A 266,983-nucleotide genomic window follows, 5' to 3' on the forward strand; every position below is an offset into this window, starting at 1 on the left:
ACACGAGAGCAGAGAAGCGAGAGAGAGAGAGAGAGAGAGTGCTGGGAACTGCACACAGAGAGAGAGAGAGAGAGAGTGCTGGGAACTGCACACACAGAGAGAGAGAGAGAGTGCTGGGAACTGCACACACAGAGAGAGAGAGAGAGAGTGCTGGGAACTGCACACACAGAGAGAGAGAGAGAGAGTGCTGGGAACTGCACACACAGAGAGAGAGAGAGAGTGCTGGGAACTGCACACAGAGAGAGAAGTGCTGGGAACTGCACAGCAGAGAGAGAGAGAGAGTGCTGGGGAACTGCACACACAGAGAGCGAGCAGAGAGAGAGAGAGTGCTGGGAACTGCACACACAGAGAGAGAGAGAGAGAGAGTGCTGGGAACTGCACACACACAGAGAGAGAGAGAGAGTGCTGGGAACTGCACACACAGAGAGAGAGAGAGTGCTGGGAACTGCACACACACACACCACACACAGAGAGAGAGAGAGAGACACACAGAGAGAGAGAGTGCTGGGAACTGCACACACAGAGAGAGAGAGAGAGAGTGAGTGCTGGGAACTGCACAGAGAGAGAGAGAGTGCTGGAACTGCACACAGAGAGAGAGAGAGAGAGAGAGAGTGTGCTGGGACTGCACAGCAGAGAGAGAGAGAGTGCTGGAACTGCACACCAGAGAGAGAGAGAGAGTGCTGGGAACTGCACACAGAGAGAGAGTGCTGGGAACTGCACACAGAGAGAGAGAGAGTGCTGGAACTGCACACACAGAGAGAGAGAGAGAGAGAGAGTGCTGGGAACTGCACACAGAGAGAGAGAGAGAGTGCTGGGAACTGCACACAGAGAGAGAGAGAGAGAGAGTGCTGGGAACTGCACACACACAGAGAGAAGAGTGCTGGGAACTGCACACACAGAGAGAGAGAGAGTGCTGGGAACTGCACACAGAGAGAGAGAGTGTGCTGGGAACTGCACACACACACACAGAGAGAGAGTGCTGGGAACTGCACACACAGAGAGAGAGAGAGATGAGAGAGAGAGTGCTGGGAACTGCACACACAGAGAGAGAGAGAGAGAGAGAGAGAGTGCTGGAACTGCACACACAGAGAGAGAGAGAGTGCTGGGAACTGCACACACACAGAGAGAGAGAGAGAGAGTGCTGGGAACTGCACACACACAGAGAGAGTGCTGGGAACTGCACACACACAGAGAGAGAGAGAGAGAGAGAGAGTGCTGGGAACTGCACACACACAGAGAGAGACTGCTGGGAACTGCACTGAGAGAGCGTGTGCTGGGAACTGCACTGAGAGTGCTGGTGCACACACAGAGTGCTGGGAACTGCACAGAGAGAGAGAGAGAGTGCTGGGAACTGCGCACAGAGATCTCAGTGTCACTGAGCTTCAGCCTGCAATGAGAGAGAGTGCTGGTGCACAGAGAGAGAGTGCTGGGAACTGTACAGAGAGAGAGAGTGCTGGGAACTGCACAGAGAGAGAGAGAGTGCTGGGAACTGCAAAGAGAGAGAGAGAGTGCTGGGAACTGCACACAGAGAGAGAGAGTGCTGGGAACTGCACAGAGAGAGAGAGAGTGCTGGGAACTGCACAGAGGAGAGAGAGAGAGAGAGGGAGAGTGCTGGGAACTGCACACACACACAGAGAGAGAGGAGTGAGAGAGTGCTGGGAACTGCACTGAGAGAGAGTGCTGGGAATTGCACACACAGAGAGAGAGCTGGGAACTGCACAGAGAGAGAGAGTGTGCTGGGAACTGCACACAGAGAGAGTGCTGAGAACTACACACAGAGAGAGAGAGTGCTGGGAACTGCACAGAGAGAGAGAGAGTGCTGGGAACTGCACAGAGAGAGAGAGAGAGAGAGAGAGAGTGCTGGGAACTGCACACAGAGATTGCTGGGAACTGCAGAGAGAGAGAGCTAGGAATTACACACAGAGAGACAAAGTGCTGCGAACTGCCCAGATAGGTTGAGAGTGCAAGGAAGCAACACAGAGACGGACTGAGAGAGTGCTGAGAACCACAAGGAGAGGCAGTGAGTGCTGGGAACAACACAGAGTGCTAGAAACTGCAAAGAGGAAGGCTGATGGAGAGTGGCGAGAGCAGTACAAAGAGACAGAGTGCTGGAACTGGCATAGCGTGACAGTGCTGGGGACTGAAGAGAGAGTCAGAGTGTGCTGGGGACTGAAGAGAGAGTCAGAGTGTGCTGGGATTGAAGAGAGAGTCAGAGTGTGCTGGGGACTGAAGAGAGAGTCAGAGTGTGCTGAAGATTGAGAACAGGCTGAGTACTGGAACTGCACAGAGAGAGTGTCACAGAGAAATAGACAGACCGCTACAGTACTGACTGCACAGGAGGGGACTGACTGCTGACTGCAGAGACTTGTGGAGAGACTGTGAGTGAGAGAGACGGGGAGAAGGAGATACACGGGGACTATAAAAGGGAATGATGAGTACAGAGGTACTGTAGTGTGTAGTACTGTATTCAGGGGTTACCTAGTGGGCATTTTCAGATGGAGTTTTAAAGAGTGGTGCAGAGTATCAATAGGTGCACAGAGCAGTGGTATAAAGGGGGCACATAGTGGGGGTGGGGGGTGGGTGTAAGGGCATTACATCACTGTCTGAGTGTGTTGTGTGCCACGCTGGGCAGTGACAGCGCTGTCCTCTCTGGGATGGGGTTTCTGGCCGGCTTTGGGTTCTATGCTCGGTTCTGTGTTGGGTCCGTGGCTTGGTGCCCTTAGCAGATTCTACCCATTCGGCGCCGGACAGGGCGACTCAGTGACCCCGCAGACAGGACGATGGTGGATCCGGGCTCCTGCCCATCGCCAGAGCCTTCACTTTCTTTGGGGACAAGCACAGCAGCCTCTATGTGAGTATACGGGAGAGTATATACCCCCCTGCCTATATCCGCAGCATTCATTTATATGGTGGCATCATATTGTGCAGCACAGTACAACGCGGTAACAGACAATAGCTGTGACACATAATCGGCAGCGATTACATCCCGCGGGTCCATATACATATACACAACATCTCGGCCACGTTTTGCATTACAGAAAATGATTGGATTATAATTCCCTTAATTCTAATGTCAGTGTACATTGGTGGCTCTTTATAAATCCACATGTATACAGACGTGGCCGAGGGCTCCCGCTGGCAAGTTATCTGGTGATATTCTGCGTTGCACCGTTGTTGAATCCTATGGAAGCTGTGATATGCTGGTTGTCCGCAGGTAAAATCAAGCTGGCTACATCTGTACATACAGATTACAGCGACAATGTTCTCACATGTAACACTGCAAGCTCTTTTTGAAGCAGATCAGTCAATCTATGGGTCCCTGCTTTATAACCCCGCAGGCTTTTTGAGGTCTTCAGTGACATTGACACACATACGTGTAGGCCTCGGGGTTGATGTGTTGGTAAATTAATGGGTTTTCAAAAATTGTCCACGGTATCGCAAGCCTGTTCCACAATACTGTTTCATTAGGAATCCGGAAAGCTCTAACACCTACTGTCAAGGCGAGAGTCAGAACCATTTGTAAAATCATTTGTTATTTTAAAGCTGCAATCCCCCCCCCGAATCCTGTATAAATGTAACTCCTGGAATGTTGTTTATTGACGCGTATGATTTTAACTCGATAGCCTCCCCCCCGAGCATATCCTGCTCTTTAATAAAAAATAAAATAAAAACTTCATCTCTAGCTGCTAATGTTACCATGGTAACCTTTAGATTACACTGGGCTCTAGGGAGAGCTTCATTTTGACCTCCCGAAAACTTCACATTTCATACGCCCACATCTCTTGAACAAAGCATTAGGATTGAAAAATAAAAACATCTTTGCAAATGGCAAGAAGAGGTTTCTTAAAGTAAAAACAAAAATGCCGGTCAACGCTGACTGCTGTTTTAATGTTGACATCGTAGAGCAGCGATTCCCAACTCCAGTCCTTAAGAACCCCCTATCAGGTCAGGTTTTTAGAATATCCCTGCTTCAGCACAGGCAGGTCTGTCAAAATGACTGAGCCACTGATTGAGCCACATGTGCTGACACTAGGATGTTCTGAGAACCTGACCTGTTAGGGGGTTCTTGAGGACTGGAGTTGGAAACCCCTGTCTTAGGTCACGCGTATAGTGCCCGCGACGGGTGACGTCGCCGCTAGTGAAAGTTATATTTTGCTTTGCGGCGCGGGCTTCGGGCGTTTGATTTGTTTAGGGGCTGTCACATGAGGTGACAGCCCTTGAAAAATCAAATATTCCCGGCTTCCAAAGTCCGCGACGTCGCATTGCCGCCGTCGCGCTTACTATAAGCGCACGTGGCGGCGGCAATGTATTTGTTTTTTGCACGGCGTCACCAGTCGCGAGCACTATACGCGCGGCCTTACGGTAATGGGTCCCACTGCATTGCCAAACTTTCAAAGGAATGTCACGTGTTTCCCTATGATAGTTGTTGTTGCAGTGAATGTATATTACACTCTGCCCCATACATTCTGCTCACTAGCTCAGGCTGCCATTTGTTAAGGATCCAATGCCAGTTCACAGAAACTCCGCAGTTACAGCTGCTTCTAATGTTCCAGTACTGTTTGGGGTGAAACTTGGCGGTTTTAATGGGTGCCCTGCCTAGGGTTTTGAAGGGGCAAAATTAGCATAGGTTTTGAGAAGGAAATATTTGCAGAAATCTCTTAGACATCTGAGTGGGTTTTTGGATAAATTGTCACAGTCGCAATGTATTTTCACGTGTAGAAGATCTCTGGGAAAAAAGGGGGGAAAAAGGTTTTCAAGATACGTGACTCGAAACCCTCTTCCGCTTACAGTATGTACAGTATCATTTTGCAGTGAACCTGAAAGGTGTTTGGTTTTAAAACCATTTAGACAACTCACAAGTTAACCGCAGTAAGAGTGGAGACAGCGTGCCGCAGGGAGACAGCTATGTCTCTGCCATCGGAGTTCGTCCTATAACAGTTTTTATGTCTTGTGCAACAATGTATGAAAAAAAACTGTCTTTATTGAAAACAGTTTGTATTGATTATGCAACATGACTCCCATAACTGTTTTTAGTTTCTTATAACTTTCTACACTAAAATAAAAAACATGGAACTTCAACTACTCAAATCCTTAGGGTGGTTGAACTCAATCCAGATGTAATTCACTGAATGCAGTAAATCTCTGCACAGTAAAACACACATTTATTCTTCAATGCATAATTGCAACGTAAAGTCTTTGCTTGGAGGAGCATATGTGCTGCATGTACAGTATACAATACAGCATGTACAGTATACAATACAGCATACAATACAGCTTATATGCTTCCTGCAGAGCTGCATGAGGAACATCTGTAAGGGTTGAGTTGCTGGTATGCATTTTATATACTGGTTGTGTTTTAGCAGTGTCTTCAATGAAGTCCAAATGGACCGCCACTCAAAAACGTCACTGAATTAAAAAAAAAACCTCTTATGTATGACTTTGTATTGTTTGTGTTAATGCAGAGTCTCTTGCAGTACAGGAAAAAAGGTAAGGATTAGTCACATACTGTACTTGCTTTCCATCAGCACAAATAGCAGCAGTTTCAGGTTTCCTCGTTCGTCAGGCTTACGAGGGACATAATGCCCCACAATTTAGGTCTGTTATATCTGCGTGTTCTTGCACACATGTGCATCCTGCACTTCTCTAATTTGAACCAATACACGTGAATATCATCTATAAAGCCATACTCGATACCAATAATAATCATAATAATATTATCTTTGTTTCATACTGTATATTGCTTTCTTCCCTAATGGGACTGAAAGCACTTTGCAATTACAATATAGCCCACAGTATGCAGTGCTGTACATCTATATATACAAATACAACTGTATGCTCATCTGCATGTCTTAGGCAGGTCTGCAACCCCGCCTTTCCCCTCATTATCACCCAGCATACAGCACTTCCACTGCAGCAAGGGATTCTGGGAAATTACATGCAAAATGAGCACACATGTCATTTCCCAGAATCCCCTTGCTGCAGTGGATGTGCTGTATGCTGGGTGATGATGGGGAAAGGCGGGGTTTGCAGACCTGCCTAAGACATGCAGATGAGCATACAGTTGTATTTGCATATTTGCTTTCTGTGGAGGGTTTTTGTCACTTTTTTTTACTCACCATAATTTAAACTCAGTATATATATATATATATATATTTTTTTTTACAGACACAGTCCATGTCTAGATAAATGTACAATGTATGGGGGGGGGGGGGGGGTGTTGGTGCCTGAGGCACAGGGAGATAGTGACTTCCCAGGGTCACAAGGAGCTGACACCGGGATTTGAACCAGGCTCTCCTGGTCAGACTCTGAGTCCTTGTTTATAGACTCTGTGACTTTAATCACTGAGCCACTCCTTCAGGACAGGTAATAAGACCGTTACATATTTCCAAGACACTCTCACAAAAAACCATACAGAGCAAACCCTAAAGTGTGTAAGCGAACGAGTGATGGGTATCTTTGCTGTAATACAGCTAGGCACAACACTTACAGAGAAACATAACCCTTGTAACTCATGTCATATCCCTAACCTCAACTACATAGAATAATTATATCCATATATTTCTTATTCTTGAACTACCAACAAACCTCTAAAGGGGCCAGGTCCTCCTCTATCATTCACTGCTTGAAGTTTATATAAATGTTGAAAGAGAGAAGTATCTTTTTGGTCTGAATAGATTCAATTGCTATTGTGGAAGGTTAATAGCTCAGGATAAATACTTGGTGTTTTGTAGTAACCCAATGTTAGGGATACAGTCAGGTTTTCAAATCAAGGCTGTTATATAAATATGTGGTTGGATGCATATTTGGCTTGGGACATTCGAATCAAAAGGCTAAAAATGAAATGAACAATAATGGGTACTGTGGATCCGATGAGTACACAAATCTGAACCATGTTTTCTAATAAAAAAAAGTTGTGCTAATTATACACACACACACACACACACACACACACACACACACACACACACACACACTCTCCCCCCCATCCCCCCAAGCACTTACAAGGAACATTAAATAACGACAGGAACTCGAGGTCCCAGTACATAGCTCACAAAGAATAACAAAGGGAGGTCTTGGAGATGTGCAGAACCAGGGTATGCACACGCTCCGGACAAGCAGATAGTGCCAGGAGGTATAGGTAATGTAGACGTAGACCACAGGTGACATTCTATATTTAGGGAAATCTCTGTTGTGTATTGTCGACGTACCTGAGAAATGGGTATGGTAGAGAAGGTAAGTGCCAAGAGACAGCCCCAGGTCGGACCTCCGTCCTACTGCAAGTACTGTAAAACATATTACTTCCCCTCATAGGAAACAGCCTAGCTCAGGGTTTCTCGACTCCAGTCCTCAAGACCCCCCAAGAGGTCAGGAAATTCCAGCTTCAGCACAGGTGGCGGAATCATTTGACTGAACCACTGATTGAGTCATCTGTGCTGAAGCAGGGATAGCCTTAAAACTTGACCTGTTGGAGGGGGTCTTGAGGACTGGAGTTGAGAACCCCTGGCTTAGGTCGTAATCCTCATTCATACTCATCAGAGCAAAGGTCTGTAATGTATTGCTCCAATACAGTTTCCCCCTCCGCATACTAACCATACAATGGGAACTTTAGAGGATAAAAACAGGTAGCGCTATATCCCACAATTTCCCTGGCTGCCTGTGATATAACCCCGACCCCTGGTCAGGCAATGTATGTGGAAAAAAAGTTATATCTATGGCGCTCTGCACTAATATAAAAAATAATAAATAAATAATATTATACAACCAGTATCACGGAAGTGACCCGTCCATGATGGTGCTCCACGTGGTGATGTAGTACATGGAAAGATAGAAAATCGAAAATCATAGCATAATACTGCAACAAACAAACATACAACACACACCTAATACTAGACAAACGCTGAGATCAACAGGTGACCATTAATAATACAAACACATTTAATTATGACATATCATGGATAAAAATACATATAATATTATAAAAATGGTCCTATCAAGACACTCCAACTCAGGTGGGGGTACCTGCTTACCAGAGGCAAGAAGGCATCAGGCGTTGGATAGATTAAAGAGTATCCCCTCTTATGGATAGCAACTGCCGTCGCTGATGTCTGTGCTTTGGTGTGTAGTTCTCCTGTGTACACAGGGACAGACCTCTCCAACCTGCAGCATCCACTTCCGTCTGCAATCAGCACTGCACACGTGTAATGGTGGCTGTGGAGTGGTAGCCGCAGATTCGTCCTGCCCAAGCTCCGCCGAATGATGTAGTGCCAAATTGGGGGAGATTCGTGCACAAACTACAGTCGGCCTGCAGGAATCAGCTTCCAAGGAGGATGGCAATCAAACCGGGGTGTAGAGTGTCACGTAGAACCACCCTACGCGTTTCGAAAGTCCTGCTTTCTTCTTCACCATTACACGTGTGCAGTTTCTTACAGAAATTGCATGATTTTAAAGGATGTGTAGGGGATTTGACTCATTTAACGTGATGTGAGGGGCCTATATATGGCCATTCCACATGAAGATGGCACTAGAGATATCAAGGATAATCCTAGAACATAATTATTTGCCCTTTGAGGATCAGTATTATTTAGAAATGCAAGGTATATCGATAGTGTCGCTCCTACCTATGCCAATATATTTATAGCAGATTTTGTGGACACATTTGTATATACTAGTGATCTCTATAAAGAGCATATCATGTTTTCGTTAAGATGCATCAATGATATATTTGTACTGTGGACAGGTGACCAGAGGAAGATACAACTGTTTCTTGACTTAATGACTCGTGCTATGATCAAATTTACAGGAGAATAGTCAGAGGTAGCTATCCAGTTCCCAGACACCAACATTTACAAGAAGAATGGTTATTTGGAGTCCGGCATCCACTTTAAGAAACAAATTTATATACATTATGACTGTTACCACACTGACATTATGAAATGTTGTCTACCCTATAGTCCGTTCCATAGGGTAAAGCAGATACTGTGCGAACAAGATAATTTGCAAGACCGACTACAGAGTATGCATGACAGGTTCCTACATAGGGGTTCCAATGGCACTTCTCTGGGAGAACAATTACAGAATGTACTGATGATAGATAGATGAAAATTCTGACTGTTACTACTTGTAATATGACTACACTAATCAAATAGTCATCAGAAAGCATTGGTATATCCTAGGTAGTGACCCAAAGCTGACACATTTTACACGGGAACAGTCTTTTTTTTTTTTTTTTTTTGCATGTAAGAGATCATGTACCTTCGAGATTACCTGGTGAACGCAGATTAGGACTGTAGCAAAGTAGTACAACAAAATGTATACGTACCCTTAAAAGATGGGTACATTTCCCTGTCTTTCATTCTCCCAGTATAACTCTGTGATTAAAGGGAATTATGTTGTGCACACATACACAGGTAAGAGATACACCATGAGACCGCTCTACATGTTCCTCATCTTTTGTTGTGTTTTTGTTCACATGTCCATGTGGCCTATTGTACGTTAGCGAGACAACCGGTGATGTACAGTAAGAGAATTTCAGAGCATATATCTATCATGAAGCCTAACCTAATCCTTCCAGTGGCTAGACACGTCCATGAGGCTGGCCATAGACAATGCCAGCTCCGCTTTCAAGTGCTTGAGATCACCACTCATTTGAGAACAGGCAGTGACGGGTTAGCCCTTCTCTAGGGCTCTATTGAATCAGGATATTACAGGCGCTTGCTCCACAGGGTATTAATGAGGACTACAACCTAAACTGTTTTCTATGAGAGGACATGTTTTACAGTACAGTACTTGCAGTAGGATGGAGGTCCGACCTGAGACTGTCTCTTGACATTGTCTCCAAGACGAAGCCCTATTCCTAAGGGTGAAACGCGTTGAGGGGGAGAATGCGGTGTTAGCCCTTGTGTGTTCAACGAATAAAGTTTTTTGAAGTATCCCGGCAGCCTCTCTGAGTCAGACATGCGCAGTTGCGCCGGAATCCGCCATTGTTTCCTGTCTCTTGACATTTACCTTCTCTTCCTTATGCATTTCTCAGGTACTTTGACAACACTCAACAGGTATTTCCCCTAATAATGTCACCTGTGGTCTTCCTTGCCCGTGCCTCCTGGCATGGGCCCCACAGTTTGTCCGAATCATGGTTCTGTGTTCTCTGTGACCTATCTTTGTTTTCCTGTGTGACCTATGTACTGAGTCCTTGAGTTCCTGTTGTTACTTAATGTTCCTTGTAAGTGCTTCAGGGGAGTCTCTATGCTAGTATGGGAGTACAAAGTTTATAAATCGAAAAACATGGTGCAGAATTTTTTTTACTCAGTGTTCACTTTTATTTTTATCTTTTTGATTCTACTTCTCAATTGAGCCACATATGCACACACCCACATATGTATATGATGCCCTTGATTGTAGAACACTTAACACTATGTCTACCTGTGACGTGAGTTTACACTAGTAGTAATGCACCAAACACCGAGTATTTATCCTGAGCTATTAACCTTACACAATAGCGACTGATATAAACTATTCAGACAAAAAGATACTTCTCTCTTTCAACATTTATATAAACTTCAAGCAGTGAATGATAGAGGAGGATCTGCCCCCTTTAGAGGTTTGTTGGTATTCAAAAATAAGAAATATATGGATATAATTATTCTATGTAGTTGAGGTTAGGGGATATGTGATGAGTTACAAGGGTTATGTTTCTCTGTAAGTGTTGTGCCTAGCTGTATTACAGCAAAGATACCCATCACTCATTCGTTTACACACTTTAGGGTTTGCTCTGTATTGTTTTTTTGGAGAGTGTCTTTGGAAATATGTAACCGTCTTATTACCTGTCCTGTCCTATTTATTTTTTTAAAACTTTTTCTATTGAGATTCATGTATAATTTAAAAGAGTGTTGCAGGGGGGAAGGGGGAACAAGTCTTCACTCTTCACCTATCCTATCCTATTATGGATATCAGGTGTGCCTTTAAGAAATTAGATATTCAGATAATGGAGGATATTCACTGGTATCAGAAATGAGAACATTGCGATAGGGTACTATGATTGTGCCATACTCATGAGCGCTGTGTTGCATTCCAGCATGCGTTCCATTAAGTTGGGGAAATACTGTATGTCACATATATGGCGGCAGCGAGCTGGATGCCACGTGTGCTTTGGAACACGCGGGTATAAAGGGTGTACTTAAGATTGGGGCCTTATATTCCCAGTAAGCCTGACGAAGAAGCCAGGGGCCTTGAAATGACATTATTTGTGCTGACTTTAAGCAAGTATGTGTCTAATCCTTACCTATCTCTCTGTTCTGCGAGAGGCTGCATTAAAACAGATGAGTCGAGATCCGAGATAAGGGGCATGTGAGTTCAGGGATTTTTTGAGTGACAGTCCATTTGGACCTTATTCTATGTAGCTGTAATGCAGCGGTGAAGGTATGAGGCCTGCGCACCAAGAAATAGCTATTCCAAACACTAATGAAGAATAAGTGGGTGAGTGCCAGTTTGATTCTTTGTTCTTTACGGTGTCTTCATACACCTGGGCACCCAATATGCTTGTTGCATCTTTCTTGTTTTTTTGGTAGTTTTATGTAGGCGCTGTGAGGCTTGCCCCAGTGAAGAAATCAGGCACTCCCAGAGAGGTTTAACATATATCTACTAGAGTTTTAATGAGTACCACAGGAATATATTGTTAATTATTACTCCATTTAAGTAATAGGTCCAGCTTCTGTATGGCAGAATTAAACTATTTGGCTATTTAAAATTATTGTTATAGTAACAATATTGGGCATATTGATGGATTACAGCTGTAGAACGATATTTCTTATGTCAGGTACAGATTCTGAGTGCATATGTTTGAAGTTAGTTTGGCCTTTTTAATAGTACAGTACATGACAGATTACAGGAACAGCGATGTGGTGCGGATTCTGCCAACCCCACGTAAGAAAACCTATCGTTAGGCTTTTAGAGGAAGGGTATTTACTACCTATTAAGAACCCCTTCTTTATAGCAGCATTGCCCCCCCCCCTACTCCAGAAGCCTATATGAGTTCAACTCATATAATATTAGTATTTTGCCCCATGCATGTCGTGCTCCCTTATTATTTTTTAATAAATAAAAGGAAGTTTTTTTTTTGTGTTAAAATGAACATTTTCTTAGTCCGTAGCTTCTGAGCTTTCCATTGTAACCTTTAGCCTGCAGTGGGCTTTGGGGTGAGCTTCACATTAATCTCCAAGACACTTAATATTTCAAATGCCTATATCTGGGGAATGGAGCATCAGATAAAAAAATGTAAGAAAGCAGCGTGGAAAAAAAGATTTGGTAAAATAAGTAAAAGAAATTAAAAAGGAAAAACAATGTCGATCAGCGTAGACTGCTGCTTTAAAATGATGTATAGAAGCATTGATGATGTGCTTATCATATGGGAAGACCCAGATCATGTAAGTCCAAGAGGTCAGGTTTTAAGGCTATCCCTGCTTCAGCACAGGTGGCTGAATCAGTGGCTGTCATTGATTGAGCCACCTGCGCTGAAGCAGGGATAGCCTTACAACCTGACCTGTTTACGACCCTTGAGGACTGGAGTTGGCCACCCCCGTAAAAGACACTCTCCAAATCACAAGCTGACGCATGAGGAACCAGTTGGAGCAATGACCTTGATATTATTGACCGAAAGAGACGCCAGATAAAAATGGTTCAATATGTTTTAATTTTGCTCTAGATTTGCCAGAAACGTCTCTCTCAATATCTCCCAATTTGAATTATTTGTATGTTGTCCAGCAGAGGAATCCAGAGCCATTTTGAGTAACTTATCGATAAGCCCAAAGAAGGAAGATTTATGGACCAAAAGCTGTCTTTAGTACCTTTTCCACTGTCTTGTATATGTTGTATTTTCTCAGCTGGCTGTCAGTAGAACCTTCACACCTGTCTGACCCCATATCTGATTATTCCTCCATTCTTAGGAGAACAGGTGGGCAGGGGGAGTGTTACCTGGTATGTTATTATAATGCAATAGATCAAAGCTTACACCTCTATGTACTACGGGTTATTTTGCATCAATTAGAGCCCATAGATCACAGGTGCTGACAACCTCTTATATTTGATCCTTGAGACGGCCGCACAGTTTGACATATCGCCACCTACTGTAGGTATATACATAATTTAGTCTTACAAATATAGTCGTCGATACTTTCTAGGTAACGACAACTTCATCAATGAATGTATAGATTACAGAGCTTTACAAACCTAATATGTTTCTCACTTCTTGCAAAAGTCAAATATTTATCGTGACAAATACATCTCTGATTGTATATGTTTAAATATATATCCTATGGCATACGTGTGTATGTACAGTATTCATATAGGTATATGCGTTTACATATATAGTTCCTATTCTGGATTCCCTTTGCATACTTTAACATAAACATGTTTTCTTAAATCTTATTGTTCTTGGACTTTCTAAGCCGTTTAGTAACCTTTTTCATGTGTAAAACATTGAGTTATAGACTGCAGTTCTTGTGTTTCTTTGTTAATGTAAATACAGTAAAAGCAGTGTTCCTTGCATACAGTATAGCTGACCTGTAATGACTAATGACTCGGAGAGCCAAGAAGCCACAGCCTGTTCCAACACAGCATGATGTCTATGAAGACTTTATCTGTTGCACACACGGGTGACGCATTAAGGCAAATTTTGAGCAAAATCATCAAACATTACGCCGTTTTCATCATGCGTCTTTTTGACTCACGGTCTTTGCTTCATGTTTTGCTCCGTGTGCGTCCGCTTATGATTTGGGAAAGGAGAAGTTAGCGAGGAGTTACGTAACATAGATTGTGAGAGGCATCAAACTCTGCGGCTCTGTGCATCACTTTTTTGCGTCAAAACAAAATCCGCCAGGTCTGAGGTGGCGTCAACTTTTCTGACAAGTTGTGTCAAATGTACAAAGCCCTTTCTTCCATTAGATGTTGACGCAAGCAGGACATTGGAGCAATGTCAATGCGTCACAGCAAACTTCTATTTGAACTTTCTTTTAATTCATCTTGCACATTGTGTTCCTGGAATGGGGGGTGGGAGGGGGCTGAGACCCACCTCTTGCCCCTTGTTGCGTAAATGGAACATTGCGTGCAAAGTGAATGCGTGTGACATACTGTGTGCCACTGTTTGTATTACGGAATGGAACACTGTGCAGCTTTCAGTGTCTTCCTTACCATTTTCCGCTAGTAACTGGATTTGTGTTGAAACAAGCAATTCTTCACAGGCCTGGGCAGTCCCACCTAAAGCATTTTGTAAACAGCTTAACAATATTATTTTTTCATTATAACAAATCATCGCTAAAGCAAAAATCGTGTTTTGGTTTCCTGGAAATTTAGGTAGGCTTTTCCTTTTTAATCGGGCAACCCGAAAGGAAGAATTCATTTCCAAAACGTGTTGTGGCGGCCGCCACCCTAGACGCACTAGATTTAACTCATTACATTTGTTCCTGCCTTTAGGGTGGGATGCTCAAAACATCCAGGGGGAGCATGTGGGGAGATAAGAGAACAATATATACAATTTAAGTGCAGACGTCTGGTGTTATATGGTTAAAAAAGCTATGTCTTGGCTCTTATGGTTGATCTACTCACAGGAGCAAGGTGATATAATGAGCAGTTGGCTAATTGGGTTGCCACCCTTGAAGATATCTGTGGATGGTACCCCCCTAACGATTCTCCGTCAGCAGAGTATATATAGAGAGAGGGAAAAGACTACATAGTGCGATCAAAATGATATTTTATATTTGAAAAACACAATAAAAATGCGCACTTACAATTTGAATAAAAGTTAAAAGCATATATCACAATAAGTGAATGGAGGATCTCCCGAAACAGCTCACCGCCTCCTTCAGGTCAGTCTGCTGGCTTCTGCTGCTCTGCGTCCTGGACCGGAGCTTCCTTCTGCGCGCTCGTCTGCAAGATGTGACGTCACTGCATTCAGAGCTGCTTCTACGGATCGTCTCCAAGACCAAAATAGGTCCACTGGTATAACTCTACGCGTTTCGCCTCAGCTACCAAACTGTGTCTCGGCTTCGTCAGGAGTATAAGCTGTGTACTATTGGCGGCTATTTATACATGTTCTATCAATTAAAAATGGCTTAATTGACCATGATTGCACTGGGGAGTCATTATTGGATACAGATAAGGATATAGTAATTTGGTAAACATGGGTACAAATATCACATTGAGGCATGGGTGGATTACACTCTATTCATTACACACAGTATGTTTGACAATATTGATTAAATAACAATTCAACCCTTAGTAGGTTTTATGACATGTCACCAGAGAAATGCTCATAATTGCTGATGTTTAGCACTGCAGGCATATCAAGTGCACAATGCTTATAAAAATAAAAAAGTAAAAAAGTTGAAAAACCCATGATACAAATGGGAGGGAAAATAAGAATTTATAATATATTAGATGCTAATACTGGCCCAATTAGTTAGAGGGAATTGATAACAGGATAATGTATTCTAGAGCTTTATAGGTAGTTAGCAGAAGTGATGGCAAACCATTTTGCCTCTATCTATCTAATAGAAGGTCAAAAAAGAGACTATTGAGGTTTTTTCAAAAGATGTCATTGGTCAAAAACAAAATGTGTAATTAGACACTTAAAGCCATGTTGGGTAATATATAACTCATACATAATTGTGAGTAAGTGTTCTTAACTCATATCTAATTCTTAGATAGTTAAAGGGTAGGGCTGATGTTGTTGTGCTTATTGATCACATAAACATTAAAAGGAGATGTGTTGCAGTGATCGAAAGTGTGACTGGGGGTGATTTATTGAGCAAACCATTACAGTGACATATCATTTACATATATTAGTGCATATAGAATATATGTGTAGCTAACAAAGACATATTTAAGATATTGATAGCCATTTCTTGAGGTAGATCTGAAACGAAAAGCAGGTGAGAGCAACGAGGGAGCAGAGGCAAAAAACAGTTTATACATTGACAGATGTTTTAATTCAGAAAGGGGGTGATGTCTATCTCAGCATTTAGTCCTCTTGGGGCTAGTGTTTTGAGACGATGAATCCAAAAGGTTTCTCGTTTCAAGAGTTCTAAACCCCTATCACCCCCCCTCCAATGGGGTAATACATGTTCAATGGCTTTGAAGGTTAGGCATGTAGGTTCCCCACCATGAAATTCAGTAAAATGATTAGGAATACTATGATTGGTTAGTTTCCTACTAATGCCACTAAGGTGCTCGATGATCCTAGTTCTTATGGGTCTAATTGTTTTACCAATGTATTGTAACTTGCAGGAACATTCAATCATGTATATTACATGGTCTGTTCTGCAAGTCATGGAAGTATTGATGTTAAAGACCTCACCCGTGACATTAGAACTGAACTTAGTTTGTTCTGTGGATTTGAACCTACATGCCCTACAGGTGGAACAACCAAAAAAGCCTTTTTTATTCAGCCACCCATTGTTCTTAGATTTGTTGTCCCTGAGCGCACTGGGAGCTAGTTTGTTCTTGAGATTGCTTGCTTTAGTGAAGATTACATTGGGCTTATCTGGGATATTTGGGCCCAGAATGGGATCGTTTTTTAGGATCTCCCAATGTTTCATAATGATCTTTCTTATTTTCCCAGCATCTCTACTATATCCTGTCAGGAATGCATAGTCAAATTTGTTGTTCCTTGCTCTATCTTTTTGTTTAGGTATCAGTAAATTGCCTCTATGAACTCCCTCGGCCTTCTTTCTAGCTAGTTCTATTTTCTCCTCAGAGTATTGTTTATCCAGAAATCTATCTTTAATTTTTTCTGATTGATTGTGATATTGTTCAATGTCAGTACAATTTCTTCTGATTCTGGTAAATTGACTGGATGGGACATTGTCCATCCATCTTGGTAAATGGCAGCTGTCTCGTCTGATGAAATTGTTTTTATCTATCTCTTTGAAATATGTCTTTGTTTTTATAACATCATCTTCGATATATATATTCAAATCAAGAAAGTTAATGTGTTGGTGACTCCATTCACTCGTGAATTTTAGATTATAAGTGTTGATATTCATATTATCAATAAATTTTAACAAAGTGTTTTCACCACCCCCCCAAATAAAAATAATATCATCTATGTAGCGGCGATAGAGGACAAGATTCGCACCAAGCTCACCCCCCATCCAGATGTTATGCTTCTCCCAATCTGAGACAAACAGATTAGCGTAGCTCGGTGCGAATCTCGTCCCCATCGCCGTCCCACATTTCTGTAAGTAAAAAGTGTGTGCATACCAAAAATAATTGTGCTCTAATATGAATTTTATGCTATCAATCATAAAGTCAATTTGTGATTCTGGAAGACTACCGTCTTCCTGCAAAACATTCCTCACTGCTTCACATCCCTGTGTGTGCTCAATGATGGTATAAAGCGAAGCAACATCACAAGTAACTAGTATATAATGGTTTTCCCATTTTATCCCATTTAGGAGATTAAGTATGTCCACTGTATCCTTCAAGTAGGCCCTTTGTTTAACTACATATGGTTGTAGTATAGTGTCTATATAAAGGGAGAGGTTTGCAGTAAGTGAGTCAATCCCCGAGACTATAGGTCTGCCTGGGGGATTGACTACACTCTTATGGATCTTCGGTAGGAAATAGAAGACCGGCATCTTGGCCTTATTTTGAAACAAAAAATTGTATTCTTTTTCATCAAGTATGCCGGTCTCCTTTCCTCTATCTAGCAAGGTCTTGAGTTCTGCAGTGTATTTAATAATGGGATTGGAAGATAATGTTACATAGGTGCATACTTGATGAAAAAGAATACAATTTTTTGTTTCAAAATAAGGCCAAGATGCCGGTCTTCTATTTCCTACCGAAGATCCATAAGAGTGTAGTCAATCCCCCAGGCAGACCTATAGTCTCTGGGATTGACTCACTTACTGCAAACCTCTCCCTTTATATAGACACTATACTACAACCATATGTAGTTAAACAAAGGGCCTACTTGAAGGATACAGTGGACATACTTAATCTCCTAAATGGGATAAAATGGGAAAACCATTATATACTAGTTACTTGTGATGTTGCTTCGCTTTATACCATCATTGAGCACACACAGGGATGTGAAGCAGTGAGGAATGTTTTGCAGGAAGACGGTAGTCTTCCAGAATCACAAATTGACTTTATGATTGATAGCATAAAATTCATATTAGAGCACAATTATTTTTGGTATGCACACACTTTTTACTTACAGAAATGTGGGACGGCGATGGGGACGAGATTCGCACCGAGCTACGCTAATCTGTTTGTCTCAGATTGGGAGAAGCATAACATCTGGATGGGGGGTGAGCTTGGTGCGAATCTTGTCCTCTATCGCCGCTACATAGATGATATTATTTTTATTTGGGGGGGTGGTGAAAACACTTTGTTAAAATTTATTGATAATATGAATATCAACACTTATAATCTAAAATTCACGAGTGAATGGAGTCACCAACACATTAACTTTCTTGATTTGAATATATATATCGAAGATGATGTTATAAAAACAAAGACATATTTCAAAGAGATAGATAAAAACAATTTCATCAGACGAGACAGCTGCCATTTACCAAGATGGATGGACAATGTCCCATCCAGTCAATTTACCAGAATCAGAAGAAATTGTACTGACATTGAACAATATCACAATCAATCAGAAAAAATTAAAGATAGATTTCTGGATAAACAATACTCTGAGGAGAAAATAGAACTAGCTAGAAAGAAGGCCGAGGGAGTTCATAGAGGCAATTTACTGATACCTAAACAAAAAGATAGAGCAAGGAACAACAAATTTGACTATGCATTCCTGACAGGATATAGTAGAGATGCTGGGAAAATAAGAAAGATCATTATGAAACATTGGGAGATCCTAAAAAACGATCCCATTCTGGGCCCAAATATCCCAGATAAGCCCAATGTAATCTTCACTAAAGCAAGCAATCTCAAGAACAAACTAGCTCCCAGTGCGCTCAGGGACAACAAATCTAAGAACAATGGGTGGCTGAATAAAAAAGGCTTTTTTGGTTGTTCCACCTGTAGGGCATGTAGGTTCAAATCCACAGAACAAACTAAGTTCAGTTCTAATGTCACGGGTGAGGTCTTTAACATCAATACTTCCATGACTTGCAGAACAGACCATGTAATATACATGATTGAATGTTCCTGCAAGTTACAATACATTGGTAAAACAATTAGACCCATAAGAACTAGGATCATCGAGCACCTTAGTGGCATTAGTAGGAAACTAACCAATCATAGTATTCCTAATCATTTTACTGAATTTCATGGTGGGGAACCTACATGCCTAACCTTCAAAGCCATTGAACATGTATTACCCCATTGGAGGGGGGGTGATAGGGGTTTAGAACTCTTGAAACGAGAAACCTTTTGGATTCATCGTCTCAAAACACTAGCCCCAAGAGGACTAAATGCTGAGATAGACATCACCCCCTTTCTGAATTAAAACATCTGTCAATGTATAAACTGTTTTTTGCCTCTGCTCCCTCGTTGCTCTCACCTGCTTTTCGTTTCAGATCTACCTCAAGAAATGGCTATCAATATCTTAAATATGTCTTTGTTAGCTACACATATATTCTATATGCACTAATATATGTAAATGATATGTCACTGTAATGGTTTGCTCAATAAATCACCCCCAGTCACACTTTCGATCACTGCAACACATCTCCTTTTAATGTTTATGTGATCAATAAGCACAACAACATCAGCCCTACCCTTTAACTATCTAAGAATTAGATATGAGTTAAGAACACTTACTCACAATTATGTATGAGTTATATATTACCCAACATGGCTTTAAGTGTCTAATTACACATTTTGTTTTTGACCAATGACATCTTTTGAAAAAACCTCAATAGTCTCTTTTTTGACCTTCTATTAGATAGATAGAGGCAAAATGGTTTGCCATCACTTCTGCTAACTACCTATAAAGCTCTAGAATACATTATCCTGTTATCAATTCCCTCTAACTAATTGGGCCAGTATTAGCATCTAATATATTATAAATTCTTATTTTCCCTCCCATTTGTATCATGGGTTTTTCAACTTTTTTACTTTTTTATTTTTATAAGCATTGTGCACTTGATATGCCTGCAGTGCTAAACATCAGCAATTATGAGCATTTCTCTGGTGACATGTCATAAAACCTACTAAGGGTTGAATTGTTATTTAATCAATATTGTCAAACATACTGTGTGTAATGAATAGAGTGTAATCCACCCATGCCTCAATGTGATATTTGTACCCATGTTTACCAAATTACTATATCCTTATCTGTATCCAATAATGACTCCCCAGTGCAATCATGGTCAATTAAGCCATTTTTAATTGATAGAACATGTATAAATAGCCGCCAATAGTACACAGCTTATACTCCTGACGAAGCCGAGACACAGTTTGGTAGCTGAGGCGAAACGCGTAGAGTTATACCAGTGGACCTATTTTGGTCTTGGAGACGATCCGTAGAAGCAGCTCTGAATGCAGTGACGTCACATCTTGCAGACGAGCGCGCAGAAGGAAGCTCCGGTCCAGGACGCAGAGCAGCAGAAGCCAGCAGACTGACCTGAAGGAGGCGGTGAGCTGTTTCGGGAGATCCTCCATTCACTTATTGTGATATATGCTTTTAACTTTTATTCAAATTGTAAGTGCGCATTTTTATTGTGTTTTTCAAATATAAAATATCATTTTGATCGCACTATGTAGTCTTTTCCCTCTCTCTATATATACTCTGCTGACGGAGAATCGTTAGGGGGGTACCATCCACAGATATCTTCAAGGGTGGCAACCCAATTAGCCAACTGCTCATTATATCACCTTGCTCCTGTGAGTAGATCAACCATAAGAGCCAAGACATAGCTTTTTTAACCATATAACACCAGACGTCTGCACTTAAATTGTATATATTGTTCTCTTATCTCCCCACATGCTCCCCCTGGATGTTTTGAGCAATACTTAACCCTTGGAACCCGTGACACAGGTCCCACCAGTGAGGTTTGAGCAAGGGGTTGGATTATAAATCCTATCTGTACCACTTTTCTATTACATTCTATAATTTCATTCACGAAGTAGCGCCTGTTTTTTCACTCTTTTCAAGCACTATTTAGGGTGGGATGCACCATAAAGATGAGTTATATATACTGCCTTTTGTTATTACTGAAGTAGGAGAGGATCTAAATATCTGCAGAAATTACCATTTTGGAACTTGAGATCCTCAACATTGAGATCCACATGATTGTGTAGAAGTTACAGGAATATGGTTGTTAATTGACCTGATTTTGGAGGTCCCCTGAAGCCGTAGGAAATGGTGCACGTGCATTATAACACTTCAACATCAACTTCTCCAGGCGAGAGTCAAAACACAATATCTAGACTTTATTGATTATATGTTTCTGACAACACATACACCTTGGACATGCAAGCTCGCTGAGTAAACCAAAAATGCCCAATGCATTTCACGCCCAAACATGGCGCACACCCGAAACCTCTTGATTCTACAATGATCATGAGGATAACACGGCCCAGAACGTCACACATCATAGCAACATTCTCCTGGTTCACCGCATCGCAGTGGCCGTTTGTCTACCCATCTCCACTGGCAGAACAGGGTCCAAAGTGTGGTGGAAATGAGCCTTACTCTGGGATAGGCTCCCTGCCGCCAGATGTCAGAAATGATCAGCGTGGGCTGCTGCTATAACAAATACAAGGGCAGATCGCTCTGCTACTGCTGCTCCCGTTCCTCTGGTGTAAACAGACGCATGTAGCTTACATACAGTATGCAGAGTACAATATACAGGTCTGGAAAGATTTTGTGCAACATGAATCATTTTTTTAATGTGGGATTGTAATAAAACTCATCATCCCACAAAAAAATCCAGCGTCCTTGGGGATCGTTAATGTTGCTGTAGTACCAGCTGTTCCCGTATATATCTGTTTTTTATATTCAGCCGTTTATTACAGTTACAAAACAATTTGTTGTTGTTGTTGCTATATGACAAGTTTATTGATCTATTCTGCTGATCTTCTTTTTTAAAATGCATTTCTTCTCCATACAAAGAATGTTCAGTCCGCGCTCTTGCTTCCTATGGTGGCATTTCTTCTCCATAGTTACTTACAGTTACATAGTTAGATAGTAGATGAGGTTGAAAAAAGACATACGTCCATTTCTAATATGCTAAATTTAAACGACAGATACTTTATCCTATATCTTTACTTACTTATTGATCCAGAGGAAGGCAAACAAAAAACCTCAGTGTTATATCGTCCAATGATATCTCATAAGGGGAAAAATAAATTCCTTCCTGACTCCAAGAATTGGCAATCGCATTAATCCCTGGATCAACATTCTTCTCATGTCTACTTATTTGGTATATCCCTGTATACCTTTCCTTTCTAAAAAGATTGCCAACCTTTTTTGAAGATATCTATTGTATCTGCCATCACAGTCTCCATGGGTAATGAATTCCACATTGTAACTGCCCTTACTGTAAAGGACCCTTTCCTTTGTTGCTGGTGAAATCTCCTTTCCTCCAACCTTAAGGGATGACCCTGTGACCTCTGTACTGCCCTTGGGATGAATAGTTCTTTTGAAAGCTCCGTGTACTATCCCCGAATATATTTGTATATAGTTATAATATCCCCTCTTAGACGCCTCTTTTCTAATATAAATAAATCTAATTTGGCTAACATCTCCTCATAATCAGATTATTCACCCCCTTTATTAATTTGGTGGCTCTTCTCTGCACTCTCTCTGGTTCCATAATGTCTTTTCTAAGGCGTGGTGCCCAAAATTGTACTCCATATTCAAGGTGTTTGTTTTGTTTTATGGGGAGTGTTGAATGAAATTGTTGGCCATTTTGTTTCCGTATATAGTGGTGTCATGGCCTGGCGATCTCTTGATCTTAAGTGCGGTTTAAAATTATTTCTTGGGAGGGTGAGTGCTAACTATTGTTTTAAGAGTATTTCTCCTGTTGTCTTCCTATACATTTTGGGGAAGGATTGTATGTCCTGATAAGGTGCGTTGCATGTTCATAATCTCCCCAACCAATATGAACATGTTAAGACCATGACGAGAATATTGGTTTAAGGAAATATTTCACCCTGTCCATCTTGGCAGTTCCAGGTGTGAAATGCTTACTTCATTTGAGTAGTTTCAATCCAGGGACAAATATCAGTGAGATTTTGGAGGGTTCTGGACCACAATAAAAGCATTTTAATGGAAAGGTACTGATTTTATATCATTGAGACGCCTATGAAGTCTAACCTGATGAGGTTAAAGGTTAAAGGGAGACCGACTCCAAATCCCTAAAGCTCACAGGAAATTGGTGAGAGTGGACATGTCTGAATGTTGGCTGTTGACTGGCTTAATATTGCCCTTAATCAATTAACAACCACAAAGTAGTAATATACGGGGAAGCTATATTGTTAGTCCTGTATATTGCTCCTTAGTAGTTGTGCAATGATTAAGGGACCTTCTTCTACCCCTCTGCATGTCTCCTTCCCTGTTTGCTCTCCAATTTCCCTTAGATGCACCCACTAAGTCCAATTAGGGTATCTACCCTGTGCTGAACGGTGGTCTCCACTATGTCCAGCTTTGGCTCATTATTGCATAAGTATAATGATCTGCTTCTTAACACCACCTCCTTCATTGGATCCCTCCATTTGTGGGAAATAAATATGGCCTCAGTAACATCTCTCGCCAGCAGTTTTTGATGCTGGCAGGAACTTTGGGTGATAAGACCTGGAGAAAGAAAACAAAATGTAGCGCTCCTGGGTAGGGACTTTACAAAACACTGGCAGCTCTGACACTGAAGGCTGAAAAAGGGCACTTTGTACAGAAGGGGGAAAATAAATTGTCGGCAGTAAGTGGAACTGCACCAACCAGTGAAGGTGTTGGTAACCATGCCATGCATAAGGGAAGTACAATGAGTGTGCTGGGGCATCATCTAAACATTCATGCTTCCAGCCTCTGCCCGACCTCGTGTAACCTCACCGTGTCAGAGCGATGTTAAGCCTCGAATAGTTTACCCAAGGTCAGTACGAGCAAGTGAAGATTAAATTGTTTATATGATGGAACATCCGTCGTATATATTCCATCCATTCAACAACAAAAAAAAGTTGAGGAAAAACAGTGCTACTTTTGAAGATATTCAGGACTTTTTTTTTATATTTGCCTTTTGAAATCCTTTATTCTGCAGTCCCCCTGGGAAAGCCTCTCACCTGCTCTGTGTCCCATTGGGTTCCAGAGAACACGGCAAGGCAACCCAAATGTTGACAGGCAATGTGCATGTGCAAAAGGAGATTAACATTGCTTCTGAACTGGGGAGTCCCTCGGGTAAGAAGAACTCAGTGGTTCTACTGAGGAATGTGTGTGTTTATATAGAGATGTAACAGATGTTATTACCCCCGTTAATGCACAAAATAACACACATACATTTTTTCTATGCAGGCATACCCCGTTTTACGTACACTCGCTAGTACGTACATTTTTTTTATGGCACCTTACCCCCTGTGTGCGTACGCGTGCTTCGCGAGTATGGACACCAGGGGGCGGCAGCGTGCGCATACTGCGGCGGTGTGCCCTCTCTTCCTTTCCCCGGCTCCCCCAGCTCTTCCTTTCCCCGGCTCCCCCAGCTCTTCCTTTCCCCGGCTCCCCCAGCTCTTCCGTTCCCCGGCTCCCCCAGCTCTTCCTTTCCCCGGCTCCCCCAGCTCTTCCTTTACCCGGCTCCCCCAGCTCTTCCTCTCCCCGGCTCCCCCAGCTCTTCTGTTCCCCGGCTCCCCCAGCTCTTCTGTTCCCCGGCTCCCCCGGCTCTTCCTTTCCCCGGCTCCCCCAGCTCTTCCTCTCCCCGGCTCCCCCAGCTCTTCCTCTCCCCGGCTCCCCCAGCTCTTCCTCTCCCCGGCTCCCCCAGCTCTTCCTCTCCCCGGCTCCCCCAGCTCTTCCTTTCCCCGGCTCCCCCAGCTCTTCCGTTCCCCGGCTCCCCCAGCTCTTCCTTTCCCCGGCTCCCCCAGCTCTTCCTCTCCCCGGCTCCCCCAGCTCTTCCTCTCCCCGGCTCCCCCAGCTCTTCCTTTCCCCGGCTCCCCCAGCTCTTCCTCTCCCCGAGCTCTTCCTTTCCCCGGCTCCCCCAGCTCTTCCTTTCCCCGGCTCCCCCAGCTCTTCCTTTCCCCCGGCTCCCCCAGCTCTTCCTTTCCCCCGGCTCTCCCAGCTCTTCCTTTCCCCCGGCTCCCCCAGCTCTTCCTTTCCCCCGGCTCCCCCAGCTCTTCCTTTCCCCCGGCTCCCCCAGCTCTTCCTTTCCCCCGGCTCCCCCAGCTCTTCCTTTCCCCCGGCTCCCCCAGCTCTTCCTTTCCCCCGGCTCCCCCAGCTCTTCCTTTCCCCTGGCTCCCCCAGCTCTTCCTTTCCCCCGGCTCCCCCAGCTCTTCCTTTCCCCCGGCTCCCCCAGCTCTTCCTTTCCCCCGGCTCCCCCAGCTCTTCCTTTCCCCGGCTCCCCCAGCTCTTCCTTTCCCCCGGCTCCCCCAGCTCTTCCTTTCCCCCGGCTCCCCCAGCTCTTCCTTTCCCCCGGCTCCCCCAGCTCTTCCTTTCCCCCGGCTCCCCCAGCTCTTCCTTTCCCCCGGCTCCCCCAGCTCTTCCTTTCCCCGGCTCCCCCAGCCCTTCCTTTCCCCGGCTCCCCCAGCCCTTCCTTTCCCCGGCTCCCCCAGCTCTTCCTCTCCCCGGCTCCCCCGGCTCTTCCTTTCCCCGGATCATCCTCTCCCCGGCTCTTCCGATCATCCCCCCCCCCTCTCTCCGGCTCTTCCTATCATCCCCCCCCCTCTCTCCGGCTCTTCCGATCATCCCCCCCCCCCTCTCTCCGGCTCTTCCGATCACCCCCCCCCCCTCTCTCCGGCTCTTCCGATCACCCCCCCCCCTCTCTCCGGCTCTTCCAATCACCCCCCCCCCCCCTCTCTCCGGCTCTTCCGATCACCTCCCCGGCTCATCCGATCACCCTCCCCACCCCCCAAGCCCGGTCAGAGCCGCGCTCTAGCGTGCGTGTGCCGTCGCTTACTGCCATGCTTCCGCCGCCCGCAGGTAGGGGAAGAAAGGGAGGAGGGACATGCAGGTGGGTGTGTGTGTGATGTGAGGGACATGGGGGGGGGTGTGATGTGAGGGACATGGGGGGTGTGTGATGTGAGGGACATGGGGGGGGTGTGATGTGAGGGACATGGGGGGGGGTGTGGTGTGAGGGACATGGGGGGGGTGTGATGTGAAGGACATGGGGGTGTGTGTGATGTGAGGGACATGGGGGGGGGTGTGAGGGGCATGGGGTGTGTGATGTGAGTGACATGGGGGTGTGTGTGATGTGAGGGACATGGGGTGTGTGATGTGAGGGACATGGGGGGGGGGGTGATGTGAGGGACATGGGGGTGTGTGTGATGTGAGGGACATGGGGGGGTGAGGTGAGGGACATGGGGGGGGAGGTGAGATGAGGGACATGGGGGGTGATGTGAGGGACATGGGGTGATGTGGGGACATGGGGGGGTGATGAGGGACATGGGGGTGTGTGATGTGAGGGACATGGGGGGGTGATGTGAGGGACATGGGGGTGTGTGTGAGGGACATGGGGGGGTGATGTGAGGGAAATGGGGGGGTGATGTGAGGGACATGGGGGTGTGTGATGTGAGGGACATGGGGGGGGTGATGTGAGGGACATGGGGGTGTGTGTGATGTGAGGGACATGGGGGTGTGTGTGATGTGAGGGACATGGGGGGTGATGTGAGGGACATGGGGGGTGATGTGAGGGACATGGGGGTGTGTGTGAGGGACATGGGGTGTGTGTGAGGGACATGGGGGGGGTTGATGTGAGGGACATGGGGGGGTGATGTGAGGGACATGGGGGGGTTGATGTGAGGGACATGGGGGGGTGATGTGAGGGACATGGGGGGGTTGATGTGAGGGACATGGGGGGGTGGTGATGTGAGGGACATGGGGGGGGTGATGTGAGGGACATGGGGGGGGGTGATGTGAGGGACATGGGGGGGTGTGATGTGAGGGACATGGGGCGGGGGGGATGATGTGAGGGACATGCAGGGGAGGGATATGAGGGAGATGCAGGGGAGGGATATGAGGGAGATGCAGGGGGGGATATGAGGGAGATGCAGGGGAGGGATATGAGGGAGATGCAGGGGAGGGATATGAGGGAGATGCAGGGGAGGGTGATATGAGGGGTGCTGGAGGAAATATGATGATTTTACCCATGCAGCCCGATTTATTTAAAATATGTATGGGGGGGGGTCTTAAAAATGTATTGGGGGGTCTTTTAAAAATGTATTGAGGCGGTGGGGTTCTTTTTAAAATGTATTGAGGCGGTGGGGGTCTTTTAAAAATGTATTGGCGGGGGCATTTTTGATATGTATTGGTGGAGTGGGGTTACATGTATTTAGAGGGATGGGTTTTTTTGGTATGTATTTTGTGGGGGCACTAGTAAGAAAAAATCAGCTGACATTAAAGATTTTCATTCTATAAAGCCTACTGTATTTATTTTGGTTACAAATGCATTATTTACATCAGTTATGCATATATATGATGTCTGCAGTACAGTACATACATCGTAAAGTGGAAAAAAGGCAGTGCTTCACTTTAAGTACATTTTCACTTTACATACATGCTCCGGTCCCACAGCTTTTGACCCCAGCCTGGGTTAAGATGCATAGCCAGTAAACCCACCCACAGGCGGCCGTTTCGACCTTAATGGGTCTCATCAGAATCCCTTGCTGCAGTGGAAGTGCTGTGTGCTGGGTGATAATGGTGAAAGGCGATCCTCACCATGATGACGGAGGACGCTTTAGCCATCAATACACGGGACAGAGGGTTGCTACTCTCCTTACCGGTTTGCCGATCTGATGGCTGATCCAAGATGGCCGCCATGATGGGATTATACTGAATACGCCTGCACATGTCCTCACCATGACAATGGAGGAATCTTTACACAGTCAGCTGTGATTAGGACAGCTGGTATGCCCCTGTTTTCCAAAATGGCCACCTTCTGCTGATTGGAGTAAACAAGAGGCATGCCACATGTGACGCCATTGATTGGTTGATTGTTGATTGCTTTCTGGTGATTTGGACACTGAGTTTTGGGTATAAAAGTCACTCTGGGCAGGGGTCTCATTGCACCCCCACCTGAAGAAGATCCCCCCCCCCCCCGGGATCGAAAACGATGGTTCTGTATGTGTCTGTTCCAATACACTTTTTTGGATACTTACCTGTGAGTGCTGCTTCTTTATTTGCTGCTCTGAGGAATGGTAAAGTATACTCTATATACAGCTCAACCCTGATATAGCGCGATGTGATACAACACAGATCCGCTTATAACGAGGTGTGAGTGTGGCTCCCAATAAATTTGAGTCATACACACAAATACGTCCCCGGTCTCACTGTGCTCTGCCCCCGGTCTCGCCACTCTCTTCTCCCCCCCGGTCTCACCGCGCTCTCCCCGTCTCACTGTGCTCCCCCCTGGTCTCACCGCGCAGACAAACTCCTGCTGATGTTGCAACAAAGTGACAAGATTGTAATGTACGTTTGTGTAAGTGTATTTGAATATTTAGTTGACAAAAGCACGTAGCATCAGCAAGGGTGAACAAAACCCACGCAGACAATTCAGCTCTTGCTAGGACTTTTCCTAGATCTGCTGATTTAATAAGGCTTTCCCCAATACTTTTAGTCTGTATGATTTACTTTCCCTGAGCTCTACAGAACTCATCTTCTACCTGTACTTCGTGCTCTTCTCATGTGAGTTGTCTTGTGGGTTGCTTAATGTTCCTTTCGTGGGGATGAAAGAAACAATTTCTGTTTGCTTACCCATGCTCGAGGTGCAGAAAACCCTCTTCCCGCCCGCCCACTCCATGACTCTGATTGGTACCTGGTTCTCTCTCACATCACAGAGCACCACCGCGCAGCCTGCCCCACGCTCTCCCCCCGGTCTCACCACACTCCCCCCTCTCGCCCCCAGTCTCAAAGTGCAGACAGGGGCAGAGAGAGAGAGACGCCAAGCAGGTAAGAGGGGCAGAGAGAGACCGACCAGAAGGGCAGAGAAAAAGACAGAACACAGAGCAAAAGAGAGGACCATAGAGACACAGAGGGGCAGAGAGACACAGAGGAGGACAGGGGCAGAGAGACACACAGGGCAGAGGCCAGGGGCAGAGAGTCACAAGGCAAAGGAGAGAGGTGGACGTGGAACCCCTGATCATGGCTATTCCCCCCCCCCTCCCCCCGATCTGCTTAAAATGCGGTCGCATTATGTGGACCCCAAGCACCGCGTTATAACGGGGTTCAGCTGTGTATATATATATATGTGTGTGTGTGTATATGTGTGTGTGTGTGTATGTATGTATGTAACCCCCTTGATAGGATACAGCTATGCATTCTGCCTCTGAGACCAGCAGCAGGGGCTTCCGGGAGTTGTAATCTGAAATACGGACACATTACATTACCGCCAATCCGTGCTTGCCTGGCAGGCGGATTGTCAAACGTAGCCGGGTCTGGGTTGGAAAGAGTGGGTTAGTCCAGTGGTTCCCAATCTGTGCCCCGCGGCGCCCTGGTGCGCCGTGGCTTGCCTAGAGGGGCGCCACGATTATCCCTCCCCACCATCCCTCCAATTATCCCTCCTTAATGCCGGCCCGGGCCGCAGAGGATTGGCTGCAGGTCAGAGGAAGCTGGGGGCGGGGCTTCCGCTTTGTGCAGAACACACAGTGAGTGTGAGTGTCTGCCTTCCCGCTCCTGGCTACTCTGTCTGGTGTCTGCATGGTGTCCCGTCTCCTTCTGCCCCGGGTGATAGGAGAAGGTAGCGGGGGTGCTGGGGGGGAGTTGTTCATTTGCCTGTCCTGGAGGTGTGTGCAGGGGGAGGCGGGGAGCCGCCTGCATGGATCTCCTGCCTTTCCACTCCCCCCCGCCCCCCAGTCACTCACATCCGTCGCTGCCTCTGCTCTCCACTGTGTGTGTGTGTATCTGTGTGTGTGTATCTGTGTGTGTATCAATGACTGTGTGTGTGTATCAATGAGAGAGTGTGTCTGAGAGTGAGAGAGTGTGTCAGAGTGAGAGAGTGAGTGTCTGAGAGAGTGAGTGTCTGCGAGAGTGAGTGTCTGAGAGAGTGTGAGAGTGAGTGTGAGAGTCAGTGTGTGTTAGAGAGAGTGAGGGAGAGTGTGTCTGAGAGAGTGAGAGAGTGTTTGTCTGAGAGACACCAACTGCGCACTGCAACTGTTAGGTATGTATATACACCTTTTTTTTTTACTTTGGGCGCCGCGGAAAAATCCTGATCGCCTTGGGGAGCCTTGAACCGAAAAAGTTTGGGACCCACTGGGTTAGTCGATACTTGCCGAGGTCTTGGAGTATAGAGTCCAGAATAGTAAAAGTCCGTATAGCCGTGCTCTCGGTTGGAGAGATCAGCAGAGTCAAGGGTAAGCCGGGGTCAAAAGCCAGAGAGATTCCAAACACAAGCCGGGTCGGTACACAAAGGGTAAACTGCAAGAAACCACAGGACAAGGGGCAAGGCACAACGGACGTAGGAGCTCAAGGCTACAAAGAGTTATGCTCAGCAAGGTATGAGAAGAACTGCAGGGTTTAAGTAGCACACAGGAACCAGTAGCAAAGAAGGCGGAGGGGAGGCGTGGTCTCCGTGGAGGCAAGGATTGGCTGCAGGAGACAAGTGGGCTAACCAAGTACTTGCCACGCAGCTGGGGAACGGTGCACGTCATCACGTGTGCGTGAAGCGCGATGCGTCCGAGGGGGCGGACCTAAGCTCTGTGGCACCCTAGAAGAGCTGCGTGTGCGCGCACGCTCTGTAAGCAGAGCGGGGTGCGCGGACGCACTGGTGCCAGAGCGAAGGTCTGAGGTAAGACAGGTAAGTGAGAAACTCCATCAGTGTCATCTGATCATGTTACCAGCACAAGTGCGGTGAGCCGATACCAGGAACCGGCAAGGGAGCCTTTCTCTCTGTGACAGCGGCGGCTGTATCCTCACCATACAGTGAGGGGCCTTGAAAAACTCCAGTGGGGGGTGTACAAGGACCGCCACCTGGGAGTGTAAGGCGAGATCCGATCCGGCTGCTGGGCTGATACAACTTGGTCCACGGTTGCAGTTTGCTGTAGTGGTAACATGTCCCTATACATGTCATGCTAATATATATTTTCCTTGATGCACGTGCAATACTCACCTGTTTAACACTATAAACACTTTTTAATATAATACACTATGAGGTTTTTTGCGCTGTTTCTCTTTTTGTTCTTGTATTAGTTTTGGGTGTGTGGAGCCATCCCACGAGCACAGCAGCACCTACCTCCTTTTTAACAGGTTTTATATTTGATTTATCACATCTAATTTAGATTTAAACACTGGTTTACTTTGCACTAAATATTATATTTACTTGAGCACAATATTCACAATTTTATGAGTGCAGATCACTTCTTTTTCACTCCAAGACAGGTAAGGAGGGAACAAGTCGCAAAGCGTGTTCCCCGATTCCACTCACAGAGCTGTCGTGACCTGATAACCAGGCCTTGAAGAGGACAACTCAGTGGAGCTGAGTGACTAGGTAACAGACAGGTTCCCAGTTGAAAGCAGATCAGGGAGTTGAGTAAACAGAGAGGGGATTCTCATTATAAACAAGGGTACCAAAGTCGTTGCGAAGCGACAGGCATGCACAGTTAACGTTGATTATAAGAGTACCATTGCTGTGCCGGCACCTACAGTACACATGGGTCCCTTATAACACGGGGTAGTGGGGATTCGGAGTCATGGGGACTCTGAGAGACATGGCACACAACTGTGCAGCGCCTTACAAGTGTTGTGACTGTGTATATGATTCTCCCACAGAGGATCACATTTATGTTTATATATCAGTGGTTATAGGGGTTTGATATAAATAAATGTTGGTGAATCGTAGCCTGGTATTAAGTCCTATTGTCTGACCTTTAGCCATGTGCTCAGCTAGGGAGCCATAATGGGGAGTAGAACTTGGGCCCCCGCTTTAGCATATAGAAGTAAGTCTAAGGGAATAAAGAGGGGTTAAAAAAAAAAAATATATATATATATATATATATACACACTTTATATCCCCTTTTATAGTTCGTTTGTTGGATAGGGTAGGACTACACCTGTCTCACCCTCTGGGGTCATTCTGGTTCATTGGATGTTTGGTTCTATTGCTAATGGAGTTTTTTTCTACAATCAGAGCACAGTCTGATGTACTAATTGGTATAATAAAAATATATGTAAAATGTGTAATAAAACCTTGCTTGTAGATTATCAGCACTATGACCATTGCATGATAGATAGATAGATAGATAGATAGATAGATAGATAGATAGATAGATAGATAGATAGATTCTGTAGATGTATACTGTAGATAGATAATTGTGGAAAAAACTACCAATAACAACTTTTTTTTTTCTATAAAATTTTTAGCACATGCTGCAGTTATACAGCTGCATATACTCTCTTCTCACATGACACGTACAATTCTTTAGATCTCCTACCAGGATGCAGCACTTCAAAGACTAGTTCCTTAACCCATGCTGCTTCCTCTCCGTGTCTGTAATGTCACATGATTGTAAGTATATTATTTCCTCTTCTGCTAACAGATGTTGCACTGATTTTTAAATAACACTCTGGTTGAAGGATAGGGGTTGTCAATAAGGTTGGAGGAGACTTGTCATAAATGGAACTTTTTCAGGTAGGGCTAAAGTCGTGAGTGGAGTACCTCAGGGATCGGTACTGGGACCCCTGCTTTTTAACTTGTTTATTAAGGACCTTGAGGTTGGCATCAAGAATAAAGTCTCCATCTTTGCTGATGATACAAAATTTTGTAAGGTAGTAGAATCAGAGCAGGATGTAATTTCTCTTCAGAAGGACTTGGAGAGACTGGAAACGTGGGCAGGTAAATGGAAGATGAGGTTTAATACAGATACATGGAAGGTTCTGCATTTGGGATACAAGAATAAAAAGGCGACTTACAAATTAAATGGGGATAAATTGGGGGAATCCTTGATGGAGAAGGATTTAGGAGTGCTTGTAGACAGCAGGCTTAGCAATAGTGCCCAATGTCATGCAGTAGCTGCAAAGGCAAATAAGATCTTATCTTGCATTACATTGGAAATGGATGGAAGGGAAGTAATCATAATGATGCCCTTCTATAAAGCATTAGTAAGACCGCACTTTGAATATGGAGTGCAGTTTTAGGGATCAGGGGGCTTTTTCTCTGTGGGAGCCTACATACTGATGAGCTAGAGGGAAGTACCACTGGAATTTATCTTGTGGCAATGGGCCTGAAGACGGGGTTCATCCCTTGAAACATTGCCCCCCCCCCCTTTTTAATTTCTTCATCTGCTCCTGTACCTCTCTGTTTCTTTTTCTTTATTCTCCCCACACTTTCTTGCACTCTGTGTGCTCTTTTTGTCTCCCCCCTTTTTTCATGCATTGTTACTTCCACATTTACGCATTGTGGATTCATTTTATGAGTCCATTGATTGTTGCTGTGTTTATTTTGTTCTGTACATATTCGTGTTGTGATGGTCAGTTATAAGTATGCTGTGCTTTATGCACTAGCCTTTCATCATTGTTCTGTTACGTTTTTTCAGCAAAATACATTTTATTGACTTCATCTTGTTTACAGGAGGGCCCCGGGTATACGGCGGGTTTCCGTTCCAGGGGCCCCGGGTATACGGCGGGTTCCGTTCCAGGGGCCCCGGGTATACGACGGGTTCCGTTCCAGGGGCCCCGGGTATACGGCGGGTTCCGTTCCAGGGGCCCCGGGTATACGGCGGGTTCCGTTCCAGCGGCCCCGGGTATACGGCGGGTTCCATTCCAGGGGCCCTGGGTATACGGCGGGTTTCCGTTCCAGGGGCCCGCCGTATAGTGAAAATCGCCGGAAAGCGGATCCAGCGATTTTCAGTTCTGTGCATGCACAGAACGGAGTTTTTGCCATTCTGCGCATGCGCGGCCTATGGTCTGCATGCGCAGACACCGGTCTGCGCATGCGCGCAGACACCGGTCTGCGCATGCGCGCCGGGCGCAACCGCCCGTTCTGCGCATGCGCGACTGAGAATCAAAGATGGCGGCCCCCTTCTCGGTGCTGCGGATCGCCGAAAAGCGAAGCGCTGAGAAGCGGGGCCCTGCTGTACTTGATATTATTTCTTATCTGAGTGCTGGGAACTCCCTTTCTTTTTACTATGGGAAGGATGTTGATCCAGGGAGAACCATTAATGGAGTGAGAAAGAAATGACATGTTTTCCCTTATGAGAGAGCATTGGATGACGTGTCACTGGGGTTTTATGTTTGCCTTCCTCTGGATCACAATACTGTACATACACTTATAGGATAATTACTGTATCAGGGACGTCTTGATGGTGATTCCATCAGTTCAGTCGCATCGGGCCCCACACTCTTCCTCACAACAGTTAAACTGATTACCGGAGGAGACCGTGGGGCCTCTGTAACTGTCTCTCTTACCTTCTATCCGGCATCTCCTCCTGCTCCTCATCTCTGCGATTGCCATGACAACGTGGCATTGAGGCATCCCGTTGCCATGACAACATGAGGTCGCAACGTCATACGATGAGATTTTGGAGCAGGTAAGAGGCCCCTGCGCGCTCCCCCTGCACCACGATAAATTCCAAGCCGGCCCTGATAAGTATCTGTCGTCTAAATTAAACAGGTTTGGACTTGATGGTCGTATGTCTTTTTCAACCTCATCTACTATGTAACTATGTAAATCTTGCGTATCTTTGTAATCCTCATGAGTCAGTGTCTCTTCATTATATAACAACTATACATACAATATATATTTTGGGCAGACACACTTCTCTTAGCCAGGAGTGTGGGAACTCATTTTGGGATGGAGAGGGGGGTTATACATAGGAAATTAGCAGCATACATACGTTACCACAGTGTAAACATGTATGGCTGCAGCCCCCCAAGTGCCAGTCCCCAGACTCATCGCTATTTTCTATGAACCAATGTACTTACTGTACATGTACTAATTCTTGCTCTATATATCTCCCAACACACCAGGTAGGTGCGTATGGTAAGCTGTCTGAGACAGGACTTCCTTCTACCAATGTATTCTTTTATATGTGATGCATGTATCCCTGTTTCGCATGGCATTTCCCTTTATTACAACGTACTTACTATCGCTGTAACTGCAGTTGGCACTATATAAATAAATTGGCACTGCCCATGGCACTAACGCAATGCAATCGCGGTGCGAGGGAATTTAACAGAGTAAGCACCTGTTTTAAATTGTAAAGTTTTTATGTCATTTATAAGCCTTTTGCAGAGAAGGGCAAGGGAAGAAACGCAGCCTGGTGACTACAACGGTTCTGGGGAGATTTTAAGATCAAAGTTAAGCAAATTCCGAGAAAGTTTGTCCGATTTCTTTCTTTATTTTTTAAATCCTCACGAAGCGCTTTCCATCCGTGTATAACATGCATTGGTAGCACTGTATATAGATATATACTGTAGATACTGTATATATGTAATATGTGCATATATATGCGCATATTTAAGTGAATTCTAAGGCTTAGCTCTGTTTGGTCAGTCTGGCCTTTTGCCATTAATGGAAGATTTGGGCTAGAAGTTTAGATGTGCAAACTTCACATATTTCATGGTAAATTCTTCTCTGGGGAATTTCAAATATCGACCAGAAATGCAGAATTTCACTTCCAGTTCGTCAATTAAGAAGAAACCATTTAGGTTAAAAACGAAGTTTCTCGCCGTTCAAAGTTCAAACATACTCTTCGATCCCTGACTGCCACAACCCTCACCCGCCCCCTCAGCCCCCTGCGCTTCCTCTTGATTCCGATCATTTGCCTTAGTTGCCCCCTCCACTGGAACAAGCTCCCCCACCACATCCAATCTGCCCCTTCCCTAACTATCTTCAGAAGCCAACTCAAAACTCATCTCTTCTCATAGTTACATAGTAGATGAGGTTTAAAAAGTCCATCACATTCCATGATCCCTCGTTAACCACCTATTCCATCTCCTCCCTCCCCCCACCCTCCCCAACGCCCATTATCTCCCCTGCCCTCACCCCTTCCTAAAGTCTCTCCAAAACCCTCCAAAGTCACCCACCTCATAGATCCAATTGACACCACTGTCCCCACTATCAGACCCATCACCATGCCACGACAAGATTAAATCCAGAGACCTTATCGCAACTGCTGTCCACCAAGAAAGCAAGCTCTCCATGCTCCCAACCCATAGCCCGGTCCATAATGTTCCCTCCCCTGCCCACAAACCAAACAAGTTTTACTAACTAATGTACAGTACACTGCTCTGGATAAGGGCGCTATATAAATGTTGTTATAAATACTGTAGTTCAAGCAAACTTTATCTGGAGGTGGTGAAGGTTCTTTCTCTCCCAGCAAAAGGAATGTCATTGTTCCCTCTCCCCTGTATAAGCAATTGTAACATGTTTACACATAATAGAGGATTTCTACACCGGGGTTCTGCAATGCAAAAGGATACTTCGACCCTCTCAGTGCTAGCCTTAGGTGCTTGGTTCGAAACCTGGTTTAGTTGTGAAGCAAAAATAAATATCTTTATGTAACCAGCTGTAGTTTATTGACAGGTATCATAGGGACATTAAGCTCTGAAGGTGCTGATTGGGACATGGAACAGGGACTAATCCCTGTTTAAGTAAAACTGCCTCTAAATACTCTGAGGAATCCAGCAGGGAGCTGGTTAATTGCAGCCAGTCAAATAACCAGGCTCCACCTGGCTAATCAAGAGCTCTAGAAAAGCCTCCTGTGAGAAACTGCCAAGACTCCTTAGCATACAACTGGGCTGACACAAGAGAACGAGGACTCCTAAGCACCCAACTTTGCTGACATGAGGAGAGAGTCTTGAGCACACACCAAGACACCCGAACACCACTGACATGAAGGGCCACCTGCTTAAGGTACCGCTTGAGACTTTTGGGTGGTAGGCTGGTAAGAGCCTTTTCCTCCCAGTCTCGCAGATACTGACTGGGGAAGTAAGTTAGCCCTTACACATGGATAGGTGTTTGTTGCTTTGTTTATTTTGTTTTTGTGTGCTGTACAGTGTTTAAAGGAACAGGCTCAATAAAGCCATGTTATAATTTCACCCAAATCGGTCTCCATTAGTGTACCTCTGCACACATCTCTAGCAGGGCACTATCGCACGGAAACTCCCGTTGAAGTCCGTGCTATAGTTTCCCCCGCTCATCATCATAGCTTAATGAATTACCGACATAGGTTCTATCTGAAAGCGACTACCGCTGTATCATCCTGCTTAGATTGTAAGCTCTGCAGGGCAGGGACTGCGCTCGTACATTGCTCTCACTTATATCTGCAGCTGTTCTGTTGAGCAGTTTACGCTTTGGAATAAAACACTAGCTGTTGGCTCCTCTGGGCATCGGCACCAGGTTAGCAGCGGGTCAGCCTGTTGTGAGCACTAGTGCCAGCTGTGTGTGACTTTGCTCAAGTAACTCCAACACCCTCACTGCGCCTCACGCACACAATATTAGATCGTGAGCTCTTCAGGACAGCGAGTCTGTGTGCAGTATAGATTATCAGCAATGCTGCATCCACATTCTGTGCAATGTAACAATAAGCAGCAGTCAGACAGCCAGTTAAGCACAAATGGGGCAAACCTGGTGCAACTTTACTGTGACGTATTTATTAAAGGAGGTAAATATCACAGATTTCAATGAGAATATTTTGCCTTGATAAATGAAGTGCCGTGTACAGATGTTTTTACACCTCAAATCTTTCTTCTAGTGCACTATGAGGTTTTTAAAGCTCTGTATATGACTGTACATTTCATCCACTATGAACTCTTATAGGTATAGGTCCTCTAAAGGTGACGCAAATTACAACAAATACATTTCTCCCAGAATAATACAGAATAAAACTTTCAACTACGTTTGTTTAACTGTTTAAAGCAGAAGTCCAAGCTGCCTTTTCCCCCTCACCCCCTTTAATATGCGCATCAATACAATCCACACAATGATAAGTAATTGGCTAAGTTGCCGATTGATCCGTTCTCATGTGGTCGGTTGGCGAAAGTTCGGCTCGGGGTTCACTAAATGGCTGTCAGTGCAGCAGAAGAGGACCAAAGATGCAAAGTTCTGTGGGGAAGATCATGTTACCAGGCAGTCACTAGATACAATTGGTGCACTGCTAGAGAGAGGGCAGGGCTCAAAAAGGGGTGTGACACAGCCTGTTTCAGAAGAGGAAGGGGATGTGACTTTGTAAATGGTTGCTATAGAAACAAAAAATGCTTGTTACATTATAATACATTAAAAATGTAATTTAGAGGAGTTGTTGTTTTTTTTTTAAAATGCTGCAAGTATTTTCTCATAGTACAGAACTGATTTATTAAAAAAACGCATGTAGGATATTGCTTGGTCTGCAACTTTAATGTATCACAGTTTGAACTGCCAAGCACAATGTCCATTCAATACGCAAGTATAATATATAATATATCATGTATGCCTCTCTTGCTTTATCTCCTCCCCGTGACAGGTAAATAATAACGGGGTGGTCTCCTTCCTTCGCGAGGTGTCCCAGTTTACGCCTGTGGCATTTCCCATTTCCGGTGACCGCCGCGTAGTGGCGGCATTCTGGGCTGATGTGGATAACCGCAGGGGAGGGGACGTTTTTTACCACGAAACGGAGGACCCCAGGATCCTGAGCCCCGCCAGCCAGGATGTGCGCACTCACTTCCCTGAGCTCCCCGACTTCAGCGCCACGTGGGTCTTTATCGCCACGTGGCACCGTGTCACCTTCTACGGCGGCAATGCCACCTCACCAGTGAGTGCACTCGGCCACTCAGTCTGTCTGGGACTTGAAGCAGTGTGATGCTGACTGCGTCTGAACGTTAGGCTCTGCCCCTGGCGGTGTCTGTGACCCATGACGGGCTCTGCCCATGGCTAGGGCTGTGACAAATGACGGGCTCTGCCCCTGGCGGTGTCTGTGACCCATGATGGGCTCTGCTTCTAGCGGTGTCTATCACCCATGAGGCTCTGCCCATGGCTAGGGCTGTGATCCATGATGGGCTCTGCCCCAGTTGTGTCGATGACTCATGACGGGCTCTGCCCCTGGCGGTGTCTGTGACCCATGACGGAGTTTGCCCCTGGTAGCGTCCGTGACACATGAAGGACTCTTCCCCTTGCGGTGTCTGTGACCCATGACGGGCTCTGCCCATGGTTAGGGCTGTGACCCATGACGGGATTTGCCCCTGTGACCCATGATGGGCTCTTCCCCTGTTGTGTCTGTGACCCATGATGGGTTCTGCTCCGGTTGTGTCTATGACCCATGACGGGCTGTGCTCCTGGTAGCGTCAGTGACACATGACGGGCTCTGCCTCTTGCTCTGAGTGTTATATCTGGCTCGCCATCTCCCTGACCTCTGACACTGTCCCTTGTAGGTGAACACCTTCCAGATCGTGCTGATCACAGATGGACTTCGCTCATTCACAATCTTTAACTACGAGACCATGGAGTGGACCACAGGCCGGCACGCCAGCAGCGGTGGGGACAGTTCCGGCAGAGGCGGCATTGCTGCACAGGTAGGGGGGCTGCTGCACAGGTAGGGGGGCTGCTGCCTGTTTTGCTCCCTCCTTATTCTTACTTTGGGTGTCTTTTCCTATGTACCAGAGGAGATCTAAAATGATCCTGCGCATAAGACGTGTGGGTACTGCTAGTGAGGCACTGAATTCACAATATTTCCCCAGAAGATAGTGAGTGAATTGGCTTAAACAAGTAGTGGTCCTTTTAGACGTTTGGAAATGTATTTAACGTGGTGTAAAAGCTATTCCCACCATATTTTAGAAAGATTTATGCCTTGGAAGTAGAACGGGAGAGAGGATTCCTAAAGTAAAACCAAATCAAAAGTGGAACCATATGTGTTTCAATAATAATAATAATAATAATAAACTAAACAGTAATACTCTGAGGTGGTAAATTAAAAAGTAGTGGTACCATTTTATTATTTCATGATTTGTTTCGAGAACGGATGATACACAACTGACCTTATTTGAAGAGACGTGTTCAGCACAAACATCAAAAAAGGGCTGATCCCTCGTATATATTCTGTTTTGAGTCCTGGATAAGAAAGAAAGACACATACAGTATATGAGTTTGCGGGAGAACGATGTAGGAAAATACGTTTCTGGGGATGATTGGACAGCGAGCTCGTCTGTCTGCACAATTAGCAAAGAAAACAGGTACAAGATCACAATGAGATGGGATTTAACACCAGACAGATTAGCACAGATTTATAAGGGCTGTTCTATAGAGGGCGCGCTTGCTGCGCCGTGCGCGTTCTAGTTGACTGTGGTTAGTCAGCCTTCCTATAATGGTGTCGCGCACGCGCACGGCAGTGAGCGTGGAACCGGCCGACGGGGAAGACTGAAAATAAAGATTTTGCGCTGCTACCGCCGCAGAAATGTGTGTGTGTGTGTGTGTGTGTGTGTGTGTGTGTGTGTGTGTGTGTATATATATAAATATATATGTATGTGTGTATGTATGTACAATGTTAAATAATTTATTTACCAATGTATTTATTTATTATAAACGTATTTAACACACACATACACACACACATATATATATACGCACACACACACACAAACACAGTACCTCACTGTCGCTCACAGCATACACACACAAAAAGTGTGCGGCGCGTTCGCACAAGCGCGCGCGCACGGCCGCACACACTATATTACGGGCCTAAAGGGGCAAGTGCTCTGTGCTGGAGAAGTTGTGGTCTTAGGGGTACATTATATCACATATTCTGGACATGGCCAGAGGTCATTCCCTTTTGGAGGAAAATTAAGAGAGAGCTCACTAGAGCGCTAGGTATTGTTCTATCAATGGGCCCCGTGATAATGATTTTGGGGAAACCTGTGCCAAACGTACCGCATACTACCAACAAATGAGTGGCGCATCTCCTGACAGCAGCGAGATGCACAGTAGCGCTCCGAGGGAAGCAGGCCAATTTAACATCTTACCGGATCTTACCGGATCTTTCAGGAAAATGTTTGATGTCCTAGAAATGAAAAAACGGACGGCATTTATAAATAATTCTATGGTTACATTTGGGAAGACCCGAGTCCCTGGATAAGGGCTTCCCAGATAATTTATCAGCAATGCAAGATGTACAAATGTGACCATATTAAAGGGATATAAGCAGGTCCTTTAAATCTCTAAGGTTACTAATATAGCAAAGGTGCTGGAAGACTTGTATATGACTGTTAGTCTCTCCCCAAACCCCCCCCCCCCCCAACCCCAACCCTGCCCCTTGCCCTCCCCGATTATTGTTTGCTATTACAGTTATTATTATTATTATTATTATTTCTATTATTATTTTTATAATGTACTGTCGATTGAAGTATGATGATACTATTGTTCCCTGCCCACCCTTCTTTCTTTCTGCACCCGTCTCCCACCCTGAATATCATCTAAAAACAAATAAAAAGTATAGATACTCCAACCTCCTGGTATCGCAGGGGCCGGGGCAGGGGGCTCAACCCCAGTCCTCAAGAGCCCCCGATGGGCCAGGTTTTCAGGATATCCCTGCTTCAGTACAGGTGGCTCAGTCAGTCCCTGCTTCAGCACAGGTGGCTCAATCGGTAACTGCTTCAACACAGGTAGCTAAATCGGTCCCTACTTCAGCACAGGTGGCTGAATCAGAGTCTCAGTCTTCGCTTGAGCCTCTGATTGAGCCACCTGTGCTGAAGCTGGGATATCCTGAAAACTTGACCTTTTGGGGGTAGGGGGGACACTTGAGTACTGGAGTTGAGCCCTCCTGGCTCTAAAAGATCAATGCCTCCCATGGCAGAAAGACGGTGATACCACGATATTAAATAAATATAAACTTATCCATGTATTTTCATATGAGTATATTTACTGCGCACATGTAGGGTGTCCGTGCCGCGCCTCACATGTAGGGTGTCCGTGCCGCGCCTCACATGTAGGGTGTCCGTGCCGCGCCTCACATGTAGGGTGTCCGTGCCGCGCCTCACATGTAGGGTGTCCGTGCCGCGCCTCACATGTAGGGTGTCCGTGCCGCGCCTCACATGTAGGGTGTCCGTGCCGCGCCTCTCCTGCTCGCCAGGGTTTTGCCGCTGTTGGTGACTGTCCTCGCCTTTGTTTTGTGTCGGCCAGGCAGGCTTTAATGCAGGGGACGGCTGGAGGTACTTTAATATCCCCGGCTCCCGCACCGAAGACATCGCAGGAATCGCCAGCACCACCAATGTGGGCATCCCGGGGCGCTGGGTCTTCCGTATAGACAACAATCACGTGCAAGTCGGAGGGTGCAGAAATGCAAGTAAGACAAGACCCCCCCGAAAGGACTGTGGTGGCACAGAGATAAGACAAGTGTCCTGACCGTGGGCACCATCCTGCTTTAGGACCAAGAATGGTCCTGTCTGTTACTCCAGCGGTAGTAACAGCAGTGCTCAACCCCACTCACCCCCCCCCCCCCTCCTACAGGTCAGCTTTTTAGGATATCCCTGCTTCAGCATAGGCGGCTCAATCAGAGCCTCATTTTTTGACTGAGTCTCTGATTGAGCCACCTGTGCTGAAGCAGGGACTAATTGTGCCACCTGTGCTGAAGCAAGGACTGGCTGAGGCAGGGATATCCTGAAAACCTGCCCTGTTGGTGGGGCAGGGGGAGGGAGGCTGAGGACTGGAGTTGAGTTCCCCTGTGTTACTCCACTTTATGAGTATACAATGATAGGAGTAACGTTTGGTTCGCCTTCTGTCAGCAGCGTAACAGGGAGACGGGACAGGCCTGTGGCCGGGAACTCGGGGACTGTGATAACACTGATCTGTAGCCCAGCCATTATTTTCCATGAATATTTGCTTTCTTATATAGCGCTGACCTGGTACACAGCGCTGTGCATAGACATTTGGCAAGCGCAAGTCCCTGTCATGTTTACAATCTCAGTTTGGTGCCTCGTGCACATTTATTTATAAAATGTTTTACCAGGAAGTAACACATTGAGAGTTACCCTCGTTTTCAAGTATGTCCTGGGCACAGAGTTAAATTACAAATAATACATGGTTACAAGTACATAGTTACATAAGTGAACAGGGTATACGTTATATACAGGATATTGTATACTGGTACACAGATTAGATACTATATATTATGGGCGTATGTAACAGTTACAGACCAGATTAAAAAAAGGGGGACAGCTTTGGTTTTGAAAGAACTTAAACTGGTGGTGGCTGTGAGAGTCTCTGGTAGGTTGTTCCAGTTTTGGGGTGCACGGTAAGAGAAGGAGGAACGTCCGGATACTTTGTTGAGCCTTGGGACCATGAACAGTCTTTTGGAGTCTGATCTCAGGTGATAAGTGCTGCATGTGGTAGGGGTGAGGAGCTTGTTCAGGTAGCTGGGTAGCTTGCCCAGAAAGTATTTGAGGATGAGACAGGAAAGGTGAACTTTGCGCCTAGACTCGAGTGATGACCAATCTAGTTCTTTTAGCATTTCGCAGTGATGTGTGTTGTAGTTGCATTGGAGAACAACACGGCATATTGAATTGTAGGGGGTGTCAAGTTTGTAAAGGTGGTTTTGGGGTGCCGAGCCATATACTATGTCCCCATAGTCAATAATTGGCATTAGCATCTGCTGTGCACATGGGTATTACATCAGGTGCCCAATGTCACAGATAGAGAGCTGACCGTGGGATTGAAACCGTACGCACCTGGCCGTGACGCAGTGATGTCATGTTCCTCCGCCGCTGGGTGACAGTGACTGAGTGGGATCTATAGGCTTCTAGTCTGTCCCTCACTGCAGGATAAGATGATCACACTAATGCCCATATCAGTGCTATGCCGCAAGACACTCTACAGTGCCAGAAGACCCCTGGCCCACTTGCGTGGGTAGCCTGGAAAGTGTCTTGTGGAATAGCATGCTTAGTAAATATTGGCCAACATGTGTAGCAAGAAGAGCATGGATCTGCATGCAAACATTTGAGGGACTGAAATTCTAGAACAGTTAAAACAAATGCTTGAGATGTGCACCAGGCAGGCGGAGGATGAAAACAAGGGATGAAGAAGTCTCATGTTTAATAGTAAGTTTGTATACTTGGTACATTATTTGAGCTACATTGGTCCTCCTCACGTGTTGGCAGCTTCTATGTTTGTATGGAAAGATGTCTCCCACTGGAAGGGGATGTAGTGATACAACGGATGCAGTTCTCTACCCTACACAGGGTGACATGATCTGATGGGGATAGAAAGGACCTACGGTGCACCGACCTGCGTCCCTTCCACCGCAGAACGATTTAGTGCCATAGACACCTATGTTCCATCTAGTCATTACCCTCTTTGCAGTAGTGATAAGAAGGGTTGGGGCAGAGGGTTAAAATGGTTGTGTGGCCTAAGACCTATGTCCCAATGGATCTGTTCCAGGAGGACACAGTGACAGACCGACTGCCCATAATGCGTCCCCTCCCATGTCACATACCTCAGATGCCCACCTGACCCCTTCTTTTCTTGCAGCCTCTGTTTGCTGGACCCTGCGTCCCTGCATGAATGGCGGTCGCTGCATAGATGACTGTGTGACCGGCAATCCCTCCTACACCTGCTCATGTCTCAGCGGCTTCAGTGGGAAGCACTGCCACATAGGTAACATAGCTATCTCTCGCTGCTGCCAGCATTAAAGCGACAGCTATCTCTCCATCACTCACACAGTGTAAAGCTATCTCTCCCTCACTTCTACACAAACCTTGCTTCTGTGTGCGTGTCCCTTCCTCTGATAGCTGTGCTCCTCTGTCTGCACCCCCTCCCCCCCTCTCCGTGTCCCTTCCTCAGATAGCTGTGCTCCTCTGTCTGCACCCCCTCCCCCCCTCTCCGTGTCCCTTCCTCAGATAGCTGTGCTCCTCTGTCTGCACCCCCTCCCCCCCCCTCTCCGTGTCCCTTCCTCTGATAGCTGTGCTCCTCTGTCTGCACCCCCTCCCCCCCCCTCTCCGTGTCCCTTCCTCTGATAGCTGTGCTCCTCTGTCTGCACCCCCTCCCCCCCCCCTCTCCGTGTCCCTCCTGCATTGCGCTCTCTCACAGTCTCGCGCGTGTGTTCCAGACATGGGGAGGTGCTTCTCTCAGCCCTGTCAGAACGGAGGCTCCTGTGTGGATGAGCCCGGCACCTTTACCTGTCGGTGTCCGCCTGACTTCACGGGACCACTCTGTGAGACAGGTAATCTCAGGGCAGGGTTAACAGGGCAATCCTAATCAGGTCTGTGAGGAAACCAGTTAATGGAGCAATGCTCTGCGTGTCTGGAAGGGGAGAGAACCAATGGAACAATGCTCTGTAGGTCTGGAAAGGGTTAATGGGGCAATTCTCTACAGATTTGGAAGCGCTGAATTGAGCTATCCTTTGCCAGTATTGAAGGAGAAGGAGTTACACAGTTAGGCCGGGGCCTTGTTAAAAAATACAGCGCTGAGCCAGGAAACTTACCTCCTGCATGTGTGGGGCTTTGGTAGACGCTTCCGCAGGCGTGCGGAGGTGTGTGGAATTGCAGCCGACAGATAATTTAATTTTTCGCGCTGAGGGAAGTGGAGGGCCGGTTACGTGACCGGCAAAAGCCAATGGCACTCGTGACGTTGGCGTCGTGACGTGGCGCGCTAGCCCCACCTCCCGACCCGCCTCAAAAGCGCGCTCGCTGACGCTCATGCCAGGACACAAAAAAAAGAGAGCATGAGCGTCAGTGCTGCTCAGCGCTGTGTTTTTTTAACATGACCCTGGCCTTACACAGTTACACAGTTACATAGTTACACCGTTACACCGTTAGCATAGTTATAGTTACACAGTTACACCGTTAGCATAGTTACACAGTTAGCATAGTTACAAAGTTACACAGTTAGCATAGTTACAAAGTTACATAGTTAAACCGTTAGCATAGTTACAAAGTTACATAGTTACACAGTTAGCATAGTTACATAGTTACACAGTTACACAGTTACATAGTTACACCGTTACACCGTTAGCATAGTTACACCGTTAGCATAGTTACAAAGTTACACCGTTACACAGTTAGCATAGTTACAAAGTTACATAGTTAAACCGTTAGCATAGTTACAAAGTTACATAGTTACACAGTTAGCATAGTTACATAGTTACACAGTTAGCATAGTTACAAAGTTACATAGTTGCACAGTTAGCATAGTTACAAAGTTACATAGTTACACAGTTAGCATAGTTACAAAGTTACATAGTTGCACAGTTAGCATAGTTACAAAGTTACATAGTTACACAGTTAGCATAGTTACAAAGTTACACAGTTAGCATAGTTACAAAGTTACATAGTTACACAGTTACATAGTTACAAATTTACATAGTTTCACAGTTAGCACAGTTACAAAGTTACACAGTTACATAGTTACACAGTTACAAATTTACATAGTTTCACAGTTAGCATAGTTACAAAGTTACACAGTTGGCATAGTTACAAAGTTACACAGTTACAAAGTTACACAGTTACACAGTTAGCATAGTTACACAGTTACAAAGTTACACAGTTAGCATAGTTACACAGTTACAAAGTTACACAGTTACAAAGTTACATAGTTGCACAGTTGGCATAGTTACAAAGTTACATAGTTGCACAGTTGGCATAGTTACAACGTTACATAGTTACACAGTTACAAAGTTACATAGTTGCACAGTTAGCATAGTTACAAAGTTACACAGTTGGCATAGTTACAAAGTTACATAGTTACACAGTTAGCATAGTTACAAAGTTACATAGTTGCACAGTTAGCATAGTTACAAAGTTACATAGTTACAAAGTTACATAGTTACACAGTTGCACAGTTAGCATAGTTACATAGTTACACAGTTACATAGTAACACCGTTAGCATAGTTACAAAGTTACATAGTTACAGTTAGCATAGTTACAAAGTTACATAGTTACACAGTCAGCATAGTTACACAGTTACACAGTTAGCATAGTTACAAAGTTACATAGTTACACAGTTAGCATAGTTACATAGTTACACAGTTAGCATAGTTACAAAGTTACATAGTTACACAGTTGCATAGTTACAAAGTTACATAGTTACACAGTTAGCATAGTTACATAGTTACACAGTTGCATAGTTACAAAGTTGCATAGTTACAAAGTTACATAGTTGCATAGTTGCACAGTTTGTACCGCAGACCGTGCGCTGAGCAAACAGCCTGCCTTAATGCAGTGTTCGCGTCGATTCGGCGAGCGTGTGCGCGGAAGCGGTCGCGTGTTGCGCAAGAAATCAGTTCAAACTGAATTCTTGGCGCGACAGGCGGTAACGTGTGCGGTTAGCCCAATGAGGGCAAACCAGCTCCGTGACGCCCTTAGGCACACCCCCAGGAGCGCCCCCCACGGCCCGTTCACCATGGCCAGGTATGCGCCCGCTCACTGACCAGCCTTCGCGCGCCTCCGCTCGGGCGAAGGCACCACGACCCCAGCCTTACACAGTTGCACAGTTACATAGTTACATAGTTACATAGTTACATAGTAGATGAGGCTGAAAAAAGACGAGTTCATCCAGTACAACCTACGCTACATTTAGATGACAGATACTTTATCCTATAGCCGTACTTACAGTGTATTGATCCCTTTAGTAAAGGTAGTGATGCTCTGCAGGCCTAGTTCGGAACGAGATAATGGATTCATGCTTTCCATGTGTCTCTGGCATTAAAGGGGTTTATGGCAGTTTAGTCCCTGCGTGTCCTGTTTTTCCTAGAGGTATCGCCCTGCACCGATAGGACCTGTCACAATGGAGGAGACTGCCAGGTTTATGACCAGAGAGCAGTGTGTGTGTGTCAGCCTGGATACACAGGGGACAGCTGTGACACAGGTAAGAGGACCATCACAGACTGGGATGACACAGGTGAAGGGGAAAACTGGGGGATAACTACAATATGTGACGGGGGCACAAGGACAGCTGGACACAGGTCAGGTGGACACTGTGTGTTTCCTTCTCTCCTCCTGTCTACAGTATCTGTGTCTTTGTGTCTCTCTTTCTCTCTCTGATTTTCTCTCCTTCTCTAGAGGTCAGACCCTGCGCCTCTGCTCCCTGTCTGAACGGAGGGATCTGTGAAGATCTGGGTCTTCAATACAACTGCGTGTGCGCGCGTGGATTCACTGGGATGCACTGCGAGGCAGGTGAGGCGCTCACAGACACTATCAGCAGACTGCGTCCATACTATCCCTTCTTATCGATCATATCCATCCTTTCTATCGCATCCACTGGTACCCAAATAAGACATGTTTGACACAAAAAGAGGTTACTTTGAGGACATGTGTGACACGTAAGGGGACAGCTAATGTTCATATAAGGAGACCTGAAGTTTGACAGTTACGCTTGGATAAGTGGAAACGAGTTACAGATGTGACGTGAAAATACGATCTCTTCTGTGCTGTGTTTGTTTGTTTGTTTGTTTCTATCACTCGCATATTTTTGCCGCACGATAATGTATTTTTCGCTCTCTGATTGTCTCTGACCAGAGGTCAGACCCTGCGCTTCTGCTCCCTGTCTGAATGGAGGGATCTGTGAGGATCTGGGCTTTGGATACAGTTGTGTCTGCATATTGGGATTCACTGGGACGCGCTGCGAGACAGGTGAGGATTTCACCGGCACACAGCTTAACCGTCCTATACTCACAGGGACTCTGGATCAGCTGTGAGTGGGGCTTTGAGGGAAGCTGAGGAGAGACCTGAGGTCAATGAGAAGAACTCTTAGGACAGCTGAGACACAAGAAGGGGGTTCTCTGGGTACATCCAGCACACAGAAGAGGGATCACTCTGGAGATAGTTTTGAGACAGGAGTGAGCGCTCTTTTGGACAGTTGTGACACATGACATTGAGGTTCTCTGTGGGGAACCTGTGAGTCTCCCTTTCTGTGAATGTTTGTCTCAATCTCTGATTCTCTCCCTGCCTCATCCTTCCTTACTATCTCTTTCTCTCTCTGTCCCCAGAGGTCAGACCCTGCTCTTTGTCTCCCTGTCTGAACGGGGGGATCTGTAAAGAAATGGGTGCTAGTTACAGCTGTGTGTGCGTACAGGGGTTCACTGGGACACACTGCGAGACAGGTGAGAAGCTCATGTACACTAACACCTCATCCAGCTGGGGCAGCTGCATATTTTACCTTCTCTCTGATTCTCCCTCTCTTTCTGACCTATGACACAAGGGGTACTTTGGGAACAACGTGACACAGGTGAGGGTCTCTCTTGATATGTGACCCAAGTGAGGAATACTGGGAATATATCTGTGTGTGTCTCCATCCACCTCTCTCATTAGCTGTTAGAAGTTTATCCCATATCTTCCCCTTTGTCTATGTTTCTCTCTCTCTTTCTCTCTGTGTCTCTCTCTCTCCTCACTCACTCACTCACTCTCCTCACTCACTCACTCCTTGTGTCTCTTTATCCGCAGAGGTCAGACCCTGCTCTTCCTCTCCCTGCCTGAACGGGGGGATGTGTGAGGATCTGGGTGCTAGTTACCGCTGTGTGTGCGCGGGGGGATTCACTGGGACGCGATGCGAGGCAGGTGAGGAGCTCACAGACTTTTACTCTTCCCCTGTGCCCATTGGGGTTAGGGAGGCGCTATGGCAGGAACAGGGGAGACAGAGGATGGGAGCTGCAAAGACAGGTGTGACAGAGAGACAGATGTGACACCAGTGACTATTCAAGACTCACAGCAGGAGTGTTCAGGGGACAGTTGAGAATAAAGGTGCACTGCCCCCCAATATATCACCTATATTTAAAGTGCGCTGGATGTGATGAGCTCTAAAGCCAAAGACAGTGGCAGAGTGTTCACTCCTGCAGTTTCTTCTCACTTTCCCCACTGCACCAGGCAGCACCGAGCCCAGCGGATTATCCAGGACCTTTAGCAGAAAGAAATGTCTTATCTTAACATTCTCAGATACGGTTCTTTTAGGTCTATAAATGTCACTTCGGACCAGATACACAGAGCTCTGTTAAATCAGCAAATAATGTTAGGTCCCCAAAAAATAGTAATTATATGCAAAAAGCAACAGCAGGATCAGACATTAGTGGGTAAGCGACGTCAGGGGGAACGTTAGGGGGAACGCCTCTTCTACATATCATTAGCACTAACGGGCGGATACATTTAACCATACGCTAAAAGCGTAAAGATTCGGTTCACGTTAGGTTATTTATTCTCTTTAGTGGGTGGGCCAGAAGTGGGCAACTCCAGTCCTCAAGGGCCACCAACAGGTCCGCTTTTTAGGATATCCCTGCTTCAGCACAGGTGGCTCAATAAGTGGCTCAATCACTGACATGCTGGTGGCCCTTGAGGACTGGCGTTTCTCACCCCTGGGATAGGCGTTCCTATTAACCGAACGTTCATTTGTGCTAGCATTAGGCTAAAAAGCCTAACGGAGCTTACTGTATCTGGGCGTGACTGAGACGGGCCGAGCACCTATATTAGGCCGCGGGCTCATTTGTAAGAATAAAATGCATTGTTTAAAAAAAAAAAAATCGTGAGCAGGGAAAAAGCAGATGTGAAAACATACTATATTGTACAATATTGTGAGAAAATCTTCCAAAAAGAAACATGCAGGAGGAATTGTTCCTTTAAGGGGACATGGGACACGCAGGATAGGTGAGGGGGACAGGTGATATACATGAGGAGCGATGAAAGGCACAATGGGATCAGATGATGATTAAGTAGCATGTGATGGGTGATAACAGAAGAGGTATATCCTAGGAACCTATGACACAGGTCAAGGACTCTGGGGAGATCTGGCTTGGATGTAGGACATCTCTTAGAATAGTTGTTGTCCTTCTCTGACACTTGTTTTCTGTGACTGAGTTTCTTTCTGTCCCCAGAGATCAGACCCTGCGCCTCATCTCCCTGTCTGAACGGGGGCATCTGTGAGGACATGGGTGCTAGTTACAGCTGCGTGTGCGCCAGGGGATTCAGTGGGACGCGCTGCGAGACAGGTGAGGAGCTGACAGATATGGTCTCCAGATGTCCACTGTCCTTTTATTCCCCGTACCAAAAGTTTGGTTAAAAAGACATTCACACAAAGGTTTAATTACCAGCAAACTATCTTTTTGAAGTTCGCAGGCACTAAATAAAAATGTACTTCATATGTTTTCAGGGTTTCTTTTTTTCATACAAACATACATTTACAGTATATAAAAAACTTGCAAAAATTACCAAATTTGGCAAAATATTTGATTATTTGTGGGGTTCATTTTGGCAAACATTAACAGATTCAGCATTCATGTACACAAATGCAGTTATCAAAAGGGCTTGTAAAAGTAGTTGTACTGTGTGACTTAAAAAATTCACATTTTAAATGTATTTGACATTGGGGCGAAAGGCTGTCTGACGATTGTATAGAGATTTATACAGTGCTTATGCTTAAAAAGATGGTAATTCTTGACAAAAAAAGTTTTTTTCTTTAAATAGAAAGTAGAACTATAAGTTTGACAATAAAATAAGTAGCGTTACTCAGGGTTTGCAAATGAAAAAGTAGTGATAGTCTGCGACTCCCAGTAACATCACACTTCCACTCCTTGTGTGAGTGTCTGAGACGTACTCGGGACGTCGCTCTGATACATGCAGGGGAAACGGATGTTATTCCCTGTGTCTCTCTGTCTGTTTCCTGTCTCACTCCCCGTCTCTCTCTCTGTCTGTTTCCTGTCTCACTCCCCGTCTCTCTGTCTGTTTCCTGTCTCACTCCCAGTCTCTCTGTCTGTTTCCTGTCTCACTCCCCGTCTCTCTCTGTCTGTTTCCTGTCTCACTCCCCGTCTCTCTGTCTGTTTCCTGTCTCACTCCCCGTCTCTCTCTCTCTGTCTGTTTCCTGTCTCACTCCCCGTCTCTCTCTGTCTGTTTCCTGTCTCACTCCCCGTCTCTCTCTGTCTGTTTCCTGTCTCACTCCCCGTCTCTCTCTCTGTCTGTTTCCTGTCTCACTCCCCGTCTCTCTCTCTGTCTGTTTCCTGTCTCACTCCCCGTCTCTCTCTCTCTGTCTGTTTCCTGTCTCACTCCCCGTCTCTCTCTCTCTGTCTGTTTCCTGTCTCACTCCCCGTCTCTCTCTCTCTGTCTGTTTCCTGTCTCACTCCCCGTCTCTCTCTCTGTCTGTTTCCTGTCTCACTCCCAGTCTCTCTCTGTCTGTTTCCTGTCTCACTCCCCGTCTCTCTCTGTCTGTTTCCTGTCTCACTCCCCGTCTCTCTCTCTGTCTGTTTCCTGTCTCACTCCCCGTCTCTCTCTCTCTGTCTGTTTCCTGTCTCACTCCCCGTCTCTCTCTGTCTCACTCCCCGTCTCTCTCTCTGTCTGTTTCCTGTCTCACGTCCCATCTCTCTCTCTGACCGCAGAGGTCAGACCCTGCTCTTCCTCTCCCCGTCTCTCTCTCTGTCTGTTTCCTGTCTCACTCCCCGTCTCTCTCTCTGACCGGAGAGGTCAGACCCTGCTCTTCCTCTCCCCGTCTCTCTCTCTGACCGCAGAGGTCAGACCCTGCTCTTCCTCTCCCCGTCTCTCTCTCTGTCTGCAGAGGTCAGACCCTGCTCTTCCTCTCCCCGTCTCTCTCTCTGACCGCAGAGGTCAGACCCTGCTCTTCCTCTCCCCGTCTCTCGTTCTGTCCGCAGAGGTCAGACCCTGCTCTTCCTCTCCCCGTCTCTCTCTCTGACCGCAGAGGTCAGACCCTGCTCTTCCTCTCCCCGTCTCTCTCTCTGACCGCAGAGGTCAGACCCTGCTCTTCCTCTCCCCGTCTCTCTCTCTGACCGCAGAGGTCAGACCCTGCTCTTCCTCTCCCCGTTTCTCTCTCTGTCCGCAGAGGTCAGACCCTGCTCTTCCTCTCCCCGTTTCTCTCTCTGTCCGCAGAGGTCAGACCCTGCTTTTCCTCTCCCTGCCAGGACGGGGGGATCTGTGAGAATCTGGGGGTTAATTACAGCTGCGTGTGTGTGCAGGGATTCACTGGGACGCGCTGCGAGATAGGTGAGGAGATCATGGATACTCGCCTACTGTCTCTGTGAGTTCTCCCCACTTAGATTGTAAGCTCTTTGGGGCAGGGACTCCTTTTCCTTTAATGTCTGGAGCGCTTATTTCCATTATGTTATAATATTATGTCACGTGTATTACTGCTGTGAAGCGCCATATACTGTAAATATAGATATACTGTACATATATATATAGAGACACTTTCATGGTCCTATCGCTCGCACACACTGCTACACAGATAAGATAGATGTGACACAGGTAAAAGGTACATTATTTATTTAGTTATTTATTTATAACGTGTTACCAGGAAGTAATACATAGGGAGATACGTCTCATTTTCACATATGTCCTGGGCACAGAGTTATGCTGACAGATACATGGGTACATTCGGTGAACAGGGTTATACATTATATATAAAGACATTACATGCACACAGTTAAAGATAAAATATGTTATAGGCGTATGTAACAGATAATTGTAACATTAATAACAGATGTGCAGGAACAGTTAAAGCTGCAGTTCAAGCAATATCCTGCATGGGTTTTTTTTTTGTTTTAAATCAGTTCTGTACTATAAGAAAATACTTGTAGAATTTAAAAATAAAAAAATCAACTCCAAATGAAATTTTTAATGTATTGTAATGTAACAAGCATTTTGTATTTCTATAGCAACCACTTACAAAGTCACATCCCCTTCCTCTTCTGAAACAAGCCCTGACACACCCCTTTTTGAGCCCTGCACTCTCTCTAGCAGTGCACCAATTGTATCTAGTGACTGCCTGGTCACATTATCTTCCCCACAGAACTTTGCATCCTTTGTCCTCTTCTGCTGCACTGACAGCCATTTAGTGAACCCCCGAGCCGAATCTTCGCCGATCGATCGGCAACTTGGCTAATTACTTATCATTGTGTGGATTGTATTGATGCACATATTAAAGGGGAAATAAATTATTTTTTACAAAAATGAAAGTTTGGACTGCTGCTTTAATATACATGTGAAGACACATCTGGGTTAGTTGAACTGTCTGTTTTTCTTATCCCTGAGATGTGATAACACCCTCCTCTCTCTGTGTCACTCACTGATTTTCTCCCTGTCCCCAGAGGTCAGACCCTGCCTTTCGTATCCCTGCCTGAACGGGGGCATCTGTAAGGAGGATCTGGGTGTGGGTTACAGCTGTGTGTGCGTGCGGGGATTCACTGGGACGCACTGCGAGGCAGGTGAGGAGCTACAGACACTGCCCCTAAACCTGCAATGTTATTTTACATTGTGACTCAGAGAGGAACTTGTGATACAGGTGAGGGGTGCGTGGGAGCAAGTGGGACGCAGGTAAGGGGTGTGTGGGAGCAAGTGGGATGCAGGTAAGGGGTACGTGTGAGCAAGTGGGATGCAGGTAAGGGGTATGTGTGAGCAAGTGGGATGCAGGTAAGGGGTACATGTGAGCAAGTGGGATGCAGGTAAGGGGTATGTGTGAGCAAGTGGGATGCAGGTGAGGTGTGCATGGGACCATGTGGGACACAGGTAAGGGGTACGTGTGAGAAAGTGGGATGCAGGTAAGGGGTACGTGTGAGAAAGTGGGATGCAGGTAAGGGGTACGTGTGAGCAAGTGGGACTCAGGTGAGGGGTATGTGTGAGCAAGTGGGATGCAGGTGAGGGGTACGTGTGAGCAAGTGGGACGCATTTGAGGAGTACGTGTGAGCAAGTGGGACGCATTTGAGGGGTACGTGTGAGCAAGTGGGACGCAGGTGAGGGGTACGTGTGAGCAAGTGGGACGCAGGTGAGGGGTACGTGTGAGCAAGTGTGACACAGGAAAGGGGTACGTGTGAGCAAGTGGGACACAGGTAAGAGGTACGTGTGAGCAAGTGGGACGCAGGTAAGGGGTATGTGTGAGCAAGTGGGACGCAGGTAAGGGGTACGTGTGAGCAAGTGGGACGCAGGTAAGGGGTATGTGTGAGCAAGTGGGACGCAGGTAAGGGGTGCGTGGGAGCAAGTGGGACAGGGGTGAGGGGTGCGTGGGAGCAAGTGGGACAGGGGTGAGGGGTGTGTGGGAGCAAGTGAGACGCAGGTGAGGGATGCTCTGGTTACACCCTATATTTTTTATGTGTTTTATTTTAGGATTTTTCTTCTATTTGATTTTGCACGTATATATTTACTAGAATGTTTACATGATATACTGTATATAACATTACATGACCACTGATATAGACTATAGTAAGTCTTTGTAGTTATAATCTAAGCAGTGAGTGGGAACTGAAAGGGTTAAAGATAATTGCCCTCAATTGTTATCGTGACAACAGTAGACTCTTTATAAAGCCTTCCCGAACACTACTTGGGCTACCATGAAAAAGCATTGTGGTGATGCGAAACGCGTATTGGTCTAGCCACTGACATCACAAGTCAGATTCAGCCGGTCATGGCTTCTAGAGAGATTGGCATCTCTGTGTGGTGCGCCTCCAAACGGGGAATTTCTATACTCGATCAGATACTTATCAATATATTGTCAGGCAGGAAATGTTGGCAATAATATATGACAGGAAATCTGAATAGGACAAAGTATCTACTGTTTCTACACTATCTCTAGCGATCTTTTAGAGCAGGGCTATGTACTGTACTGCCAATTATTGTCAGTCAGATACTATGTTGCTACCTTTTTATATCACACTGCACAGTGTGACAGGACTGCTCTGTATAAGCATATATTTGTAACTGCTGCACTCATTTATTACATTTGAAATTAATCATATGTTAACTACTGAGTAGATACGGTTACCTAAACCAAATCAACTAACTAGCTAACATTTTGAGCCCCGGACAAAGTAGCGCTCATATATTTGACTTTGGCTCTCCCAATTACATAGTCACATAGTTACATAGTAGATGAGGTTGAAAAAAGACATACGTCCATCAAGTTCAACCTATGCTAAATTTAGACAACAGATACTTTATCCTATATCTATACTTACTTATTGATCCAGAGGAAGGCAAACAAAAAACCACATTAAGAGGAAAAATGGATTCCTTCCTGACTCCATGAATTGGCAATCGGATTAATCCCTGGATCAACATCCTTCCCATGTATACTTATTTGGTATATCCCTGTATACCTTTCCCATCTACAAAGATGTCCAACCTTTTATTGAACAAATCTATTGTATCTGCCATCACAGTCTCCATGGGTAATGAATTCCACATTTTAACTGCCCTTACTGTAAAGAACCCTTTCCATTGTTGCTGGTGAAATTTCCTTTCCTCCAACCTTAAGGGATGGCCCCGAGTCCTTTGTACTGCCCGTGGGATGAATAGTTCTTTTGAAAGCTCCTTGTATTGTCCCTGAATATATTTGTATATAGTTATCATATCCCCTCTTAGACGCCTCTTTTCAAATGTAAATAAATCTAATTTAGCTAGCCTCTCCTCATAAGTTAGAATGTCCATCCCCTTTATTAATTTGGTGGCTCTTCTCTGCACTCTCCCTAGTTCCATAATGTCTTTTCTTAGGATTGGTGCCCAAAATTGTACTCCATATTCAAGGTGTGGTCTTACTAATGCTTTGTAAAGGGGCATAATTATGTTTACTTCCCTTCCATCCATTGCCCGTTTGATGCAAGATAAGATCTTGTTTGCCTTTGCAGCTACTGCATGACATTGGGCACTATTGCTAAGCCTGCTGTCTACAAGCACTCCTAAATCCTTCTCCATCAAGGATTCCCCCAATATATCTCCATTTCATTTGTAAGTCGCCTTTTCATTCTTGCATCCCAAATGCATAACCTTACATTTATCTGTATTAAACCTCACCTGCCATTTACCTGCCCACGTTTCCAGTCTCTCCAAGTCCTTCTGAAGAGAAATTACATCCTGCTCTGATTCTATTACCTTACACAATTTAGTATCATCAGCAAAGATGGAGACTTTGCTCTCGATCCCAACCTCAAGATCATTAATAAACAAGTTAAAAAGCAGGGGTCCCAGTACCGATCCCTGAGGTACTCCACTCACGACTTTAGCCCAACCTGAAAAAGTTCCATTTATGACAACCCTCTGTTGTCTGTCCTTTAACCAGTTTTCAATCCAGGTGCATATATTATTACTGAGTCCAATTTTCTTTATTTTGTACACCAACCTCGTGTGTGAAACCGTATCAAAAGCCTTTGCAAAATCTAAGTAGACCACATCAACTGCATTACCCTGGTCTAAGTTCCTACTTACCTCCTCAAAGAAACAAATAAGGTTAGTTTGGCAAGATCTATCCTTCATAAATCCATGCTGACTATTACTAATAATTTTGTTTTCCATTAGGTATTCCTGAATATTATCCCGTATTAAACCTTCAAGTAGTTTCCCTACTATTGAAGTCAGGCTTACAGGTCTGTAATTTCCCGGTTGTGATCTAGCCGCCTTTTTAAATATAGGCACCACATCTGCTTTACGCCAATCTTGTGGTACTGAGCCTGTGGAAATGGAGTCCTTGAACATTATATATAATGGTTTTGCTATTACTGAGCTTAACTCCTTGAGAACTCTTGGATGTATGCCATCGGGGCCAGGTGCCTTATTTACTTTAATTTTTTCAAGTCACTTATGAACTTCTTCCTCAGTTAACCAATTGTTCATTAATATGGAGGTTGTGGCTTCCTCCTGCGGCGCTACTATTGAACTTGATTCTTCCCTGGTAAACACAGAGGCAAAGAATTTGTTTAATACCTCTGCTTTTTCCTTATCTCCAATAATCTGCCTACTCATCTCACACTGAAAGGGTCCTATATTTTATTTTCTCATTTTTTTGTTATTAAGGTACTTAAAGAACTTTTTTGGGTTGACCTTACTTTCTATTGCAATCCTTTTTTCATTATCCATTTTTGCTAATTTGATTGCCCTTTTGCAATTTTTGTTACATTCCTTATAATTCTGATACGATGTCTCTGTCCCTTCTGATTTAAAGAATCTAAACGCCTTCCTCTTTGTGACAGGGTAAACAAAAGCCACCAGTTGTATGCCTGGAAAACCTTTGTCTAGTCTGCAGTGCAGCACTGACTAGGTTAACTTCAGCTGGGAACCTCAGGACAATTAGTTGGATCCCAGCTGCCTAATCAAGGTGTGTTAAAACCCAGGCTGTAAACACATGGAGTCGGTCGGTTGAGGAGAGAGGAGTAAGCTGCTGAGAGATTTCCTGATACAAGGTCTGATTAGAAAAGTAGATGAATTGTGAACTGTCTGTCCCCTGCATGGGAAAGGGCTACTGCCATATACACTGTCTGCTAAAGAGAAACTGTTTTTGTCTGTCTGCTGAAGAAAAGCCATTTTCCTTTTGTTGCTAATGAAAGCTATTTTTGTTTTGTGTGCTGTATATTTTGCAAGGCTAAATAAATAAGCCTTGTCAAGAAACCCACGTGTGTAGTTGCATGTACCCTGCAACATATGGTGTCAAGAATTGGGAAGGTTTTTTCAAAAGGCTCCTGCAGTTAAAGGGCCACACACACACACACAAGAATGGAAGAATTTTTGAAAGACTTTCTGTGCGAACAGACCAGACAGCAGGGACTGTTGATGCAGGAGCAGGCCCGGCTGCAAGCGGAGAGAGATGAAAGACTACAAGCAGCACAGGATGAGCGGATTGCCAAGCTGCTGACCCAATTCCAAGGGTCTGCCAGTGCAGAACTTGCAAGCAGACCCCCGATACTCCTGAGGAAAATGGCTCCGAACGAAGATCCGGAGGCTTTTTTACTGACATTTGAAAGAGTCGCCGAAGCTCAGGGCTGGGCTGCAGATCGCTGGGCAACTGCTTTGGCCCCGCTCCTCATAGGAGAAGCCCAGGCCTCATATCAGGGCCTCCCTACAGACCAGGCAATGGACTACCGCCAAGTAAAAGCCGCCATACTGGATCGCTTAGGTCTGACCCCAGAGACCTACCGGCAGCAGTTCCGGAACATGAAGTACACCGCTAAGATGAGACCCCGGGTCCTCGCTCAGCGATTATTGAACTTGTGTACATGCTGGATACAACCCGAGGAGTGCACTAAGGAGGCAATTCTTGAGCAGGTGGTTTTGGAACAATTTCAACAAATAATACCCCCTTCTGCATGCTCATGGGTAAAACGCCACGCTGCTGAAACCCTACCTTTGGCGGTACGACTCGTGGAGAACTTCCTTGGGGCTGAGCAGCAGGCGAGTGTCCTGGACCCGACTCCACCGGCATTTGCGGACGCCCAAAAAGGGAGGGCGGATCAATGGGGAACCTACGGCCCGTCACGGAACCGCTAAGTCCAACGGAAGGAGCAGTCGTTCCAGCAAGGACGGAGTCCAAATGCTGGTCCCCGCAGAGACCCTCATCTCCTTCCGGATGTCGGCTCGTCGCATAATGAGAGGAACTTCCGAGGACGTCGCCCACAGGACCCACCAGATGCCTGGTCTCCAGTAACCGGTCCAGCGGAGCGCTATCCACAGCCCCCTCCTGCGAGGGAACCCTCTGCATGTTCTGCCTGCGGAGAACAAGGCCACCGGTATGTGGACTGTCCACTGATGGATTGTTCATTTAGCAGAACCGTCGCCTCGGCTTTTACTGGGGAAAATTACAAGCCCTGGCTACTTCCAGCCCTGATTGGGGGAAAAACCATCCAGGCCCTTGTAGATTCGGGCTCTGGGAAAACTCTGGTCCTCCAGGAACTGTTACCGCCCAACGTGTGTTCTTTTGACTCCCCATGGAGCATAGAATGTATACACGGCGATGTAAAACACTATCCGACGGCCAAAATCCGGCTCCAGGTAAAAAGTCAGGAGGCTTACCTCGAAGTAGGAGTCGCTCCTTGGCTCCCTGCCCCCGTTGTGCTCGGTCGGGACTGGCCTTTCTTTTCGGACCTAATGGCCCCAGTCTTTCACGAGGAGCCTCCTTCTAGGGCTCAGGAAAACCCTGGCAGACTGTTCCCCTTCTCGGCAGACCTTTTTCCCAGTAGACACCGGGTTCAAAAGACTCGGAAGCAAAGACGCTTGGACAAACAGGACTAGTTGCTGAAATCTGGGTCTCAAGGTAACCATTCTAGTAGTCAGAGGTCACAAGTGATGGCTGGGGATGGCCAAAGGGAGGGGGATATGGGCCTGGAAATTTACCAGACCTGTACCTCCCTGACTTTCGCCAGAAACAAAGGGAAGACCCAGTCCTTGTTAGACAGTATGACAAGGTGGTGAAAATTGATGAACAGATTTTAGATGCACAAGGGGTGATAGTATTCCCCCATTTTGAGCTATCAAAGGATATCCTATATAGGGTGAATAGGCAGACACAAACAGGGGAGGTCACCAGACAGATATTGGTTCCCAAGGCGTTTGTTAAATCTGTGTTCACATTAGCCCATACTGTCCCTTGGGGTGGTCACCTGGGCAGGGATAAAACATTGGACCGTATTTCATCCCGATTCTATTGGCCAGGGATGCATAGTGATATTGCTAAGCTATGTGCAGCATGTCCGGAGTGCCAGTTAACTAGTCCAAAAGGACAAAAACCAGCCCCTTTGGTTCCTCAACCCTTGGTGTCAGTTCCCTTTGAGAGGATTGGGGTAGACTTGGTAGGACCTCTAGAACCTTCTGCGAAAGGACACAGGTTTATCCTTGTCATAGTTGATTATGCGACAAGATATCCTGAGACGTTCCCCCTGAGAACAGCAATGGCGAAGCAAGTAGCCAACAAGTTGTTGGAACTGTTCTCACGGGTTGGACTTCCCCAGGTTATGTTGACAGACCAAGGTACAAATTTCATGGCTAAACTGATGCAGGATGTCTTAAAGTTACTAGAGGTCAAGTCTGTTCGGACATCGGTCTACCATCCACAGACTGACGGATTGGTGGAAAGATTTAACCGAACTCTAAAAGGGATGCTGAGGAAATTTGTAGATTCAGAGAAGAGAGCCTGGGATGAACTTCTCCCTTTTCTGCTGTTTGCAGTGCGGGAAGTCCCCCAGGCCTCCACGGGATTCTCTCCATTTGAATTGCTCTATGGCCGCCAACCCCGGGGTATCCTAGACCTCCTAAAGGAGTCCTGGGAGGAACAGCGGTCCCCTTCTAAGAATACCCTGCAATATGTACTAGACCTAAGGAAGCGCCTAGATGTGGTCGGCTATTTTGCCAGGGAGAATCTTAGATCAGCCCAGGACAGTCAGGAGAGACATTACAATCAGAATGCTCGCATGAGAGTGTTTCACCCAGGAGACCAGGTGATGTTATTGTTACCCAGTTGCGAGAGTAAACTCCTGGCCAAATGGCAGGGCCCATTCGAAGTACTCCGCCGTACGGGTGATGTGGATTACGAGATCGCTCAACCAGGGTCCAGGAAGGGTAAACAAATTTACCATGTGAACTTGCTGAAACCCTGGAAGATGCAGCGGTCTCTATTCATCCACCCGGTGGAGGAGGAAACGGACTTGGGTCCTCAGCCTCCACGGGAGAACATCATGAGTGACTATAAAATCCCAATGGGGAAACAGTTGTCCTCTGAACAAAAAGGGGACTTGTTAGCAATAATTACTCAATTCCAGGATGTTTTTTCTGACTTACCATGACAAACTAACTTAATTTCCCATGCAATCGAGACAGCACCTGGGGTAAAAGTACGTTCCCGTCCTTATAGGTTGCCTGAAAGTCGTAGGGCTCTGGTAGAGAAGGAGGTACAAGAAATGTTACACTTAGGAGTGATTGAGGAATCATGCAGTGAGTGGTGTAGTCCACTAATTATGGTCCCTAAACCCGATGGGAAGGTAAGATTTTGTGTGGACCTCCGAAAGGTCAATGCGGTATCCAAGTTTGACGCATATCCGATGCCAAGGGTGGACGAATTAATTGACGCCCTTGGTAACGCGGAATATATATCCACGTTGGACTTGACAAAAGGATACTGGCAAATACCCTTAGAGGAAAAGTCCAAATGCAAAACAGCCTTTGCCACTCCCATGGGTTTATACCAGTTTGTGACAATGCCATTTGGACTGCATGGAGCCCCAGCCACATTTCAGAGACTCATGGCTAAGGTACTGAGGCCCCATAGGACTTATGCCGCAGCCTACCTAGATGACATTGTCATTTATAGTAAACACTGGCGGGCCCATCTAAATAGGCTGAAAGCGGTCCTCAAATCTCTAAGAGAGGCAGGGCTCACAGCCAACCCTAAGAAATGTGCCTTGGGTAAAGCGGAAACCAAATACTTAGGGTATGCAGTGGGAGGTGGAAAAGTAAGGCCACTGGCCGACAAGGTAGCTGCCCTGAAAGAAGTTCCGACCCCCCAAACAAAAACACAGGTACGCTCTCTGCTGGGTTTAGCAGGGTACTACCGGCGGTTCATCCCCAACTATTCAGAAGTGGCAGCCCCTTGAACGGACCTCACAAAAAAGTGTGCCCCTACACAAGTGGTGTGGTCAAGGGATTGTCAGAGAGCCTTTGAGGACATAAAAAGGTGTCTATCAGAGGGTCCCATCCTTAGAAGCCCAGACTTCAACAGCCCTTTTATAGTGCAAACAGAATCATCAGAGATAGGGCTAGGGGCAGTGTTGTCACAACAGTTTGAGGGAGTTGAACACCCTATCCTTTTCCTGAGTAGGAAATTGTTCCCAAGGGAAAAAAACTACTCAGTGATTGAGAAAGAGTGCCTCGCAGTAAAGTAGGCAATTGAGGCTTTGAGGCATTACCTGGCAGGAGTCCATTTTACTTTGGTAACGGATCATACTCCACTAAAGTGATTAAATAGCATGAAGGATTCCAATGCTAGATTGACTAGGTGGTATATGGCCCTCCAACCCTTCTCATTTGTGATTCAGCATAGGCCGTGAAAAGAGAATGCGAATGCTGACTTCTTTTCTAGAGAAGGGGTGGATGGTCGGGCTTCAGCCGTGCGTAGCCCCAGCCACACACTAACAGGGGAGGAATGTGACAGGGTAAACAAAAGCCACCAGTTATATGCCTGGAAAACCTATGTCTAGTCTGCAGTGCAGCACTGACTAGGTTAACTTCAGCTGGGAACCTCAGGACAATTAGTTGGATCCCAGCTGCCTAATCAAGGTGTGTTAAAACCCAGGCTATAAATACATGGAGGCGGTCGGTTGAGGAGAGAGGAGTAAGCTGCTGAGAGATTTCCTGATACAAGGTCTGATTAGAAAAGTAGATGAATTGTGAACTGTCTGTCCCCTGCATGGGAAAGGGCAACTGCCATATACACTGTCTGCTAAAGAGAAACTGTTTTTGTCTGTCTGCTGAAGAAAAGCCATTTTCCTTTTGTTGCTAATGAAAGCTATTTTTGTTTTGTGTGCTGTATATTTTGCAAGGCTAAATAAATAAGCCTTGTCAAGAAACCCACGTGTGTAGTTGCATGTACCGTGCAACACTCTTCTTGTCCATTTCCTCCCCTACCTGTTTATTTAGCCACATTGGTTTTGACTTATTTCTTTTATACTTATTACCCAAGGGTATACACTGATACGTGTGCTTTTCTAATAATGTTTTAAAGACTGACCATTTATCGTCTACATTTTCCCCTGCAAAAACATCATCCCATTGTATTACTTGTAGATTAGACCTCAGTTTATTAAAATCTGCCTTTCTAAAGTTTAAAGTCTTTGTTGAACCCATGTAATCTGTTTTTTGATAATTTATTTCAAATGAGACCATGTTATGTTCACTGTTGCCCAAATGTTCCAGGACTTGAATATTTGTTATTACTTCTACATTGTTTGATATGACCAAATCCAGTATTGCCCCTCTCCTGGTTGGTTCCTCAATAATTTGGGTCATATAATTGTCTTTAAGCATCCCCAAAAAACTGTTTCCTTTTGTTGTAACGCTAATCTCATTGCCCCAGTCTATGTCTGGATAATTAAAATCCCCCATTATGCAAACATGACCCAGTTTTGATGCCTTCTCCATTTGCAAAAGTCTTTTAGCTTCCTCAATCTCACAGATATTTGGTGGTTTATAGCATATTCCCACAAACATTTTCTTTATACTTTTACCTCCACTGCTAATTTCTATCCACAAAGTCTCTACATTTTTATCATTCCCTTCATAGACATCATCCCTTATAATAGGTTTTAGATCCGGTTCAACATATAAACATACTCCACCTCCCCTTCTATTTGGCCGATCCTTCTGAAAAAGAGAATAACCCTCTAAATTAACTGTCCAGTCATGAGTTTCATCCCACCATGTTTCAGTAATGCCTATGATATCATACTGCTCCCTTGTAGCTATTAATTCAAGCTCCCCCATTTTATCTGTCAGGCTTCTTGTATTAGCAGGTATTAGCAGGCATGCATTTCAGGTTTTTTTCAGCCTGTACTATTATCTTATCTGCTCCTTCCTTTCTGCTCCCACTTTGTTTAGTCTTTAGAAGTTTTCTAGTATTATCTGTATTTACTATGGGTGTCTCACTGCTTGTCAAACTTGCACTTGCCCCCATTCTACCTCCATACCACCGTGTATCATCTATTCCATTTAGTTCATTATCTGTTTCATACCTTTTTTTAAACTTGTTAATCATTTCTTGTACATCCACACTTTGTTTTTGTTTTAGTTATATAATTAAAAGTTTAGTTTTAGTGTTCGTTGTACACATTTTTGATCATTTTTGGTGGACTTGAGTCCATCAAAAGTGTGACTTTGTTTCTCCTGCTATTATTATAATACCATATACATGTGAAGAGACTCTAGGGCACGGTTATGATTTGACTGATTGTGTTATACGCAGATAATAGGTTACTTATGTACACTTCGTAGAGGTGGAAAACAGCATATGTAGGAGCAGGTGCGCTGTGACACAGGCAAGGAATGCTTTGGAGACAGGTGTGACACAGGTGAGGGGCTCCCATGATGACATATTAGAGGGGATGCTCTGAAGACTTTGTGTCTGTCATTTTCTGCGTGTCTCACTCCTTTTCTCTCTCTCTCTTCCCAGATATTAGACCCTGTTCTTCATCTCCGTGTCTGAACGGGGGCATCTGTGAGGATCTGGGGGTTAGTTACAGCTGTGCGTGCACGCGGGGATTCACGGGGACGCACTGTGAGTCAGGTGAGGAGCCCACAGACTCTGCCCCCTGACCTCCACTGTACTTGTACACAGCCCATCTACACGTACACAGATAAGTGGCAATGGGTTACTGTAGGGGAATTGTGCTGTAGTTACTGGGAGACAAATGATTGACCGTTCTGGAGAAGGATGAGTCGCAGGTGTCAGGTGTTCTGGGGAGAGGTGTGACACAAGTGAGGTACGCGGTCAGCTCATCTCATTGTGTATGTCTCTACCTTTACCTCTCTCCTCCTTTCTTTTAATCACTCACTTGTTTTCTTTATTGCGGTGTCTCTCACTCTTTTTATATTTATCTCTTCTTACTCTCTCTCTGTCCCCAGAGGTCAGACCCTGCTCTTCGTCTCCCTGTCTAAACGGAGGGATCTGTGAGGATCTGGATGCTCGTTACAGCTGTGTGTGCACGCGGGCATTCACTGGGACGCACTGCGAGATAGGTGAGGTCCTCACTGGTATTGTCCTCTTCACCTGTGCCCACTGGCAACGGGGGAGGAGTAAAGGCAGAGGAGTGGCACAGGTGAGGAGCATTGAGGGACAGATGTGACAGGTCATAAAGTGGTCAGGGCACAGTCGAGTGCTTGGGGACAACCATATCACATAGTAGTAGAGCTTAGACCAGGGGTGGGCAACTCCAGTCCTCAAGGACCACCAAGAGGTCAGGTTTTCAGGATATCCCTGCTTCAGCACAGGTGGCTCAATCAGTGGCTCTGTCATAATGATGGAGCCACTGACTGAGCCACCTTTGCTGAAGCAAGGATGTCCTGAAAACCTGACCTGTTGGTGGCCCTTGAGGACTGGAGTTTCCCACCCCTGGCTTCGACGCACCGTGGGACCAGGTGTAACAGATAATAGCTAAACTGAACACGTGACACTTCTCACAGGTGTTGCAAAGAGGAGCATTCCTGGAACGTGACCGAGATAACAGCATTTCTTGGGGAAGGTGTGACACTGGTGTCAATCTCTCTTAATTGTTGGTCTCCCTGTCTCCTCCTGTCTGTATCTCTGAGACCTGTTCTCTCTGTCCCCAGAGGTCAGACCCTGCTCTTCATCTCCCTGCCTTTATGGGGGGATCTGTGAGGATCTGGGCGCTAGTTACAGCTGTGTGTGCGCGACAGGATTCACTGGGACGCACTGCGAGGCAGGTGAGCTGCTGGTGGACCCTGTGCCCAGATGTCCACTGTCTTTGTCCTGCCAGTACTATTGTACATAGGTAACGAGTACACGTGGAGAAGCTGAGATGCCAGTAGTGTGTCAGGCTGGAACTGCATAAGTGATTGTTGCTCTGGGGACAGAATGGGATGACTAACAGATGTGATGCACACATGAGGGGCTATGCAAGGATAACTCAACCTCTCTGTGTAGCCCGTCCTGTCTCTCCCTTATCCTCTCTGCCCCTAGAGGTCAAACCCTGCACTTCTGCACCCTTTCATAATGGGTGAGTGTAAGAGACGTGTTCAGAGGTACGCAATGGAGACCGTTTAAACTTAAATTAGGCTTTATTGCCCCTATCCCTTTTAACACAGCAAAAATATTCAAATTAAGCAAAAGAAAGCCTACTCCACTTTGGAGAATATCTACACACGTAGTCCAGCCCTCTCTAACTGTGTGCTTAGCTAAGCTAATTACCAGCCCCAAATATATATACATTAATACAGATACACAACAGTCCCATAAGAAAGTCTTATCTGTTTCTGTAGCTGTAGGGGAAGGCCTCTCTGCTCTCCTGGGTCCGCAGACTTGTGTGCTATAGAAATATCCGGATCCAGGTTTAGAAATCTTGTCCCCTTTTTCTTGCTGTCAGCCTGCAGTCTCTTTGCAGCTCAAGACATCTGTCCTTCCTGGGTCAGCCCCAATTGTGCGACTAAGGAATCCTCTTCCTGTGTCACAGAGCAGGCTTTTTCTGACAGAGCTGTGATTAGGCAGGTGTAGTTGGTTAATTGCACACCAGCAAATAACCAGCACACTGCTGGATTAGAGGCAAGTTGCTTTAACAGGGATAAGTCCCTGTTACAGGGAGTCTGCCAGGATTCGGGTGCTAGTTACAGCTGCGTGTGCGTGCAGAGATATACTGGCATGCACTGTGAGACAGGTGAGGAGCTCCTGCATCATTATCCTGGTCCCAACTGGGGGGCCCCTCCCCCATTCTCCGTTAACATACATTTGGGGGGGAGGGGATGTGCCACTGGAAAGAAAGTGCAGATAGAAGGTTGTTTTAATGCATTTTCTCAAATCTTTGAAACGGTTCCTTACATTTGACCTTGTTGACCAGAAGAGTTTATGCTGCCCCAGACCTGGTAGAATTTTTTTGATGCCAGCTTGCTACATCTCATTACAATGTGCGCATCATGTAACTGCTCCCTAAGGCCGCGTCCATAGTGCAGGATACGGCGAGCTACGTAGCTCGCACCGAAACAAACACTATGACGGCAATGCATATGCGCATAGTGCGCGTGTGCACATGCGCTACAGGGAGAGCGGCGCTTCGCACTACAAACAAGTTTGTATTTCAAGCGCGACGCCTGAGAGCGCGGAAGCTAGCACGTTCCTCTATGGGCGCAGCCTTACTCCTACTGACACTCCCCAAATCGCAAACTCACACAAACAGCTCACAACGTGGACCGAAGACCCTGATACGTTGACGCAAAGAGACGTAAGATAGAAATGACGCAATTTGCGTCAACTTTGCTCCAAATTTGCGTTGATACATCGCCCGCTTGATCTCGCTATGGAGCCTAAGAGAAGTGACCATCTGTTGGCTTGAGCAGTGACGGAGGGTCGGTCCGGGAGAGAAGGGGACGACAAGCAATCGACACTCAGGATATCTTTCCCACACGCTCTCTCTGAGCCGCTTCATTGTAGGGAGAAGTACAATGAATAATACCTTCATTTTCATTATAGTGAATGAAAGCGATGCACTTAACTTCTCACTATATTGAATAGGGCGGTATTTCTCTCTCTTGCCTTGAGTCCCTCAAACTCGCTCTGCTTCCCTTGTTTCCCGGCGTACTGACTAAGAGCCTCTGTTTTTGTCTGTCTCCTTTTCTTTTCTCACTGTCTGTACCTGTGTCTCCTCGTACACTGTCTCCCCTATCCCTCTCCCTGTCTCTCTTTCTGTCTGTTTCCAGTCTCACTCCCCTTCTCTCTTTATCCGCAGAGGTCAGACCCTGCTCTTCCTCTCCCTGCCTGAACGGGGGGATGTGTGAGGATCTGGGGGCTAGTTACAGCTGTGTGTGCACAGGGGGATTCACTGGGACGCACTGCGAGACAGGTGAGGAGCTCACGGACACCGTCATCACCTCTCCTTTCTCTTTATCCTGCTTCCTGGCGCTCTCTCACTCTTCTTGCACTCTCTGAGTTTCCCCTTGTGATCTTTCCTGCTTTAGGTTTTTCACCTAATGTGTATACAACAAAGAGCCCCCATGCTACATCCAGTATGACAAGTAATGTAGTACATTACCACGTCTTTTATCTGTATTCTTCATAAATATGGGTCATTTAGTTAAATACTTTGACCAAAATATTTGAAGCCTGTGACCACGTCCCGGTGACCCGTGTTTGCGCGCAAGCGTCTGTGCTGGGAGACACCTTGCAGTTACTGTGTGTGAATGGGCTGCAGTGTAGTTACTAAGCCACGCTGCAAAGGGGTCTTATGGAAAAGCACTGCTGGGTAAATATGGCCCGTTCTCTGCCTATGCCTCAGACAAAATTAGATTGTAAGCTCCTACGGGCCGGGTGTAACTGCCAGAACAGTTCTATATACAGCTCTGTGTACACTGTCAGTGCGATATAAGAATCACATTCATTTTATTAAAGAAAGGGGAGTTTATTTTAGAAAGACACGTGTCCTTTCTCTTTACTGTATATAGCGTGTAAGTCAGTGCTAGTAACTGTATATAGCGTGTAAGTCAGTGCTAGTAACTGTATTGGTGCGGAAGAAGTGAGAGGTGCTGTACGTTTTGATACCTTTTAATGGACCAACATAAGATAGTCATTGTAGATAAACTGGTAGTGTACAGAGCGATCAAAATGTGCCACATCTCTGCGTTTTATAGCATACATATTGTATAAATATTCCTAACCCTAATAAATCCTAGCGGGATGTTATAAATCTTAACAAAATGTGTATAAATCCGGCACGGTGACAGCACTTTTTCTTTTAACCAACTCTAACCATTAAATTAGTGTTCAACAAAAACATTATTTCATACAAAAGGGGAACAGAAAATCTTAATATAACCCGGGTGCAGATTTCTAACCAAGCAGGTTTATTCCAACAGCCCTAAAGCTAACGATAATGCGTTGTGTGTAGTGCGGGTGTGTAAAAAATATTTATCATCACACCGTCACTAAAATCTACAACACTCATAAATACGGCGTGTGGTTTTCCTCATTTGGAAGCGCAGACATAACACCCATAATGTGCATGGAAGGAAGGCCTCCGTTTGGCATGAATGAATCTGAGAAATGGGAAGAAATGTATTGTCACCAAGGTTCATTTGAATATATCCTGCCGCAGCATTATTCAAGTCTTTAATGCAGTTTAATCCTGCGGATAAGTGTATCAATATTCCAAGCTTTGAACCACTTTTAGCATAGATTATCCATAGAACTTTAAAGCAGTAAACCATTACAAATCACATGTGTGTTTTTGTTAAATAAATCAGTTCTGTAATATTAGATAATATGTACTGCATCCCCCCCCGCCCCAACGCATAATGCCATGTCCGATGTGTTTTATTGTACTGAGCATGCTTTGCCTCTGGCTCGCCTCTTTCTGAGCCCTGCCCTCTCCCCAGCAGTGACGTAGCATTTGCAACAAATGATCACAGACAGGAAAGGGTTGCAGTGTTCCCACCAGGAGACTGTTTCTAAGTTGAAAGCTGTACCAATAGACAATGTTACCCATAGTAGTAAAAGGATATGTTGTAACAAAGTTTCAGGTCCCATATGGACCTTTCATCATAGGTTCATATGGGACTTGAAACGGTGTCTTCCCGCTGTTCTTGGCTGCCACATTAAATGGAGAACGTCATTATGAACCTGTGAGTAGAGCTGCACTGTGTATCTCTGTCTTAGAGGAGACCTGCACTGTGTATCTCTGTCTTAGAGGAGACCTGCACTGTGTATCTCTGTCTTAGAGGAGACCTGCACTGTGTATCTCTGTCTTAGAGGAGACGTGTACTGTGTATCTCTGTCCCAGAGGAGACCTGCACTGTGTATCTCTGTCCCAGAGGAGACCTGCACTGTGTATCTCTGTCCCAGAGGAGACCTGCACTGTGTATCTCTGTCCCAGAGGAGACCTGCACTGTGTATCTCTGTCCCAGAGGAGACCTGCACTGTGTATCTCTGTCCCAGAGGAGACCTGCACTGTGTATCTCTGTCCTAGAGGAGACCTGCACTGTGTATCTCTGTCCTAGAGCAGACCGGCACTGTGTATCTCTGTCCCAGAGGAGACCTGCACTGTGTATCTCTGTCCTAGGGGAGACCTGCACTGTGTATCTCTGTCCCAGAGGAGACCTGCACTGTGTATCTCTGTCCCAGAGGAGACCTGCACTGTGTATCTCTGTCCCAGAGGAGACCTGCACTGTGTATCTCTGTCCCAGAGGAGACCTGCCCTGTGTATCTCTGTTCCAGAGGAGACCTGCACTGTGTATCTCTGTCCCAGAGGAGACCTGCACTGTGTATCTCTGTCCTAGAGGAGACCTGCACTGTGTATCTCTGTCCTAGAGCAGACCGGCACTGTGTATCTCTGTCCCAGAGGAGACCTGCACTGTGTATCTCTGTCTTAGAGGAGACCGGCACTGTGTATCTCTGTCCCAGAGGAGACCTGCACTGTGTATCTCTGTCCCAGAGGAGACCTGCACTGTGTATCTCTGTCCCAGAGGAGACCTGCACTGTGTATCTCTGTCCCAGAGGAGACCTGCACTGTGTATCTCTGTCCCAGAGGAGACCTGCACTGTGTATCTCTGTCCTAGAGGAGACCTGCACTGTGTATCTCTGTCCTAGAGCAGACCGGCACTGTGTATCTCTGTCCCAGAGGAGACCTGCACTGTGTATCTCTGTCCTAGGGGAGACCTGCACTGTGTATCTCTGTCCTAGAGGAGACCTGCACTGTGTATCTCTGTCCCAGAGGAGACCTGCACTGTGTATCTCTGTCCTAGAGGAGACCTGTCCTGTGTATCTCTGTCCTAGAGGAGACCTGCACTGTGTATCTCTGTCCCAGAGGAGACCTGCACTGTGTATCTCTGTCCCAGAGGAGACCTGCACTGTGTATCTCTGTCCTAGAGGAGACCTGCACTGTGTATCTCTGTCCTAGAGGAGACCTGCACTGTGTATCTCTGTCCTAGAGGAGACCTGCACTGTGTATCTCTGTCTTAGAGGAGACCTGCACTGTGTATCTCTGTCCCAGAGGAGACCTGCACTGTGTATCTCTGTCCCAGAGGAGACCTGCACTGTGTATCTCTGTCCCAGAGGAGACCTGCCCTGTGTATCTCTGTCCCAGAGGAGACCTGTTCCATGAAGAAATTGTGTGTGTGTTATTAGCCACCTGTATATTCAGACACGCACCTGTCATTGTATTACCCTGTGGTGACGCCTTAGTGATCTGCCCTCTATCATGAGTTTGCCCCAGGTGTGTCCGAAGGCTGCGCCTGCAGGAATGGGGGACGCTGCGCCGACGGGAACAGCACCTGTCACTGCCCACCAGAACACTTCGGTCTTCTTTGTGAATATGGTAAGACAATGGTAGACGTGGCTACTTCACCCGAGAGGTCTATCCTCCTTAACACAGTGACAATGTTCTGTAGGCCACATGTAGGGAAATATTTACTAAGAAGTGCTAAGCCATAAGAGACCTTATGGCACCATTTGGGCCTTATGGTGTCTTATGGTTTAGCAGCGCTTAATAAATATGGGTCTTGGTCAGTCATGAAAAGTGAGTGACGTCATCACGCATTGTGGGCGTGCCGACATCATTAGCTGTGGCGCGAAAATAGGAAAAAAGAGGGTGTCTATAAGGAAGTAATGTCCTAACAGTATATACTCCTTGATAAAGTCTACTCTACACGAAACGCGTAGGAGGGTGTTTACCTCCACTTTTAAGATGGATTAATAAAGAAGATTTTTTTACACATTGGTCTGGCACCCACTCTTGGCTGTGCGCTAGTCTTTTCTTTTCAGTCATGAAAATAGTATTAAAATTAAATTGTCCAATGCTGATCATATTGCTCCCCTGCATCTTTGCTTCACAGTTACTGCCTGGACTAACTGTTCACCATGTCTGTATTTCAGAGGTCACCTCACTCTCCTCTAGGCTTGGGCCTTAGCCCTGAAGAAGGTCCTAGGTACCGAAACGTCTGCTATTCATGGCCTTTTCACGATCAATTACATTTCTGATAGATTCTACATAGCTATATTGGTGCTATCTAGTTTGTTTTACTTTTTGTGAAGTCATTAGGACCTTCCATGTGGTCTCTGCATTGTATTCTTGATCTCTGGGTTCTAGAGGTCACCGCACCCACTTCAGCCTGGGCTCACAGGTGCCCCCTATCTGTGTGATTCAGAGGTTACCTCTCTGCCCTTCAGCCTGGGCTCACAGGTGCCCCCTATCTGTGTGTTTCAGAGGTCACTACACTGCCCTGCAGCATGGGCTCCCAGTGTCCAGATGGTGGATCCTGCATGGAGTACGGAGGCAGGTATCTGTGTGTGTGTCACACAGATTACATCCACGGTAACCACTGTAAGTGGGGGTCTCTCTTTCTCTACCAGTTCATGTCTGTCTCTGTCTCTCACTCTGTCTCTCACTCTGTCTCTCACTCTGTCTCTCACTCTGTCTCTCACTCTGTCTCTCTCTCTCATTCTCTCTCTCTCATTCTCTCTCTCTCATTCTCTCTCTCTCATTCTCTCTCTCTCATTCTCTCTCTCTCATTCTCTCTCTCTCATTCTCTCTCTCTCATTCTCTCTCTCTCATTCTCTCTCTCTCATTCTCTCTCTCTCATTCTCTCTCTCTCATTCTCTCTCTCTCATTCTCTCTCTCTCATTCTCTCTCATTCCTGGCTCATTTCACGTTAAACTCCCAGATGCTCCAAACTTCCCTAACACATTGGCCATATATTCTCTACGCTGCTGAATAATACAGTCATGTGAAGAATGTATCCTTTGTATCCTTGTACAATCTTAATATGACCGTCCCATGTAGCAGGTCAAAAAAAAGAAAGACAAGGCACATCATTGAAGTACTCTTAAAATCTACAGCATCCCGTTCTTATTTTTTTCAATCATAATTAGAAATGCTAAAATAAGCTTTTACTGTATCGCTCAAGCTTTATCCCATTGAACACTCTGGCGAAAATGGCAACCATCTCAAATCAATGATTTTGGAGGCTGATATATAATAATAATTATAATATATGTAGATATCTTTAGAAAGATCCATGTGTGGGGCCAAAATATGTATCCTGTAAGGAATAAATATGTAATTATTCTTTGCACAAGTCCATGCAAGTGCAGCCTATTTCCTGGATATGTTATATAGCGCCAGCCATGTATACATTATTGTTGGTGCTTGAGACGCACAGAGAGGGGGGGACTCTGGCGGGACAAGCACTTGCTGGACACACAGTGACATCACACCGTGACATCACACAAAGGGAGCAGCCAGAGGAAATCACACCCTCCCAAGTCTAACTTATAAAAAATAAATGTGAAAATATTGACAGGTGTCACAATTTAGTAAAAGAATGATCAAGTTCCAAGCTGAGATCCCTAAACAGGTCACTGGGATTAGTTCACTTTGGTTCTAGGACGGATTGCCCCTTTACGTGGCCTGGGTTTATTATGACTAGTCTGCTCCTCACACCTACCCTTGCACACCTACCCTCGCACGTACCACCCCTCCTGGCCATGCACTGCGCTTCTCTGCACCTACACCTACCTGTGTAAATCCCCCTAACGCTTAGATTGTAAGATCTTTGAAGCAAGTCTTTGTTTTCATGCTGGGTGCTTTGTGTCCCATGCACGTGTTGGGTTATAAGTCTCTGTGTATTAATCTCTGCTTGTGAAAGCTCTGCCCATGTCATGCCCACCCTCCGATCGTATTTATTTTCTCCTCCACATCTCACACCTCCCCCCTCTAATTATGCCTCTACATCCCCTACTGTGTCACGTGTCTCTCTCTGACTCTTACACCCCCTTTCATGCTTCTTCTTTGTGTTACTGTGTCTCTCACAACCTTTCCTTACTGGTCCTATAAAAAACATTTGCATGTTTTATGTTTCCTTTGCTTTTTTCAATGTGTGTTACTGGCAAGCTTGTTATGCAGCTGCCGGGGTGGCTTCCTCCAGGAGAATCCTTGTGCTGCGCAGCAGGGCGATAACATGTTTCTGCTCTGTGTCTCTTTAGCAATGCCATCTCCCTGTGACTCCGATCCCTGTTTGAATGGTGGGAGATGTGAGGCTCAAGAGGAGATGTATTCCTGTGTGTGCCCCACCGGCTTCAGCGGGCGGCTCTGTGAGAGAGGTGAGAGCGTACGCTTCCTGTCTGTATGTGATGTATTAGCAGTGGAAGCAGCAGAAGAGGACGGCTGTAGGAGAAAGCATCCGGTAATTAGTGGACACAATTAATTCAACATTCCCAAATATACAAATAAAGGTGCAGAATGTTCATTTATTCTAGTGATGTATTTATAATGTAAGTTTTGATCAGGATCATGTTGTCACAATCAATGTACATGAAAGGTGCAATCTTTTTTCCAAAACATACTTTTGAGTCCTCTTTTTCCTTCTCCATTCACACGGAGCAAAACTTGCCACTTCTTCCTCCGTAACATTGCTAAGATTCGCCCTTTCCTCTGTCACGCTACTGCTCGAATGTGTGCCCTTATCCTCTCCCGCCTGGATTACTGTAACATACTGCTAACAGGCCTTCCTGCCTCACAGCTTTCTCCTTTGCAATCTATCCAAAATTCTGCTGCTAGAATAATGTCACTTTCTCTCAAAACAGTCTCTGCTCATCTCCTCCTTAAATCACTCTCCTGGCTTCCCATCACGTTCCTGTTTACCTACAAAGATCTCCTCTTTACCTTCAAAGCTCTCCCCTCACCTGCTGCTCCCTATATATCCACTCTGATCTCTCGCTATGTCTCTGCTCGTCTCCTGCGCTCTACCCACAACTGTCTCCTTTCCACCCCTTTCACGTCTGCTGCTGTCTCTCATCTTAAACCCTTACTGCCCCTCATCTCTGAAACTCCCTCAGCATGTGCCAAGCACCCTCTCTCCCCCCCTGTAAGACACACGTGAAGCATTAGCTTAGACCAGCGGTGTGCAAAGTGAGGGGGAGATTTTTCTGGGGGGGCGCAGGCCGTTGCAGGGGCCCGCGCTCTTCCCCGAGGCATTAAAATGAAATGCCGGGGGATTGCGTGAGGCCTCTGCAACGCTATTACTTACCTTGACTCTGTCATGTCCATGGCAACGCGGCATCAAATTACACCGCGGGGTCATGTGACGTGACGCCACACGCGTCAAATGACGCTGCGGTCATGTAACCTAACATCACATGACCCCGCGGCGGGTAAGGGAGGGCATGGCGCCGCATCAAGGTAAGGGAGGGGGCGCAAGTCCCAGTGGAGGGAAGGCAGGGGGGCGTAGCTGCAAAAGTTTGCGCTCCCCTGACTTAGACCAGTGGTTTTCAACCTTCTTTTGGTTAAGGAACCCCAGAATTTGATGGTGAAATTCTGGGGAACCCCAACCCTCGGGCTCCCCATATCTCGTGTCTCTCCCCCTCACACTCTCTCTCTTACGCTCCCTCTCCCTCCATACTCTCTCCCTTACACTCACTTTCCCCCTCTCTCTTCTATACACTCACACCCTCCCACTCTCACTTACACACACACTCTCCCCCTCTCCCACACACTCACCCTCTCACTTACACACCCACACACTCTCTCCCCCTCTCACTTACTTACATACACACTCACACTCGCACACTCTTCCCCCTCTCAATTACACACACACTTCCCCACTTACTTAAACACACACACTCTCCCCTTCTTACTTACACACACACACACTCTCCCTTTCTCCCCCACACTCACCCTGTCACTTATACACACACACACACACACACACACACACACACACACTCTCTCTCTCTCCCCCTCTCACTTACGCGCACACACTCCCCTTCTCACTTACACACTCTCCCTCTCATTTACACACACCCATACACTCTCGCCCCCGCTTACTTACACACACACACACATACTCACAGCCTCTCCCCTCTCAATTACACACACACAATCTCTCCCCCACTTAATTAAACACACACACACTCACACTGTCCCCTTCTCACTTACACACACACACTCTCTCTCTCTCCCCATTTACTTACACACACACTCTCTCCCCCTCTCACTTACACACACACACACACCCACTTTACGGTAGCTGCCAGTGCTGAGAACACGCACTCTTACACGATCCTTCCTCTCCCTCCTGTCAGCCGGAAGTTGACACCTGGTGGCGGCAGTAGCAGGGAGAGGAAGGATCGCAGTGCCCAGGCGGCGGCTGCTGCTGCTGCTGAGCTCGGGAGTCACCGGGTCACTGCTACGTGGGGTGCCGCCTGGCCTGGGACAGCTGGGAGAGTGGTCCCAGTTCTCCCCCCTGGCGGCCGTGGAACTCCTGAGGGGGGCTCGCGGAGCCCCAGTTGAAAATCACTGGCCTAGACTCATGGTTACTGTCCCAAACCCACAGTCACTCCTACCAATGACTGCCATCTACAGCACTTATTCCCCCTGTCTCTGTAAGTCTCCAACATACCACTTAGATTGTAAGCTCTCCGGGGCAGGGATTTCCTTTCCTATTGTCTGATTTTTATTTGTTGCATTTCATTATACTATAATTCCCTGTATTGTCTCTTTTACAGCGCCAAGTACAGCTATATAATAAAGATATACATACTGTATACTATACATAATGTAATGCTGCACACATTCATTCCAACCTTTCCTGTGCTGTAGAGCTATTTTCCTTTTTGTTTGTTTTTTTATTAAGTAAAAAAATAACTAACTAATCTTTCTCACTGCCTAGTCTCTCGCTTTCCCCTCCTGCTTTCTCTCTCTCTCTCTCTCTCTCTCTCGTCTCATGCTCTCTCTGTGTGTCTGTGTGTCTGTCTGTCTCTCTCCGTCTGTCTGTCTCTGTCTCTGCCTCTCTGTGTCTGTCTGCCTCTCTCTCTGAGTCTCTCTGTCTCTGTCTGTCTGTATCTGTGTCTGTCTCTCTGTGTCTCTCTCCCTCTTTCTCTGTCTCTCCCTCCCTCTCTGTCTCTCTCAGTCTCTCCGTCCCCCTCTCTCTCTCTGTCTCTCCCTCCCTCTGTCTCATGCTCCCTCCCTCTCTCTCTCTCTCCCCGTCTCTCTCAGTAAAGCCAGCTCTATGCAGTCTGTCTCCTTGTCGGAATGGGGGAATGTGTAAGGAGTCCCGGGAAGATTATCACTGTGTGTGTCCCTACCCATTCACTGGAAGACACTGCGAAACGGGTGAGAGGGGCACACAGCAGCCAGGACTGCGGAGGGCTTACAGGGGAAACAGGGTCTGAGAAGGAAGGAGGAGATGTTATGAGGGATGGGGATGGATGTACGTTGTGAGGGGAAGAACAGAGTGGTATAAATAAGAGGGTGACACACACCTCACACCACAGGTGCGGGGAGATCACACACTCACCATCCTTCCAACTCTCACTGCAGGTATGAGGGGCCCCTGCTCGTCCGGTCCATGTCACAACGGCGGCACATGTTTCCATTACCTCGGCAAATACAAGTGTGACTGCCCCCCTCACTACTCCGGGCGACACTGCGAGAGGGGTGAGTGCGAGTCGCCAAATACAAGTGTGACTGCCCCCCTCACTACTCCGGGCGACACTGCGAGAGGGGTGAGTGTGAGTCGCCAAATACAAGTGTGACTGCCCCCTCACTACTCCGGGCGACACTGCGAGAGGGGTGAGTGCGAGTCGCCAAATACAAGTGTGACTGCCCCCCTCACTACTCCGGGCGACACTGCGAGAGGGGTGAGTGTGAGTCGCCAAATACAAGTGTGACTGCCCCCCTCACTACTCCGGGCGACACTGCGAGAGGGGTGAGTGTGAGTCGCCAAATACAAGTGTGACTGCCCCCCTCACTACTCCGGGCGACACTGCGAGAGGGGTGAGTGCGAGTCACCAAATACAAGTGTGACTGCCCCCTCACTACTCCGGGCGACACTGCGAGAGGGGTGAGTGTGAGTCGCCAAATACAAGTGTGACTGCCCCCCTCACTACTCCGGGCGACACTGCGAGAGGGGTGAGTGTGAGTCGCCAAATACAAGTGTGACTGCCCCCTCACTACTCCGGGCGACACTGCGAGAGGGGTGAGTGTGAGTCGCCAAATACAAGTGTGACTGCCCCCTCACTACTCCGGGCGACACTGCGAGAGGGGTGAGTGTGAGTCGCCAAATACAAGTGTGACTGCCCCCCTCACTACTCCGGGCGACACTGCGAGAGGGGTGAGTGCGAGTCACCAAATACAAGTGTGACTGCCCCCTCACTACTCCGGGCGACACTGCGAGAGGGGTGAGTGCGAGTCACCAAATACAAGTGTGACTGCCCCCCTCACTACTCCGGGCGACACTGCGAGAGGGGTGAGTGTGAGTCGCCAAATACAAGTGTGACTGCCCCCTCACTACTCCGGGCGACACTGCGAGAGGGGTGAGTGTGAGTCGCCAAATACAAGTGTGACTGCCCCCTCACTACTCCGGGCGACACTGCGAGAGGGGTGAGTGTGAGTCGCCAAATACAAGTGTGACTGCCCCCTCACTACTCCGGGCGACACTGCGAGAGGGGTGAGTGTGAGTCGCCAAATACAAGTGTGACTGCCCCCCTCACTACTCCGGGCGACACTGCGAGAGGGGTGAGTGTGAGTCGCCAAATACAAGTGTGACTGCCCCCCTCACTACTCCGGGCGACACTGCGAGAGGGGTGAGTGTGAGTCGCCAAATACAAGTGTGACTGCCCCCTCACTACTCCGGGCGACACTGCGAGAGGGGTGAGTGCGAGTCGCCAAATACAAGTGTGACTGCCCCCCTCACTACTCCGGGCGACACTGCGAGAGGGGTGAGTGTGAGTCGCCAAATACAAGTGTGACTGCCCCCTCACTACTCCGGGCGACACTGCGAGAGGGGTGAGTGCGAGTCGCCAAATACAAGTGTGACTGCCCCCTCACTACTCCGGGCGACACTGCGAGAGGGGTGAGTGTGAGTCGCCAAATACAAGTGTGACTGCCCCCTCACTACTCCGGGCGACACTGCGAGAGGGGTGAGTGTGAGTCGCCAAATACAAGTGTGACTGCCCCCTCACTACTCCGGGCGACACTGCGAGAGGGGTGAGTGTGAGTTGCCAAATACAAGTGTGACTGCCCCCTCACTACTCCGGGCGACACTGCGAGAGGGGTGAGTGTGAGTCGCCAAATACAAGTGTGACTGCCCCCTCACTACTCCGGGCGACACTGCGAGAGGGGTGAGTGTGAGGTTGAGACGGTATGTAGACAGGCTCGAGGTGTAAGAAATGTCTGGATAGCAAATATATATATATATACAGTATATACACACAGATGTAGCAGCTTTTATTGCACCTGATATCGCATGTTATTTAACTGTAGTTCTATTGAAAATAATTATTAAGAAAATCATTAATTCATTATTTCGCACTTACGGGGGTAATAACGTCTGCTACATTTGTGTATAGGTATGCGTGCGTGCAAAAAATAATATTGTATATATGCTTTTCTTTCATTTTCTTAGTGTAAGAAAATGGTGATATTCAATATATGCCAGTAGTTTTATACTGTACTAAGTACACAGATGTTTTTTATTTCATTCACTGAGATTAAGAATGTAAACTCTTCTTTTAGGGAACCGGCTTATTGCGCTCACAGCGCGTCTGCATAGAGCGAGTGCACAATAACACCACTAGACAGGTGCTGCCGTAAACTCCTCCAAGAAAACATTGCACAAGAACAGTGCACACGCCGCCCTGGGGAAAAGTTATATATATATTTTTTTAGTACCACTGCAACATTTAGTCAGTCATTTAAAAGTTACTATCCAGATAACAGGACTGGACGCATTGACCCCTATTCAATAAACTGAGTCCTCTTCCCTGTGGTATGAAAGATTTTATTGCCATTCACTTGAATTCAGCGAATCTCTCAATAGGAGCCATAGTGTACCTTAGGGGAGAAACTAACACCAAACATCCCATGCGCGTTTCGCCTGCCTGCCTCGTCGGGGACGTATGCGTCAGAAGCTTTGTATCTGCAAGTCCCGCCCATAGTGTTACACTATGCAGGGGTCATTTATCAAAGTGTCCTGGCTGCAAAAGGTGGGGGGGAAAGGGCCTTGGATTTGTAAAGGAGAAACATTCCCATTGAAACCAATTAGATTTGGTAATTCTGGTTTTGCTCAGCTTTGCAACTGGAAGACTAAATATCCCCCTATATGTCCACTGTTTTTTAGATGGTGACTTTTAAATGATGACATGTCCAAATTATCTTCCTCTTTACATGGTCGGTGTTGAGTAGAAGAACAGCCCTGCCCGCCATGCATTGCAGGATGCTCCAGCCATTTATATGATTTAGTGGCCAGTGAGTTTGTTCCAGCTTAATACCAAAATCCCTTCGTTTCGATTTGAGGCCACAGGAAACGGAGGAGGATTGTTCACGGTGAAGTTGGGAGGCTTCCACTGCCCCCGCCCGAGCTGCACATATGGCTGAGGGGGTTGCTGACACGGTCAGTGGTTGCCCTGAGCCTGCAGTATATAAAGAAGGGGTTCCCTGGCCTGGCAACACCTTCTCTACCTACTGCAGGCTCAGTGCATCCAGTGACCGTGCCAGCAAACCCCTCAGCCATGTGTGCAGCTCGGGCGGTGGGGAGGGCCAGACATGCACATTACTGCCTGCACTGAATATTCAGTGGGACATTGAGGCTTGTCCTGTGGAATTGTAGGGAGCGCAGACTTGCAGAGAGGCTGCCTGTAATGTGCTTGCAGAGTACAAATGAAGCACTTTCTGAATGTTGCTGAGCCTGTAGTGTGCACACTGAGCGTTATCATTTCTCTGTATGACGTGGTAGGGAGCTAAGGGAGGAACCGTTGGTGTCCCGCGCTCTAGTAACCGTTTTCTTGGCAGAGTTGGACTGCGGGGCCCCAGAACAGGTGAAATACGCGGAGGTGATTGTGATCTCTACACGGCCAGGTGGCAGAGCAGAGTATCGGTGTAACCAGGGGTACGTCCTCAGCACCTCAAAGAACACCCGTGTATGCAGCGAGGATGGGGTGTGGAGCGAGCCTCCAGAGTGTGCGGGTGAGTGCCTGCCCAGGGTCACACAAAGTCAGGTCACAGCCTGGTGATGAGTCCGATGAACAGGGGGAGGAGGGGGAGAGAGTTGGGAACAGACTGATACAAAAGGGAAAGATGTGTACAAGGTCAGAGGCCGGTCCTGCAAAGTGTCCTGTTAATGCCTCTTTCGTGATGGCTCTAGAAATTGATGAGTGTGCACCTGAGCCGTGCCTAAATGAAGCAGTCTGCAAGGATCGGGTGTCGCATTTCCTGTGTGTGTGTCAGGAGGGATACAGCGGTACACACTGTGAGCTTGGTAAGTCCTCCCATGTGTTAATGCTATTTTGTGCAAAACTTATAAACAAGTTCAATTTGGGCTAAACAGTCTGACGAGGTGGGGTGTGTAGCTGCACAGTATGGCGAGGTGGGGTTGTGTAGCTGCACAGTATGGCGAGGTGGGGTTGTGTAGCTGCACAGTATGGCGAGGTGGGGTGTGTAGCTGCACAGTATGGCGAGGTGGGGTTGTATAGCTGCATAGTATGGCAAGGTGGGGTGTGTAGCTGCATAGTATGGCAAGGTGGGGTGTGTAGCTGCATAGTATGGCAAGGTGGGGTGTGTAGCTGCACAGTATGGCGAGGTGCGGTTGTGTAGCTGCATAGTATGGCAAGGTGGGGTGTGTAGCTGCACATTATGGCGAGGTGGGGTTGTGTAGCTGCATAGTATGGCAAGGTGGGGTGTGTAGCTGCACAGTATGGCGAGGTGGGGTTGTGTAGCTGCATAGTATGGCGAGGTGGGGTGTGTAGCTGCACATTATGGCGAGGTGGGGTTGTGTAGCTGCATAGTATGGCAAGGTGGGGTGTGTAGCTGCACATTATGGCGAGGTGGGGTTGTGTAGCTGCATAGTATGGCAAGGTGGGGTGTGTAGCTGCACAGTATGGCGAGGTGCGGTTGTGTAACTGCATAGTATGGCAAGGTGGGGTGTGTAGCTGCACATTATGGCGAGGTGGGGTTGTGTAGCTGCATAGTATGGCAAGGTGGGGTGTGTAGCTGCACAGTATGGCGAGGTGCGGTTGTGTAGCTGCATAGTATGGCAAGGTGGGGTGTGTAGCTGCACAGTATGGCGAGGTGGGGTTGTGTAGCTGCATAGTATGGCAAGGTGGGGTGTGTAGCTGCACAGTATGGCGAGGTGGGGTTGTGTAGCTGCATAGTATGGCAAGGTGGGGTGTGTAGCTGCACAGTATGGCGAGGTGGGGTTGTATAGCTGCATAGTATGGCAAGGTGGGGTGTGTAGCTGCATAGTATGGCAAGGTGGGGTGTGTAGCTGCACAGTATGGCGAGGTGCGGTTGTGTAGCTGCATAGTATGGCAAGGTGGGGTGTGTAGCTGCACATTATGGCGAGGTGGGGTTGTGTAGCTGCATAGTATGGCAAGGTGGGGTGTGTAGCTGCACAGTATGGCGAGGTGGGGTTGTGTAGCTGCATAGTATGGCAAGGTGGGGTGTGTAGCTGTGCAGTATGACGAGGTGGGGTGTGTAGCTGCACAGTATGGCGAGGTGGGGTTGTGTAGCTGCATAGTATGGCAAGGTGGGGTTGTGTAGCTGCATAGTATGGCAAGGTGGGGTGTGTAGCTGCACAGTATGGCGAGGTGGGGTTGTGTAGCTGCGTAATATGGCGAGGTGGGGTTGTGTAGCTGTGCAGTAAGGCGAGGTGGGGTTGTGTAGCTGCGTAGTATGGCGAGGTGAGGTTGTGTAGCTGCCTAGTAAGGCGAGGTGAGGTTGTGTAGCTGCGCAGTGTGGCGAGGTGGGGTTGTGTAGCTGCGTAGTATGGCGAGGTGCGGTTGTGTAGCTGCGTAGTATGGCGAGGTGGGGTTGTGTAGCTGTGTAGTAAGGCGAGGTGGGGTTGTGTAGCAGCGTAGAAAGGCGAGGTGGGGTTGTCTAGCTGAGTAGTGAGGTGGGGTTGTGTAGTTGCGTAGTATGACGAGGTGGGGTTGTGTAGCTGCGTGGTATAGTGAGGTGGGGTTGTGTAGCTGCGTAGTAAGGCGAGGTGGGGTTGTGTAGCTGCGTAGTATGACGAGGTGGGGTTGTGTAGCTGCGTGGTATAGTGAGGTGAGGTTGTGTAGCTGCGTGGTATAGTGAGGTGAGGTTGTGTAGCTGCGCAGTAAGGCAAGGTGGGGTTAGTGGTATAGTGAGGTGGGGTTGTGTAGCTGCGTAGTATGACGAGGTGGGGTTGTGTAGCTGTGTAGTGAGGTGGGGTTGTGTAGCTGCGTAATGAGGTGGGGTTGTGTAGCTGCGTATTGAGGTGGTGTTGTGTAGCTGCGTAGTGAGGTGGAGTTGTGTAGCTGCATAGTATGTTGAGGTGGGGTTGTGTAGCTGTGTAGTGAGGTGGGGTTGTGTAGCTGCGTAATGAGGTGGGGGTTGTGTTGCTGCATAGTGAGGTGGGGTTGTGTTGCTGCATAGTGAGGTGGGGTTGTGTTGCTGCATAGTGAGGTGGGGTTGTGTAGCTGCATAGTGAGGTGGGGTTGTGTAGCTGCATAGTGAGGTGGGGTTGTGTTGCTGCGTAGTGAGGTGGGGTTGTGTAGCTGCGTAGTGAGGTGGGGTTGCGTAGTGAGGTGGGGTTGTGTAGCTGCGTAGTTAGGTGGGGTTGTGTAGCTGCGTAGTATGGTGAGGTGGGGTTGTGTAGCTGCGTAGTGAGGTGGGGTTGTGTAGCTGCGTAGTTAGGTGGGGTTGTGTAGCTGCGTAGTATGGTGAGGTGGGGTTGTGTAGCTGCGTAGTGAGGTGGGGTTGTGTGCTACGTAGTGAGGTGGGGTTGTGTAGCTGCGTAGTGAGGTGGTGTTGTGTAGCTGCGTAGTGAGGTGGGGTTGTGTTGCTGCGTAGTGAGGTGGGGTTGTGTAGCTGTGCAGTATGGTGAGGTGGGGTTGTGTAGCTGTGCAGTATGGTGAGGTGGGGTTGTGTAGCTGCATAGTGAGGTGGGGTTGTGTAGCTGCATAGTGAGGTGGGGTTGTGTAGCTGCGTAGTGAGGTGGTGTTGTGTAGCTGCGTAGTGAGGTGGGGTTGTGTTGCTGCGTAGTGAGGTGGGGTTGTGTAGCTGTGCAGTATGGTGAGGTGGGGTTGTGTAGCTGTGCAGTATGGTGAGGTGGGGTTGTGTAGCTGCGTAGTGAGGTGGGGTTGTGTAGCTGCATAGTGAGGTGGGGTTGTGTAGCTGCATAGTGAGGTGGGGTTGTGTTGCTGCATAGTGAGGTGGGGTTGTGTTGCTGCATAGTGAGGTGGGGTTGTGTTGCTGCATAGTGAGGTGGGGTTGTGTAGCTGCATAGTGAGGTGGGGTTGTGTAGCTGCGTAGTGAGGTGGGGTTGTGTAGCTGTGCAGTATGGTGAGGTGGGGTTGTGTAGCTGCGTAGTGAGGTGGGGTTGTGTAGCTGCATAGTGAGGTGGGGTTGTGTAGCTGCGTAGTGAGGTGGTGTTGTGTAGCTGCGTAGTGAGGTGGGGTTGTGTTGCTGCGTAGTGAGGTGGGGTTGTGTAGCTGTGCAGTATGGTGAGGTGGGGTTGTGTAGCTGTGCAGTATGGTGAGGTGGGGTTGTGTAGCTGCGTAGTGAGGTGGGGTTGTGTAGCTGCATAGTGAGGTGGGGTTGTGTAGCTGCATAGTGAGGTGGGGTTGTGTTGCTGCATAGTGAGGTGGGGTTGTGTTGCTGCATAGTGAGGTGGGGTTGTGTTGCTGCATAGTGAGGTGGGGTTGTGTAGCTGCATAGTGAGGTGGGGTTGTGTAGCTGCGTAGTGAGGTGGGGTTGTGTAGCTGTGCAGTATGGTGAGGTGGGGTTGTGTAGCTGCGTAGTGAGGTGGGGTTGTGTAGCTGCGTAGTGAGGTGGGGTTGTGTAGCTGCGTAGTGAGGTGGGGTTGTGTAGCTGCGTAGTGAGGTGGTGTTGTGTAGCTGCGTAGTGAGGTGGGGTTGTGTTGCTGCGTAGTGAGGTGGGGTTGTGTAGCTGTGCAGTATGGTGAGGTGGGGTTGTGTAGCTGTGCAGTATGGTGAGGTGGGGTTGTGTAGCTGCGTAGTGAGGTGGGGTTGTGTAGCTGCGTAGTGAGGTGGGGTTGTGTAGCTGCATAGTGAGGTGGGGTTGTGTAGCTGCATAGTGAGGTGGGGTTGTGTTGCTGCATAGTGAGGTGGGGTTGTGTTGCTGCATAGTGAGGTGGGGTTGTGTAGCTGCATAGTGAGGTGGGGTTGTGTAGCTGCGTAGTGAGGTGGGGTTGTGTAGCTGTGCAGTATGGTGAGGTGGGGTTGTGTAGCTGCGTAGTGAGGTGGGGTTGTGTAGCTGCGTAGTGAGGTGGGGTTGTGTAGCTGCATAGTGAGGTGGGGTTGTGTAGCTGCGTAGTGAGGTGGTGTTGTGTAGCTGCGTAGTGAGGTGGGGTTGTGTTGCTGCGTAGTGAGGTGGGGTTGTGTAGCTGTGCAGTATGGTGAGGTGGGGTTGTGTAGCTGTGCAGTATGGTGAGGTGGGGTTGTGTAGCTGCGTAGTGAGGTGGGGTTGTGTAGCTGCATAGTGAGGTGGGGTTGTGTAGCTGCATAGTGAGGTGGGGTTGTGTTGCTGCATAGTGAGGTGGGGTTGTGTTGCTGCATAGTGAGGTGGGGTTGTGTAGCTGCATAGTGAGGTGGGGTTGTGTTGCTGCATAGTGAGGTGGGGTTGTGTAGCTGCATAGTGAGGTGGGGTTGTGTAGCTGCATAGTGAGGTGGGGTTGTGTTGCTGCGTAGTGAGGTGGGGTTGTGTAGCTGCGTAGTGAGGTGGGGTTGTGTAGCTGCATAGTGAGGTGGGGTTGTGTTGCTGCATAGTGAGGTGGGGTTGTGTTGCTGCATAGTGAGGTGGGGTTGTGTTGCTGCATAGTGAGGTGGGGTTGTGTTGCTGCATAGTGAGGTGGGGTTGTGTTGCTGCATAGTGAGGTGGGGTTGTGTTGCTGCATAGTGAGGTGGGGTTGTGTTGCTGCATAGTGAGGTGGGGTTGTGTTGCTGCATAGTGAGGTGGGGTTGTGTTGCTGCATAGTGAGGTGGGGTTGTGTAGCTGCTTTGCTGGATAGCTTGTGTTGTACATCTGCAGAATTGGACGAGTGCCTTTCCGAGCCGTGTAAGAACGGGGGCAGCTGTCAGGACTTACCCGGGGCATTCATGTGTATCTGCCCTGAGGGCTTCACAGGGACCCAGTGTGAGACAGGTATGAAATTGTTACTACTCAACACACAGTATTATATTTCCCGCTGTTAATGCAACATGTTACACTAAGGTCCCAAACTTATCTGGCCTTAGCAATACCTCCTCCCCCCCCCATTAAGGGTGGCAGCCCCAATCTGTCACGCTTGTGTTTTTGCCCCTGGCTCTTGAATCTTTTTGTGCACTCCCCACCCTTTTTACCAGAGCTGGACGGCTGCGATTCTTCCCCCTGCCAGAACAGCGGCGCCTGTGAGAACCTGGCGGGAGCCTATCTCTGCGTGTGTCCCCGCGGCTTCTATGGCTATCACTGCCAGACCGGTGAGTGTGTGCAGGGTATCGCTGCCCGGCGCACCCTGAGCAGCATCACTGCTATCCTGGCGTTCCTGGGACCTGGAGCCGCGCTAGAGATTGAGCACAAGGGATGAGCGTGCATATTATATGCATTCACCTAGGGCAGGGGGGCCCAACCCCTCAACCCCCCCTCCGCCCAACAGGTCAGGTTTTCAGGATATTCCAGCTGCAGCACAGGTGGTTCAGTCAGAGGCATTTAAGGGGTTAATGTAGCAGTGGGGTCGAGTCACACTCTTACTTGCTTTATATTTGCAAACACCTCACCCAGTGCCCCCTGTGGCTTTGCGTTTTGCAGCAGGTGATTTATGCCTGATGAACCCCTGTGGCAGCCGTGGCGTCTGCGTGGCCAGTGCAGAGGGAACAGTAAGCTGCACCTGCCGAACAGGCTTCACTGGGATCACCTGCGAGAGAGGTAACCCTGCTCGGGGGAGGGGAACGGGGGGGGGGGGGGGGTGGTTGTTTTGTGTGCATTCCAAAGGCCGGATTCTTTTTACCCACCCAGCCAGGAAAGGGGGGGCCCTGCAGTCCTGCATGAGAGAAGGGAGGGGGGCGGCAGCCAGGAAAGGGGGGGCCCTGCAGTCCTGCAGGAGAGAAGGAAGGGGGGCGGCAGCCAGGAAAGGGGAGGGCCTGCAGTCCTGCATGAGAGAAGGGAGGGGGGCGGCAGCCAGGAAAGGGGGGGGCCCTGCAGTCCTGCATGAGAGAAGGGAGGGGGGCGGCAGCCAGGAAAGGGGGGGCCCTGCAGTCCTGCAGGAGAGAAGGAAGGGGGGCGGCAGCCAGGAAAGGGGGGGGCCTGCAGTCCTGCATGAGAGAAGGGAGGGGGGCGGCAGCCAGGAAAGGGGAGGGCCTGCAGTCCTGCATGAGAGAAGGGAGGGGGGCGGCAGCCAGGAAAGGGGAGGGCCCTGCAGTCCTGCATGAGAGAAGGGAGGGGGGCGGCAGCCAGGAAAGGGGGGGGCCCTGCAGTCCTGCATGAGAGAAGGGAGGGGGGCGGCAGCCAGGAAAGGGGGGGGCCCTGCAGTCCTGCATGAGAGAAGGGAGGGGGGCGGCAGCCAGGAAAGGGGGGGGGCCCTGCAGTCCTGCATGAGAGAAGGGAGGGGGGCGGCAGCCAGGAAAGGGGGGGGGCCCTGCAGTCCTGCATGAGAGAAGGGAGGGGGGCGGCAGCCAGGAAAGGGGGGGCCCTGCAGTCCTGCAGGAGAGAAGGAAGGGGGGCGGCAGCCAGGAAAGGGGGGGGCCTGCAGTCCTGCATGAGAGAAGGGAGGGGGGCGGCAGCCAGGAAAGGGGAGGGCCTGCAGTCCTGCAGGAGAGAAGGGAGGGGGGCGTTAGCCAGGAAAGGGGACGGCCTGCAGACCTGCATGAGAGAAGGGAGGGGGGCGGCAGCCAGGAAAGGGGAGGGCCCTGCAGTCCTGCAGGAGAGAAGGGAGGGGGGCGGCAGCCAGGAAAGGGGAGGGCTCTGCAGTCCTGCAGGAGAGAAGGGAGGGGGGCGGCAGCCAGGAAAGGGGAGGGCCCTGCAGTCCTGCAGGAGAGAAGGGAGGGGGGCGGCAGCCAGGAAAGTGGAGGGTCTGCAGTCCTGCTGGAGAGAAGGGAGGGGGCGGCAGCCAGGAAAGGGGAGGGCCCTGCAGTCCTGCAGGAGAGAAGGGAGGGGGCAGCATCCAGGAAAAGGGAGGGCCTGGCTTGCCTGCGGGAGAGAAGGGAGGGGGGCGGCAGCCAGGAAAGGGGAGGGCCCTGCAGTCCTGCGGGAGAGAAGGGAGGGGGGCGGCAGCCAGGAAAGGGGAGGGCCCGGCTTGCCTGCAGGAGAGAAGGGAGGGGGGCGGCAGCCAGGAAAGGGGAGGGCCCGGCTTGCCTGCAGGAGAGAAGGGAGGGGGGCGGCAGCCAGGAAAGGGGAGGGCCCGGCTTGCCTGCAGGAGAGAAGGGAGGGGGGCGGCAGCCAGGAAAGGGGAGGGCCCGGCTTGCCTGCACAAATGTAGTGTTGCCGACAGGTAGGCCAGACCCTTTGACTGGGCGGGCCCAGGACAGCAATACCAGCTGTCCCCCCTGTCGGTGGCCCTGCACATCTCCCCTTTATCTTTGCCCCTTGCCCTAATTGTTGCTGTTGCAGCTGCTCCTGAGAATGCCTCCAGGCACAGACTTGCTCTCTTGTCTCTTTAATATTATATCTTCAGAATATAACATGAGATTATTTATAAAAATGTTTTACCAGGAAGTAATACAGTGAGTTACCGCTTGTTTTCACGTATCTCCTGGGCACAGAGTTATGATAACAATACATGGTTACATTAAGTGAACAAGGTTATACAGTCAATTCACAGACCTTTCATGGACAGAGAGAGTTGGAAAATTGGGTACAGGGGATAAAAGGGCTGGTGAGTTTCAGACTGAAATAGAGCAGCTTTAACATCAGCAAACAGCTCACACCATTTGGCTGGCGCATTTGGGGTGACACAGATGTACACTGAAGGGGTTCAGATTGAATGCAGCTGTGGTTTCAATGTCCTTTGTCCTCCTGGGTCATTAACATTCCAGAGGGTGGGGCTGCAGTAAGCAAACACAGATATTAACTCTTAGCACACTGGTTCTGTGCAGAGGGGAGCAGCTATTGGGGAACCCTTTCAGGCGTCCGCATTTGGGGAAGCGCAGATGTACACTGAAGTGGTTCAGACCTGAATAATTAGGCAATATCTCTGAATATGCAACACACTGGTTGCATTAATGGTTATTATGGACTTACACACCTGCTATTAGCAGCGTCAGTAGGGAGGATTTATGGAGCAGCTTAACGTCATGTTTCACAAGGTACGGCCGCGCTTCTAGTGCCGGCGACAGCGACATTGCATCATAACCATGCATTGCCGCCATCGCGTGCGCTTATAGTAAGCGCGACGGCTTGGTCGCGATCGCTGGAAGTAATCTCAATTTGATTTTTCCAGCGACCGTAGCCTGACGTCGCGTCGCCGGCACTGTAAGCGCGGCCTCAGTAAGCAAAGGTCACTATGTCCCCAGCACTGATTGGCTAATTTAGTTTCTGTGGAGATTAAGCAGGTATTCCTCGGGGGGGGGGGGAGGGGGGGGAGGGGGAGCTCTGAATATGGGAGGTTTTATCAACCGGTTTATTTCTTTAATCTTGTCCCACACTTGTCAGAGAACCACCACAGACGAGGGCAGAGGGATATAGCGGGCTTTTCCCGTGCAAGCTCTTGCTGAACAAACAGTGACGTCCGATAAAAGGGAGCAGCCGGAGGAAATCATATTTACCAACAAACTTTCAAATATATATATTTAAAGCAGTAATACTACATTCCCCCTTATGTGTATGGCATTAAGTGTTGAATAATAATAATTAAAAAATGCAGTAACCATTATCTAATACTACAGATCTGATTTTTTTTTTTTAAACATAAGATTTCACATGTTTTGCGCCTTTGAAACAGCAAAATGCGGAAAAAATCCCATTTTAAATCAGTTCTATAGTAATAGATAATACTGTCTGCGTTATTTTTTTACTCCTAATGCCATTTTTAATGATTTTTTTTTTTGCATGTACTGATCATTCTTTTGTTGGTACAGAAACTATTTAGTAAGTCATATCCACTTCCTCTTTTGAAACAGGCCGACACCTTTTTGAGCTCTGCCCTTTGGCAACAAAGTATCACAAACATCTGTTGCAGGGTTCCAAATAGCAGACTGTCTATTACTCTGAAAGCTGTAACAATAATGTGTAAAATGCTGGTGTCAGCTTTTGTTAATAGAAGCCTCAATCACCCATATTTAACCCCCTAAACACGTCACTGCTATTGGTTCATTTTGACTGGAGGAGGGACTGCATCTTTACCCTTTCACGGCCAGAGGGGCCTACAGCGCAGCACATTGCTAAACTGCAGTTGAACTAATCTGGCCCTATAAATAAATCATAACACGGAGGCGAATCATTGTGCTTAGATCGGCAGCGCTCTGTCTCTCACCCCCGCTCCTCTCCTACCCTCTCTGCAGAGCTGCTGCCCCCTCTGTCCCTGTCTCTGGGTGCCGTGGGAGAGAGCAGCGTGTGGGTGTTCTGGACGCCCCCTGAAGATGACACGGGTCACATGCTGGGCGGCTTTGCAGTGAGCTACACTGCCCCCGACGGCTCCTCGCGGACAGACTTTGTGGAGAGAGGACACACGGAGCACGAGCTGCGAGGTCTTAGCCCCGGCCGGCCATACAACATCACCATCGTATCGGTGAAACGCAACCAGCGCCACAACGACATCAGCCGCCCGCTCGCCGTCACCGCCCGCACACGTGAGACATTACAATGCCACGGCTGGCATTTTATTCCTCAGGACACAATCCGTTTATTTTGCCATGTGCTATTTCAATTTATAACGCTTACAAGATATTAAACCTTAATAGCATTGTTACCTACATAGGATAAACCAGTTGGGGTTCAACAAAGAGGGTCCCACAGAGCAACCATATATTTCTCTCTGCAGTTCTTAGTTGAAAACCACTGTCCCAGAGTCCATACACCTGCCCCAGAGTCCATACACCTGCCCCAGAGTCCATACACCTGCCCCCGAGTCCATACACCTGCCCCCGAGTCCATACACCTGCCCCCGAGTCCATACACCTGCCCCCGAGTCCATACACCTTCCCCCGAGTCCAGACACCTTCCCCCGAGTCCAGACACCTTCCCCCGAGTCCAGACACCTTCCCCCGAGTCCAGACACCTTCCCCCGAGTCCAGACACCTGCCCCCGAGTCCAGACACCTGCCCCCGAGTCCAGACACCTGCCCCCGAGTCCATACACCTGCCCCCGAGTCCATACACCTGCCCCCGAGTCCAGACACCTGCCCCCGAGTCCATACACCTTCCCCCGAGTCCATACACCTTCCCCCGAGTCCATACACCTTCCCCCGAGTCCATACACCTTCCCCCGAGTCCATACACCTTCCCCCGAGTCCAGACACCTGCCCCCGAGTCCAGACACCTGCCCCCGAGTCCAGACACCTGCCCCAGCTATACGCAGATCTCTGATGTGTGTACAGATGTAGCCAACTTTATTGTTTCCTCTGGTGCAATATATTTTGATATTCTGTCATCGCTGCCATAGAAGCCCTCGGAAAGTGTGTGATAATCTGAGTTACAATGCGATATCTTGTGTTATTACTACGTACAGTGATGCTGGCTACATCTGCATGTCTCTCCGCACATGTGTATATGGGTCAAACATGAACAGATCACGCCCCATATTTACTAATTGGTACTATGCCATGGGACATCTTCCGGCACCAGAAGACACTTTGTAGCTTATTCAAGGTATCTGCCAGTGATGGGACGTGTCGTGGGATAGCACCATTTAGTGAACAGAGCAGCATGAATGGCTGCTTCCTTATCAAACGCAGCATAAATCCTAAGCATTGAATGCTTTTCCTATGCTCCCTACTGACAAACAGGCAGTCACCATAATTTAGATTGCAAGCTCTTCAGGGTAGGATTGGCGTTGTTTGCCTCTTTGTCTGGAACACTTCCCCTTAGTGATGGTCTGTGCACTCCTGTATATTATGTTGTTTCTGCGATGTTTGTGTAATAGACATTGCTGTGTCCTACGCCCAGGTCCTCCTCCTGTGGAAAGACCCCGTGTCAGCGCTGTCACAGATTCCTCTGTCACAATCTCCTGGTCACTGCACCCACACAGGCACACGTCTGTAGCCCACGTCCGACTGTCTCTGCAGCACCCGACAGACAGAACACAGCAGGCAGAGCAGGAACCATCAGTGGGGGAGTTCAGCTTCAGGTGAGTGAGGCGGGAGGTGGGTCTCAGAAAATGAGTGAGGCGGTACGTGCGCCTCGAAGTATGAGTGAGACAGGAAGTGCGCCTCGCAGTATGAGGGAGGTGTGCCTCGGAGTATGAGTGAGACAGGAAGTGCGCCTCGCAGTGTGAGGGAGGTGTGCCTCGGAGTATGAGTGAGACAGGAAGTGCGCCTCGCAGTGTGAGGGAGGTGTGCCTCGGAGTATGAGTGAGACAGGAAGTGCGCCTCGCAGTGTGAGGGAGGTGTGCCTCGGAGTATGAGTGAGACAGGAAGTGCGCCTCGCAGTATGAGGGAGGTGTGCCTCGGAGTATGAGTGAGGCAGGAAGTGCGCCTCGCAGTGTGAGGGAGGTGTGCCTCGGAGTATGAGTGAGGCAGGAAGTGCGCCTCGCAGTGTGAGGGAGGTGTGCCTCGGAGTATGAGTGAGGCAGGAAGTGCGCCTCGCAGTGTGAGGGAGGTGTGCCTCGGAGTATGAGTGAGGCAGGAAGTGCGCCTCGCAGTGTGAGGGAGGTGTGCCTCGGAGTATGAGTGAGGCAGGAAGTGCGCCTCGCAGTGTGAGGGAGGTGTGCCTCGGAGTATGAGTGAGGCAGGAAGTGCGCCTCGCAGTGTGAGGGAGGTGTGCCTCGGAGTATGAGTGAGGCAGGAAGTGCGCCTCGCAGTATGAGTGAGGTGGGAGGTGTGCCTCGGAGTATGAGTGAGGCAGGAAGTGCGCCTCGCAGTGTGAGGGAGGTGTGCCTCGGAGTATGAGTGAGGCAGGAAGTGCGCCTCGCAGTATGAGTGAGGTGGGAGGTGTGCCTCGGAGTATGAGTGAGGCAGGAAGTGCGCCTCGCAGTGTGAGGGAGGTGTGCCTCGGAGTATGAGTGAGGCAGGAAGTGCGCCTCGCAGTATGAGTGAGGTGGGAGGTGTGCCTCGGAGTATGAGTGAGGCAGGAAGTGCGCCTCGCAGTGTGAGGGAGGTGTGCCTCGGAGTATGAGTGAGGCAGGAAGTGCGCCTCGCAGTGTGAGGGAGGTGTGCCTCGGAGTATGAGTGAGGCAGGAAGTGCGCCTCGCAGTGTGAGGGAGGTGTGCCTCGGAGTATGAGTGAGGCAGGAAGTGCGCCTCGCAGTATGAGTGAGGTGGGAGGTGCATCTCACAGTATGAGGTAGAATTGAAGTAAATGATGTCAGCAGCTGTCCAGCCTTTGCAAGATTTTGCCTGTAAGTGAATGCACATCGGGATATGTATATAATACTATACACAGTTAGATATCCCTTCTCAAGAGTCAGGTTGATTATCTCTGAAGGGTGATATCAGAAAGACTGAAGTGCATTGAGAGTCAGTACTAATTCAGTACATCTTTGTGCTGTCCCACAAGCAGCAGTGTTTGCACACACCGCTGTAACAGGTCAGTAGACATAATACATTATACATAAGGAATAAAGCACAGGTGGGGGGTCAGTAGGATCCATACATAATGTTCATTGTGCAGGGATTTTAACATGTGGCCAGTGGCAGCAAATGCTGCAATATTTGAAACTATAGGTACAGGGCTTCCGGTGTTAGGACGGGTGTGTTATATACACCATCAGATCCTGTAGTTAAAATGATTTAGGTCGGGGCTGGTGCCTTCACTGTTCTCTCTAACCCACAGTACAGGAGATTGTTTTCTCACGATGGTGGTTTGTGTGTGTGCGCAGTCTGATGCCTCTCTCCTCTCGTACCCGCAGGGACTTACAGCCCGGAGAGAAATACACCATCCTGATCAGCACTCTGAGCAGCTCCGACCCCAGCAACCCACCCTCCGAGAGTCTGCCCAGTGCCCCTCTAATAGCCTGGACACGTAAGAGAACAAAGGGGAAAGAAGCCATATATGCAGGCAACACGAGGAACTGGTGATAGCTCATATAGGGAGAAATGAGTCACAAGGTGCACAGGGGGAGTGGGTGTTACACACACAGCAAAGTGCACAGGGGGAGTGGGTGTTACACACACAGCAAAGTGCACAGGGGGAGTGGGTGTTACACACACAGCAAAATGCACAGGGGGAGTGGGTGTTACACACACAGCAAAGTGCACAGGGGGAGTGGGTGTTACACACACAGCAAAATGCACAGGGGGAGTGGGTGTTACACACACAGCAAAGTGCACAGGGGGATGGGTGTTACACACACAGCAAAATGCACAGGGGGAGTGGGTGTTACACACACAGCAAAGTGCACAGGGGGAGTGGGTGTTACACAGATATAAGTGCATAGAGGGAGTGGGTGTTACACAGATATAAGTGCATAGAGGGAGTGGGTGTTACACAGATATAAGTGCACAGAGGGAGTGGGTGTTACACAGATATAAGTGCACAGAGGGAGTGGGTGATACACAGATATAAGTGCACAGAGGGAGTGGGTGTTACACAGATATAAGTGCACAGAGGGAGTGGGTGATACACAGATATAAGTGCACAGAGGGAGTGGGTGTTACACAGATATAAGTGCACAGAGGGAGTGGGTGTTACACAGATATAAGTGCACAGAGGGAGTGGGTGTTACACAGATATAAGTGCACAGAGGGAGTGGGTGTTACACAGATATAAGTGCACCGAGGGAGTGGGTGTCATTGCACATTTTACTCTTCTGCTCATCAGGTCCACATCCCCTTAGTAACCTCTCAGCGGTACTAGTAACTGCCAGCTCTGTGCACCTAACCTGGGACCCTCCTCCCGCCGGCTCAGTGGATGGCTACATCATCAATGTGACGAACAATCACAGCACAAAGAGTCGCTATGTGCCCAGTGTGAAAATGACATCATACACTGTGCGTGACTTGCAGGCCGGCCAGCGCTACCACCTCACCGTGACCGTGCTGCGAAACACCCCACAGGGCCCTGTGCACAGCAAGCCCAGGTCACTGCGTGTACAGACACGTAAGTAAGGGTGGCTACGGGAGGGCAAGAAGGGGCAGTATAATAATGCAGAGCTGGAGGGAGCGTGTGGGGTACATGGAAGCCGTGTGTAATGTGTGTGCGCAGTGTTAGTAGAACATGGTGCAGTGTTTGCATGCAACAGGAGAAACAAGTTGCAGCATTTGCTGGCTCTGTGTCCCGCAGTGCAGAGGGATGGGCCTCAGGAGCGCCGCTGGACTCTTCCCGGAATCCTGAGGAACAGGCCTCCACAACCACAACCAGAGGTTCGACTGCTGACAGAAAGAGGACCACCCCCTGCAGAGACTCCTCAAGCCCACAAGTAAACGGCTCTTCCTCCGGCTGTGTCTCTGGACCCCAGTGCAGGCTCTTCCTCTGGCTGTGTCTCTGGCCCCCAGTGCAGGCTCTTCCTCTGGCTGTGTCTCTGGACCCCAGTGCAGGCTCTTCCTCTGGCTGTGTCTCTGGCCCCCAGGGCAGGCTCTGACTCTGGCTGTGTCTCTGGCCCCCAGGGCAGGCTCTTCCTCTGGCTGTGTCTCTGGCCCTCAGGGCAGGCTCTTCTTCTGGCTGTGTCTCTGGCCCCCAGGGCAGGCTCTTCCTCTGGCTGTGTCTCTGGCCCCCAGTGCATGCTCTTCCTCTGGCTGTGTCTCTGGACCCAAGGGCAGGCTCTTCCTCTGGCTGTGTCTCTGGCCCCCAGGGCAGGCTCTTCTTCTGGCTGTGTCTCTGGCCCCCAGTGCAGGCTCTTCCTCTGGCTGTGTCTCTGGCCCCCAGTGCAGGCTCTTCCTCCGGCTGTGTCTCTGGACCCCAGGGCAGGCTCTTGCTCTGGCTGTGTCTCTGGCCCCCAGGGCAGGCTCCTCATCTGGCTGTGTCTCTGGCCCCCAGTGCAGGCTCTTCCTCCGGCTGTGTCTCTGGACCCCAGTGCAGGCTCTTCCTCCGGCTGTGTCTCTGGACCCCAGGGCAGGCTCTTCCTCTGGCTGTGTCTCTGGCCCCCAGGGCAGGCTCTTCTTCTGGCTGTGTCTCTGGCCCCCAGTGCAGGCTCTTCCTCTGGCTGTGTCTCTGGACCCCAGGGCAGGCTCTTCCTCTGGCTGTGTCTCTGGACCCCAGGGCAGGCTCTTCTTCTGGCTGTGTCTCTGGCCCCCAGGGCAGGCTCCTCGTCTGGCTGTGTCTCTGGACCCTAGAGCAGGCTCTTCTTCTGGCTGTGTCTCTGGCCCCCAGTGCAGGCTCTTCCTCTGGCTGTGTCTCTGGCCCCCAGTGCAGGCTCTTCCTCTGGCTGTGTCTCTGGCCCCCAGTGCAGGCTCTTCCTCTGGCTGTGTCGCTGGACCCCAGGGCAGGCTCTTCCTCTGGCTGTGTCTCTGGCCCCCAGTGCAGGCTCTTCCTCTGGCTGTGTCTCTGGCCCCCAGTTCAGGCTCTTCCTCTGGCTGTGTCTCTGGACCCCAGGGCAGGCTCTTCCTCTGGCTGTGTCTCTGGACCCCAGTGCAGGCTCTTCTTCTGGCTCTGTCTCTGGCCCCCAGGGCAGGCTCTTCCTCTGGCTGTGTCTCTGGCCCCCAGGGCAGGCTCTTCCTCTGGCTGTGTCTCTGGCCCCCAGGGCAGGCTCTTCCTCTGGCTGTGTCTCTGGCCCCCAGGGCAGGCTCTTCCTCCGGCTGTGTCTCTGGACCCCAGGGCAGGCTCCTCGTCTGGCTGTGTCTCTGGACCCCAGGGCAGGCTGTGCTTGTCTCTATGTTTCAGTGATGTCTCTTCTCTCAGATTCACAGAGCTGACAGATGGCCGACGTCGCATTACTGCCAGATTCAGCCACCTAACCCATAAACCCCTCAACATCACCAAAGGTGGGTATGGTTTTCACGGTAGACCAAGCTTTTAACACCTTAATTACCGGGATCATTGATTGAGCAAGCAGAGAGATAAAATAAATTGTGATTTATTTACATGAAGAACGTACACAACTATGTTAGACAAAATACAGGAAAAAGACACACTTACTTTGGAAACTGGGGGTACAAAACAAATCTTTCCTAGTTGCAATCAAACAGCCAAAATAATCCAGGCCACGCTTCTTTCAAGTAGCCTCTTCCTGCTTGAGTCTTGTAACTGGACACTTAGCTTCTGAGAAATTTAGACGATTTACTCCGAGCTGGGAATTCTTGAAACACCCCTGGAATCTCAGAAGATGGAACTTAATCTCAGATGAATCACACACACCCCCACTTCACTAGCCTTAAATACAATTCTTTCCCATTGAACACAAACTAAACCCAGCCCCTGTCGTAAATCAGTGGTGAGGTTGACAGTCTTACCCCAGAGTAAAACTCCTCCCACCCCAAGACGTTTAAAAAACGGCTTTTCATATCTAAATGTACTCATAACTTCAGTTCTGTAATACTTACTGACATGTGAGACATATTAATACATTCCGGCATGTATGCTGGTCCCAATGAGACTAAACATAACAGTGTAATACTAAAATTAAGAGAGATATTAATATCTGTCTCTTAGTACCTGCTAGACCTCACGTGTCTGTAATCATTATGTGCGACTCGGTTCCACGGATACACACGTAATTTTTATCATGTTCAGCAGAGGACATCTCATGATATTCTCATATTTAATAAGGTCGCTCAGTTTGATACCCTCTGTAGCCACGGCCCTGGCCACCCATACATCCCCTTGTCAAGAAATACTTTGAAGTTCGGCCTCCTGAGTAGAGAACTTGTCACAGGTGCTATATTTCACACCCAATGCTACCAAAAGGGATCACACCTCTACTCTCTTGATTTTCAAGCTGCCTCTGTGAACTGACACAAGGGATCACACCTCTAGGACAAATGTTCCTTTGATCTATTAGTCAGAAGCCCCCTCTGAGTTTGTGCAGGACAACAGACCCGGTCTGATGCATCAAGTTTAACCATATTTTAAACCACTATTGCTTAAAATATACTCGTGTAATAAAATATATTGTGTCCTGTCTTATGTGGTAAAATATATATGTTGTCGTTCTGGTGCCAGGGATGGAGTGAGGGAATGATTCACCTTCACTCACTAGCCTCATGCTTTGCACACATTAGAAAAATACTTTTAAACTGTTTAAACCACTGCAAACATAAACCTCTTATTTTACTAAAACCGTCTCAGTCCTATACCTGACTGGAATGTGGGGATATACATTAACCCCTTATGCCTTGTGTAGGTTGTGGGTATTCATTAACCCCTTGTGTCCCCATTTTAATAAAACAAACCTCAGTCTTATACAGTTTTATTCTAACCTACCATTTTCCTTACATGCCAATAAACTCTCAGCCTTATCCAGAGCTGGAGTTTCTCCCTGAACCCCTATACTGGATTCAGGGTACCTGGGCATTACTTGGGCTTCCTCTCTTATACTAGGAAGCCCTGTGCCTCATTCTACCTTTTCCTGGATTATGCTGAAGCAGGACGTCCTAGTGGTGAGTCGCAAGAACGTTTTCATGATGGGGTTTGACCAGAGCACTGGGGCTTCTATGTATCCGAGAGTCTCCCTTGATTCCCAGATACATATCTGGGGTAACTCATAACTTGAGAACCCCGATACATAGCCCCAATCTGTAAAGACTTTCTCACCCACCCTGAAACTTACCTCCTGAACATCTCCTGATCCCAACACCTCTGGAAAAGGTAAAACACAAAACATGGCAATTGTCGCATATTTTGCACACAGTCACAGTGATGTATACACAATGCCCGGGCCCAAGAGCTAACACTCTAGGACCCCCAAAACACAGATCAGGGGTAACCAAGTGGGCTTAACCTTTATTATTGAGCCTGGTTACCCCCTCACCGTCACAATGATTATCTGCAGGCACTAGCGGGGTAGGGTTATTGGAATTCCCAGCTGGTTTCTAACCCTCCTTTTTTTTCCATTCGATTCTAGAGCCTGAAGCTCCAATCAGAATGGAGACTCCAGAGGAATCATCCGTCCCAGTGAGGCAGGCTCTGGAGCTGCAGGACCCTGAGCACAGCAACAGGGAAGGTAAGAGTATAAAGGGGGAGGATCCCTGCTCATTAGGGCAATGAGATGGTGAGGAGGAGAGAGTCCTGCATCCCGAGAACAGACAGAGGTCCCGGCACAGATCATATTGCAGTACAGTGATAGGGGGAACTTTGCGTCTCAGTTACAAAAAGGAGACTGTAGGCAGGGGAGTCAGGCCGGGCAATATTGTGTAAGCAGAGATGTTTCAGCTTTTTGAATCCAGAGGGGAGAGCAGTGTATTGCAGAGCAATATAATACTGTCCAGAGCAGTATAATATTGTACAGAGCAATATAATACCGTGCAGAGCAATATAATACTGTGTGAAACAAAAATAAGGCGCAACAAATATATTGATATATACATATATGACATGCAGGCTCTCTCTCACAGCACATGCAGGCTCTCTCACAGCACATGCAGGCTCTCACAGCACATGCACGCTCTCTTGCAGCACATGCAGGCTCTTACAGCACATGCAGGCTCTCACAGCGGCTTCTCGATATCCCTGAGCAGCGTCTCTCACTCACATGCGTTTCGTCTATATTTCGACTTCTAGGTTCATAACCTTAACCCCTACTCCTTACCTTAGCCCCTAATCCTAACCTTAACCCTACTTCTTACCTTAACCCCTAATCCAAACCTTAACCCCTACTCCTAACCTTAACCCCTACTCCTTACTTTAACTCGTAATCCTAACCGTAACCCCTACTCCTAATCGTAACCCATAGTCCTTACCTTAACCCATAGTCCTTACCTTAACCCATAGTCCTTACCTTAACCCATAGTCCTTACCTTAACCCCTAGTCGTTACTTTAACCCCTACTCCTTACCTTAACCCCTAGTCCTTACCTTAACCCCTAATCGTTACTTTAACCCCTACTCCTTACCTTAACCCCTAATCCTTACAAAAAGCAGGGGACAATGGTCCCTTCCCGCAGAAGATCAGTGAGACTGAAGTGTGAGAGGGATTTTCTGCGCTCAGGTTTGGCTCAGCTGCTAAACATAATCTCTGACCTTTCGCAGGCGAGCGAGGGGCCTGCCTGGAGACACCTTGTTTTAATGGCGGGACCTGTGTGAACGGAGAGACTTGTGACTGCCCCCCTGGATTTAAAGGACAGCAGTGCCAGCTGGGTATGTGTACTCACACTATCTGTCTCTCTACATATAAATCTGTCCTATGGGAACCCGGCCTGTGTCGTGGGGAAGAACTACTGTAGTATTTTAACCCTTTTGCTAGCAGGGGAAGAGCAACTTCTCGGAACAAAATGGTTAAGTCTTACTTTTAAAATGCCTTCCTTGGGCTCCCTGATTTTCCATAAGATTAAATCTAAATATTAATACAAACAGCCTGTTAAAGAGGCACCCCAAGCGACACTAATTTCAGCTCCGGGGAGCCCCTGCTTCCCGAGATACTTATCTTCCTATGGGGTGGCAGTAGCAGCCCAGAACGGACTATTTGGGGTTATCGAAATGGCGGCATTAAAGCTGCCACGTTCTGCTGGCCAATAGGAAGCCGTGACAGCATCCCTTGCGGCTTCCTATGGGTAGGGTGACCAGGTGTCCCGGTTTAGCCAGGACAGTCCCGTTTTTTTAACCTCTGTCCCGGTTTTTTAGTCTCTGTCCCGGCTGCCCTGCATGCTGTAAAATGTTCCGTTTTTTTGTGGCTGTTCCGCTTTTGACCATCAGAGCAGGGGGGGGGCAGCAGAGAGCAGACAAAGCAGGGAGGAGAGCAGGGGCCGGGTCTCAGCTGCGGAGCCCCAGCAGTGAGACCCGGAAGTGTCAGTGAGAACTTCCGGTGTCTGCTGCCAGGGCTCAAGATGGCTTCCCCCACCCATGCAGGTATGGTCCAGAATGGGGGACACAGACACACACTCACACAATTGGGGGGGGGGGGGAGAGAGAGAGAGACACAGAGAGAGGCACAGGCACAGCATGGGAAGAGACACAGAGAGAGGCACAGGCACAGCATGGGGAGAGACACAGAGAGAGGCACAGGCACAGCATGGGGAGAGACACAGAGAGAGGCACAGACACAGCATGGGGAGAGACACAGAGAGAGGCACAGGCACAGAGAGAGGCACAGACACAGCATGGGGAGAGACACAGAGAGAGGCACAGGCACAGCATGGGGAGAGGGAGAGAGAGAGGCACAGGCACAGCATGGGGAGAGACACAGAGAGAGGCACAGGCACAGCATGGGGAGAGGGAGAGAGAGAGAGAGAGACACAGAGAGAGGCACAGGCACAGCATGGGGAGAGGGAGAGACAGAGAGAGACACACAGGCACAGCATGGGGAGAGACACAGAGAGAGGCACAGGCACAGCATGGGGAGAGGGAGAGAGAGAGGCACAGCATGGGGAGAGGGAGAGAGAGAGGCACAGGCACAGCATGGGGAGAGACACAGAGAGAGGCACAGGCACAGCATGGGGAGAGGGAGAGAGAGAGGCACAGGCACAGCATGGGGAGAGACACAGAGAGGCACAGCATGGGGAGAGACACAGAGAGATACACAGGCACAGCATGGGGAGAGGGAGAGAGAGAGGCACAGGCACAGCATGGGGAGAGACACAGAGAGAGGCACAGGCACAGCATGGGGAGAGACACAGAGAGACACACAGGCACAGCATGGGGAGAGACACAGAGAGACACACAGGCACAGCATGGGGAGAGGGAGAGAGAGAGGCACAGGCACAGCATGGGGAGAGGCAGACAGAGAGACACAGGCACAGCATGGGGAGAGGGAGAGAGAGAGGCACAGGCACAGCATGGGGAGAGGGAGAGAGAGAGAGGCACAGGCACAGCATGGGGAGAGGCAGACAGAGAGACACACAGGCACAGCATGGGGAGAGGGAGAGAGAGAGGCACAGGCACAGCATGGGGAGAGGCAGAGAGAGAGAACACAGGCACAGCATGGGGAGAGGCAGAGAGAGAACACAGGCACAGCATGGGGAGAGACACAGAGAGAGGCACAGGCACAGCATGGAGAGACAGAGAGAGGCACAGGCACAGCATGGGGAGACAGAGAGAGGCACAGGCACAGGATGGGGAGAGACAGTGTGGGGAGAGGGGCACAGCATGGGAAGAGGGGCACAGAGTGGGGGGGGGGGAGAGAGACACACAAAGAATGGGGAGAGAGAGACACAAAGAATGGGGGGGGAGACAGAGAATGGGGGAGAGAGACAGAGAATGGGGGGAAGGGGGGGTGAAGAGAGAATGGGGGGGGGAGAGAGAGAATGAGGGGAGAGAGAATGGGAGATAGAGAGGGAATGGGGGGAAGGGAGGGGGGACAGAATGGGGGGAGAGAGACAGAATGGGGGGAGGGGGGAAGGGAGACAGAATGGGGGGAAAGAGAGAGAATGGGGGAGAGAGAGAGACATGGAAGGGTGGAATGAGAATGTAGGGGTGGGGAGAACGAGAATAGAGGGATATGGGGGGAGGGAGAGAGAAAGGGGTGTGTGTGTGAGAGAAGGGGGGACAGAGCGGGGTAGAGAGACCAAGGAGAAGGGGCGCAGTTGGTGACATCATTTGTTTTATAAATTTTTTTTTAATGTGTCCCGGTTTTTACTTTTGTAAATCTGGTCACCCTATCCATGGGCCGTGTGACACGGGAGATTTAAACAGCAGAGATATCGGCACCACAAACCTCCATCTGTATCTCGGCACGCACGAGGTCCCCGCAGCTGCAATAAATGGGGTTCTGCTCCGAAGACCCCTTGCTTCAAATCTATAAAACGAAAGACATGTCGCTTGGACCGCTGCTTTAAGGCTTTGGTCCCGCTGCGGCCGGCGGCGCGCGCGGCCGCTGGCCACCAGCCCCTTACCGCCGGTCTGGATGTCCCCGCTGGCTCCTTTCGGCGTGGCTGACTGCGTGCTGTGACGCGTCAGCCAGCCGGAGCTACAAGGAGCTTGTGGTTTCGGCGAGTGCCGCGTCACGTGGCATGCAAGGGAACCAATCACGGATTGGATCCCAGAAGCCAATCCGATTTCCCCCCCCGTTCCGATTTCCCCCCTCTGCTCCGATCCCCCCCCCCCCGTTCAGATTTCCCCCTTTGCTTCGATTTCCCCTGTGTGTATTTGTGTATTTGTGTGTGTGCCTGAGGGGCGGGGAGTGCCTCTGAGGGGCGGAGTGGGGCTGTCTGCAGTGTTGCGCTGTTTGTGTGTGATGGTCCCGCCCCCTCACGTCATGGCCGCGCCCCCCCTCCCCTCCCGCCGGAAAAATGTCACTGCAGATCGCGGTGCAGTGACTTGCACGCGTCGCCGGCAAGCAAGGTGGCCGTGTGGCGCGTGCAGCGGGACCTTAGCCTAAGGAGGATCAAAAACAATTGTATTTAACATGATCTAATATTACGTTGTACATAAAGGATCAGTTCCTCCTGCTGGATTCTGTTTGTCTCCCACTCCCCCTCCTCCTATACATGTATAGGAAGCCGGGGCTCTCCAGAGTTGAACCACGTTAATTTCAGCTCTTGGGACCCCCTGCTTCATCAGATACTTACCAGGGTAAGTAACTCGGCTGCATGACAGGGGCAAAAAAAAAGGGGGAGAAAAGATTGGTCAAAGTAAAAATTCCCTTTCCTTTCAATGAGATGTATTTTCCTTGTGTCCAATAAGAAGAATTGTACCTAGTGATTGCAGCGGTATGGAGTTTCTGTGCTGCATTAACAGAGATCTAACCCTGGCAGAGAGGAGACCTGAATACATTTGATACATAGTAACTCAGTGGTATTGTCACTGCCTATGAAGCGGGTTTGAATCCCATCATTGTGACCTTGGGCAAGTCATTTAATCTCCCTATATACAGCATTACTCTTCTGCTTGGTGTGCTGCAAGAAGAAATCTATTATTTTCCGGTTCAACGTTCAAGGCGGTGACACGTATGGGTAGCTCCGCCCATCAGTCTTGAGTGGAACAGGAAATAACTTCTACAGGTGTGCTATACAAAGGCTTGTGCTATACAAAGGCTCCTCCTGTCACCTGTAGTCGGCCTTTTTTCTGTCCTCAGTAGAGTAGTTTTTTGGACCCTCACTGCAGGACTACCAGTGTAGTTCAGTCGGAGGCGGAGCTCTCTGAGCCTCTCTCTCCTCCGCCGATGCTCCAGTGTTGCAGAGTCGCTTCAGAGCACAGCGGGAGTCTGACCCCACGAGGAGATGTGCATGTGTCGAAGCGTTAGAAGCGGGAGCACAACAGGAGCGTGCCGGAAACCGAAGGTGCGGTGAACCAGGAAGTACAGCGGTAAGCTGTACTATTCCAAGTATCATGTTAATCTTCCCACCCTTAACTTGACTGTTTGGGAATGTCCCATAGGTATCACCGCCATGAACGTTGAACGGGAAAATAGAAAATGTTTTCCTTACCGTAATTTTCTTTTCCTGGAATAAGTTAATGGCGGTGAGTATTTTCCCATCCCTATTAATAGGAGATAGCAAGGGAGGTTTAGCTTGGGGAAATCCTAACATTGCCTACAGGTGAGAGGAGGAGACTTTTATGTCCCACCTGTAGAAGCTTTTTCTGTCCTACTCAAGACTGATGGGCTGAGCTCTCCATACGTATCACCACCATGAATGTATTCCAGGAAAAGAACATGATGGTAAGGAATACATGTTCTATTATTTTGCTACTAAAAGTAGGCGAGTCCGGTGTGACCTTGGGCAAGTCACTTCTGTGTCTCGGGCACCAAACAGCGATTGTACGCTTGTTAGAGCAGGGAATGTCCCAGTAACATTCTGTGCACTGAGCGCCATATTGTAATCGTGAAGCGCTTTGAGTTCCATTTGGAGAAAAGCGATAACTATTTTATATTACTAAAGAGCACACCCTCACACACACTTACCTCCACACACACACTTGGGACAATACTTTGAGTGTGTGTGTGTGTGTGTGTGTGTGTGTGTGTGTGTGTGTGTGTGTGTGTGTTCAATGGCCTAGGCTTCTCTGTGATAGTACAGATGTGTTGATGGAGTAATGTGGGCATGGCTTGGTCCTGTGTGTGGTTGGACAGGGGGTAACACATTTGTCATTTAGCTTGCAGGAAGGAGACCTTTTTCTGCACCAGACTGTACTCGGAGACACTGTCACACCCTGTGTGGGAGGGAGGAGTCTGTCACCACTTGTAAGTCATTGACCTCTGTCCCTCTCGCCAACTTTTAACCCCTACACATCGTATTAAAGGAACAGTCCTAGCAACTTCAACATTTTATCCTCATCCACGTTCTTTGGTGTAGAATGGATTTTGCATTATAGTGACATATTGATGTAAAACATGATGTACAACATTTCCTGCAACGCAACAGCTGACATTTTCACACACGTAATATATTAATCCATTGTGCTGCAATTCGTTGCAGGCCCTCCGTCACCTCTCACCTCTCACCCCTCACCCGTCACCTCTCGGCCAGTTCTGGTAAGGCTCTAATTTGGAGTCTGCCTTTTTTTGTTCATTTTAGCATCTCACTGATAAGAAGTCAGTATTTTATTCCATTACAGTCCCAACTTTTTGCCCAAAACCTCACTGATTTCAGCGCACGGGGGGTTAATATCTCCCCATACCGCTTTTTTCACGTTTGTTGGTTAGGGACTCGTCCCTAAATACTGCAGGAATGCAGCGGAGGATGCAGGGTTGAAGTGATGGAATCGGGATGATAAATCTGTTATTTTCGGTATACACTGCTCAGCGATTTGTCGCCGGGGCCTCTGTCGCAGCCGCGAGGCTCATAAGGAAAAATATTCTTACATCATTATCTGCAAATTAGAAACCTGCTGGATATTTTTACAATGATGTACATGATAAACAAAGGTCATTAATGAAAATACACACTACTTGTTAATAGATTCTTCTTTCTTAGACCAAACAAGTCTTTTTAGGAATACCTAGTAATTCAGGGCCAAGTGCCTATTGCTGGAATATATGGGATAATCGCTCGTGCCCATGTACAGGCAGTCCTCGGTTATCCGACACAATGCGTTACTCAAAATGGCGTTGTAAAGCGAAACGTTGTAAAGCGAAACACGTTTTCCCATAGGAACACTGTGTAAATAAAAGGTTCCATTCCTGAAGGCATTTTTAACACTAAAATATTTTATGCAGGCAATAAGATATGCAGCACACACATAAATTATATAGTGTATATACTGTATTATATATATAATATAACATAATAAATTATATTATATAGTATAATATAATATTATATAGTATAATATTATATATATATGCTCTTACGACGCTTTGCAACGTTGTTTATGTGAATGTGTATATATATACACACATACACAACGTTGCAAAGCGTCGTACGAGCGTTGGTTAAGCCGTTTTGGCGTTGTAAAAATGAACACAGGTATGCATTGCACAGCGTTGGATAAGCCATTCGTTGTAAAGCGAGGACTGCCTGTACCATGCCCGCCATCTGGCACTGATTGGGTTAATCCTGATATATTTTATACTCTGAAGTTGGGGCTACGTTTTATAAAGACTGCGCCCCGCCTTTCGTGCTTCCTAAAAATCTATAGGGGAAATCTTAGTCTTGTTGTTATGATTTGTGCAGGTATAGGAGGGTGTACAAAGTGCAGCAGGACGTGTGTTCCAGGGAGATCTGCGAAGGTTCCGCCCGCCGCCGGCCGAGTGAGTATAACCGCGCCTGAGCGTATCTGTTACGTGATGGTTGTTTTTCGGTCTGTGGCCCCCGGAATCGGCTCCATTCACCTGAATGGGGCTAAAATCCTCTCCATGGGGACGCAGCTACAGGGCATACAGATATAGCAGCTCTTATCGCACGATCAGGCATTCACACACGTGACGGCGGGAACGTGTTATCGTGCCATTTACAATGTAAACACATGAAGCCGTAACGCCTCCAAACCGCGCCGCTTTGTGATAACGCGTCTGTATTATATCCGCGCCTGCGGGATGGAGAAGTTCTGTTCACCTTGTTGATGTAAATGATTTCCTCTAATTAAATCTTTCTATTCATTCTCCTTATTCCGCTTTCGTATAGATTTGCGTTGTTACATTGGGAAAAAAATGCAAATACATCTGGTGTTCTGGTACCTTTTGGATATTGATTAACACACATTCCCATATAAGGTAATAAGTATAAAGTTTAAATACTTCAATAATGATTACTTGGTTATTTAGTTAAACGCTTTGGCCAAAGCGTCATAAGCCTGCATACCACGTCATGGTATAACCAATAATGCAGGTCCTACACTGCACTGTGAACCCTTCCCTTTACCTCTGTAAGAGGGGAAAGAACCATAGTAGGTCCTCTTCTTGCAGCAAAGTAATAAGACCTCCCAAGTTAAAAAGGTGAGGGGGGGGGTGAGCTCTGGGGGAGGTGCCACCTACCTCCATACAATTGTTGCCAGTCAGAAATTGATTAACACACACATTCCCAGCTAGCTCAAACTCCAACACCCCCTCATACAGAGGTAAAAGGAAGGGTTCACAGTGTAGTGTAGGACCTGCATTAATTTGGTTATACCTTGACGTGGTATGCAGGCTTATGACACGTTGGCCAAAGGGTTTAACTAAATAACCAAGTAATTATGATTATTATTGAAGTATTTAAACTTTATACTTATTACCATATATGTTTTGTCAATTGGATGTAGCATTGGGCACCCTTATCTTTTGTTGTCTACCTTTTGGCTATTGCTTTATTTGTATTGCAGTAGTCCCTGTCTGTGTTAGCGTGTATACAGTATATAGGGGGCGCCATTACAATACCGGGATAGGGGCTCCTTGAAAGGTAAACACAGTTTGCGTGCCGGAATGTGTGAGCCGTTCTGCTCTGTGACCACGTTGGATCGCCACCTCCTCAGGTCGGGAATGGAAGAGGATGTCTTCCCAATATGAGGTTCTCCCAAAGTCATGGAGGTATTAGAGACCTAAGTGCAAACCCAGAGAAATTGTGCTTTATACAGAGATTATTTCCTCATTGTTGTAATGTAGTACAGTATACCAGTAATTTGTTGCATCTTTTAGCTGTCTCAAAGGTGTAAACATTTCCTGCACATTTCTCTGGTACGAAGCCACATCGGATATCTATTTGTTAAATGCCTATCCTAATCAGAAATGAAAAAGGAAGCACAGAATATTTATTACTCTGTGGACCAGTCAGAGACTTTTTTTTGTGGATCAGCAGAAGACGTGGATGAATGGGTCAAAATTCACCTCGGTTATTTGAATGAAATTGTCTAATTTGAGTGATTTTAATTTTCATGGAAAAATAAATAAATCCAAATATTGAATTTTTGGAACCAAGAAATTTGCAGGGTTATTTTCGAATTTTGTGATACTGGGAATATTTGAAAATCTGCATTATTCACAGGAAAAGTGAACTTTGGCTAATTCTGCGCTTCCATCTCCCCCCCTTTCCTGACCACCTGTTATTTCTGTCGCTCTGTTCCCTCCTGCAGGGGTGGCTGGGTGCACAGGCATCGCGTGTCATTGACTTGTTCCAAGTTCAAACACTTGTATTTTCCTTGCTTTTCAGAGACAAGAATTCATTCCAAGCCATGAACAGCAGAACCAGTAAGTGCTCCGAACACATACTGGGAGATACACTAGGGTCCGCCAGTCTGGCATCGCTCGCTGGCTGCCATTTGCTTAAAAAGCCGCGAACGCATGATCGTGTTCAATCACAGATAGCAGATTAAGTGAATCTCCCCTTTACAATTGTAAACTTTTTCTTAAAACTACGGGTTTTTGTATCAAGGTCTTTTAGCTCCAGCACAGCATCAGCCTTCCATATGAAAACAAAGTCTAAGGCTTTTAGCTGGCTTTTTGACCATTCGCATGTAGACTTTTAGGGACCTATCCCCCCCCCCCCTGTGTAGTAAGAGATCAGTGTATCTCAAAAGCTCGCACAAATAAAAGCATTTCGTTAGCCACAGAACGGTATCGTCATTCATTTTTGATTATTGAAGCTCGGCTAACAACGGTACTGATAAATACATACGTATATGTATATATGTATAGGTAGAGGTATCTATGTGTGTGTATATATAGCTATACTATATGTCTAAGTTTGTTATTCCGTTTGTATCTCCGAAGCATCGAAATCTCACAAACGGCACGACGTAGCACAACAAAACTTTTACTGGATATTGTGCTGCGGATTTGTAGGTCAACGCAACTATTTTGAGCTTCCAATGACTCACCTCCCAAATTATGGACATTCTAAGTTTCCTCGGGTGTCCTGCAAAAATGTTAGAGCAGGAGCGGGGGCGGCTACTAAGGGAGGGGGCGTGTCCTTGGCTGGATCCGGGCTGGGTGTGTTCCTGTGTGTGTGCGTGATGTGAGATGTGCAGGGGAGATGTGCCAGCAAGGGGGGGGGGAGGAGATATGCCAGCGGGGCAGGAGGGTGGGGAGATGTGGCAGCAGCGCTGGGAGATGTGCCGGCAGCAAGGTGAGATGCGGCAGTAGCACGGGAAGATGTGCTACCAGCAGGGTAATATTATTATAATTTAGCAGAGCTGTGCAGAATTAGATGGTCAAATGCAATCTCTTTCTTCTTTCATTCAATGAAAGTGCAACACACGCATCCTTTATGCCAGAATAAAATATAAACTTTCAAGGCAGCGGAGAGATAAAAGACGGTTGCTCTTTTGAATTTGCTCAGTCTTTATTTCCTCATTGAACCCGATAGAACTGCAACACGCTTATTACAAGCTGCCCCACGGCCTCCTGACAGGGAGTGTCTCCCGGCTGCAAAACCAAATGAAAATAGCTGCTTGGGATTTAGCAAAAGGAAATCTCCAGTGGCCTTCGGTGGGATAGCTTTCCTTTGATAAAGCTGGTGCTGGTTTTTGCATTGGGGAACTTCAGTAAGTAACACTCGGTGTCCTCTTCTCTCCCAGGTAAAGAAGCACTTACTATGTTGCCAGGGGAAGGATTTACGCGTCACACAGCCTCACGGGCGACATTGAGCACCATGTCTCCCCCCTCCCCAACTTCACGGGACCCTGCGGCTTCCCTCTTAACATGCAAAGGCACAGCTGGTACGTTCTGGTGACGTCAGCCCGCGGAGACCTGCAGAGCGTCACTCCTTCATCAGCTGGGGTCCTGCAGGGCTGTGTTCTCTTCACTCCTCCAAAAGACCCGCAGACCATCGCTCCTTTTGTTTTCGATTACAGGACTAGAGGCGGCTGTTCTATTTACTGTCAGATTTGCAGAGCATTGCTCTATCCAGCACTGGTACTTATCTGCAGAGCACTGCACCACTCCACTGATTTCTTCTATTAAGGGCAAAGTGGGACAAATGGCCCTCATCTGCCGTTTCTAAACCCGCAGAGCATTGCTCCACAGTCCCTTCCTACCACTTGTGCAGAACATTGCTCCACTGTCACTCTTCTTTCTTTTACCAAGGGCAGGCAAGGTGGCCTTATTCTACCAGCACTTTTTACAGCCTACAGATCATTGCTTCCTATACTATCGCTACCCACCTGCAGAGCATCACTTTTACCTGCTTGTAGGGACCTGGGGTGCACAGAGCCCCTTTCCCCCTGAAACCTGTACAGGATGCAGCAGAGATCCTCTGCCCCCACCAGAGTGATACCATCCCCTGCAAGCAGAGTAACAGCAGCAAGTTAGGGTGAGGCACTTTTGCTTTGTTTCTATTGAGTCAGGACCAACCAGCAGCGAGTTAGGTTGCGCCTCCAGGTGAGGTGGTGACAGTATATTAGGCTGCGCCCCGGTATGACCGGGCGCCAACAGTGTGTTAGGTTGCGCCTTCAGACCAGGCGGCTTTGGGTTTTATAATAAAACATTTTATAAAAAAATAAATCCTGTATTTTTCCCTGCGGCTTTAACATTTGGTGGGGGAATTTAGTGAGCTGGAAATGTAGAAACACACAAACAACGCACTGCATCTCAAAACATAACGCGCTGCATCTCAAAACATAACGCGCTGCATCTCAAAACATAACGCGCTGCATCTCAAAACATAACGCGCTGCATCTCAAAACATAACGCGCTGCATCTCAAAACATAACGCGCTGCATCTCAAAACATAACGCGCTGCATCTCAAAACATAACGCGCTGCATCTCAAAACATAACGCGCTGCATCTCAAAACATAACGCGTTGCATCTCAAAACATAACGCGCTGCATCTCAAAACATAACGCACTGCATCTCAAAACATAACGCACTGCATCTCAAAACATAACGCACTGCATCTCAAAACATAACGAACTGCATCTCAAAACATAACGAACTGCATCTCAAAACATAACGCGCTGCATCTCAAAACATAACGCGCTGCATCTCAAAACATACACTGTGGGCCCATGTGGGGAGTCTTAAACACTGTTGTAAAGAAGCAGTCCAAGCAGAATTTTTTTATTTTGCTATGCCTTTGATTACCTTTATTGACAGCTAATTACCTAAACTGGCAATCGATTCGTTCTCCCCGTGATCGATCAGCAAAATCCTGATTCCAAGGGGTAACTTATAGCTGCCTTTCAGTTGCAAATCCCTCCTTTAGTGTAACTCTACAGCTACATTGTATTCTTATGACTAAGATAGCATTATCTATTGCAGCGGTGTGCAAAGTGGGGGGCGCGAGATTACCGGCGGGGGGCTCGGCTTTACAGAGTCCCCGTGCGCTTCCCGAAGGCACTTAAATGAAGTGCCTGCCGGGGGAGCTGCAGGGCCTCTGTAACCCTACGTACCTTGATTCAGCCGGCATCTGGAGACGCGGCGTCATTTGCTGTGACGTCATGACGTCCAGACGCCGGGAATGAAGGTAAGGAGGAGGAGGGAGCGGGGCGCACGGAGAGGACGACATTCGGCAGGGGAAAAAGTTTGCGCCCCTGATATATTGTTAGTTTGCAGCTCAAACAGGTGGAAATATTGGCAACAAATTATCAAACAGGAAAGTGTTTCAAAGATCTTGCACTGCTGGGGAACTGTGCTAAAGCCTGCTCTAGAAATCAAAGGATGCTCAATGACATTTTTAATAAGTTTTAATTATTATTTTTTTTTTTAAAATCCACTCTAAATATAAGTATTATCTATTACAGAATTATTTCTTTTTTAAACATGTAGAATATTGCATGGATTACTCCTTAAAACGTCTTTTAATGAGATGCTATGGGGGGGGGGGGGGAGGGGTGGATGGAGTGTAGAGGCCCCGCGCTCTTCCCACAACATTTAAATTAAATGCCAGGGGAGCGCACGAGGACTCTGTATGCCTCTTACCTGCTCTCCAGCAGCTTCTGGTGACGCGTCGCCATGACAACGTGGCGTCAAAAAGCAAGACGACATGACACCGCTGATGCCGGAGAAGGTTAAAGGGGGGGGGGGGCTCGGCAGGCAGGGGGGCACAAAGAAAAAAGTTTACACAGCCCTGATCTAGACGTGTCATTTATCACAGTCGCTCCGCTGGGAGACATGTAGGGAAAATTTGCAGACAAAGAAAATAAAACTTATAATAGGTTGTATTGTGAGCGTCCGTTCTGATGGCGAGTTATAACATGAAAAAATAACCAACATTTTGGCCCAAGAGAGCATCATCCCTGAAGCAGGAAACAAACACTGGCCCTTCTTTATTTTGTGCTCTAAAGTTGCAGTTTCTCTTAAAAATGAGCTCAATGTGATGTCCTGATTACCAACCTTTCTCCATTTTCTCCCCCCCAAGCTACATAGTTACATAGTAGATGAGGTTGAAAAAAGACGTACGTCCATCAAGTTCAACCTATGCTAAATTTAGATAACAGATACTTTATCCTATATCTATACTTACTTATTGATCCAGAGGAAGGCAAACACAAAACCCCAGTGACATATCATCCAATGATATCTCATAAGGGGAAAAATAAATTCCTTCCTGTCTCCAAGAATTGACAATCAGATAAATCCCTGGATCAACATCCTTCCCACGTATACTTATTTGGTATATCCCTGTATACCTTTCTAAAAAGATGTCCAACCTTTTTTTGAACAAATCTATTATATCTGCCATCACAGTCTCCATGAATTCCACATTGTAACTGCCCTTACTGTAAAGAACCCTGGTTTTACATTTGTATTTGAGAGGCCCCGAGCCTCAGTGTGCACAAGCATGGCAGCTCCTGCTGGTTATTATCAATCACTCCAGCACACACCACAGAGACGCTTTCCATGGAGACTACAATGAGTCTCATCGGAGTGCTCTTACCCCGAGCTTGTCAAACAGTATTTCTTAAGTTTAATGATGCACAAAGTGAGAGCGGCTTAACAGCCATATTATTAATGTTGTGGGATATTTTTTGCAATACACACTGCATCTGATCTCGGACGCGCTATTAGAGAGGGTTGGGGTTCCTTACAATGTATCTGATTCAGACGCTATTAGAGAGGGTCGGGGTTCCTTACAATGCATCTGATCTCGGACGCGCTATTAGAGAGGGTTGGGGTTCCTTACAATACATCTGATCTCAGGCGCGCTATTAGAGAGGGTTGGGGTTCCTTACAATACATCTGATCTCGGACGCGCTATTAGAGAGGGTTGGGGTTCCTTACAATGTATCTGATCTCAGACGCTATGAGAGGGTCGGGGTTCCTTACAATGCATCTGATCTCGGACGCGCTATTAGAGAGGGTTGGGGTTCCTTACAATGCATCTGATCTCGGACGCGCTATTAGAGAGGGTTGGGGTTCCTTACAATGCATCTGATCTCAGACGCGCTATTAGAGAGGGTTGGGGTTCCTTACAATGCATCTGATCTCAGACGCGCTATTAGAGAGGGCTGGGGTTCCTTACAATACATCTGATCTCAGACGCGCTATTAGAGAGGGTTGGGGGTACAGTATTGTAAAGCTGTCGTAAAAAAACCCAACACATTGTGCATGTACAATAGCTCTTTAATAGGAGTGATCTTTGGGCGTGGCACTTCTTTTTAATATTGCATTTTCATCTATAGCTGGGACTTAAACCTTAGCAGCAACATGCTATTGTTGATTATTGGTGAATGTTGTCCAGGGAGTAATCTGATTGCCAATATTTTGACCCGGGTAGGAATTTATTTTTCCCCTTATGAGATATCATTAGATGATATAGCACTGGGGGTTTTGTTTGCCTTCCTCTGGATCAATATAACATAAGTACAGATATAGGATAAAGTAACCGTCTAAATTTAGCATATTTTGAACTTGGGGGACGTACGTCTTTCTTTTCAACCTCATTTACTACAGTATGTAACTTGTAAAAATGAAGACAATACATATTGCACACGTTATAATACTCATCCGGGCCCAGAACCCCAAATATCGCTCATTTGACAGTTCTAACTGAGGACTATGATCAGCTATATGGTTTCTGAACTATAAAGATTAAGCATCAGGGATTTGCTCCTTTTAATATTCTGCATTGGACATCCGATGCAACATCTTCCCCCAACAAAGAAGCAAATAAAGTGAAAATCTTGGCACCAATAAATAGCCAGAAAGGCACAGCAGAGTTGTGTTATCTCACACTGCTCCTATTGGTTGTTCCTTGTCTGTTTTCTGCACAGCAGGAGAGCAATGGGAAAGATCCAGCTGGTCCATTCTGCAGGTCGATTGGTCAACAAAAGGCCAAGATATTAGTTTATGTCCTGTCCTCTCGTGTTTCTGGCTGACTATCTTGTATATCAGTCTTGTGTTTCTCACCCCACCTGTCTCCTTCGTCACCAGTGTCTGAATCTTCTCCCTCGTCCTCTCTATCTGTGCTAGTCTGGTCTCCATCGTCCTCACTGTCTGTGCTAACCTGGTCTCCCTCATCCTCACTATCTGTGCTAGTCTGGTCTCCCTCGTCCTCCATTTCTCTCCTAGCGTCGCGTTTCTCGCGTGCAATCATCTTCCGGAAGGTTTGGAGCTCTTCGTGTGAGGAGACTGCGAGACGTGACAGGAAGTCCTGCTCGGACAGCACCAGCACGTGCTTCAGTTTGGGGTTGGAAGGTGGGGAAGCACCCTTCTTGTCAGGAGGTTGGAATCTACCCAGACGCTCCAGGAACTCGTGACGAACTCTGACCTCGTGCAGGGGAGTCAGGAAAAGGCCTGAAGTTATGATCTCCTCGTGGTTCCCGCCCATCCGGAAATATACATACTGTGAGCATAAGGAGAGCGTGTTATGGTTTATTATCAGTGGTTGAAGTGTGATGGTGACAGAGCTGCAGATTAACCACTACACGACATTAATGGTCGGCATACCCCACTGAACAGGTCCCATTCTTAACCCCACCCTGACTGGTTCAGACTGTGGCAAGGATTCAATGAGAACCTCAAACATCTCAAATGTTAAATTCACTCACAGATGGTTTCACTTAAATTATAAAATAATAATCCTACCCAAATGTATTTTTTTTTTTTAAACCAGAGACCTGCACACACCCATACAGAAGCCCAACAGTTTGAATTCGTTTTTCCTTATTATACAACGTTGCCAATGTACTGTACATAGATATTTGCTGGCACATTGTAACGTCTCCTAGGTATGGACTCAATCACAGGGACAGAAGGTGACTTGCCCAAGGTCATAAGAAGAACAGACATGGGGATTTGCACTAGTTTCATCCTCTTCAAAGACATGAAATGACCACGGAGCTAATGCTTGAACCCATTTGATTTATATCTGTACATGTAGAAGTGACATAAAGAAGTCACATTTGGCTTTACTGGGAGGACAAGATCATCTGATAATCAATACAGTTGAATATATCTTCTAATCAATTACCAGTCAGTGAGCTTAAAGATCGATCACCTGGATCTCCAAAGAGAAGAACTACTATTCAACCACCCATGAGCTTCCTATAATATGCAATAGCTGCTCATCAATTAACTAATGTGATAATCAATAACTTCAAGACTTCTAATCACCTGGAAGGCCTCTTCAAGGTAGCCGGGATCCTGTGTCAGGGCTTCGGGAGAAGAGCGCACAAGATCAGCCACCTGCTGAGAAGAGAATCTGCAGCGATGCTTCAGGCACTGAACAGCTGAGAGAATGCGGGAGCGAGGCAGGGACAGGAGAGATGGGCAGCGACACACTGTGCGCTGAAGGGAGCCTGCAGGGAGACAGGGGAGCCCAAGATCATTATACAGACACGTGATGGAGCCTAGGACCAACTTACAGACGCGCGGAGAGCCAAAGATCATAAGTGGAAGAGCCCCAATAGGTTTCTACAGGATCACCTAACACACATCAGCTGCCTCCAGATGTAAAAAAATACAAGAATCTCCCTATAAAATGGTTAAGTGGTGAAGATTCTGAGAGAGTTAAAAGATTTGTCACCATGCTTGGAAGGATTCAGGAACCACCAATAAAGTTTTTCCGGAACTCTAGTGGTCCAGGGACCAAAGTTCGAGTGCCACAGATTTAAAAACACCCTATATTCCCATATATTGAGCAACATGATCCACTTCTATATATTAAAATGGACACCTACCCACTTAGGTCCAAAGTGAACAAGTGACATTAATATGTAATGGGTTACTCTCTGTGATACAAATGGGACACCTGGGAGGGGTTTTAGTTTCCCCTATAATATATTTGCTTTTTCTGTCCTTTTTTTGCTGTATGTACCTTCCTCAGTGGGTCCTCTGATCATCAACATCCTTCCCATGTATACTTATGTGGCATATCCCTGTATACCTTTCCTTTCTAAAAAGATGTCCAAACTTTTTTTGAACAAATCTATTGTATCTGCCATCACAGTCTCCATGGGTAATGAAACCTTTCCTTTGTTGCTGGTGAAATCTCCTTTCCTCCAACCTTAAGGGATGTCCCCTAGTCCTTTGTACTGCCTGTGTTATGAATAGTTCTTTTGAAAGCTCCTTGTACTGTCCCCGAATATACAGTATTTGTATATAGTTATCATATCCCCTCTTAGACGCCTCTTTTCTAATGTAAATAAATCTAATTTAGCTAGCCTCTCCTTATAAAAGTTAGATTGTCCATCCCCTTTATTAATTTGGTGGCTCTTCTCTGCACTCTCTCTAGTTCCATAATGTATTTTCTAAGGAGTGGTGCCCAAAATTGTACTCCATATTCAAGGTGTGGTCATACTAATGCTTTGTAAAGGGGCATAATTATGTTTACTTCCCTTCCATCCATTGCCCGTTTGATGCAAGATAAGATCATGTTTGCCTTTGCAGCTACTGCATGACATTGGGCACTATTGCTAAGCCTGCTGTCTGCAAGCACTCCTAAATCCTTCTCCATCAAGGAATCCCCCAATTTATTCCCATTTAATTTGTAAGTCGCCAGTTTTTATTCTTGCATCCCAAATGCATAACCTTACATTTATCTGTATTAAACCTCATTTGCCATTTACCTGCCCACGTTTCCAGTCTCTCCAAATCCTTCTGAAGAGAAATTACATCCTGCTCTGATTCTATTACCTTACACAATTTAGTATCATCAGCAAAGATGGAGACTTTGCTCTCAATCCCAACCTCAAGGTCATTAATAAACAAGTTAAAAAGCAGGGGTCCCAGTACCGATCCCTGAGGTACTCCACTCACGACTTTAGCCCAACCTGAAAATGTCCCGTTTATGACAACCCTCTGTTGTCTGTCCTTTAACCAGTTTTCAATCCAGGTGCATATATTATTACTGAGTCCAATTTGCTTTATTTTGTACACCAACACTCGTGTGTGAAACCGTATCAAAAGCCTTTGCAAAATCTAAGTAGACCCCATCAACTGCATTACCTTGGTCTAAATTCCTACTTACCTCCTCAAATAAACAAATAAGGTTAGTTTGGCATGATGTATCCTTCATAAATCCATGCTGACTATTACTAATAATTTTGTTTTCCATTAGGTATTCCTGAATATTATCCTGTATTAAACCTTCAAGTAGTTTCCCCACTATTGAAGTCAGGCTTACAGGTCTGTAATTTCCCGGTTGTGATCTAGCTCCCTTTTTAAATATAGGCACCACATCTGCTTTACACCAATCTTGTGGTACTGAGCCTGTGGAAATGGAGTCCTTGAATATTAAATATAATGGTTTTGCTATTACTGAGCTTAACTCCTTGAGAACTCCTGGATGTATGCCATCGGGGCCAGGTGCCTTATTTACTTTAATTTTTTCAAGTCGCTTATGAACTTCTTCCTCAGTTAACCAATTGTTCATTAATATGGAGGTTGTGGCTTCCTCCTGCGGCACTACTATTGAACTTGATTCTTCCCTGGTAAACACAGAGGCAAAGAATTTGTTTAATACCTCAGCTTTTTCTTTATCTCCAATAATCTGCCTACCCATCTCACACTGAAAGGGTCCTATATTTTCTTTTCTCATTTTTTTGTTATTAAGGTACTTAAAGAACTTTTTAGGGTTGGCCTTACTTTCTATTGCAATCCTTTTTTTATTATCCATTTTTCCTAATTTGATTGCCCTTGTGCAATTTTTGTTACATTCCTTATAATTCTGATACGATGTCTCCGTCCCTTCTGACTTAAAGAATCTAAACGCCTTCCTCTTCTTGTCTATTTCCTCCCCTACCTGTTTATTTAGCCACATTGGTTTTGACTTATTTCTTTTATACTTATTACCCAAGGGTATACACTGATAAGTGTGCTTTTCTAACAATGTTTTAAAGACTGCCCATTTATCTTCTACATTTTCCCTGCAAAAATATAATCCCAATGTATTACTTGTAGATTAGTTCTGATTAGTACTGTCTGGGTGGAGGGGTGGGGTACTGACTGGGTGGGTGGAGGGATGGGGTACTGACTTGGTGGGTGGAGGGATGGGGAACTGACTGGGTTTTGGGGTACTGACTGGGTGGATGGGTGGAGGGGTGGGGTACTGACTGGGTGGGGTACTGACTGGGTGGGTGGAGGGATGGGGTACTGACGGGGTGGGTGGGGTACTGACGGGATGGGTGGGGTACTGACGGGGTGGGTGGGGTAGTGGGTGTGTGGTTCTGCAGCTGGGGGGGGGGAGTGTTCAGCAGGTGGGGGGGTTCGGCAGGCGAGGGAGGGTTCGGCAGGTGGTGGGGGGGTTCCGCAGGTAGTGGTGGGGAAGGGGGTGTTCGGAAGGTGGTGGGGGGGGTTTGGAAGGTGGTGGTGGTGGGGGGGGGGGTTGGAAGGTGGTGGGGGGGTTCAGAAGGTGGTGGTGGGGGGTTCGGGTGGTGGGGGAGGGTTCGGGTGGTGGGGGGAGGCTTCGGGTGGTGGGGGGAGGGTTCGGGTGGTGGGGGGAGGGTTCGGAAGGTGGGGGGGGGGTTCGGAAGGTGGTGGGGGGGGTTCGGAAGGTGGTGGGGGGGGTTCGGAAGGTGGTGGGGGGGGTTCGGAAGGTGGTGGGGGGGGTTCGGAAGGTGGTGGGGGGGTTCGGAAGGTGGTGGGGGGGGTTCGGAAGGTGGTGGGGGGGTTCGGAAGGTGGTGGGGGGGGTTCGGAAGGTGGTGGGGGGGGTTCGGAAGGTGGTGGGGGGGGTTCGGAAGGTGGTGGGGGGGATTCGGAAGGTGGTGGGGGGGATTCGGAAGGTGGTGGGGGGGATTCGGAAGGTGGTGGGGGGGATTCGGAAGGTGGTGGGGGGGATTCGGAAGGTGGTGGGGGGGATTCGGAAGGTGGTGGGGGGGATTCGGAAGGTGGTGGGGGGGATTCGGAAGGTGGTGGGGGGGTTCGGAAGGTGGTGGGGGGGTTCGGAAGGTGGTGGGGGGGTTCGGAAGGTGGTGGGGGGGTTCGGAAGGTGGTGGGGGGGTTCGGAAGGTGGTGGGGGGGTTCGGAAGGTGGTGGGGGGTGTTCGGCAGGTGGTGGGGGAGAAGGGTTCGGAGACATATTGAGGGGAGGGAGAGAGAGAGACATGGAGAGGTGGGAGACATTGAGGGGAGGGGGAGAGACACTGGGGGAAGGTGAGAGAGACTGGGGGGAAGGTGAGAGACACTGGGGGGAAGGTGAGAGAGAGAGACTGGGGGGAAGGTGAGAGAGAGACACTGGGGGAAAGGTGAGAGAGAGAGACTGGGGGGAAGGTGAGAGAGAGAGACTGGGGGGAAGGTGAGAGAGAGAGACTGGGGGGAAGGTGAGAGAGAGAGACTGGGGGAAAGGTGAGAGAGAGAGACTGGGGGGAAGGTGAGAGAGAGAGACTGGGGGGAAGGTGAGAGAGAGAGACTGGGGGGAAGGTGAGAGAGAGAGAGACACTAGGGGGAAGGTGAGAGAGAAACACTGGGGGGAAGGTGAGAGAAACACTGGGGGGGAAGGCGAGACACACTGGGGGGAAGGTGAGAGAAACACTGGGGGGGAAGGTGAGACACACTGGGGGGAAGGTGAGAGAAACACTGGGGGGGAAGGTGAGACACACTGGGGGGAAGGTGAGACAATGGCTAAACGGAGGGATGAAGGTCAGGCAGAGATGGCAGAATTGAGGGGCTTGGGAGGATGAGTGTTCTTCTTTGGGTCAGGTGGGTCACTTTGGAGTATTGTATACAACAGACGACAGAGAAGCCCAATGCTACATCCAACATGCCAGAAATACACAGTAAAATACTTATATATTCTCTTGAAATGGGGTCATTTAGTTTAACCCTTTGGCCAAAGCATTGCAAGCTTGCGAGCCACGTCAAGGCAGACACCTGTTCTTCTTTGGGTCAGGGGGGTCACTTTGGAGTATTGATCAGAAGGGGAGATTCATCAGTACCCCCCTTGAGTTTGAATGGGGGTCCCTGATCCCTGGGCAACATTTAAAACGGGAATAAATAAATAATACATAACACTGGTAGGTAGGAGTGTATGACACTGGGGAAAGCAAACGGGAGAAGGAAAAAAGGGAGGGAAAAAAAGGGGCGGGAGAGGGAAGGGAGGTAGCAAAGAGGTGGATGAATGTCCCCTCAAATGGATTGCCTTTGTGCACCAGAAAAAAACATATTACCAGATGCCAGCAAACAATAAAATAAACAGTGATCCAATACTAGTATACGCCTGCGCGCGCGCCTGCCTCCCAAGCCATTTGTAAACTTGGCTGCAGGAGATTGTAGACGCGTGGCGGACGCGTCACAAAGCTGGTTCGCCCTCATTGGTTGAACCAGCTCAAGTGCGCTGACGTCATGTGATTTTAATTACACCAGGCAGGGGGGCCCAAGAAATTTCATGGATGAAAAGGGGGCTCGGCATAAAAAGTTTGCTCACCCCTGCCTTAGGCCTGGGACCCGCTGCGCTCGTTGGCGCGGGCGGCAATGTAGCGAGTTCCCCACCAGCAGGGGAATCCTCGCGAGCCGGTCCTGGTCCCCCCTGGCTGCACAGCTGACTACACGCTGTGGCGCGTCAGCCGCTAGGAGACACCACAGAATGGTGTTTCCTAGCTTCGACGCGTCACGTGGTGTGGCTGTGAGCCAATGGGGAGGGGAGGCTGCGGGAGGAGGAGAGGCTTCGGGGAGCGGGGAGGAGTGTGGAGTGAAAGCAGCGTGAGTGCCTCTCTGTGTGTGTGTCTGAGTGCGTGAGTGCCTACCTGTGTGTGTGTATGTGTGTGCCTGTCTGTGTGCGTGCCTGTCTCTGTGTATGTGTGTGTGTGTGTATGAGTGCGTGTGTGTGTGTGTGTGTGTGTGTGTGTGTGTGTGTGTGTGTGTGTGTATGAGTGCGTGAGTGCCTGCCTGCGTGTGTGTGTTTTTTTTACTTACCTGCAGCCCGTGGAGGGAGGGGGGGGGGAGAGAAGCGGGTTCCTCCGCTCAAGCCACGCCCCCCCCCTCCCTGTCAATCCTCCCACTCCCGCCCACCTCCCGCTCCGGCCCCTCACGTCATGGCCGCGCCCCCTCACGTCATGGCCGCGCCCCCCCCCCACCCGTTTGGCCACGCCCCCCGCTCCGAGAAAAGTATCCTGTAGACCGCAGATCGCGGTACAGCGAGTTGCACGCGCCGCCGGCAAGCAAGCCAGCCGTGCGGACGCGTGCAACGGGACCTTAGCCTTATTCTACAGCTCCCCAGGAGTTTTCAGCTTAGAAGAATGTATCCTATACAATCGCATTGGCTAAACCCTTTGCTTCAAGAGATCAACAAAGCATTGAGGACATTGCAGGGCTTTCTAGCAGCAAAGCATTGAGGACATTGCAGGGCTTTCTAGCAGCAAAGCATTGAGGACATTGCAGGGCTTTCTAGCAGCAAAGCATTGAGGACATTGCAGGGCTTTCTAGCAGCAAAGCATTGAGGACATTGCAGGGCTTTCTAGCAGCAAAGCATTGAGGACATTGCAGGGCTTTCTAGCAGCAAAGCATTGAGGACATTGCAGGGCTTTCTAGCAGCAAAGCATTGAGGACATTGCAGGGCTTTCTAGCAGCAAAGGTTTAAAAAAAAAATAGTGGGAAACTTTATATGAAGCTTCTACATCCTTACGAATAAAACTGTGTTTTTTAAACATTTTTAACAGTTAGACCCCTCTGCATATAGCCAAAACTACTTGAGAATTTCACAATGATCAGGGTGAAGAAGAAAAGAAGGTGAAGGAGCGGCTCAATGAGTAAGGGCACCGACTCTCTATACAAAGGCACCGACTCTCTATACAAAGGCACCGACTCTCTATACAAAGGCACCGACTCTCTATTCAAAGGCACCGACTCTCTATTCAAAGGCACCGACTCTCTATTCAAAGGCACCGACTCTCTATTCAAAGGCACCGACTCTCTATTCAAAGGCACCGACTCTCTATTCAAAGGCACCGACTCTCTATTCAAAGGCACCGACTCTCTATACAAAGGCACCGACTCTCTATACAAAGGCACCGACTCTCTATACAAAGGCACCGACTCTCTATACAAAAGGCAACAACTTTTGTATTTATTTGTTAGCATGTCCTTGTATAGCGCTGCTAGTTGTACGTAGAGCTTTACAGAGACATTTTGCAGGCGCAGGTCCCTGCCCCGTGGAGCTTACAATCTATGTTTTTGGTGCCTGAGGCACAGGGAGATAAAGTGACCTGCCCAAGGCCACAAGTTTCCCCTGCTTCAAACTCTCTATACAGTGGCACTGAGTTTAAGCAGGGGAGCCAGGGTCAGCGCCCTGTGACCTTCGGAAAATCACTATGTCCCTGTGCCATAGAGTGTAAGCTCACCTGGGCAGGGCCTGACTGTAATGTGACGCGCTCAGACCCTTTGGGGAAAAGGAGCGGTATGAAATAAAGTTATTATTATTATGCATACGTTTTTCCGTTCTGTTCATGTGCATAAAATCCGCAATGGTCTCACGATTTTGTATCCCATGACACACTTGAATATAGAATGTGTTGAAATACATTTTTCCAGCTAAAATATGCAGTATATTGCCCTCCTTGTTGCATTTTCTGTTTACTGTTTCCTCACTCCCTGGTGAATGTCCCTGTTCTCTCCAACTTCCCCACTCCACCATTATTTATACACCTTTCTCCCAAGAACCCTCAATAAAAATCACCCACACAAATCCTCTATTCACACCCTCTATCTCACCTTCCTGCTGCTCGGGATCTCCCCTAAGCCTGAAGCCAGACATACACACCTGATCTCACCCACGCCTCCCTGCCATATCTTCCCCTGTAAATGGTGTTAACCTTTTCATTTAACACTGACTAACTGTAAAACTCGCCCCACAAATCGAGCACCCCAATAGCCTGCACTCATGGCTACTGTCCCACAGTCACTTATACCACCCATTGTGGCCAAGCACACCCATCTACAGCACTTATTCCCTCACCTGCTGTCTCTGTAAATTTTCCCTCAAACCTCTCAGATTGTAAGCTCTTCGGGGCAGGGATTTCCTTTCCCATTGTCTGATTTTGCTGCGCTTAATGTATTATTATAATTCCCTGTGCTGTATTCTTTGTGAAGCGCTGAGTACACTTTTGGTGCTATATAAATAAAGTCATACAATACAGTATATCAATTACCCCTATTAATATTTTTGAGGACTCCAAATAAGTCATTATTAGAAATTATTTACTGAGAGATTTAGGTTACATGTCGTCAGCCCAGATCAGCGCCATTATTGCAGCATCTTTGCCCCATCGGGCATTATATTCATTAACAATATACTTTAGTTTTGTTTTTTTTAGCACTGATGTGTTGTTGTAAAAGCTTTGCTCCCACAGAGCTTACAATCTAAAAAGTCACTTGCCCAAGGTCACAAGGAGTAGACCCTAGGAATTGAACCAAGTTTCATACAGTGCTCTCACCAGAGCAACACCGTCAGCACCGCTCAGCATAAAAGCCTGCTACTATGTATTTTTCCTGGGAATAGATTTATTACAAAAACAACTACATCTTAACCACTTTATTGACAAAGGACACTGGAAACGATGGTTTAATACCACCATAAATCAACTTTGCGCTAAATGCATCGCAGGAAAAAGAAGCCATGTTGTTCTATCCCTGGCAGCACATATTATCAGAGGGTCTATAACTCAAATAGAAAGGCATCATTATGCTTACAAAGGGTCTACATAAATATCCTTTCAAATAATTGTTCTTCAGAGAAGAGGGGTTACATCGTTAATGTTAAAGCTGCGGTTCAGCAATATCCTGCATGTGTGTTTTATTAAACAAATCAGTTCTGTACTATGAGAAAATACTTGTAGCATTTAAAAAAAATATAAGTGTGGGGGTGTAATATTCATGCATGTGTTGTGGCTCTCAGAATATTTTGGACAAATTTGTTTTATAAAGTGGCTCTTCTTCCTTGAAAGGTTGAAGACCCGGCAGGGGTGCACAAAGTGGGGGGCGCGAGGCTACAGAGGTCCCACGCTCTCCCCCAAGGCATTTAAATTAAATGCCAGGGGGACCGCGACGCCTCTGCAGCTTCTCTTACCTTATCTTCCACGACGCATCGTCATGGTAACCGGCATCACATGACCCTGCAACGTCATTTGACGCCGGAGCCGAGGAGGGGGGCGAGAGCCGGGAGGTAAGCAGGCAGGGGGAGGGGGCGCAATTTAAAAACTTTGCGCACCCCTGCTCTAGGGAATGCACATAGTAACGTGAATAGCAAGAGAAAAGTGACACTACCTGCTCATTTGCATTGCACTGCCCCAAATCCTGGTCTGCGGCCTGTCCATTGTAATACCGCGGCAATTGGGTGAATGTGGCAGACACACATGGGTATCGCATCAAAGCAGCGCATAGAAAATGCATAATGATTGGCGTCTCACTAAACAAACATACTGCCGGTGGCGTTACCTTCTCTGAGGCCCAGGCTGCGGAGATTCTCTGCCCGGTTTCTTAAGTCCATGCTTGTGACGCGGAGAAGCTCCGGGCTTCCCTCCAACATCCTCAGCGTAGTCTGCGGGTTTAACCCGATGAGCAGCAGCTCCCTGGCAGAGGACAGTCTGTGCTGGGGGTCTCCTCCTCGTGGTTTCATGGACAGAATCCTCCCCGCCTGCTCCTCAGAAAAGCCCAGATCCAGGAGTCCCTGTGTCACCCCCGGGAGACTGGACAGATGTCGCAGGCACAGCACAGAGCCAGGGAGGTAGAGAACATGACGGAGCCATAAGGAGACCTGCAGTGACCGCAGGGTTAGTAATAAATAATGCACATCATACACCGGGGTGGGCAACTGCAGGCCACCAACAGGTCAGGCTTTCAGGATATCCAAGCTTCAGCACTGGTGGCTCAATCATTATGACTGCCCCATCTGTGCTGAAGCAGGGATATCCTTAAAACCTGACCTGTTGGTGGTCCTTGACGACTGGAGTTGCCCACCCCTGCTCTTGGGTCTGAGGTTACCACGGTAATGTTTACACTGCACTGGGAGAGCTTTGTGCTAACCCTTTGAGTGCTGGACGGGGTTGTGGGGCCAGAGTGCCCCGAAATCTCCGGTTACGTGATCACAGCCGCCATCAGTTCAGAGCACCCCTAAGAAAACAAGCAATGTAGCTATTTCATGGGAACCCTATGTCACTGCCCTGCCGTCCAGTCCCCCGGACTGTGCGCAGATGGCCTGCGCCCCAGGGGAACGTAGGGATCAGAGCAGGAAACACAGACGTCTCTGGGCTGATGTAATCACTGCGTTCCCCAAAGGCTGAAAGTGACACAATGTCACGCACAAAAAAAGAATAAGTGTTTACAGCGCTAATGCTCAAAGTGAATATTGGAATACAAATAATACTACTGTGACTACTAAAAACTTTTGCTTAAAAGTGAGGCTGCCTAGGCAAAAAAATGACCAACACAGATCAAACAAACCTAACAACATAAACAACCAGCCGGGGCCTAAAATAAAATATCACAGTGAATAAACTCTGACCAAATGAAGAGTCCAATCACGGTGTTCAAACAGTTCCTGAGAAGGATCTTGACTGGAGTCTCACAGCACAGACAAACATGAAAGACAAAAAAGACAGAGAAAAATCATAGTGTAACCCTAATAAATAAAGTATAAAAACTCAAACACTATACTTTATTTATTTATTAGGGTTACACTATGATTTTTCTCTCTGTCTTTTATGTTTGTTTGTCTGTGCTGTGAGACTCCAGTCAAGATCCTTCTCAGGAACTGTTTGAACACCGTGATTGGACTCACATTTGGTCAGTTTATTCACTGGGATATTTCCTTTTAGGCGCCGGCTGTTTGTTTTTACAATGTCAGGCACAGTGTATTCAGTGGGGGTGAGTATGGAGGCGGTAACACGGCGGGAGTGGCTCATTCACATTAACCATTTAATAAAAGGGTGGTATAAAGTAAACTAATACCTCACCATTACAGTCCCTGTGTGATTAGCCAGAGGCGGACAGCTGCACAGAGAGATCCGGATACACTGAGAGCATGTTACAGGGCTCTCTCCAATCCCCCACACATGACCGGTGCGCCGCTGTGTCCCTTCCCTCCGCTTCCTGGCAACCAGAAGCAATTGATGTCTGTTCCGTCTCTGTGCTGTACTGACCCGTCCTTCTCCAGCGCGCCAGTCACCCGTCCTTCTCCAGCGCGCCAGTCACCCGTCCTTCTCCAGCGCGCCAGTCACCCGTCCTTCTCCAGCGCGCCAGTCACCCTTCTCTTAGCACGCCAGTCACCCTTCTCTTAGCACGCCAGTCACCCTTCTCTAGCACGCCAGTCAGCCTTCTCTTAGCACGCCAGTCAGCCTTCTCTTAGCACGCCAGTCAGCCTTCTCTTAGCACGCCAGTCAGCCTTCTCTTAGCACGCCAGTCAGCCTTCTCTTAGCACGCCAGTCAGCCTTCTCTTAGCACGCCAGTCAGCCTTCTCTTAGCACGCCAATCAGCCTTCTCTTAGCACGCCAGTGAGCCTTCTCTAGCACAGAACTGTGATTTTTTGCAAGCAGTCCATGCCCTCAGACTGTACCTATTTAGCAGGTACTCTGCCTGTGCTTTCTGTGCTGTTCCTATTGTACCAATTTCTGTGACTGCTTAAGCTTTAGCTAATTGCAGCAGCTGGGACCTTAATGTACAAGTTGTACAAAACATGTAGTAGCGGTCATGTTGTTTCACATATTAAGTGGGGGGATTTCAGCACAGAGACCCACCAAGAGTGCTGGTTACAAACATTATGGACTCTGAACCCATCTTGTGGATGTTTAATATTGCTTCTTTTTTTTTTTTATTGTAAGTGGCAGATCCTATACTTTATATCTGAATACAATAGTGTGTACTAATCTCTGGTGCACTTGTGTCTTTGTTATTTAGGATTAATCCATGCAGATTTCCAAAAAGATAGCGCTGATCTGAATATTTTTTTTTAAACACTATTTGGGTTGTTTTCTAGTTGTACTTATTTTTGTAAGCAGATTGCACTCAGGGGTGGGAGCCTCACTACATCGAGGCTATTGCACTGTAACAACTCTGAGTAAGGCCCAAGCCTGTATATTCACCTTGCACCTATGTAACTAAGCATTTTGCTCCAATTTCTCCCTCTTCTGCTCCATGGGGAAGTTACATGGCACACAGATAATAAAATGCATCACCATCGGCCTTTGCGCCCCGCCCCCAAATAAAAGGTTAATCTAAGAGCAGTGAATCTAAACACATTCTCTCCACGTCAATAAACAGACACCAAGGAGATAAATACTGGTCTTGTTTGCCTGATGGTACCTACAACCTACAGCCATTTATCAGAAGTTTTACATTGGTGATTTCTGCTCAAACTTCTACCAAACAAGCTCGTTGAAGGATGCAACCAGTTAACACACCTGCATTGCATTAACAGCAATGCGATTAAAAATACTAGTATAACACGTTAAATAAATGTGGATAACACAAAAATAAAAGAACCACCATCTTTGTTGAAGATGTACCCCTCCCTCCCCCCTCAAGCAAATAAACAATAGATACAACAACACCATTTTTTTATGTAGTGCATTTAAATACATCTTTCAGTTTATACATTTAAAAGGGCTTTATAAAGTGATAAAAACCAGATGCTGTTTCAATGTGTTAGAGGAAAACTTGTATAAAGAAGTGCAGAACAGCAGCTGAAGTCTGAAATGAACCCCTAGCTCCAGCTTCCAGGGATAAAATTCCACACTGCTCATTTCCCAGATCTCGTACCAATTGATTGCTCCATGATAAAGATTCATAGAGCTCAGTGTCGATGGAGAGCTGTAAATCCAGGCCTGGTAGAGGTTGTATCAGGTGATTAGAAAGGTTATCCCTGCTGTGCTGTAGTGGCTACAATATATATTCAAAGTCCACTATATGGCTGGAATACAATGTACCATTTGCTAAAAATGCATGTAAATCAGTCTTTTTCTCCAATGCTGCACCACATATAACAATTCAGTTTTCACATTCATTTTAAGAGTGATATTTACAATAATAGATTTATATCAAACAACCCATTGAAGATTTGCCCAATACTGTTTTTCTTCTATCAGTGAAGTTCAAAAGCAAAGCATGTTGATTCAACACCAAAAGGGAAGAGAGTTTAGAAAGGTTAGCAGGTTCAACAGCAGTGCTGAGGGCTGGGCCAATTGTCCCAGGCCACCGTGGCAAAGTGGGGCACAGCTGACTGATCACAGAAGTTGGGCCCGAACCTAAAGTTTGATGCCACTTCCAGGATCAGCGGGACGCCTTCCACTGCCAGAACCAAACTCAACAGGTTAGCCTTGTACACCTGTCCTGAGCCTGATGGTTTGTATGCATGAGGGGGGGAAAGAAGATTCACTAGGGCCCTCCTTAATTACTGCACATAAACATATAAAAGTCACACCACACAGGTTATAAATAATCTATTAGTGCTGGAGTTCTTTATCTGCACATATATATATATATATTCAGTGTTCGACAAACCTATACATGTGCAAGCCCCGGGCGAGTGGATTTAACATCGTGGCGAGTGCCTATTGGCCCAAGCCGCACACGTTTGGTACTAGGTGGCGAGTAGATTTTTTGGTGATTTGTCGACACGCGCGCGCGCGTGCGTGTGTGTGTGTGTGTATATGTATATATATATATATATATATATACATATACATATATATATACAGATAAAGAACTCCAGCACTAATAGATTAATAGATTATTTATAATCTATCTATCTATATTTATAACCTATCTATATCTATCTATCCTTCTTGGGTAGAAATAAAATGGACATTGACTTTGCTAATCAAAAACAACAGCATCCCAAAGCCCCTCAGTGTGCTTCCACGCACCAATGACTGCACCAAATCAAAAGCAAGAAAGGACATTTGCATCAATCTGCGTCAGCCGCATATGTATTAAACGTGTTCATCTTATTTCTCACATTTGATGCAGGGCTTGCAGGAGCAGGCGTTAACATCACCTCGTGGATTTTTAGGATCCAGAGAAATGAAAACTTCACCAGTAAGTGTGCAAATGTTGCTAAAAAGGTTAACTCTTGAACATTTCTTTAGTTTCTACTTGCAGTAACAAGTTAGCCCATATGTACGATAAATGCATCCCGAAATGTAAGTGCTAAAAAGGTAAGACTGACTAATAAATAAAACAGGAGTGTGTAAAAACAGAATATTACAGTCTAAGCAGAAAATACTTAACTTTCTAATCACTTTAGTAACTCTAAGGTCTACAGATCATTACAGAGCATTACAGAGCACCTCTTGAGTAGGAATAGAGTTGGGTATTAATGCTTCCAAATGGGTCCAGTTGAAGTATTTTTCCACGTTCTCAAATTATTCCCATAGGATTATGGGACAGCAGCACAGTCTTGATCTATTCCATTGATTTGGACCCATGTGGTGGCCTTAATAAGCATGGTAACTTGGAAGATCACATCATTTACCCAAATTGCAGATTTGTGCGAGCAGAGCTCCAGAATTCCATATAACAATGCATGCTGGGTAGGGTGGTGCTGAACGGTCCATCTCTTATGCAAATCTCAATAAACACGCTGTGGCTTTTGAGTGCAATGCATTGTAAATGTTGCAATCCTGGACTCCAAGTAGTTTTGCAATACAATGACTGTAGTTATACTGTTTTCCACACACGTTCTTATCTGAGAACACTAATCATCTTGGCAATAGGATCCATTGCAGAGTACGGTGCTCCTGTATTACGTACAATTCATTATGGGTGTTGTAGTCCATGTATAAATGATGTGTGTATTACACAGCAATGTATTATGAATGGCGTAGGCTTGAAGTGCTCATGTTCTGGGCAGCAACTCACTCTTGGTATCACAATCCTAAATGATACATGTAATTCTGCAGCAATGTATGCTGGGTGTCCTGCTCCTGGAACAGGATATACAAGCTGGGTTGTAGTCCTGTAATGCTCCTATGCTTTCTGCAGCAATTCCTTCTAGGAGGTATATATGTGGAATGCACACTTGCTTGCTTATACAATAATAATATTAATAGAAGGCCTGGTATATTCTGGGTGCGATCATCCCTGGATCCTTGTTCATTTATTACCTACTCCTGTGCATGTCTTACAGGAAATAAGGTATTCAGCCACTGTCTGCTTTCTCTTCATATTGGATGCCACGGTCACGGTGTCCGATTCTCCAAGTCTGCACTCCATTCACCACTGTAATTGATTGGACATTGACCTGATGCTTCATCTTCATCATCATCATCTGCGTGTGAGAGCGATAGAGAATGTGAGCTCCCCTGTAACCATGCAATCTCTCCCCCCCCCAAGCAGTGCCCAGTCACCGTGTGACCCCCCCAAACAGCACGCCGTCACAATGTGGATACCCCCTAGCAGCACCCTGCCACAGTGTGACCTCCCCGCATGCAGCGCTCCGTCACCGTATGACACCCCCCGCTCACCCCAGCAGTGCCCTTTCACAGTGTGACCCCTCTGGCGCTCACCTCTCTGGGTGCTGGCAGGGGGGTACACTTCCTCCCAGGTGTAGTTTGCCAGGTTTACAGGCTGTGTCACCCAGGGGTCCCTGAGGATCTCTTCAAGAGTCATGCGGATCTGGGGATCTCGCTGGAGGAGACCAGAGATCAGAATCTGCAGCTCTATGAGAAATTAAAATTGGGGATATTTAGGAGTGTGTGGGCAGACAAAGGGCAAGGGCATACAAGAATGCGAGAGAGCTAGCCAGGATTACCTCAACCTGTCAAGAAAGAGGGAGCACAGAGGGTGGGTGTCTTAGCAGCCATGTTGCTTCCTTAACCCCTACAGAGCAGAAGCGGCCCATGAATGCACCGCTCAGCAATCAAACACAGGAAGTATCAAACGATACTAATATGTTTTGAAGATTTAGAAGGGTGTCCTCTGATCTATAAAGAGTAACACAGGAGCAGGTGATCAGACAAGGAAAGTCTTCCCACCGGGATAGCGCTTCAGCGAAAACTTGAAACTTAAAGGGACCAGGTTCAGTAAGAAAAAAAAGTTACAATTTATTTAAACAACAGGACAAACAGAGACTGCCTACGTTTCAGCTCGCCATTCTGTGCGTCTTGAGAGGAAAGGAAAGTCAGATCCTTCATCCCATGCCTTTCAAGTGGAGGTGACCGTGACAGGGCAGCGAGGTTAAGTGGCCAGTATCCTTGCCACATTAAGCTAGTCAGTTCTCAGTAGACATGAGGGGGCTAAAAATTAAGGGTCTATGTATCAATGCAGACCAATGTGCGTTATGACACCACCATTTTTTGGAGTACAGTTGCAGTAAATGGAAGAAAGTTTCACACATATGGTGCGGATTGCTATTATTACACCACTGCAGATCTCACACAATTAAAAAGGGTAAAAAACAAATGAGTACATCTCATTACAACTCCTCCTACTAACACTCCCAAGTTGCAGCTGTTGCACAGAAGCCCCGTGCTGTTCCCAGGCAATCAGTTTAATGGCTGTGGAAGAGAGCGTGGGGCCTCACTGCCTCTTACCTTCTCTCTGGCTTCTTCTCCTGCATCTTCTGATGGAGATGACGTGTCGCCATGATGACATCGCAGAGATGAGGCGATGCCAGAGAGCGTGTAAGAGGGCGGGGGGGCGCGCAACATAAAAAGTTTGCGTACCCCAGCCTTAGTATACCGTCTAGACCAGGGGCGGCCAACTCCAGTTCTCAAGGGCCCCCAACAGGTCAGGTTTTGGGGATATCCCTGCTTTAGCACAGGTGGCTCAGTCAGTAACCCCTGGTGTAGACCACTCGATTTTTTTAGGACGTGGGCATACATCTTCCCTTTTTTCAGGAGACTCGAGTGGAAATGTATGCATGGTTAGATAAACCCTTATTAGCCCCTCCATTCTATTGGGGTTTACAGTATACTGTTTATTACATTTATTAGTGGAGAAGATGAGTAGCTTGTGAGCTGAAACATCCATACACTACTCCATTGAGTCTCCACTCATAAGAGGTACTGTAATTATCATAAAATGATAATATATACATATTCTAAAATATTTTGAGTTTACAGTGGATATCATTACATTTATTTAGCATCAACATATCAAGATACTTTGACAATCTGATGTACGCTGGGTAAAACGATGCAGTTACGGTGCAGTTGGGTAGGACTGTCAACAGAAGAAATGAAACGCGTGTTTTATAAGTGAGATGCGTGAAATTCTGTATCCGTCGCCGGGTCTGCAGTGCTGTAAAACTCCCTGGCTAACGATCTGCAGCAAACGCTACAATGTTAATTAACAAGCTTTTCTGCATTTGATTAAGTCGCATGTAACCAGTGTACAAAAACAAATGCTGCTAATTTGCCGTGAAATACAGATCATTCACATTTTAGCGCGACTTTTTTTTTCCAGTTTCCTAGAAAGCGGCCGCTGTTGTAACCAGTTGGGAAGGATTTTAAAGCTATACATAAAGTTTGGTCAACAGCTAAATTTCCTCTGTACAAAGATAAACACCTAGATTAGGTCATCCTGGGGGTAAGAAAATTATTTATGCGCCAACAAAATGAAAACCTAAAAATACTTCGACATTTAGTCATTAAATCCCAATATAAAAAGGCACGCCCAGCACCTGAACCATGAGAATGCCGATGGAAACAAGCGTAGCAGGGTGATCGACTGGGGTGCAATTTGAAAAGATTTTCCTCCCAAACACAAAATGTCTCTCTCTCATAAACAGTTACTGTGTAATGGTGTAGAATAGATTACCTGTGGGATATAGATCTCTTAAAGAGCAGCCTACAATGTTTGTCTTCCAACCTCTATCTAACCCCTAGAATGACCATCAGGAGAATCATCCTCCACATTATGGATTGGTGGTCCATAGTCGCCCACCATTGGAGGTTTAAAAGGGTAAAAGTCCATTTGGCTACATGGATGTGGTCCTACACCCACAATGCTTGGACCGGTCACAGTAACTATATTTGAAGGAACAGACCTTGCATTAAAACTAGAAAGCAGAAAGACTTTTCCCCAACTCGGATTAAAACACGCAGAGGAAATTGCATTACATCGTGTTGTACCTATTGATGGGGTGAAGAGCAATATGTGTTTTAATATTCAGAGATTCTCACCTTGTGACACAAAGAATGGAGGGTTTAATTGTGCTTCCAGGATCTCCTCCACTTTACAAAAAGGATTCTCCCCGAAAACCAGCGTGTAGAGTGTAACACCCAGAGACCACATCTCCAACTCTGGACCAGGGTACCTGTGCATGTACACATGAAGTGTTAAACACACACACACACACACACACACACACCAACTAAACAGTGATACTCTGAGACCACACCTAACTCCAGACCAGTACCACCTGCGTGCAGTGTCTCACAAAGCGTTCAAAGGGTGACACTCAGGGATAACATGTCCAGCTGAGGATTAAAGAAACCTCCTATACACACAGATTCACGCACAAACAGTGCATCAAGTATGACACCTGAACATTACATCCCCAACTCTGGACCAGCGTATCTACACATATACACAGAAAGATTAGCCCGTTACATGAAATACTCCACAACAGTCACACGTGCACCAGTCAAACACACACAGCAACAACACTTTACACTGCAGAAAATGAAACTGATGGAGGGGTCTTCCAGACAATCACTCACGGATTTCCCAGCAGCACCTCTGGCGCGCAGTACTCCGTAGTACCACAAAAAGTGGAGAACCGTTTTCCTGGCTGTAAGTGGGCAGCAGAGCCGAAGTCAACTAGCTTAATTGTGAAGTCTGGAGCAATGATAATGTTTTCATCCTTTATGTCCCGGTGCAGGATACTCCGACTGTGCAGGTATCCCACTGCTGACACCAGCTGAACAAAAATGAAACAAAAAGATACGAGGGAGATCAGGAGGCACAGCCAACCTTTAAAAACAGCTGCAGATAAAGAAGTGATCATTACTTGTACAGCGGCAGTTACAGAAAGGGTAGGTAAGGCGTAACCTACTCTAAACCCCGTGTGTCAGGTCAAATGAACATTTGCCCACTAGATGCAGAAAACACAAATAATTCACAGTGACATATATATATAACACGACAGGGGGTGCCCAGTGCTAAATCCAAATGACAAAACATACATGGTAATAGTTACAAGAAATAATGCTTCAGTACTAATAATAATGCTAATACAGCTAAACCCCGTTATAACGCGGTCCTCGGGGTCCACCCCGTTAGAAACGGGGTCGCGCTAATTTTAAAAAAAAATGGCCGCCGCGCGCCTGATCGGGAGGGAGGGAGTGAGGAGGGAAGGAAGGAAGAGGCCTGCACAACATGCGGGCCCGTCTGGCCTCTCTGTGGGGCCCGCTGTGACGGGCGCCAGTTAAATAAATAAAATGTTTTAAAAAAACGGCACGATTCATCCCTCCTCCCTCCCAGCCCCCTCCCTCTCACAGCCCCCTCCCTCTCCCCTCCCTCTCATAGGCTCCTCTCTCTCAGCCCCCGGCAGCCATGTGTTTTTTTTTTCTTCCGGAGTGTTTTTTTTCTTCCGGAGAGGCTTAGTACCGGGGATAAACATGGTAGGGTGGGGATCAAGAGGAGGGGCCTTCATGATTGGGGGGGGGGGGGGAGGAGGTTGGTTAAACGTTACAGATTTTTGTGGAAAGACACAGCTGGTAGAAAAAAAACAAGTCAGTCCTGTGACTACTGAGAAGGCATGCAACTTACTATCCTGTAATGTTTAGCAGTCCCCTATAGTGCACAAACTCATTCTTTATCGGTTTGCAAAGGAGGAATGCATTGGGGGTCCTTCATGCTGTAAAATTCTCGCATTTTTACTTGGTAATAAACATGTATCCAGGATTGTTGTAGGGGTGGATTTAAATACATGGGGTTATTGTACATTACTTAGTCAGTGTGTGCAGTGTGAGCAATGTGTGTGTCAGTGTGAGCAGTGTGTGTGCGGTGTGAGCAATGAGCAGTGTGTCAGTGTGTGCAGTGTGTGCAGTGTGAGCAATGTGTGTGCAGTGTGAGCAATGAGCAGTGTGTGTCAGTGTGAGCAGTGTGTTTGCAGTGTGCAGTGTGTCAGTGTGAGCAGTGTGTGTCAGTGGAAGCAGTGTGTGTCAGTGTGAGCAGTGTGTGTGCAGTGTGCAGTGTGTGTCAGTGTGAGCAGTGTGTGTGCAGTGTGCAGTGTGTATGCAGTGTGAGCAATGAGCAGTGTGTGTGCAGAGTGTGTGCAGTCTGTGCAGTGTGAGCAATGAGCAGTGTGTGTGTGCAGTGTGTGTGTGCAGTGTGTGTGTGCAGTGTGTGTGTGCAGTGTGTGTGTGCAGTGTGTGTGCAGTGTGCCAGTGTATGCAGTGTGTGCAATGAGCAGTGTGTGTGCAGAGTGTGTGCAGAGTGTGTGCAGTCTGAGCAATGAGCAGTGTGTGTGTGCAGTGTGTGTGCAGTGTGTGTGCAGTGTGTGTGCAGTGTGTGTGCAGTGTGTGTGCAGTGTGCCAGTGTGTGCAGTGTGAGCAATGAGCAGTGTGTGTGCAATGAGCAGTGTGTGTGCAGTGTGTCAGTGTGTGCAGTGTGAGCAATGAGCAGTGTGTGTGCAGTGAGTGTGTGCAGTGAGTGTGTGCAGTGAGTGTGTGCAGTGAGTGTGTGCAGTGTGCAAAAACCGGGAGCCACGGGAAAACCGCGTTATAACCGAATCGCGGTATAACGAGGCGCGTTATAACGGGGTTTAGCTGTACTAATAATAATAAAATATGTTTTTTTAGTTAGATATTTTGGCCAAAGCATCATAAGCCTGTACACCAAACGTCAAGGTAAACCATAATAAGTGCAAGTCCTACACTACGCAGCATCTGCTCCCTATACCTCTGTATGAGGGGGAAGAACCATAATAGATTCCTTACCTGCAGCAAAATGAGAAGATCAACCATTAAAAAGGGGGAGGTGAGGTGAGCTCTGGTGGAGGTGCCACAATCTCCATACAACTGATTCCAGTCAGAAATTAATTAACACACAAACCCAGCAAGCTCAAACACCCACACCCACCTAATCTTGACTATACGTAAGGCAGGCTTATGATGCTTTGGTTAAAATATCTAACTAAAAAACATATTTTATTATTATTAGTATTAGCATTATTATTATTAGTACTGAAGCATTATTTCTTGTAATTACAGTAATATGTATATGTATATATATGTATATAACAATGAAAAGAAAAGCGTCCCAACTCAGCACTCAAGTATACTCAGAACAAATATCAAAGAAAATTATGATTTATTTAACAGCACAAATAATCAAACATAAAATACAAAAAATATTTAAACAAACCCTGACATCCTCCTGTGATAGAATATGTATCAGACAGGGGAAATCCCCTATCACAGGAGGATGTCAGGGTTTGTTTAAATATTTTTTGTATTTTATGTTTGATTATTTGTGCTGTTAAATAAATCATAATTTTCTTTGATATTTGTTCTGAGTATACAGTACTTGAGTGCTGAGTTGGGACGCTTTTCTTTTCATTGTTATATTACTTCTAGTCCATAGCACCGTTAGTGGTTATTATATTACTAATTTAAGTACTCATTATTTGCTGAGTCTGTTGCAGGCCGTTTGTCTTGTTGTAATACACACACACACACACACACACACACACACACACACACACACACACACACACACACACACGGAAGTGGATAACCACTGAAATAAAGAACTGTTAGAATATTTGTGTGGCTGGATCATTACAGTAATAGAGGAGTATGGAGTAGTAGATGCCGCTTACCTAGATTTAAGGAAGACCTTTGACACGGTCTCACAAGGACTGATAAACAAGCTGCAATACTCGGGATTGAATTTGGAGGTTGAAGAATAGGCGACAGAGTTGCAGTAAATGGAATGCATTCCGAGGGGGAAAGGTGACCAGTGAAAGTACCGCAGGGATCTGTACTTTTTACTATCTTTATTAGCTACACTACAAATAATCTGGAAGGGAAAGTATGCCCTTTTGCAAATGGAGAAGGCATCAAAACTGGGTCATGTTTGCATAATGGAGGATTTTAATTATCCAGACATAGACTGGGGCAATGAGATTAGCATTACAACAAAAGGAAACAGGTTTTTGGGGGTGCTTAAAGACAATTATATGACCCAAATTATTGAGGAACCAACCAGGAGAGGGGCAGTACTGGATTTGGTAATATCAAACAATGTAGAAGTAATAACACATATTCAAGTCCTGGAACATTTGGGTAACAGTGTCATAACATGGTCTCTTTTGAAATAAATTATCAAAAAAACAGATTACTTGGGTTCAACAAAGACCTTAAACTTTAGAAAGGCAGATTTTAATAAACTGAGGTCTAATCTACAAGTAATACACTGGGATGATGTTTTTGCAGGGGAAAATGTAGAAGATAAATGGTCAGTCTTTAAAACATTGTTCGAAAAGCACACTTATACTTATTACCCAAAGGTATACACTGATAAAAGAAATAAGTCAAAACCAATGTGGCTAAATAAACCGGTAGGGGAGGAAATGGACAAGAAGAGGAAGACGTTTAGATTCTTTAAGTCAGAAGGGACGGAGACATCGTATCAGAATTATAAGGAATGTAACAAAAATTGCAAAAGGGCAATCAAATTTGCAAAAATGGATAACAAAAAAAGGATTGCAATAGAAAGTAAGGTCAACCCTAAAATGTTCGAGAGCAAAGTCTCCATCTTTGCTGATGATACTAAATTGTGTAAGGTAATAGAATCAGAGCAGGATATAATTTCTCTTCAGAAGAACTTGGAGAGAATGGAAACGTGGGCAGGTAAATGGCAGATGAGGTTTAATACAGATAAATGTAAGGTTATGCATTTGGGATGCAAGAATAAGAAGGCAAATTACAAATTAAATGGGGATAATTTGGGGGAATCCTTGATGGAGAAGGATTTAGGAGTACTTGTAGACTGCAGGCTTAGCAATAGTGCCCAAAGTCATGCAGTAGCTGCAAAGGCAAACAAGATCTTATCTTGCATCAAACGGGCAATGGATGGAAGGGAAGTAAACATAATTATGCCCCTTTACAAAGCATTAGTAAGACCACACCTTGAATATGGAGTACAATTTTGGGCACCAATTCTAAGAAAAGACATTATGGAACTAGAGAGAGTGCAGAGAAGAGCCACCAAATTAATAAAGGGGATGGACAATCTAATTTATGAGGAGAGACAAGCTAAATTAGATTTATTTACATTAGAAAAGAGGCATCTAAGAGGGGATATGATAACTATATACAAATATATTCGGGGACAATACAAGGAGCTTTCAAAAGAACTATTCATCCCACGGGCAGTACAAAGGACTCGGGCCCATCCCTTAAGGTTGGAGGAAAGGAGATTTCACCAGCAACAAAGGAAAGGGTTCTTTACAGTAAGGGCAGTTAAAATGTGGAATTCATTACCCATGGAGACTGTGATGACAGATACAATAGATTTGTTCAAAAAAAAGGTTGGACATCTTTTTAGATGGGAAAGGTATACATGGATATACCAAATAAGTATACATGGGAAGGATGTTGATCCAGGGATTAATCCGTTTGCCAATTCTTGGAGTCAGGAAGGAATTTATTTTTCCCCTTATGAGATATCATTGGATGATATGACTCTGGGGTTTATTGTTTGCCTTCCTCTGGATCAACAAGTAAGTATAGATATAGGATAAAGTATCTGTTGTCTAATTTAGCATAGTTTGAACTTGATGGACGTACGTCTTTTTTCAACCTCATCTACTATGTAACTATGCCTTTATGCAGACTAAACAAACATGTGCAACATGGTTAAAAATCCAAAGGGGGATAAACAAAATGATTAATGGTTAAAATAGATTAGAGGAATGGTCAAAAGTGTGAAAACAACCATTTCATGCAAAAAGTGAAATATTAGAGATACAGTATGATGCTGTTTTTATCAGCTGCAAACACTACAGAGGTGAATATGGAGGGATCTCTCGCTGCTCTACTTCCATGGACAGACAGAACCAACGAGACGACGGAAAGAAACCTCACATCTGCTGCCTACAAGAACCCACTATTCCTGACACATACGTCTCACCTGTCGAAAGATATAACTGGCAAGCGGCTCATCCAGATTGGGCTGATGATCGATGAAGTCAAAGAGGTCCAGAGCGTCGCCATGGAGCTCCATCACTAGCTGGAAGAATGTCTCGTTCTCAAAGACCCCAAGAATCTGCAGAGGAACGTATGGGTGAGAAAAATCCAAGATAAAAACACATTAGGGACAGAGCCACAGTTAGGGCATCCCCATTCCAATAAAGTATTAGTATTGTATTGGTCCTTGGAGAAGGCATATTAATTGCATATTGTGATGCATTAACATCTGAAGAGGAGACTTGTGAAGTATCTAAAGCTCATGTATAACTACGCTTCATATATATAGAACGCTAATGTTAGTTCATTAAGATGACATCCTAAATACTGTAGGACCAATTATTGACAGTTCAAAGGGTTCAATATTTCTAGAGAGGCCTTTAGCTTTTGTTTCTTGGTGCAGGCTGTACTATTACTTACTCTGACTATATTGGGGTGCTGTAACCTGGACAAAATTGCTATTTCTTGGGTGACCCTCCCAAGCTCAAAATCCTGCACCCAGCAGTCATCCAACACTCGATCCTTAAGGATAAATTTTACTACAACCTGTGAGGGGAAAAAAAAAATTACATTAATTCATACAGAAAACTCCCATTTTTTTACAACTGCCCTTATTGTAAAGCTTCTCAGCCAGCTCCTTCCACCTTCCCAGTATTGTGTCTCTTATATTAGCTCTTTAAAGAGCTGCGCACATGTTTATTTAAATAAAAATACAGCATACAGTACATTACATGGGAAGTCTGATCTGGCTAATTTGAATCAGTGAGCTCAAAGAATTGTGGGACGTGATCCTACAGATGTTAATGCAGCAGGGCCCACTTCTAGTTGTAAGCCTTTTTTTATAACCAGGGGTGCACCGGAACAAATCTGTGGCCCCCAGTACCCAGAGCGAGAGTTTTGCCCACCAGGCAAGAGTACTTGACCAGTGAAAACAAAATAGCCGCTGCGGGACAGTTCTCACCCAGGCAGCCAATAGAAAGCCGCAATAGGACGCCGCTGCTTTCTAGTACATGAGCCCAGCGACCATGTTTGAAGTTTTGTTCAGGAAAAAAAAAAGATTAAATTCCTTTTTTACCAAAAACCAAAAGGGAACCCAGTGGTCAGGGGGCTACGGCACCAAGCGACATGTTGTGGGGGATTGCTGCTTTAATAGCAATGCATTTTTTCAGGGACAGAGATACAGCTCCCAAAATGTTATGCGGTGGATGATTGCCGGAAGTGACTGAGGGAGGAGATCGCTCTCATCTCTGGTGCCAACAGGAAAATGTATCTGTCCGCAGAACGATAGTCCAACTAGAAGTTAAGGTTGGTTATGAGATTCATATTTAAGCCTGATATTTTAAATGCACAGTTATCTTGCATCAAAACATTCAAATGAGTTTCTTAATTGTCCTGGCTTTAAATAAGCAATAAATAGAAATCCCACTGCGTAATGTATGCAAAGGTGGCAATAAGAAATGGCCCAGAGAAGCTGCAATGTTGGCATGTAAGACAATACAGATAAAGTACAAACAGCTACAAACCTCCTTCGTATCATCCCTGCATCTGGCGGACCATACAAAGCCAAAAGCTCCCTTTCCCAGAGGGGAGAGGGTTTGGTATTCCTGGGCGTACTGCCCATCACAGGCGCCGAGTGTCTGCAGATCCTGCAACTCTGTGCAGTACCCTACGCCTGCGCTGCTGCGGATCAGCTGCGAGAGGGGGGCACACAACAGATTGAGAGGAGGTTTATTACACCATTTGTTTTATTAGTTCTCTTTTGGACAGCAGAGTCTTTTAGGAGACATCCTAAAGAAAATGTAACTTTGGGATGGCATCAAAGAAACATAAGCAAGGAGTATTTCTTGTAGAAGAGTATACAGCAGCCATTATATACACCCTCCAACATGTGGCTATAAATAAAAAAGTAATGGGAGCTCCCATGTTAATAATGTGGTAAAATAAATGACTTCAATATAAAAATAGTGATATTCGTATATTTGCAGCACTAAAAACCCATCTTAAGAACGGTTCTTGTTCTTCCAAGAAAACATACGATATGTCTGGCATGATAAAGTATTAACCTTTTCAGAGCAATGCATTAAATAAAGGAGAGCAGTTAAAAACATAAGAAAAATAAAAGGATGAGTTTATCTGCAAAGCATAAAATAAGTGTATATGGATGTCAATAAAAAAAATCCAACAGGTTTAAGGTATTTGTGTTAGTGATGCGACTACGGAAAAAAAATAGAGGGGCGAAAATCACAAAGCTTATTGGGTGCGTGCAGAATTGCTGGGACTTTAATAAATACCCCCTGTCCTTATAAATAGGTTCATAATTTTACCCCCTCTGCGTTGGTACAAACCTCTCCCAGGCTGCGCTCGGACTGTTCCAGAAGGGACTGGGAGGAACCTGCCAGACTGGAGAGCAGAAGTCTGGTTCTGGCGATAGCTACCCTCTGACACTGCAGCAAATCTTTAGACACCCAGACACAGTACAAGGGGGTGCCCGCCAGGGATGCACTCTGCACTTGAAACTGAACATCTAAAAAAAGAGAGGGAGCAGCAGGTAAGGCTCCTGCGACCAAATGTGTCAGAATCAGTCACACTACTCTTGTTTTCATTCACTGCAATTCTAGAACAGTTTAAGAAAAATGATTGGTCGTTCCCTAACTGGAGGGTCAACAATGCATCTGGTGTTGTATCCTATTAGATAAGACACCTTCCATGCTGGAAGAATCTTTACAGCCATTCAAGTGTTGGTCTATAAAGGGCCATATTTATTAAGAAGTGCTACTCCATAAGATACCTTCCAGGCCAGAAGACATCTTACAGCCCACTGAGTTACATGGGATGTAAGAAGCCGTACGTACCAAACTGTGCTGGAAGGTGTCTCTTGGCATTTCACTGCTTAGTACAGGTGGCTCCCAGTCTTCTCATTTCTCTCTCTCTCCTTAGGCAAAGAAGTATTCTCCGAATCCAAAGCAAACGGTTTTGAAGCTAGGATGACACACGCCTGTTTCTCAGTAAATTGACTCAGTGAAGTAAGCCTGGCAGATTTTCTTTAAATACATGCAGGTGAGACACTGCATATTCATTACTATAGAGGTAACAAGGTACAAAGTGCAAGACAAATGAAAAGAGAAAGACCTTTGTCATATTAGGGGACTACAGAGAGGACTTATGTTGCTCATTTATCAAATAAACCAACAATAAAAGGAATCACAACATACAATGTATCTAAAATGTAAGTAGAAATGTTTAGTGTCCCACTTTACTGTATCAGAAGCTTATGCATTCCAGATTCAGAACGAAATACACTCGAGAAGTACGTTTTGCATGCACAAAAAGTGGAATTAAGAAATGGAGGTGCTCAAAAGGAGGATGTGATCAGAGTAAAATTATATAAAACAAAGAGGGTCCAGAGAGGTCACAGAGCCTGCATTACAAACTTACAGAGTCTGGAGCCGTCCCTGTGGTAACAGCTGCCAGTATACATTCCTTCTCGTATTCCATCAACCAGGGAGGGGACATGCAGCTCCAGAGGATGGGCAAGGCTTAAGTCAGGAGATGCCAACTCCAGGGAATCGACACAAACATCTCTAACAAGGGTGGAAGTCACTTGAGAAAGTTCTCCTGGAGAGCCCTCTCCAACCTTCTTAGCTGGGGGTCTGTCTGATTTTCTGTTGGGGGTTGCACAGTCTCCCTTAAACAGACTTCTGCCATCAAGATGTGACGCTAACTGTGTAACTGTGGAAGGGGGAGTGGGAAGTGGGCTCAGAAGTATGTTCAAAGCAGTGGACGGTGAAGGCACTGTGATTAGAGTTATGTTATCAGAAATGAAGGGTGTAGCTACGGATCTCAGGAGTGAGATGTTAGAGTGGGGGGAAGTGGACATTGTGTTTAAGGGTGAGCCATTATGAGAAAAGGGAGACTGCATAGGGCTACTATGGCAGAGGGGAGTAGGACCAGAGCTTGGGGGTGAGCTATCAAGGGAGGGCGCAGTCTGCACGGTGCTCAGGTTTGTGCTATTAAAGGAAGGTATGGCAGGTGCTGTGATCAATGGAGTGTCACCAGGGAAGGGAATAGCAGGGACTGTGCTGATGGGAGTGCTACCTGGGAAGGGGAAAGAGGTCATGAGTGCTGCGCTATTGGGGAAAGGGGCAACCTGCACTGTTATTGGAGGAGAGTTGTCAAAGAAAAGAGCAGGCTGCACCTCGCACAGGGGAGGGTTACATGAGCGTGTGGCAGGAGGGACAGTGCTCTGAGGTGAGCCATCTTGAGATGCTTGTGCCTGCTCTACACTGGGACAAGCAGCACAGGGAGAAGCAGGGAGAAAGCTGGTGGGTTTGTCCACAAGAGGTGCCTTCTCTCCCCCCTGTCTTCCAATCAAGCTCAGGGTTCTCAGACAGTGGGTAAGAGGTGCTATGTCCAACTCCATATCCATCCCAGGGTGGAGGTCATGCCTCGCGCACTTCCCCAGTGAGGGGTCTCCCTCCCACCGCTCGTCCTGTGTGGGCGTCCCTGGGGAAAGGCAGCATGCAGGCACCGTCGAGGTGAAATGCTCTGCAGTTGAGGAAGAAGCTCTACGGTGGCTAATGACCGCCCTAAACAAAAACAGAAAATAATGTCACGTCGCTAATCTTTACAGTATCTCCCCTTTCCTTACACCATAAGACTCAACCATCCCAAGGTCCTACAAGGCATCAGGCTGGCACTTTCCCGCTAGACACACTAAGTTATCACATCAACCCAACACCATCTTTATAGCAGCAATTTGCATTGCTCAAGTTATCTTTACATGGAAGAAAGCTTCAAATAATGTCGAGCCTCAACTCTTAAAATGGTGTAATCTTCGGTATTGTCATTGACTGTTTTAACTATCTGACACTACTGGTCCTACGTTCTGGAACCCAATTTCCGGTATCTTGTTGTCATTTTCTGATTCCTGTGATACTGAAGAGAGTTTGAGGGCTGTGTCAGGACAATTTTGGAGCAAAGAAAGCTCTGCACGGCACCACTTTTTGGAGCACAATTGCGCCAAATGTATGAAACCGTTTTGCAGATGTTGCTTAGGAAACAAGGAAGCATCATAACATGAAGCCGGCTCTAAATATATTTTGAAGGCGATTGCTGGTTTATTAGAGACCGGTGTAGGCGCCCATGTTAACCATTCCTGTGCGGAGAACCTCCAGGTATCACTATTAACCCCTTCACTAAGATCGGCAAACTATCACTACGTTCATTAACTCAATGCAGGGTCTATATGAACCTGCCTCTGATACTTAGATTGTAAGCTCTTCGGACAGGGACTCCCTTTCCTAGTTTTACGTTTAGGTCTCAAGCGCTTACTCCCATAATGTGGTGTTATTATTATTATTATGTCCCGTGTGTTACTGCTGCTAAGTGCTATGTACATAGATGGCGTTATATAAAGATATCCATAATAAAACACCCATAACCATCACTTAAATAACCATTTTCCTGCAGGACCTGCACACTTGTGTGAAATCTGCAGATCATATCCCCATTAACCCATTGCCTTCTAGGCTGGAGATCCTCACTCCTCTGCTCTAAAAGAGAAAAGATCATACCTAGTACATGGTGCTGGGGGAGCCAACCCGAGACAGCAGGCAGGGTGTGGCTGCCTGTCCCCTGCAGCCAGTTGGTCCTGACACTCGTCTTGCTGCAAAGACTTTTCTACAGCTGTAAACACAGAAACAGAGAGACATTAACATCGGCCTTTCAAGAGCCGCCTGGGTCTCTCCAAACCTGCAGCACATCCCCTTGTTCACCCCACAACTCTTCTGCTGCCAGAGGGGCCAGCAACACATTGCACTGCAATCACTTCCAGGCCCCACTGACCACTAACGGGTCCTGAATAACCCCTGATCTATCCGTCCTATTCAATCGTTATTTTACACAAAGGCGGCAAGAATGAGAACAGTTGGTTTTTTTCCCAGAAGCAGCAGAAGTCAGAAAATTAGTCATACAATAATGCCTCAGATAATTTTAGTTTCATAAATGACAACACAGATCCAGAATAGGTGCATTTTCTTGTTAAGACAATGCAGATACCTCCATTTTATTATAGATTTTCCCATAGTGTACCCATAAATTCTTTGGAAGCGGTGCAGTCCAACTTTAAAAAACAGAATTCTTGATAGTTTCTTGGAACCTGAATTCTAAGGATGGCACATACACGACACAAAAAGAAAGTTAGTGAACCCCAATGATGACGGAAATTCCATCGTTTTCCCATAACCACCTTCTTAAATCAAAACCAGGACTTTTCTTAAATATCCAATGGGGTTTTTATTAACACATTCCATGTTTTTTGAATCAAAATGTGTGAATTAGACAACGAGTAATTAAAAGTCAGGGCATGTGCCAATAGTGAAACCCTGGTTTTATCAGCTAAAGGGGCAAGTTTGGAAGGCACCACCCTATGTAAAGATCAGAAACGTTGTACGTTTGCGCTTGACCATACAGGTGTGTGCAAACACGTCATGCCACAAATCAAAAGAAATCTCTGAAGACCTCAGAAAATCAGTTATCGATGCTCAGTCTAGAAAGTTACAAAACCATCTGTAATCCACTATCAGACAAAAGGAGAAAGTTCAAGACCACAGTCAGTCACTCTACCCAGGAAAAAACAGAGAAAATACTGTGCGCTACTATCTGACCCAGAATTTAGAATAAAAATATTGTGCAGTGACTAAACCACATAAATAAGTGACCAAGAAATAAATCACAATAACCACAGTGAGGGTGTATATATGAAGAAATTATATCACATAACCGTGTATTTGTAGAGGCGTCTGCTGCTATAAACACAGGGGGTGGCTCAGCACCCCCCACACTCTAGGAAATGGAAACAAAAGAAACAGCGCACAAAGCCAAATAGTGAAGCAAGTAATGCTATATATTAGTAATTACAGGGTAATAAATCTGCGTACATCAAAACAGTGAAATAGGTGCATTTAGTGTGTTTCACACAAGTTACCACTCAGCAACTGTTGTCAAAAGAGTCTGCAGCTTGCTTCTCTCAGCGGGGGCGCTACGTTGGTTCAGGAGCAGGATTAATGTCCAAAACCCCTCATCCAACAGTACATCGCTCCCAAGGGGATTTCCCTTTAAGGCAACCACGCTCCGTTGCAGGTATTGGTGCTTGGTGGGACCGCTCGCGCTTCCAAGCCGCCTGGTGCAGCTCGTGTAGCTCAGCGAGCAGATCCACTGTACGGGGGTGAGACCTCAGCTCTGCAAGGGTACACTCGGCGTGCCACGTTGTCGCTCCGTCACGGGATACTGCGTGATGATGTCACAGTCTCCGCAGCAGCGAGGGAACCGGCAGGGAGGCAGTCAAAGTCTCTCATATGCCCAAAATTACCACCGGGAGTAATACTAGCAGGGTGAAGCCAATGGAGGCAATGGCAATATTAAGGCACTAGATAAAAATCATCCAACATGTTTCGTAGAATAAACTACTTCTTCAGGGAATAATTTGGCCATTACCCAGAGGTCTTAAGTACCTAACAAAGATGTCTCATTGGTCAAACAATTAAAAATGGACCAATCATCTAGACTAGGTAATGGTTAAAGTGATAGGGAAGATGGCTTCACCCTGCTAGTATTACTCCCGGTGGTAATTTTGGGCATATGAGAGACTTTGAGAGACTTTGACTGCCTCCCTGCCGGTTCCCTCGCTGCTGCGGAGACTGTGACATCATCACGCAGTATCCCGTGACGGAGCGACAACGTGGCACGCCGAGTGTACCCTTGCAGAGCTGAGGTCTCACCCCCGTACAGTGGATCTGCTCGCTGAGCTACACGAGCTGCACCAGGCGGCTTGGAAGCGCGAGCGGTCCCACCAAGCACCAATACCTGCAACGGAGCGTGGTTGCCTTAAAGGGAAATCCCCTTGGGAGCGATGTACTGTTGGATGAGGGGTTTTGGACATTAATCCTGCTCCTGAACCAACGTAGCGCCCCCGCTGAGAGAAGCAAGCTGCAGACTCTTCTGACAACAGTTGCTGAGTGGTAACTTGTGTGAAACACACTAAATGCACCTATTCCACCGTTTTGATGTACGCAGATTTATTACCCTGTAATTACTAATATATAGCATTACTTGCTTCACTATTTGACTCTACTCAGGAGCAGTCGTCCTACGAAAATGTGTGTGTGTGTATATCTTAATATATAAAATCGAAAGGTTGGTACTAGCTAAGGTGAATCTGATTGGTCCTCAGCCTCTGGCCAATCAGATTGGTGGGTCTGACGTCACCCAACTGCCACTCTCTTCCCCCTCGGCCACACACACACACACACACACACACACACACACACACACACACACACACTCTCTGTCCTCTCCCACCCCCTTCACACTCACCTCCCTCCGCGCTCACTCACCGTCGCTCACTCCCCTCCCTCCCCGGCGGGGGGACAGGCAGTGGCCAGACACGCAGCTGCACAGGCAGGGGCAGCTGCCTCGTGGCACCGAGTGCTTAAGATGGCGGCGCCCGGAAGGACCCCCTTCATCCCTCGCGGCGCCGAGTGCCTAGCCTCAACTGCCGCACACGCACACACATCAACAAACACACATCACCTCCCGCCCAAACCGCCGCCTCACACCCCTGCGCCTCCATCCTCCCCTCCACACAGTACCACACACACCACCTCCCGCCTCCCCTCCCTCACCCCTGTGCCTCTGGCCGGGACCAAGCGGCGGAACGGACGGCCGGGAGGGGGCGGAACGGACGGCCGGGAGGGGGCGGAACGGATGGCCGGGAGGGGGCGGAACGGACGGCCGGGAGGGGGCGGAACGGACGGCCGGGGGCAGCCCACCCCCACTCACCCGTACGGTGCGGCGCCGCACGGAACTGCCGGGGGGTGGGGGGTGGGGATCGGGGCCTGCGCCGGACGGAACTGCGTGGGGGCGGGGCCTGCGCCGGACGGAACTGCGGGGGGGGCGAGGCCTGCGCCGTACGGAACTGCGGGGGGGGGGCGGGGCCTGCGCCCGAGAAAGGCACCGCACGGGACTGCGGGGGGCGGGGTCTGCACCCGAGAAAGCCGCCGTACGGATCTGCGGGGGGCGGGGCCTGTGCCCGAGAAGGGCACCGCTGAGCTCCGCACGGGACTGAGACACGTGTGTGACTGTGTGTGAGTGTTTAAGTCGGTGTGTGAGTGTGTAAGTCTTTGTGTGAGTGTGTAAGTCTTTGTGTGAGTGTGTGTGACAGTGTGAGTGTGTGTGACACTGTGTCCCCCCTCCTGTCCACTGTCCCCCCTCCTGTCTACTGTCCCCCCCCTCCTGTCCACTGTCCGCCCCCCCCTCGTGTCCACTGTCCGTCCCCCCCTCCTGTCCACTGTCTGTCCCCCCCTCCTATCCACTGTCTGCACCCCCTCCTGTCCACTGTCTGTCCCCCCCCTCCTATCCACTGTCTGCGCCCCCTCCTGTCCACTGTCCGCGCCCCCTCCTGTCCACTGTCCGTCCGTCCCCCCTCCTGTCCACTGTCCGCCCGTCCCCCCTCCTGTCCACTGTCCGCCCGTCCCCCCTCCTGTCCACTGCCCGTCCCCTCCCCTCCTGTCCACTGTCCGTCCCCCCCCCCTCCTGTCTTGGCCTGGGGCTCAATATGCCAACCTATTTCTATGTATATCGATGACTTCCTGCAATCCCTTGTACAGCTAATGAGAGATTCCACTTCTTTCCTCAATTTCATCAATAATATGAAGACCTCGACAACTGAATACTATATGGTAACACTTCATGTGGCCGGCTTATACACCTGCATTCCACACAGCAACGGTTTACTTCCAGTGCAGAATTTATTAACCAATAATCCATTATACAAAGGACCTCTGGTAAACTTCCTGATTCTATTTCTGCATGTCGACTTCCACAAAAACTATTTTAAATTTGAAAAACAATTCTTTTTGCAACTGTCTGGTACAGCCATGGGTTCAAACATGGCACTGGCATATGCCAACATCTATATGTATGCCTTACAATCCCAAATAAATCTACAATGAAGTAGTTTTAAAGTAATGTGGCTTGCGAATCCACCGCTATATAGGTGATTTATTCTTCTTTTGGCCTGGCACTGCAGATGCGTTGCAGCTATTTGCTGATTCCCTTAACCACTTGGACACACCGGTCAAATGTGTGCATTACTTGGATGTTCAACTAACTAAAAAACAGCTTAAGATCAATACTAACATTTACCAAAAGCCAACGGGCTCAGGCACTCAAAGGTATCTCTGCTGCTCCTCTCCCACAGCAATGGACAGAAAAACAGAGCTGCTTCTTAAAATTTCAACTTTATATAGATCAGGGTATCACTCACATAGTTAGGTCCGGAAATAATTGGACACTGATACAAGTTTTGTTATTTCGGCTGTGTACCAAAATAAATTCAAGTTACAGTTAAATAATGAATATGGGCTTAAAGTGCAGTCTATCAGCTTTAATTTGAGGGTATTCACATCCAAATTTGAGAAAGGGTTTAGGAATTACATATCTTTAATATGTAGTCCCCTCTTTTTCAAGGGACCAAAAGTAATTGGACAATTGACTCAAAAGCTGTTTCATGGACAGGTGTGGACTATTCCTTCGTTATTTCATCATCAATTAAGCAGGTAAAAGGTCTGGAGTTGATTCCAGGTGTGGCATTCGCATTTGGAAACTGTTGCTCTGAACCCACAACATGCGGTCAAAGGAGCTCTCAATGCAAGTGAAACAGGGCATCCTTAGGCTGCAAAACAAAAAAAAGTCCATCAGAGAGATAGCAGGAACATTAGGAGTGGCCAAATCAACAGTTTGGTGCATTCTGAGAAAAAAAAGAACGCACTGGTGAGCTCTGCAACACAAAAAGGCCTGGACATCCACAGAAGACAACAGTGGTGGATGATCGTAGGATCCTTTGCATAGTAAAGAAAAACCCCTTCACAACATCCAGCCAAGCGAAGAACACTATCCAGGAGGTAGGCATATCATCATCCAAGTCTACCATAAAGAGAAGACTTCACAAGAGCAAATACAAAGGGTTCACCACAAGGTGCAAACCAATCTTAAGCCTCAAGAATAGAAAGGCCAGATTAGACTTTACCAAACAATATCTAAAAAAGTCAGCCCATTTCTGGAACAGCATTCTTTGGACAGATGAAACGAAGATCAACCTGTACCAGAATGATGGGAAGAAAAAAGTATGGAGAAGGCTTGGAACGGCTCATGATCAGAAGCATACCACATCATCTGTAAAACACGATGGAGGCAATGTGATGGCATGCATGGCTTCCAATGGCACTGGGTCACTAGTGTTTATTGATGATGTGACAGAAGACAGAAGCCGCCGGATGAATTCTGAAGTGAATAGGGATATATTGTCTGCTCAGATTCAGCCAAATTCAGCGAAATTGATTGGACGGCGCTTCACTTTACAGATGGACAATGACCCAAAACATACTGCGAAAGCAACCCAGAAGTTTTTTAAGGCAAAGAAATTGAATATTCTGCAATGGCCGAGTCAATCACCTGATCTCAATCCGATCGAGCATTCATTTCACTTGCTGAAGACAAAACTTAAGACAGAAAGACCCACGAACAAACAACAACTGAAGACAGCTGTAGTAAAGGCCTGGCAAAGCATCACAAAGGAGGAAACCCAGTGTTTGGTGATGTCCATGCGTTCCAGACTTCAAGCAGTCATTGCCTGCAAAGAATTCTCAACAAAGTATTAAAAATTAACATTTTATTTATGATTGTGTTAATTTGTCCAATTATATTTGAGCCCCTGAAATAAGGGGACTGTGTATGAAAATGGTTGCAATTCCTAAACGTTTCATACAATATTTTTGTTCAACCCCTTGCATTAAAGCTGAAAGTCTGCCCTTCTATTGCATCTCGGTTGTTTCATTTCAAATCCATTGTGGTGGCGTACAGAGCCAAAATTATGAAAATTGTGTCAGTGACCAATTATTTCCGGACCTAACTGTATAGCCTGAGTATACACAGATAACATGGAACCAGCGGATGTGCTTTCCTCCCTCCGGTGACCGCGACTCTCCTCGCCGTTCCAGCCGGCGTCCGACGTCACATCCGGTTTTCTGGGTGCTGCACTGTAGCTGGTCCCCAGTCACCCTACGCTTTTCGCAGATAGTTCCTGCTTCCTCAGATCCCCGTTCTAGGAATTGATTCCCCATTTCCTTTAGATGTCTAATTCTGGTTTCAGGGTTTTTATGGTCCGGTAACGCTGATCATCTGCGAAGGGTAATCCCTTTTTCAATGGTATGGGATGCTGGCTGCCTGCATGAAGGATGGCGTTCCTCTTCGTTGGCTTTTGGTAAATGTTAGTATTGATCTTAAGCTGTTTTTTAGTTAGTTGAACATCCAAGTAATGCACACATTTGACCGGTGTGTCCAAGTGGTTAAGGGAATCAGCAAATAGCTGCAACGCATCTGCAGTGCCAGGCCAAAAGAAGAATAAATCACCTATATAGCGGTGGATTCGCAAGCCACATTACTTTAAAACTACATCATTGTAGATTTATTTGGGATTGCAAGGCATACATATAGATGTTGGCATATGCCAGTGCCATGTTTGAACCCATGGCTGTACCAGACAGTTGCAAAAAGAATTGTTTTTCAAATTTAAAATAGTTTTTGTGGAAGTCGACATGCAGAAATAGAATCAGGAAGTTTACCAGAGGTCCTTTGTATAATGGATTATTGGTTAATAAATTCTGCACTGGAAGTAAACCGTTGCTGTGTGGAATGCAGGTGTACAAGCCGGCAACATGAAGTGTTACCATATAGTATTCAGTTGTCGGGGTCTTCATATTATTGATGAAATTGAGGAAAGAAGTGGAATCTCTCAATAGCTGTACAAGGGATTGCAGGAAGTCATCGATATACATAGAAATAGGTTGGCATATTGAGCCCCAGGCCAAGACGATAGGTCTACCTGGCGGCTGTGCATGGTCTTATGTATTTTGGGTAGTGTACAGTATTGGGCGTATAGAGTCAGCGTTGGGAATTGTATAGTTTTTTTCGTCTATCCACGTTTGATAGCTCTCTCTGTAAATTACCACAAATTTCAGTGTTCTACAGTCGTGGGATCAAATGAAAGAGCTTTATAGCAGATTGGAGCAGAGAGCTGTCTCAGGATCTTTCTATAGCCACTGTAGTCCTGGATAACAATTGCTCCCCCTTTGTCTGTTGGCCGTATGATAATATCATTGTTAGCCAGTGACTTGATGGCTTGTTTTTCAGCTAAATGTGAGATTAGAGCGTAAACTTTCACATACAGCCTTTTTAATTAGGAATTCATGATCCACAAGGTGACAAAAAGCAGAGATAGACAGGCTATTTGTCATGGGGTCAAAATTACCTTTAAATCTAAACGTGTAGGAGGTATTGTTGACGTACTCTCTGTGGATAAGTGTCTCAAATTTGAGATCTCTCCAATTTATATAGCTCTACTTTCCAGTCAAAGTTGTTGTCAGGTGTTGAGATAAAACCTTCTCTAAGAGTGACATTTCCCCCGCTGAAAGTACGTGTTGAGAGATTACAGATTACCGTTTCCAGGGCTGGAGTTGCTTTTATTTTTTTAATCTTGTGTTTATGGCCCCCCCCCCTCCCAAGCGGTTTTCTTTTCTTGTTGTCCCTGTGCCCGTAGCTTCCCCATGGTGATCCAAAATGTCAGAACCGCTAGCTGAAGATGGGCTAGTGTTTTTTTAATTTTTCTATTGCTGCCCGTGCGTCTAGGTCTGGTGTATCATTTTTGCTGAGGCTCTGTAATCTCCTGTACACTCCGGGCTTTTTATAATCCTGTACAACCTTTTGAAATGTATTCTTTTTAAAAGGTCAAAAAAAGGTCCGCATTTTGTTTTTGTCATCTGTTAAGCCAGTCCTGCGTAGTGTCTGTAGAAATGTCCATGCAAGTGGTGTTAAGGTCCTTTCGAACCTCTTCAACAAGTAGGAGTAAATCAAGGGAGCACTTCTCTAAAATGCTGCCCCAGGGGTGACAGAAATCAGGGTTACCTCGTCCTATTGTGGGGGTATTTCTAATTAGAAATGCCTAGGTATCCTTTTCTCTTAGGAGTAAGTGAGAGGGGGACACCCGCTCAGCCACAAGTAAAACAGCAGGGTGCACTAGGAGAGGTAGTATACAGAACATGAACAAAGTCAGAGACCAAACCGTCACTCAAGGGGTGGAGAGTGGGCAGTGAAAAAGAGCCCCCAGTTAGCATGCACTCGCTGAGCAGCGAGTGCATGCTAACTGAGGGCTCATCACTGCCCACTCTCCACCCTTTGAGTGACGGTTTGGTCTCTGATTTTTTTTGTTTGTCTTCTGTGTCCTTTTCTCTTTATAGTATTCGGAGAGGAACACTCCGTGTAAGTGCAAATCAATTTCCTCTCTTTAATCTAAGAAACTCCTGATAGATTTCTTGTGGTTGCGAGACTTCAAAGGCAACATCAGAAGTATCTCAAAGTCGGAGGCGTAAGGATCCACACGGTCTGTATTGCTGCCTGTTCTTTCAGCAATTGGATCAAGCAAAGAAAATGAACGCTCAAGGAACAAACAACGTTTTTCTGAAAGGTGCTCTTACAAGCCAAAGCGGCTATAAATAGAGGAAAGTCTGTGTGGCAAAGCACTCCTTAACGTAGTTGCATCCAAGGTGTCCCTGAAATGTGAGTGTGTACAGCAATGCAGATCCAGCACTAGCACTGCCTTCGCCTGCTTTAGTATAGTGTTGCTTTGCCTACCTGATTGTGCGAGTTTGTGTATCCACAAAAAAAAACTGTCTGCAAACAATTAAGAATTGGTCTCAAGCACAGTGTGATAACACTATATGCTTGAGGCCAATTCTTAATTGTTTGCAGGCATAAGCACAATGATTTTAATTGTTTAATTACTTTTCTGCACGACACTAATCACGAACACCCCACCTTTCCACACCTCTTCTTTTGATTGGGGGGTATAAATGTTTCACTTGTTTAAACACCTTGACAAAAGGTCCCAACAGGGACCAAAACGTTGATCACTACAATAAAAATACTTTGTTAACCCCAAGTGTACTGGACCTTCCTTCTGCATTGCTGTACACTCACATGGCTGTAACTACGTTAAGGAGTGCCTTACCACAGACTTCTCTCCCTGCTAATGGGTGAACAAAGGCAGTGCACTGCCTACAAATGGTGGAGGAGGCTATTAGTAGCAAAAAAATCCTTTTATTAAATGAAGGGATCAAACATCACCCCTGGATCACCCAGAAAACGCTCACCTACGCGTTTCGGCCCGTGCGCCCTTTATCAAGGTGTATACATATTAAACAGACAAACAGATATAAATACAGGCGCTGTTCGCACCATGACTGTGACATCACCGCTCGTATAACCAATCGGAGCGCTCCCCCTTCGTAACCCGGTCCTGATAGGACCAAAAGATCGTGGATCAAATAAGCTTTATTAGTTCCCCAAGAACAATCAGGGGACAACAATGGGTATGGAAGCGGAGCTTCCGATTGGTCATTGGAAATGAACTTTGAACAAGAAAACTTTAAGTAAAAAAACACAGACACGACATTATTAAAATTGAAATGAGAAAAATGACGTCACCCTATAAACTACACAAATCCCCATGCATAAAATAATGTGTGCTATACCTAAAGAAATGAAGATATATCTATATATATATATATATATATAGATATACATTTTTGATAAGAGGGACAAAGCATGTGAAGACCACACTATTAGTATCCCCACCATATACTGTGTTGAGATATAGAAAAAAAACAAAGTGAATAGATAAACCCTTCTACTTAATTTTAATAATTTGATATCAGTATAATCCAAAACCTAATAAATAACAATGACCAATCGTAAGCTCCGCTTCCATACCCATGGTTGTCCCCTGATTGTTCTTGGGGAACTAATAAAGCTTATTTGATCTACGATCTTTTGGTCCTATCAGGACGATTGGTTATACGAGCGGTGACGTCACAGTCATGGCGCGAATAGCGCCTGTATTTATATCCGTTTGTCTGTTTAGTATGTATACACCTTGATAAAGGGCGCACGGCCCGAAACGCGTAGGTGAGCGTTTTCTGGGTGATCCAGGGGTGATGTTTGATCCCTTCATTTAATAAAAGATTTTTTTTGCTACCAATAGCCTCCTCCACCATTTGTAGGCAGTGCACTGCCTTTGGTCACCCATTTTCTACTTGTCCTGCTTGGTGGATTGCACGCTGCTCAGGATACCTGATGGGACTGCTCCTCTGACGGAATTGGAACCAAAAGTGAGTGTTCTCTTACATACTATAATTATGTTATTATGGTTGGGACAATCTCTGTACTGTTCATTGTGCTGGCTAGCACTAGGTACTAGTCCCTTGCCCTATTAGGGTATGTTATTATTGCTCACCATCATATTGGAGTGTTCCCAACGGAAGAATTATTATTCAGTATTGGGACTCATATTCTGATGCACCGGTTACCCACATTTTGTATTTCTCTCCCTGCTAACTCCCAAAGCAGGAGAGCAAGAAGAAGGCACATTAATCAGAAACACCATAACAGGACAGGCTGTAGATCTCCATGTCCACTCATATGCAGTTGTCGTGAGACGTGGTCAAGCCCCTATGGGTACAGTGGGGCTTATGCAGAGCATAGATATGGAAATAGCGCCATCTTCTGGCGAAAAAACGCCACAAAACCTTTAACTCGGGAGTAAATGGCGCGATTTTTAAAATTGGCCAGAAAAGTTTTCAGAGGTGTAAAAGTCGCCAAACTCGTGGCGAGAACCTGGAACTCGCCATGCTAATATAGCGTGGTATTCCAGAAGCTCCGAATTGCTGGAACACGCCAATATGTGCCATAGTATGGCGAGTTTCAGGTTTCCAGGAAAAGATGGCAAGTTGCAGTTTTTCGCCGTTCTGATGTTTACGCATCCCCATCATGACTTTCATAAACGTTGCTTTTGTAAATGTTTTGTGGTGTCTCCACACTTTATTCCAGGGGGGCAGCTTATTCCAGGGGGGGGGAGCTTATTCCAGGGGGGCAGCTTATTACAGGGGGGGGGGAGGGAGGGCGAGATGGGGGGAGGGAGGGCCAGATGGGGGGAGGGGAGATAGATGGATGGGGGGGGGGGGGGTAATCAAAATGATCCCAATACGGAATCGGGTCTGTAGGGCTCCTTCCCCAAATGAGACAGGAAAGGAGTATGGAGCATAGGGTGCTGTGCTGGGCGGTAGGAAGGGTATCTGGGGGTACACACGATCCTTGTGGTATACCCCCAAATGCTGTGTTGGGTGGCGCGAGTACTTGGAGGTATTCCGTGCCGGGTGGCGCGGGTACCTGGGGTTATTCCGTGCCGGGTGGCGCGGGTATCTGGGGGTATTCCGTTCCGGGTGGCGCGGGTATCTGGGGGTATTCCGTTCCGGGTGGCGCGGGTATCTGGGGGTATTCCGTTCCGGGTGGCGCGGGTATCTGGGGGTATTCCGTTCCGGGTGGCGCGGGTACTTGGGGGAATTTTAAATTCCCCCGCTTACCGGCGACACAGGCCGGTCACGTGAGCCGTTCGCCCAATTAGGGTGAACTAGCTCCGATACGTCACTGGCCCGCCCCCGGCCAATGACGCGGCCGGCCCAGGTCCGCCCCCTTAAGCTCTGTCCCCCCTTCTGCCCCGATCCATGTCTCCTCTGTGTGTGTATGTGTATGTGTATGTGTATGTGTGTGTGTATGCGTGTGTGTATGCGTGTGGGTGTATGTCTATGTGTGTGTATGTGTATGTGTATGCGTGTGTGTGTGTGTGTGTGTGTGTGTGTGTGTGTGTGTGTGTGTGTGTGTGGGTGTATGTCTGTGTGTGCATGTGTGTGTGGGCCTTTCTGTGTGTTTCTGTGTGTTTCTGTGTGTGTGCCTTTGTGTGTGTGCCTTTGTGTGTGTGCCTTTGTGTGTGTGCCTTTGTGTGTGTGCCTTTGTGTGTGTGCCTTTGTGTGTGTGCCTTTGTGTGTGTGCCTTTGTGTGTGTGCCTTTGTGTGTGTGCCTTTGTGTGTGTGCCTTTGTGTGTGTGCCTGTGCCTGTGCGTCTGTGCGTCTGTGCGTCTGTGCGTCTGTGCGTCCGCAACTCAATATTGTTATCAAAGTTGCACAATGTTAATAATTAATGTATTCTCACAACATGCCTTTTGTTTTATTTGTAAAATATTATCTAATAAACACACACACACACACACACACACAGGTTCCCTACTGACACACACACACTCACAGCTACTAAGTGACACACACACATACAATGTTGGCTATCTAGCTCGCGCTACGGTATGGCGAGTTTAAGGCAAATCTGAACTCGCCGAAATGTGTAACAAGAGGTAACGACGTTCTCTGCATAAGACCTTAACTAATGGCAATTCTGTGGCTATTTTATAGCCGTTTTACAATTTTTTAACGTTCCTCTCTGCATAAGCCCCAGTGTTTGGTAAACTAGCTGAAATTGGAGAATCTCACTGTCCTACTGGCTATTCATTTGTAGTGACACTGTGAACCCTTTATTTTAAAGGAGGTTTGCAATAGAAATTAAGGTGGTTATAAAAGTCGTTTATCTGTAAACTATATACGTTGTCAGAACAGGACTTTGGCTCTCGTATTCACTGGATGCTCCATAGCTTTATTGCTATATTTCATTTAAAACTGAACTCCAGCAACAAGAATAGGGGGACCATACAGCTTTCTTCCGCTGGAATGAATGGCAATTCACTCAGTTCAAAGAGAAGCACGGTCTTTCTATAGTGAAGTTATTTAGCTGTGACCTTGAGCGTGAACCCAGAAGGACATGTTTCAGACAGATTTGGTTATATGCGGTATCTGTGTCAGGTCCCTGGGGTTAGCCAGCACTGCCATATACTCCAGAATAAATTAAACAAGCATTTTTTTTTTTTAATTCTTGTTCTATAATAATTTTTTCTTTTTACCAACAGTGTACACAAATGATTTGTAACCATTTAACAACTGCAGAACCCATTCTAAAAAAAAAATCATTCATTTATTGATCTATAAACCACAGATTTAAAGTGGCTATTGTCATGCGAGATTAAAACAACTTTCTGAACGGCCTCCTACGGTCTAATTTTGGCGCTTGTAGCACATACAGTAGATATAATAGATTGTTCAAGGTCACAAGAGATTAGCACAAGTCTGCTTCAAAGACAGTGACATTATCCTTGACATTATGCTTCGTTTAGATCAAAATGTGGCCGGTAGATTCCTAAATATAGAAAATTCATTGCACGACCGCCGCGCCAGGGAAACGCAACCACTTTCACAGTGAATCCCTCCTAACTTACATGTCCGCACCACCGCATTAAGGGCAGATGTGCATCTCTTAATGCAGTGAATACATGTAACCCAGGAGTGATTCCTTGTGGTTGCGTTTCCCTGGTGCGGTGGCTGTGAATTTTCTGTGATTACAGAGACGCGACAGGACGCTTGAGACTGCAAGTAAGGAGTGTGAAGAGAGGTAACCTTTGTATAGCTACTACTATAAAAATGGTATAGACATCCTGTGAGTGAGCCAGGAGAACATTATTCTTTTATGATTCCTACATATGCACCTCATGAACGCAAACAAAAAATTTCATTTTATTTCATAATTTTTAAACCCTGGATTTAGAGAGACAAGAATGACATTTGTCTCATAAAATGGATTTATTTATTTTTTAAATCTGAAGCAGGGGGTCTGCAGAAAGGAACAGTGTTGATTTCAGCTCTGGGGACCCCCTGCTTCCTGACATACTTGCCGACGTAGGGGCTGCTGGTATCTCTTCAGGTTGCAGCTCCAACAGGGCTTGGTGGGGCTATCGAAATGGCCACGTTTAAATGTACCGTGGGCCAATAGTAAGCTCCGACTAGAGCGCTGGCGGCTTCCTATTGGTCCACGTGACCGGGACTTTTAAACACTTAAAAGAGATACCAGCGCCTCCTACGGAGGTATCTCTGGAAGTATGGAGACCCCCTGGATAAATCCTAAAACTAAAAAAAACACAAAAAAAAAAAAGAAAGTCGGATTGCCGCTTTAACATAGTAACAAGGAAACGTCCCCTCCCCCAGACCCTTCGGGGCCCTTTCTTGCTTCTTCCTTGTTCTCGCTTTTGTCTGACAAATATACACGAGTGAGCAATGTCATCTCTTGGCTTCACATGCATTTGTTTCCCTTCATTCTGTTGCCAGGTGTCTGATCAGCCAATGTATCACCATTTACTGGTGGACCTGGTTTTGTATTTTCATTAGTGTTGACTTTTCGGATTTATAAACGGCTATGCATTTTATTGATAATTTAAGTATTTAATAGCAAAAAAAATAAAATACACCACTTTCTGGTGTTGTATTATAATCGTGGTCTTTATTACCATTTTGCTTCTGTATTCCTCTTTATTTCTACCACCTTCAGTGATTATTTTTACTTTCAATTTTAAAGTACACAAAGTGTGTATAGAATAAACACACATACTGAAACATTATCCCAACAAGGGCAGGTGTTGTCCCGAATCACTGCACAGTAGGGCAGCAGACCGATAGGCCAAATCTTGCCATATTAAAACACCCATTATTATACCAGCATTTTACTAACGAATTGCAGGCCATATTTACAGAGCTACTCCCCAAGGTGGATTATATATAGGCCTTTCAAGTGAATGGGCTGTAAGGTATCTTATGGCTTAGCACTGCTTAGTGATTATATGGGTCTAAACTCGATTCACCTATTGCCTTCTTTATTCTCTATCCGATGGATTAGGTCAACATGTTGCTGCACAAAAGCATCCGTAATCAATACTTTTCCCCTCAGCACTGCTCTCTCGAATGGAGGCACAGCAGTAAATATACACGGACTTGAAAACGTGTCCCTGCAGACTCTCAGACATTCCTCTTTGCAGAGCATTTCCATGACTCCCTCCTGCAGGTGGTGCTGACCTGCTGAGGTCCTATTCTAATTGGCAGCTCTCACCTGTGTCACAGGACCTGGGTCTCTCCAGCGTTTCCTCTGCAGGGGTCAGCGGCGGTGAAGGCTCCTCCCCTGCACTCCGCATGCAATGGAAGAATCCAGGCATCAGGAACGTCACGCTCTGTGTCATAGGAATATGGACCATGAGGCAGGAAGAGATGGAGACAAGGATAGGGAGGTAAGGGATAGTGGGCCAGATTTACTAAGCGGTTCTAATCCATAATGCACCTAATGGTCTAATCCAGGGGTGACCAAGTCCAGTCATCAAGGGCCACCAACAGGTCAAGTTTAAAGATATCATTGCTTCAGTACAGGCACCTGTGCCGAAGCAGGAATATCCTTTAAACCTTACCTGTTGGTGACCCTTGAGTACTGGACTTGGCCACCCCTGGACTAGTCACTTGAACGGGTCAGAAGGTTACTAGGACTTTAGTAAATACGGTTCAGTGTAAATCGGTGAACTGATCACAAATCCGCATTTCATGTTCAGAAGAAGCACTTTGCTTCCCACTTCTGATAATAAATATGCTGCTCTGGATATTAATACTAAGTAGCTCTTTACAATTATGGTCATTCAAAAATTCCTCTACCTTTTTAAAACCAACAATACTAACTTAAAGTACGGATGTCAACCCTCAGTTCCCACTTATCAGTCCTAGCCCAATGACAGACCAAACACTCCTTACCCGCGATAGGGAATTCTATACAAGTGGATGAAATAAGAGGAATTGTACCTTACGATATTTCGGTTTCTTCAGGTCCTCTATGGCAGCGATTACTCATGGGATAGCTCCTCCTCCTTGCAGCTAGTAAGACAAGTACTTATTGTAACCACTATATGAAGGAGTGTTACCCCCTCTAGGTCTGTTAACTTCTGTCAAAGCGCTCTTCAAAAAGGAAGCACAAAACATTAATATAAGAAGACTCAAAGGAGAATAGTGCGCTGCCATAGAGGACTTGAAGAAACCAAAATATCGAAAGGTACATTTCCGCTTTTCTCCTACGTCGTCTATAACAGCCATTACTCACGGGATGTACTAGAGCAATAGGAATGTTGGGAGCTAGTACTTTTCACAGGTGAAGAACTGGTCTTCCAAAGCTCGCATCTGCTGATGAATGAACATCCAGACGGTAATGCTGAGCAAGAGTGTGTGTGTGTGTGTGTGTGTGTGTGTCAAGAAGACCAGGTTCTGCTTTACACATTTCCTGGGCAGAGGCCCGAGCTTTTTCAGCCCATGAAGTGGTGACATACTTTATAAGGTGGGCCTTCAAGCCTACAGGAGGTTTTTATCCTGCCATTCTATATGCCTCAACCCATCTAGGATACGAGGCAATGGAACCTGTCTGACGCATTCTGAATCCATCAAAAAGGACAAACAACCAAAGAGGTTTTGATAATACAAATCAGTCCTCTGCACATATGTTGTTAGAGCCCTAACTACATCCAGATTGTGCCACCGACGCTCTTTATCAGAAGTAGGGTTTGACAAAATGAGGGAACTAGAATATCCTGAAGGATATAAAAGTCTAATACTACTTTGGTTTGAAACTGTGGGACAGTCCTTAACACCATCTTATCCAGGTGTATCGGGAAAAATGGTTTGCGACATGATAAAGACTGGAGCTCTGCCACCCCACACGCGGTCGTAATAGCGGTTAGAAAAACTTAATTGTGAGCAATCTCACAGGGAGTTTATGAATTAGCTCAAACAAGGGAGAAGCGAGTTGCTGTAGCACCAGATTCAAATCCCATGGAGGAACAGGGATCCTAAAAGTAGGCCTAATCCTACACACTGCTTTAATAGATATAGTGACCATAGGATCTAAGACAATCTGCCTATTTTCATACTCATGGCCTACTTTTAGGCACCTAATGCAGATACTTGGACCCTAAGAGATGCTGATTTTAAATCCTTCTGGAATCCTTGCTGAAGGAAGTCCAGTATATTAGGGACTTCCAGAAGTCAGGTGTACGTCCACCTTCCGTAATTTATATAAACGTCTAAATGTCCTCCATATGCATTGTATTGTATTGTACAAAAGTGAAGAATACTGCGCAACTACTAAACAATTCACAATGTGAAGTGATAATACAGTGGAAAATAAATGAGTAATATGTGACCTTATGAACACTAAGTAAAATGGAGCATCTTACTTTCTAGTTGACAGCTGACAGCTGATGCCATGAAATCGACCTGAGGCTGACCCCATTTCAAAAAAGTGATCTAAAATGATCTAGTCTACAGTAGTTCCCATTCTCCTGGGTGAATGGAACGCCTGCTGAGAAAGTCTGCTTTGTAATTTCTGACTCCCGAAATGTAGGCTGTGGAGATGCATGGAATCTCTTGTTCCGTCCAGTGAATGATTCTGGAGACGACTGAAAGAACCCTGGGACTTCTTGTTCCCCCTTGTAGGTTTATACTACTGTTGTGATGTCGGAGAGAATTCTTAACGGGGAACCTTTCAAAGTGGCCGGAAGACCTTGAATAGCATTGAATGTTGCGCGAACCTTTAATACATTGTTAATACGTTGACTGGCAGACGTTTCTTTTTCCAAATCCAATTAAGTCTGTGAACTAAGCCTCTACAGATCCTGAGTCTGTGCTTTAATCAACAGTCTGCATGAGCAAAGATTTTCATCAAATCAATTAAATTAGTTAACGGATCAGAACGTTTTTCCTCTGAGATCTTCTTAATGCAATCCGTGCAAAATGTTAATGTAGGTAGCATTTAGCTGCTGGCATCACGTTGTAGACTGCACAGTTTCTGTTATCCGTGTGTCAGTGAACACGACTGTGCTCAAAAAAGAAACCAAACAGGATTGTTGTCAGGGTTTTTCAAACTCCCACACAGGGGTTAGATCTTCTCCCGGTGCAGCTCATTACAATGAAGGTGCTTTGTGGAAACAGACATTCTTGATTAATTACCAGGTGCTAAATAGCTGCTATGTAGCAGACTCACAAGGCAAACTGTAATTTAGCCTTAGAAATTGCTTTCCTGGCCTTGACAACTTAAGCCTCTTGCTGATGCTGCTCTGTTGTCTGATCTCCTGAAACTGTAGAAGGAACAGACATGCTTCTAGATTTCTATCAAATAAGCAGGGAAAAAACATGCTTAAATACCTGCCGTCCAGAACTAGCTTCCTCCCTGGTGGGGAACCCCCGGAAGTTTAAGCAGACCATTGTCACTAAGTTATCACCATCCGCCATAAAGTCATCTGCCAGCACCAAAGCACTGTATACTGACGTCCCCGCAGCCCCAGGGGTTCTTGGAGGTAAGCTTAGCGAGCCGGTAGGGAAATCACCTCCTACTCCATTTAGGGCCACAGAAAACTTAAGTGTCAGGGAACCTGCCTGACATCCTTCCTTCAGCTAAGGTAGGACAAGAATAACTGACCTAGGGTGGATAATGCCTCCTTAAATAGTGGTTACAAGAAGTGCTTGTTCTACCAGCTGTCCCATGAGTAATGGCTGCCATAGAGGACGTAGAAGAAATAAAAAGGTTAGGGCAAATGTTAAAGGTATTAATCTGGACTATCCAAGATTGTAGGATACATTTTCCTTGCCACTTAAAAGTGAAGTCCCATGCAGTAGACAAAAAAAAAAGGTAGATAGAAAAATGCAATTGGCTTACTTAAAAGGAATTCAATATAGGTCTATAGGCTTTATTCAATATGGTCATAAGACATTCTGGAACTAGAGCGAGTGCAGAGAAGAGCCACCAAATAAATAAAGGGGATGGACAATCTAACTTATGAGGAGAGGCTAGCTAAATTAGATTTCTGTACATTAGAAAAGAGGCGTCTAAGAGGGGATATGATAAATATATACAAATATATTCGGGGACAATACAAGGAGCTTTCAAAAGAACTATTCATCCCACGGGCAGTACAAAGGACTCAGGGCCATCCCTTAAGGTTGGAGGAAAGGAGATTTCACCAGCAACAAAGGAAAGGGTTCTTTACAGTAAGGGCAGTTACAGTGTGGGATTCATTACCCATGGAGACTGTGATGGCAGATACAATAAATTTGTTCGAAAAAAGGTTGGACATCTTTTTAGAAAGGAAAGGTAACCAGGGATATAACACATAAGTAAACATGGGAAGGATGTTGATCCAGGGAGTAATCTGATTGCCAATTCTTGGAGTCAGGAAGGAATTTATTTTTCCCCTTATGAGATATCATTGGATGACATGTCACTGGGGTTTTTTGTTTGCTTTCCTCTGGATCAATAAGTAAGTATAGATATAGGATAAAGTATCTGTTGTCTAAATTTAGCATAGGTTGAACTTGATGAACATAAGTCTTTTTTCAACCTCATCTACTATGTAACTATGTAACTATGGTCCGAAGTGGCCACGATCGTCCCACATTGAATAAAGCAGAATGCACCAAGCAACGGAAAACTCCCACTATTCCCACAACAAATCTAGTACTAAACAATGTGATTTACTGTACTGGAGCAACCCATATTGTTTAATATTAACCTCAATCTGTGTTCCCAGGACTTACGTAAATGTCCTAGTAAAATATCATTTTACAAAAAAAAATAATAAAAATAAACCAACACTGTTTGCAGCGTTTTAGAAAATAAACAATAGTATATAGGGATTTATGTAACAAGAACATTAAGCACACAATAGTATATAGGGATTTATATAACAAGAACATTAAGCACACAATAGTATATAGGGATTTATATAACAAGAACATTAAGCACACAATAGTATATAGGGATTTATATAACAAGAACATTAAGCACACAAAAGGAAAAGGAATCCCAGTCCCGGAGAGCACATCACGGGCTGCAGCTGTCTGCTGGTGACAGCAGATACATAGGCCCATAAGCAATATGATGTGAAGTGAGATAATGCAGTCACAGTCGTCACTTTATTGGAAGTGAATGTATCCCTGTTAATTAGCGTGCATCTTACAATACTGAATAGGGGCCACAGTGGGATCCAGCAGACCATTGTGATAAGAAGACCTTGTGAGGTTTATGACGCTCATCTTATACCATTTGTACACACACACACACACACACACACACACACACACACACACACACACACACACACACACACACACACACACACACACACACACACACACACACACACACACACACACACTTACTGCAAATTAACAAACATTATACAGAAGTGCTGCTGAATGTAAAAAAAAATTAGGTGAAGATCTGGCCAAGAAACCTCAAATATAATTTTCAGAGCTGCTTTAAACCCTCAGGATGAGTAAGGTGCCCCTAACATTGTTGGGGCTCATAGCATTGCAAGCTCTTAGTTAGTCTATGCCCCTGCTCCAACTCTGCAGGAAAAGTGAAGGGTGACTTGGACGGCTGGAGATAAGAGTACTGTACACAGCTCCCTGCAGACACACTCACCAGAACACCCTCCTAATGTCTGTGTACGTTCTTCCTATCTACCAAGTAGATTGTAAGCTCTTTGGACCAGGGACGCCTTTTCCTAAATGTTACTTTTATGTCTGAAGCACTTCCTCCCATCATTTGTTATTTGTTATTTATATGATTGTCACGTGTATTGCTGCTGTGAAGTGCTATGTATGTATATACATACATACATACATACATACATACATGCATGCATGCATACATACATACATACATCTGGGGAGCACAAGTCTGAAGGCTGCGTCACAGGCACTCATGGGTTAGAAAGCATGATGGGGACAGAAGAATATTTAGGGCTAGATTTACTAAAATCACTGCTACTCTATAAAGACACCTTCCAGCACAGCCCAGTAAATATGGCCCCTTTCAGCACATTCAAGTGAATGGGCTTTAAGGCATCTTCCGGTCTGTTCTGTGCCCTACGGAGAAACATGGCCCTAAATCTGTGGAATCCTCACCTTCCCCAACAGCTCGGTCCTCTCGTATCCAAAAAGGGAGCGCGAGAAGCTTCCGTTTAGTTCTTGAATAGATCCGTCAGTGTTTAATGTTATCAGGCCGCTGATAGAGGACAGGACACTGAGGCTGGCATTGTATTCCTCCACCGGGGATAACCCTTCCATATCACTCCTCGTCAAGCTCAGGATGAGAGGGAAAGTAGCTCCTTCACGTGTCACACCCACCACCCTTTGCTGCATCGTACCCTGAAATAAGACAAAGACAACAGTCACAACATTATTTGAAGCAGATTTTGAAGGGGGTACATTGATCATTGGGGCCAACACTAAGAATTGGTGATTGCTGCGGTGAGGAGGTGGGTATTCAAAATTTGTGGGTACATACGGGAGGCAACAAGAATAAGTAACTGAAAATACATATACAGTAATACAGAAAGGAACGTTGTTTTCTTATTTACTATATATTTGTCATTGTGCTTCATTGCCTCATCCTTCCATAGGTTTTTCATGTATATTTTTTATAGCACCAATCATGTAAACTACACTTCCAAGAACAGGATCCAGAACTCATAATACAACGAGCATGCAATTATATGCACCACATCTCCATACGAAAAGGTTCATAGAATTACAAACATGAATGCACTGAAAGGAGACGGACAATATGTTGTCTTGTGGTTGTGCTTAGAGTTGCGTGTTGCTTTGAATTTGTCATGTACGGCGAGTATGTTTATGCTGCATGCTCCCATAAGCTTCCTCACCACAAGAGTCCTCACGGATCCGTCACCAAAGTGGCTATAGTTTCAGCAAGTCAAATTCCATAAAACAAGTTCTGGTACCTGCGGTATCTCTCTTCCAGGGACTGGAATATGAACCGATGGCAGGAAGTCTGTGATGTGCTGCCCTAAAAACTCTTCAGGGTCCGTGAATCCGTAGAGACGGGCACAGGTAGGATCGCAGGTCACAATGTTTCCCTGGAAGAAAAACCTGATGTGATCACGGTCATTGTGCAGTAGGGGATGTGAACGTTTTCTGCATGGCTACAGGATGAACACACTTCGTTCAAAGATGTGCCTGCAATCTTATAGTAAACCCTTTTGTGCTAGAGTGCCACTGACACATTGCCAACGCAGTACGACTTGATGGCAGTGCCATCTGTGCCATTGCACTGAGCCCTGCGGTTACAGAGCCCCCGCGCTCTTCCCCACAACAATTAAGCTGATTTCCGGGGAAAGAGTGTGGGGCCTCTGTAACGCTCACCCTCTCCTTCACCATCACTTCCTGCAGGGTCCCTCATCATGGCGCCGCAACGTCAAGTGGTGTCCCATGACAACAGGATGTCACGTGACATCATATGGCATCACGTTGTCAATGCGGCGTCACAACGGCACGTAACATCCCGTTGTGATGGCAACGCGACGCCATGATGAAGGACCCTGGAGGGAGAGATGGCGAAGGAGAAGGTAAGAGGCTCTGCACAACATGGCTGCACAGAGCCCCGCAATATATTTCCAGCCGGCCCTGTTGCAGAGCAACACTCTGCAGCACTGGAGCAGTTTTAGCAAATCACTACTCTTTTCTGCTGATGTCAAGGTCTCTTCTATTTCAGTGCAGGAGATGGGAGGATTTCCTACTGTGCTGAAGGAACATAGACTAATTATTTTCGTGATAGCCCAACATTATCTTAAAGCAGCAGCGCCGCTTAAAAAGCTGTGAAGGTGTCAAAGTATTCTCTCCAGTAACATCCAACGTTATCCGAGAGGACTGGAAGCCTTTGCCTACAGTTATGTTTTATAGGTTGTCAAATGTAGACCAAAAAAGGTAAAACACTTAATTGCTCAACCATGATGCCAAGACATTTTCTTATACCAGAGCATATGCAACCGTGCAGCTTACACAGGGGAAGAACATGTGGGGGGTGAAATGCTGCAGCTCTGAGAATGAGACCTGCAAGTCTTATTCTGCAGCAAATGGGCGATTACTACAAGATTTCACTGTGCAGCAGATGATCAGGGTGCTATTGGGAATGATTTGCAAAGAGATTGGATTGAGGAGTGATTGGGCTGCTTCTGTAACCTTTGCAGCTTCACACTATATTGCAATACGCTCCAACACTGAAGGAGTTCAATGGCAGTGGGCACCAATCTCATTCAGTGCCCAGACATTAAGGTACCAAGGCCCCTATTGTGCTGTAAAGACATCTTCCCTATAATAAAGAGTTCAGCTTTAAACCCTTCTCCAGTATGGGAAAGAGAGCTGCACAGCACATGGAACAAAGGGCCTCAATTTGCTTAACGAGACCCTCTTTTCCCTTTCCTCCAGTCTTGATCTCCCTCCCCACCCCCCACTGGTGGGGCCATAGGTCAGCAGATTAATAGGTGTCATATCACTACATAGGGGTATGTGTATCCAGGCGAAAGTGGAGAGAATCTGGGGCACAAAAAGTCCCATTGAAAATCAGTAGGATTGTTTTCTCTTTCTTGGATACAGTTTACTTGCCCCAGAATTGCTCCACTTTTGCCATGTACCCATTTATTAACAGGCAGCTTAGATCAAAAGCAAATGAGAAATACCATGTTATCCCTGCAGCTTAGGCTACATGTTTGTAATATATAAATAGCCGCCATTGTCAACGCCATCACAAAAGCGCCAAGGAGATTTGTGCATTACACCAGTGGGTTAGTAAGACAAGCCGAGCATTGACCGGGTAAATCCCCAATACTCACATCCTGCTGGAATGACAGTGCCGCGGTGATGCTCTGTATGGGTTCTAGCATCAGGAGACAGTGACTCCTCACTCTGCATATCCACAGACACAACGTGACCACCTCTCCCCCGTGGCGTACTGCTTCAACCTGAGCACAAAACCACACTGACGTCCTGCAGAGAAAGGCTAAGCTCTCTGGGTCACCCCATCATAGATACAAGAAAGCTATTTCCCTCGTGATCAAGTCTACTAAAGGCAGTGACATGTTTGAGAGGTTATCTGGGGAATGGATGCCTTCATTATCATGGGGAGATGAGACGTGGGGCTTGATTTCCTCTGGCTGTTCCTTATTGTTTGATTTCAGTCCGATTCTCCCTCTTTCCCCCACACTTTATCGGCTCTCTGGTAAGAACAGGGCGGGGTAATGATGAAGAAGACACTTAATTGGCAACCCCCCCACCCCCATTCAGGGCTCCTAAGAAATTCAACTAGCAATTAAATTCCAAAAAGAAATTAAAATATAGTCAAATCTTTGCTATTAGCATGGCTAGATTTGTTTAATGACGCCAATTGGACTGTTAAATTCTTCAGAAAGGGCTGTTTTCTGGTCACGTGGGACCGCTCCTTAAAGCACACTTCTATATAAAGGCTGAGGCCGCAGCCAGCTGGTTTCACTCACTTTCCCAAGACTGGAATCTCTCTCGACTGTCCCAGGGCAGTGAATTGGCTGGGGGACAAGCCAACTTTCACACTCACCACTTCTCCGGGTATTCGTGAAAGTCCATCAGCCTCTATAAGCTCCTCTTCCAGAGTCTCAGAAACTCTGTGGCTGGATGTGGGTATCAGCATAGACAGACTCATTCCTATCAGCTCTGGGCTACTGTATCCAAACAGCCTGCAGGCTTTGTCATTGGCCATCAAAATCTGTCAAAGTAAGCATGTTATGGGGACACAACACGGGATGAATCAAGTGTCACAACGGGAGCATTGCTCCATAAACAGGTGCAAAGGGCGGCATTTTCAGTCAATGTATCAAGATGCTTTCCTCCAATTGTGTTCTACTCGCACCACTAAGTGTTTGGGGGCAGTGGTTATAGGAGGTGTTAAGGTAAGAGATAGCCAGGGTCATGCTATATTGTGATGTAAATAAAATCTGATGCAGCTTTCTGTGTGTGAAACCTGAAAGGTTTTAACCATTACTTCACAAGCTTCATACTTTAGTCCAGACCAAGAGCCATATTTACTATAAAAAAAAAAAAAATACTTCTTGGGGTGCTGTAAAAAAACAAAAAACCTCATGGTAACAACACTCAGCGATATGGCCATGAACATCCAAGTAGATGCAAATAAAAACATGTAAATAGTTTATTAAGCAAACAGTTTTGTGATCTTTTTTCAGTAAACATTGTACATGTCGCAGACAATGCTCTCCGGGGGAGATAAAAACCCTGGGCAAAAAGAAGGAGTGGCTCAGTGAGTAAGGGCACCGGCTAAGTGAGTAAGGACACCGGCTCAGTGAGTAAGGGCACCGGCTCAGTGAGTAAGGGCACCGGCTCAGTGAGTAAGGGCACCGGCTCAGTGAGTAAGGGCACCGGCTCAGTGAGTAAGGACACCGGCTCAGTGAGTAAGGGCACCGGCTCAGTGAGTAAGGACACCGGCTCAGTGAGTAAGGACACCGGCTCAGTGAGTAAGGACACCGGCTCAGTGAGTAAGGGCACCGGCTCAGTGAGTAAGGGCACCGGCTCAGTGAGTAAGGGCACCGGCTCAGTGAGTAAGGACACCGGCTCAGTGAGTAAGGACACCGGCTCAGTGAGTAAGGACACCGGCTCAGTGAGTAAGGACACCGGCTCAGTGAGTAAGGACACCGGCTCAGTGAGTAAGGACACCGGCTCAGTGAGTAAGGACACCGGCTCAGTGAGTAAGGGCACCGGCTCAGTGAGTAAGGACACCGGCTCAGTGAGTAAGGGCACCGGCTCAGTGAGTAAGGGCACCGGCTCAGTGAGTAAGGACACCGGCTCAGTGAGTAAGGACACCGGCTCAGTGAGTAAGGACACCGGCTCAGTGAGTAAGGGCACCGGCTCAGTGAGTAAGGACACCGGCTCTGTGAGTAAGGGCACCGGCTCTGTGAGTAAGGGCATCGGCTCAGTGAGTAAGGGCACCGGCTCAGTGAGTAAGGACACCGGCTCTGTGAGTAAGGACACCGGCTCTGTGAGTAAGGGCACCGGCTCAGTGAGTAAGGGCACCGGCTCAGTGAGTAAGGACACCGGCTCAGTGAGTAAGGACACCGGCTCTGTGAGTAAGGGCACCGGCTCTGTGAGTAAGGGCACCGGCTCTGTGAGTAAGGGCACCGGCTCAGTGAGTAAGGGCACCGGCTCAGTGAGTAAGGGCACCGGCTCAGTGAGTAAGGACACCGGCTCAGTGAGTAAGGGCACCGGCTCTGTGAGTAAGGGCACCGGCTCAGTGAGTAAGGGCACCGGCTCAGTGAGTAAGGGCACCGGCTCAGTGAGTAAGGACACCGGCTCAGTGAGTAAGGACACCGGCTCAGTGAGTAAGGACACCGGCTCAGTGAGTAAGGGCACCGGCTCAGTGAGTAAGGGCACCGGCTCAGTGAGTAAGGGCACCGGCTCTGTGAGTAAGGGCACCGGCTCAGTGAGTAAGGACACCGGCTCTGTGAGTAAGGGCACCGGCTCAGTGAGTAAGGGCACCGGCTCAGTGAGTAAGGGCACCAGCTCAGTGAGTAAGGGCACAGGCTCAGTGAGTAAGGACACCGGCTCAGTGAGTAAGGGCACCGGCTCAGTGAGTAAGGACACCGGCTCAGTGAGTAAGGGCACCGGCTCTGTAAACGGCAGAATTTGAAGCAGGGGGATCTGGTTCAATTCCCGGTGTGTCGGCTCCTTGTGACCTTGTGCAAGTCACGATCTCCCTGTGCCGCAGGCACCAAGAACATAGAGGGACAGAGACTGTAAAATCCCTATGTGCTGCGTACCATGTACTGTACCTGTGAACGTTATTTAGAGAACACACTTATTTTCTCTCCGTTGAGATTGCATTACACCAGCACCACGTATAGTACTGACAAGTTTGGGGTTGTTTAATAAAACATTTTTGCCAAGTACGAAACGTCAATATTCACGTGCCGCATCCAACTATTTTACGACTATCTAGGTGGAAGTGGATCACTAACTCTCTCTCTAACTGGCAGCGCGACGGGCTGTACCAAGACATTTGTACCTGACTGCTGCTGGTGCCGACAGTCAGCACGGCTCTGTTTGGGCTGCGCACGTAAGAAGGCAGGGATTGGCTGGTATCATCTGGGGTGGGTATACCACTAGCAGCTTCCAGAGGAGACCAGAGGAGGAGGCTGTGGCTGGTAGCTGAAGACAGACTGTAAGAGCTCCAGTCCTCCCCTATGACCAATGAGGAGAGAGAGTTGATGAAACAAAGATGTACAGTGCCGTGCACACTTGGGTGTTTGATTTTGTGGGTCTCTTTGTACAACTTTGTAGACAGGATTAAGTGTTTAAAGCAGCAATTTCCCCACTACTCAAATGTACTGATTTTTAGACAGAATGGGAGCCCCGGGGGCCCGGGAGCTGGGCAGCGCGATGTTTCGCTCCGAGGACCCCCCAGTTCCACAGTGCACTAGGAATAGTGCAGCTCAACTAGGCGGGCACCATGGTGCAGATGATGCATAAAAAGGGGATTGCTTCTTTAAGTTCCACTGCTGTGTGTGGTGCCTCCTACGTTCACCAGACATTAATAGCAGTGCAGCATGTCATTTTCTTAACCCTTTTTCTGCCAGAGGGTCCAAATACACTTTGCATTACAATACATTGCGAGCCCCTCTAGCAGAGAAAGGGGTAAAACCAGATTTGGCCATACACAGGACTTTAATAGTAGCGAAAGAAACAGGGTTGCAATAGGATCTGTGATTTAAAACGTTTAGTTCTAGAGAGAACAGCAATGCATATCACAGCGGTCCCAGAACTTTATTTCATTCTGCACCCCCTGCTATTAAATACTTGTTCCGCATACCCCTAATTAACCTTATTGCTATTCATCCGGTTATTCTAACAGAACTGTGTGACCGATCCCAGGCAGTAGTAAAATCCCCAAACTGTACCTCAGTGAGTGCAGACAGCATGGGGTGGGGTGGGGGGGGGGGGGAATATAGCTGTCAATTACTGCCAGAACATCCAAAGTCTAGCCCCACAATGCCTTGCTGCTGTTAATGCAAGGCGTTGTGAGGAGCAGAAAGAGCAGTTTTCAAAAGAGGGTCACAGAGAAACTCTGCATAAATGTATCAGAGACAAAGAACCCTTGTTATGATGTGAAACCATCCTCCAATGTGCTGGAGAAGATTTTTGTCTCATTCGTTTGAATGGACATATGCTCTTGTTTAGCACAAAGAAAAAGCCTTCACACCATGTTGAATAAAAAAAAAAATTAATAGAAACCAACATAATTATTATTATGTTCCACATAAACTAGGATTATAAAAGCAAAACGGACACTTTTTCCAGAAAAATCCCAAACCAAAAACACAGAAAGCCCACTTTCGGGTATCGCAAACTAAGCCAGTTCCGACCAACAACACCAACTCTGACCAGTTAAGCAACACAACTGAACATCTGCACAGTAACATAACATGCAGCGAGGTAATCACAGGCTGGACACCTGCACAGTAACATAACACGCAGCGGGGTAATCACAGGCTGGACACCTGCACAGTAACATAACATGCAGCGGGGTAATCACAGGCTGGACACCTGCACAGTAACATAACATGCAGCGAGGTAATCACAGGCTGGACATCTGCACAGTAATATAACATGCAGCGGGGTAATCACAGGCTGGACACCTGCACAGTAACATAACATGCAGCAGGGTAATCACAGGCTGGACATCTGCACAGTAACATAACACGCAGCGGGGTAATCACAGGCTGGACACCTGCACAGTAACATAACATGCAGCGGGGTAATCACAGGCTGGACACCTGCACAGTAAACATAACATGCAGCAGGGTAATCACAGGCTGGACACCTGCACAGTAACATAACATGCAGCGGGGTAATCACAGGCTGGACATCTGCACAGTAACATAACATGCAGCGGGGTAATCACAGGCTGGACATCTGCACAGTAACATAACATGCAGCGGGGTAATCACAGGCTGGACACCTGCACAGTAACATAACATGCAGCGGGGTAATCACAGGCTGGACACCTGCACAGTAATATAACATGCAGCGGGGTAATCACAGGCTGGACACCTGCACAGTAACATAACATGCAGCGGGGTAATCACAGGCTGGACACCTGCACAGTAAACATAACATGCAGCGGGGTAATCACAGGCTGGACACCTGCACAGTAACATAACATGCAGCGGGGTAATCACAGGCTGGACATCTGCACAGTAACATAACATGCAGCGGGGTAATCACAGGCTGGACATCTGCACAGTAACATAACATGCAGCGGGGTAATCACAGGCTGGACACCTGCACAGTAACATAACATGCAGCGGGGTAATCACAGGCTGGACACCTGCACAGTAACATAACACGCAGCGGGGTAATCACAGGCTGGACACCTGCACAGTAACATAACATGCAGCGGGGTAATCACAGGCTGGACACCTGCACAGTAACATAACACGCAGCGGGGTAATCACAGGCTGGACACCTGCACAGTAATATAACATGCAGCGGGGTAATCACAGGCTGGACACCTGCACAGTAACATAACATGCAGCGGGGTAATCACAGGCTGGACACCTGCACAGTAACATAACACGCAGCGGGGTAATCACAGGCTGGACACCTGCACAGTAACATAACATGCAGCGGGGTAATCACAGGCTGGACACCTGCACAGTAATATAACATGCAGCGGGGTAATCACAAGCTGGACATCTGCACAGTAACATAACATGCAGCGGGGTAATCACAGGCTGGACACCTGCACAGTAACATAACATGCAGCGGGGTAATCACAAGCTGGACATCTGCACAGTAACACAACATGCAGCGGGGTAATCACAGGCTGGACACCTGCACAGTAACATAACACGCAGCGGGGTAATCACAGGCTGGACACCTGCACAGTAACACAACATGCAGCGGGGTAATCACAGGCTGGACACCTGCACAGTAACACAACATGCAGCGGGGTAATCACAGGCTGGACACCTGCACAGTAATATAACATGCAGCGGGGTAATCACAGGCTGGACACCTGCACAGTAACACAACATGCAGCGGGGTAATCACAGGCTGGACACCTGCACAGTAACATAACATGCAGCGGGGTAATCACAGGCTGGACATCTGCACAGTAACACAACATGCAGCGGGGTAATCACAGGCTGGACACCTGCACAGTAACATAACACGCAGCGGGGTAATCACAGGCTGGACACCTGCACAGTAACACAACATGCAGCGGGGTAATCACAGGCTGGACACCTGCACAGTAACATAACATGCAGCGGGGTAATCACAGGCTGGACACCTGCACAGTAACATAACATGCAGCGGGGTAATCACAGGCTGGACACCTGCACAGTAACACAACATGCAGCGGGGTAATCACAGGCTGGACACCTGCACAGTAACATAACATGCAGCGGGGTAATCACAGGCTGGACACCTGCACAGTAACATAACATGCAGCGGGGTAATCACAAGCTGGACATCTGCACAGTAACATAACACGCAGCGGGGTAATCACAAGCTGGACATCTGCACAGTAACATAACATGCAGCGGGGTAATCACAGGCTGGACACCTGCACAGTAACATAACATGCAGCGGGGTAATCACAGGCTGGACATCTGCACAGTAACATAACATGCAGCGGGGTAATCACAGGCTGGACATCTGCACAGTAACATAACATGCAGCGGGGTAATCACAAGCTGGACATCTGCACAGTAACATAACATGCAGCGGGGTAATCACAGGCTGGACACCTGCACAGTAACATAACATGCAGCGGGGTAATCACAGGCTGGACATCTGCACAGTAACATAACATGCAGCGGGGTAATCACAAGCTGGACATCTGCACAGTAACACAACATGCAGCGGGGTAATCACAGGCTGGACATCTGCACAGTAAACATAACATGCAGCGGGGTAATCACAGGCTGGACACCTGCACAGTAACATAACACGCAGCGGGGTAATCACAAGCTGGACATCTGCACAGTAACATAACACGCAGCGGGGTAATCACAAGCTGGACATCTGCACAGTAACATAACATGCAGCGGGGTAATCACAGGCTGGACACCTGCACAGTAATATAACATGCAGCGGGGTAATCACAGGCTGGACACCTGCACAGTAACATAACATGCAGCGAGGTAATCACAAGCTGGACATCTGCACAGTAACATAACATGCAGCGGGGTAATCACAAGCTGGACATCTGCACAGTAACATAACATGCAGCGGGGTAATCACAGGCTGGACACCTGCACAGTAACATAACATGCAGCGGGGTAATCACAGGCTGGACATCTGCACAGTAACACAACATGCAGCGGGGTAATCACAGGCTGGACACCTGCACAGTAACATAACACGCAGCGGGGTAATCACAGGCTGGACACCTGCACAGTAACACAACATGCAGCGGGGTAATCACAGGCTGGACACCTGCACAGTAACATAACATGCAGCGGGGTAATCACAGGCTGGACACCTGCACAGTAACATAACACGCAGCGGGGTAATCACAAGCTGGACATCTGCACAGTAACATAACACGCAGCGGGGTAATCACAAGCTGGACATCTGCACAGTAACATAACATGCAGCGGGGTAATCACAGGCTGGACACCTGCACAGTAACATAACACGCAGCGGGGTAATCACAAGCTGGACATCTGCACAGTAACATAACATGCAGCGGGGTAATCACAGGCTGGACACCTGCACAGTAATATAACATGCAGCGGGGTAATCACAGGCTGGACACCTGCACAGTAACATAACATGCAGCGAGGTAATCACAAGCTGGACATCTGCACAGTAACATAACATGCAGCGGGGTAATCACAGGCTGGACACCTGCACAGTAACATAACATGCAGCGGGGTAATCACAAGCTGGACATCTGCACAGTAACATAACATGCAGCGGGGTAATCACAGGCTGGACACCTGCACAGTAATATAACATGCAGCGGGGTAATCACAGGCTGGACATCTGCACAGTAACATAACATGCAGCGGGGTAATCACAGGCTGGACATCTGCACAGTAAACATAACATGCAGCGGGGTAATCACAGGCTGGACACCTGCACAGTAACATAACATGCAGCGGGGTAATCACAGGCTGGACACCTGCACAGTAACATAACATGCAGCGGGGTAATCACAAGCTGGACATCTGCACAGTAACATAACATGCAGCGGGGTAATCACAGGCTGGACACCTGCACAGTAACATAACATGCAGCGGGGTAATCACAGGCTGGACACCTGCACAGTAATATAACATGCAGCGGGGTAATCACAGGCTGGACATCTGCACAGTAACATAACATGCAGCGGGGTAATCACAGGCTGGACATCTGCACAGTAACATAACATGCAGCGGGGTAATCACAGGCTGGACATCTGCACAGTAACATAACATGCAGCGGGGTAATCACAGGCTGGACATCTGCACAGTAACATAACATGCAGCGGGGTAATCACAGGCTGGACATCTGCACAGTAACATAACATGCAGCGGGGTAATCACAGGCTGGACACCTGCACAGTAACATAACACGCAGCGGGGTAATCACAGGCTGGACATCTGCACAGTAACACAACATGCAGCGGGGTAATCACAGGCTGGACACCTGCACAGTAACATAACATGCAGCGGGGTAATCACAGGCTGGACACCTGCACAGTAACATAACATGTAGCGGGGTAATCACAGGCTGGACACCTGCACAGTAACATAACATGCAGCGGGGTAATCACAAGCTGGACATCTGCACAGTAACATAACATGCAGCGGGGTAATCACAGGCTGGACACCTGCACAGTAACATAACATGCAGCGGGGTAATCACAGGCTGGACACCTGCACAGTAACATAACATGCAGCGGGGTAATCACAGGCTGGACATCTGCACAGTAACATAACATGTAGCGGGGTAATCACAGGCTGGACACCTGCACAGTAACATAACATGCAGCGGGGTAATCACAGGCTGGACACCTGCACAGTAACATAACATGCAGCGGGGTAATCACAGGCTGGACACCTGCACAGTAACATAACATGCAGCGGGGTAATCACAGGCTGGACATCTGCACAGTAACATAACATGCAGCGGGGTAATCACAGGCTGGACACCTGCACAGTAACATAACATGCAGCGGGGTAATCACAGGCTGGACACCTGCACAGTAACATAACATGCAGCGGGGTAATCACAGGCTGGACATCTGCACAGTAACATAATATGCAGCGGGGTAATCACAGGCTGGACACCTGCACAGTAACATAACATGCAGCGGGGTAATCACAGGCTGGACACCTGCACAGTAACATAACATGCAGCGGGGTAATCACAGGCTGGACACCTGCACAGTAACATAACATGCAGCGGGGTAATCACAGGCTGGACACCTGCACAGTAACATAACATGCAGCGGGGTAATCACAGGCTGGACACAAGGCTCGGCTCCAATCCAAAGCATAATAAGGCAAAATAATACAAGGTTAATGTCACAGAGATAGCATAACAAAGGTTATATTTCCATGTTACAAACAAAATGTTGAAGAAACAAAAAGGTTATCTAAGGCGCTTATACCCAAAAGGAATATTAGGAATAACAGTGTATTATATTCAGCGATATATATTCATTAAACCATAAAAGTGAATTTTCCAGTGAAAATAGACTTATCTTGTGAAAGTATATAAATAACCAACCAAATATTAAATAACCAAAACTCTTGATTGCAGCTCTTAACCCTTGGGTGGATTGCTTTTTTCAATCCTGTTTTGCAGCAGTTTTAAGATCATGGGAAGGGCAGGTCAATATGAAAACATAAAGAACATACAGTATAACGTATGTGAACCCACAGGGATATACTCACATATTCACAGTTCTTGTTAGCATATACTAAGTCAGTATCCTCGTCAGTCTTGGAGTGAGGTAAAGAAAAATTCCACAAAGGAAAACCGGTGCACAACCGAAGGAGGCAAAGCGACCATAGAAAGACAACGCTCCCTGTGCGTGAAACGCGTTAGAGGATCTGCCAGGATTCTACCGTCCAGCTTTGCCTCCTTCGGTTGTGCACCGGTTTTCCTTTGTGGAATTTTTCTTTGCCGACTCTCCTGCCTGGGAGCACGCCGTGTTGCTGCAGTTGCTGTATCTGCGTTCGTGTTGGCACCTGGCTTCAATCACACACTGCTTTCAAGTTCAGCAGGATTCTTATTCGGGAGCTCACCGCGCTGAAGTAATAGGAGCCTGTCCAAACAAACTGTGAGTGTCTAAGGCTGCGTCCATAGACACTGCAGCCGCGCAAAGGCTGAGGGAAAGCGGGTGCTTTCCCTGGCCTTAGTACGCGAGCCGTCTGCGGGGGCGTGTCTATTGGCGGGCTAGTGACGTCACGGAGCTGGTTCGCCCTCATTGGGCGAACCGCTCACGTGTCCGCCCTATCGCGCAAGAAATCAGTTTTGACTGATGTCATGCGGAACGCGCACCCTCTCCCGCTTCAGCGCGCACGCACACTATATAGACGCGATCTCTGCCTTTATGCAGTCTGATCGCTCAGCGTGTGGACGCGTCTGCGCAGTCTGCCCCTCTATGGACGCAGCCTTAGACAACATGTTTTGTGCTTAAATTGCTATGCCAGTTGTTCAGCTATTTCTCATTACTTTTAAAGTGTAAATATCTGCTACAGTCCGGACCCTTAACCCTTTGCGGTTATAGGGGTGTCACAGTGACTTTATTATATACGAACTGGACAGGCACAACTATTCATGCACATTATAAAGAACCATAGCACTACAGCATTAATTACCAACAGTTTCTGGAGCACCGGATTGGTGGACTAGCTCACAGTTCACTAGCCAAATCACATTGAAGTGGGGTAACCTTAGTGAGTGACAGGTAGAGGACCCAATAGTGCAGACAAGTAAAAATATTAAACATAAAATATACAAATAGCACATGGTGTCAACTCAATAAAAGCATTGAGCACAGTATCGGGGATGAGGGGCTCCCAGCCTCTCTCTGGGTCTCTCGCCGGTAACTCCTGCACTTCCGAGTTGGATCCCGGCGTAGTGCTGCTTCTGTTCCTGATCATCATCCGGGGATCAAACACAGAAGTGCGGGAGCTACCGGAGAGAGATGTGGAGAACGCCGTCACCCCGATATTGTGTTCAATGCTTTTATTGTATGGACACCTTGTGCGTGTGCTATTTTTATATTATTTTATGTTTATAATTTTTTTTTTTTAACAAGTCTGCACTATAGGGTCCTCTACTTCTCATTCACTAAGGTTACCCCACATCAAGACTGACAAGGATTCACACACAACTGCAACTGATTTAGGATATGCTAAAAAGAACTGGCAATATGTGAGTATATCCCTGTGGGTTCACATACTCAGTCCACACACTGTTACAGACATATTGCACTGTTATATGTTCGTTATGTTTTCATATTGACCTACCCTCCCCTTAAACAAAATGTTGCCATCAAATTGAATGAATGGAAAAGGAGCATAACATTTTATTTCCCCTTGTCTGCTTCTGACCATCAGTAAGAAACTCAAGGACTTGTGAAAATAAATTATTTTATTCAATTTCCCTCATCATACACCCCTCCATTTTATTAGGTGACCGTTCTCCTGATTGCGAGCGTGTGCAACAATGACCAATGTGCGTGAGTTACCGGTCAGACTGGCTGTATTCCAGCGACTGCCGTTTCGCCCTCCATGTCGCCTTCGCCTCGGGCTTGGGATCTGGGGGAAGGATTTGCTCAGTGGAGAAAGGCCACACTGCGGGGATTGTGGGAGAACGGAAGCGGCCATTTGTACCCAGATATCAACAACACTAGATATGTAAAAAGGAGGAGAGAACATGAGTATACAGACAATATGAAAAGATGCCAATTCTCCACTATAAATGCAGCATGCACAACTCACAGTACTCACAGTAACACAAGATATTTAAAGTTGCAGAGTAATAACATGTATGAGCAGCCAGTAGGTCATTAAAGTGCAGTATATCGCGTCCATTGTAGCAAGCAGTATAATATACATCACAGCTCCCACTCTGTGCCCAACACAAAGTGCCAGGTATCAAATAAATACACCGCTCCCAGCATCCTCGGAGTCACATGTAACGCACATCCCCTTAACATATAACGTGCGTGTAATACAGGCCCTCGGTATAACACACACACACTCGCAGCCTTCAGTATAACACACACACACTCGCAGCCTTCAGTATAACACACACACACTCGCAGCCTTCAGTATAACACACACACACACACACTCGCAGCCTTCAGTATAACACACACACACACACACACACTCGCAGCCTTCAGTATAACACACACACACACACTCGCAGCCTTCAGTATAACACACACTCGCAGCCTTCAGTATAACACACACTCGCATCCCTCAGTATAACACACACTCGCACCCCTCAGTATAACACATACTCGCACCCCTCAGTATAACACACACTCGCATCCCTCAGTATAACACACTCTCGCATCCCTCAGTATAAACACACTCGCATCCCTCAGTATAACACACACAGGCATCCCTCAGTATAACACACACTCGCAGCCCTCAGTATAACACACACTCGCAGCCCTCAGTATAACACACACTCGCAGCCCTCAGTATAACACACACTCGCACCCCTCAGTATAACACACACTCGCACCCCTCAGTATAACACACACTCGCATCCCTCAGTATAACACACACTCGCAGCCCTCAGTATAACACACACTCGCACCCCTCAGTATAACACACACACTCGCATCCCTCAGTATAACACACACACTCGCATCCCTCAGTATAACACACACACTCGCATCCCTCAGTATAACACACACACTCGCATCCCTCAGTATAACACACACACTCGCATCCCTCAGTATAACACACACCCCTCAGTATAACATAAACTCACACCTCTTGTCTCCTCTCTCGCAGATCTTGGTTGCAGTTGAGCGGAAAGGGCGGGACTAAGCGATTTGAACATGTCACCCAATCGGATGCCTGGTTTCTTGTGATTGGTAGACGCGTTGGCCAATCACAGAGCAGCAAATGTCGTTATGACGTGCCCACGGCTCCCTCCTGCCAGAGAAAAAGCAGGCGAGCGGTTGCTATAGACGCGGTCACCAGTCTAAGGACAGTTATTTAGGACAATCTTATTAAACCTTTAAAAAAACGCCTCTTTCTGCTCTATCTGCGTTGCCTATGCGCTGTTACAAGTGTGAAACCGCCACTCCTTATATTATAACAACAATGAGGAATGACAGGGTTTATATCCACATAGTCATAGTATATGTCACCAAATCACATGATGGCAATACATGTATGTTTAAGAGTTATGTTTGGGAGCTTTGGACAAAAAACGCACATTTTAATTTAAATTGTAAATTCAAAGTGCAACATGTAGCACAGAAAACTAGGTGAGCAGTGTGCATCCAAGCAAATAATACGTCTTAAGGAGGCCTAACACGTGCAATGTACTATATACATCGATCATATTACGAATAAAATGTGTGTATTTTTGGATTTGTTTGTATATACTCATATACACTTGAAAAAACTGGTGTTAAATTCCCCCCTAACAGTATCAGATCAGACAGCAATCGCAGAGCTTCAGCCACTGGCAGAAATAGGTACGATGGGTACCTATAGATACAATAGTTTAAATAGGTATAGAGCATAAACACAGACACAGTACCTGCTAAATAAATAACGCTCACCCACTAAAGTGAATGACCCAGTTTTACTCATTTAATAGAGCAGAGTTCGTTTTTAGGGATGTCATGCAACTGAGCCATTATCAAAAGCATATCATATCCACTAAGCTCAGTTCAGGTTAAAGCAGGGAAATAACATGACGTTATCCAAGGTATACCTAAATACCTGGGCGTTACTCCCACCCAGACACTGAAAAGGGCAAAAGAAATCGGCAAAAGCCAGGTTCTGGCCTGACTGTAATAAGGTAGTGTTTTCTGCCTGCGTTATTTCAACATCCTCTCCTCCAAAAGCTTATTTCAGCCCCCCTGGCTGAGGCCTAACACTTACATAAACATCCCATTATTTGAAGATTACATGGTGCAGGGCTGGCCAACTCCAGACCTCAAGGGCCACCAACAGGGTAAGTTTTCAGCATATCCCTGCTTCAGCACAGGTGGCTCAATCAGTGATTCAGTCTTCGACTGCACCACCTGTGCTGAAGCAGGGATATTCTGGTTTTTTTTATGACAAAATAACAGAGAAATCGCTCGCTCTACCTGTAGGACAACAGACTTCCTTGGAAGCTTACTAAATACACAATAATGAGGCGGAGGGAGAAACTCCTAATAAGACCCAAATGAGCCGGTATACAGTGACATGCTGCGCTATTGATTGTACCGGTTGGTATCACTGATGGTGCAAATAGAGCCTATGTCCTGAGACACAGCGATGGCTGATAGATAGGAACAAATACCTTTATGTATAGGGTGTTTGTAGAATCGACCCAAGTAGTTTAAAAATCAACTTTAATACATCATAATATAAATAAATAAATGTCACTCAAATTTGTAAAAACAATTAAAAAGAGAGGCTAACTGATAAATTATGCGGCTAACTCACACACTGCAAATATAGTGTATGTGGAAGCTCCTGTGTTCGATATTACACTGGCTGAATAGCAGTAGGACTGATAACCTTGACTATTATACCATGTTGATAGTATATAAGTATATTGCTATTTGTATCGAATGAGCCCTTTCAGGCAGGTTCTGAGTGTGTGCGAACCAATCTGCAACTACAGATACCAAACTAATCCTTGATATCAAATAACTTGCAGTCACTTGCAAATAGGTGGAGAGCCCTTAAATAAAGATGTATGATAGTGTGTTGCTCAAAATTGCCCTAGATATAGATAAATGCAAAGAATGAACAAACTGGCAGCCCTGGCAAAGGTTGAAAGAGAGCCTCTTAACCTTAAGTAGTACTCACAGAAGGCTTGCTGGTAACCTTTTGCACATCATAGCTAGACAGTGCAGCCAATGAATGGAGAAGATTGCCGTTATGTTGGTATAGTGTGTAGACAAATTTGAGAAGGCTGTTACACTGGAACCTAGTTTAGAAATGCACATGGAGTACTTAGTCCAACAGGGGTATGAATCAGACTGTTTGTAGATGATTGATACAGGTAGGTGATTGCCCCTTGGACAGATCTGCTCAGAGGCTGTTAGTCACTGTGGTTTGAATGTATCAAATTATGCAGCATCTAGATACATATGTTGCCAAAGATGACGAGCTGCAGTAGAAAAAAATCTTCACATTGGTAGCAAGGTAGATGAGGGTATGAATCCAGATGAGTGTATAATATAAAGTACAAGGCATTTGATTCTGATTCCCCCTCTTGCTTATAGCTGCTCAAAGTGTGTTCCTTATCTTTATGGTAAGTATTGATATATTATTGGGAAATCCGAACACAGTAGGAGACAACCAGCTTAACCGTGCAGCAGAGTCTAATCACAACCCTATGTGCTGTGTGCACAAACATGTCTGCTGCGCTCGCTGGAGCCATGGTGCCGCAGACCGTGCGGAGGCGGCCACACACTGAGCGATCAGACTGCCTTAAGGCTGTGATTGCATCCATGTGGCGTGCGGGCGGAAACGGGCGCGCGTTGCGCAAGAAATCAGTTGAAACGTATTTCTTGGTGCGACAGGTTGGTCACGTGAGCGGTTTGCCCAATGAGGGCAAACCAGCTCCGTGACGCCCCTAGGCACGCCCCCCACAGCCTGTCCACCATGGCCAGGGAAAGCACTCGCTTCACGCGGGTCACTTCCCAGCCTCCGCAAGGGCGAAGGCACCATGACCCCAGCTGGCTGCGGCCAGGGTGGGAGAGCACTCGCTGGCGCTCGAGCGCCGTGACGTCAGGCGCTGGGCGTTTCATGGCCAGCCAGTTGCGTGCTTGAGGGGGCATGTCAGGGGGCGCGGCCTTTACGTCACAGAGCTGGTTCGCCCCCATAGTGGAACCACTCACGTAACGCATGAGCGAGCAGCCAAATCAAATTTGGTTGTCTCGCCAAGCAGGTAAGCGCCGCGCATGCGCTTGCTCACGCTGGCCACACACATTGCATCAATGTGTTTCATCGCGCCCAGCGTGAGTGCGCCTGCCTGCTCAGCGGTACCCAGGCCGAGGCCTAACCCTCATATAATTGTGCCTGACAGCTGTTTCTCCCGGGCTCTCATTGCATCATAAGTGATACCAACTGGTACAATTAATAGCCCAGCATCTCACTGTATACCGGCTTATTTAGGAGTGCACGTTACAAAAGGATATTTCTCTCTCTTCCCCTCAGTATTGTTTTTTATGATTAGCCGATCAAAGGCTAACCCCCCCCCCCCCCCCATTCCTACTCTGTTTTTTGAACCTCACATGACATGTTTAGGGTGCGTATCTTGTCGCACAACTCACGTTTCTGAGTAAAACACCGCGAATGTATCTCTGCGCGATTGCAATATTCATGTTCCCCGAATACCCTTCACTCTCTCCCCTTTCTTTTTGCTGTATTCCCTGTAACCCAAAACGTGAATAAAAACCGAGATTTAAAAATATAGATACATTTTGAGAAAAACACAGGAAATCAAAGTACCATTAAAAGCTTCATAATCTGTGGCAATTCTCCTGCAAGAAGGATTTGTGGGTGCTGCAAGTGTATACAAATGCTCAGCATCCTTCACAGTGCAACGTGCTCATGTTCAGGGGTGTGTGTATATATCCATCCTCCCCAACCTCTAAACCTTAATAAAAATGAACACGGGGGTTTGTGGCGCTGCATTGATTGGAGTCTAAAAGCAATGAATAGCGAGATCACTACATGACGTTTGAAAAGCTTCGCCGCCTCTCATTGGTCGAGGTGGGCCGGGACTTTCGCCGCCTCTCATTGGTCGAGGCGGGCCGGGACCTTCGCCGCCGGTTGGTTGCTGCGTATGGTTTCCGGAAACTAGATATACAAGAAACATGGCGGATGAAGGGGTGGAAGTGCAAGACATGGAAGGTAATGGAAGATAGGTGATATGGGGGAACAGAGATAATAATGGGAAAGGGAGATAGGGGGCAGCATAGTACACATGGAGCAGGAGGGTGACGGAAGGTGGAGGAGTGGGGGTGACTCCCGAGTAATAATACAACTGCTGATAGCACAGAGATGAGGCGGCGTAATGATGGCGAGGGTTAGAGAGCAAGTATGGGAAGGAGAAAGGAAGGAGGGAAGGCCGAGAAGACATTGTAGGGATGTGATGGGAGGGTAAGCATGTGATGGGAGAGGGTAAGCATGAGTAAGCATGTAATGGGAGAGGGTAAGCATGAGTAAGCATGTGATGGGAGAGGGTAAGCGTGAGTAAGCATGTGATGGGAGAGGGTAAGCATGAGTAAGCATGTGATGGGAGAGGGTAAGCATGTGATGGGAGAAGGTAAGCATGAGTAAGCATGTGATGGGAGAGGGTAAGCTTGAGTAAGCATGTGATGGGAGAGGGTAAGCATGTGATGGGAGAAGGTAAGCATGAGTAAGCATGTGATGGGAGAGGGTAAGCATGAGTAAGCATGTGATGGGAGAGGGTAGGCCGCGGGCATGAGCGCTGACCCGTGCTCACGCTTGGCAGAGCGGCTTTAGCAGGGGCTCGCGCACGCTTTCGTAGGTGTGCGGAAGCGTAGCCAACAATTTTGTTTAAGTGCTCATGGGAGCGCAGTGCTCTGTGACGTCACTGGCCCGCCCACGGACGGCGCGCGAACTAAGGCCAGGGAAAGCCTCCGCTTTCCCTCAGCCTCCGCTTTCCCTCAGCCTCCGCTTTCCTTCAGCCTCCGCACGGCTGAAGTCTCTATGGATGATGGGAGAGTGTGCCTGAGATGGGAGAGTGTGCCTGAGATGGGAGAGTGTGCCTGAGATGGGAGAGTGTGCCTGAGATGGGATGAAGGTGAGCGAGAGTGGATTGAGGAGAGTAGACAAGAGGGGGAGTCATGATGGACAGAGAGGAATATATGAGAGTATGGAAGTCATGGAATGGGATAGAGATAAATAGACTTGGAAGTAATGATAGGAGAGGGTGGGGTAACATGGGAGGATAGTGCTGTCACCAAAGGTTTTAAAGGTCTCATACTCTGTTAGGTGGATATGATCTGCATGATTGTCTTTGAAGTACTTGGTTATTGTACAGATTCTATGTAAGCCTTTCCGCAAGTCTTTTTAACTGAGAAGTTTATTGAAGATGTGTTGGGAAAGTCTCCCGGAAAATAAGGGGTTACTTTAATGAAGTGCTTCAGGTGTTTAGGGGGAAAGTTGATACTCAGGGAGGATGAAGAGATACTCTTCAGACTTCGGGGAAGGATTTGGTTTGTGGAGAAAGAGATGCTCTTCTGAATCTTGGAACAGAGTGTTATTGGAGCGTAGAGATGTCGTGGGGTCCTCTCTTACATGGATGGATGGGTGAAAGATTGCCTCTGGTCTTTTGCAGTTGACCGACGACGAGAATCTGATGAGTCTGCTGATGAGGAAGTGAAGGAGAAGCGGGACGTGCCAGATGGCGGGGAGCAGAATGGAGAGGAGCCCCAAGGTACAAAACCAACTGATCAATTGCTGATCTCCGGTCCATTCACTTGCATTGGTGTTTATCATCACTGTCATGATAATGTCATGAGGTACTCGGTATTTTTAATCCCTGTGTTGCTTAAGGGGTTAATGAGCTACAGTTTGAGTTTAAAATACAAACGTGTGATGTCTTTTAAGAAATCTGGGGGTTTCAAAAGGCCTTGGTTGAACTTGGGTGTGAAAAGTACAAAGAGTCGGTTTATTCTATGTTAACACCATTTTGCAGGTAGAGACAGATATTATTTCTCTTACTTTTAGGATTACACTGTTATATTTAGTCTCGTTGTGTCCGCCATAAGTTCCTGAATGCATATTGAGGAACCAACCAGGAGAGGGGCAATACTGGATTTGGTCATATCAAACAATGTAGAAGTAATAACAAATATTCAAGTCCTGGAACATTTGGGTAACAGTGATCATAACATGGTCAAAAAACAGATTACTTGGGTTCAACAAAGACCTTCAACTTTGGAAAGGCAGATTTTAATAAACTGAGGTCAAATCTAGTAGTAATACAATGGGATGATGTTTTTGCAGGGAAAATGTAGAAGATAAATGGGCAGTCTTTAAAACATTGTTAGAAAAGCACACTTATCAGTGTATACCCTTGGGTAATAAGTATAAAAGAAATAAGTCAAAACCAATGTGGCTAAATAAACAGGTAGGGGAGGAAATGGACAAGAAGAGAAAGGCGTTTAGATTCAAGTCAGAAGGGACAGAGACATCATATCAGAATTATAAGGAATGGAACAAAAAATGTAAAAGGGCAATCAAATTAGCAAAAATGGATAATGAAAAAAGGATTGCAATAGAAAGTAAGGTCAACCCTAAAATGTTCTTTAAGTACCTTAATAACAAAAAAATGAGAAAAGAAAATATAGGACACTTTCAGTGTGAGATGGGTAGGCAGATTATTGGAAATAAGGAAAAAGCAGGGGTATTAAACAAATTCTTTGCCTCTGTGTTTATCAGGGAAGTATCAAGTTCAATAGCAGTGCAGCCGGAGGAAGCCACAACCTCCATATTAATGAACAATTGGTTAACTGAGGAAGAAGTTCATAAGCGACTTGAAAAAATTAAAGTAAATAAGGCACCTGGCCCACATGGCATACATCCAAGAGTTCTCAAGGAGTTAAGCTCAGTAATAGCCAAACCATTATATTTAATATTCAAGGACTACATTTCCACAGGCTCAGTACCACAAGATTGGCGTAAAGCAGATGTGGTGCGTCTATTTAATGCGTGTGGGGCGCTCTTCCTCCTCCAAACCGCAAATCCCCCCCTTCCCTTCCAGCCCGATGGTGCTGTGGGGGACGCGTTCCCTTGCACAGCAAACACCAACAGCTCTTCTGCCGCCATCACTGCTGCGCATGCGCAGCATGGGAGCGGCAATGGCGGACGTTCAATCGCCCCTGATGGCAGCACAATTGTGTAGCACGCAGACCCCGCAGCCATTGGTGTTGGCTTCCTCCGGCAGCCGGGTCAGCGGCCTCCAGCCCCCCGGGGAGCCGCTGCAGCAATGCATCTGGGGGGAATGGCGGCACGCATGTGCTGGAGCGGCCGGGGCTGAGGGGAGGGATTAGTTAGCCATCACAATAGCGCATGCGCGGCATGGCAGCGGGCAGCAAACGGGGAACGGCGGCCGTTAGGAGCGGCGCCGGCGGCTATCGCCGCCGCATATGTCAGCAGCCGTGTGGGGGGTGCGCCGGCCATCAGGAGCGGCGCCGGCGGCTATCGCCGCCGCATCTGATTTTTTGAGCGGTTGGGATGTCAGTGTTGGGGTCGGGCTGAGCCAGAACACAGCCCGGCCTCAACTGCCAGCACTGACGTCACATCCGTTTCATTTCTGTCTCCACAATCCATTTTTGCCCCAGTTCGAATGAGGTGCCACTAAAGAAGTTTCACTTCAAAAATCAACATAAGCGAAATAGTGAGCCAAACAAAGAAAACCTATCTCTGCTTTGGAGACTATCTACACATGTAGCTCAGCCCTCTCTGACTGGGTTGGTTAGCTAGGCTCTTTACCAGCCCCAAATCATGGAGACATTTATCAATACACAAACCTAGATAATAGTCTTATACGAAAAAGTCTTATCTGTTAGCAGGGTTGCTGTAGGGGAAGCTTCTCTGCTCTCCTGGAACCGCACCCTTGTGTGCACAGAAAAATGTCAGGCTCCAGGTTAGAATCTTTTCCTCTTTGTCTTGTGGTCAGCTTGTCGCTCAAGACATCTGCCCTTCCTTGGTTCAGTCCACTTGTGGACTAAGGAATCTCTGCTCTGTCTCCAAGTTCAGCTCAGGTGTGAGCAAAGGAGTCTCTCTTCCTGTCTCAAAAGACAGGCTTTTCTAAGCAATCTAATCAGGCAGGTTTTGTTAGTTAATTGCCTACCAGCAGTTAACCACCACACTGCTGGATTAGAGCCACATTTGTGAACAGGGGTTATGCTGAGCAATGAGTGACTGAACATGCAGGGTTTTTATAGCAAGGCTGGAGCAGTAGGTGCGAGAGGCGGAGCAGAGGCGCGGTCCCTGTGGGAGCAGGAATTGGACAGAGGGTGCAGTAGACAGGTGATTGTTGCTGCAATCAGGACTGCACGCAGCTGGGGAGCGGTGCACGATCGTCGCATGAGCGATGCGTGACGCGAGCAGGGGTTGGACCAGCCTCAGTGGAGTCGACAGCCTCCGTGTGTGCGTACACTCTGTAAGCGGCAAGGAGGTGACAGGAGCATTAGGTAAGGAGGGAACACGTTGCAGGGGACATGTTCCCCCGATTCCTTACAACCATCAGGATACATGGAATGACGCAGGACGCAGAACAGGGCTAAGCTGCGAGTCTAGTCCTGAGAGCCAGCGCAGTCACTACTTTTCCATCAGCTCTGCTACAAATGGCCAAGCGCTTCTATGAAAGGGGATACTGTTCATCGAATATCGAGGATGCTCTCTCTAAAGTGAGGCAAACGGACAGGTCCACGCTTCTTACACCCTCTTGTCAGAGATCCCGTGACAAATCGCTTCAATGTTGTCAGTATGTTTAGTACAGCCTCTATCTACATCAAAGAAAGTATATAAAAAAAACTGGCGCATATTGTCAAATGACAATAGGATTGGGAAACTGTTTCAGGAACCACCTCTGTTCTGTTAACGACGTGGGCCAAGTGTGAGAGATATGCTTACTGACTCGGACCCCGTCAACAAATATGCTCCCACCAAGACGTGGCTTGCCAGAAAGCCTGGCTCATATCGGTGCCACGGATGCACCAACTACCAATTTTATTCAGCTGGGTTCTACATTTTCTCATCCTCATAGTGGAATTCCGATTTAAAATTAGGCATTTCCTTAACGGTGAATCCAAATTTGTAGTGTACCTGATTAAAGACCCATGTGGGCTATACTACATCGGAAAGACGACAAGGATGCTAAAGAAATGCATTGGCATACATTGTTCTACTATAAGATAGGCTCTACTAAGTGCCACTGAGGATGCAGACCTTAAGTACCTTCCTGTAGCCAGGCACTTCAAACAACATAGACATTCTCTTGCTACGTTGAGGTGTATGTTGATCCTACGGGTACAGGTTCCATCCCGTGGAGGTGATAGAAATAGAGACTTCTCTTACAACAAGAAGCGAGGCTCATTTTTGAATTAAAGACCATGTCACCACTTGGACTCAATGAAGACTTCAAACTTGGTTGCTTTTTGTGAAAAGTTTATTTAACTGATTCATTGTCTGTTCTGATCCCCATTACTGCTTTATCGCATGTTCATCACACATGGCTACCTTTTCCTATGCACTCCCTTTCCCTGTCGTCACCCACCCCTTAACTTTGGGGTGTCTTTCCACGTCACTCCACCTCCTATGTCCGCTTTTGTTTTAGTCTTCGGGTCTCGTGCACATGCCTGCGCTGTGCATACGGTCTCCTGGTTACCATGACTACGGATGTTACCACATTGGGACGCATGCGCAACATATTATGGACATCGGCATATGCTTCCAAGGAGCTGATGGAGATGCAGTGACTGTGCTGGCTCTCAGGACTAGACTCGCAGCTTAGCCCTGTTCGGACTCCCGCGTCATTCCATGTATGCTGATGGTTTTGTTTCACCACTGATTTGCTATGCGCATGCGTAAGTTTCCATCTCGCTGCGATCTGGTCTCTATGACCACCGAGGGACGCATGCACAGTGCACCGCGGGAGGGAAGGGGGGAGAGAATGAGAATTTTAACTTAGTGCGTTTCAGTGGGAAAAATAGCACTTGGCTCTTGCTAATTTTATACAAGTTGCTTGGGCAGCTGAAAGTCCAATGGCCACATCAAGGCCCTTCGCAGGCAGCCAGTATGAAAGCTCTGCAGTAAGACACTTGAAGGAATTAAGTGAATGGGCTATAACAGGCCATATTTACTAAGATGTTGTGTTACTCCATATGACACCTTCCAGGCCAAAAGACACAATGCAGCCCATTCACTTGCGTAGCCATAAAAAGCTGGACGGGGTCTTATGGAGCATCACGGCTTAGTGAATGTGGGCCTTTGTGCGCATGTACATGTGTCATGACACCATATGTGTAATGCCGTCCTTGTGTTCAAGGAGATTTGGTGACGCCAGCGGACATTGAGACCATCAACCTGGACCCAGAAGCCGAGGTAATATGAATCCTTATACCTCTAACTATTGTGGTCCCACCCCCTTCCTTTCCCTTGCCCATCTTCCCCCATGTTGCCGAGTGACATCCCTTGACCACCTTCCCATCAATATATTTTCCCCATTAATTCGTGCCCATCGTTCTCACTCCCTGTTCTGTATTTTCTCTCTGTGTGTCTCATTGCTGCTCTCTCGCCCCCTTTACCTACTTCTCCTCTTTCTTTTTCTTTCCTCAGGATGTTGACCTGAACCATTTACGGATAGGAAAGATCCAGGGCTTAGAGGTGCTCAAGAAAGTGAAGGTGAGTTGTGACAGCCATGGTGCCAACTTCCCCACTCCCAAACCCTCACTGCAGTGTGTCAGCAAGATATTATGCCAACTTTTACACTTCTTCAATAATACCCACTATACAGGGTGGTGCTGGCAGCGACAGTCACAGATACAAACACACAGTGCAGAACGGAAGCTGCAATGCTAACTCACACCCACTCTCATGGATATAACTCAGATGGGAAAGTTGGCACTTCAACTTTAAGATACATTGCTCTGCAAAAACATGAAATGGTACAAAGAATAGGATGCCGGCAGCAACCTTCAACACGCTCCTAGAAGTTATTTGCTTAAGGCCTGGGACATAGAGGATTAAACAGCGCTGAGCCGCGCTCCTGCTCTGCCTCGCCTGCTCCAAAATGGCGCTCTTTCCTGTCCTGGCAGGCGAGGGGGCGGGGGCGGAGCAGAGGCGGAGCGGAGGCCTGCCAGGAGGCGGAGCGGGAGACGGGGTTAGCTTCCCCGAGTGGCAAATTTGAAATTTGCCTGTCTCGACAAAGTTTCAGAGCCTCCGCACGCATCAGCGCGCATGCGGAGGGGGAAACTATAGCCGCGCTGATGACAGATGCATGGGCTTTGTGCATCTGCTCAGTGCGGCTCAGCCCACCTCAGCGAGCTTCAATTCACTATGTCCCAGGCATAAGGCATTGAAAGCAGGAGTACTTGCTTCTCCTAACGAGTGCATTTCTTTGTAACTTAAGTCAGTCTACCGCTGTGTTTCCTTTGTTCCCCTTTTCTCTCCCTGCTACTCGCTTGTCTGTCTTGCCCCTCTCTTTTGGCCCTTTCAGTCCTTCCTCCACAACTTCCCCTCTAACCTGCCCCCTCTCACTGCCTCTACCCCCTGTAGACCCTGTGCCTGCGTCAGAACCTAATAAAGCTGATTGAGAACTTGGAGGAGTTGGTGACATTGACCGAGTTGGACCTGTATGACAATCAGATCCGAAAAATCCAGAACCTGGAGAGCCTGAGTCAGCTCCAGTGAGTCACCCCAAAAAGGATGGCATCTCCACCTGCTTCCAATCAGCTTCTGCACCTTGTACCTCCATGCAGGGGACCAGACACCCTGCTCTCTCATACAAACAACAACCTTTTCCTCTCTCTTCCCATGATTCTGACACAAGACTGCTAACTGACAAACAGACTGTCTCCCCACGAACCTCATCCTCTCTTCCCAGCAATTAAACACACAACCCCTCTTGTGCTCCTTAAAGCTCCAATCCCTTCTACGACCAAGGTGACCTAATGCTAGTGATATATTGTTGTATGTATGTCTTTATATAGCGCTATTAATGTACATGGCACTTCACAGCAGTAATACACGTGACAATCATAGAACATTTTATAAATAATTTATATCAGAAAGTAATGCATTGAGAGTTACAGAGTTAATATGACAAATACATGGTTAAAAATACAGTTACATAAATGAACAGCGTATACATTATATACAAGACATTGCATGCACAGTTAGAGAAGATGTATATTATAGGCTTATGTAACAGTTACAGACCAGATTAAAATGTGAGACAGCCTTAGTTTTGAAAGAACTTAAACTGGCGGTGGCTGTGAGAGTCTCCGGGCAGACTGTTCCAGTTTTGGGGTGCACGGTAAGAGAAGGAGGAACGGCCGGATACTTTGTTGAGCCTTGGGACCATGAACAGTCTTTTGGAGTCAGATCTCAGATAAGTGCTGCATGTGGTAGGGGTGAGGAGTTTGTTCAGATAGCTGGGTAGCTTGCCCAGAAAGTATTTGAAGGCAAGACAGGAAAGGTGAACTTTGCGCCTAGATTCGAGTGATGACCAATCTAGTTCTTTGAGCATTTCGCAGTGATGTGTGTTGTAGTTGCATTGAAGAACGAAACGACAAATTGAATTGTAGAAGGTGTCAAGTTTGCTAAGGTGGGTTTGGGGTGCTGAGCCATATACTAGATCTCCATAGTCTATAATTGGCATTAGCCTCTGCTGTGCGATACCCTTTCTGACCAGCAGGCTTAGGGAGGATTTGTTCCTGTAAAGCAGGCCTGCACAACTCGTAAAGTGAGAAGGGCCTAACTGCTCCAAGGAAAAAAAAATTGGGGCGCACGGGTAAAATCATCATCATCATCATATCTCCCCCAGCACCCCCCATAATCATCCTCATATCTCCCCCAGAACCCCTCACTATCAACCTTTGCGATACTCCCCATCTATCTCATACCCCCATCTCTCCCCCTCACCCACAAACAATACTCTCCTTCCATATCAAACACACAATACCCCCCTGCACAGCACACATCATACCCCCCTTGCACCTCACATCCCTCTCCCCCCTTGCACCTCACATCCCTCTCCCCCCTTGCACCTCACATCCCTCTCCCCCCTTGCACCTCACATCCCTCTCCCCCCTTGCACCTCACATCCCTCTCCCCCCATGCACCTCACATCCCTCTCCCCCCATGCACCTCACATCCCTCTCCCCCCTTGCACCTCACATCCCTCTCCCCCCTTGCACCTCACATCCCTCTCCCCCCTTGCACCTCACATCCCTCTCCCCCCTTGCACCTCACATCCCTCTCCCCCCTTGCACCTCACATCACTCTCCCCCTTGCACCTCACATCACTCTCCCCTTGCACCTCAAATCACCCATCACCCTCCCCCTGCACCTCCCATCACCCATTACCCTTTCCCCCCCTGCACCTCACATCACCCACATGGCCGCCAACAGAAATCATGGGGCCCGGGACAAATGAAAGGAGCAGCCCCCCCCCGAACCCATAGCGCACCTACCACAAAAAAATATATTTTACCGCGCAACTTTTACTTAACTGTTTTCTTATTGTGATACAGAAAAAAACATTACATCTCCCCCTCATACCTCACCCCTCCCTCTCCCTTCACCCACCCTCTCTCTCCCTTCTCCCCCCCTCTCTCTCCCTTGTCCCCCGCTCTCTCTCTCCCTTCTCCCACCCTCTCTCTCCCTTCTCCCCCCTCTCTCTCCCTTCTCCCCCCCTCTCCCTTGTCCCCCGCTCTCTCTCTCCCTTCTCCCACCCTCTCTCTCCCTTCTCCCCCCTCTCTCTCCCTTCTCCCCCCCTCTCTCTCCCTTCTCCCCCCTCTCTCTCCCTTCTCCCCCCCTCTCTCTCCTTTCTCCCCCCCTCTCTCTCACTTCTCCCCCCCTCTCTCTCCCTTCTCCCCCCTCTCTCTCCCTTCTCCCCCCCTCTCTCTCCCTTCTCCCCCCCCTCTCTCACTTCTGCCCCCCCTCTCTCCCTTTCCCCCCCCTCTCTCTCCCTTCTGCCTCCTCTCTCTCCCCCCCACCCCTTCTCCCCATCCCTTCTCCCCCCACCACACCACTCCGTTTGCCCCCCCCACCAGCAGCCCGTTTTATACCCCCACCCATGCAGCAGCCCGTTTTTCACTCCCACCCACACCTGCAGCAGCCCGTTTTTCACTCCCACCCACCCCTGCAGCAGCCCGTTTTTCACTCCCACCCACCCCCCTGCAGAAGCCCGTTTTTCACATGCAGCAGCCCGCTTTGCACTCCCCCCCCCCCCTTTACACCAAACACACACACACACCTACCTTAGCTCAGCACATCCTCTCCCCGGTACTAAACTCTGCCCCCGGCATGCTCTGACCTCCAACCAATCCCTTCTACTCTAAAGCCCCGCACCCCGGCATCCAGCTATTGAAAAAAAAAATACTCACGGCTGCCGCATCCTCCTCATGCTGCTGCCCCCGCGCACTCGCGCACCGCAAAACCCGGGGGAGAGAGGGGGGAATCGCCGCCATTTCTTTAAACTTTTTAAAAAATTTATTTAATTAACTGGCGCCTGGCTGGAGTCATCGCGGGCCGCACAGAGAGGCCAGGGGCCGGCGGGCCGTATGTTGTGCAGGCCTGCTGTAAAGTACACCTAGTTTGGATGTCAGGGTATCAATGTGCATTCCGAATGTTAAGTGGGAGTCAAACCACATGTCCAGGTATTTAAAACTAGTAACAGGAGTTAGGGTGGTGTTAGCGTTGGTTCTGATCTGGAGCTCAGTCACTGGAAGCTTTAAAAATGTAATCTTGGTCCCAAATACCATTGTTACAGTCTTGTCTGTGTTTAAAAACAGTTTGTTTTGGGAAATCCAGTTTTCGAGTCTCAAAAAGTCAGACTGAAGTGTTGAAGGTCAGAGAGGCTATGGCTGTGTGCATACAGGATTGTGTCATCTGCATACATGTGTATTGAGGCTTCCTTACAAGCTGTGGGAAGATCATTAATGAACACTGAGAAGAGTAGGGGCCCCAGAACAGAGCCTTGTGGGACACCACAGGTGATATCCAGGGGGTTGGAGTTAGAGCCTGAAATGGACACATGTTGGGATCTACCTGATGGGTAGGACTGAAACCAGTTTAAAGCATGTTTCCCTATTCCAGAGCTCTGGAGTTTACTGTAAGCAGGATAGCATGATCAACTGTGTCAAAAGCCTTTGCAAGGAATATTGCACCAGTGAGTTGACCATGTTGCATTCCACACTGGATTTCATTGCAGACTTTTAGCAGGGTAGTTACGGTGGAGTGTTTGGGGCGAAAGCCAGTTTGGAATTGGCTAGGGAAATTTGTCTTGGTATAGTAATCGCTTAACTGGGAGTGGACACATTTTCCCATGACTTTGGATAGGATTGGGAGAAGGGAGATTGGCCTGTAGTTTGAGACAGTGTTTTTGTCCCCACTTTTGAAGATTGGGACAACTCTGTCAACTTTCCAGGTCTTAGGGATATGGCCTGCAGACAGGATAGAGTTGACTATGGACGCAATTGGTTTGGCAATTGCTGGGGCACCAAGTCTTAGGAACCTAGATTGTAGTAAGTCAGATCCACATTGGCTGCTTAGTTTTAATTTGAGGAGCGCTTGTGTAATCTTGTTATTTATTTGTAAATAAATAATACAAATTAACAAAGGAAAGAAGTGCTTTAGACAAAGTAACATGTAGGAAAAGGAGTCCATGCTATGAAGAGCTTACAATCTAATTGGTAGGAAGAATGTACAGAGACAGTAGGAGGGTGTTCTGGTAAGCGCATCTGCAAGGGGCCAAGGTTTATGTATGAGGTGTGAATTTTCAGCCATGGAGCTACTCATATGCATCGTTAAGCAGGTGTGATTTAAGGTGGGTCTTAGAGGGTGCTACTCAGATATTGAGGTTACGGGCATTCCAGAGGTGTGGGGCCGTCCATGTGTGAGGTTTAAGGCGGGAGAGGGCTTTGGTTACAGAAGGGGTAGAGAGAAGACATCCTTGAGCATAACACAAGAGTCGGGATGGTGTATAGCGAGAAATTAGGGCTGAGATGTAAGGAGGGGCAGAAGAGTGTAAAGCTTTAAAAGTGAGGAGGAGAATTGAGTGTGTGATTCGGGATTTGATAGGAAGCCAGGTGAGGGATTTCAGCAGGGGAGACGCTGAGACAGATTTAGGAAAGAGTAGAATGATTCTGGCAGCAGCGTTTAGGATAGATTGTAGGGGAGACAGGTGAGAGGCAGGAAGGCCGGACAGCAGGAGGTTATAGTAATCGAGACGAGAGAGAATGAGGGCCTGAGTCAGAGTTTTAGCAGTCGAGCAACATAGGAATGGACGTATCTTTGTAATATTACGGAGGAAAAAAACTACAGGTTATGGCTACCTTTTTGAATGTGAGAGGAGAGTCGAGTGTGACTCCTAGGCAGCGTGCTTAATTAGTTTGTATTCTTTATTCACGGCTTCTCAATGTTACAGCAATGATATACCGTTTCACAAACACCCACATGCAGTTAACAAATGCAAAAGTCTAGAGATTTGTTGTGAACTTTGTAAATAAAGAAGTAAGCTGGGAAGCCCTCTCCCCCTTCCTCCCCCATTTTGGTTAACACAACTTAAAACGATCAAACTAACATGTACACGGGCCGTTATGAGAGAGGACTGAAGACAATGAAAAAATTAGGGCAAAAATAGTCTTTCTTGGACTATATTGCAGATTTATTAAGTATCTACCTCTCAATAAAAAGAGTGAGGAGTTGAGCATGTATATGAATATTTCCACTAAATAATGTGACAGAACTAGTAACGATTGTTACAGTTTTTGTTATATACAGTACAACATCTCAGATATGTTACATTACGTAAAATTATTACATTAAACAGCACAGCTAGGTTCAGAGAACAGCAACAAATATAACAGGGAGCTTATATCGCCGGAAGAGGTATAATTCTAGCACGTCCTTCCCACTAAAATGTTCCTTATTGATTAAATCAAAGCTTGTAGGGTCTGCAACGTGAACCCCAATAAGATCCTGGATGAGTGATTGCAGCTTGTAGATTATCTCTGGTCCCGTCACGTCAGGAAATATCCCCCTTTTTGAAAGTGTTACTAGAGCAGTGCGTGAAAAGAGAAGCTTGTAGTCAAGATATCTGCATTTTTTAGGCTTTCCAAAAATCCGAGGTGATGGAAATTTCTCTGGGGAATTGCCCCGTCCGTCAGTTATTTTTCATTGCAGGCCCAGTCCCTTTTGGGACTCAGTATATGTAAATGTTTTGCCGCCTTATGCATCCATGGCTTTTCCAGACATGGTGACCATCATTGTTTTACTGCAAGGCCATGAAGACTTGAGTTGGATAGATACAGGTTCCTATTGAGCTCTTCATTTAAGTTGGTTGGGTTAAAGCTGTAGGTCTCTTCTGCATTATTCACTGTAGTTTTCTCTGAGCTCCACGGACCTTTGATCCCAAACAGGAACTGACCCAGGTTCAGCTGCTTTGAGCTGATTTTGGGCCATTTGTTCTTCAGGCAAAATGAGCTCCTCTGAGGAGAGTAAAACCTTGTGTAACCGTGACTATACACCTCATACATTGACCATGGCCCCTTGCAGATGCACTTACCAGAGCGCCTTCCTACTGTCTTTGTACATTCTTCCTACTTACCAATTAGATTGTAAGCTCTTTGGGACAGGGAATCGTTTTCCTAATGTTACTTTTATTTCTGAAGGGCGGACCCCATTATGGTTATTTGTATTATCATGTCACGTGTATTACTGCTGTGAAGGGCTATGTCCATTAATGGCGCTATATAAAAACAGGCCGACAGACACCTTGTAGACCATTTGGGTGACAATATCAGCCATGTTGCAGACAGAGTGCAAACAGTGCACGGGTCCTCAAGGGTTCCCGGTATGCGACCTGATCAAAGACCGAAGGAAGGTTTGATCTGCCTTCAAAGGTAGAACCATTCAAGCAGTCTGATTGGAATGAAGCCACACAGGGGCAGATGTAACCCGCGTGGCTGTCAAACGCGTTAACCCGTCTTTGGCAAGCACACCTCCCACAAAGGCCGCAACCGGACACGGGCCACTTGTTGAAATGAATGTTGCATAGAATGGGGTGGAAAATCGGCGCACCAGGTCAGCGTGCTAAACAGATCTCAAAATCACTGGTAAATCTACAATCTACCCTAGTGGCAGCCTGACTGAGGAATTGGAGCACCAGGCCGAGGACTAATGTAAAGCTGCCACCTTCAGGACCCGCCTCCCGGAAGTCGCCAGTGATATGTTGAAGGCGTTGCATTTGAGCGATTCCTTTTTGCTACCAGAGTCTGACACCTATAAGTTTTGGAAATCCTTTTTCAACGTTGGTTTGTAAACACAGTGAGCTGAGGCTCGGAAGGGGGTTAATTCTAAGGAAGGAGCGGCTCAGTGAGTAAAGACACTGACTGGCACTGAGTTTGGAGCAGGGGAACCAGGTTCAATTCCCGGTGTTGGCTCCTTGTGATCTTGGGCAAGTCACTTTATCTCCCTGTGCCTCAGGCACCAAAAACATAGATTGTAAGCTCCACGGGGCAGGGACCTGTGCCTGTAAAATGTCTCTGTAAAGCGATACGTAAAAGTAGCAGCGCTATACAAGAACAAGCTATTATTATTATTATTATTTATAAAAATGTTTTACCAGGAAGTAATACATTGAGACTTACCTCTGGTTTTTAAGTATGTCCTGGGCACAGAGTTATTGTGACAAATACATGGTTTTCTCTGGCAAATGGCAGTGTGTTCGACAAGGGTTTGCACAGGAAGATCTCCACTATATCCCTCTCACTCTATCTTTATTGATGGTCTGATGAGCACTGGGTAGGCTAAAAGTAAAGAAACTCTGATTGACAAACAGTTCCTTAAGAAATTCAGCTTGTAATTAATTTCCCAAAAAATGAAAGCAGACAAATCTTTGCTATAAGCACAGTTGGATTTGTTCAGGGAAGCCAATTTGACTTCATTACAAAAGTATATTGTCTGGCTAGCTACATGGGATTGCACCTTTACCCACCCTATTCCCATCACCTAGTCTCCTGACTCCTAAAATGATCCCGGACCAGTGAAAACCAATTGGACTGTACCCCTTGCTCCCACTCGGACTCTAACACTGTCCTCACACATTCTCCTTTTACCTGCAGAATCCTGGACCTGTCGTTCAACCACCTGAGGCGCATCGAGGGACTGGAGACCTTGTCTCCGCTCCGCCGTCTCTACCTGGTGAATAACAAGATCGGCCGCATTGAGAGCCTCGGCTCCCTAACGCAGCTCAAGGTGTTGGAATTGGGCTCTAACCGAGTGCGGGTGAGTTTGGAGGTTTGCAAGTGCCTGTGGGTTGGATATCTCCTTTTAACAGGTGACAGGTGTTCAGGGATATGGCAGACAGGTTAATTATAAGCAAATACAGCGCACTGGAATAGAGCGTCGGTAACGAGTATCACTGATCTCTAGAAAAGAGTTCACTTGGGCAGCACAACCAAAAACGGCCCCTCTGCTACTGCGCAGTGGTAATTGGGCAAATGAAACCGCTTCTCTCTCACTACTTGTGACCATTATACTAATGTTAACTCCTTGAGCAGTGTTACTCTGTCTTGACTCTCGTCATGAATTATAACATTATCTTAAGATAGGTGGAGTTGGAAATTGGCAAGAGGTAAAAGGTTTAAAAAAAAAAAAACCTGAGCACAACCAAAAAGCCATGAAAAAATTTGATCAAGGGGTAACTCCCTTAAAAATCAGTTTATTTAATGGCTTGTATGAATAGCCAAAGGATAAAAAAAAAACGCACCTACGTGTTTCAAGCTGTGACTCTTTATCAAGGTGTATATAAGTTACTGTTTAGTTGTGCTGGATGTTTTTGGATAGCTGTTCCTGATGCAGTTTGAGGGGTGTGCCACCTTTGGAAGTGGGGATGTAGGGAGCTGTGGCTGGCAGGGAGCCTACAATGCTAACTTGGGACCTTCTGCAGGTGATTGAGAATCTGGAAGCTCTGCGGGATCTCGACTGCCTGTATCTAGGTAAAAACAAGATCACTAAAGTGCAGAACATGGAAACGCTGAGTAACCTCACTGTGCTGAGTGTGCAGGTAACTCCCTCCTTCACTGTCAAATGTTCTCCCCCACAGAAGCATGGTTATGGCCATATTTACTAAGCAGTGCTATTACTCGGGGCACCTTTATGGTGTGTGTAAATATGTCCTGTTAAACATACCCTCACTGGAAACAGCATTGCAAGTTTACACTGATACTAGAAATCCAGGTGTGTTTGGGGAGCGCAGATATGTAAAAGACAAAAAACACACAAAATATAGTGCAATATGTCTGTGTTAAATTAAAGTGATGCTTTTCTTCAGATTCTGGTGAAGTGTATACTCACAAGTCTCTCTTGTGTGGTGTATATAAAGGTATCTTTATGGCATCGTGCCTGGCTTCTCCATACAGATAAATTCCTTATTTCTATAATGAAGCAAGAGAACCAACCATAGTGCGATCCGAAAGTAAAAGCTTTATCTTAAAAATATGGTAAAACACACTCACATGGTGCTGGTAGGTAAAACAGCAAATTGATCATAAAATGATCCACGCCGGCAAACAGAAGCTTCGTGGCTGGAACAGTACCCCCCATCCGCTCTCTCGGCTGATCGCTCTTCCCGTCTGTGTCTGTTCCGGTGGAATCCCCGGGTGATGTCAGACGACGGGTGCCGTGTTTGGACAGACAACAGGTCGCGCTGCAATCAGCCTCCCTCTTGGTACAGGATACAGGATACACTCAACGCGTTTCTCCTCTGCTGACTCCTGATGAAACCTCAGCAGAGGAGAAACGCGTTGATCAATTTGCTGTTTTACCTACCAACACCATGTGAGTGTTTTTTGTCTTTTACATATCTGCGCTCCCCAAACACACCTGGATTTCTACTGTACAACTTTCATTTGGATTGCGAGGACAATCTAATATTAGGGTTTGAGCTGCATATTTTAATCTGAGTGCATTGGTCACTTTCACATTATTGTATGTTAATTGCAAGGTTTTTGTATATTTCATTTTAATATCACTGATTATATTTAAGCGCCACATTGATAACTACTTATTTTTTCACCTATTTTACACTGATTCTAACCTTTACAATGCAGAGCCACTCCGTTCCTATCCTTAACAAGTCCTTTTTCACACATTCTCTGCACATACACCATATTGCCAACCTGACTCCGTCATTGTGAGATTTCAATCCAGTCCTAGTTTTCTGACCATCTTAATCCATTCTTGTTCACTAGGACTGGACTAGAATTTATTGCTGCACTCCTTGATAAAGCGCTTTTGAGTGCGAAACGCGATGGATTTTTTTTTTGTGCCCCTGTTTTAACCGTGGTCAAATAAAATTATTTTGGAGTCCACCTCGTTTTTTTAGTAGTGTCCTCTCATTTACAGAAGCACTACATGCTAAAATAAAATGTATTACAGGACTGAAGCAGGGGGTCTCCGAAACTGAACTGTGTTTAATTTATGCTCCGGAGACCCCCTGCTTCCAAATATACTGCTTGTGCAGGGGGTGCTCGTATCTCTGCAGCCAGGGAACTGTGTGCCTAACGAAATGACGGCTTAAATGTCCCGCATCACGCGTGCCAATAAGAATCCGTGACATCATCCCTTGCGACTTCCTATTGGCCAGCGTAACTGGGACATTTAAACTGCACAGGGATACCGGCACACCCTATGGAGGGAAGTATCTCTGAAATTAACACAGCTCAGCTCCAGAGACCCCCTGCGCCAGTCCTGTAAAAAAAAAAATGTATGTATGTACATACCAGCATGTAGTTCTGCTTTAATCTTTTTCAACCTACAATTTATTGATGAAATTAAGCTACATTGGCAACACGGCTTACTCTGTAACCAGCCTACTTATTTGTCTTGTAGTTTTCAGTATACCCGGGAAGGCAGAAGACACAGTCTCTATATATGTTACAGTATATACTGCACAATGCATAGGATCTGTGTTCTATCTCGTGCTGCTCCCAGCATCATGGGAGGTCTTTGTTGCATTCTTACTACTGTAGCTGCGGAAGCCTATAGTGCTCCATGCTCCATTCAGTGTCACTGAATGGGGGACACCGATTTTAAGGAGACACTAATACAGTCGTAGTGGAGTTTTAATAATAATAATAATAATAACTTTATTTCATGTAGTGCATCACAATTACAGTATAGCGTGTGGCACGCAACGCATAGGATTTCTACACACACAGCCCTGCCCCGTGGAGCTCACAATCTGTTTTTGGTGTCTGAGGCACAGGGAGATGAAGTGACTTGCCCAAGGTCACAAGGAGCAGGTTCCCTGCTCCAAACTCTGTCAATGTTATCAGTTAGCGCCTTTACTCACTGAGCCCTTTTTGAGTTTGCATCTCTCTCTCTCTCTCTCTCTCTCTCTCTCTCTCTCTCTCTCTCTCTCTCTCTCTCTCTCTCTCTCTCTCTCTCTCTCTCACAGAGTAATCGCCTGACGAAGATTGAGGGCATGCAGAGTCTGATGAACCTGCGTGAGTTGTACCTCAGTGACAATGGCATCCAGGTCCTGGAGGGGCTGGACAACAATGTGAGCTGCTGATTGGCTGCCGGGCAGGACTGGAGTATAAATAGGAAGAGGTTCAGGGATATAACGGGAGAGGAGGGTTTAAGCACAGAAATGTATTTTGGGGTGGAAGTGGGGCAGGTGTATGACTTGGAATGTAATGTTGCTGTGCGCTTTTGCTCTGCTATTTCCAGAATAAACTCACTACTTTGGACATCGCTTCCAACAGGATCAAAAAAATCGAAAATATCAGACACCTGACGGAGCTCCAGGAATTCTGGGTAGGTCATTGGGAGGGAGTGCCCAATATTACTGACGGGCCTATCATATATTAGATGTACAGATATAGCAAATATTCACCTTCCCAGTGCGTGTACGCTGCACCTCCATACCTCAGGTGGATGCAGCTGCAATCCCGAGGCTGCGCGTATAGTGCGACGACGGGATGGGCGACGTCACCCGTCGCCGCTAGCGAAAGTTATATTTCGCTTTGCGGCGGCGTCACGGGCTTCCGGGCATTTGATTTGTTCAGTGGCTGTCACATGAGGCGACAGCCCTTGAAAAATCAAATATTCCCAGGTTCCAAATTTGGCGTCGCTCCGTCGCATTGGCGCTGTTGTGCTTGCTATAAGCGCACGCGGCGGCGGCGGCAATGTATTTGTTTTTGGGCAGCGTCGCCCGTCGCGGGCACTATACGCGCGGCCTAAGGCAGCAGCACCATGGTAAATATCCGTCACAGGGAGCATTGCATGACTCGTACAGATGTAGCCTAGGGTATTACTTACCTGCTACAGGTAACTGCAGGTTCTGAGCTTCAACAAATGAATGCAGCAGCCCAGCTCTCCCCTGCTCTCTGACATTGACAGAAGTAGGTAGAGAAGGGTCATATAACACCGAAAACAGGCACTATGTAGGTATAGTTGTAGAGTTTGCCTGTCTTTCATTTCCACCTACCACTTTAGGACAGTGCAGTAGCTTTTGTGTCCCTCTGGGCTCATCGGTATAATCTCTTTTGGATTCTTCTAACTTTACACCCTTTTCCCCCCACAGATGAATGATAACTTGGTGGAGAACTGGGGTGACATAGAAGAGCTAAGCAGCGCGCGTGGACTGCAGACGGTGTATCTGGAGAGGAATCCCCTGCAGAAAGATCCCCAGTACAGGCGCAAAATCATGCTAGCCTTGCCTTCCGTGCGTCAGATTGACGCAACCTTTGCCCGCTTCTGAGTGGGTCCCCATGCATTCTGCATCCCTCCCCCCTACTTCACATATCAGCACAGCACCAACTCAAACTTCACCCAACCTTGGCTTATGACTTCCAAAGTCTAACATTTCATTCTTTACAATGGTATCTCATTGTACCCCATTACCCATCACTCAGTCTACCTATGTGACATTCCAACATCAAGCCTCACTGCCACCGCACTGAGCCTCCCCTGCACCGATCCTCTCTGTCCCCCACCAACCGAGCCTCCCTGCCCCGCCTGTCGCCCCCGCACCGAGCCTCACTACCCCTGCACCGATCCTCTCTGCCCCCCACCTACCGAGCCTCACTGCCCCGCCTGTCGCCCCCGCACCGAGCCTCACTACCCCTGCACTGATCCTCTCTGCCCCCCACCTACCGAGCCTCCCTGCCCCGCCTGTCGCCCCCGCACCGAGCCTCCCTGCCCCGCCTGTCGCCCCCGCACCGAGCCTCCCTGCCCCGCCTGTCGCCCCCGCACCGAGCCTCCCTGCCCCGCCTGTCGCCCCCGCACCGAGCCTCCCTGCCCTGCCTCCCTACCACCGCACCGAGCCTCCCTACCCCCGCATCGAGCCTCCCTGCCCTGCCTGTCGCCCCCGCACCGAGCCTCCCTGCCCTGCCTCCCTGCCCCCGCACCGAACCTCCCTGCCCCCGCACCGAGCCTCCCTGCCCCCTCACCGAGCCTCCCTGCCCCGCCTCTCTGCCCCTGCGCCGAGCCTCCCTACCCCCGCACCGAGCCTCCCTGCCCCCGCACCGAGCCTCCCTGCCCCCGCACCGAGCCTCCCTGCCCCCGCACCGAACCTCCCTGCCCCCGCGCCGAGCCTCCCTGCCCCCGCACCGAGCCTCCCTGCCCCCGCACCGAGCCTCCCTGCCCCCGCACCGAGCCTCCCTGCCCCCGCACCGAGCCTCCCTGCCCCCGCACCGAGCCTCCCTGCCCCCGCACCGAACCTCCCTGCCCCTGCGCCGAGCCTCCCTGCCCCCGCACGAGCCTCCCTGCCCCCGCACCGAGCCTCCCTGCCCCCGCACCGAACCTCCCTGCCCCGCCTGTCGTCTCTGCACAGAGCTTCCCTGCCCCCGCACCGAACCTCCCTGCCCCCGCACCGAGCCTCCCTGCCCCCGCACCGAACCTCCCTGCCCCTGCGCCGAGCCTCCCTGCCCCCGCACGAGCCTCCCTGCCCCCGCACCGAGCCTCCCTGCCCCCGCACCGAACCTCCCTGCCCCGCCTGTCGTCTCTGCACAGAGCCTCCCTGCCCCCGCACCGAGCCTCCCTGCCCTGCCTGTCGTCTCTGCACCGAGCCTCCCTGCCCCCGCACCGGGCCTCCCCTGCCCCCGCACCGGGCCTCCCCTGCACGATCCTCCCTGCCCCCGCCTGTCGCCCCCGCACCGAGCGTCCCTGCCCCTGCCTGTCACAACAACGAGCCTCCCTGCCTGTTGCACCCGCGCCGAGCCTCCCTGCCCCCGCCTGTCACCCTCACACACTCGCTGCACTCATTAGTTTTTTGCACCTGATCCTTATAACTGTATCCACTTCACACTACACTGGACCCAGCTGTGTCTGCTCTATCATCTTCTTCCTCACCGCCCCTTCTCTCTCGGATCTCCATTCCTCCTATATAAATGCTGGAATATCTCTCAGGCCCAGAGCCTTTTAGCACAACGTTTTCCAGGTTTTGTTTTGTTTTACAGACGTTGTTTTTATACCTCTGTAGCCCTCCCTGCTTTCTTTGCGTGCCCTCTGTCTTTTGTGTATGTATCTGTATATACATATGATGGTCATTGTACAGATTAAGGGGGTGTATGAGCACACAGGAAACGCCCTACTGCACTACTTTGTGTCGTATGTAACAAACGTGCTGACGTTTCTCGCGCCTGTCACAGATTTCTATAGCGGGGAGCACGCAGGCAGATAATGTGCTGCTTATTATACGCTGTGCATCGTGTAACTCCTCCCTAACTCCTGCTGTAAATCGTGAGCTGATGCGCAAAGCTCGGTGAAAGATTTCCCCCTAAGAGTTAATTTATTAATCTCTCTTGGCAGCAAAAGCAGAGCAAGAAAACTGCACCTTATTTATTAAAGAAATAAGTCCTGTGATATTGTATAGCACCTTTTTTATTAATAGGTCAGACCATGACTCTTTCCTACGTGACCCCCCTGAGATGGAGGCTGTTGTTTTATTTGGGGGGCGGGGAGGGGGATTTCTGATCCAGTTTTGCGTCTGGAAGACTTTGATACACTTCCGACCATCACAAAATGAAAATAATACTCTGCCTGCGTTTTGGGCCCAAACTGCCATGGTAAATAAACCCATAAATATCTTTACCAAGTTCCCACTGACCTAAATCACTAGTGGAGAAGCCCGTCAGACCACAATGTAGGGCCGTGTATCGCTGAATCACACATCTTATCACACGTGGCTGCGTTTTTTAAAAATATAGTGTTATGATATCCTCCATCAGGAAATCGGAACAAGGCTTGAGATATAAAAAGTATAAGTATGTGTGCTGGGTAGCACTCCACAACCAAGGACATATGCAGAATGAATTATATGGTGCACGGGAACTAGGGGTAACCTCTAACCCCCAAGGCTCGCGATAAGATTTTTGAATTAATAATAAACGCTGGGGGTGCAAAGGTATTTTTCTTGTAGCCCTAGGACAGACGATGTACATGATTTGTTTTTGTTTTTTTAAGTTGTAGCCTAAAAAAGGCTATAGTCTTTTGACATTTTCTATTTTGTTTTCATATTGCTCTAACAGGACTGGCCAACTCCCAGTCCTCATGGGCCACCAACAGGTCAGATTTTCAGGATATCCCTGCTTCAGCACAAGTGTCTTGGTCAGCGACTGAGCTACCTGGGCTGAAGCAAGGATGTCCTGAAAACCTGACCTGTTGGTGGCCCTTGAGGACTAGAGTTGGCCGCCCCTGTACTAACAAATCAGTTTGCACCTGCATACAGAAAATAAGCAACTGCTACAAATGAAATGGAAGTGAAGTATTTAGTTGATGCTTGTTTAACACCCTGCAGAGCAATGTGTTGCTGGTGCTGGCAGCAGAGAGTTTAACTTTTTGTAGGGCTGCCTTATTCCAGCTGTTAGCAGTATTGTTTTTTACTTTCTCAGTCAGAAATCCGCTGGTGTTTATTACATACCAGGAAACAGCCAAAGCTCCAGAAAGTCTGTATACAAAAGTAATTACTGCAGGGAGCCTAGGAGGGCGACCAACACAAATTACCCACTCTTATAATTACGCTTTGCAGCATCAACATGTCGAGGTAACCACACCACAGACGTGTATTTAAAGCTTTCAGATATAATACAGGTGGTCCTCGTTATCCAACGTTTCACGTTACAGCGAATGGCATATCCAACGCTTTACAATGCAACTCTAAGGGCCGTTATCCAACGCCTGAATGCGTTATCCCAGCGGTGCGCAAACTTTTTGAGCTGCGGCCCCCTTCCTGGGAGCAGCAGCGCTCGCGCCCCCCCCCCCCCCTCCCAATGTCTCCGTGTCAAATGACGTAGTGGGTCATGTGACATCACACGAAGTCGCGGGTCATGTGACGTTACGTGACCCCACCGCATCATTTGACATCACGTTGCCATGGCGACGCATCGCCGAAGACCCGGCTGGCAGCAGGTAAGTGAGTTACAGAGGCCTCACGCCTCCCCAGGCATTTAATTTAAATGCCGTGGGGAAGAGCGCGGGGCCCCTGTAACTGCCTGCGCCCCACTAGAAATTCTCCCGCCCCCCAGTTTGAGCATCGCTGTTATTCAACGCTCACCGCCATTGATTAACATGGGACTCACTTTACAACGGTTTCATTATCCAACACTTCCAGAAAGGATTCCGTTGGATAACCGAGGACCGCCTGTACATTGTATTTTAAACACCAATACAAGACACAGAGGGCTGGTTCTAATGACCTTCGATATGCTGAGAAACTGCTTCTCTGCCGAGTCATTTGAATGGAGCTGATCTGTTCTCCAGAATAGGCAAGCGGCTTCACCGCATATAGACTGGGAGCCCAGAATAGGCAAGTGGCTTCACCGCATATAGACTGGGAGCCCAGAATAGGCAAGTGGCTTCACTGCATATAGACTGGGAGCCCAGAATAGGCAAGCGGCTTCACCGCATATAGACTGGGAGCCCAGAATAGGCAAGTGGCTTCACCGCATATAGACTGGGAGCCCAGAATAGGCAAGCGGCTTCACCGCATATAGACTGGGAGCCCAGAATAGGCAAGTGGCTTCACCGCATATAGACTGGGAGCCCAGAATAGGCAAGCGGCTTCACCGCATATAGACTGGGGGCCCAGAATAGGCAAGCGGCTTCACCGCATATAGACTGGGGGCCCAGAATAGGCAAGCGGCTTCACCGCATATAGACTGGGGGCCCAGAATAGGCAAGCGGCTTCACCGCATATAGACTGGGGGCCCAGAATAGGCAAGCGGCTTCACCGCATATAGACTGGGGGCCCAGAATAGGCAAGTGGCTTCACCGCATATAGACTGGGAGCCCAGAATAGGCAAGTGGCTTCACCGCATATAGACTGGGGGCCCAGAATAGGCAAGCGGCTTCACCGCATATAGACTGGGGGCCCAGAATAGGCAAGCGGCTTCACCGCATATAGACTGGGGGCCCAGAATGAGCAAGCGGCTTCACCGCATATAGACTGGGGGCCCAGAATAGGCAAGCGGCTTCACCGCATATAGACTGGGGGCCCAGAATAGGCAAGCGGCTTCACCGCATATAGACTGGGAGCCCAGAATAGGCAAGTGGCTTCACCGCATATAGACTGGGGGCCCAGAATGAGCAAGCGGCTTCACCGCATATAGACTGGGGGCCCAGAATAGGCAAGCGGCTTCACCGCATATAGATGGGGGCCCAGAATGAGCAAGCGGCTTCACCGCATATAGACTGGGGGCCCAGAATAGGCAAGCGGCTTCACCGCATATAGACTGGGGGCCCAGAATAGGCAAGCGGCTTCACCGCATATAGATGGGGGCAAGAGTATTTATTTATAAAATGTTTTGCCAGGAAGTAATACATTGAGAGTTACCTCTTGTTTTCAAGTATGTCCTGGGCACAGTTATGATGACAAAGAATACATGGTTACAATTCATAATTACATAAGTGAACAGGATATACATTATATACAAGACATTGCATGCACAGTTAGAGAAGATGTATATTATAGGCGTATGAAACAGTTACAGACCAGATTAAAATGTGAGACAGCCATAGTTTTGAAAGAACTTAAACTGGTGGTGGATGTGGGAGTCTCTGGTAGGCTGTTCCAGTTTTGGGGTGCATGGTAAGAGAAGGAGGAGCGTCTGGATACTTTGTTGAACCTTGGGACCATGAACAGTCTTTTGGAGTCTGATCTCAGGTGATAGGTGCTGTATGTGGTAGGGGTGAGGAGCTTGTTCAGGTAGCTGGGTAGCTTGCCCATAAAGAATTTCAAGGCAAGATAGGAAAGGTGAACTTTGCGCCTAGACTGAAGTGATGACCAATCTAGTTCTTTGAGCATTTCGCAGTGACGTGTGTTGTAGTTGCATTGGAGAACAAAATGGCATATAGAATTATATAGGGTGTCAAGTTTGCTAAGGTGGGTTTGGTGTACCGAGCCATATACTATGTCCCCATAGTCGATAATTGGCATTAGCATCTGCTGTGCGATACGCTTTCTGACCAGGAGACTTAGGGAGGATTTGTTCCTGTAAAGTACACCTAGTTTGGCATAGGTTTTGTATGTCAGGGTATCAATTTACATCCCAAATGTTAAGTGGGAGTCAACCCATAGGCCCAGGTATTTAAAACTAGTGACAGGGGTTAGGGTGGTGTTAGCGTTGGTTCGCATCTGGAGCTCGGTCACTGGATGCTTTAAAAATTTAGTCTTGGTCCCAAATACCATTGTTACAGTCTTGTCAGTGTTTAAAAACAGTTTGTTGTGGGAAATCCAGTTTTCGAGTCTCAAAAAGTCAGACTGAAGTATGTGTTGAAGGTCAGAGAGGCTATGGCTGTGTGCATATAGGATTGTGTCATCTGCATACATGTGTATTGAGGCTTCCTTACAAGCTGTGGGAAGATCATTAATGAACACTGAGAAGAGTAGGGGCCCCAGAACAGAGCCTTGCGGGACACCACAGGTGATATCCAGGGGGTTGGAGTTAGAGCCAGAGATGGACACATGTTGGGATCTTCCTGATAGGTAGGACTGAAACCAGTTTAAAGCATGCTTCCCTATTCCAGAGCTCTGGAGTTTGTTAAGCAGGATAGCATGGTCAACAGTATCAAAAGCCTTTGCAAAATCTAGGAATACTGCACCAGTGAGTTGTCCCCGTTCCATTCCACACTGGATTTCATTGCAAACTTTTAGCGGGGTAGTTTACGGTGGAGTGTTTGGGGTGTTAGACTGGGGGCCCAGACTAGGCAAGGGGGTTAACCGCATATAGACTGGGGGTCCAGACTAGGCCAGCGGCTTCACCGCATATAGACTGGGGGTCCAGAATAGGCAATTTACATGTTCTGTCAGAAGAGTTAGGGTTGACACCGATTATTTTATTAGGGTTTACGAATGATCTGCTTTGGTTTCTCGGGCTGATTTTCCATTTTTTCAGTAAGCATGAACACAAACTCCACAAGAGCTGAGGTACCTCAAATTAGCATCAAATAGAACACTTATTACAGATGTCGCACCTTGGGTGCAGATGTGGAGAGCCTGAGAAGGATGGATCAAGAGTTGCCGACTTCTAAAGTGTCTGGGGGTTATTTACGAAGGTCTGCCGGCTGCAAAACCAGTACAATTCCAAAGTGTGGGGGAAACAGAGGCGATGAGGAGAATCCTGCGTGTGCAGCCAACACAACAGACAAACAATTTCTTCAAAATGCAGGTCTCCTGTAATGGGCTTCCTTTCCTTTGATAAATCTGGTGCTGTTTTTTTGCGTTGGTTTTGGCAAACATTTTAGAGCCAGAAGATTTGAGTAAATGCCACCAAATACGGCCATTATTCAATATACTGTGAAGCCGCTTCACTGTTATTTCCTGTACCAGCAGCGGCCGCGTGACCACACATTGATTTGTATTCTGGGGGTACAAAGTACTACTTTTTCAAGCCTTCCGGCAAACGTTCAGGTTCATTTGTCATGAAAATGCAGGACATTTATAAAACTTCCCTTGACTTGTTTTGGAACGAGGGAATCATTTTCAGGGAAATGCCACACCAAACACAACTACAAACATACACACCTACACACAGACTTTTTATATTGAGAGATGTTACTTGCATTTAAAAGGTTTTGTTTTTTTTGCTGCCAGCAATGTTTTGGGGTTACCCAGGCAATATTCCTATTTGTAATGTATGTAATGTGAGGGCTTTGTCATTTCTCCCATTGTCATTCCTAACATATAGTGCGTCACTGAGGTGAGGGTTGAAAACTGCTGCCTTAAAGCATAAATGTCACACGAACCTGAGAAATGAGGTCCAAAGAGCTACCACTACATGTAACTGCTATTTGTAAATAGAGTATTTACGTTTCCCCCACACTTGTCCTACAATATAAAGCCATTCTCTATTTGTATATATCCTTCTGTTACACTCTGTAGAGGAGGCTGCTACCGTACCAGGCTCAGGTGGCATTCTATGTTCACAATTAAAGGGATGTACAGTAGCTAGCTCTGGCTTTAGTGGTGTGAATGTGTGGTGTAATACCCACTGGAAGTGATGATAATGGGAGATTATAAAAAGCATAAAACACTGTTTTGGATGGAGCCAGCAAGATGCCACCATATACATGCATGCCCAGCTAATTAGAAAGTTTCTCACACTCGTTAGAAAACCCTAATCTATCCTGTTACCTTTATGATATGTCATACTACTCAATTTCATGCTCATCAGGGTGATACAGGGTCTCCGTGGATGGAGGGGAAGTGGATTTCCACGGTTTGTAGTCTATCCTGCGGGATTATTTTATTAGTATTGTTTTTAATGTTATTAAATCTTGTGTGTGATCTTATGACTTCCGTCTGTATTCTATACGAAAGGGTTGATGATGTGATCTAATAATGGTAATGTGAGTTTAAACATTATCTATACGCTGAAATTAGTCAGCAGTTCAATATCTTAGACCGTTAGACTATTTTCGGACAAAAATGGGGAAGTAGGTTTTGTGAGTTGAGCCCCCTGGGGGAGGGGGGAAGAGGGGTCAGATATGTTCTTATTCAAGACTCAGTCACATAATTTCATAATTTGACATTTTTGTATTTATTAATTAAAGGTTATTAAATCTTATAGCGTAAAGTTGTAAATTATATTTGATTATTAGTTTCAATATATAAGCCCAAACACCGTAATATATATATATATATATATTTTTTTTTTGTGGGTTGGGTACTGATTTGTTGGAAGGGGTTCTACAGAGTCAAAATACATTTTTAAAGGGTTCCACCGTTCTTGAAAGTTTGAAAACCAGACTTCCGTGAGGCTGGCCATGGAGTCTGCAGCATTTTAGAGCTCCTCACTGCCACATGAGAATATACAGCTATCCTAATTTTAAAAGCAAATAACACAGTGACATCAGAAAAAAAAAAAGGTATAGATCACCCAGACGTGGCTCCCTTAAACATGTCACTGCCATTAGTACACCATGGTCTAAGCAAGGCCTGCCTCTATCCGCTTCAGTTCCAGAGGGTTTCGCCATCGCTTGTCACGGAACTTTCTGCACTCGCGAGTGCTTCCTAGTTCCGCTGATGTAAACCTGGAGGGAAGTGGGGAGACGGACCCCATCCTTCCGCTTAGTTCAGTCGCAGTACCTGTAGTGCGCGCAGCGTGAACAGTCCCTATAAAACGAGCAAACCACAAGGCTATACAGCATATATTATAAGGCCCAGGAGGGACCCCTCTGACGTATGCTGAACATTTATAGGGTGCTGAAGGGGTTGAGATGAGATTATTATTTTTCTGAGCACTTCCTAGAGCAAACTAGGATCCCAACAATTTAAGGGGAAAGCAGATTGCAGCTTGTGGGACAGTCAGAGAAAATTAGTGGAGTAAAAAAAAACAACACTTCAATTTAGCCGGTTAGTGCCACAACAGTGACATAAGTTTGCTAATGCCGTTATGGATTTACCCAACAAATATTGTAATACAGGAAAATAAATACAGCCTTGTTGCAATACATACAGTAGATGTTTGTACGCAAAGAGGTAGTTTAAGGATGCAGAGCTGTCATCAAAGGTACAGCAGTGACTGAAGCTCCTAGAATGTCAGGCATAAGGACAAGAATGAGAATGATGACTTAAAGGCACAAAACAGATTATTGAGACGAAGCAGACACCAAGGTAAACCACAACATATACCTCCCCCCCCAAGTAATAGGGGTACCGAAAGTGCATCAATACACTTGATCCGTTCTCCTGTCATCGATCTGCGAAGATGCGACTCGGGGGGTTCACTCAATGGCTGTCAGTGCAGCAGAAGAGGACCAAAGATGCAAAGTTCTGTGGAGAAGATCATGTGACCAGGCAGTCACTAGATACAATTGGTGCACTGCTAGAAAGACGGCAGAGTTCAAAAAAGGGTGTTTCAGGAGAGGAAGGGGATGTGACTTTGTAAATCGTTGCTATAGAAACAATAAATGCCTGTTACATTATAATACATTAAAAGTATCATTTAAGAGTTATTTTGAAAAAAAATGCTACAAGTATTTTCTCATAGTACAGAACTGATTTATTTTATTTTTAAAACACACGTAGTATATTGCTTTGTCTGCAGCTTTAAAATAGGACTAGATCTAGTCATAGAGCGGAAGTCCATCAATAGATATTAGCAGCATTGATATCCGGAGACAAGGAATAAGTGATATGCTCAAGCTGAAGCTTCTGACTTACCAGTTTTGGAGGTGGGGTACTGGACTTTATGGGCGAGTAGGTCTTGTATTATCTAGCGCATAACCCGCACATCATGCTGGCGACTCACGCGCCATTCGTGTGCGCCACGGTACCCGTGTCAGTGCGGGGGCGGAGACCGGAGGCGGGACCCGAGGAGAGAAGGGAGGAACGTGTGTGACCGCCGTGCCGCGTATCTCCGAAGTCAGAGCGGGGGCAGAATCGGGGGACGGGGACCACAGGATGCCGGGGAGAGTGCGCACCGTGCATTCGTCGCGCGTCGATGCCGCCGGGCGGATTGCACACCCTGGACACGGGAACCGCGGACACAGACGGAACCCACGCACTGCCCGCGTGCCGCGCATGTGAACCCCGCTGACTTGCCCTCTTTGAGTGCCACTAAATCCGGATGGACATGTGAGGGTTAAGGGGACAGAACCGCTGGAATGGCGAATCTTCAGAATTAAATACTGCTAGTTAAAGAAGCAATCCCCCAGAAACCTATATGAGTGTGACTCGCATATCCTCCTTTTGTTTTAAATGTTCTTCTAGTATTAAAAATCCTTCTTCTCTGGGCTCTGAGAATACCACAGTAACAGTCAGACAGCACCGGGCTCTAGGGAGAGCTTCATTTTAACCTCCCGGACAATTCATATTCCAAATGCTTCTCTCTTGTAAGAGGCAAGAAGAGATCTCTTAGAGCAGGGGCGGCCAACTCCAGTGCTCAAGGGCCACCAAACAGGTCAGGTATTGGACCTATCCCTGCTTCAGCACAGGTGGCTCAGTCAATGACAGCCATTGATTGAGCCGCCTGTGCTGAAGCAGAGATATCCTTAAAACCTGACCTGTTGGTGGCTCTTGAGGACGGAAGTTTGCCGCCCCTGTGCTAGAGTCCAACTCTGCCGTCCTGCTCTGTGGTCCTCTGCCCTCCTCTGCCACCGCCCTGCCCTGCTCTGTGGTCCTCTGCCCTCCTCTGCCACCGCCCTGCCCTGTGGTCCTCTGCCCTCCTCTGCCACCGCCCTGCCCTGCTCTGTGGTCCTCTGTGGTCCTCTGCCCTCCTCTGCCACCGCCCTGCCCTGCTCTGTGGTCCTCTGCCCTCCTCTGCCACCGCCCTGCCCTGTGGTCCTCTGCCCTCCTCTGCCACCGCCCTGCCCTGCTCTGTGGTCCTCTGTGGTCCTCTGTCCTCCTCTGCCACCACCCTGCCCTGCTCTGTGGTCCTCTGCCCTCCTCTGCCACCGCCCTGCCCTGCTCTGTGGTCCTCTGCCCTCCTCTGCCACCGCCCTGCCCTGCTCTGTGGTCCTCTGCCCTCCTCTGCCACCGCCCTGCCCTGCTCTGTGGTCCTCTGCCCTCCTCTGCCACCGCCCTGCCCTGCTCTGTGGTCCTCTGTCCTCCTTTTCTGCTGCCCTCTGCCGCTGCTCTCCTCTGCCACCGCCCTGCTCCATTCCTTTGGTCCTCCTCTACCAAAGCCAGGTAGGCATTGTTAGGGGAGTGAGGGGGGGGACGTGATAGGAGGAGAGGGGTGAGAGAGGATGTGTGTAGGGAGAAGAGATGAGGGGGGGAAGGGGAGATGAAGGGCGGGAGAGGAGATTGGGGGCGAGAAGGTGAGGAGGGAGAAAGGAGATGAGGGACGGAGGAGGTGAGGGGAGAGACGGTTAGGGGGGAGAAGAGGACATGAAGGGGGCAAAGAGGAGATCGAGGGAGAGAGGAGATGAGGGGGAGAGGCGATGGTGGGGGAGAGGAGATGGAGATGAGGGGAGTAGGTGAGAGGAAATGAAGGGGAGAGGAGGTGAGGGAGAAAGAAGAGATGGAGGGGGTGAGAGGAGGTGAGAGGGTGAGAAGAGATGAACGGGGTAGAAGAGATAAAGGAGGTGAAGGGGGAGAGAAGATGAGGGGGAAGAGAAGAGATGAGAGGGAAGAGAGGAGATGAGGGGGGTGAGAGGAGATGGGGGGCGAGAGGAGATGAGGGGAGAGAGGAGATGGGGGCGAGAGGAGATGGAGGGAGAGAGGAGATGGAGATGAGGGGAGTAGGTGAGAGGAAATGAGGGGGAGGAGGTGAGGGAGAAAGAAGAGATGGAGGGGGTGAGAGGAGGTGAGAGGGTGAGAAGAGATGAACGGGGAGAGGAGATAAAGGTGGTGAGAGGAAGTGAAGGGGGAAGAGAAGAAATGAGGGGGAAGAGAAGAGATGAGGGGTAAGAGAAGAGATGAGGGGGAAGAGAGGAGATGAGATGGGGGAAGAGAAGAGATGGGGGGCGAGAGGAGATGGGAGGGCGAGAGGAGATGAGGGAAGAAAGATGAGATGGGGGGCAGGAGGAGATGAGGGAAGAAAGAGGAGATGGGGGGCGAGAGGAAATGAGGGGAGAGAGAGGAGATGGGGGGCGAGAGGAGATGAGGGGAGAGAGAGGAGATGGGGGGCAAGAGGAAATGAGGGGAGAGAGGGGAGATGGGGGCGAGAGGTGATTAGAGGAGAGAGGAGATGAGGGGGAGAAGAGATGAGGGGGGGAGAGAAGGTGAGTGGGCAGAGTCGGTTAGAGGGCGAAGAGGAGATGAAGGGGCAGACAGGAGATGGAGGGAGCAGAGAGGAGATGGAGGGGGAGAGAGATGGAGAGGGGGAGAGATGAGATGAGGGGAGAGATGAGATGAGGGGAGTATGGGAGTGGAGGTGAGCGAAGATGAGGGGGAAGAGGAGGTGGATGAGATGGAGGAGGTGAGGGGTGAGAAGAGATGAACAGGGGGAGAGGAGAGGAAGGGAGAAGAGACAAGATGAGGGGGAAGAGAGGAGATGAGGAGATGGGGAGAGGAGATGAGGGGGAAGAGAGGAGATGGGGAGAGGAGATGAAGGGGGAAAGAGGAGATGAAGGGGGTGAGAGAAGATGTGAGGGCGGGTAGAGGAGGTGAGGGGTAAAGGAGGTGAGGGGGGAGAGGATGTGACAGGGAGAGGATGTGAGGGAGGTAGAGGAGATGAAGAGGTTGGAGAGATAAAGGGTTTTAGAAGAGATGGAGGGGGTGAGAGAAGATGTGAGGGTAGAGGAGGTGAGGGGTGAGAGGAGGTGAGGGGGGTAAAGGAGGTGAGGGGGGGTAGAGGAGATGAGGAAGTGAGGAGATGAGAGGGGGAGAGAGGAGATGAGGGGCGGGAGAGGAAGAGGTAAAAAGGGGGAGAGGCGGAGGTAAAGGGGGGGAGAGGAGGTGAGGGGGGGAGAAAGGGGATGCATTAGGAGTTGAAATAATTAAAAAATATATTGCAGTCAGTATTATGTTATTATACTACTACACTGATTTTTTTTTTAAACCCATATCAAATTAGCCATGTTTTGCTGGTTTAAATTTTTTGAAATATGCAAGTATTATTACGTATTTCTATTATATATATATATATATATATATATATATATATATATATATCAGGCGGGGGCGCGACTAATATCATGGATGTAAATGGTGGGTGCGACTAACATCATTGATGTAAAGTGGGGGGGCTCGAGATAACGAGTTTGCTGACCCTGCTGTAAGGTGTTTTTTAAGCTGACTTTAATGGCTATAGCTGTTATATTTCATGATTATTGTGCTTTTATGTTTAGTTCTCTCTAATGACAATTGATTATATATTCTAGTAATTTACGTCAATTAAAGAGTGAGAAGTTTGAGAGAGAAGTTTGAGAGAGAGTGAGAAGAGTGAAATCTCCAGTTTGGTCGCTTCCATAATACATCTGCTGCAGAGGGGCCGGCAATGTATGGCCAAGGCATACACAATGGTTAATGTGAATGTATGGCCAAGGCATACACAATGGTTAATGTGAATGTATGGGAAAGGCATACACAATGGTTAATGTGACTGTATGGGAAAGGCATACACAATGGTTAATGTGACTGTATGGGAAAGGCATACACAATGGTTAATGTGACTGTATGGGAAAGGCATACACAATGGTTAATGTGAATGTATGGCTAAGGCATACACAATGGTTAATGGGAATGTATGGCAAAGGCATACACAATGGTTAATGTGAATGTATGGCAAAGGCATACACAATGGTCAATGGGACTGTATAGCCAAGGCATACACAATGGTTAATGGGAATGTATGGCCAAGGCATACACAATGGTTAATGGGAATGTATGGCCAAGGCATACACAATGGTTAATGGGAATGTATGGCCAAGGCATACACAATGATTAATGTGAATGTATGGCCAAGGCATACACAATGGTTAATGGGACTGTATGGCCAAGGCATACACAATGGTTAATGTGAATGTATGGCAAAGGCATACACAATGGTCAATGGGACTGTATAGCCAAGGCATACACAATGGTTAATGTGAATGTATGGCAAAGGCATACACAATGGTTAATGTGAATGAGCATGGGGAAGAGAGATACATTATTGCAGTGTGATAAGTTTCCTCTGTATGCTGATAAGGGTCTATCTTTTGAGAAAGCGGGTTGGCGGCTTAAACATCTTTGGGCAAAACCAACTGTAAGACGTTCTATAAGTTGTACGTGAAAGTCTGTCATTGGTCCCTGCTGCCGGTCACTGTGCCAGCGGATAGACATGAAAGTAAGATTTGTACTCGTATCTGCTGGAAAGACAATACAGGAACAGACCTAAGGTGAGACCAGCTCTGCTGGGACAAAGATAAGTACCTAATTGTTCACTGTTTTTCTTATATGTTTGAATTACCCTCTATGTAATGATCCCCCTCCATTGGGGAGGTGGATATCCCATCATTGTGCTCACAAACAGTATTGAAAGGACAGTCACATAGTTACATAGTAGATGAGGTTGAAAAAAGACGTACGTCCATCAAGCTCAACCTATGCTAAATTTAGATGACAGATACTTTATCCTATATCCGTACTTACAGTATACTGATCCAGAGGAAGGCAAACAAATAACCCCAGTGTTATATCATCCAATGATATCTCATAAGGGGAAAAATAAATTCCTTCCTGACTCCAAGAATTGGCAATCAGATTACTCCCTGGATCAACATCCTTCCCATGTATACTTATTTGGTATATCCCTGTATACCTTTGCTTTCTAAAAAGATACTGTAAGAGATGTGTTCAGAGGTATGCAATGGAGACTATTTTATGGTGAAATTAAAATAAGGCTTTATTGCGCCTGTTACTTTAAACACAGCAAACATGTAAATCAGCAAACAAAATCCGCTCCACTTTGGAGTATATATACTGTACACTTGTAGTCCAGCTCTCTTTTTGTAACTTTCTTTTATTGGATTTTTGCAAGTATAATACAGTCAGTTATCACATTGGTACCTAATGGTAGACTGTAGGACATACAACATCGATACAGACATGGGGAGGGGTAGACGTGAGTGGGTTAGGGTAGAGGAGAGGGGGGGAGGGGTGTGGGGAGGGCAAGGGACTGAGGTATCCTCTTCCGTGTGCTCCGTTAGACTTAGCTCGCTTCTGCAGACTTAGATGTGTCCGCGCCGCCCCCGTACCGAATCTACGGGCCCGGTGGTTGTGTGGTTCCTCTCTGTCCATCCTGTGTTCATGGTTGTTATAGTTCCTCTCGTGTGTTTAGTCCGACATCAGAGGAAAACCCATCTGATTTTATCAAAGCCAGACGGAGGCATTGCTCATCCCTGGGATATCGGTCTGTGCCAACCACAGTGACCAGACTTTTTGGAAATTTGGGCCAGTGTCGTTGACCATACTTGTCAACTTTTCCATCTGGCAAGCAAACCAAATTCTGTTCCGAATTTTGTCTATTGATGGAATTGTATTCTGATTCCACAGTGCTGCGGTCTCGCACCTCATCGCCGTAGCAAAGTGTGCTATTAATTTATTTCCTGATCTCGATACCTCATCTGTGGGCTTACCTAATAGGAAAACCCATGGGTCAAGTGTAATTTTGAGGCCCAAAAAGACCCTCTGAAGCCAATCCCTGATTTGTGTCCACACGGGTATGATTCGTGGACAAGACCACAGCATATGTACCAGATCTCCCCGTTCCCCGCACCGTCTGGGACAGAGCGGGGAAGCGCCCGCGACGAATTCAGCCAACCTAACTGGGGTGAGATACCACCTCATTAACACTTTATATTAGTTTTCCTTCAATGTCGTACAAATCGAACTACTGGCCGCAGCCTTAAAGATCGCCGTCCACTCTTCGTCTTCTAACGGTCCTGTCAGGTCTGTCTCCCACTGTGTCATAAACCTGGTTTTGCGCGATCCGTCAGTGTCTGCCCCAACCACTTCCCTGTATAGAGCAGAGATGAGTCCCCGTGTGTCGGTTCCCCGAGCACTGAGCTTTTCAAAATTAGTTAGAAGTGGTCTATTGATGTGTTTGGTATAAAATGCCCGGACCTGAAGGTATCTAAGAAATTCTGTGTTTGGTAAGTCCGTATCTGACTGCAATTGTTCGAATGTTTTGATCGTGTCTCGTCCCTCCAGGTCTTTAAGCCTTCTCAGCCCCAAGTTTTGCCAGTGAGTGTAGTTCCTACCTATCAGCCCCGGAGCAAAGTCTGGATTTCCGTACAGGGGGGTCATTAAAGAATGTTTTGAGGTTAATGTGTGATTACTTTTGGCCGCTTCCCAAACCGATAGGGAGTTATGCACCGAGGGCAGCGGGTTCTTCATATCTTTTAGTCTGGGTTTAGGATACCACAGTAGATCTTTAAGCTCGAGCGGGGCGCAGACCTCCCTCTCCAAAGCCACCCATCGCCTCTGCTCCGGATCACCATGCCACTGAATAATTTGGCATAGTTGTGCTGCTTTATAATAGGCCATCAGACTCGGTACTGCTAAGCCTCCAGTTTCCCTAGGTCTTTGCATAATTGACATTTTTACCCGTGGCTTTTTATTCTTCCAGATGAACTTTGTAACTGCGTTCTGCAGTTCCCTAATGTCTGATCTCACTACGGGTATCGGAAGGGTTTGGAACAGATAGAGTATCCTGGGGAGGAGGTTCATTTTCACACAGTAAATTCTGCCAATCCAAGATATCCCATATGCAGACCAATCTTTTAGTTCTTTTGTGAGGGCTCTTAGGAGTCTCGGATAATTCTCTTGATAAAGATTGGTGTTATGTTTAGTTAGGTATATTCCTAAATACTTTATCGCCTTGGGCTGCCATTTAAACTGAAAGTTGATCTCTATTAATTTCTCCGTCTCCTTTGGAATATTTAGGTTCAGTGCCTCCGACTTAGATTGATTTATCTTAAATCCGGAGATTCTGCCAAATGTTTCCAGTAGAGCAAACAGATTGGGCAGCGAGGTAAGCGGTTTCGTCAGAGACAAGATAATGTCATCTGCATACAGAGCGATTTTGTGCTCTTGGGATTGGATTTGTATGCCGGCAATATCCGGGTTACGACGTATGTGCGCCGCTAGCGGTTCCATGCATAGGGCAAACAACAAGGGCGAGAGTGGGCAGGCCTGTCTGGTCCCGATTTTGATTTTGAGCAACTCTGACGGGAAACCTTGATGAACCACCTTGGCGGTCGGAGTTGTGTATAATGCTTTTATTGCCCCGAGAATTTTACCTCTAAACCCGAATGCTTCAAGCGTGGACTCCATGTATGGCCAGTCAATCCTGTCGAAGGCCTTCTCTGCGTCTAAACTTAATACTACACCTCGGATTCCGTTGGCATTGATAAAGTTAATGATATCTATGATTCTTCTAGTATTGTCGGCCGCTTGTCTATTGCTAATAAAGCCAACCTGGTCCGGGTGGATAAGCCTTGGCATGATTGCACTCAATCTGTTGGCCAGCAATTTGGAGTATATCTTAACGTCCGAATTGATTAATGATATCGGCCTATAGCTTTGACAGTTTGTAGGATCTTTGTCCTGTTTATGGATTATAGATATCGACGCCTGAAGCATCTGGTCTGAGAAGGGTTCCCCCGCCAAGACTCCGTTAAATAACTTGAGAATGTGCGGCGCTAGAACCCCTATGTATTTTTTGTAATATAAATTAGAAAACCCATCTGGGCCTGGGGCCTTAGAGGGTTTGAGATTTTTGATAACCGCGGTCAGTTCCTCCAGAGTGAAATCAGTCTGGATTGCCTCGCTCTCCACTCTGCTCACTCTAGGTAAGGTTGCCTCTTTTAGGAAGGTCTGTAATAATTTGCTTGTTTTGGAGTTGTGTGTCACCTTCTCCCCATTGTAAAGCTGTTCATAATAAAGTCTAAACTCTTCCACTATACGTTTGGGATTGGAGGTCAATTCTCCCGATTTAGTTTTGATGGCCTGTATGTTATAGTTTGGTTGCCTATTGCGAATCCTGTTGGCTAGCATAGTATCCGGTTTGTTGGCTTTCTCAAAAAATTTCCTCTTGGTCCAGCTAATGTCCCTCTCGGCCTGGGATGTGAGGAGGAGGTTAAGTTCTATCCTTACATCCTTCAACTCCTTAAGAATGTCCTCCCCACCTGATCGGCTATGTAGTGTGGAGAGCTCATTTAACCTCTTGTATAGTTGTGACAATTTCGATTCCCTCTGCCTTTTTCGCCTTGCTGCGAGACTAATGAGCGTTCCACGCATTGTGGCCTTGTGAGCCTCCCACAGTATAGTGTGGGATTCCACTGTACCTGCGTTCATGACAAAAAATTGTCTAATCTCGTCTTTGACTATCTGTGCCAATTCCGGTATCTTTATTAGGGACTCGTTTAATTTCCAGTTTGCTCCCGGGCTAATCTGTCTAATTTGCGTGCATTTTAGCTCAATTGATGCATGGTCCGACCATGAAATGTCATGAATTAAGGTGTCGGTGATTTGTGGGACCATTCTGCTCGACACAAGGAAGTGGTCTAGCCTGCTATAGCTGTCATGGGGGTGTGAATAGAATGTATACGACCGGTCACCTGGGTGCTGTTCCCGCCATATGTCCACTAGACATAGCCGTCTCAGCCCCTCCATCAGCCCCGTCGTCCCTGCTTGTCGCATTTTCTCCCGTCTCGGGGACCTGTCTATTCGAGGGTCTAGGACCTTATTGAAATCTCCCGCTAATATTATATTGCCGGAGGCCCATTGCTGCAGTTTTAGGAAGAACTCTGTGAAGAATTTAGGGTCTTTTTCACATGGGGCATATATGCACGCCAGGATTACTCTGCATTGTTGCAATGTGCCCACCAATATAATATATCTACCGCCTGGGTCACGTTTTATTTTTTCCATCTCAAATGGGACTCTGTTATGGAGGAGAATGGCTACCCCTTTTTTTTTTCCTTAGCTGAGGCTAGATAGAACTTCCTGAAATGTTTGTCTATGAACCCCGGGTTTTTTCTCGAGCAGTAATGTGTCTCTTGTAGGAATAGAACATCTGTTTTCCTGCGTTTAAATTCAGCAAAGGCGATTCTACGCTTTTGAGGGGAGTTGAATCCCTTAACATTCTGTGATATAAATGTCAATGCCATAAGTGTTTATGTAATGGGTCTTTGCGGGTGTGCTGTGTTTGTTTCCTACCCTTGTCTTGACTTTTCTGCCGGTGTCGGGAGCGGTACTGCTGCTCTCGTTCTGCCGAGCTGCTTCCTTTTGGGATACCTGTGGGATGGGGAGGAAAACACATAGGGGAGTGACAGGGAACATAAATCCTTGTAGGGCATACAAGGGAAACCATCTTGGTCTTATTGGACCTGTGGTTTACTGCCCGGGGATGCCGCACATATTCCGGATGATCCCACCTTCCCGTCCGGGATTGAGGGGGACACTCCAGACTGCGGATCCCCTGGTCTTTGACTGACCTGTGGCTTAAGGCCACAGTCCAGCCCCAGAGGCACATGCCAACAGGTAGGGAAGAGGACAGGCATCCGCCCCCCCGTCGGCAGCATAAACATTTTTTTTTTAAAGAACAACTAAACTAATAGCAGTGTTTTGCAAGTTCACCAACATACTAGCTAGTCCGTGTTGCTTCCATGTCTTGTTGCAGACCGCTATGTGCTAAAGACTATGGTTATTTACTTTTAACTGTCCAGCTCTTTAATTACCCTTAACTATATAACTTAACCGGGTTTAGCCCCCCGCCCCCTTGTCCCCTCGGGGGAATGCGCGAACCCCCTCGGAGCACCCCCTCTCTCTCATTGTCTCTCCCCAGACCCTCTGCCTCACTGCTTTGGTGCGCGGCCATCTTTGTCCTGCTCCGCAGGCGCTGTCACTGACGTCAGATCCGGATCGACACGGACTCGCCGGGGACCGCCCTCCGTCGTCATCCGGGCTGCGTGCGCATTCCAGTCTGTGGTGAGCCGAGGGAGCAGGCGTGCCCTGAGGGTGGAGCTAGCAGGAGCTTCTCTTTTTCGCGCCCTTTTCATCTCCGCCATTCTGTTTCCGCGCTTCCTCCCCAGATTCTCCCGCGGATCGTCTCCGGCCGCCATTTTGGTGAGTGTTATGATTTTCTTTACTTTTGTTTTCTTTTTCCCTTTTAGCCGCTCTCGCATCCTCCGCCGGGGCTGGGCTATCTGGGGCTGGACCCGTCGAGAGGGGGCAGAGGGGTCACCCTCTGTCAGTCGTTTTTGCGGGTATTACTCTGTGGTAGACACTGGAGATAACTTTAACCGGGTTAGTAACAGGAACTGATTTGTCCAGCATAGCTGGAAGGCCGCATACAAAGCCATCATGCCGGTCTGGGCGATCCTGAGGTAGCTTGGCGCGGACCTTTAGGTGAGCCCACCTTTTCCCATTCCGTCCGCCTGGGGGGGCGCCCCACCTGGGCCTCCACTAGTGGAAGGTCATGAGGTATATTCAGCTTATTCAGGAACTCGGCGCCATCCGCAAGGTGTTTTAATACATGGGACCGGCCGTTTTGCACCACGATCAGGGCAAAGGGAAAGGCCCATCTGTACCTTATATTTCTGTCCCTTAGTAGTTTGGTAACTGGCTGGAGGGCCTGACGCCGTGTCAATGTGATCGGGGAAATGTCCTGAAATATGGCCATTTCTATTCCCTCGAATTTCACCGTTGGGATGGCTCTTGTAATTTTACTGATTTCTGCCTTTGTGGTGAAATGATGCAGACGCAGGATTATGTCTCTGGGTGGGTTGTTAGGAAGCGGCCAGGCCCGTAATGCACGGTGGCACCGGTCCATGACCAACTCCGCTTCCGTTTTCCCCGGCATAATGGAGGACATCCAGCGATTCAGCAGCACTTCGGGGTCTAATATCTCCTCTGGTATCCCCCTAACCCTCAGGTTATTGCGCCTATCGCGATTCTCACTGTCCTCGTGGCGTTCTTCCAGCTCTGCCACCCTTCTCTCTAGCGTGGAGACCCTGGTGTCAGTTACAGTTTGAGAGCGGGAAGACTCCTCCATTTTCTCCTCCAGGGCGTGCGTTCGTGTCCCGATGTTCAATATGTCCTTCCTTAGTTGGTCCACCTCTCCGCGGAAAAACGTTTTTAGATCAGAGAGGAGTTGGGCAATTTCCCTCTTTAGAGCACCCGTCTGCTCATCCGTTGCCGACTCCAACTCCGGTGCGGAATCTGAGTCGGAGGCCGCCATGCTGTCTGTCTCTCTTGCCTTCTTTGCCCCCACGAAATAGGTGCGTACATCCACCTTTTGTTTGGATTTTTTGCGAGTCGCAGCCATGTGTGTGGTTGCTGGGGTCTTAGCTCTAGCCGGTCCCGTAGTGTAGGGATATTTTTGTTGGGTTTTGCAGTCGTAATGCTATATTTATTGCCGACGGGTATCGGAGCGCTCAGATCAGGCTGCCATCTCCGTTCCCGCCGCGCATGCGCCCACCAGTCCAGCTCTCTTTAACTGCGTGGTTACGATTCACCGGCCCAAATCATAGGGACATTTATATATATATATATATATATATATATATATATATATATAAAGACATAGATAACAGTCTTATAAGAAAAGTCTCATCTGTCTCTTGTAGGGGAAGGCTTCTTTGTTCTCCTGGTGTCCACACCTTAGTGCGATAAAGCAATGTCAGGATCCAGGTTTAGAAGTACTTTCCCATGTGTCTTGCTGGCAGCGTGCAGTCTCTTTTGGCAGGCTCAAGTCGTCTATTTTCCCTCTGCCAGTCTCATCTGTGAGACTCAGGAACCTCTCCTCTGTCTGTCTCCTTGTTCAGCTCACATGTGTGCTCAGGAGTCTCCCCTTCCTGTCTCTGGAGGAGCCTTTTCTCTAACAAACCTCCAATCAGCCAGGTGCTGGTCAATTAACCAGCACACTGCTCGATTAGAGGCAAGTTTTCTGAACAGGGATAAATCCTCTGTTACAGATACCCAACTTTTTTTTTAAAGTTTTAAACCGCTTTTATTGGGAGTAAATCCAAAGTGCTGGCCATGGACCACCAGTTAATCCACACTTCAGGCTAACTTGGCTTTCTTCTTTTCTTTGGCTTTTATGTTCTCAGCCTGACGCAGTGGGTTCTTCTTCAGTTCCCTGCGCTTAACCTTTTTAATTGGCGCACGCAGAGCCTTCTGGATTTCTTGGCTCTTTATGATTCTGCTTAGATCTGTGTTTGTCATCTTGTGCATTGGGAGGTTGTAATCGGCTTTCAGGGTGCCAGATTTGCGTCAAGTTCCGTAGAGGTCGTCCAGCTTGCGGAAGGCACTTTCTGTCCAGATGCAGAAGCGTCCAACATGGCCGCCGGGGGCCAACCTCAGAAGGTTCAGTTTGTTCACATTGAGTAGTGTGATACCTGGAATATTTCTGAAAGCTTTGATGATGCTGTTGTCTTCGTTGAAGATGATGCAGGGTCCTTTGCGCTGGATACGACGACGGTTTCTCATTTTAAGTTTGGCAGCGCGCATACGCTGGGAGGCGAACACCTTCTTGATGTCATTCCAGGCTTTCAGCAGCAGAACAGCTTCCTTTTTTTTCTTGTAACCTTCAACTTTGTCTTCAACAACCAGGGGAACCTCTGGTATCTCCTCGATACGGTGACCTTTAGGCATGATGAGCGCAGGGAGGGCAGAAGTCGCCAACGCAGAGCAGTTCGCGTAACGCTTCTGGGTCGCATTGACTTTACGATGCCAGCGCCTCCAGGTCTTGGTTGAGGCAAACATACGCCCTCCACGACACATATTTCCGAAGGCACCCAGCCCTACCAGTTCCCCATGACTCGGCGCTAGTCTGATGCCCAGCAAGCTCGCTCACGGCATACGGCTGCCTGCTATTCTTGCGCAGGTTGGTATGTACAAAGTTGACGATATCAGGGCGAATAGGTGCCTTGAACACCCCGGGCATGGTGACATTTTTGCCCAACGTCTCCCCCTTTCCGGAGTACACCGATATCAAAGGACGAGCACAGGCCATGCTCCCTGCTCCCGGCTCCTCGCTGCTGCTTCACGATGGCGGCCACAGAAGTAAAAAGCTACCCAACCTTTTTTTAAAAAGATATCTATTGTATCTGCCATCACAGTCTCCATGGGTAATGAATTCCACACTGTAACTACCCTTACTGTAAAGAACCCTTTCCTTTGTTGCTGGTGAAATCTCCTTTCCTCAACCTAAAGGGATACCCCCGAGTCATTTGTATTGCCCATGGGATGAATAGTTCATTTGAAAGCTCCTTGTACTGTCCCAGAATATATATGTATATAATTATCATATCCCCTCTTAGACGCCTCTTTTCTAATGTACATAAATCTAATTTAGCTAGCCTCTCCTCATAAAATAGATTGTCCATCCCCTTTATTAATTTGGTGGCTCTTCTCTGCACTCTCTCTAGTTCCATAATGTCTTTTCTAAGGAGTGGTGCCCAAAATTGTACTCCATATTCAAGGTGTGGTCTTAATAATGCTTTGTAAAGGGGCGTAATTATGTTTACTTCCCTTCCATCTATTGCCTGTTTAATGCAAGATAAGATCTTGTTTGCCTTTGCAGCTACTGCATGACATTGGGCACTATTGCTAAGCCTGCTGTCTACAAGCACTCCTAAATCCTTCTCCATCAAGGATTCCCCCAATTTATCCCCAATTAATTTGTAAGTCACCTGTTTATTCTTGCTTCCCAAATGCATAACCTTACATTTATCTGTATTAAACCTCATCTGCCATTTACCTGCCCACGTTTCCAGTCTCTCCAAGTCCTTGTTGTTTGCCTTCCTCTGGATCAATATACTGTACTGTAAGTACGGATATAGGATAAAGTATCTGTCATCTAAATTTAGCATAGGTTGAATTTGATGGACACGTCTTTTTTCAACCTCATCTACTATGTAATTATGTAATTATGTAACTTTATAACAATGTAACATATACTAGAAATACACATATACACTTTTAAGAATTAAATAAAGCCTCTGTGTGCTTATTCCACAAAAAGCATCTCAAATAATACACATCAAAAATGTCCTGCTTAACATGACAGATCTGAATAAATAAACATATATACATGTACATAATATAGTAATACTTGCTATTATACAACTCATGAGCAAGTACATGAATATATGTGTAGCACTGCTTTCTCCCCCCTCCCTTTGGAAGATGTTACTGCAGCTACTAAGATGTTGTGGTGCTGGCATACCTGTGAGGGTCAGGAGAGCTGAGATGTCCGCGTTAGTGTGATGACAGGGACAGGCTTTTGATGTACTCAGACCTCATTCATGGTGACAGCGCCTCCAGCTTCAGTGAGCTCCAGGAATCCCAGAGGCAGTTCTCACCAAAGCACAATTTGTTCCCTCCCCTGCCCAATATACTGCAACTCAGGCAGGGGTATATAAAGCAAAGGGCTTTATTGCAGACACTGCAGATGTTACACACATAGCGGATGCAGGTGGATAGCAGAAGGTCCCAGACCTCTGGATGGTGCTGGACCTCTGTTAGTATTGAGACCTCTGTAGAATTTAGATGGTCTCCCAGCCCTCTAGAGTCTGGGGGGCACACTCATCCCGGATGGGAGAGACTCACAGCCCTTCCTAGACTAACAATTTGTCACTTCCTCTCTGAGATCAAGAAGGGGAGGGCACAGTGCCTGCACCACGATTGGCTGCACACAAAAACCATGTCACCTCCTCTCCTGTCACTCAGTGAGTAGGAGGGGGTTCAAAAGCCCACAGGATTGCCTGTCACAGCCTGTAACTAACAGGAACTTACATGACAGGAGGCAGAGAGGCAGCATAGACCAGCATTGCTACATATGATTCGTTTTGATGCCTGGGTATTGCTCTCTATGTCAGGGGATACGTGTTACCACATTCCTTTGAAACATTGTTCTTTGGTGTGTGCTGCAACTCGGATACTCTTCTGATACCACAGGTGGGTTTGTGAGAGGTTCAATTGAATCCATTAGGGGTTATTCCTCTTCATCATTAATGTCATCTGTCAAGTGTGTTATTTATTTTATTTTCACTTAAATATATATATACATGTTATGTGTAATATGTATATATCTGTATATGGGGGTGTATTTAGGTGCATACATATTAGGAAGGAATTATGGTCTCATTTAAACGCCTTTGAACCAAGTACATGACTGCCTATAACAAAACATGGGTAGTGTCCAGGGCCAGCAGGGGGGGGGGGGGAACCGGGACCAGTGTCAGGGTCGGCAGGGGGGGAGCAGGAGAGCCGTGGGGACCAGTGTCCAGGGCCAGCAGGGGGGGGAGAGCCAGGACCAGTTCTCAGGGCCGGCAACGGGGGGGGGGGGGGGTTGGTGTCAAGAGAGCCAGGACCAGTGTCCAGGGCCAGCAGGGGGGGAGAGACAGGACCAGTGTTCAGGACCGGTGGGCGGGGGGAGGGGTGAGAGAGTCGGGATTAGTGTCAGGGCTAGCAGAGGGGGAGAGCCGAGACCAGTGTCCAGGGCCGGCATGGGGGGGAGGGGGGGCAGCTGGGACCAGTCTCAGCACTAGCAGGGGGGGAGAGCCGGGACTAATGTGTTTTATTTTGGGCCTGTTTTTTTTAGCTTCCCCATTTATTGCTATAGTGGCAAAGCATGCCCATATTATATGGGCATGCTTTAACACTGTGCTAATCAATGGGTAGCGGGGGTGGAGGGTGGGGGTAGTTGCCCCGGGGAATGTGGTTAGGCCTCCCGGGTGGGTAGCGGGGAAGGGTGGGTTTAACCCCTTAATTACAATAGCGGTTACTAACCGCTGTGATTAAGGGGTTAGGGGCCATTAGATTGTATTTTTTATTGTATTGTTGCTGCCAACGGAGGACATGGACGGTGATGAGGATGAGGACGCCCTTCATCCTGGCAGGCTGGCAGGGTAAGTGCAAATTTAATTTACTTTATGCTGGCTGCTTTTATTTTAAATGAGCAAATGCACTATTATCCATATCTTGATAATAGTTATTTTGCCCATTACTGTACTGTATGTGTTAGGGGGGTTGGTGGGGGTACAGGGGGTGGGTGGGTTGTGTATTGGTGGGTAGTAGGTATTGTAAGGGTGGGTAGTAGGTATTGTAAGGGTGGGTGGTATGCGTCACGAAACGCGTAGGGTGGTTTTCTTCTATGAGGACATTATTATTGCATTCATCTTCCAGTCTATAAAATAAATAAATCCTGCGCAATGGAGTGCTTAACAATAAAACCGGGAATAACCCAGTAAAAGTGACGTGCTAATAATTTAGGTGAACAAATCACTCACATGAACATCTGCAGGAGGATGGTCTGGTCACGTAAATATCTCTCTTAAAAGGCACATGGAGAGTACATAGCATAATACAGTTTAATGCACAAAACAAATAGATTCAGATTGGGGAAAGGCACACTCACATTCTCCCAAAGAATAAATCGCAATGAGTGCTTTGAAGGGCACACGCTCGCCTCTCTGATGCTTTCGAACAGCTCTGGAACTGGAAAGGTGACGGTGTGAGTCCCTGCTATCCGCCTAGATCCTCCGATCAACGTTGTGAAGTCGCAGCCGTCGGCACTTACGCATCTGCACGCGCAGCAGGTGCGGTGGCTCACGACGGACAGTGCTTTCCTTGCCAGCTACGGAGTCAGCTACGGAGTCTCCAGAGGGACAAAAACCCTACGCGTTTCGCCTGTTACCACGTTCGGCTTCCTCAGGGGTTGTGGATCCTGTTCTGGGGAGCTCCTGATGTCCCAAATAGATCCAGTGAAGAAGAATCAAATAAAAAGGGGTTTAAAGTGCTAAGTGGATTCCTTGGCACATTAAACCCTTTCATTTGATGATTGAGACCGTGTGCCGGATTCTTCTTCTTCACTGGCCTCATTGAGGAACACACATTTGTGTTCGCGGCGCGGGCCTGCACTATAATCGCGGCCTAAGGCACCCCATCTACACTACCTCATAGTAGCACTCCTTAGGAGCCGGGCAAGGAGGGGTTACATAGGTTATTTTCTTTTAAATCCGTCTGTAAACATGGTGAGCGGAGACTTGGGAGCGGCTGTATTTCCTCTGGCAGCTCCATCAATTATATTAGAATATACTTTCAAACCCACTATGTATTCATTTGTTTACCAGGTGTGGCCTCTTGCCTTACACCTTTATACAGCCTTTCTAAATTAGCACTCTGTTTATCATTACTTATATATTCAATTTATGTGCATATTTTTCAGTTGTATACACTGTTTAGTTGAGATATATAATAAAGAGCTGCTTCAGGGGGTGATATAAAGTGGCCACTGCTGACACGCACACAGGGTGCTGCAGCTCCTGACAAAGCGAGAAACCATTGCAAGATGCAGAGAGCCCGGCAGAGCAGTTAATGCCCCGCTGTGTAGGACTGAGGAGAGTTCGTGCCGGCAGGACACCACCCGGCAAACTGTGTATGCGGGAGGGAAGGACGTGTGCCGGTGAGGAGGAGAGCACCATCTATCATTGGTCAGCTTGTAGCTGGACAAAGACCCCCCCCCCCCCCTTACATGCCCTGATGCAGTCTCCCCTTTGTGAGTGCATAGGGTGTGTTTTTCATGGCCACATCCATGCTGATCGTGAGCGAGCTGCATGATCAAATCAATGTAAATGCATTGAAGCGTCCATACAGCCCGTGAGCGTGGGGAAAAGCGATGCGTGCGTAGACCAGCGTTTTTTGTCTTTGCCGTGTGATGGCTGGGTCACGTGAGCGGTTTGCCCAATGAGGGCGACCCAGCTCCGTGACGTCTCGGCCACGCCCCCCCGAAACGCTCCGAATCACGCCTAGCTACAGGGCAGGAATCGCCCCGTCTGCATGCGAGTGCCACGTCACGGCGCTCCGTCGCGCCCACGCGAGCCGTCTGCATGGGCGAGGCCGAAAACATCAGGTTTGTGCTCTTCCACTTGTTTCTAGTGCTTGGACTTTACACAAGGAGCCTGGGAATACCCATATGAGAATGCAGCACAATCACCTGCTGCAGGGCTGGCCAACTCCAGTCCTCAAGGGCCACCAGTCAGTCAGGTTTTAAGGATATCCCTGCTTCAGCACAGGTGGCTCAATCAGTGACAAAGTCAATGACTGAGCCACTTATTGAGCCACCTGTGCTGAAGCGAAACCTGACTGGTTGGTGGCCCTTGAGGACTGGAGATGACTACCTGCATACCACTACAGACCTTATATTTTCGTATCGTATTTATATATCAGGGTACCTATGTACTACCTACTACCTATGTACTACCTATGTACTACCTAGAGCCCAGTTGGTAAATTGATTTGTTCCACCACCTTTTTAAAACCACTTCACATCATATATGAAAAACCTGGGGCAATTTCCCCATTGGCACTCTCCCATTAAATTAACCCATTTGCTACCAAAGAATACCTGGGTGCATTGTACACTAGGTTAAAATTTTCCTGGGAGTTCAGCTTAACCCTGTGAGTGCCAGAGGAGCCCATGATTACAATGTCACTGGGTGAAGCAATGGAATTGGCGTCCCCTTCTCTATTCAGATTGTGTTCGCTGGTCCTGTGGAGCGGTGAACGTGATTCCCCCTCGCCTAGAAAATGAGCAGAAGGCATGATGTAGCAGTGCTGTCAGGAGCCACCCTAAGGGTCTGGCCAATCAGAATGCTGCCAGTGCTGTTAACAGGATGTGGTTCCGTTTACAGAAGACCAGGTGACACAGATACTGGTGATAGCCCTGCAAATGGAGAGAGACACCCAGGTATCAGAGAGCCACCTCCGCTTTAGATCACTCTCAATCTTCCATAGCAATGCTGGACTAATGAGAATCAGAATTAACTGCAGGACACGGACTGGACTTCTAGTTAATGTTGGTACTGTATGGGGACAGGTTAGTGATACTTCAGATGTTTACCATGAGACATTGAGACGCCAACAGACACGGACGCAGGGTCTATCAAAGTCTTTTGCTGATTTGAGTATGTACAGTATATAGTGTTTTTGTGTGTGATATATATTTACACTGTGACATAGCTGCTTACTTTTATGACCGAATAAATTCTGATTTTCTTTAAAAAAATAAAATAAAGGGGAACTGTTATGTTTGTAAAAAATAAATAAATATGATTGTGGTACTCTAGGTTTGTAAATATGAAAGCAATGGTACAATACTCGTACTCCATACTCCCTAGTACCACACACTCCAACCCCAGGGTGAGGCGTGTGTGCGGCTGACAGGTACATACCTATTGTACTAAATGAATCCAAGACACCTGTGATGATAATTCCGGGTTGGACTGGGGTATCAAGATCCCACAGGGGGAGCGAGATCGTGGGGGACGCTAATAAGGCCATAACGTGCGTAAAAGTTATAATGGGGCAGGCACTCATGCGTATGTGCACAGGCACAGGCTCAAACATACGTACGTACATACATTGATGGTATGCATCTGTGTATACAGTATATACACACTCACAGGTCCACCGACACATTTCCCGGAGCCCAGGACTAGTGTTTCGACCAGGGCCCCCCTTCCTGTATCTGCAGTCTTTCACACATCTTCGCGAGCCCCCTCCCCATGTATTTTTCTCCCCCTTGTCTCACTCTTACCCTTTCTCTTCTTTACTCACTTTCCCTCTCCTCTGTACTCCCCCCCTCCCTGTACCCCCCCCCCTCCTTGTACTCCCCCCCTCCTTGTACTCTCCCCCCTCCCTGTACACCCCCCTCCCTGTACTCCCCCCCCTCCTGTACTCCCCCCCTCCCTGTACTCCCCCCCCTCCCTGTACTCCCCCCCCTCCCTGTACTCCCCCCCCTCCCTGTACTCCCCCCCTCCCTGTACTCCCCCCCTCCCTGTACTCTCCCCCCTCCCGGTACTCTCCCCCCCCACTCCCGGTACTCCCCCCCCCCCACTCCCGGTACTCCCCCCCCCCACTCCCGGTACTCCCCCCCCCCACTCCCGGTACCCCCCCCCCCACTCCCGGTACTCCCCCCCCCACTCCCGGTAGTCCCCCCCCCCTCCCTGTACTCCCCCCCTCCTCCCTGTACTCCACCCTCCCTGTACTCCCCCCCCCCTCCCTGTACTCCCCCCCCCTCCCTGTACTCCCCCCCCCTCCCTGTACTCCCCCCCCCTCCCTGTACTCCCCCCCCCTCCCTGTACTCCCCCCCCCTCCCTGTACTCCCCCCCCTTCCCTGTACTCCCCCCCCCTCCCTGTACTCCCCCCCCCTCCCTGTACTCCCCCCCCTCCCTGTACTCCCCCCCCCCCTCCCTGTACTCCCCCCCCCCCTCCCTGTACTCCCCCCCCCTCCCTGTACTCCCCCCCCCTCCCTGTACTCCCCCCCCCTCCCTGTACTCCCCTCCTCCCTGTACTCCCCCCCCTCCCTGTACTCCCCCCCCTCTCCCTGTACTCCCCCCCCCCTCCTCCCTGTACTCCCCCCCCCCTCCTCCCTGTACTCCCCCCCCCCTCCTCCCTGTACTCCCCCCCCCTCCTCCCTGTACTCCCCCCCCCTCCTCCCTGTACTCCCCCCCTCCTCCCTGTACTCCCCCCCCTCCTCCCTGTACTCCCCCCCCCCTCCTGCCTGTACTCCCCCCCTCCTCCCTGTACTCCCCCCCTCCTGCCTGTACTCCCCCCCTCCTCCCTGTACTCCCCCCCTCCTCCCTGTACTTCCCCCCCTCCTCCCTGTACTTCCCCCCTCCTCCCTGTACTTCCCCCCTCCTCCCTGTACTTCCCCCCCTCCTCCCTGTACTTCCCCCCCCTGCACTTCCACCCCCCCTCCCTGTACTTCACCCCCCCTCCCTGTACTTCCCCCCCCCCCTCCCTGTACTTCACCCCCCCTCCCTGTACTTCCCCCCTCCTGTACTTCCCCCCCTCCCTGTACTTCCCCCCTCCCTGTACTCCCCCCTCCCTGTACTCCCCCCTCCCTGTACTCCCCCCCTCCCTGTACTCCCCCCTCCCTGTACTCCCCCTCCCTGTACTTCCCCCCCCATCCTCCCTGTACTTTCCCCCCTCCTCCTGTACTCTCCCCCCATCTCCCTGTACTCCCCCCCTCCTCCCTGTACTTCCCCCCTCCTCCCTGTACTTCCCCCCCTCCTCCCTGTACTTCCCCCCCTCCTCCCTGTACTTCCCCCCCCTCCTCCCTGTACTTCCCCCCCCTCCTCCTGTACTTCCCCCCCCTCCTCCTGTACTTCCCCCCCCTCCTCCCTGTACTTCCCCCCCTCCTCCCTGTACTTCCCCCCCCCTCCTCCCTGTACTTCCCCCCCCCTCCTCCCTGTACTTCCCCCCCCCTCCTCCCTGTACTTCCCCCCCCCTCCTCCCTGTACTTCCCCCCCCCCTCCTCCCTGTACTTCCCCCCCCTCCTCCCTGTACTTCCCCCCCCCTCCTCCCTGTACTTCCCCCCCCCTCCTCCCTGTACTTCCCCCCCCTCCTCCCTGTACTTCCCCCCCCCTCCTCCCTGTACTTCCCCCCCCTCCTCCCTGTACTTCCCCCCCCCTCCTCCCTGTACTTCCCCCCCCCTCCTCCCTGTACTTCCCCCCCCCCCTCCCTGTACTTCCCCCCCCCTCATCCCTGTACTTCCCCCCCCTCCTCGCTGTACTTCCCCCCCCTCCTCGCTGTACTTCCCCCCCCTCCTCGCTGTACTTCCCCCCCCCTCCTCCCTGTACTTCCCCCCCCTCCTCCCTGTACTTCCCCCCTCCTCCCTGTACTTCCCCCCCCTCCTCCCTGTAATTCCCCCCCCTCCTCCCTGTACTTCCCCCCCCTCCTCCCTGTACTTCCCCCCCTCCTCCCTGTACTTCCCCCCCCTCCTCCCTGTACTTCTGCCCCCTTCTCCCTGTACTTCTGCCCCCTTCTCCCTGTACTTCTGCCCCTTCTCCCTGTACTTCCCCCCCCTCCTCCCTGTACTTCCCCCCCCTCCTCCCTGTACTTCCCCCCCTCCTCCCTGTACTTCCCCCCCCTCCTCCCTGTACTTCCCCCCTCCTCCCTGTACTTCCCCCCCTCCTCCCTGTACTTCCCCCCCCTCCTCCCTGTACTTCCCCCCCCCCTCCTCCCTGTACTTCCCCCCCCTCCTCCCTGTACTTCCCCCCCCCTCCTCCCTGTACTTCCCCCCCCCTCCTCCCTGTACTTCCCCCCCCCCTCCTCCCTGTACTTCCCCCCCCTCCTCCCTGTACTTCCCCCCCCCTCCTCCCTGTACTTCCCCCCCCCTCCTCCCTGTACTTCCCCCCCCTCCTCCCTGTACTTCCCCCCCCCCTCCTCCCTGTACTTCCCCCCCCCTCCTCCCTGTACTTCCCCCCCCCCTCCTGTACTTCCCCCCCCCTCATCCCTGTACTTCCCCCCCCTCCTCGCTGTACTTCCCCCCCCTCCTCGCTGTACTTCCCCCCCCTCCTCGCTGTACTTCCCCCCCTCCTCCCTGTACTTCCCCCCCCTCCTCCCTGTACTTCCCCCCTCCTCCCTGTACTTCCCCCCCCTCCTCCCTGTAATTCCCCCCCCTCCTCCCTGTACTTCCCCCCCTCCTCCCTGTACTTCCCCCCCCTCCTCCCTGTACTTCTGCCCCCTTCTCCCTGTACTTCTGCCCCCTTCTCCCTGTACTTCTGCCCCCTTCTCCCTGTACTTCCCCCCCCTCCTCCCTGTACTTCCCCCCCCTCCTCCCTGTACTTCCCCCCCTCCTCCCTGTACTTCCCCCCCTCCTCCCTGTACTTCCCCCCCCTCCTCCCTGTACTTCCCCCCTCCTCCCTGTACTTCCCCCCCTCCTCCCTGTACTTCCCCCCTCCTCCCTGTACTTCCCCCCCCCTCCTCCCTGTACTTCCCCCCCCCTCCTCCTGTACTTCCCCCCCCCCTCCTCCCTGTACTTCCCCCCCCCTCCTGCCTGTACTCCCCTCCTCCCTGTACTTCCCCCCCCTCCTCCCTGTACTTCCCCCCCCTCCTCCCTGTACTTCCCCCCCCTCCTCCCTGTACTTCCCCCCCCCTCCTCCCTGTACTTCCCCCCCCCCTCATCCCTGTACTTCCCCCCCCCCTCATCCCTGTACTTCCCCCCCCTCCTCGCTGTACTTCCCCCCCCTCCTCGCTGTACTTCCCCCCCTCCTCGCTGTACTTCCCCCCCCTCCTCCCTGTACTTCCCCCCCCTCCTCCCTGTACTTCCCCCCCCTCCTCCCTGTACTTCCCCCCCCTCCTCCCTGTACTTCCCCCCTCCTCCCTGTACTTCCCCCCTCCTCCCTGTACTTCCCCCCTCCTCCCTGTACTTCCCCCCTCCTCCCTGTACTTCCCCCCCCTCCTCCCTGTAATTCCCCCCCCCTCCTCCCTGTACTCCCCCCCTCCTCCCTGTACTCCCCCCCTCCTCCCTGTACTTCCCCCCCTCCTCCCTGTACTTCCCCCCCTCCTCCCTGTACTTCCCCCCTCCTCCCTGTACTTCCCCCCCTCCTCCCTGTACTTCCCCCCCTCCTCCCTGTACTTCCCCCCCTGCACTTCCCCCCCCCCTGCCTGTACTTCCCCCCCCCCGCCTGTACTTCCCCCCCCTGTACTTCACCCCCCCCTCCCTGTACTTCCCCCCCCCCTCCCTGTACTTCACCCCCCCTCCCTGTACTTCACCCCCACTCCCAGTACTTCCCCCCTCCTGTACTCCTCCCCTCCCTGTACTCCCCCCTCCCTGTACTCCCCCCTCCCTGTACTCCCCCCTCCCTGTACTCCCCCTCCCTGTACTTCCCCCCCCATCCTCCCTGTACTTCCCCCCCCTCCTCCCTGTACTCCCCCCCCATCTCCCTGTACTCCCCCCCTCCTCCCTGTACTTCCCCCCCCTCCTCCCTGTACTTCCCCCCCTCCTCCCTGTACTTCCCCCCCTCCTCCCTGTACTTCCCCCCCTCCTCCCTGTACTTCCCCCCCCTCCTCCCTGTACTTCCCCCCCTCCTCCCTGTACTTCCCCCCCCCTCCTCCCTGTACTTCCCCCCCCTCCTCCCTGTACTTCCCCCCCCCTCCTCCCTGTACTTCCCCCCCCCTCCTCCCTGTACTTCCCCCCCCTCCTCCCTGTACTTCCCCCCCCTCCTCCCTGTACTTCCCCCCCCCCCTCCCTGTACTTCCCCCCCCCCTCCCTGTACTTCCCCCCCCCTCATCCCTGTACTTCCCCCCCCCCTCATCCCTGTACTTCCCCCCCCTCCTCGCTGTACTTCCCCCCCCTCCTCGCTGTACTTCCCCCCCTCCTCCCTGTACTTCCCCCCCCTCCTCCCTGTACTTCCCCCCCCTCCTCCCTGTAATTCCCCCCCCTCCTCCCTGTACTTCCCCCCCCTCCTCCCTGTACTTCCCCCCCCCTCCTCCCTGTACTTCTGCCCCCTTCTCCCTGTACTTCTGCCCCCTTCTCCCTGTACTTCCCCCCCCTCCTCCCTGTACTTCCCCCCCCCTCCTCCCTGTACTTCCCCCCCCCTCCTCCCTGTACTTCCCCCCCCTCCTCCCTGTACTTCCCCCCCTCCTCCCTGTACTTCCCCCCCCTCCTCCCTGTACTTCCCCCTCCTCCCTGTACTTCCCCCCCTCCTCCCTGTACTTCCCCACCCCTCCTCCCTGTACTTCCCCCCCCTCCTCCCTGTACTTCCCCCCCTCCTCCCTGTACTTCCCCCCCTCCTCCCTGTACTTCCCCCCTCCTCCCTGTACTTCCCCCCCTCCTCCCTGTACTTCCCCCCCTCCTCCCTGTACTTCCCCCCCCCCCTCCTCCCTGTACTTCCCCCCCCCTCCTGCCTGTACTCCCCTCCTCCCTGTACTTCCCCCCCCTCCTCCCTGTACTTCCCCCCCCCTCCTCCCTGTACTTCCCCCCCCCTCCTCCCTGTACTTCCCCCCCCCCCTCATCCCTGTACTTCCCCCCCCTCCTTGCTGTACTTCCCCCCCCTCCTCGCTGTACTTCCCCCCCCCTCCTCGCTGTACTTCCCCCCCCTCCTCCCTGTACTTCCCCCCTCCTCCCTGTACTTCCCCCCTCCTCCCTGTACTTCCCCCCTCCTCCCTGTACTTCCCCCCCTCCTCCCTGTAATTCCCCCCCCTCCTCCCTGTACTTCCCCCCCCTCCTCCCTGTACTTCCCCCCCCTCCTCCCTGTACTTCTGCCCCCTTCTCCCTGTACTTCTGCCCCCTTCTCCCTGTACTTCCCCCCCCTCCTCCCTGTACTTCCCCCCCCCTCCTCCCTGTACTTCCCCCCCTCCTCCCTGTACTTCCCCCCCCTCCTCCCTGTACTTCCCCCCCCTCCTCCTGTACTTCCCCCCTCCTCCCTGTACTTCCCCCCTCCTCCCTGTACTTCCCCCCCCTCCTCCCTGTACTTCCCCCCCCCTCCTCCCTGTACTTCCCCCCCTCCTCCCTGTACTTCCCCCCCTCCTCCCTGTACTTCCCCCCCTCCTCCCTGTACTTCCCCCCCCTCCTCCCTGTACTTCCCCCCCCCCTCCTGCCTGTACTCCCCCCCCCTGCCTGTACTTCCCCCCCCCTGCCTGTACTTCCCCCCCCTGCCTGTACTTCCCCCCCCCCTGCCTGTACTTCCCCCCCCCCCCTGCCTGTACCCCCCCCCCCTGCCTGTACTTCCCCCCCTGCCTGTACTTCCCCCTCTCCCTGTACTTCCCACCCTCCCTGTACTTCACCCCCCTCCCTGTACTTCACCCCCCCTCCCTGTACTTCACCCCCCCTCCCAGTACTTCACCCCCCCTCCCTGTACTCTCCCCCCCTCCCTGTACTCTCCCCCCCTCCCTGTACTCTCCCCCCCTCCCTGTACTCTCCCCCCCTCCCTGTACTCTCCCCCCCTCCCTGTACTCTCCCCCCCTCCCTGTACTCTCCCCCCCCTCCCTGTACACTCTCCCCCCCCTCCCTGTACACTCTCCCCCCCTCCTGTACTCCCCCCCTCTCTGTACTCTCCCCCCACCTCCCTGTACTCTCCCCCACCTCCCTGTACTCTCCCCCACCTCCCTGTACTCTCCCCCACCTCCCTGTACTCTCCCCCACCTCCCTGTACTCTCCCGCACCTCCCTGTACTCTCCCCCACCTCCCTGTACTCTCCCCCACCTCCCTGTACCCCCACCACCTCCCTGTACCCCCACCACCCCTCGCTGCTGTACCCCCACCACCCCTCGCTGCTGTACCCCCCCCTCGCTGCTGTACCCCCCCTCGCTGCAACTCCCCCCTCCTCGCTGTACCTCCCCCTTCCTCGCTGTACCTCCCCCTTCTCGCTGTACCTCCCCCCTCCTCGCTGTACCTCCCCCCTCCTTGCTGTACCTCCCCCCTCCTTGCTGTACCTCCCCCCTCCTCGCTGTATCTCCCCCCTCCTCGCTGTACCTCCCCCCTCCTCCTTGCTCTTTACTGCCCCCTCCTCCTTGCTCTTTACTCCCTCCACTCCTTGCTCTTTACTCCCCCCACTCCTTGCTCTTTACTCCCCCCACTCCTTGCTCTTTACTGCCACCTCCTCCTTGCTCTTTACTCCCCCCCCTCCTCGCTCTTTACTCCCCCCCCTCCTCGCTCTTTACTCCCCCCCTCCTCGCTCTTTACTCCCCCCCCCTCCTCGCTCTTTACTCCCCCCCCTCCTCGCTCTTTACTCCCCCCCCTCCTCGCTCTTTACTCCCCCCTCCTCGCTCTTTACTCCCCCCTCCTCGCTCTTTACTCCCCCCCTCCTCGCTCTTTACTCCCCCCCTCCTCGCTCTTTACCCCCCCCCCCTCGCTCTTTACTCCCCGCTCCTCGCTCTTACTCCCCCCTCTTCCCCCTTTACTCCCACCTCCTACCCCCTCGCTATTTTCTCCCCCCTCCTCCCCTTGCTCTTTTCTCCCCCCTCCTCCCCTCCTCGCTCTTTTCTCCCCCTCGCTCTTTACTCCCCCCTACTCCCCCTCGCTCTTTACTCCCCCCTCCTCCCCCTCGCTCTTTACTCCCCCCTCCTCCCCCTCGCTCTTTACTCCCCCCCTCCTCGCTCTTTACTCCCCCCCCCTCCTCGCTCTTTACTCCCCCCCCCTCCTCGCTCTTTACTCCCCCCCTCCTCGCTCTTTACTCCCCCCCTCCTCGCTCTTTACTCCCCCCCTCCTCGCTCTTTACTCCCCCCCTCCTCGCTCTTTACTCCCCCCCTCCTCGCTCTTTACTCCCCCCCTCCTCGCTCTTTACTCCCCCCCTCCTCGCGCTTTACTCCCCCCCTCCTCGCTCTTTACTCCCCCCCTCCTCGCTCTTTACTCCCCCCCTCCTCGCTCTTTACTCCCCCCCTCCTCGCTCTTTACTCCCCCCTCCTCGCTCTTTACTCCCCCCTCTTCCCCCTTTACTCCCACCTCCTACCCCCTCGCTATTTTCTCCCCCCTCCTCCCCTTGCTCTTTTCTCCCCCCCTCCCCTCCTCGCTCTTTTGTCCCCCCCTCCCCTCCTCGCTCTTTTCTCCCCCTCGCTCTTTACTCCCCCCCCTCCTCCCCCCTCGCTCTTTACTACCCCCCTCCTCCCCCTCGCTCTTTACTCCCTCCTCCCCCTCGCTCTTTACTCCCCCCCACTCCTTGCTCTTTACTCCCCCACCTCCTTGCTCTTTACTCCCCCCCCTCCTCGCTCTTTACTCCCTCCCTCTTCGCTCTTTACTCCCCCCCTCCTCGCTCTTTACTCCCCCCTTCTCCCCCTCGCTCTTTTCTCCCCCTCCTCCCCCTCGCTCCCCTCTCTCTTTCCTCCCCCCTCCTCCTCCCTCGCTCTTTTCTCCCCCCTCCTCCCCCCTCGCTCTTTACTCCCCCCTCCTCCCCCTCGCTCTTTTCTCCCCCCTCCTCCCCCCTCGCTCTTTACTCCCCCCTCCTCCCCTCGCTCTTTACTACCCCCTCCTCCCCCTCGCTCTTTACTACCCCCTCCTCCCCTCGCTCTTTACTACCCCCCTCCTCCCCCTCGCTCTTTACTACCCCCGTCCTAACCCTCGCTCTTTACTCCCCCCCCTCCTCGCTCTTTACTCCCCCCCTCCTCGCTCTTTACTCCCCCCTCGCTCTTTACTCCCCCCTCCTCGCACTTTACTCCCCCCTCTTCCCCCTTTACTCCCACCTCCTCCCCCTCGCTATTTTCTCCCCCTCCTCCCCCTCACTCTTTTCTCCCCCCTCCTCCCCCCTCTCTTTACTACCCCCCTCCTCCCCTCGCTCTTTACTTCCCCCACTCCTTGCTCTTTACTCCCCCCACCTCCTTGCTCTTTACTCCCCCCCCTCCTCGCTCTTTACTCCCCCCCCTCCTCGCTCTTTACTCCCCCCCTCCTCGCTCTTTACTCCCCCTTCTCCCCCTCGCTCTTTTCTCCCCCCTCCTCCCCCCTCGCTCTTTACTCCCCCTCCTCCCCCCTCCTTGCTCTTTACTCCCCCCCTCCTCGCTCTTTACTCCCCCCTCCTCGCTCTTTACTCCCCCCTCCTCGCTCTTTACTCCACCCTCCTCGCCCTTTACTCCCACCACCTCCCCCTTTACTCCCACCTCCTCCCCCCTTGCTCTTTTCTCCCCCCTCCTCCCCCTTTTCTCCCCCCCTTCCCCCCTCGCTCTTTACTACCCCCCCTCCTCCCTCTCGATCTTTACTCCCCCCTCCTCGCTCTGTACTCCCCCTTCTCCCCCCTCGCTCTTTTCTCCCCCCTCCTCCTCCCTCGCTCTTTTCTCCCCCTCCTCCCCCCTCGCTCTTTACTCCCCCCTCCTCCTCCCTCGCTCTTTACTACCCCCCTCCTCCCCCCTCGCTCTTTACTCCCCCCCCTCCCTGTACACTCCACCCCTCCCTGTACTCTCCCCCCCTCCCTGTACTCTCCCCCCCTCCCTGTACTCTCCCCCCCTCACTGTACCTCTCCCCCTCACTGTAGATCTCCCTCCCCTCCCTGTACTACTCCCCCACCCTCCCTGTACTACTCCCACCCCCCCTCGCTGCTGTACCCCCACCCCCCCTCGCTGCTGTACCCCCACCCCCTCTCGCTGCTGTACCCCCACCCCCCCTGCTGCTGTACCCCCACCCCCCCTGCTGCTGTACCCCCACCCCCCCTGCTGCTGTACCCCCACCCCTCCTGCTGCTGTACCCCCACCCCCCCCTGCTGGTGTACCCCCACCCCCCCCTGCTGGTGTACCCCCACCCCCCCTCGCTGCTGTACCTCCACCCCCCTCGCTGCTGTACCTCCACCCCCCTCGCTGCTGTACCCCCACCCCCCCTCGCTGCTGTACCCCCACCCCCCCTCACTGCTGTACCCCCACCCCCCTCACTGCTGTACCCCCACCCCCCTCGCTGCTGTACCCCCTCGCTGCTGTACCCCCTCGCTGCTGTATCCCCTCGCTGTACCTCCCCTCCTCGCTGTACCTCCCCCCCCTCCTCGCTGTACCTTCCCCCTCTCGCAGTACCTCCCCCTCTCGCTGTACCTCCCCGCCTCCTCGCTGTACCTCCCCCCCTCTCGCTGTATCTCCCACCTCCTCGCTGTGCCTCCCCCCCTCCTCGCTGTACCTCCCCCCTCCTCGCTCTTTACTCCCCCTCCTCCTTGCTCTTTACTCCCCCTCCTCCTTGCTCTTTACTCCCCCCTCCTCGCTCTTTACTCCCCCCCTCCTCCTCGCTCTTTACTCCCCCCTCCTCCTTGCTCTTTACTCCCCCCCCTCCTCCTTGCTCTTTACTCCCCCCTCCTCCTTGCTCTTTACTCCCCCCCTCCTCCTTGCTCTTTTCTCCCCCCCCCTCCTTGCTCTTTACTCCCTCCCTCCTCGCTCTTTACTCCCCCCTCCTCGCTCTTTACTCCCCCCTCCTCGCTCTTTACTCCCCCCCTCCTCGCTCTTTACTCCCCCTCTCCTCGCTCTTTACTCCCCCTCTCCTCGCTCTTTACTCCCCCTCTCCTCGCTCTTTACTCCCCCTCTCCTCGCTCTTTACTCCCCCTCTCCTCGCTCTTTACTCCCCCTCTCCTCGCTCTTTACTCCCCCTCTCCTCGCTCTTTACTCCCCCTCTCCTCGCTCTTTACTCCCCCTCTCCTCGCTCTTTACTCCCCCTCTCCTCGCTCTTTACTCCCCCTCTCCTCGCTCTTTACTCCCCCTCTCCTCGCTCTTTACTCCCCCTCTCCTCGCTCTTTACTCCCCCTCTCCTCGCTCTTTACTCCCCCTCTCCTCTCCTCGCTCTTTACTCCCCCCTCCTCGCCCCCTCCTCGCTCTTTACTCCCCCCTCCTCGCCCCCTCCTCGCTCTTTACTCCCCCCTCCTCGCCCCCTCCTCGCTCTTTACTCCCCCCTCCTCGCTCTTTACTCCCCCCTCCTCGCCCTTTACTCCCCCCCTCCTCGCCCTTTACTCCCCCCTTCCTCGCCCTTTACTCCCCCCTTCCTCGCTCTTTTCTCCCCCCCTCCTCGCTCTTTACGCCCCTCACCTCGCCCCCTCCTCGCTCTTTACTCCCCCCTCCTCCCCTCCTCGCTCTTTACTCCTCCCTCCTCGCTCTTTACTCCCCCTCCTCCCCCTTCCCCCTTTACTCCCCCCATTACTTTCCCCCTTTACTCCCCTCGTCCGCGCTTTTTACTCCCCCCCTCCGCGCTCTTTACTCCCCCCTCCTCCCCCCTCGCTCTTTACTCCCCCCTCCTCCCCCCTCGCTCTTTACTCCCCCCCTCCTCCCCCCTCGCTCTTTACTTCCCCCTTCCCCCTTTACTCCTCCCCCTTCCCCCTTTACTGTCCCCCCTTTCCCCTTTTCTTTCCCCCCCTCCTTGCTCTTTACTCCCCCCCTCCTCGCTCTTTACTCCCCCCCCTCCTCGCTCTTTACTCCCCCCTCCTCCCCCCTCGCTTTTTACTCCACCCCTTCCCCCTTTACTCCCCTCCTTCTCCCTTCCCCCTTTACTCCCCTCCTTCACCCTTTACTCCCCCCCTTCCCCCTTTACTCCCCCCCTTCCTCCTTTACTCCCCCCCCTTCCCATTTACTCCCCCCCTTCCCCCTTTACTCCCCCCCTTCCCCCTCGCTCTTTACTCCCCCCCTCCTCGCTCTTTACTCCCCCCCTCCTCGCTCTTTACTCCCCCCCTCCTCGCTCTTTACTCCCCCCCTCCTCGCTCTTTACTTACTCCCCCCCCCTCCTCGCTCTTTACTCCCCCCCTCTTCGCTCTTTACTCCCCCCCTTCCCCCTTTACTTTCCCCCTTTACTCCCCCCCTCCGCACTCTTTACCCCCCCTCCTCCTCCCTCGCTCTTTACTCCCCCCCCTCGCTCTTTACTCCCCCCTCCTCCCCCCTCGCTCTTTACTCCCCCATTCCCTCTTCCCCCTTTACTCCCCCCTCCCCTCGCTCTTTACTCCCCCCTTCCCCCTTTACTCCCCCCTTCCCCCTTTACTCCCCCGCCTTCCCCCTTTACTCCCCCCCTTCCCCCTCGCTCTTTACTCCCCCCTCGCTCTTTACTCCCCCTCGCTCTTTACTCCCCCCTCGCTCTTTACTCCCCCCCTCGCTCTTTACTCCCCCCCCTCCTCGCTCTTTACTCCCCTCCTCCTCGCTCTTTACTCCCCCTCCTCCCCCCTTTACTCCCCCCCCTTACCCCTTCCCCCCCTTACCCCTTCCCCCTTTACTCCCCCCATCCCCCTTTACTTCCCCCTTTACTCCCCCCTTCTCATTCTTTACTCCCCCCCTCCTCGCTCTTTACTCCCCCCTCCTCGCTCTTTACTCCCCCCTCCTCGCTCTTTACTCCCCCCCTCCTCGCTCTTTACTCCCCCCCTCCTCGCTCTTTACTCCCCCCCTCCTCGCTCTTTACTCCCCACCTCCTCGCTCTTTACTCCCCCCCTCCTCGCTCTTTACTCCCCACCTCCTCGCTCTTTACTCCCCCCTCCTCGCTCTTTACTCCCCCCCCTCCTCGCTCTTTACTCCCCACCTCCTCGCTCTTTACTCCCCACCTCCTCGCTCTTTACTCCCCACCTCCTCGCTCTTTATTTCCCCCCTCCTCGCTCTTTACTCCCCCCTCCTCGCTCTTTACTCCCCCCCTCCTCGCTCTTTACTCCCCACTCCTCGCTCTTTACTCCCCCCTCCTCGCTCTTTACTCCCCCCTCCTCGCTCTTTACTCCCCCCCCCTCCTCGCTCTTTACTCCCCCCCCTCCTCGCTCTTTACTCCCCCCCTCCTCGCTCTTTACTCCCCCCTCCCTCGCTCTTTTCTCCCTCCTCCTCCCCCTCGCTCTTTTCTCCCTCCTCCTCCCCCTCGCTCTTTTCTCCTCCTCCTCCCCTCGCTCTTTCTCCCTCCTCTCCCCTCGCTCTTTTCTCCCTCCTCCTCCCCCTCGCTCTTTTCTCCCCCCTCCTCCCCCTCGCTCTTTTCTAGCCCCCTCCTCCCCTCCTCGCTCTTTTCTCCCCCCTCCTCCCCTCCTCGCTCTTTACTCCCCCGCTCCTCGCCCTTTACTCCCCCGCTCCTCGCCCTTTACTCCCCCCCTCCTCGCCCTTTACTCCCCCCCCTCCTCGCCCTTTACTCCGCCCCCTCCGCGCCCTTTACTCCGCCCCCTCCGCGCCCTTTACTCCCCCCCCTCCTCGCCTTTACTCCCCCCCTCCTCGCCCTTTACTCCCCCCTCTCCTCGCGCTTTACTCCCCCCCTCCTCGCCCTTTATTCCCCCCCTTTCCCCTTTACTCCCCCCTTCCCCCTTTACTCCCCCCTTCCCCCTCTCTCTTTACTCTCCCCCCTCCTCGCTCTTTACTCCCCCCCTCCTCGCTCTTTACTCCCCCCCTCCTCGCTCTTTACTCCCCCCCTCCTCGCTCTTTACTCCCCCCCTCCTCGCTCTTTACTCCCCCCTCCTCGCTCTTTACTCCCCCCTCCTCGCTCTTTACTCCCCCCCTCCTCGCTCTTTACTCCCCCCCTCCTCGCTTTTTACTCTCCCCCTCCTCGCTCTTTACCCCCCTCCTCGCTCTTTACCCCCCTCCTCGCTCTTTACTCCCCCTCGCTCTTTACTCCCCCCTCCTCCCCCCTCGCTCTTTATTCCCCCCTTCCCCCTTTACTCCCCTCTACCCCCTCGCTCTTTACTCCCCCCTTCCCCCTTTACTCCCCCCCTTCCCCCTTCCCCCTTCACTCCCTGCCTTCCCCCTTCCCCCTTCACTCCCTGCCTTCCCCCTTTACTCACCCCCTTCCCCCTCGCTCTTTACTCCCCCCTCTCTTTACTCCCCCCCCTCGCTCTTTACTCCCCCCCTCCTCGCTCTTTACTCCCCCCCTCCTCGCTCTTTACTCCCCCCCTCCTCGCTCTTTACTCCCCCCTCCTCCCCCCTCGCTCTTTACTCCCCCCTTTACTCCCCCCCTTATCACTTCCCCCCTTTACTCCCCCCCTTCCCCCTTCCCCCCTATACTCCCCCCTTCCCCATTTACTTCCCCCTTTACTCCCCCCTTCCCCCCTTCCCCCTTCCCCTCGCTCTTTACTCCCCCCCTCCCCCGCTCTTTACTCCCCCCCTCTCTATACTCCCCCCCTCCTCGCTCTTTACTCCCCCCTCCTCGCTCTTTACTCCCCCCTCCTCCCCCTTTACTCCCCCCCTTACCCCTTCCCCCTTTACTCCCCCCCTTACCCCTTCCCCCTTTACTCCCCCCCTTACCCCTTCCCCCTTTACTCCCCCCTTCCCCCTTTACTCCCCCCCTTCCCCCTCGCTCTTTACTCCCCCCCTTATCGCTCTTTACTCCCCCCCCTCCTTGCTCTTTACTCCCCCTCCTTGCTCTTTACTCCCCCCTCCTCGCTCTTTACTCCCCCCTCCTCGCTCTTTACTCCCCTCCCTCCTTGCTCTTTACTCCCCCCCTCCTCGCTCTTACTCCTCCCTTCCCCATTTACTCCCCCCCTTATCCCTTCCCCCTTTACTCCCCCCCTTCCCCCTTTACTCCCCCCCTTCCCCCTTTACTCCCCCCCTTCCCCCTTTACTCCCCCCCTTCCCCCTTTACTCCCCCCCATCCCCCTTTACTCCCCCCTTCCCCCTTGCTCTTTACTCCCCTCCTCATCGCTCTTTACTCCCCCCTCCTCGCTCTTTACTCCCCCCCCTCCTCGCTCTTTACTCCCCCCCTCCTCGCTCTTTACTCCCCCCCTCCTCGCTCTTTACTCCCCCCCTCCTCGCTCTTTACTCCCCCCCTCCTCGCTCTTTACTCCCCCCCCTCCTCGCTCTTTACTCCCCCCCTCCTCGCTCTTTACTCCCCCCCTCCTCGCTCTTTACTCCCCCCCTCCTCGCTCTTTACTCCCCCCCTCCTCGCTCTTTACTCCCCCCCTCGCTCTTTACTCCCCCCCTCCTCGCTCTTTACTCCCCCCCTCCTCGCTCTTTACTCCCCCTCCTCGCTCTTTACTCCCCCCCTCCTCGCTCTTTACTCCCCCCCTCCTCGCACTTTACTCCCACCCTCCTCGCTCTTTACTCCCCCCCTCCTCGCTCTTTACTCCCCCCTCCTTGCTCTTTACTCCCCCCCTCCTCGCTCTTTACTCCCCCCTGTCACGAGAGCTTGCGACAGGCTGTAATTGTACACCAAAAACTATATATAAATATATATATACCTGGGTTTGAACTGGGACGAGACTTAGATATAACAAATATAATTTATTCCTTGATAAAGGTGAACACAACAGATTATACAATAACAGGCAAAATATAGACACTTACTTAAAGATTATGGCAAGAAAGTCAGCAGGATTACAGACTGCCACCTCTCCCATAATTCCGTTGACATCTCAGCAAAGCAGGCAGGTCATAAAAGACACAGGCCTGATGACATGCAGACATCAAGACATTTGCATCCAGACAATGAACAGCATGAACAACTGATAGAGGGTGGACAGCTAGTTTATATACCGTTTGTCCCTCTATCTGTAACCTTAGGTGCCGAGACGGCTAGCAAATGTCCCTTTGAAGCTTTTGAAGCTAGGTGGTCAGTGTGAAAAGTTCCACTTCCTCTGGTTAATTCCTTTTGTCCGTTGGGCCAAGCATAAGCAATTAGCCACTTAGTCTTTGATGATCAGGTTTGTAAATTCTCCTTTCCTGCTCATCACATAGCAGGGGGGCTGCAGTTTCTCAGACTCAACCAAAATTTCATACTTACTGCAAATCATTGCATAACTTCCGTTCCGTAATACACAGTCAGGTGAGATATATTACTACGGTCTGTGGCACCTGACGGTCGCAGAAAGACCAACAATTACATTGTAATATGAACATTAATAGAGATATTAATATCTGGCATTTAGCAGCAGGTACATATACAGTGTTTAGACTCCCAAAGATCGGCTGACTCCCGCCAATACACTTATGTAATTCTTAGCCGGTTCAGCCAAGGACATCTCATAACATTCTTCTATTAATAAAGTTACCCACTCAGATATCCTGTTGGGGGTAGCCCCCCCCCTGGCCCCATCAATAAAACCTTTTGAAGTGGGCTTTTGCTTCTCGCATAACCAATTAGGTCAGTTACCTATTGATCAGGGCGATGTATCACACCTCTCTGTTGATATACACTTCCAGTGAATAGACTCACGTGAATACTCATATGAGGCACCATTTGGTTCCTTACGCATTACAAAGACAGGCATTCTGCCTGTACATTAGCACACCATTAGCATTCTGCCTGTGTATTTCAAAAACTGCAAAAAGTCACTTTATCAAAAATATATGTGTCTCTTATGACAAAGTTATATTTTTAATATGTGTGTACGTGGGGGGTGACCCGGAGGCTGTACCCCAAGGCTCAGAATACCTTGCTGGCAGGCAAGACAGGTTAAATATTCCCCTCATGTTCCAGACATCCCTGCCCTGCAGCTATTTTTTTTCCTCATAAGAGGCCACCCATACAAGGCAATCCACTTACACGCTGACACAGGCAGTTGCAGGCCATGAGGCAAAGGAATACACAGATAACGCATTAACTAGCCCACTGGGCTTACACAATTAACCCCTGATGACCCAGTGTGTGTGTTATGCAGGTACTGATTAACCCAGACATTACAATGGGATAGGGACACAGGGGAGAATACATTTACAGGTTATAACAAGGGTAAAATCACATTTCTGGGCCTCAGCCCAGTTAACCCCTTGTCTCCCTGGCGAGGTTAGAGGGGGGCCCTTGGGGGGTTACCCCGTTAATCCCGGGCCAAACCCTCCCTACCGCCACACCTCCCCTGCTCAAGGGCCCCTGGTATCCCAGCGGCCTCCCCATGGCCCTGGGATACCACTGGCGCTCTTGACGCACTCAATACGTCCTGAGGGATTGGCCTGGCAAAATTGTCCTCCAGCATTGACCAGTACACAGTGGATTGTAAAGTCCAATTCCTGCAAAGCCGGGCATTCTCCTTTGCCTCCCTCTGCCCCAGCAGGAGACCAGCTATATAGCACAGACCGTCGCTTTCCTGTCAACCAAGTCTGGGACAGGGTTATGTCACTATTCTGTAGGGACCCTACCTGCCCTGGCTCTGTGCCCACCCGTAGCTGCTCCGCTATACTCCTGACTCTCCTCCCTGGCTGCCTATCTACCCACAGCCCTTCCTTTGGGGACCCTGGGGAATCTGTCAGGGGGGTCACTCCTGGCCCGTCAGAGCAAGGGACTTTCTGCCTACCTAGCCAATCCCTAGCTTCTGCCAGCTGCCTAACACCCCACTGACCTCCTATCTCCCCCTGCTCCACGGTGCCTCCCTGCCTAGCCTCCCCTAGGCCCAGCACCTCAGCCTGCTGCTTACCTCCCTGCAGCCCACCTGCACTCCTCTCCTTCCTGGGCAATCCTACCCCAGACCCTGGAACTACCTGAGTGCACCTACCTCCCTGACCTTGTCTCCCCCTTACCAGGGATGAGCTCAGGGGCACCTCTCCAGATGCAACCGCCTTAGCGCTTGGCTGGCCGGTATCCCTGGGGTGGCACAAGCCTGCCACTGCCCATGATACCCCCAGCCCATAGCCAGGCTGCAACAGGGGGTTGCTGATCTGAGAAACCCCCTGGGGCTCTGCCAGGGTAACGGGAAACTCTAGCGTCACTACCTGATGCTTTCCCTCCCTGGCTACCACTAGCCCTCCTTCTCTCACCGAGATCTGCTGCTGGCTACCTACCTGCAGCCTCCCCTCACTCCGCTTCTCCCTAGCTAATCCTAGCCTGGACCCTAGGGACACCTGAGTGAGGCCCTCTCCCTGACACTGTCTCCCCATTACCGGGGATGAGCCCAGGGGCATCTCTCCAGATTCAACCGCCTCAGCTCTTGGCTGGCAGGTATCTCTGGGGTGGCGCAAACTGGCCCCTGCCCATGATACCCCCAGCCCATAGCTAGGCTGCAACAGGGGGTGGCTGATCTGAGACACCCCCTGAGGCTTTGCCAGGGTAATGGGGACAACTGGCTGGCTCCCTTGCTGCCTTCCCTCCCCGGTTCCCACTGGCCCACCCAACCCTCTCCCAGGCGATCCTACCCTAGAGCTGGGTGCTAACGGGGCTAGCCCCTCTCCCTGAAGCTGTGCCCCCATTACCGGAGGTGAGCTCAGGGTTGCTGGTGCAGATGCACCCACCTTAGCTCCTGGCTGGCAGGTAATCTGGGGGTGGTCTAACTGTGCCACAACCCCTGGTACCTCCAGCCCATAGCAAGGCTGCAACAGTGGGCTCTTAACTGAGAGTCCCCTTGCTGCTCTGCCCAGGTAATGGGGAAGCCTGGCGGCCCTACAAGCTGCCCTTCCTTCCCCTCCCCTGAGAACTGATGCTGGCTACCTACCTGCAGCCTCCCCTCACTCCGCTTCTCCCTAGCTAATCCTAACCTGGATCCTAGGGACACCTGAGTGAGGCCATCCCCCTGACACTGTCTCCCCATTACCGGGGATGAGCTCAGGGTTGCTGGTGCAGATGCACCCACCTTAGCTCCTGGCTGGCAGATAATCTGGGGGTGGTCTAACTTTGCCACAACCCCTGATACCTCCAGCCCAGAGCAAGGCTGCAACAGTGGGGCTCTTAACTGAGAGTCCCCTTGCTGCCCCGCCAGGGTAATGGGGAATCCTGACTGCCCTACCAGCTGCCCTTCCTTCCCCTCCCCTGGTGCCCCTATCTCCTGCCACCCCCCAGTCACCCCTAGAGTGAAACAACAGGGTACAGTCATAGGGAAACATAGGTCAGAGTCAGTCTGCGACTTGGTCTGGCTTACCTTGCTGGTCCCCGCAGAGACCGCCGCCTTCATTGGTCCCAATTGCAGGGGGACTGGAGCGGCCGCCGCCGGCCCCATCTGGGCTGGGCAGCACCGGGCCGCTGCCGCAACAGCGCCCGGGTTGGGTACAGGTAAAACGGTGCAGGACAAGGGTCCCAGGTCTTTGTGGAGGAACACAGCTCCATGCAAACTTGGTAAAATAACCCCCTCCCGCAACCCCTGTCCCTCCCCCCGAATAAAACGGCCGCCGGCAGGATGCCGGAGTGGCGGCGTCTTCTCTGCCGCCGCCGCTGGTTCTCCGCCGGGATCAGGTGGATGGCCGCTGCTCTCCGCCGCTGTTGCTGATGCAGCCCGTCCAGGTTCTCCAGGAGACGTCCCGAGGAGGGTTGTCGCCCCGGCTGGGCGGGAGCCATCAGAGGATGCCGCTAACTGGGTCATCTTTTCCGCCGCTCGTGAGCGTTGGCCCTGAGGGGCTTCTTCGCCTGACCACGCACGGTCAGGGCACTGGGCATTATTGTGGCCCGTTTGTTGGCAGTGCCGCAGCAACTGCCGGTGCTTCTCCGCCACCGGTGGACTAACCCCAGCAAGGGGCAACGGAGTCCAGAGCGGAGTTGCCTGAGCGCCGGGCTCATTCCAGAGCTTCTCCGCCGCCGGTGGACTAACCCCAGCAAGGGGCAACGGAGTCCAGAGCGGAGAGGCTTGAGCGCCGGGCTCTGGGAGGGGATAAGTGGGTCGGATCATCGCCAGCTTCAGCTGCTCGAGCCGCTCAGCCGGGGACATCTCTCCCTGCGCAAACATCAGGGCCAGCAATTCTGGGTAAAATGGACTGGCCGCCGCAACGGCCAATACCTCTCCTGGTGCTAGACCACCCGCTCCCTCCACATGTCTGATGGTTACAGCAGCTGCAGCTGTGGATCTTTGCTCAGCCTGCCGGGTTTCATGCTCACCGATTGCTGTCTCTCTCTCAGCCTTGCTGGCTGCTGCTCCCCGCGGCGACTTGATGCACTCCTCCGGTCTCAGTGCCCGGCTCCAGTCAGACGGATGGCCGGCACTTTGGTTCTGGAGGCAATGCTTCTCACAAGTAGGGGAACAGTGAGGAGGTGCCATATCTTGTGTTATATGTTGTACACTGTGTGTTCAATATCTTTAGTCCCAGGAACTTGCAATTACCATCAAGTTCCCACTGGATCACAGTACCCCGCAGAATACTGTAATCCAGGTCCAGTTCAATCCCACCGCTGCCACCAGTTAATTACAAGCCTGTCACGAGAGCTTGCGACAGGCTGTAATTGTACACCAAAAACTATATATAAATATATATATACCTGGGTTTGAACTGGGACGAGACTTAGATATAACAAATATAATTTATTCCTTGATAAAGGTGAACACAACAGATTATACAATAACAGGCAAAATATAGACACTTACTTAAAGATTATGGCAAGAAAGTCAGCAGGATTACAGACTGCCACCTCTCCCATAATTCCGTTGACATCTCAGCAAAGCAGGCAGGTCATAAAAGACACAGGCCTGATGACATGCAGACATCAAGACATTTGCATCCAGACAATGAACAGCATGAACAACTGATAGAGGGTGGACAGCTAGTTTATATACCGTTTGTCCCTCTATCTGTAACCTTAGGTGCCGAGATGGCTAGCAAATGTCCCTTTGAAGCTTTTGAAGCTAGGTGGTCAGTGTGAAAAGTTCCACTTCCTCTGGTTAATTCCTTTTGTCCGTTGGGCCAAGCATAAGCAATTAGCCACTTAGTCTTTGATGATCAGGTTTGTAAATTCTCCTTTCCTGCTCATCACATAGCAGGGGGGCTGCAGTTTCTCAGACTCAACCAAAATTTCATATTTACTGCAAATCATTGCATAACTTCCGTTCCGTAATACACACAGTCAGGTGAGATATATTACTACGGTCTGTGGCACCTGACGGTCGCAGAAAGACCAACAATTACATTGTAATATGAACATTAATAGAGATATTAATATCTGGCATTTAGCAGCAGGTACATATACAGTGTTTAGACTCCCAAGATCGGCGGACTCTCGCCAATACACTTATGTAATTCTTAGCCGGTTCAGCCAAGGACATCTCATAATATTCTTCTATTTAATAAAGTTACCCACTCAGATATCCTGTTGGGGGTAGCCCCCCCCCCTGGCCCCATCAATAAAACCTTTTGAAGTGGGCTTTTGCTTCTCGCATAACCAATTAGGTCAGTTACCTATTGATCAGGGCGATGTATCACACCTCTCTGTTGATATACACTTCCAGTGAATAGACTCACGTGAATACTCATATGAGGCACCATTTGGTTCCTTACGCATTACAAAGACAGGCATTCTGCCTGTACATTAGCACACCATTAGCATTCTGCCTGTGTATTTCAAAAACTGCAAAAAGTCACTTTATCAAAAATATATGTCTCTCTTATGACAAAGTTATATTTTTAATATGTGTGTACGTGGGGGGTGACCCGGAGGCTGTACCCCAAGGCTCAGAATACCTTGCTGGCAGGCAAGACAGGTTAAAATATTCCCCTCATGTTCCAGACATCCCTGCCCTGCAGCTATTCCTCATAAGAGGCCACCCATACAAGGCAATCCACTTACACGCTGACACAGGCAGTTGCAGGCCCATGAGGCAAAGGGAATACACAGATAACGCATTAACTAGCCCACTGGGCTTACACCATTAACCCCTGATGACCCAGTGTGTGTGTGTTATGCAGGTACTGATTAACCCAGACATTACAATGGGACAGGGACACAGGGGAGAATACATTTACAGGTTATAACAAGGGTAAAATCACATTTCTGGGCCTCAGCCCAGTTAACCCCTTGTTTCCCTGGCGAGGTTAGAGGGGGGCCCTTGGGGGGTAACCCCGTTAATCCCGGGCCAAACCCTCCCTACCGCCACACCCCCCTCCTCGCTCTTTACTCCCCCCCTCCTCGCTCTTTACTCCCCCCCTCCTCGCTCTTTACTCCCCCCCTCCTCGCTCTTTACTCCCCCCCTCCTCGCTCTTTACTCCCCCCCTCCTCGCTCTTTACTCCCCCCCTCCTCGCTCTTTACTCCCCCCCTCCTCGCTCTTTACTCCCCCCTCCTCGCTCTTTACTCCCCCCCTCCTCGCTCTTTACTCCCCCCCTCCTCGCTCTTTACTCCCCCCCTCCTCGCTCATTACTCCCCCCCTCCTCGCTCATTACTCCCCCCCTCCTCGCTCATTACTCCCCCCCCTCCTCGCTCTTTACTCCCCCCTCCTTGCTCTTTACTCCCCCTCCTCGCTCTTTACTCCCCCCCTCCTCGCTCTTTACTCCCCCCCTCCTCGCTCTTTACTCCCCCCCTCCTCGCTCTTTACTCCCCCCCTCCTCGCTCTTTACTCCCCCCCTCCTCGCTCTTTACTCCCCCCCTCCTCGCTCTTTACTCCCCCCCTCCTCGCTCTTTACTCCCCCCCTCCTCGCTCTTTACTCCCCCCCTCCTCGCTCTTTACTCCCCCCCTCCTCGCTCTTTACTCCCCCCCTCCTCGCTCTTTACTCCCCCCCTCCTCGCTCTTTACTCCCCCCCTCCTCGCCCTTTACTCCCCCCCTCACCCTTTACTCCCCCCCCTCGCACTTTACTCCCCCCCCTCGCCCTTTACTCCCCCCCTCCTCGCTCTTTACTCCCCCCCCTCCTCGCCCTTTACTCCCCCCCCTCCTCGCCCTTTACTCCCCCCCCTCTACTCCCCCCCTACTCGCCCTTTACTCTCCCCCCTCCTCGCCCTTTACTCCCCCCCTCCTCGCCCTTTACTCCCCCCCTCCTCGACCTTTACTCTCCCCCTCCTCGCCCTTTACTCCCCCCTCCTCGCTCTTTACTCCCCCCCTCCTCGCTCTTTACTCCCCCCCTCCTCGCCCTTTACTACCCCCCCTCCTCGCCCTTTACTCCCCCCCCTCCTCGCCCTTTACTCCCCCCCCTCCTCGCTATTTACTCCCCCTTCTTCCTCCCTCGCTCTTTACTCCCCCCCCTCGCTCTTTACTCCCCCCCTCGCTCTTTGCTCCCCCCCTCCTCGCTCTTTACTCCACCCCTCCTCGCTCTTTACTCCACCCCTCCTCGCTCTTTACTCCACCCCTCCTCGCTCTTTACTCCCCCCTCCTCGCTCTTTACTCCCCCCCTCCTCGCTCTTTACTCCCCCCCTCCTCGCTCTTTACTCCCCCCTCACCCTTTACTCCCCCCCCTCACCCTTTACTCCCCCCCCTCGCACTTTACTCCCCCCCCTCGCCCTTTACTCCCCCCCCTCCTCGCTCTTTACTCCCCCCCCTCCTCGCCCTTTACTCCCCCCCCTCCTCGCCCTTTACTCCCCCCCCTCTACTCCCCCCCTACTCGCCCTTTACTCTCCCCCCTCCTCGCCCTTTACTCCCCCCCTCCTCGCCCTTTACTCCCCCCCTCCTCGACCTTTACTCTCCCCCTCCTCGCCCTTTACTCCCCCCTCCTCGCTCTTTACTCCCCCCCTCCTCGCTCTTTACTCCCCCCCTCCTCGCCCTTTACTACCCCCCCTCCTCGCCCTTTACTCCCCCCCCTCCTCGCCCTTTACTCCCCCCCCTCCTCGCTATTTACTCCCCCTTCTTCCTCCCTCGCTCTTTACTCCCCCCTCGCTCTTTACTCCCCCCCTCGCTCTTTGCTCCCCCCCCTCCTCGCTCTTTACTCCACCCCTCCTCGCTCTTTACTCCACCCCTCCTCGCTCTTTACTCCCCCCCCCTCCTCGCTCTTTACTCCCCCCCTCCTCGCTCTTTACTCCCCCCTCCTCGCCCTTTACTCCCCCCCTCCTCGCCCTTTACTCCCCCTTCTTCGCCCTTTACTCCCCCTCCTCGCCCTTTACTCCCCCCCTCCTCACCCTTTACTCCCCCCCCTCCTCACCCTTTATTCCCCCCCCTTGCCCTTTATGCCCCCTCCTCGCCCTTTACTCCCCCCCCTCGCCCTTTACTCCCCCCTCCTCGCCCTTTACTCCCCCCTCCTCGCCCTTTACTCCCCCCCTCCTCGTCCTTTACTCCCCCCCTCCTCGTCCTTTATTCCCCCCCTCCTCGCCCTTTACTCCCCCCCTCCTCGCCCTTTACTCCCCCCCCTCTACTCCCCCCCTCCTCGCCCTTTACTCTCCCCCCTCCTCGCCTTTACTCTCCCCCCTCCTCGCCCTTTACTCCCCCCCTCCTCGCCCTTTACTCCCCCCCTCCTCGCCCTTTACTCCCCCCCCTCTACTCCCCCCCTCCTCGCCCTTTACTCCCCCCCTCCTCGCCCTTTACTCCCCCCCTCGCCCTTTACTCCCCCCTCGCCCTTTACTGACCCCGCTCCTCGCCCTTTACTCCCCCCCGCTCCTCGCCCTTTACTCCCCCCCTCGCCCTTTACTCCCCCCCGCTCCTCGCCCTTTACTCCCCCCCTCCTTGCCCTTTACTCCCCCCCCTCCTCGCCCTTTACTCCCCCCCCTCCTCGCTCTTTACTCCCCCCCTCCTCTCCCTTTACTCCCCCCCTCCTCACCCTTTACTCCCCCCCTCCTCACCCTTTACTCCCCCCCTCCTCGCCCTTTACTCCCCCCCTCCTCGCTATTTACTCCCCCTTCTTCCTCCCTCGCTATTTACTCCCCCCTCCTCGCTCTATACTCTCCCCCTCCTCGCTCTTTACTCCCCCCTCCTCGCTCTTTACTCCCCCCCCTCCTCGCTCTTTACTCCCCCCCTCCTCGCCCTTTACTCCCCTCCTCCTCGCTATTTACTCCACCTTCTTCTTCCCTCGCTATTTACTCCCCCCTCCTCGCTCTTTACTCCCCCCTCCTCGCTCTTTACTCCCCCCCTCCTCGCTCTTTACTCCCCCCCCCTCGCTCTTTACTCCCCCCCCTCCTCGCTCTTTACTCCCCCCCCCTCCTCGCCCTTTACTCCCCCCTCTTCGCCCTTTACTCCCCCCTCTCACCCTTTACTCCCCCCCCTCCCCCCTTGCCCTTTACTCCCCCCCTCCTCGCTATTTACTCCCCCTTCTTCCTCCCTCGCTCTTTACTCCCCCCTCCTCGCTCCACCCCCCCTCCTCCCTCCTTGCTCCTCCCCCCCTCCTCCCCCCTCGCTCTTTACTCCCCCCTCCTCCCCCCTCGCTCTTTACTCTCCCCCTTTACTCCCCCCTCCTCGCTCCACCCCCCCCTCCTCCCTCCTGCTCTTTACTCTCCCCCTTTACTCCCCCCTCCTCGCTCCACCCCCCCTCCTCCCTCCTCGCTCCTCCCCCCCTCCTCCCTCCTCGCTCTTTACTCCCCCCCTTCCCCCTTTACTCCCCCCTTCCCACTTTACTCCCCCCTCCCCCTTGCTGTTTACTCCCCCCTTCCCCCTTTACTCCCCTCCTTCCCCCTTGCTGTTTACTCCCCCCCCTTCCCCCTTTACTCCCCCCCTCCTCGCTCTTTACTCCCCCCCTCCTCGCTCTTTACTCCCCCCCTCCTCGCTCTTTACTCCCCCCCTCCTCGCTCTTTACTCCCCCCTCCTCCCCCCTCGCTCTTTACTCCCCCCTCTCACTCTACTCCCCCCTCAGAGTGTGCGCGCCTCAGAGTGTGTGTGTGTCTGTGTCCTGTGTGTGGTGACAGACAGTACATACAGTACTGGCACCTTTTTGTTTAATTGCTCCACTCACGCTTACTTTTCTTTTACTATAGTAACAGTTTTCCCATTTTCAAGATCTATTAAAAATAACCAGCATTATAAATTCTCAGAAAGGCTCCATAACTCAGCTCTCATCACAGCAGCATTGCAATCTCTGCAGCACTCTTACTTACAGATCTCAGCTCTCATCCCAGCAGCATTGCAATCTCTGCAGCACTCTTACTTACAGATCATCCCCAAGAAGGCAGAGCAGGTTACTTATTCAATGGCATGATTCAATATGCAATTTAAAGCTGGATTTTGAAGTCTAAATTTGAAAGCTACTGTACTGATAATGACAGGGAGAGGGGGTGAGAGGATGATGGGATGGGGGGTGGTAACAGAGGATGAAGGGAGGGGATGAGAGGACAAGGGGGGAGAGAGAGGATGAGGAGGGGTGCAAGAATCTTGGAATGTGTGGGAGGAGCAGTAAGATCAGTATTGCTCGCCATGTACAGTGTGACTGCCGGTCAGTTGTTTATAAATTATCTGACCATAACCTTATTTGTTCTAAATTTCACTCCAAGCGTGCACCAATTCGCACCAATTTGCACTATTTCATATTCTATTTCCTAAAACAATCCTCGGAAGGGCGCTCCCTCCCAAGACTCCTCCCCAGATTTCTTACGAAATAGAATATAAATTGGTGCAAATTGGTGAATACTTGGAGTGAAATTTAGAACAAATTACATAACAGTCAGGTCATTTATAAATAACATTCTTCCCCACCAACGATTCTCGCGCGCGTCGCACCTTTTACCATTGTGTTTAGTATTTTTGGACAAGCCACCTGGCATCCCTACTCGCTCTCTCCCCGCCCGGCACCAAGGCTCCCCGGCTCCGCTCGCTCTCCCCCCGCCCGGCACCACGGCTCCGCTCGCTCTCCCCCCGCCCGGCACCACGGCTCCGCTCGCTCTCCCCCCGCCCGGCACCACGGCTCCGCTCGCTCTCCCCCCGCCCGGCACCACGGCTCCGCTCGCTCTCCCCCCGCCCGGCACCACGGCTCCGCTCGCTCTCCCCCCGCCCGGCACCACGGCTCCGCTCGCTCTCCCCCCGCCCGGCACCACGGCTCCGCTCGCTCTCCCCCCGCCCGGCACCACGGCTCTGCTCGCTCTCCCCCCACCCGGCACCAAGGCTCCCCGGCTCCGCTCGCTCTCTCTCCCCCCGCCCGGCACCCCGGCTCCATTCGCTCTCCCCCCTCCCGGCACCACGTCTCCGCTCGCTTTCCCCCCGCCCGGCACCAAGGCTCCGCTCACTCTCCCCCCGCCCGGCACCCCGGCTCCGCTCGCTCTCCCCCCGCCCGGCACCACGGCTCCCCGGCTCCGCTCGCTCTCCCCCCGCCCGGCACCCCGGCTCCGCTCACTCTCCCCCCCGCCCGGCACCAGGCTCGCGTCACAGCCGCTCGCAGCCTAGCAGTGCAGCACTTCCGGTGCCTGCTGCTGCTAGTGAGCGCGTGGGAGGCTGGGAGCGACAGTGTAGGCCGGGCCCCGTGCACTGCTTTGACCGGGGGCCCCTAATGTGGTTAAGATGGCCCTGATAACAGGGTGAGACCCCCTCCTCTATATCTCCTGGGATTTAAGGCCAGAATACCCCACCCCCAATATTTATACTTAATGTTGTTAAGATGGCCCTGCCCCTACTCCATCCTCCCCCATCCCCCTACTCCATCCTCCCCCCACCCCCTACTCCATCCTCCCCCCTCCCCCTACTCCATCCTCCCTCTACTCCATCCCCCCCCCTCCCCTTACTCCATCTTCCCCCCTCCCCTTACTTCATCCTCCCCCCACCCCCTACTCCATCCTCCCCACACTACTCCATCCTCCCCGCACCCCCTACTCCATCCTCCCCCTCCCCCTACTCCATCCTCCCCCCTCCCCTACTCCATCCTCCTCCCCTCCCCTTACTCCATCCTCCCCCCTCCCCTTACTCCATCCTCCCCCCTCCCTTTACTCCATCCTCCCCCCTCCCCTTACTCCATCCTCCCCCTCCCTTTACTCCATCCTCCCCCCTCCCCTTACTCCATCCTCCCCCCCTCACCTTACTCCATCCTCCCCCCTCCCCTTACTCCATCCTCCCCCCTCCCTTTACTCCATCCTCCCCCCTCCCCTTACTCCATCCTCCCCCCTCCCCCTCCCCTTACTCCATCCTCCCCCCACGCCCTACTCCATCCTCCCCCCACCCCCTACTCCATCCTCCCCCCACCCCCTACTCCATCCTCCCCCTACTCCATCCTCCCCACACTACTCCATCCTCCCCACACTACTCCATCCTCCCCCTCCCCCTACTCCATCCTCCCCCTCCCCCTACTCCATCCTCCCCCCTCCCCTACTCCATCCTCCCCACCTCCCCTTACTCCACGCTCCCCCCTCCCCTTACTCCATCCTCCCCCCTCCCCTTACTCCACGCTCCCCCCTCCCCTTACTCCATCCTCCCCCCTCCCCTTACTCCATCCTCCCCCCTCCCCTTACTCCATCCTCCCCCCTCCCCTACTCCATCCTCCTCCCCTCCCTCCATCCTCCCCCCTCCCCCCTCCCCTTACTCCATCCTCCCCCCTCCCTTTACTCCATCCTCCCCCCTCCCCTTACTCCATCCTCCCCCCCTCACCTTACTCCATCCTTCCCCCTTCCCCTTACTCCATCCTCACTCCCTCACCTTACTCCATCCTCCCCCCCTCACCTCACTCCATCCTCCCCCTCCCCTTACTCCATTCTCCCCCCTCACCTTACTCCATCCTCCCCCCCTCACCTTACTCCCTCCTCCCCCCTCCCTTTACTCCATCCTCCCCCCTCCCCTTACTCCATCCTCCCCCCTCCCCTTACTCCATCCTCCCCCCCCCCTTACTCCATCCTCCCCCCTCCCCTTACTCCATCCTCCCCCCTCCCCTTACTCCATCCTCCCCCCTCCCCTTACTCCATCCTCCCCCCTCCCCTTACTCCATCCTCCCCCTCCCCTTACTCCATCCTCCCCTCCCCTTACTCCATCCTCCACCCTCCCCTTACTCCATCCCCCCCCTCCCCTTACTCCATCCCCCCCCTCCCCTTACTCCATCCTCCCCCACCCCCTACTCCATCCTCCCCCTACTCCTTCCTCCCCCCTCCCCTTACTCCATCCTCCCCCCTCCCCCTACTCCATCCTCCCCCCTCCCCTTACTCCATCCTCCCCCCTCCCCTTACTCCATCCTCCCCCCTCCCCTTACTCCATCCTCCCCCCTCCCCTTACTCCATCCTCCCCCCTCCCCCTACTCCATCCTCCCCCCTCCCCCTACTCCATCCTCCCCCTCCCCTTACTCCATCCTCCTCCCCTCCCCTTACTCCATCCTGCCCCCCTCCCCTTACTCCATCCTCCCCACACCCCTTACTCCATCCTCCCCCCCTCACCTTACTCCATCCTCCCCCCCTCACCTTACTCCATCCTCCCCCCCTCACCTTACTCCATCCTCCCCCCCTCACCTTACTCCATCCTCCCCCCCTCACCTTACTCCATCCTCCCCCCCTCACCTTACTCCATCCTCCCCCCCTCACCTTACTCCATCCTCCCCCCCTCACCTTACTCCATCCTCCCCCCCTCACCTTACTCCATCCTCCCCCCCTCCCCTTACTCCATCCTCCCCCCTCACCTTACTCCATCCTCCCCCCCTCCCCTTACTCCATCCTCCCCCCTCACCTTACTCCATCCTCCCCCCCTCCCCTTACTCCATCCTCCCCCCTCCCCTTACTCCATCCTCCCCCCACCCCCTACTCCATCCTCCCCCCACCCCCTACTCCATCCTCCCCCCACCCCCTACTCCATCCTCCCCCCACCCCTTACTCCATCCTCCCCCCTCCCCCTACTCCATCCTCCCCCCTCCCCCTACTCCATCCTCCCCCCTCCCCTATCCTCCCCCCTCCCCCTACTCCATCCTCCCCCTACTCCATCCTCCCCCTACTCCATCCTCCCCCTACTCCATCCTCCCCCTACTCCATCCTCCCCCTACTCCATCCTCCCCCCTCCCCTTACTCCATCCTCCCCCCACCCCCTAGTCCATCCTCCTCCTACTCCATCCTCCCCCACCCCCTACTCCATCCTCCCCCCCTCCCCTTACTCCATCCTCCCCCTACTCCATCCTCCCCCCTCCCCTTACTCCTTCCTCCCCTTACTCCTTCCTCCCCTTACTCCTTCCTCCCCCCTCCCCTTACTCCATCCTCCCCCTCCCCTTACTCCATCCTCCCCTTACTCCATCTTCCCCCCTCCCCCTATTCCATCCTCCCCCCTCCCCCTACTCCATCCTCCCCACCTCCCCTTACTCCACCCTCCCCCCTCCCCTTACTCCATATTCCCCCTCTCCATCCTCCCCCCTCCCCCCTCTCCATCCTCCCCCCTCCCCTTACTCCATCCTCCCCCCTCCCCTTACTCCATCCTCCCCCCTCCCCTTACTCCATCCTCCCCCCCTCCCCTTACTCCATCCTCCCCCCCTCCCCTTACTCCATCCTCCCCCCCTCCCCTTACTCCATCCTCCCCCCCTCCCCTTACTCCATCCTCCCCCCTCCCCTTACTCCATCCTCCCCCCTCCCCCTACTCCATCCTCCCCCCCACCCCCTACTCCATCCTCCCCCCTCCCCCTACTCCATCCCCCCCTCCCCTTACTCCATCTTCCCCCCTCCCCTTACTTCATCCTCCCCCCACCCCTTACTTCATCCTCCCCCCACCCCCTACTCCATCCTCCCCACACTACTCCATCCTCCCCGCACCCCCTACTCCATCCTCCCCCTCCCCCATCCTCCCCCCTCCCCTACTCCATCCTCCTCCCCTCCCCTTACTCCATCCTCCCCCCTCCCCTTACTCCATCCTCCCCCCTCCCTTTACTCCATCCTCCCCCCTCCCCTTACTCCATCCTCCCCCTCCCTTTACTCCATCCTCCCCCCTCCCCTTACTCCATCCTCCCCCCCTCACCTTACTCCATCCTCCCCCCTCCCCTTACTCCATCCTCCCCCCTCCCTTTACTCCATCCTCCCCCCTCCCCTTACTCCATCCTCCCCCCCTCCCCCTCCCCTTACTCCATCCTCCCCCCACGCCCTACTCCATCCTCCCCCCACCCCCTACTCCATCCTCCCCCCACCCCCTACTCCATCCTCCCCCTACTCCATCCTCCCCCTACTCCATCCTCCCCACACTACTCCATCCTCCCCACACTACTCCATCCTCCCCCTCCCCCTACTCCATCCTCCCCCTCCCCCTACTCCATCCTCCCCCTCCCCCTACTCCATCCTCCCCCCTCCCCCTACTCCATCCTCCCCACCTCCCCTTACTCCACGCTCCCCCTCCCCTTACTCCATCCTCCCCCTCCCCTTACTCCATCCTCCCCCCTCCCCTTACTCCATCCTCCCCCCTCCCCTTACTCCATCCTCCCCCCTCCCCTTACTCCATCATCCCCCCTCCCCTTACTCCGATC

General features: G+C 48.8%; 5 protein-coding genes, 1 long non-coding RNA gene and 1 pseudogene across 9 annotated transcripts in view; 4 read left to right on the forward strand and 3 right to left on the reverse strand.

Annotated features, from left to right (window-relative positions):
- Positions 1-749: 749 nt before the first annotated feature.
- SNED1 (sushi, nidogen and EGF like domains 1) lies at positions 750-111,341 on the forward strand. Its single transcript, XM_075569544.1, is given in 40 exon segments — positions 750-2,769; positions 2,771-2,851; positions 38,524-38,811; positions 39,428-39,568; positions 42,168-42,330; positions 44,511-44,636; positions 45,088-45,201; positions 47,731-47,844; positions 48,039-48,152; positions 48,495-48,608; positions 48,965-49,078; positions 49,419-49,532; positions 50,837-50,950; positions 54,053-54,169; positions 64,876-64,989; positions 65,328-65,441; positions 66,033-66,146; positions 68,159-68,272; positions 71,636-71,737; positions 72,626-72,742; positions 74,404-74,520; positions 77,414-77,530; positions 77,738-77,854; positions 81,209-81,382; positions 81,561-81,674; positions 86,429-86,542; positions 86,743-86,856; positions 87,185-87,301; positions 90,871-91,158; positions 92,473-92,653; positions 94,372-94,484; positions 95,283-95,561; positions 95,745-95,880; positions 97,299-97,381; positions 99,460-99,558; positions 100,583-100,690; positions 105,581-105,668; positions 107,101-107,177; positions 109,051-109,088; positions 110,417-111,341. Coding segments are annotated over 39 exon segments (4,938 nt in total). The 5' UTR covers positions 750-2,682; the 3' UTR covers positions 109,077-109,088; positions 110,417-111,341.
- Positions 111,342-112,506: 1,165 nt separating this feature from the next.
- Positions 112,507-127,567, reverse strand: MTERF4 (mitochondrial transcription termination factor 4). Of its 2 annotated transcripts, none has more exons than XM_075569548.1 (4): positions 127,165-127,567; positions 125,648-125,966; positions 116,396-116,580; positions 112,507-115,625 (listed from the first exon to the last, which is right to left on the reverse strand). In XM_075569548.1, exons 1-4 carry the CDS (start codon positions 127,165-127,167, stop codon positions 115,128-115,130), a joined length of 1,005 nt encoding a protein of 334 aa, XP_075425663.1. In that variant the 5' UTR covers positions 127,168-127,567; the 3' UTR covers positions 112,507-115,127. The 2 variants fall into 2 exon arrangements, with proteins under 2 accessions (XP_075425663.1, XP_075425664.1); XM_075569549.1 differs by having other exon boundaries at positions 127,160-127,566.
- Positions 127,173-143,545, forward strand: LOC142465553 (uncharacterized). The gene is made up of 8 exons (XR_012787919.1): positions 127,173-127,774; positions 129,292-129,515; positions 130,175-130,243; positions 131,334-131,498; positions 135,033-135,186; positions 140,154-140,446; positions 141,519-141,654; positions 142,660-143,545. It is a non-coding gene; the product is annotated as an uncharacterized LOC142465553 (long non-coding RNA).
- On the reverse strand, positions 128,732-183,171 carry PASK (PAS domain containing serine/threonine kinase). 3 transcript variants are annotated; one of them, XM_075569546.1, is made up of 18 exons: positions 183,105-183,171; positions 181,843-182,003; positions 173,149-173,324; positions 170,674-170,841; positions 169,937-170,065; positions 168,050-168,184; positions 167,214-167,456; positions 161,332-161,449; positions 145,923-146,034; positions 143,785-144,935; positions 142,695-142,873; positions 141,873-142,040; positions 140,770-140,895; positions 140,294-140,428; positions 134,872-135,071; positions 134,332-134,465; positions 131,713-131,865; positions 128,732-131,474 (listed from the first exon to the last, which is right to left on the reverse strand). In XM_075569546.1, exons 2-18 carry the CDS (start codon positions 181,979-181,981, stop codon positions 131,386-131,388), a joined length of 3,555 nt encoding a protein of 1,184 aa, XP_075425661.1. In that variant the 5' UTR covers positions 181,982-182,003; positions 183,105-183,171; the 3' UTR covers positions 128,732-131,385. The 3 variants fall into 3 exon arrangements, with proteins under 3 accessions (XP_075425661.1, XP_075425660.1, XP_075425662.1); XM_075569545.1 differs by lacking the exon at positions 183,105-183,171 and adding an exon at positions 182,105-183,094; XM_075569547.1 differs by lacking the exons at positions 131,713-131,865; positions 183,105-183,171 and adding an exon at positions 182,105-183,094.
- A 3,927-nt stretch (positions 183,172-187,098) lies between these two features.
- PPP1R7 (protein phosphatase 1 regulatory subunit 7) lies at positions 187,099-208,936 on the forward strand. Its single transcript, XM_075569551.1, has 10 exons — positions 187,099-187,210; positions 188,664-188,762; positions 193,383-193,438; positions 193,673-193,738; positions 194,612-194,742; positions 202,186-202,348; positions 203,013-203,129; positions 205,524-205,628; positions 205,799-205,885; positions 206,655-208,936. Exons 1-10 carry the CDS (start codon positions 187,174-187,176, stop codon positions 206,829-206,831), a joined length of 1,038 nt encoding a protein of 345 aa, XP_075425666.1. The 5' UTR covers positions 187,099-187,173; the 3' UTR covers positions 206,832-208,936.
- Positions 208,937-229,064: 20,128 nt separating this feature from the next.
- On the reverse strand, positions 229,065-230,012 carry LOC142465555 (large ribosomal subunit protein uL4B pseudogene; annotated as a pseudogene).
- A 5,680-nt stretch (positions 230,013-235,692) lies between these two features.
- ANO7 (anoctamin 7) overlaps positions 235,693-266,983 on the forward strand; it is a 291,143-nt gene continuing 259,852 nt past the window's right edge. Inside the window, exon 1 of the mRNA XM_075569552.1 lies at positions 235,693-235,830. The gene's annotated coding sequence lies outside the window, so the exon portion shown is untranslated. The remainder of the gene's footprint in view (positions 235,831-266,983) is intronic.

Source organism: Ascaphus truei, chromosome 14 (assembly GCF_040206685.1).
Source record: "Ascaphus truei isolate aAscTru1 chromosome 14, aAscTru1.hap1, whole genome shotgun sequence".
Classification (NCBI taxonomy): Eukaryota; Metazoa; Chordata; class Amphibia; order Anura; family Ascaphidae; genus Ascaphus; species Ascaphus truei.

Excerpts from the sequence above, each read along its gene's own strand:
- PPP1R7 (XM_075569551.1), top strand. The coding sequence starts at position 187,174 with ATGGCGGATGAAGGGGTGGAAGTGCAAGACATGGAAG. Across the intron at positions 188,763-193,382 it reads GAATGGAGAGGAGCCCCAAG|GAGATTTGGTGACGCCAGCG; the intron begins GTACAAAACCAA and ends CTTGTGTTCAAG. Across the intron at positions 205,886-206,654 it reads CGGAGCTCCAGGAATTCTGG|ATGAATGATAACTTGGTGGA; the intron begins GTAGGTCATTGG and ends TTCCCCCCACAG.
- MTERF4 (XM_075569548.1), bottom strand. Across the intron at positions 116,581-125,647 it reads CAGCCTGGGCCTCAGAGAAG|GCTCCCTTCAGCGCACAGTG; the intron begins GTAACGCCACCG and ends GTCTCCCTGCAG. Across the intron at positions 115,626-116,395 it reads ACCTTGAAGAGGCCTTCCAG|TATGTATATTTCCGGATGGG; the intron begins GTGATTAGAAGT and ends TTATGCTCACAG.
- PASK (XM_075569545.1), bottom strand. The coding sequence starts at position 182,142 with ATGTTATTACTCTGCAACTTTAAATATCTTGTGTTACT. Across the intron at positions 142,041-142,694 it reads CCGAGCGCAGCCTGGGAGAG|CTGATCCGCAGCAGCGCAGG; the intron begins GTTTGTACCAAC and ends CCCCTCTCGCAG. Across the intron at positions 134,466-134,871 it reads GAGGTGCTGCTGGGAAATCC|GTACCCTGGTCCAGAGTTGG; the intron begins GTGAGTGATTGT and ends GTACATGCACAG.